The sequence below is a fragment of the Rhinoraja longicauda genome, chromosome 37, assembly GCF_053455715.1.
Source record: "Rhinoraja longicauda isolate Sanriku21f chromosome 37, sRhiLon1.1, whole genome shotgun sequence".
NCBI classification, from domain to species: domain Eukaryota; kingdom Metazoa; phylum Chordata; class Chondrichthyes; order Rajiformes; family Arhynchobatidae; genus Rhinoraja; species Rhinoraja longicauda.
In genome coordinates this window covers 10895473-11183830 of record NC_135989.1, presented here as the reverse complement: position 1 = coordinate 11183830, position 288358 = coordinate 10895473, and the positions used below count along the sequence as shown (strand labels likewise).

Below are 288358 nucleotides of genomic sequence, written 5' to 3'. Positions count from 1 at the left end.
GAGATGGTTGAAAGCTTCAAGTTCTTAGGAGTAGACGAGAGGACTAGTTTCATTGGTGACGTAGTTTCTCTATCCATGGATGCTGCTTGGTTTTCCAGCACTTATATTTCTGTTTCAAGTTCCAATATCTGCAGATTTCTTTTCATGTCATAAGGATTAGGAGTAGAATTAAGCCATTCGGCCCATCAAGTCTACTCTGCCATTCCATCATGGCTGATCTATCTCTCCCTCCTAACCACATTCTCCTGCCTTCTCCCCAAAACCTCTGACACCTGTACCAATCAAGAATCTTTTAATCTATCTCTGCCTTAAAAAATATCCACTGACTTGGCTGCCACAGACTGCTGTGGCAAAGAATTCCACAGATTCACCACCCTCTGACTAAAGAAATCTCCTTCCTAAAAGAACGTCTTTTGATTCTGAGGCTGTGACCTTTAGTCCTAGACACTCTCAATGAGGGAAGACCACTGAGAGATGGTATAGGCATCAAGTTCTGCACAGACATTGTGGGCTGTAGGGCCTGTTCTTGTGCTGTACTGTTCTATGTTCAATGTTCCCTGTTGCATGTTCTACATGACGGAACTGGCGATTCAGCAACATTAACGATCCGCGTTGATTCTTGGAAGATATGCAACCCCGTTGCTTTCAAACCTCAATCGACAACCTGGTCAAAGAGTTACTGAAAAATAGAATTCTTCACCCAAGGAATGAAGTCCTGCTGATCCCATTCCTCGGAATCAAGTTAATCATTTTTCTCTCTCTTCGCTATCAGTCAACAACCCCTTATCTTTTATTTGTCTTTCACACACAGACAAGGATTGCAAATGAATATGTGCTCGCTGGATGTGCTTTCGCGACTGGGACTTAGTAAGAGGTTATGGGCCTGATCCTCATTTGACTGCAAGGTGGAGTTACCATTTTTACAACATCTCAGCAATCAGAGTGTGGGCAAAGTCCAGATTGCACATCGTACACAAGAAGGAGTCAGTTATATTCCTTCCATTGGGCACAGCGGGATTCTTTCTGCACCTGAAAATAAATGTATTTTGGATTGCTCTGCGTGTGATGTGAGAATCTGACTGGAAAAACCATGTCAGCCTGTGTGGTTGGAGCGGTTTATCGAGCTTCGTCGATGGAGCACTCTTTTAATGCAAGTGAGTAGACATGTCTGTTGCTGGGAAGTCTAGTGTGAGTTGGGAGGGCTTTATTAGCGGTTAAAACACGGGTAAATGGGACAAGCTTAGATTGGCGTTTTGGTCAGAATGGATGAGATGGGCCAAAGGGCCTGTTTCCATGCTGCCTGAATCTATGACTCTACTAGACCAAGTGGACCCATTGGGCCCAACCTATCCTGCATTGGTGCAGCACCCTCTCCTCCCCCCTCCCTCCTCCCCTCTCCCCCCCTCTTCCCTTCTCCTCCCCCTCCCCCCTCCCCCCTCCACCCCCTCCCCTTCCCCCACTCTCTCCCCCCTCCCCCTCCCCTCTCCTCCTGCCCTCCCCTCTCCTCCTGCCCTCCCTCCCCCCTCCCCTCCCCCTCCCTCTCCCTCCACCCCACTCCCCTCCCCTTCCCCTTATCCCCCTTATCCTTCTTCCTCCCCCCCTCCCTCCCTCCACCCCCTCCCTCCCTTCCCCCTCCCTCCCTTCCCCCTCCCTCCCTAGGAGATAGATTTAAACTTTAAAATGTGAATAACTTAAAAAATATAACACCAATTTTAATGAAACTTCTTCCATTACACTATCCTACGCAGACTAGGGACAACTCACAATTTACAGAAACCAAATTAACCTACAAATCTGCAGGTCCTTGGAGTGTGGGAGGAAACCGGAGCACCCGGGGAAAACCCAAGCAGTCACAGGGAGAACGTACAAACTCTGTACACACAGCACCTGTAGTCAGGATCAAACAAGGGTCTCCGGCGCTGTAAGGCGGCAACTCTACTGCTGCACCACCGTGCCACCCCAGAGATTTTACTCCAGAGATGCTGCCTGACCCGTTGAGTTACTCCAGCACATTGTGTCGATCTTCAAGTCAAGTCAAATCAAGTTGACTTTATTGTTGTATGTATACGTAGGTGAGGTACAAGTACATTGAAAAGCATGCCTTCAGCAGCATCGAAGGCGCTTAAACAACATGCAAAAACATAAATTATACATAAATCGCACAAGATAATGAAAAAAAGAATGTGCAAAAAAAAAAGACAACTTTGCAAAAATGCACAATAAGAAAACAAGTCCATGATTGTGCAAGAGGTAGTCTGTAGTGTTCTGTTGCTGAGATAGAAGCAGAAACATAGAAAATTGGTGCAGGAGTAGGCCATTCGGCCCTTCGAGCCAGCAGTGCCATTCAATATGATCATGGCTGATCATCCAAAATCAGTACCCATTCCTGCTTTCTCCCCATATCCCTTGATTCCATTAGCCCTAAGAGCTGTATCTAACTCTCTCTTGAACACATCCAGTGGATCGGCCTCCACTGCCTTCTGTGGCAGAGAATTCCACAGATTCATAACTCTCTGGGTGAAAAAGTTTTTCCTCATCTCAGTCCTAAATGGCCTACCCTTTGTTCTTAAACTGTGGCTCCTGGTTCTGGACTAGGGTTGTGCAGGGTTAGGATTGTTCAGGGTGGTTCACGAACCTGGTGGTTACCGCTGTGCTGACCCAAAACTTTGCACAGATTCTAAACCAACATCAGCGACAGAAGAGTACAGAAGTTATTAGCTGTCTAATTCTTTTGAAAGTTAGCATAGCTACATATTAAATTATGATTATGTCCATGCAATATCTTACAGCAGGAAGGAGAAGACGCAAAATTTTGCAAAGGAAATAACTGGGCAAACAATAAAATACAAAGCATTTCTGTGGGGCTCCTTTCCTTCCCGATGTTTATTCTATCTGCAGAGTTATTTAAACTTATCACAAACTAATGAAAAGTTGCAGATAAGTGTATGGACTTTAGATAACATTCCTCCTTTGAACTCTACACAACTATAACCTTTCCAATCAAAAACAATGTGGAGTACAGTTTGGGTCTAGAATCAATATGCTTTCACAATGGTAGCTTGCTCGATAGACACAACCTTCTGCCAGGTATTCTTAGCAGGTTTGGAAGCCTGTGGGCATCTTTCACTTGTCTAGGAAGGAACTGCAGATGCTGGTTTAAACCGAAGATTGACACAAAATGCTGGAGTAACTCAGTGGGACATGCAGCATCTCTGGAGAGAAGGAATGGGTGACGTTTCGGGTCGAGACCTTTCTAAGGGTCTTGACCCTAAACGTCACAATAGACAATAGACAATAGACAATAGACAATAGGTGCAGGAGTGGGCCATTCGGCCCTTCGAGCCAGCACCGCCATTCAATATGATCATGGCTGATCATTGTCAATCAGTACCCCGTTCCTGCTTTCTCCCCATACCCCCTGACTCCGCTATCCTTAAGAGCTCTATCTAGCTCTCTCTTGAATGTATTCAGAGAATTGGCCTCCACTGCTCTCTGAGGCAGAGAATTCCACAGATTCTAATTGTTCTAATTGGCCTACCCCTTATTCTTAAACTGTGGCCCCTGGTTCTGGACTCCCCCAACATTGGGAACATGTTTCCTGCCTCTAACATGTCCAACCCCTTAATAATCTTATACGTTTCGATAAGATCCCCTCTCATCCTTCTAAATTCCAGTGTATACAAATCTAGTCGCTCTAGTCTTTCAACATATGACAGTCCCTCCATTCCGGGAATTAACCTAGTAAACCTACGCTGCACGCCCTCAATTGCAAGAATATCCTTCCTCAAATTTGGAGACCAAAACTGCACACAGTACTCCAGGTGCGGTCTCACTAGGGCCCTGTACAACTGCAGAAGGACCTCTTTGCTCCTATACTCAACTCCTCTCGTTATGAATGCCAACATTCCATTGGCTTTCTTCACTGACTGCTGTACCTGCATGCTTCCTTTCAGTGACTGATGCACTAAGACACCCAGATCCCGTTGTACGTCCCCTTTTCCTAACTTGACACCATTCAAATAATAATCTACCTTCCTATTCTTACCACCAAAGTGGATAACCTCACACTTATCCACATTAAACTGCATCTGCCATGCATCCGCCCACTCAAACAACCTGTCCAAGTCACCCTGCAACCTCATAGCATCTTCCTCACAGTTCACACTGCCACCTTGCTTTGTATCATCGGCAAATTTGCTAATGGTACTTTTAATCCCTTCATCCAAGTCATTGATGTATATTGTAAATAGCTGCGGTCCCAACACCGAGCCTTGCGGTACCCCACTAGTCACTGCATGCCATTCTGAAAGGGACCCATTTATCCCCACTCTTTGCTTTCTGTCTGTCAACCAACTTTCTATCCATGTCAGTACCCTACCTCCAATACCATGTGCTCTAATTTTGCCCACCAATCTCCTATGTGGGACCTTGTCAAAGGCTTTCTGAAAGTCGAGGTACACCACATCCACCAGCTCTCCCCTGTCAATTTTCCTAGTTACATCCTCAAAAAATTCCAGTAGATTAGTCAAGCACGATTTCCCCTTCGTAAATCCATGCTGACTCGGAACGATCCTGTTACACCCATTCCTTCCATCCAGAAATGCTACCTGTCCAGTTGAATTACCCCAGCATTTTGTGTCTATCTTCGGCATCTTTACCATATATCATATATATACAGCCGGAAACAGGCCTTTTCGGCCCTCCAAGTCCGTGCCGCCCAGCGATCCCCGCACATTAACACTATCCTACACCCACTAGGGACAATTTTTACATTTACCCAGCCAATTAACCTACATACCTGTACGTCTTTGGAGTGTGGGAGGAAACCGAAGATCTCGGAGAAAACCCACGCAGGTCACGGGGAGAACGTACAAACTCCTTACAGTGCAGCACCCGTAGTCAGGATCGAACCTGAGTCTCCGGCGCTGCATTCGCTGTAAAGCAGCAACTCTACCGCTGCGCTACCGTGCCGCCCCGTACTTGTTGTTTGTGCCAACCCAGCTATCGGGCGACAAAGGCAAAGTGCTTCCAATGCACATATTCATTTTGTTTTAGTTAAGTTTGTTTATTATTGTCACGTGTACCGAGGTTCAGTGAAAAGCTTATTGTTGTGCGATATCCAGTCTGCGAAAATACACGATTACCATTAGGCCATCCACAGTCTGCAGATGCAGGATAATGAGAATAACATTTAGTGCACGTTAAAGTCCATTAAAGTCCAATCAAAGGTAGTCTGATGAGGTACCTCCAATGAGGTAGAACAGCTGGGAAGAAACTGTTCCTGAATCTGGAGGTGTGCATTTTCACACTTCTGTACCTCTTGCCTGATGGGTGAGGGGAGAAGAGGGAGTGTCCAGGGTGCGACTGGTCCTTGATTGTGCTGCTGGCCTTGCCGAGGCAGCGTGAAATCAGATGGAATTAATGGAAGGGAGGTTGGTTTGCGTGATGGTCTGGGCATCGTCCACAACCCTGCAAATTTCTTGCGGTCTTGGATGGAGCTGTTCCCAAACCATGATGTGATGCATCCTGATAAAATACTTTCTAGAGCGCATCTGTGGAAGCTTATGGGAGGTGTTGGGGACATGCCGAACTTCCTGAGCCTTCAAAGAAAATAGAGGCATTAGTGTGCTTTCTTGGCCATTGCTTCGATATGGCTGGTCCAGGACGATGGTGATGGTAATACATACTCCTGTGAATTTTTGCAAGGTATTGCATTTGTCAGCTAGTCCAGCAGTGATAACCCATCTCTGAATTCCCTTGAGCAGTTACTGTTGAACCACAGCAGTCTTTTTACAAAAGGTCCTGTCAGGGAGTTCAGGGATCATTAATATATTTCCAAACAGATGATATGCATGATAAGACTTTATTCCTTGGAGTGCAGGAGGATGAGGGGTGATCTTATAGAGGTGTATAAAATCATGAGGGAAATAGATTGGGTAGATGCACAGAGTCTCTTGCCCAGAGTAGGGGAATCGAGGACCAGAGGACATAGGTTTAAGGTGAAGGCGAAACGATTTAATAGGAATCTGAGGGGTACCTTTTTCATACAAAAGGGAGTGGATGCGAAAGTGGGATAACATAGAATTTAGTGTGAATGATTGATCGATAGTCAGCAAGGACTTGAGAGACCAAAAAACCTGTTTAAATGCTATATCAATAAAACAAAATTAATTTGACTGAGGTTATGAAGAAATCCCATCAGCGCTGGGGAAATGGTGTAAGTTTATGGGCATTGTGAATATTAGGGTGAATATCATTTACCCAGAGTAGGGGAATCAAGAACCAGAGGACACAAGTTTAAGGTGAGCGAGGAAAAATTTAGATTTAGATTTTTTTTTTAGATTTATAGATATAGCGCGGAAACAGGCCCTTCGACCCACCGAGTCCACGCCGCCCAGCGATCCCCACACATTAACACTATCCTACACACACTAGGGACAATTTTTACATATTACCCAGTCAACTAACCTACATACCTGTACGTCTTTGGAGTGTGGAGGAAACCGAAGATCTCGGAGAAAACCCACGCAGGTCACGGGGAGAACGTACAAACTCCATACAGACGGCGCCCGTAGTCAGGATCGAAACTGAGTCTCCGGTGCTGCATTCGCTGTAAGGCAGCAACTCTACCCCTGCGCCACCGTGCCGCAGGTTTAATAGGAACCTGAGGGGGAATGTTTTCCCAAGGTGGGTGGTGGCTATATGGAATGAGCTGCCCGAGGAGGTAGTTGAGGAAGGTACTATAATAAAATATTTTAAAGATATTTGGACAGGTGCATGGATAGGAAAGGTTTAGAGGGATATGAGCCAAATGCCAGACAGTGTGACTAGTGTAGACAGTGTAACTTGGTTTGGCCTGAGGGCTTGTTTCTGTGCTACACGACTCCATGATTCTATGCAAACTTAAACTTGGATGTAGTTGTGTTCCGAGGCATTTGCTGTCACTGTCTCTCTGAGGCAAACGTTGTTGACCTGGACTTTCAAAGACATTTGACAAGGCATCATCGTACAGCATGGAAATAGGCCCTTCGGCCCACAAAGTCCATGCCTACCAGCCATCACCCATTCACACCAGTTCGATGTTATTTTCTCAACCACTCACTGTTCGAAAGTTATTTTCTCATTCACTCTTGGTACACTTGGGCAGCTTACAGTGTGCAGGATAGAAGCAGCTCATGGGTGATCGCTCAGTGGGCCAAAGGGCCTGTTTTCACTCTGTATCTCTAAACGAAACTAAACTAAACCATCAAAGGTATTTATTTCACCAAAATGCTGGAGTAACTCAGCAGGTCAGGCAGCATCTCAGGAGAGAAGGAATGGGTGACGTTTCGGATCGAGACCCTTCTTCAGACTGAAGAAGGGTCTCGACCCAAAACGTCACCCATTCCTTCTCTCCTGAGATGCTGCCTGGCCTGTTGAGTTACTCCAGCATTTTGTGAAATAAATACCTTCGATTTGTACCAGCATCTGCAGTTATTTTCTTAAACTAAACCATCACTCTCCACACTCAGCCATCTCTCCATAAGTTCTGTATCGAAAATACCACGCCACTGTCCATGTTCAAGACTCCAGATTACAGTTCATAATCAGAAGTGGGATGATTTATAATGTGGAACAAAGAATAGGCAGAGCAATCAAAAGGATACTTTGGTTAGGTCTTCACAGAAGAGGAACCAACTGCATTCCCAGAAATGGCAGGGAGTCGTGAATATAACAAGAGAGGGTGTTCAACACAGATTGGTGAAAAGAAAATGTGTTTCAAAAATTAAATGAACACAAGCTAATACATTCCATCCGGCTGGTACTCTGCATCCAGGAGCACCCAGAGAGGCGACTCGGTGGAAACAGGACCCTGTTTGTTGATGCTTCACATGTTTGTACCCACAGCTTGGGCACCTGGATATGACCCCGTGAGACACCTTTCCGTAGAGGTGTAGCTGGCATCTAAAGCAGACCGTGTGGTGAATTTTCAGAGCCCAATGAATTGTTGTGACCAACCCCACCATTTCAGTGAGGTCCGAATGAACCAATATAATCAAGTGTTACAATAGGCGACACAGTGGCACAGCTGGTAAAGCTGCAGTCTCACAGCGCCAGAGACCCAACTTCGATCCTGACCTCGATTGCTGTCTTTGTTAGGGTTGCCAGGACACTATGCTAATTATACTATGTTAGTATTAGCCGGGACACCCCGTATTTTGGGCTACATTGTACAGGACCGCCCGTACGGGACCGCCCTTGTCCCGCATTATGCCTGGGGGGTGCTGTAGGCCTGGACGCTGTAGGCCCGGACGCTGTAGGCCCCGACACTGTAGGCCCGGACACTGTAGGCCCGGACACTGCAGGCCCCGACGCTGTAGGTACGGACAGTTTAGGTCCCAACACTCTAGGTTTCTGACATTTTAGCTCCGGACAGCCCAGGTCCGGAGGCCCGGGCGCCGCCTAACGGAGGTTGCATAGCAACCCGCCTCCCGGCCCGGGCGGCCGCCATTGGCGGAGCGGGAGCACGTGGCCGCTGGCTGGGTTAGGTCATGTGGGGCACGGGGCGGTGACATTACCTTGTCCCGTATTTGGGAGTGAGATAGTTGGCAACCCCAGTCTATGTGGAGTTTGCACATTCTCCCTTGCGACTGCGTGGGTTTCCTCTGGGTGTTCTGGTTTCCTCCCACAACCCAAAGACAGGTGGGTTTGTAGGTTATTCCCGCCTGTTAACAGAACTGTTCCCTCCCCAGCTACAGTGCGGTGCTTGCTTCCCATCTACCTCATAGGAGGCCTTTGAACTATCTGTAATTGGACTTTATCTTGCACTAAATGTTATTCCCTTTATCAGTCACCTGTTCACTGCGAACAGTATGTATAAGATTTTATTTTTAATGTCACGACGGCAATTGGAGATGAAAAGTTCTAGTGAGGGTAGTTGGCCAACCGGGGGGGTCCAAGAGGAGGGGGTCCGTTGGAGATGGGAGAAGGGTCTGAAGAAGGGTCTCGACCCGAAACGTCACCCATTCCTTCTCTCCTGAGATGCTGCCTGACCCGCTGAGTTACTCCAGCATTTTGTGAATAAATACTGTGAACAGCATGGTTGAAAACATGTATAGTCTTTTCTTTGACTGGAAAACAAGCAACCAAAACAATTTCACTGTACTTAGGTACACATGACAATAATAAATTAAACCAAACACAACTAAACTAATTGGCCTCTATAAATTGCCCCTTGTGTTTCGGGGGAGGATGAGAAAGTGGAGCAAGACAAAACTAGTGTGAACAGGTGATCGGTGGTCGGCGTGGACCCGGTGGTCGGCGTGGACCCGGTGGTCGGCGTGGACCCGGTGGTCGGCGTGGACCCGGTGGTCGGCGTGGACCCGGTGGTCGGCGTGGACCCGGTGGTCGGCGTGGACCCGGTGGTCGGCGTGGACCCGGTGGTCGGCGTGGACCCGGTGGTCGGCGTGGACCCGGTGGTCGGCGTGGACCTGGTGGTCGGCGTGGACCCGGTGGTCGGCGTGGACCCGGTGGTCGGCGTGGTAAATAGCCATGGTAAAAACTGACAGGGTTAATGAGTTAGTAGTAGGTGCCTCCATGGCTGTCACTTATTCTCCAGCCCTTTGGATGACAAGGAAGGAGTTAGGAGTGGCCAGTCATCATGTCAGTCCAGAGGGTGTCCCTGTTCCTCCTCCCCCTTCCTGTGGAGATGCTTCCAGCCCACTGCCTGAGGGCTCACCACAGTTGCTTCAGAGCGTTGCTAACTGTGCACTGTATCTCCAGGAGCAAGCACCTAACCAGCAGCCTGGAGCTTTGACAATGCTGCCAGATATAGACACCGAAACCAACTTCCTCTACATTCAGGATTCAGGATCAGAACAAATGTTGGTACAAAGTGAGTACGGGAAAGCTAACGCAATGTTTCTCTTTTTAATTATGCAGCTGGTAAATCTCAATCTCCACAGATATTTTACTCGCAAGGATTCCAAATTCATTCATTCATCCCTTAAATCATTACATCATTTCAAGCAAAAGACCCAAAAGGATCTTTGCAACTTTAGGATTGTCTTAAAATTGCTCTGTTCGCAACAGAGCTGCTGCCTCACAGCGCCGGAGACTCTGGTTCGATCCTCACCTCGGGTGTTGTCTGTGTGCAGTTAGTACGTTCTCCCTGTGACCGCGTGGGTTTTCTCCGGGTGCTCTGGTTCCCTCCCACATCCCAAAGTCGTGTGGGTCCGAAGGTTGTTTGGCTTCTGTAAATTGCTCCTATTGTGTAGGGAGTGGAGGCGAAAGTAGGATAACATAGAACTAGTGTTAACAGGTCAGCGTGGACTCGGTGGGCTGAAATGCATGTTTCCATGCTCCATGCTGTAATTAACTTGCTTTTCAATGGAAGAGTACAGCACAGGAACAGGCCCTTCGGCCCGCAATGTCTGTGCTGTACATAATTCCAAGATAAACTAATCTCCTCTGCTGGCACATAATCCATATCCCTCCATTCCCTGCATATACATGCGCATCCAAAAGCCTCTTGAATGCCATTATCGTTCATGCCCCCACCACCATGCTGGTCAGTGTATTCCAAGCACCAAGCAATTCTCCGTGTAAAAAAAATTGTCCTGCATGTCCCTTTAAAATTTCTCCCCTTTCACCTTAAAGCTATTTCCCTCCACTCTTTCTACATACACTAATAGTGATAACTTCAGTCCTCTCGACACTGATTCAGGAGTTGGGCTGGACCAAGGTTTGGATGGTGGTAGCGGGGGGCTTGGCGTCAATATTTAGACAGACTCGCCCTCACTCAACCCCTCACTCACGCGCTCACACACCCACGACACTTTGACCAGCAGCCGATAAATAAATAAGTCACCGCACAAGTTGTTCCTTTTACAGTGCGGACACTCAGTGTTCTGCTGAATTATTCTGTTATCTCTGAAAATGTTTGCACTTTCTGGGAGCAGAGGGCATGTTCCTGGAACCTGTTTGTCATTTGCTACATTGAATTTGGCAAAGGGTCATCTCTCTGGCAGAGCCTTCAAATGCTGTTAGTTTCCTCCACATGATATCTCATTCAATAGGGATTTCCTGGTTTAGTTTAGCTTAGTTTAGCTTTGTTTAGTTTAGATTAATTGACTTGACTTGACTTTATTTTAGTTTAGTTTAGTTCGGTTCAGTTTAGTTTAGTTTAGAGATATGGCATCGAAACAGGTCGTTCAGCTCACTGTCCTTGCCGACCCTGATCAGCTATCCTCCACACTAGGGACAAGATACTGAAGCCAATTAACCTACAAACCTGCACGTCTTTGGAGTGTGGGAGGAAACTGGAACACACGGGGAAAACCCACGCAGCCACGGGGAGAACGTACAAACTCCGTACAGACAGCACCCGCAGTCAGGATCAAACCCGGGTCTCTGGCGATGTAATGTAGCAACTCTACTGCTGTGCCACCGTGCTTTTGAAGTCTCTTTCACTGAGACATGGGCACTGAACATCCTGTCCTTCGAACTGTGGTGTTCTCTGTTCAACTAATCCAGTTGAAGTTGAACCCCATTTTACTACTAAACTGAGGAGATAAATGGGATGTTTCCACAGTTTTTAATCAATATTCACAGGTCAATGATCCTGAAGACCACTGATGAATAGTTTCTGCACTCTGTGCCCTGTCAACCAGTTTAGTTTAGTTTAGTTTAGTTTAGTTTAGTTTAGTTTAATTTAGTTTAATTTAGTTTAGTTTGGTTTAGAGATCTAGCATGGAAACAGGCCCTTCAACCCATCGAGTCCACGCTGACCATCAACCATCTACTGACATTAACTCCATGTTATCCCACTCCCAATACATTAGAGGCAATTGTACAGAGGGCCAATTAACCTACAAACCCGCACATCTTTGGGATGTCAGAGGGAACAGGGGCAGCCGGTGGAAACCCATGTGGTCATGGGGAATGGTCCGAACTCCACACAGAGGTCAGGATCGAACCCGGACCTCTGGCGCTATAAAGCAGCAGCTTTACCAGCCACTCCATTGTGCCGCCCATTGTTAGCATGTAATGTACATTTCTCTGTAGCATGCTTCCTTACCTGCACCTGCCCCCTCCATGCCACCCTACAGATAGGTGGCAAGCTAATTGCCCTCTCCATTTCCTTCTTTCCAACTCCATAAACTCCAAGGAGAGATCTTATCTCTGTCATAGATCATCGAGCTGCTCCGCACCGGAACAGGCCTTTGGCCCACCATGTCCATGCCAAACAAGTGGTCATCATGGGCTTGGCACCTTTGTATCCATTTGGCCATTAGCCCTTTGAAAGGCAGTATTTTATGTTTGGATAGTTATTGAAGTTGGGTTGAGGTTTCTTGCTGTCACTTGTACCGAGGTACAACGGAAATTGTTTTGCTATCTGATCAGATCAGATAATACCATACATCTTTGCAATCAAGTAAAACATACGTACAATACAGTACAGTACAGCAAAGGGGAAGATACAGGGAATGCAGAATATGTTTCTCACCATTGTAGCAGAGCAGTTGCACAGACAAAGTCTAATGTCCACAATGGTATAGAAGTGAATCGGGCAGTACCCCAACTTATGGAAGGGTTGTTCAGAAGCTTGATAACAGTGGGGAAAAAGCTGTTCCTGGGTCTGGTGGTGCGCGCTTTCAAGCTACTGTACCTTCTGCTGGACAGGAGCAGGGAGAAACATAGACACATAGAAACATAGGAAATAGGTGCAGGAGTAGGCCATTCAGCCTTTTGTGCCAGCACTGCCTTTCAATATGATCATGGCTGATCATCCAAAATCAGTACCCCGTGCCTGCTTTCTCCCCATATCCCTTGATCCCGCTAGCCCTAAGAGCTAAATCTAACTCCCTCTTGAAAACATTCAGCAAATTGGCCTCCACTGCCTTCTGTGGCAGAGAATTCCACAGATTCACAACTCTCTGGGTGAGAAGGTGTTTCCTCATCTCAGTCCTAAATGGCCTACCCCTTGTCCTTAAACTGTGACCCCTGGTTCTGGACTCCCCCAACATCGGGAACATTTTTCCTGCATCTAGGCTGTCCAATCCCTTAAGAACTTTATGTTTTTATGATCCACTCTCATCCTTCTAAATTCCAGTGAAAATAAGAGAAGGACTGACTAGGGTGGGCCAAGAAGGAATGACTGGGTTGGGATTAAGTATCCTTTTATGAAAATCTTAAAGAAACATATAACTTGCTCTGTGTTGAACCTTGGGCTTTGAAAGGGCACACTGACAGCTCAGCTGTCTTCCTAGTTGAACCTCACAATTTCACAACGGATCCTGTGAATCATTTTGTACTGTATTTCAGGGGAAACAATAACAGCGTTTAAAACAAAGGGAACTGTTAGCCGGGACTTACTCCAGTGAATAGCCATCTCTCACAGTGCTCTGGAAATACTTGGTGAGTTTGCAATGTGTTAGGAGCCCTGACTCGAACAGGGTGGCACAGCAGTAGAGCTTTGGTTTGGGTTGAGGTTTTATCATTGTCACATGTACTGAGATACAGTGAAATGTTTAGTTTAATTTGGAGATAACAGCATGGAAACAGGCCCTTCGGCCCATCTGGTGCTCCACGTCCCAAAGTTGTGCGGGCTGGTAGATTAAGGGCGGCACGGTGGCGCAGCGGTAGAGTTGTTGCCTTGCAGTGAATGCAGCGCCAGAGACCCAGGTTCGATCCCGACTACGGGTGCCGTCTGTATGGAGATTGTACGTTCTCCCTGTGACCTGCGTGGGTTTTCTCCAAGATCTTCGGTTTCCTCCCACACTCCAAAGACGTGCTGGTTTGTAGGTTAATTGGCTTGGTAAATGTAAAAATTGTCCCTTGTGGGTGTAGGATAGTGTTAGTGTGCAGGGATCGCTGGTCGGCGTGGACCCGGTGGGCCAAAAAGGCCTGTTTCCGCGCTGTATCTCTAAACTAAACTAATTTGCCACTGTAAATTACCTCAAGCCCATGGGCAAGGGGTAGAATATTGGGGGGGGGGGGAGATATTGATGGGTTTATGCAGAGTAAAAAGGATAGGATTGGTGTTGATGGGTGTTTGTTGATTAGTGATGTGAGCTGAACACTCTATATCCTTGCTCTAACTCGCTGTGTCTCTATAACTAGGACTTTATGACATGGCTCTATGGATTTAGAGTTTAGTTTAGAGATACAGTGTAGAAGCGGGTTGTTCGGCCCACCGAGTCCATGCCAACCATTGATCCCCGCACACTAACACTGTCCTACACACACTAGGGATAATTTACAATTTTACCGAAGTCAATTATCCTATAAACCTGTATGGAGTGGGAGTAAACCAAAGCACCCGGGAAAAACCCACGCAGGGCATGGGGAGAACGTACAAACTCCATCCAGGCAGCATCTGTGGTCAGGATTGAACCCAGGTCTCTGGCGCTGTAAGGCAGCAACTCTACCGCTGTGCCACCGTGCCGCCCTTGGCCAATCCCATGCCAGCTCAAACTTTCTCCTGTAAAATAAGACTAGTTAGGAGCAAAAGAACAGAAGGAATGGAGTCATTCAGCATCACATTGGTATCTGCTAATCAGTAAACTCATGGTTTAGCATTAACCTCAGAGCCATTTACCCACAGTAACCAATAACCTCTGATTCCAAAGATCTATCGATCTGTGTCTTGAACAACTGAACCTCGGTGAACAGAGAATTCCAAAGTTTCGCTACTTCTGAGTGAAGACATTTCTTCTCATCTCAGAGTTGAGTGGCTGACCCTTTTCTTTAAGGTGGTGACCCATGGGTCTAGTCACCCCGGTCAAGAAGAATCCAGCATCTACCAATGTCGTAGTATCTCCTGGATCTTTCAAATTAAGGGGTACAAGTTAGAGCGCAGAGTATTGGGGATCGCGTATAAGGTAGAGAGCAGAGTATAAGTTATTTTAGTGTTGGCCTAAGGAGCACAACAGGGGTCAGTTCTGAAGCTCTGGCTGTTAACAATCAAGATCTGGATGATGGAATCAATGAAACCTGATTGTGGATGATCAGCCATGATCACATTGAATGGTGGTGCTGGATCGAAGGGCTGAATGGCCTATTCCTGCACCTATTTCCTATGTTTTTATGTTTCAATGATAATATAGCCAAATTTGGTGACGGCACAAAATTTGTTTGCTGTTGATGGACGGCATTGGTTGCAAGGTGGCACAACGATGGAGTTGCTGCCTTTCAGTGCCAGAGACGCGAGTTCAAACCTGACTACTGGTGCTGTCTGTGTGGAGTTTGTACGTTCTCCCCGTGACCTGCGTGGGTTTTCTCTGGATGGTCCCACACTCTAAACACGTACATGTTTGCAGGTTTATTGGCTTGGTGTATGTGTAAGTTGTCCCTAGTGTGTGTAGGATAGTGTTAGTGTGCACGGATCGCTGGTTGGCGTGGAATCGGTTGGGCCGAAGGGCCTGTTTCCATGCTGTATCTCTAAACTAAAAAACTAAAACTAAAATCATTACAAGATGAATTTTTTAAAAGAGAATTTAAAAAATCAAGAATAAAATTTTCATTTTATATTGCTATTTTAGAACACCTCAGAGCATTTTACAGACAGTGAGGGATTTTTGATGAGGTCTATATGGGAGGAAGAAATGCTAGAACTAATTTCTGTATAGCAAACTCTCACCAAAAAAAACTTTATAAATATCTCTTTGGACAAGTACATGGAGAGGATAGGTATAGAAGGATATGGGCTACATATGGGCAGGTGGTATGTGTTTGGGCAGGTATGGGCATGGGCAGGTGGGCCTAGTGTAAGTGGGGCATGTTGGTTGGTACGGGCAAGTTGGGCCGAAGGGCCAAACTCTTGGCTGACTATAGCACTCCCTCGGTATAGTAAGTCAGCCGAGAGTTTGAACTCCAATCTCTGGGGTAGTAGCTTGAATGCACACTGTCTACCTCAAAAAAGAATACCACCTTCTGAAAAATAACACAAAGCATCAAGGAATAGATAGGATTAATGGTTTTTAATTTAGTTTAGATGCAGCACAGAACCAGGCCCTTTGGCCCACTGAGTCAATTCCCGCACATTAACGCTATCTTACACACACTAGGGACAATTTTACAATTTTACCAAGCCAATTAACCTACAAACCTGTACGTATTTGGAGTGTGGGAGCATCCAGAGAAAACCCATGCAGGTCATGGGGAGGACGTACAAACTCCGTAAAGACAGCACCCGGAGTCAGGTTTGAACCCACGTCTCTGACGCTGCAAGCGCTGTAAGGCAGCAACTCTACCGCTGTGCCACCCAAACATTTTGTTCAAACGCTTTGCCTCAACAGGGCCAGCCTGGGATGGAGGGATAATTAGGAGAAGGGACTGCCACATCAGATGCAGCAATCAATGACATTTTGTTTCTTTGAATCATAGATTCCCAGGTTAAGATGGAGTATCCTGTTGAATCGATGTCCGAGGACTCGTGTCCGATTTGTGGAGACAGAGTCTCTGGATACCACTATGGACTCCTAACTTGCGAAAGTTGTAAGGTATGAAGCCTTGTCAGCCAATTCTTGAGGATATGATTAGAGACGAGACCAGCCATCAACCTCTCTAACCCTAGACGTTGGCTCCCAATAGGTTTTAACCTAAACAACGGCAGTGGTAGTGTTGCGTGGGTAAAATTGTAAATTGGCCCTTGTGTGTAAGACAGCGTTTGTGAATGTGGTGATTGCTGGTCGGGAGAATTTTGGTTTAGGTACAGTGAAAAGCTTTGTTTTATGTGCTATTCAAATAGATCAGATATACCATACAAAAATGCAATCAATTCAAACGCTTTAAGGCAGAGAGGGGGAAAGTTTAAAGGAGATGTGTGGAGGAGGTATTTTGCACAGAGAGTGATGGGTATCTGGAATGTGATGCCAGCGGTGGTTGTGGAGGCAGGTAAGACAGTAGAAATAAAGACTTGCAGACGCTGGATAATACACAAAGTGCTGGAGCAACAGTAGGTCAAGCAGCATATCTGGAGAACATGAATAGGTGACGTTTCGGGTCGAGACCCCTCTCCAGCCGATTGCGGAAATGAAGAGGCATTTACCTAGATACATGGATATGTGATGAATGGAGGGATATAGATCATGTGCAGGCGGAAGCTATTGGTTGAATTTGGCATCATGTTCAGCACAGACATTAGAGGCCGAAGGTTCTGTTCCTGTTCTGTTCTGTCCTATGTTCTACATTCTGAATGGTGGGGCAGGCTTGAAGAGCCTGGTGACTTATCCCTGATCCTGTTTGCAGGCATTCTTGCAACCTTGTTCTTACGGATGCCCAACAAGTGGGGAGGCACAGCGGTAGAGTTGCTGCCTCACTCCGCCAGAGACCCGGGTTCGATCCTGACTACGGCTGCTGTCTGTACGGAGTTTGTATGTTCTCCCTGTGACCACGTGGGTTTTGTCCTAATGCTCCGGTTTCCTACCACACTCCAAAGACGTACAAGTTTGTAGGTTAATTGGCTTGGGCAAAATTGTATATTGTCCCTAGTGTGTCGGATAGCACTAGTGCATGTGGTGATTGCTGGTCTACTCGGACTGTATCTCCACACTATATCTCTAAAATGTAAAGTCTAAAGTGGCACAGTCCAACTAGTGATTCATTTCAAGAACAACGTAGAAGAATGAGGAATTGTCTGAAAAAGGGTCTTGACCCAAAACGTCACCCATTCCTTCTCTCCTGAGATGCTGCCTGACCCGCTGAGTTACTCCAGCCTTTTGTGTCTACCTTAGAATGAGGAATAGATCGGTTTAGACAGTCTCTTCCCCAGAGTAGGCAAATTGAGAACCAGAGAACGTAGGTTTAAGGTGAGGGGAGAAAGATTTAATAGGAACCAGAGGGGTAACATTTTTACACGGTTTGGTGGGTGTATGGAACAAGTTGCCTGAAGAGGGAGTTGTGGCAGGAACTATCGCAATGTTTAAGAGACATTGAGACAGGTACATGGATAGGACAGGTTTCGAGGGATATGGAGCAAATGCAGACAGGTGGGACAAGTGTAGATGGGATAAGTTGGTCGGTGTGGGCAAGTTGGGCCGAAGGCCCTGTTTCCACGTTGTATGACTCTCTGACTCTAATGTACTAAACACCAGCCCACATTGCGTGAATGAATCGCTGGATTGGGCATAGTGCTTTTCAAGATCAAGTAGATCAGTCCCTAATGAAAACCAAGTGTTTAGGAGATATGTTGTAACCTTCAAGTGAGTAGAGGAGCAATACATTGGTGTACAGGGGCTATAAAGGCAACAAATATTGTTTTAGAATGAGGAAGTGTTGTATCAAGGGCGTCCTTGTGAAAGTTAACAGGAGCAACAAGGTTTACTGTTTATTCTGTTATTTATAGTAAATCCTCAGACCCCTTTGATTTTGTAACAAGCCTTTCAAGATCACAATGTTCCTCTGGCTGGTTACAAACAAGTTGTCTTGTACTTAATTATTATATATATATAAATATATATATATAAATAAATATATATATATATATATATATATATATATATATATATATATGTATATATGTGTGTGTGTGTGTGTGTGTGTGTGTGTGTGTGTGTGTGTGTGTGTGTGTGTGTGTGTGTGTGTGTGTGTGTGTGTGTGTGTGTGTGTGTGTGTGTGTGTGTGTGTGTGTGTGTGTGTGTGTGCGCGCGTGTGTGTGTGTGTTTGTGTATACTATTGCATATCTATTGCAACTGTTTCATCTTGTGGAGTAATTGATACCTTTTCTCAATATTGCTGGAAGCAGCTGGAATTTAGTTTAGTTTAGAGATACAGCACGGAAACAGGCCCTTCGGCCCACCGAGTCCAGCTGACTAGTACACTAACACTATTCTACACACTAGGCACCTTCTGTAACGCGGAAACAGGCCCTTTGGTCCACCACGCCTGTGCCGACCAGCGATCCCCACAGGCTAACACTGTCCTACACACACTGGGGACAATTTACAATTTCACCCGAAGCCAATTATCCTACAAACCTGTATATCTTTGGAGGGTGGGAGGAAACTGGAGCACTGGGAGAAAACCCACGCAGGTCACGGGGAGAAAGTATAAACTCACCCGTAGTCAGGATTAACCCTGGGTCTCTGGCGCTGTGAGGTAGCAACTCTCCTGCTGCGCCACCGTGCCGCCCGATGGAACAATGTGCTAATAATGAATGAACACTGGTAATCTCAGATACTCTGCTAGTGGAAGGGCCAGTGGGGGTAACATCCTTTATCGTATCCAGGAACAATCTGCTCAAAAGGGATTTTTTTTGCGCTCCTGAACAGGATTTGTTTACTGACAATTGAACACAGAGGTTGGCGAGGGGAGATATGACACTGTCAGATAATGTCCATAAACAGGAAGCTCCTTTCTAGTTCATCCTGATAGATGGAGAAAACAAAGACAACGAGCCCTTGAAAGACACATTCATTAGTTAGAAAGTTTATTTTAAGAAAAATGCTTTGCAATTTTCTTTGCAATGTTCTACATTGTTGAGGAATTAACATTTGTTTCTACTTCTCTGCCCAAGAGTCTCATGCCTATTATACTATAACAAGTGTCCAGATTATATAAGGGTTCTGGTCCAGAGACTTGCCCGTAAATTTATTCCTCCATGAATCTGGAATGTCCACTTGTTCACAGAAACACCAGTCACATTGTTCTACACACACTTGCTACGATCCTTTTATTTCACTGAACAATCACTTTAACATTACCCAGAATAGGGCGTAGTGACAGAGTTGCTGCCTTACAGCGCCAGAGATCCAGGTTCGATCCTGACTACGGGTGCTGCCTGTACAGGGTTTGTTCATCCTCCCTGTGACCGCGTGGGTTTCCTCTGGGTGCTCCAGCTTCCTCCCACACTCCCAAGACGTGCAGGATTGTTGGATAATTGGCCTCAATTAAATTGTCCCCAGTGTGTCAGATAGTGTTTGTGTACGGGGTGATTGCTGGTTGGGAGAATATTGGTTTAGGTTTAGGTTTATTATTGTCACGTGTACCAAGGTACAGGGCAAAGCTTTGTTTTATATGCTATTCAAATAGATCAGATATAACATACATAGGTACTATCAAGCTACAAACTCAAGTGCAACAGATAGAGCAAAGGGGAAGATACATAGTGCAGAATATAATTCTCAGCATATCAGTTCCATAGACCAATGTCTGTAATGGGGTAGAAATGTTTCGAATGGGACCTTGGCTTATGGAAAGACCATTCAATAGTCTAATAACAGAGGAGAAGAAGCAGTTCTTGACTCTGGTGGTGCAAGCTTTCCAGCTTCCGTACCTTCTGCCAGGTAGGAGCGAGGAGGATCTGGAAAGGCCTGGATGGGACTTTACGTCAAGTCAGATTTTCATCATGAGCCAGATTCCTGGTAACCCAGCACCTCCTGCAGAGGCAAAAGTTCATGACTTTTCTTGTATTGTTTTCCCGACTTAAAAACAGGATGGAAACAGTTAAACTTAAAAACTTAATGACTTAAAAACATTTTTTTGAGTTGGAAAAAAAAAACAAGGAGAGTTGCGAACATTTGCCTGGGTTTCCAGTAACCTGGCTCATGAAATATCATTCATAATCAAGGTAGACCTACCATATAAACGTTAGACAGTGACACAGTGACACAGCTGGTAGAGCAGCAGCCTCACAGCGCCAGACACCCGAGTTTGATCTTGATCTCTGATGTTATCTGTGTGGAGTTTGCACCTTCTCCCTGTGACCACGTGGGTTCCTCCAGGTGCTCCGGTTTCCTCCCATATCCCAAAGATGCGTGGGTTTGAAGTTTAATCAGCCTCTGTAAATTTCCCCTGGTGTGTCAGGTGAGATGAGAGTGAGGTTAACGTGGAACACATGCAGACACGTTTTCAATTGTCAGCATGGATTTGTGAGGTCGAACAGGCTGTTTCCATCCTGTAACTCTCAACTCAACTCAACTCAAGTCAACTCAACTCAACTCAAGTCAACTCAACTCAACTCAACTCAACTCAACTCAACTCAACTCAACTCAACTCAACTCAACTCAACTCAACTCAACTCAACCAAACTCAACTCAACCAAACTCAACTCAAGCAAACTAAACTCAACTAAATTAAATTGAACTCAACTCAACTCAACTAAAATAAACTCAAAATTCAACTTAACTCAACTCAACTATACTCAACTCAACTAAACTTAACTAAACTAAATTGAACAGCAATAAACATCAAATTTCCAATCATTCAATGTCAATATGGGCCAAATGCAGGCAGGTGGGACTAGTGCATAGACTAGTGCATGTATTCATATAGAACACAGATCTATCTGAATTCTGTGCATATCAGTGGGCCAAAGGGCCTGTTTCCGTGCTGTATCTCAGAAAGTACAAAACTAATACGAAACTGTAAAGGACCTGTATTCCATTATCTGTGTGGAAAATTGCAATAAAGGGTCTACAAGAACATGTTAGATAAAACCTCTTTTTTTCAACATGGTGAAATGTCCCAAGGAATTTCCCTGATGTATTATCAAAGCTAATTTGACACCAAGTCAATGTAGTGCCCATTGGGGCAGGTGAGGAAGGGCTTGGATAAAGAAGAAGGTGTTAAAGAGCATCTTAAAGGTGAGGAGAGTGTTTGTGCTGCACACTGCTGTAAGAAGGCAAGTCCCAATCCAATGATGCTGGCCTGGTACAATTGCCATTTTTGGTGAGATTCAATTTAGTTTGGAAGAGGTCAGAGCTGTATGATTGCAAACTCAGAGTAGTGTGTGGGCTGGAGGACGTTGCAAAGACAAGTACTGGGAAAGAGTCCGACGGAGAGATTTAAAAAACAAAGAGAGTTTCTTGTCAAATTTGAGAGTCGATAAACTGGATCAGTTGACGCACAATTTCTAAGCGCAAATAACAGGGAATGTGTTAGATCACGCTGGTGATCTTTGTTGCATGAAATTATGTCAACCAGGAAATTGACCCAGCCACTTCTAGTCTAGAATCCAGATTGAATTGAACGATACAGCATAGAAAGGCCCTTCAGCCCATTGAGTCCATGCTGACCATCGATTACAATGTGTAATTCACATTGGTGTGCCTGCCATTATGCAATATCAAATTTCCAATCATTCAATGTCAATATGGGCCAAATGCAGGCAGGTGGGACTAGTGCAGATGGTCGGCGTGGACGTTGAGCCGAAGGGCCTGTTTCCAACGTGTAACTCTACGACTCATAGAGTCATAGAGTGATATAGTGTGGAAACAGGCCCTTCGGCCCAACTTGCCCACACTGGCCAACAATTCCCAGCTACACTAGTCCCACCTGCCAGCATTTGGGCCATATCCCTCCAAACCTGTCCTATCCATGTATCTGTGCTGCTGCTTCTTAAACGTTGTGATAGTCCCTGCCTCAACTACCTCCTCTGGCAGCTTGTTCCATACACCCACCACCCTTTATATGAAAAGGTTACCCATCATATTCCTATTAAATATTTTACCCTTCACCTTTAACTTTACTACATGATAGACTAGTTGCACATTTCCTTCCTTGCCGACATAAATTGGAGTTTTTGAATCAAACCTGTGCCACTTCCAGAAGGAAAGCATGGTGCTATTTTATTGCACTGATTTATCTTTGACCAGACACTCCTGACCCTGGAAGGTGTGCGATGGGCAGCTTTGGAACTGGGTGTTGGCTGCTCAAACAGAGTGTGCTGCAAAGAACAGGGAGTCTTTTAACCCTTCACCTGCTGGGAAACTTATTCATGGAAGCCCCAATGATGATGCCACGGGTAGCACTCACTTATGAAGGCATGGCTGTGACACTGACTGACCTGGCAAGGATAGTGAGGTGTTCTGTAATCAGTCACAATGAGTTTCACAATGGAGCTCGCATACACAATAGACAATAGACAATAGACAATAGGTGCAGGAGTAGGCCATTCGGCCCTTCGAGCCAGCACCACCATTCAATGTGATCATGGCTGATCATTCTCAATCAGTACCCCGTTCCTGCTTTCTCCCCATACCCCCTGACTCCGCTATCCTTAAGAGCTCTATCTAGCTCTCTCTTGAATGTATTCAGAGAATTGGCCTCCACTGCCCTCTGAGGCAGAGAATTCCACAGATTCACAACTCTCAGACTAAAAAGGTTTTTCCTCATCTCTGTTCTAAATGGCCTACCCCTTATTCTTAAACTGTGACCCCTGGCTCTGGACTCCCCCAACATTGGGAACATGTTTCCCCGCCTCTAACCTGTCCAACCCCTTAATAATCTTATACGTTTCGATAAGATCCCCTCTCATCCTTCTAAATTCCAGTGTATACAAGCCTAGTCGCTCCAGTCTTTCAACATACGACAGTACCGCCATTCCGGGAATTAACCTAGTAAACCTACGCTGCACGCCCTCAATAGCAACGCATACTCCAGGAGCAAGGTGTTGATTCAACAATGGCACCTGAGCCAATTTAGTTCGCAGCATGGTCAGTTCCACGTGCCAACAAGAACCTTAACAGCACTGATGTACAGAGGGATCTTGGGGCCCACGTGCGTTTGTTCTTGAAAGGCAACACAACTGGCAAAGAAGATGTTATGGATGGTATGCTTGTCTTCATCTGTTGGGGCATTGAGTATGATACGATATGATACGATACGATACAATACGATACGATACGATGCGATGCGATGCGATGCGATGCGATGCGATGCGATGCGATGCGATGCGATGCGATGCGATGCGATGCGATGCGATGCGATAGAACTTTATTTATCCCAGGAGAGAAATTGATCTGCTAACAGTCAGAAAACGCGACAAGGTACATGAAACATGAAATTAAAATGACAAGTGGAAACTCCAGGATTGGGGGTGGGGGATGGGGGGGTCAGTCTGCCCCATGACAGAAGGGGGAGGAGTTGTACAGTTTGAGAGCCACAGGGAAGAAGGATCTCCTGTGGTGTTCTGTGCTGCATCTTGGTGGGACCAGTCAGCTGCTGAAGGTGCTCCTCAGGTTGACCAGTGTGTAATGGAGCGGGTGAGCTGGATTGTCCAGGATGCTCCGCAGTTGAGTCCCACTGAGTTACTCCAGCATTTTGTGTCTACCTTCTCTGGAGGTCACCAGGAATGGGTGACATTTCGGGTCGGGACCCTTCTTCAGAGGTGGCAGAATTCCTCTGTGCTCCAGTGTTAAGTTGCCAGGAAGACTTTGTACCATGCAGTGACAGTCAAAGTGCTGAAGAAAATAAAAATTCCAAGCCTATCATATATAATCAACTTAATTATCTTCTCAGAATCAAAGGTCTCTGGCTAGGTTCTCTGCACAGCGATAATGAGTGTCGTTAGGCAAAGTTCAAAAGGACACAGTGTGGATTAGTTTGTGTAAATAAGCTGATGGAAAATGATCACCATCCCACTCCCTCGCCATTCCTCAGCACTGTCCGCCAACCCAGATACTGGATTGGCAACTGCGGCACTTTGTGTCGGTTTTTTGCTAAAGCACCACCTGCAGTTCCTTGTTGTTACATAGAACAGTACAGCACAGGAATGGGCTGTTGAGCCAACAATGTCCATGCCAAAAAATGATGTCCGTGGAATGTAGAGGCAAGCCCTGTGTTTAGAGATACAGCGTGGAAAAAGGCCATTCGGCCCATCGAGTCCAAAGCGACCGTCGATCACCCGATAGTCGTTCATACAAATTTCGCACTATCCCACCTCCGCATCCACTCCCTACACACGAGGGCCAATATACAGAGGCCAATTAACCTATGAACCAGAATGTCTTTGGGATGTGGGAGGAAACCAGCGCACTCTGAGGAAACCATTCAAAGGGCCATTGAGAATTTAGATTTAGAGATACAGCGCGGAAACAGGCCCTTCGGCCCACCGAGTCCGCGCCGCCCAGCGATCCCCGCACATTAACACTATCCTACACACACTAGGGGCAATCTTTTTTTTTTTTTTTCACATTTGCCCAGCCAATTAACCTACATACCTGTACGTCTTTGGAGTGTGGGAGGAAACCGAAGATCTCGGAGAAAACCCACGCAAGTCACGGGGAGAACGTACAAACTCCGTACAAACGGCGCCCGTAGTCCAGATCGATCCCGAGTCTCCGGCGCTGCATTTGCTGTAAGGCAGCAACTCTACCGCTGCGCCACCGTGCCGCCAAAAAATAATTGTCAAGACCTGTGGAAAAATAAAATGAATTTGATGGGTTCTCTTTATAGAAATGTTGTAATGTCAAAGACTAGGGGGCATAGTTTTAAGGCAAGAGGAGCAAACTTGAAAGTAAACTAGACCAAATGGACCCGTTGGACCCAAACCTCTCCTGCATTGGTGCAGCACCCTCTCCCCCCCTCCCTCCCCTCCCCTCCCCCTCCCCCTCCCCTCCCCACTTCCCCTTCCCCCTCTCCATCCCCCTCAACCCCCCTTATCCACCTTCCTCCCCCCTTCCTCCCTCCCCCCCACCTCCTTCCCCCTCCCTCCCTCCCTCCTCCCTCCCTAGGAGATAGATTTAAACTTTAAAATGTGAATAACTTTAAAATATAACACCGATTTCAATAAAACTACTTGCTTGACCATTAAAGCGATGACGGTGAGTAAGGTGGGCCTAAAATTGTCACGCTATCGTGTACCGTTTTGGCTGTAGTTCGATCACAAATAAACAAACAAACGAGAGTTTGAATATATAGATGTGAGGGGTAAGTTAATTCATCAGAGAATGGTGGGTGCCTGGAATGCACTGCCAGGAGTGGCGGTGGAGGGAGATTTTAGGAAACCACATGGATTTGAATGGAGTGGAGGGTTATGGATCACGTGCAGACAGAGGAGATTAGTTTAATCGGACATCATTTTTGGCACGGACTTTGTTCGATGAACATCCTATTCCTGTGCTGTACTGTTCTACATATCATATCATATATAGCCGGAAACAGGCCTTTTCGGCCCACCAAGTCCGTGCCGCCCAGTGATCCCCGTACATTAACACTATCCTACACCCACTAGGGACAATTTTTACATTTACCCAGCCAATTAACCTACATACCTGTACGTCTTTGGAGTGTGGGAGGAAACCGAAGATCTCGGAGAAAACCCACGCAGGTCACGGGGAGAACGTACAAACTCCTTACAGCACAGCACCCGTAGTCAGCATCGAACCTGAGTCTCCGGCGCTGCATTCGCTGTAAAGCAGCAACTCTACCGCTGCGCTACCGTGCCGCCCATAGAATCAAGGAACTGCAGATGCCGCTTCAGCAACAAAATAAAAAGACACAAAGTGCTGGAGTAACTCAGCAGGTCAGGCAACAACTCTGGAGAACATGGTTAGGTGGCTTCAGGCCAAGACCCTTCTTCAGAGATACTCCAGCACTTTGTGTATACACGGCAATATGTTCTATTGAATTCACGATGTGTTAAGGCACGATTTGATCTCATGTTGGCTAATGGTAAGGTCTGGTATGGTCCCATGCCCAATCGTTCTCTGTTCAACAACCTACATGCATATTGGTAAGGCTCATGATAAGGTCTGCTATGATCCCATGCACTATGGTCCTCTGTTCAACAATCTACGTACATGTTGATTACGCCAACGGTATGGTCCTATGTGCACGTTGACAAGTCTCATTGTCTGCTCGTTCTCACCTAACAAACAGCTAACAAACAGCCCATTTCTTTTATCATCGTTAATTTTTTGCATATCTTTCATTCATTTATTCTATATCTCTCTGCATCACCGTCTATATCTTTCATTTCCTTTTTCCCCTGACTCTCAGTCTGCAGAAGGGTCTTGACCCGAAACGTCACACATTCCTTTTCGCCAGAGATGCTGCCTGACCCACTGAGTTACTCCATCTTTTTGTGTCTATCTTCGGTTTAAACCAGCATCTGCAGTTCCTTCCTACACAAGGCCAATGGTAAGGTTCTTATACACAATTGTCTTCTGTTCAACAGCTAACAGGCATTGCGAAGAGCAAGAATGTTCTGAGCAGAAGCAAACACACACACACACACACACACACACACACACACACACACACACACACACACACACACACACACACACGCACAGAGGTTGGCCAACAAATTATGTCATGGGCTGAAACGGTCTCATGGAGGCCAGGCGGAAACGGTCAACATCTCTGGCTGGGAAACGAGAGGTCAGAGCACGACTTCCTCGCCTGATGTATCTCTTGTCAAGCCAGCTGCCTCTCCAGAGCTCAGAGGAACTGCCGCTGATTAACTAAACTCAGAAGCCATGTGCACTCTTCTATTTTTAGGGGTTTTTCAAGCGTACGGTCCAGAACAACAAACACTACACCTGCGTGGAAAACCAGAGCTGTCAGATTGACAAAACGCAGAGGAAGCGATGTCCTTACTGCCGATTTCAGAAGTGTCTGACCGTGGGGATGAAGTTGGAAGGTATTTGGACATCGCACACTTACCTTTGCATGCACCTGTAATCATGAATGTGGTGATAGACGCAAAATGCTGGAGTAACTCAGCGGGAACAGGCAGCATCTCTGGAGAGAAGGAATGGGTGACGTTTCGGGTCGAGACCCTTCTTCAGACTGGTCAGGGATGAGGGAAACAAGAGATATAGAAGGTGCTGTGGAGAGATAAAGAACAATGAATGAAAGATGCGCAAAAAAGTAACGATGATAAAGGAAACAGGCCATTGTGAGCTGTATTGTAGGGTGAAAATGAGAAGCTGGTGCAACTTGGGTGGTGGAGGGATAGAGAGAGAGGGAATGCTGCCTGATGGTTCATTTACTAGATCAGTAGCCACAGTTCTGGACCCATTAATTCACACATAGATTTAAATTACATCATTGCACCTGAGGAATTTATGATCAAATAATCAGTTTTGTTTGGAGTTACAGAGTGGAAACAGGGCCTTTCAGCCCACCGAGTCAATGCCAACCATCGATCGCCCATACACAAGTTCATAAAATCAAGTGATAGGAGCAGAATTAGGCCATTCGACCCATGAAGTCTACTCCGCCATTCAATCATGGCTGATCTATCTTTCCCTCTTAACTCCATTCTCTTGCCTTCTCCCCATAACCCCCAACAATGTTCTATGTTACCCTATTTGCTCATTTACTCACCACACACTAGGGGAAATGTACAGACCCCAATTAACCCACAACCCTAAGATAGACACAAAATGCTGGAGTAACTCAGCGGGACAGGCAGCATCTCTGGAGAGAAGGAATGGGTGACGTTTTGGATCTTGAAATATCATTCCTTGTCTCCAGAGATGCTGCCTGTCCCGTTAGAGTTACTCCAGCTTTTTGTGTCAATCTTTGGTTTAAACCAGCATCAGCAGTGCCTTCCTACACTTAACCTACAAACCTGCCATCTTTGGAGTGTGGAAGGAAACTAGAGCACCCGGAGAAAACCCACGTGGTCTCTGGGATAATGTGCAAACTCCACATTGACAGCACCCGTCAACATCAAACCTGGGTCTTTGGCGCTGTAAGGCAGCAGCTCCACTGCCAGACCACTGTGTTGCCTATAAATTAATTAAAATTAATTTGGCTTTAATTCATTAAAATTAAACTGGAATTCAAGGAGTCTGTGTTCCACGTGTACATGGAGTGTATGAATCTGTGTACCACGTGTACATGGAGTGTGTGAGTCTGTGTACCACGTGTACATGGAGTGTGTGAGTGTGTTCCACGTGTACATGGAGTGTGTGAGTCTGTGTTCCACGTGTACATGGAGTGTGTGTCTGTGTACCACGTGTACATGGAGTGTGTGAGTCTGTGTACCACGTGTACATGGAGTGTGTGAGTCTGTGTTCCACGTGTACATGGAATGCGTGAGTCTGTGTACCACGTGTACATGGAGTGTGTGAGGTTGCAACCCCTGTTCCAATATCTAAAGGGGCCGCTGCTTGTCTTCTGGCTGCACCTCACACCCACCACCCTCACCTTTGCACACCCCTGTGCGTAGGGGAGAGGGTGGGGCTGAAGATGTCCTGGTTGGGTTGCTCCTGGGCCTGGCCAAGCTGGCCATCCGCGAGTCATGGCGCCAGGCGGAAGAGGGCTCTGCCCGCGCCGGCTGCCTGCCCCATTTCTGGGGTCACGTCCGTGCCCGGGCGCGGTTAGAGAGGGACTGCACGCTGTCCATGGGCACCCTGGGGGATTTCCGGGACGCTGGGCACCGCAGGGGGTGGAATAAGGATTGTACTATAGTTATTTGAACATTTAGTGTGTCAGATAATTTGGTGACTTTGTACCAAGGTGATGGGTGTGGTTTTGTGTTATTTCGTATCGTGATTCAATAAATTATTTTTGATACACCCAAAAAAATAGGAGGCTTCGGTTTTCCGCGGCTCTAACTGGAAACGTTTTGATTCACAGCGGTGAGAGCAGACCGTATGCGTGGCGGCCGCAACAAGTTTGGGCCTTTGTACAAGCAGGACAGGGCACTGAAGCAACAGAAGAAGGCCCTGGTCCATAGCAGCAGGGTCAAATTGGATTCCACAGCGTACGTGATGCAAAGTTTGTCGGCAGACCTGAATGGCCCCATCTCCGGTGAAGGTCTACACTCGGTGTCCAGGTGCCTATCCTTGAGTTACAACAGCCTGTCGTCGCCGACGGGAGACCAGGACGCCTCCCTGCCGGTCAACATGTCCATCGGGGCTCACGGCACCGCGGCAGGGTACCAAGTGTGCAGCCCCTTCCCCGGTTGCCACGTCAAGGCGGAGTACGTGGAGGCCGGCTGCTCCGGCACGCAGGAGTCGCTGCTGGGAAACCCGTACGTTGTGGCCTACAGGCCCTCCTCCAGCGCCGCCGTGCCGCAGTTGATGCAGGAGCTGGTCAAGTGCGAGCCTGACGAGGCGCAGGTGCGGGCCAAGATCTTGAACTACCTGCAGCAAGAGCAGACGGCCAGAGGGAAGCACGAGAGGCTCAACACCTTTGGGATCATGTGCAAGATGGCCGACCAAACCTTGTTCTCCTTGGTGGAGTGGGCAAGAAGCAGCATCTACTTCAAGGAGCTGAAGGTAACGCACGGACAAAGCAACTCTGTCGTGTTAACCATGTTTCTCATTCACAAAATGCTCATAACACTGTCAAGAAAGGCTCACAAATAACTGTCCTGCACATAGAAATGGGGCCACAGTTTAAGAATAAGGGGTAGGCCATTTAGAACTGAGATGAGGAAAAACCTTTTCAGTCAGAGAGTTGTGAATCTGTGGAATTCTCTGCCTCAGAAGGCAGTGGAGGCCGATTCTCTGAATGCATTCAAGAGAGAGCTGGATAGAGCTCTTAAGGATAGCGGAGTCAGGGGGTATGGAGAGAAGGCAGGAACAGGGTACTGATTGAGAATGATCAGCCATGATCACATTGAATGGCGGTGCTGGCTCGAAGGGTCGAATGGCCTCATCCTGCACCTATTGTCTATTGTCTTATCTGCACTTATGGTACTATTTAAGACATAAGACAACAAAGCTTCTCCCTCGCCTCTGTCCAGGGTCCCCGACAGTCCTTTCAGGTTAGGCAGAGGTTTACTTGCACCTCCACTAACGTCATCTACTGTATCCATTGTGCAAGAGGTGGACTTTTATACATCGGAGAGACCAAACGTTGACTGGCTGATCGTTTCGCAGAACACCTTCACTCAGTCCGCCTGGACCTACCTGATCTCCCGGTTGCCAAACACTTTAATTCCCCATCCCATTCCCACATTGAGCTAGGCCTCCTCCATTGTCAAATAACCCTTGCATTCCCTCTCTCTCCAACCCTCCCCCTCCCAAATTGTACCAGATTTTCCCCATGATCGCATTGAATGGCGGTGCTGGCTCGAAGGGCTGAATGGCCTACTCCTGCACCTATTGTCTATTGTCTATTGTCTATTGTCACCTTGCAAACAGCAAACAATGGCCAGTATCATCATCACTTTTTTGCATATCTTTCATTCATTTGTTCTATATCTCTCTCTATCACCATCTATATCTCTCGTTTCCTTTTCCCCCAACACTCAGTCTGAAGAAGGGCCTTCACCCGAAACGTCACCCATTCCTTCTCTCCAGAGATGCTGCCTGTCCCGCTGAGTTACTCAAGCATTTTGTGTCTATCTTCTGGAAATGATAAGCTGGCTAGAATTTTCTACACAACAACGTGACTGGTTCTTTGCACTTTAGAGGTACAGTGTGGAAACCGAGACCGCATTGACCAGCAATCACCCATACACTAGCACAATCCAACACACTAGGGACAATTTATCATTTTGTACCAAATCCAATTAACCTACAAACCCGTACATCTTTGGAGTGTTGGAGGAAACAGGAGCACCCCAGGAAAACCTACGCGGTCACAACGGGAACGTACAAACTCCATACAGGCAGCACCCGTAGTCAGGATTGAACCGGGTCTCTGGCGCTGTAAGGCAGCAACTCTACCGCTGCACCACTGTGCTGCCCTGGGAGGAGACCAATAGCTAGCCCTTACCATGACCTGATGGGGGCGGAGTGGGACTTGATCTGATAAGGGGACTAGAGGTAAAAGAGCCATTAGGAGGCAGTGATCACAACATGATAAGTTTTACTCTGCAAATGGAAAGGCAGAAGGGAAAATCGGAAGTGTCGGTATTACAGTATAGCAAAGGGGATTACAGAGGCATGAGGCGGGAGCTGGCCAAAATTGACTGGAAGGAGGCCCTAGCAGGGAAGACGGTAGAACAGCAATGGCAGGTATTCCTGGGAATAATGCAGAGGTTGCAGGATCAATTTATTCCAAAGAGGCGGAAAGACTCTAAGGGGAGTAAGAGACACCTGTGGCTGACGAGGGAAGTCAGGGACAGCATAAAAATTAAGGAGAGGAAGTATAACATAGCAAAGAAGAGTGGGAAGACAGAGGATTGGGACTCTTTTAAAGAGCAACAAAAGTTAACTAAAAAGGCAATACGGGGAGAAAAGATGAGGTACGAGGGTAAACTAGCCAATAATATAAAGGAGGATAGCAAAAGTTTTTTTAGGTACGTGAAGAGAAAAAAATAGTCAAGGCAAATGTGAGTCCCTTGAAGACAGAAACAGGGGAATTTATTATGGGGAACAAAGAAATGGCAGATGAGTTAAACCGTTACTTTGGATCTGTCTTCACTGAGGAAGATACACACAATCTCCCAAATGTTCTAGGGGCCGGAGAACCTAGGGTGATGGAGGAACTGAAGGAAATCCACATTAGGCAGGAAATGGTTTTGGGTAGACTGATGGGACTGAAGGCTGATAAATCCCCAGGGCCTGATGGTCTGCATCCCAGGGTACTTAAGGAGGTGGCTCTAGAAATAGTGGAAGCATTGGAGATCATTTTTCAATGTTCTATAGATTCAGGATCAGTTCCTGTGGATTGGAGGATAGCAAATGTTATCCCACTTTTTAAGAAAGGAGGGAGAGAGAAAACGGGTAATTATAGACCAGTTAGTCTGACATCAGTGGTGGGGAAGATGCTGGAATCAATTATAAAAGACGAAATTGCTGAGCATTTGGATAGCAGTAATGGGATCATTCCGAGTCAGCATGGATTTACGAAGGGGAAATCATGCTTGACAAATCTACTGGAATTTTTTGAGGATGTAACTAGGAAAATTGACAGGGGAGAGTCAGTGGATGTGGTGTACCTCGACTTTCAGAAAGCCTTCGACTAGGTCCCACATAGGAGATTAGTGGGCAAAATTAGGGCACATGGTATTGGGGGTAGGGTACTGACATGGATAGAAAATTGGTTGACAGACAGAAAGCAAAGAGTGGGGATAAATGGGTCCCTTTCAGAATGGGAGGCAGTGACCAGTGGGGTACCGCAAGGTTCGGTGCTGGGACCCCAGCTATTTACGATATACATTAATGACTTAGACGAAGGGATTAAAAGTACCATTAGCAAATTTGCAGATGATACTAAGCTGGGGGGTAGTGTGAATTGTGAGGAAGATGCAATAAGGCTGCAGGGTGACTTGGACAGGTTGTGTGAGTGGGCGGATACATGGCAGATGCAGTTTAATGTAGATAAGTGTGAGGTTATTCACTTTGGAAGTAAGAATAGAAAGGCAGATTATTATCTGAATGGTGTCAAGTTAGGAGGAGGGGGAGTTCAACGAGATCTGGGTGTCCTAGTGCATCAGTCAATGAAAGGAAGCATGCAGGTACAGCAGGCAGTGAAGAAAGCCAATGGAATGTTGGCCTTCGTAACAAGAGGAGTTGAGTATAGGAGCAAAGAGGTCCTTCTACAGTTGTACCGGGCCCTGGTGAGACCGCACCTGGAGTACTGTGTGCAGTTTTGGTCTCCAAATTTGAGGAAGGATATTCTTGCTATGGAGGGCGTGCAGCGTAGGTTCACTAGGTTAATTCCCGGAATGGCGGGACTGTCGTATGTTGAAAGGCTGGAGCGATTGGGCTTGTATACACTGGAATTTAGAAGGATGAGGGGGGTTCTTGTTGAAACATATAAGATAATTAGGGGATTGGACACATTAGAGGCAGGAAACATGTTCCCAATGTTGGGGGAGTCCAGAACAAGGGGCCACGGTTTAAGAATAAGGGGTAGGCCATTTAGAACGGAGATGAGGAAGAACTTTTTCAGTCAGAGAGTGGTGAAGGTGTGGAATTCTCTGCCTCAGAAGGCAGTGGAGGCCAGTTCGTTGGATGCTTTCAAGAGAGAGCTGGATAGAGCTCTTAAGGATAGCGGAGTGAGGGGGTATGGGGAGAAGGCAGGAACGGGGTACTGATTGAGAGTGATCAGCCATGATCACATTGAATGGCGGTGCTGGCTCGAAGGGCTGAATGGCCTACTCCTGCACCTATTGTCTATTGTCTATTGTCTATTGTGATGTGAAAGGTTTCAAAGAGTCTGATCCTATGCTGTACTGTTCTATGTAGAAACAATGAACTACAGATGCTGGTTTTTAAAACAAGGCACAAGGTGCTGAAGTAACTCAATGTGTCATGCAGCATCTCTGGAGAACATGGACAGGTGATGGGGTCTCGACCCGAAATGTCACCTATTCCTTGTCACCAGAGATGCTGTCTGACGCGCTGAGTTACTCCAGCTCTTTGTGTCTAGCTAGTGTGAATGTGATAGATAATGGTCAGTGTGGACTCAATGCCATGTTTCTTTGTTGTATTTTTAAACTAAACTAAACTAACCAAACTAAACCAAGCCAAACCACACCAAACCAAACCAAACCAAGCCAAACCAAACCAAACCAAACCAAATCAAACCAAGCCAAACCAAACCAAACCAAACCAAACCAAACCAAACCAAACCAAACCAAACCATACCAAACCAAACCAAACCAAGCCAAACCACACCAAACCAAACCAAACCAAACCAAGCCAAACCAAGCCAAACCACACCAAACCAAACCAAACCAAGCCAAACCAAGCCAAACCAAGCCAAACCAAACCAAGCCAAACCAAAACAAACCAAACCAAACCAAACCAAACCAAACCAAACCAAGCCAAACCAAGCCAAACCAAACCAAACCAAACCAAACCAAGCCAAACCAAACCAAACCAAACCAAACCAAACCAAACCAAGCCAAACCAAACCACACCACACCACACCAAACCAAACCAAACCAAACCAAACTAAACTAAACTAAACTAAACTAAAGCCCAATAACAGACCACTTGAGTCAAGAGGTAACTAAATCAGAGAGGAGGGTTTTGGCCACAAATAAGTTAAGGGAGAGGCAATAGAAGTGGAAATAGGTAGTGGTGGATAACACAGATGAAGCTCAACAGATCAAAACATGCTGGAGTAATTCAACGGGTCAGAATTACTCCGTTCTCTGGACGAAAGGAATAGGTGACAATTCGGGCCGGGACCCTTCTTCAGACAAAGCTATTCTCTGCATCAAATGCCGCACTGCGGCTTCACAATCGAGTCGGTTCGGAACAACTGTTGCAATTGTCACCCATTCCTTCTCTCCAGAGATGCTGCCTGTCCCGCTGAGTTACTCCAGCATCTTGTGCCTATGTTCTGTTGCAATAAGGAAATTGGGTTTGGAAATGGTCAACAATCGCTCCTGTCTGCCTGATATTTCTTTGGAGGGAATTTGGGACCATCTGATTTTAGATGTTGTTCAAACAGTTTCAGCAGATTGCAAAGGGGGTGAAAGAGGTGGTGATGGGATAAAGCTGGTGTACATGTGGAATCTATAGATAGAAACATAGAAACATAGAAAATAGGTGCAGGAGTAGGCCATTCGGCCCTTAGCCTGCACCGCCATTCAATATGATCATGGCTGATCATCCAGCTCAGTAACCTGTACCTGCCTTCTCTCCATACCCCCTGATCCCTTTAGCCACAAGGGCCACATCTAACTCCCTCTTAAATATAGCCAATGAACTGGCCTCAACTACCTTCTGTGGCAGAGAATTCCACAGACTCACCACTCTCTGTGTGAAGAAATGTTTTCTCACCTCGGTCCTCGGTGCGGAAAGGATGCTGCCAATGGGGGCACTAAAGATGACGTAACTGCTCTAAATTACCCCTGTAATTACCGATTAACAGCCCAACTAAATGTTTCTGCTAATATAGAACAGCACCTCATATTTCGCTTGGGCAGCTTACAACCCATCTGTATGAGTATTGAAATCTCTAACTTCAAGTAACCCTTGCTTTCTCTCTCTCTCTCTCTCTCCATTAATCCCCCACCCTAGTTCTCCGACTAGTTTCACTGTCCTCCTGATAGATTTTACAGTTTGTATGCCTCATTGCCACCTTCCCTTCATCCAACAATTGTACATTCCCTTGATCATCATCTGCTTTGATCTGTCATTTTCACACCTTACATGTTCTTTGTCCCCTTCCATATCTCTTGTTTCCCTCTCCCCGACTCTCAGTCTGAAGAAGGGTCTCGAGGTGAAACGTCACCCATTCCTTCTCTCCAGAGACGCTGCCTGTCCCGCTAAGTTACTCCAGCATTTTGTGTCTATCTTAAAAGTTTCTGTTTATCACCAAACTATCAATATGTTGACAGAACATTTGATTTATCTCCATCAAAGAAGATACAAACATTCAAAGTGAAAACTTCCTGCTCAGATTAGGTAAAAAGTATACATTCCTTTACCAATATTGAGATGTTATCACTATGTATCTTGGACAAGTTGCGAACGTTTTATCAAATTCCACATGTTATTTCATACAAATGTTACCACTTCACTGGTTTAAAACAAAGAAGTTTACTATAGTTTATGAAGAGCATTTTAAAATATCCAACACTTCTGATAATAGATGGGTGACGTTTCGGGTTAGGACCTTACTTCAGGCTGAAGATTGTTAATCTCCACTGATTCAAGCAGAACTTAAAGTTCTATTAGTCAGGACACATCGAATGTAACAGCACAGCACTGAATGTGTAGGAAGGAACTGCAGATGTTGGTTTACACCGAAGATAGACACAAAATGCTGGAGTAACTCAGCGGGACAGGCAGCATCTCTGGAGAGAAGGAACGGGTGAAATTTCGGGTCGAGACACTTCTTCAGAAGAAAGGTCTCGACCTGAAACATTACCCATTCCTATCCAGAGATGCTGCCTGTCCCGCTGAGTTAATCCAGCATTTTGCGTCTAGCACAGTCCTGAATGTGTGCAACACCTGCCAAGTGTGTACAGGAAGGCTCCCGATCCAAAACGTCACCCATCCTATTTTCCCGGAGATGCTACCTGACCCGATGAGTTACCCCAGCTTCTGTGTCCCACTTTGGCTTCTGCAGTTCATTGTTTCTACAACCCAGAAGGCAGTCTCCTGCCTGCCCGTGATTGTTTGGTTTGGATGTTCGGAAGCACCAGTTGTGTGTTGTGGGGGAGGGAGGGAGCTGCGGATGAGAAGTGTCACAGGAAGAGCATTCTTTGTTGAGGGCTCATCTGCTCAGGAGGACATGGTGCCTCATCGCCTTTCAGGAACTGGCCCGACAGGCCAAATAAACAGGACGGAGGGGGCTGTGTTCCCGAGGATAGGGAACCCCTTTGGTTCATGCTGTCTTTATCACAAAGCCGACACTGAACGCACTTCCTGATGTATGCCATGTGTTTTCAACAACTTGTCCCAAATCTTACTTGATGCTGCTTTATAGGACTTTGATTCGGCCAATTTAGAGTGAAAATTATGTGCAGGAAGGAACTGCAGATGTTTAAAATGAAGATAGACACAAAATGCTGGAGTTACTCAGCGGGACAGGCAGCATCTCTGGAGAGAAGGAATGGGTGACGTTTCCAGTCGTGACCCTTACAGATCCATAAGACACCCCTCAGCCTCCTTGACACCAATAAATAAAGTCCTAGCCTGCCCGAACTCTCCCTATAACTCAGGCCCTCAAGTCCTAGGAACATCCTCATAAATCTCTGAACTCTTTCCAGTTTAATGACATATTTCCAGCTTAGGACCTGCGAATGTCCTCTTGTATATCGGAGGGCGTATTAACATTAAACTAGTTTGCTCAGCTGAAAGTATTTTAAACTTTAAGCTGACTTGGTGTGGAGGCTTTAAGCTGAATACCTGTTGCCCTTAGCAGCGGAATGGGACAAAATGCTGAAGTGATTTGTTAGCGACATTTTTACGCGTGCATTCTCTGTAAGGGACCTGTTGATTTCCTGATACTATGTTTGCCGAGCTTAGAATATCAAGGGCTTGTTTACTTGCACTGCTGACAGGCTTGCTCCCTTTTATGGGATGCATGTGCCGGAGAGATTGTGTGAAACAGGATGATGGGAGCACATCACACTGTGAACAGAAAAATGACAGGAAAGTGCCCACGTTTTTCTGAAGAGATGTTTGTGTGTGTTGATTTCTGAACGTGTCCCTTCACTTCCTTACTAATCCACGGAGACGCATACAGGAAAAGCCCCTGCAATATATCATTCAGCATCCCATCCTGCTTCCTCTCCACTCCCATAGTTCAGACTGACCCCTTAGCTCAGAGTAAGATTTTACACTGTCATTGCTCTCCTCACCTGCGAGTCCCCTCTTCTTCGAAGTGGGTGGGGGATCCGTGGAATTCATTGTCTGTAGAGGCCAAGTCTAGTTTAGTTTAGTGATACAGCACAGAAACAGGCCCTTCGGCCCACCCTGACCGCACCGACCGGCGATCCCCGCACACTACCACTACCCTAAACACACTAGGGACAATTTCACATTTATACCAAGCCAATTAACCTACAAACCTGTACGCCCTTGAAGTGCGGGAGGAAACCCTAAGATCTCGGAGAAAACCCATGCAGGTCACGGGGAGAACGTACAGACTCCGTACAGACGGCACCCGTAGTCGGGATGGTACCCGGGTCTCTGCAAGGAAGCAACTCCACCGCAGCGTCACCGTGCCGCCATTGGGCATTGTTAGAGCGGAGATTCAAAGGTTCTTGATTCGGAAGGGCATCCAAGGTTACTGGGAGAAGGCAGAATAATGGGATTGAGAGGGAAAGATAGATCAGAATTGAAAGGCGGAGTGGAGTTTGGGTTGAATGGTCTACCTCTGCTCCTTTGACTTTTGGTCTTTGCCTGTTCATTTGATGCCACTTCCTTGCATTGGCACAGAGCCGCACAGTGACACAGTGGTAGATTTACTGCCTTCCAGCACCAGAGAACCGGGTTCAATCCTGACTACGAACGCTATCTGTACGGAGTTTATACGTTCTTCCTGTGCCACATTGATTTTCTCCGGGTGCTCCCACACTCCAAAGACGTACAGGTTTCTAGTTAGATTGACTTTGGTTAAGTTATAAATTGTTCCTAGTGTGTAGGGTAGTGCTAGTGTAAACGGGGTAATCGCTGGTCGGCGCAGACTCAGTGGGCCGAAGGGCCTGTTTCCATGCTGAAACTCTTAACCAAACTAAACTAAACAATGAGAAGGTGCATTGCACAGGACTCAGCATGGCTCTGCACTGTCACCATACAGATGGAGCAAATAAACAAGCTGCTGGAGGAAGCTAGCAGGTGAGGCAGCATCGTCTGTGCCGACCTACGGTAGATGCTGCACCTGCCCGCATTTAGCCCATGTCCCTCAAAACCTATGCTATGCATATACCTGTCCAAATGTACTTTAAATGTTGTTATCGTACCTGCCTCAACTAGCTAAAGAAGGGTCTCAACCCAAAATGTCACCCATTATTTCTCTCCCGAGATGCTGCGTGACCCGTTGAGTTACTCCAGCATTGTGTGTCTACCTTCGATTTTAACCAGCATCTGCAGTTTCTTTCCTACACTTTAGTGTTGTTTAGTTTAGTGTAATTCAGTTTAGTTTAGTATATTGTCCAAAGTACAGCGTATAGCTTTGCTGCGTGCTAACCTCTTCTGGCTGCTCGTTCCATCTACCCACCACCCTATGTACAGGTCAGAGGGAAGATTTAAAGGCCTGTCCCTTTTACGCGATTTTTAAGGCGACTGCTGGCGACTGTCAAAGTCGTAGCAGATCGCCGAAATTTCTTTTACCCTACGACAATGACCATGACAATGACCATGACAATGACCATGACAATGACCATGACAATGACCACGATAATGACCATGACAATGACCACAACAATGACCACGATAATGACCATGACAATGACCACGATAATGACCATGACAATGACCACGACAATGACCACGATAATGACACGACAATGACCATGACAATGACCACAACAATGACCATGACAATGACCATGACAATGACCACGACAATGACCACGATAATGACCATGACAATGACCACGACAATGACCACGATAATGACACGACAATGACCATGACAATGACCACGACAATGCCCATGACAATGACCATGACAATGACCATGACAATGACCACGACAATGACCACGACAATGACCACGACAATGACCATGACCGAGTCAGGTCGATACAACTTACTTTTTTTGTGAAACTTGCACCTGGCTAAGAGATTGCACCGTCTTCGGAAACATCGCAAAATCCCCGCGCTTACCTGACCGTCAAACTGCCGCCTCCAATCGACCCGTCAAATGTCCTGACGGTAAATAAATTGGTTAAACAAAATTATCTTCTGGTATCTTCAAGTGCCTTTTCTTAATTTAATATTATGTGCTTCTAAATGTATCTGCGACAACCTAGCAAACCTGGGGACAGCGTGCGACAGACAGCGCCCGCAATAAGCTACCATACCTGGCGTCAAGCCAGCTGTCGCCGAGAAATTTCTATCTGGAATTTTTTTCTGCGACTTGCCGAGATCCGCTACGATTCATTGAAGACTCCTCACGATCATGCCCGCGACACCCTGGCAAACGTTCGGTGACAGCCTATTCGCCGGCAGTCGCCTTAAAATCGCCTAACTGGGACAGGCCCTTTAAGTTCCAGATGTGCTCTCCAAGAGGCAATAGAAAATTGAAGTCAGAAATCTCCATCTTGATCCTCCGTATGATTACAGCAGAAATGTTCTGTGCCCTGTGTTTTTGACAGGTTGATGATCAGATGAAACTTCTTCAGAACTGCTGGAGCGAACTTCTCATCATGGACCACATCTACCGGCAGATGGCTCATGAAAAGGAGTCAAATATCCTTCTTGTCACTGGGCAACAGGTAAATATATTTGGCTTGGACTAAGTTAGTCACTGACAATGTTTGTGCTTCCAATGAGTTTGCTGATGAAGTGTCTGAAGAAGGGTGTCGACACGAAACGTCACCCAATCCTTTATCCCGAGATGCTGCCTGACCCGCTGAGTGCATCCAGCTTTTTGTGACTACCTTCGAGTTTGCTGATGAAGTACTTTTTGTAATGTGTTCACTTTTGTTGGACAGTGGCCAATGTGGCACAGAAGGATCTCAAAAGTAATAATGCAATCTTAGTTTATCGTATTTTTGCTATAGTTATGTAGCATGGTGGCTCAGCGGTAAAGTTGCTGCCTTACCACGCCAGAGACTCGGGTTTGATCCTGATATGAATGCTGTTTATACAGAGTTTGTACGTTCTCCCCGTGACCTGCGTGGGTTTTCTCCGGGTTCTCCGGTTTCCACCCACACTCCAAAGACATACAGGTCTGTAAGTTAATTGGCTTGGTGTAAAGTGTAAATTGGCCCTAGTGTGCAGGATGGGGCTAATGGTGGTGTGGACTCGGTGGGCCGAAGGGCCTGTTTTCACGCTATATCTCTAAACTAAACTAGACTAAAACCTAAACTTATTATTATATGTCCACCAATTTTATCGTTAATATTATTATTTAGGGTTTTGGCTAGTCAGTCACACCCCAATTCTAATTTGGTTCCTACCAGCAATTGTTGTATTGGGGTTTATACACAGAAAGCTGGAGTAACTCAGTAGGACAGGCAGCATCTCTGGACAGGAGGAATGGGTGACATTTTGGGTTGAGACCCTTCTTCAGACTGAAGAAGTCAAGGGAACTTGTTTAATACTTTTTAAAAGTTGCTCATCTCCGAACTTAGTCACTCCAAATTTGCAAATAAGATTTTCAGATCCCAAGGCCGTGAGGTTTGTAAACACCTCCATAAAATTCTCCCAACCTTTGAAGATGCTGTCATTGATTGGGTGGATTGAAAGATACGGCATGGAAACGGGCCATTCGGCCCTCCGAGGCCATGCCAACCATCGATCACCCGATCACACTTGTTCTAAGTCATCCCACTTTCTCATCCACGTCATACGCACTCAGCTCAATTTCGGGCTGGACTGCGTCCTCCTCAACTCTCTGCAGTTTCATGTGATGTCAAAGATGCATCTTCTGAATGCGCTGGGATGCATCCTCGGTGATGTGTCCTGGGGTCATGGGGTGTTTCAGGTCTCACAACATCAGACCCCCTCGTCCAGGCAACCCAGCCGGGGTTGATCAGACCCCAACCTGCAGCCCAGCAGCAACTGCCCACGGATCAGCCCTCTTAATAACCACTCTGCAGGGGTTGGGAGATTCTGGTGCGTGGAGGGGCTGGGATCTGTGGGGTGAGTCCTGGCTGGGCTCCTCCTGCCTCTCACCAGGTTCAAGGCCTGCACCTCTTTCTCCTTCTCCGGCCATTTCATTCTTGCCTGATGGCACAAGGCCTTTCCACAGCTTATTGGGTCATAAATGTAATAAATAGGTAATAAATAAATAATAGAAATGACAGGAGCAGAATTAGGCCATTCAGCCCATCAAGTCTGAGGACTTGTTTTGTGTAGCGCAGGAAGTCCCCTGGGGTACACATGGAGATGGCATGTTGAGTTACCTGCTACTGTGATTGACTTTGTTGGGGGAGTCCAGAACCAGGGGGGCCACAGTTTAAGAATAAGGGGTAGGCCATTTAGAACGGAGATGAGGAAAAACTTTTTCACTCAGAGAGTTGTAAATCTGTGGAATTCTCTGCCTCAGAAAGCAGTGGAGGCCAATTCTCTGGATACTCTCAAGAGAGAGCTAGATAGAGCTCTTAAGGATAGCGGAGTCAGGGGGTATGGGGAGAAGGCAGGAACGGGGTACTGATTGAGAGCGATCAGCCATGATCACATTGAATGGTGGTGCTGGCTCGAAGGGCCGAATGGCCTACTCCTGCACCTATTGTCTATTGTCTTTTGTCTATAACCCAATTATAGGCCTGTTAGAGACTCCAGAGAGACTGGAGTAAACAATGCCAAAAACTTAGGAATTCACCAAGCTCCAAGCCAGTTAATCCAACCCCTGTTGGTGCAAGGATCATTGTTGGATGGTGGGTGACAAGGACCAAAGCCTGTGAATACTGAATCAACAGTTGAAGTGACACCAACCAGTGTGGCATTGAATAGTGATTCCATCAGTATCCTGTAAAAGAGCTGAGGACGAGGGGATCATCATAGAGTCATTCAGCACGGAAACAGGCCCTTCAGCCCAACTTGCCCATGCCGACCAACATGCTCCATCTACTTTAGTCCCGCGTGCCCATGTTTGGCCCATATCCCGCTAAGCCTTTCCTATCCATGTACCTGCTGGGGGAGGTAGTTGAGGCAGGTACTTCTAAGAACATTAAAAAGACATTTGGACAGGGACGATGCATCAGTGTGTGGATTTGGTGGGCCAAACTGTATCGATCGATCAAACAACCAATCAATCAATCAATTGATCAAGCGAACAATCGATCAATCGTTATTCTTTTAGATAGGCACATGGATGTACAGGAAATGCAGGGAAATGGATCATGTGTAGATAGAGAAAGTTACTTTAACTTGGCAGGATAGTTGCTGTCCTACCCATCTGAGAATGGGTTCGATCCTGACAACAGGTGACGTCTGCGTGTAACCTGCGTGGGTTTTCCCCAAGATCTTCAGTTTCCTCCCACACTCCAAAGACGTACAGATTTGTAGGTTAACTGCTCTGTTAAAATTGTAAGTTGTCCCTAGCGTGTGTAGGATAATGTTAGTGTACAGGGAAAGCTGGTTGATGCAGAATAGGTTTGCCGAAGGTCCTGTTTCCACTCTGTATCTCTAAACTAAAGTAAAAAAACGAAACTCTGGTCTCCGCTCTCTCAGATCGATCTGTCGACCATCGCTTCACAATCAGGAGCCGCGTTGAATAATCTGGTGAATGGCACCCAGGAATTGGTAGCCAAGTTCCGGTCTCTGCAAACAGATCGCCACGAGTTTGTCTGCTTGAAGTTCCTGGTCCTCTTCAGCCCAGGTAAGCCATGAGCACATTCAAGAGAATTCCTTCCCTCCTCTTTGCCGGCCAAGACTGTTACCAGCTCTTCAGGGTCATTGGACCAAGGTCCAGAATCCTGAGCTCTGTGAGGACAACACAGTCCACAGTCCACAGTGAGCATGCAAACTCCACTCTGCCATCACCCGAGGGCAGGCTCGAACCCGGATTTCTACCAGCTGTGTCACCATGCCACTGTTAAAAGGCAGATGATCAGTTTTACCAGGATGCATCACAGCATGGTTTGGGAACAGCTCCATCCAAGACCGCAAGATATTTCAGAGAATTGTGGACGGAGCTCAGAACATCACGCAAACCAACCTCCCTTCCATTGACTCCAACTATACCACACGCTGCCTCTGCAAGGCCACCAGCATAATCAAGGACCAGTCTCACCCCAGTCACTCCCTATTCTCCCCTCTCCCGTCAGGCAAGAGGTACAGAAGCATGAAAACGCACACCTCCAGATTCAGGGACAGTTTCTTCCCAGCTGTTTTCAGGCAACTGAACCATCCTATTACCAACTAGGAAGCGGTTCTGACCTACCATCTATCACATAGGAGACCCTTGAACTATTTTTACTCGCACCTTACTGGACTTTAACTTGCACTAAATGTTATTTCCTTTATCCTGTTTCTGTGTACTGTGGCCGGCTTAGTTGTAATCACATATAGTCTTTCCGCTGACTGGCTATCATGCAACAAAAAAGCTTTCGAGTTTGAATTGAGTTTATTGTCATCTGCAATGAGGTCCAGTGAAAAGCTTTTGTTGCGTGCTAACCAGTCTGTGGAAAGACAATACATGATTACAATCAAGCCCTTCACAGATACATGCTGGTGTTGGAGTCTAGATCTAAAAGCGTGATAAATAGAAACAGAGAAAAAAGGTGCAGAAGTAGGCCATTTGCCCTTGAAGCCAGCACCACCATTCATTATGATCATGGCTGATCATCCAGAATCAGTACCCCATTCCTGCTTTCTCCCCATATCCCTTGATTCCGTTAGCCTAAGAGTTATGTCTAACTTTCTCTTGAATACATCCAGTGAATTGGCCTCCACTGCTTTCTGTGCCAGAGAATTCCACAGACTCACAACTCTCTGGCTGAAAACGTTTTTCCTCATCTCAGTCCTATATGGCCTACCATTCTTAAACTGTGACCCCTGGTTCTGGACTCCCCCAACATGGGGAACATTTTTCCTGCATCTAGCCACTCCAATCCCTTATATGTTTCTATAAGATCCCCTCTCATCCTTCTAAATTCCAGTGAATACAAGCCCGGACGATCCATTCCTTCATCATATGTCAGTCCCGCCATCCCGGGAATTAACCTGGTGAACCTTCGCTGCACTCCCTCAATAGCAAGAATGTCCTTCCTCAAATTAGGAGACCAAAACTGCACACAATACTCCAGGTGCGGTCTTACCAGGGCCCTGTACCACTGCTGCTCCTATACTCAAATCCTCTTGCTATGAAGGTATTTATTCACAAAATGCTGGAGTAACTCAGCAGGTCAGGCAGCATCTCAGGAGAGAAGGAATGGGTCTCGATCCGAAACGTCACCCATTCCTTCTCTCCGGAGATGCTGCCTGACCTGCTGAGTTACTCCAGCATTTTGTGAATAAATACCTTCAATTTGTACCAGCATCTGCAGTTATTTTCTTACACTTCCTCTTGCTATGAAGGTCAACATGCCATTAGTATTCTTCACTGCCTGAATGGAACGATTGTGATGCGTGGTTGCAGATCCCCTTCAGTGTCTAACACACAAAGAGGCGTCTAGCTTGGGCGTCATCTTCACTGTACCTCGGTACACGTAACGATAAACTAAACTAGACTTACTGTTAACAGCAAATGTCCACTAGGGTTCAGACGCAGAGTTGTCAGCTCTTCTTTGTTTTCACAGATGTGAAGAACCTGGAGAATCGTCCCTTCGTGGAAAGTGTCCAGGAGAAGGTGAACAGGACTCTGATGGACTACACCATGTGCTTCCCCCAGCAGGTTGATCAGTTCAGGCAGCTCCTTCTCCGGCTCCCAGAGATACGTGCCATCAGCTTGCAAGCGGAGGAGTACCTCTACCTCAAGCACTTGAATGGAGATGTGCCTTGTAACAACCTGCTGATTGAAATGCTCCATGCCAAGCACATGTGAAGGACAAAAGAGAGCCAGAGAATGGACCAAACATCCTTGCACTTCCAATGGAGACAACAATGGAAACACATTTGCACATTGACGACCAGATAGAAAAGGCAACACTAGGCCACAGGCTAAATAATAAATACAGACTGCTTTTTTTTTTAATGATTCCAATTTCTTCAGGGTTCTATTTATAATGGAACCATTCGAGATATTGTTATTTCATCGCAAGGTGAACTATGATCTACCACCATACTTAAGTGGAACAACAGTCACTTATTGAAGTCCTCCTGTCAAAGCAAGAACATTCAAGGTGGTGAAGATGCGAGTGGATTCCCAGTACTTGTACGACATGCCCAGTAATCCAGAGGCATGATCTAATGAGTTTGAAAGATGAGTCCAAAGCCAACCGTGGCATTACAGTCATAAAGTCTTACAGCACAAGCTCTTTGGCCCAATGTCTATACTGACCAAGATGCCCCATCTACGCTAGTCCCACCTGCCCGCATTTTCTTCCTATTCTTCCAAACCTTTCCGATCCATGTACTTATCCAAATGTCTTTTAAATGTTGTTATAGCAACTGCCTTAACTACGTTCTCTGGCAGGTCAATCCATACACCCACCATACTCTGTGTGAAAGAGTTGCCACTTGGGTTCCTATTAAATCTTTCTTCTCCCATCTTAAGACCTCAGGTATCTTCTCTCAAGTGCTTGTAAAATATTCCATGACTTACCTCTGGTCCTTGATTCCCCTACCCTGGGTCAAAAAGGCTGTGCATTCACCTTATCTTGGTTCTTGGTTCTTAGTTCTTGGTCCTCCAAAATATTCCAAATGGAATTTAAACTGGAGGTGACTCCTCTCATTATTTTATACACCTTGATTTACACTATCTATTCCTCTCTTGATCTTATACACCTCCATAAGATCACCCCTCATCCTCCTGCTCTCCCAGGAATAAGGTCCTAGCATGCCCAACCTCTCCCTATATCTCAGGCCCTCGAGTCTTGGCAATGTCAATTCTCGTAAATCTTCCCCTCACCTTTTCCAGATCAATGGCATCGTTCCTGTAGCAGGAAGATCGAAACTGAACACAATACTCTCAGTGTGGCCCCAGCAACGTGTTATAAAACTGCAGTTGGGGGGGGGGGGAGGGGGGGTGGGGGGATGTCAATGGGGTAGATTAAAAGTGGATGGCAAAGCTAGGAAGTGCTGACCATGAGAATACAAGGTTGCCCTGAAATCCCATCTGGTCCACCAATGTCTTTTAATGAAGATAGTGATCTATATGTGACTCCAGCCCATGGTGATGGAGGTGGTTGAGAAACATGTAGTTAGAACTGGTTGTCCAGTCAGCAATAGACAATAGACAATAGACAATAGGTGCAGGAGGAGGCCATTCGGCCCTTCGAGCCAGCACCGCCATTCAATGTGATCATGGCTGATAATTCTCAATCAGTACCCCGTTCCTGCCTTCTCCCCATACCCCCTGACTCCGCTATCCTTAAGAGCTCTATCTAGCTCTCTCTTGAATGCATTCAGAGAATTGGCCTCCACTGCCTTCTGAGGCAGGGAATTCCACAGATTCACAACTCTCTGACTGAAAAAGTTCTTCCTCATCTCAGTTCTAAATGGCCTACCCCTTATTCTTAAACTGTGGCCCCTTGTTCTGGACTCCCCCAACATTGGGGACATGTTTCCTGCCTCTAACGTGTCCAACCCCTTAATAATCTTATACGTTTCGATAAGATCTCCTCTCATCCTTCTAAATTCCAGTGTAGACAAGCCTAGTCGCTCCAGTCTTTCAACATATGATAGTCCCGCCATTCCGGGAATTAACCTAGTAAACCTATGCTGCACGCCCTCAATAGCAACACAAGTCAAGATGAATTAGTGATGGACATTAACTGTTGCTCCCCCATCAATGCTCACATTTCGTTGGGGGACGGGATCATCATTTGGTTTACAGAACCTGATGGATGTGCAGAGACGCGAAACTGCAAATGCCGCTTTACAAAAGAGGACACAAAGTTATGGAGTAACTCAACAGGTCAGGCAGCATCCCTGGAGAACATGGATATGTGACGTTTCAGGTCGGGAAACTTCTCAGGCTTCCTCGGGTGGATGTGTATGCATTAGAATTAAAATGCCTGTACAATTTTCATTCAGCTTCTGGTGGAATGATACACGTAACACTAAGTTCATAAGTTGTAGGAGCAGAATCAGGCCATTCAGCCCATCAATTCTACTCTGCCATTCAGCATGGCTGATCTATCGTTCCCTCTCACCCTCATTCGCCTGCCTTCTCATAATGTCCCCCGACACCTGTACTAATCAAAAATCTGTCAATCTTTGCCTAAAAAATATCCATTGACTTGGCCTCCACAGCCTTGTGTGGCAATGAATTCCACAGATTCACTACCCCCTGACTAAAGAAATTCCTCCTCATCTCCTTTCTAAAGGCACGTCCTTTTATTCTGAAGCTACGGCCTCTGGTCCTAGACTCCCCCACTCGTGGAAACATCCTCTCCACATCCACTCTATCCAGACGTTTCACCATTCCTTTCATTAATAACCTTGTACTAATATGATCCGGCATGGTGGCGCAGCGGTAGAGTTGCTGCCTTACAGCGAATGCAGCGCCGGAAACTCAAGTTCGATCCTGACTACGGGCGCCGTCTGTATGGAGTTTGTACGTTGTCCCTGTGACCTGCGTGGGTTTTCTCCGAGAACTTCGGTTTCCTCCCACACTCCAAAGACGTACAGGTACGTAGGTTAATTGGCTGGGCAAATGTTTTTAACAAATTGTCCCTAGTGTGTGTAGGATAATGTTAATGTGCAGGGATCGCTGGGCGGCGCGGACCCGGTGGGCCGAAGGGCCTGTTTCCGCGCTGTATCTCTAAATCTAAAATCTAAATATGGCAGAGCGCCAAATTACAGGATTTTAACCATCCAAATCCTCACTTTCCAGAAGGAATTTCTCTAGTCAGAGGGTGGTGAATCTGTGGAATTCATTACCACAGGCGGCTGTGGAGGCCAAGCCAATGGATATTTTAAAGGTGGAGATTGGCAGAGTCTTGATTAGTACGGATGTCAGGCGTTAAGGGGAGAAGGCAGGGAAACAGGGTTGAGAGGGAAAGATAGATCAGCCATGATTGAATGGCAGAGTGGCCTTGATGGGCCGAATGGCCTAATGCTGCTCCCAGAACTCATGAACTTATGAAGGCAAGGGGACAATGAACACTCTCTACTTGACTGAATGAGTGTTGTTGCAGCAGCGTTCGAGAAGCTCCTCATGGTCCACTACAAGGCAGCCTTGTCTCCTGGTGGTCCAGAATACATCTCAGCACATTGTCCATTAAAATTGTTCATAGCAAAGCCTCCGCCCCAACCTCTATCCTAAGAGGCACCAGGGTACGTCAGAAAGATGAACATCTTCTCTAACATGTAGTCCAACATTCTGGGTGAGTTTCCAGGGCAGGACCTCATCCTTCCTTATTGATCAAGATTGGAATTGCTGAAACAGCTGCAGATGCTGGAAGTCTGAAATAAAAACAAATGAAACATGCTGCAAATACTCAGCAGGTGAGGAAAGCTGCAGGTGAGGTACCAACTGAGGTTGGAAGGTGGTAAGTTCAAAGTAAATTAGTTGATTAGTACAGGTGTCAGTGGTTATGGGGAGAAGGCAGGAGGGAGAGATAGATCAGCCATGGTTGAATGGGATTGAGAAAGAAAGATAATTCGGCCAATATTGAATGGCAGAGTAGACTTAATGCGTCGAATGGACTAATTCTGCTCCTATATGTTATGAACTTATGAACATCTGTGGAAAGAGAACCACAGTTAATGTTTCAGAAGGGAGACCACTACTGACTGTTGATAGGTTAATAAACAATACTCCAAAAATAATTGTGTGGTGATATCCTGACTCTCCTTATTCTTTCCCCTCGGAATGACGCAATATAGCTACCAGTAAGTCATATGGACCCAACCCAAAACGTCACCTATCCATGATCTCCAGAGATGCTGCCTGACCCACTGAGTTACTGCAGCATTGAGTCCTTACCAGGAACATCTGTTTGCTGCAATACACTCCCAAAGACTCATGTAGACCAAGTCGTTGTGTTCATTTTTCTCTTACGAATCATCAGGTTGTGGTTGGGTTGTCCTGTCAATAGTCAATAGTCAATAGTCGTTTATTTGTCACATACACATAAATGTGTAGTAAAATGAAACATTACCCGCAGTTGAACAATAAGACCAATAAGATTAATCAATAAAAATGCAATAACACATACAATCACAACTAACACCAAACAAAAAGAAACATCCATCACAGTGAGTCTCCTCCAGTCCCTCCTCACTGTGATGGAAGGCCAGAATGTCTTTTTCTCTTCCCCTGCCGTCTTGTCCCGCGGTCAGGCTGTTGGAGTTGCCACGTCGGGGCGGTCGGGGCTCCCGATATTGAAGCCCCCGCCGGGCGGTGAAAATCCCGCGGCCTATTTCAGGCCGCGCCGGAGGGTGAAAGGTCCGTGGCGGGCCGACCCAAGCCCCGCGATTCGGGGCGGGCGAACACGTTGCCTCTGCCGCTGCCGGAGCTCCCGATGTCGGCCCCCATCCAGGGGCCTGCGGGCTTCCGACGTCCACGCGGCCCGCGCCGGAGCCTCCGGAGACGAGTCGCAGCCGCTCCCGTAGCATCCACAGGCAGCCAGCGCCGCAGGTGGTGAGTCCGGGCCGTGGGCTCTGCGAACCAGAGCCCCAGGTGGTCCCAGGTGCATGGCCGGTGGTAGGCCGCAACGGGAACGGAGACACGACACAGAAACAAAGGTCACGTCTCCGTTCTGGAGAGAGAATTTTACAGTTCCCGTTCCCTCCCACCCCCCCCCCCCCCCCAAAACATAACATACAACACTACATCATATTAAAACTACAATTCAGACAAAAACAACAAAAAACACAAAAGACAGACGGACTGCAGGCAAGCCTACATGAAGTAGCCTCGGCAGGTACAACGGTGGTGAAATGAACAGAACCAAGCAAGCTGCAGATGTTGGTTTACACAAGAGGATGCTAAGTGCTAGGTCAGGCAGTATCTCTGGAGAACATGCACCCGTGACGTTTTGGGCCAGGACCCTCCTATAGACTGATTGCAGGGGGGGAAGTTGGGGGGAAGGAAAGCTGGAAGAGAGGAGAGGTAAGACAAAGTGTGGCAGATATGCTTGCCCAGAGTAGGGGAATCGAGAACCAGAGGACATAGGTTTAAGGTGAGGGGGGAAAGATTTAATAGGAACTTGAAGGGTAACTTTTTTACACAAAGGGTGGTGGGTGTATGGAACAAGCTGCCAGTGGAGGTAGTTGAGGCAGGGACTATCGTAAATTTTAAGAAATATTTAGACAGGTTCATGGATAGGATAGATTTAGAGGGATATGGGCCAAACATAGGCAGGTGGGACTAGCGTAGATGCAACATGTTTGTCGGTGTGGGCAAATTAGGCTGAAAGGCTTGTTTCCACATCATATGACTCTATGACTATGACTCTATAGGTGGACACAGGCAAGGGAGATTTGATGGGCAAATGGCAGGAACAAAGGCCAGAGATAAAAGTAGAAGGTGTGAGACAGGATTAAAGAGTAGTGAATAGTGAAGCCAAAGGAAGGAATGTAGGAGAAGGGGGTAGGGGGAGAAATGGACATGGGGAGGAGAAGGGGGGAGGAAATGAAGGTGTGGGGGCAAAGGGGGAAGATAGTGGGTTGCTGGAGGTTACCTAAAATTGGAGGAATACGCATGTGTTACATAGGAGAAAGTTGACATGACTTAAGTCATTGAAGTGCCGAGTTGGAAAGCACATGTAAGAGTGTGGGGTGAGGATACTGGTAGCAGAACCCAATGTCTTTCATGGTTAATGAGCGCTCTCACAACTCATTGCTATCTGGAAATTGTCTTTTAGGCAGTAGGTACTACGTACTTAAGCAAATCAATGGCAGCACTGCCAATACATGTGAAAGTAGTGGTACAATATTAACAATGTGAGCTCATTTCATCAAAACATTTGCAAAGTATCTGTTGGTCACTGATTGATCTCATTTCTGGATGTTCCCAGAGCTGATCACCAGCTGATATTCGAGCCTGACGTGCAATTTTCCATGAGTCTCACCAACGACATCACTGCGATTATCTGTAGCACCCTGCCTCTGAAATTTGATCCCATTAACTCCACTGAGATTAAAGTAAAGAATCAAAAGCCAATTGCATGTTGAATCCTTGCAACTGAGGATAACTACATTCAATCCTCTCTTTCTGAAAAAGACACTGCCTATCGAAGACCAAATGCAACGTTCATGACATGAGATCGAGAGACTTTTGAGGGAGATGGAGAAGGGTTAAGTTAGACACTAAGTCATAATAATAAAGCTATTATGACTTAATAATAGTCATAATTATTGGCCTTCATAGGCCAATATAGAAAGGCCTTCATAGAAAGGTAATGGAATGTTGGCATTCATAACAAGAGGAGTTGAGTATAGGAGCGAAGAGGTCCTTCTGCAGTTTTACAGGGCCATTGTGAGACCACACCTGGAGTATTGTGTGCAGTTTTGGTCTCCAAATTTGGGGAAGGACATTCTTGCTATTGAGGGAGTGCAGCATAGGTTCACAAAGTTAATTCCCGGAATGGCAGGACTGTCATATGTTGAAAGACTGGAGCGACTGGGCTTGTATACTCTGGAATTTAGAAGGATGAGAGGGGATCTTATTGAAACATATAAGACTATTAAGGGATTGGACACGCTAGAGGCAGGAAACATGTTCCCGATGTTGGGGGAGTCCCGAACCAGGGACCACTGTTTAAGAATAAGGGGTAGGCCCTTTAGAACGGAGATGAGGAAAAACTTTTTTCACTCAGAGAGTTGTGAAGCTGTGGAATTCTCTTCCTCAGAAGGCAATGGAGGCCAATTCCCTGGATGCTTTCAAGAGAGAGTTAGATAGAGCTCTTAATGTAGGCAGAGTCAAGGGATATGGGGAGAAGGAACGGGGTGCTGATTGTGGGTGATAAGCCATGATCACGGTGAATGGCGGTGCTGGCTCGAAGGGCCAAATGGCCTACTCATGCTCCGGCCTCTATTGTCTATTGTCTATTGACATGGAATGGCAGAAGAGTTTGAAGGGACCTTTTTCCCAGGATGGTAAAATCAAAGATTAGAGGGCATAGCTTTCAGTTGAGGGGGGGCAATGTTTAAAGAAGATGTGTGGGGCAACTTTTCTTTTACACAAAGGGTGGTGAATGCCTGGAATGCACTGCAAGGTTGGAGGTTTAGGCAGAAATGATAATGGCATTTAAGAGTCTTTTAGAATAAGAAAATAACTGCAGATGCTGGTACAAATCGAAGGTATTTATTCACAAAATGCTGGAGTAACTCAGCAGGTCAGGCAGCATCTCGGGAGAGAAGGAATGGGTGACGTTTCGGGTCGAGACCCTTCTTCAGACTGATGTCAGGGGGGCGGGACAAAGGAAGGATATAGGTGGAGACAGGAAGATAGAGGGAGATCTGGGAAGGGGGAGGGGAAGAGAGGGACAGAGGAACTATCTAAAGTTGGAGAAGTCGATGTTCATACCACTGGGCTGCAAACTGCCCAGGCGAAATATGAGGTGCTGTTCATCCAATTTCCGGTGGGCCTCACTATGGCACTGGAGGAGGCCCATGACAGAAAGGTCAGACTTGGAATGGGAGGGGGAGTTGAAGTGCTCAGCAACCGGGAGATCAGTTTGGTCAATGCGGACCGAGCGCAGGTGTTGAGCGAAGCGATCGCAGAGCCTGCGCTTGGTTTCGCCGATGTAAATAAGTTTTCATCTAGAGCAACGGATACAATAGATGAGGTTGGAGGAGGTGCAGGTAAACCTTTGTCTCACCTGGAAAGACTATTTGGGTCTTTGGATGGAGTTGAGGGGGGAGGTAAAGGGACAGGTGTTGCATCTCGTGCGGTTGCAGGGGAAAGTGCCCGGGGATGGGGTGGTTTGGGTAGGAAGGGACGAGTGGACCAGGGATTTACAGAGTGAACGGTCTCTGCGGAACGCAGAGAGGGGAGGGGGTGGGAAGATATGGCCAGTGGTGGGGTCCCGTTGTAGGTGACGGAAATGTTGGCGGATGATTTGTTGGATCCGCTGGCTGGTGGGGTGGAAGGTGAGAACGAGGGGGATCCTGTCCTTGTTGCGTGTGGGGGGAGGGGGAGCAAGAGCGGAGCTGCGGGATGTAGAAGAGACCCTAGTGGGAGCCTCATCTATAATGGAAAAGGGGAAGCCCCGTTTCCTGAAGAATGATGACATCTCTGACGCCCTAGAGTGAAACACCTCATCCCGGGCGCAGATGCGGCGTAGACAGAGGAATTGGGAGATGGGGATACCTGAAGAATGAGGACATTTCTGATGCCCTAGTGTGAAACACCTCATCCGAGTCTTTTAGATAGGCATTTGGATATGGAGTGAATGGAGGAATATGGATTAAGTACAGATAGATAAGAGATGGTCTCGGCATTTTTGTTCAACACAGACATTGGGGGCCGAAGGGCCTATTCTTATGCTGTACTGTTCTATGTTCTACAACTCTTTCCACTCCAGTGCCCTCAATATTGATGGCTCAGTTGGGGTTCCCCCATTTTCTCTTCCATCCCCCCTCTCTCCTATCCCCCCTCTCTCTCCCATCCCCCTCTCTCTCATCCTCTCTCCCATCCCTCTCACACCCACTCCCCCTTTCCTTCTGCCCCCTCACCCACTGTGCCCCTCTCAGACCTCCTCTCTCTCCCACACTCTCCCATTCCCATTCTCCCTCCCCATATAGGGGGCGTGGCTGCGTTCTGCAGCTGTGGCTCACCGGCAGTCTCTCTGTCTTTTTTTGTTGTTTTTGACTACTGTCATCGTTTAAATGTACGTTTTGATCTATTTTTAACTCTGTTTATGTGGGGGTGGGGGAAACCTTTTTTTCCAATCTCCTCCTCAACGGAGATGCGACCTTTATCGTGTCGTGTCTCCGTTCACGCTACGGCCTAACACCGTGGAGTCGGCGGCCTCCAGCTGGGATCGACCTTGAAGACTCCGGTCGCAGGGCCTGGACTTACCATCTCGGAGGCTTCGGCCGTGGGCCCTGCAGACCGCAACATCTGGAGTTCGCAGGTCCCTGGCTGGCGACCGGCTTTCGGGAGCTCCAGCCGTAGCAGCTTAGACCGCCCCGGAGCGCGAGGTTTGATCGACCCGCTCGCAGGCCCTTCGTCGCCCTACGTGGCATAGCCACGGCACTTTCCATCGCCCGGTGGGGGCTCAGGACCTTCATCGGCCTGCTCGGCTCGGCCCTGGGACTTTCCATCGCCCGGTGGGGGCTTCAAAAGTTGGGAGCCTCGATGGCACCATGGGAGAAGAATGAGGAGGAGATAAGACTTTTCTTTGCCTTCCACCACAGTGAGGGTGTGCCTGGAGCAATCGCTGTGATGGCTGTTTGTGTTAAAATTGTAATTGTGTGTCTTGTGTTCTTTATTGTCTACTGCCGGACCCTGACGTGAGAGGACGCTGGCGCTATTTGTTCGCCGCTTCTCCGTCAGGATAGTTCGTCTGTTTGTTTTTAGGTCATGACTGTATTGTAAAGCGTCTTTGAGTATTTGGAAAAGCGCTATATAAAATAAATGTTTATTATTATTATTATTATTATTATTACATTATAGTTGTATGATCTTAACTGAGTGTGAGTGATAATGGAACGCCAAGGCCCAGAGTGCTGGTTACTTTTCTTTCAGTTGAAGGCACAATGGAAGGTAATAATAAGTGTTTGCAACGTTTGAGCGAGGGATGGCTCAAAGGTAAGGTGAAATAGACAATAGACAATAGGTGCAGGAGGAGGCCATTCGGCCCTTCCTGCCAGCACCACCATTCAATGTGATCATGGCTGATCATTCTCAATCAGTACCCCGTTCCTGCCTTCCCCCCATACCCCCTGACTCCGTTATCCTTAAGAGCTCTATCTAGCTCTCTCTTGAATGCATTCAGATAATTGGCCTCCACTGCCTTCTGAGGCAGAGAATTCCACAGATTCACAACTCTCTGACTGAAAAAGTTTTTCCTCATCTCAGTTCTAAATGGCCTACCCCTTATTCTTAAACTGTGGCCAGTAAATGTTTTGCTGAGAAACATTCCAGACGTAACCATTGCAAATTATCCATCAGCAAGAATAACTCACCTACAAGGGGCTGTCAGCTCTGTCTGAGAATTTTCCAGTAGATGTCATCACATGCCATTTTACATTGTGGACAGTTTACTTTTACTATCAATCTCTATCGTCAGACATACAATTTATTGAGATATTTAATACTTTTCATTCATTTGCAACATCATATGTAAATATTGAATGAAATGGCCCTCTTTATCTCTCTGATAAAAGGAACAAATTATTTCATAAGTATTGATGATACAGTACATAGCGAGTAGAATTGGCTCCTCACAATACCAGGGACCTGGGTTGGAACTTGACAGCGTGGCGTCTATGTGAGGTTTGCATGTTCTCCCTGTAACCACCTGGATTTCTCCTGGGAACTCCAGTTTTCCTCCAGAAATCAAGGGCATGCAGTTGTGTAGGCTAATTGACTTCTGTAAATTGCCTCCAGGGGCTGGATGGAAAAGTGAGATAACATGGAACTAGTGTGAACGGTGATCAAAGATCAGCAGACACTCAGTGGGCCAAAGGTATTCTAACATTGACCCTGCAATCAATGGTCACAGATTTTTTAATATAAACACTCCAGGAAAACTATCCATAAAATCTTGTCATTATCATAGATAATTATGATAATTCTTTGAATAAAACCAAGCAGGTAGCAAATATTATTATCAATTGATCTAAAAGATTTTCTTCCTTCAGTTAATGTTGGGCTACATAATCGCCATTTCCTTATTGATAAATAATTTTCTTTTCCCACCCACCCATGTTAAATTTGTGCCCTCTAATTTTAGACACCCCTAACCTGGGGAAAATTTTACGCTCCTTGTGATATTATACACCTCTATAAGGTCACCCATCTGCCTCAGAGAATGTCCAAACTCTCCATATAGCTCAGACCCTCCATACCAGGTAACATCCTTGTAAATCTTTTTTGTTTAATGGCATCTATATACTAAAACTCTCGTTTGTTTGTTTTGTTTGTTCCTGAACTACAGCCAAAACGGTACATGATAGTGCGACGATTTTCGGCCCACCTTACTCACCGTCGTCCTTCTGGTGTTAATGGAAGAAGTTTCATTGAAAGCGGTGTTATATTTTAAAAGTCATTCACATTTTGAAGCTTAACTTTTTCTCCTAGGGAGGGAGGGGGGGGGAGGGAGGGGGGTGAAGGAGGGTGGATAAGGGGGGGTTGAGAGGGATGGAGTGGGGGGGAAGAGGAAGGGGATGGGAGGGGAGGAGGAGGGGGGTGGAGGGAGGGGGGATGTGGAGTGGAGGGGAGGAGGGAGGAGGGAGGGGGGAGGAGAGGGTGCTGCACCAATACAGTAGAGGTTTGGGCCCAACGGGTCCACTTGGTCTAATCCTTCCTAAAACTGGGCAACCAGAACTTCGGACACAATGCTCTATGGCTTCACCAGTGTATTCTACAACTGTAATATGATGTCCCAACTCCTGTACTCAATACATATCCAATGAAGGTAAGCATGCCAAACATCGTCTGCACCCAATCATCTGCATCTTTATCTTCCAGAAATTGTGTACCTGTGCCCTCAGGTCTTGATATACTCACTAAACCATAACACTTAAACGTTACACCATTTTCTCTGTGCCCTCCCTGGTTCGTTCTACCAAAATGTAACACCTAACATTTATTCGAGTAAACTTCATCTACCATTCATGTGGCCCAGTTGCCTTCCTTAGATGGCTTAGGAAGTTCGGCATGTCCCCAATAATTCTCACCAACTTCTACAGAAAGCATCTCATCACGATGCATCACAGCTTGGTTTGGGAATCGCCCCACCCAAGCCCGCTAGAAATTGCAGAGAATTGTCGACACAACCTAGACCATCACACATTCAAATCAATAAGGAAGTGGCAAATATTTTTAGTTTTCAAGTTTAGTTTTAGAGATACAGCAAGGAAACCTGCCCTGTGTTTTTCCTTAAATTGAAACAGCCCAATCTATCACCGCCCAGATTTTTGAGTGGGGAATAGTTTTCTGAGCTTTAGTTCAGAGTCTAAATCTTGACTTTTCCTGCTGGAGTTAGCTTCTTCCTGAATTAAGACTCCAAAGCATGTACAATTAAATCAAAGCTAGTTCCCTCATTTTGGAAAGCTCATGGTTTGCTGCACTTTCAACTGCAACAACACAACTTTGCCCAAATTCTCTTTGTAAAAATATAAGCTTCTACAGTCCCAGATTCAATTGTGACCAATTGCTGTTTGTGTGGAGTTTCTATGTTCTTTCCGTGGTTGCTGGCATTTGCCCCTACATACTCCAGTTTTGTCCCAACCTAAAGATGTGTGGGTTGGGAGATGAATTGTCGAGTTGTGAACTGTGCGTTAGTGTGCAGTGTGGGGAGATGAATGCATTGGGTGATCAATGGTCATCACAGTCAGTCGGCTGAAGAGCCTGATTCTCTGCCGTATTTCTTAAGAATTGTAGGCTCAATACCTTTTTTTGAGGCAGTGAGCTAGACAATAGGTGCAGGAGTAGGCCATTCGGCCCTTCAAGCCAGCACCGCCATTCACCGTGTGATATCCACAGTGAAGGACTGCTTTAATAATCCTGCTAGAAGTAATACTGCTGGAAGAGTTTGAGAGACTTGGTTTACCCGCAACATACTTTCCCTAGATTGGAGGGCAAGACAATTCTCCAAATATCAGGTGGGAACATAGAAAATAGGTGCAGGAGAGGCCATTCGGCCCTTTGAGCCAGCACCGCCATTCATTATGATCATGGCTGATCATCCATAATCAACAACCCGTGCCTGCCTTCTCCCCATAGACCTTGATTCCACTAGCCCCTAGAGTTCTAACTAACTCTCTCTTAAATACATCCTGTGAATTGGCCTGCACTGCCCTCTGTGGCAGAGAATTCCACAAATTCACAACACTTCGGGTGAAAAAGTTCCTTCTCACCTCAGTTTTAAATGGCCTCCCCTTTATTCTAAGACTGTGGCCCCCGGTTCTGGACTCGCCTAACATTGGGGAACATTTTTCCTGCATCCAGCTTGTCCAGTCCTTTTATAATTTTATATGTCTCTATAAGATCCCCTCTCATCCTGAGAGGAACCAGAGAATCTTCTCTAAAGAAATCACAACCCAAGAGCCTGCACCTGGATTTCTGATCGATCCTGGTGGGATGCATGGTAGGGAAGATGTAGTGATTGCTTCACTGATAAATCACTAATCATTTGTTGCGCACACTGGGCACGTTATCCCTTCCTCCAGCTGTTGACTGGTTTGTTCCACCTCATCTCCTTTATGTTGCGGTTATGAGTAGCCTTCCATCTTTGTACCCTTCAGCTTCAGATTTCATAAGATCTTGCTTGCATACCATCTGCAGTCCATAACAGGTACTAATAATAACCATGAAAGTACAAGTTTAAAAAAAAATCTGCTCTCTTCACCTTGTTTACTCTGGACCCACGTGAATAGGATCCTATTATAACTAATTTCTGACTTTAACTAATCTCAGCAAGGTTCATGATAATTAGTCATGGGCGCTATGCTGTCCTCTCTTCAAACATCAAGGTTGTAGTTTTCAAGGAGTGATTTTAAATTACGAAATAGACGTTAGGATGGGAATTCCATGGCTTGGGAATCTTTGCAACTGAAGCTTGAATATAATCATTCCATGAGTGGTAGAATATTTAAATTCAAGAATATCAAGAGGCCAGAACAGACATATCAGAGGTAGCCTTGTAAATATAGAGCTGGAGATGATCCAGATGAAGAGAGGGATGAGACGCAAAATCTATGATGATGGATTTTAAAATAAAAGTGCTGGTTATCCAAGAGTCATATTGTCAACAACCTGAGGGAAGACGAGGATTGAACTGGCCTCTGTGCAAGCTTAGGCACTGGTTGCAGAATTTTGGATGGCCTTGAGATTATGGAGGGTAGGAGGAGGGAGCCAAGCCAGGAGTGTAGTGGGATATTCTAGTCTAGAGGGAACATAGGCTGAGATAGGGCCGGTCAGGTGAAGAAACAAGAGGGAGTAATTGCTCATCTTTGTGATGTCACTGATATAAATTCCAAGGATACAAATAGCATGTAAATCAAAATCTGACTGCGTGCTTGAAATACTAACAGCGACATGCCCATTCCTCTCTTACTTGTTCTAGTTGCGCACAATTTCTAATTAGTAAATTTGCCTTCATTTGCATCCTTGAGTTCCTCCCCAATTTTCTAAACAGCAAGCAAATGTGATTCCATTCTTAGTTGCTCACTCAGACCTCCACCCTCAACTCTTTACCAGTCATGTGGATGACTATGTTGGTGTTGCTTCTGACATTTATGCAGGACCCAAGTGTCATTAACTCTGCTGCCAATTTCTGCCATGCCCTTGTGTTTGTATCTGACCCTACCCTTTCCTGTCATGATTTTTCTAACTTCATTTTGTAGGATAGGTTAGCAATCTGACTCCCCCAGTTGTCTCAACTGCATTTCCCAACCTGGGAATTCTGCTCCATTCCTTGTTTCATTGTCTCCATTGTATCTGTTCTGATGACAAGATTTTCCCATGTTATTGCCTTTTAAAATATTGCAATGAAGAAAAAAAAAAAAATTGACATTTTTTAAAATGTAATTATTTGGCTTTATTTACTGAAAAATGTTGGCCCTAAATAAGCTGCAACGTAATTAGGTACTGCACCCGAAGATCTGAAGGTCTTCGGCAAACAGCCTTAGCTCTTTACAGAGATTGATGAACATCTCCTCTTGGCATTCTGCATTGCTTGGCCACCTTTCTATCCATGTGTTTTCTCCAATCAGATATCTCACTCTAAAATATTGAAACATATGTAATAATGAGGACAAGCATTGGTGAACAGATAAGACATTTTCTAAATGGATTTTAAATCGCCGTTAAGATCTTTGAAATTATCAAGGGTTCATACAGTCTGAAAGAGGGTCTCAACCCAAAACGTCACCCATTCCCTCTCTCCTAGATGCTGCCTGACTTGCTGAGTTACTCCAGCATTTTGTGATACCTTTGATTTGTACCAGCATCTGCAGTTATCTTGGTACACAAGGGTTCATACTGGGTTGATCCTGAGAAGATATTTTCACTTGCAGTGAATCCTGAAGTTGGAAAACACCAATGTAAAATAATCACCAATGAGAGATAGTGGGAATCGCAGGGAGAAGTTGAGGTAAACTGTACTGTACACTTGAATGGAAGCTTAAAAAACATGAGGATGCATTGAACAGATTACATTAATGGAGAGAAATGGAGTGGAAGGAAACTTGCGTGGACTAGTTCAGCTGGATTGCCTATATCTTGCTCCTTTGATGCATCGAATAGTTATGCAAAATTCATCTGCAAATGGTCAGATTATTCATGTTGAAGATGGGAGGATTTAAGGTTTTCCATCATTCACTTTATTCTATAGATTCACTCATCATTAAAATGGTCAATGTGATCGACTGGAAATTTCATTGGTGTGTTGGCAGTGGAGAGAATTAACAACTTGAAATTCCCAGAAGTTTCTCTACTTCTTAGTTTAAAAAGGTACAGCAATTCACAGAATACTCAAGCAAACTTATGCAGGTGGTCTATACGAAGTGTCCTGACCGATCGCATCATATTCTGGTATGGCAATTGCAACACATAGGACTGTGAGAGGTTGCAGAGAATGGTGTGCTCAGCCATGCCCATCTTGTGTACAGCACCACCCACTCATCAAAAGCAGCCACATGAGGCGCAGTGTTACTCTAGATGGACATCAGTGGTGTTGTGCTGGAACCTTGTTTGTGTTATATGTCAATGACTTGGAAGAAAATGTAGATTAGATAGGTGAGTAAGTTTGCAGAGGGCACAAAAATTGATGAATGTGTGGACAGGCTGTCAAAGGATAGAGGATGCAGTTCAGTTACAACTCTACAGAGAAATGGCAGATGGACAATCTGGGCAAGTGTGAGTCGTTGCAATTTGTGATTTGAAATGCATGGAGAAAGTACAGTTCATGGCAGGACCCTTAACTGTACTGATGTACAGAGGCATTTTGCCATCCATTAAAATGACAATACAAATAGATGGAGTGGGAAAAAAGGCATATCGTATGCTTGCAGTTGTGACATTGAATACAAGAGTTAGAAAGTCATATTGAAGCTTTATAAAACTTTGGTTTGGTCATATTTGGAATATTATGTACAATTCTGGTCGCCACCACAGTAAGGATGTGGGGCTATGGTGAGAGTCAGAGGGTTTATAGCTATAAGGTTGGACAAACTTGGACTGATTTTTTTTCTGGAGCATTGGAGGTTGAGAAAATAAGTATATAAAATTATGAGAGGTATAGTTTATTTAATTTAGAGATACATCGTGGGAACAGGCCATTCAGCCTGCTGGGTCTACACTGACCAACACTCACCCTGTACAGTAGTTCTGCCGTACGCGCTAGGGACAATTTAACAATTCCAAACAACCTACAAACCTGCACGTCTTTGGAATGTGTGAAGAAACCGGAGTACCCAGAGAAAACCCATGAAAACCAAGGGAAAATGTGCAAACTCCATACAGACAGCACCAGTAGTCAGAATTGAACCCGGGTCTCTGGCACTGTAAATCAGCAACTCTACCTCTGCACCACAGTGCCGTCCTTCTGTGCCAATGTGCCACCCCTTAGATTGGATAGACAATTAGGACCTTTTTGCCAGGGTGAAAACGTCAAATAGGAGAGGGCACAGCTCTAAAGCCGGACGAGAAAATGTAAAAGAGATGCTTGGGGTAAATTGTTTTACACATGGTGGTTTACGCTGCCAGGGGTACAGGTGGAACCAGAATAGCTAGTGGCATTTAAGAGAGTTTTAACAGACACAAGAATATGCAGGAATGGAGGGAGATGGATCACATGCAGGGCAGAGGGAATAATCTAATTCACCATCATGTTCAACACAGAGATTGTGTGCTGCTGAGCCTATTGTTGTTCCATTCTGTTTTATGATCTACCGATCTGGTCTCCTTATTGAAGACTATTCAGAATAGATGAAATGCAAAAAGATTGAACAGATTCATAGGGTCTGAGTCTTACAGCGTGGAGCCAGGCCCTTCGGCCCAACTTGTCCATACTGTACCAGTGCCTCCTGTCCGTGCTTAGCCCATAACCCTCTAAACCCATCCTGTCCATGCAATTGTCCAATTCTTGCAAAGGGTTTACGATGTTGTCGAAGAAGAGAGAGTCAAACTAGGTCTATACTCTCCAGAGTTTACAACAATGAAGGGTAATCTCACAGAAATATTCAATTTCTCATGGATTTTGACAAGGGAGATGCAGGTCCAATTCCCTGGATGAGGATTTGTCGTAAAAGAGAAGGCAAGTAGGTAATGTGTAGGAAGGAAATGCAGATGCTGGTTTATACCGAAGATAGACACAAAATGCTGGAGTAACTCAGTGGGGCAGGCAGCATCTCTGGAGAGAAGAAATGGGTGACATTTTGGGTCTGAAGAAGGGTCTTGACCCGAAATGTCACCCATTCCTTCTCTCCAGAGATGCCGCCAGTCCCGCTGAGTTACTCCAGTAGGTCGTCACACATTCCTTCTCTCGTGAGATGCTGCCTGACCTGCTGAGTTACTCCAGCATTTTGTGAATAAATACATTCGACCAGTAGGTAAGTCGGTAAGGCCTGCATCCCTTGAGCGTTAAAATGTACAGATATCTTTGAACGTGTGTCAGTATTGGCAGTGAGAAATTAATTCTCTACCTGGAATACCTAGAACCAGGAGTCCCTGGTAAAACAAAGATTGGCCTTACTTGGCAGAGATGAGAGGAAAGTTCTTCACTGTAAGGTTGAATATGCCGTACTAAGGAGGGGTGTGGGTATATTCAAGGCATAGTGAAAATATTTTGAGTTATGAAGTAACTCCAGATGTGACGTTAGTGCAGGAAGGTAGGGCTGAGGTAAAAGATCAGTGTTTAAGTAGCTGAACGGGTGTGAAGAGACTTGTTGCCATCAATTGGTTTTATTTCTCTTCTTGTTACATGGAAACTTTGGGGTTTCCCTGTATTCCTGTAACATTAGATTGGTCATTATCAATTTGGGCATTGATCCCAGAGAACTCAAATGGAGCATTGAGAGCGAAGTTCATTGGTTGGAAAACATTGGGCTATTTTGACCAGGTGATATTTATCAAAGTAATGATTTCATTTTTAAGTTAGTTTCCCCTATATCTAAATGTTAATTGAGCCAGAAAGCTTGAGAATGAACACGAGCTACATCAGATTTTGCAGCTTACCTCTCATCATCACCCCACAGATCTGTGCTTTGTCCCATTATTAGATAATCTTGGTTCAGTTCCACATTAAATTTATCATTGCAGTCGAAGTGTATGATTAGTTGTGTATCTTCATCTTTATCGATTGCATCGCTTCCTAAAAAAATAAATCCACACAATTACATGATAATTCAATCCTCTCCACTATTGTTCAGCACCATCAAATTTGCTGGCAATGTGCTAAATTGTACCTAATTATCACTTGATGCCTAGTATGTTTATGTGGCTTAAATGGCCAATGTTGTCCTGTAATTCACTTGCAATGAATTGGGAATCTTCATTTTGCTAATTAGAAAATATGTTTTGAGTCGTGTAGCCTTCTGTTGGGTGCATGATCTCAAGGCTATGAATGTGAACTCAGCATCCTAGTCATTTTGTGATTTTAATGATGAAATGTAAGGCAGTGTGTGAGAATGGTCTTGCTGTTTAGATTTTAATTCCTTAGTTATTGATTGGCAGTAGATGTTCGTTCAGTAAGTATGCATGCAAGATACATTAATCTGCATAATGTGAGTATCTACAACATCCTTCTGTTTAAATTAATCCATGTGACACAACAATGCAATTGTGGTAATATTGAAATCATCTAGTGAGTAACACTTTCACAGCTGTACATTCTGGATTAGAACTAAATTCTGTGTTCAAAATTCAGATCTGGCCTCTACTGCTTCCTCTAGCAGTTCATTCCACATAGTTGCCACCCTAAGTGTGGTAATCTTGTCCTTCTACTCCTTTTAAAATATTTCTCCTCCTCACTGAAACCGATGTCCTCTTGATTTTAGATTCCTCTTTCCTGGGTAAAAGATTGTGACCATGCACTTTATCTGTGACCCTGATGATTTTATACATCTCTATAATGTCACTCCTCAGCTTCCTACACTCCAGGGGAAAAAAGCTCCTTATAACTCAACCCCAACGATGTGGAAATGTGCAAAATCTGTCCAGTACAAATATACTATTCCAACATTGCAAATACTCTTTGCCTTCGATTATTATAGGGTGTTTAGAGCTAGTCCTGTCAGGAATGTGTGACCATTTCTGCTAAGTGGGTTATTTCCCAAACATGGTCCAGTTTTCTTTAACTTTCTACTTCACTTCCTCTTTGATCATGCTTTTGCTATAATTCTACGCAAACATTTTAAAAGATACCCCAAAAAATCATGTGAGTGTCAAACAAGAGTTCAGACGATAGTAAAACATGCTTGACAAGTGTATATTCTCAGGATAAAATGATCCTGATACTTGTATAAACTTTGTAATTTATTCCAAACCATGATGACTAAAAAATGAGCACTTTACAAGTAGAACATTGCCCATGGAAGTGTATAAATATATCCTTGTACCTCATGGTCCTCAGATATAGAAAGTACTCACCTTGTTTGATAATAATGAGAATTTTCATTATGTAGTATATGTAATTGTCTCTCTTTTCCTTTGCAGTAAATGTCACTTTGTAAACTAAAAAAGAAAATTGTTTTAAAAAATGGTGTGAACGATGGACAAATCCAATTTGAAATGGCATTAATATGATCTATAGCCAATTCAAAAACTGGACATTTATGATTCCTTGTGGGACTTTTCCCATTCTGCAAATCGCTCGCCTCTCTGCATGAATCATCCTTCAAACGCAATCCAACAGCCTCCGTGGAGGTGACAAAGACAACAAAGAACAGGACAGTTCTTGTGTTTACATTACAGAATATGGCAGTTCTGGTCAATGTGATACATGTCACGAGGGAGACCAGAAGACCCATAAGGCCCATTGTAAATATCTGACCATAGGAGACTGTCGTAACCTCCCTTAGAATGTGAACCCCTATACAATTGAGCAATGCTGAAAGAAACGTCATTCTCTCTGAAGATGCACCAGGGTGATTTCCATTCCACTGTCCACATGTGAAGAGTGGAGATGTTTCCAAAAATATATTTCATGGAAAAATCTCAGTTCTTTATCACAGATGCAGGAACACACAAATGTTGTAGCAACCCATTAACGAAAGTGGAGTGTGGATTCATTTGCTCATGTATTATACCCGGTGTAGGGTGACTTGGACAGTAAGATGCAAGGACATCTTAAGTACACCCGGCCCTTCCTGGCTGTTGACTGGTTTGCCGTATATGTCAAAAGGATCATTAGGGATATTTTGGTGACTGCTTTTGAAAAATCGCTCCCTCTCTCTGAGTTATGGTAGCCATTATATCGCTTGCGCCCAATGTCCGTTGACTGAATACAACGCTATTGTTGGAACACATTCTTATGGTAGCCTTTCTCTTCTAACGGCTGCTCTCTGGATAAGAACAGTGGCCCATGTTTAAAAGAACATTTGGGTTTACAATAATCCAGTAGTTCAACATTTATCATTACTCGTTTTTATTTAATCCCTCATCTGCAGTGATGAGATTTGAAAAGCACAATTTGAGATCAACAGTTTGTGATCTAGTGTAGGAAAATAACTGCAGATGCTGGTACAAATCGAAGGTGTCGCAAAATGTTGGAGTAACTCAGCAGGTCAGCCAACATCTAGGAGAGAGGGAATGGGTGACGTTTCGGGTCGACCCGAAACATCACCCATTCCCTCTCTCCTAGATGCCACCTGACCTGCTGAGTTACTCCAGCATTTTGTGATACCAACAGTTTGTGATCAGTCGTTTGAGAATGGCTACAGTAACTTAACAACTGTCATCTAAACCCTGACCAAAATAAAATGTGTTAATCAACATATTGGCCAAACCTGATTACACCAAGAGTAATGAAATACGCATATGTCTGTGAGATCAATCAGCAGATAGACACAAAATGCTGGAGTAACTCAACGGGTTACATCTATGGACCAAAAGGATGGGTGACATTCCGGGTCCTGACCTGAAATGTCACCCATCCTTTTTCCCCCAGAGATGCTGCCTGGCCCATGAGTTATTCCAGCACTTTTTGTCTATCTGTGGTATAAAATAGCATTTGCTAGTTTCTACAGATCAATCAGCAGACTTAGAACATAGTTTGATTAAAGATAGCTTTACCATAATCATTGCCTGGGGCGCATGAAATCTCATCACGTTGTACAAGATCTCTTTGGTCTGTCTTTACTGAAACGCAGCCTCCTGCAGATACGGAAGAAATGAAAATTTATGTTCAGAATTCATGAATTTATGCTTCATTTCTTCTAAGTGAATGCTCATTGGTCAACTCTCTGACTCCTTTCTTCAATAGGCTAGCAATATTACTTGATTACTTGATCCAGTGAGAGTTTGATCCAGCAAGCACTTTCCTACTTGAACGCACAGAGAAAATACTAGATTCTGTCTGCATTTTGCTTGTTATAAACAAGTTACAGTGAAATGTTTGTGACAGCAAAGATCCAGCAAAACCCTAATGCATGGACAACAAAAGCAAAGATATATATATTTCATCTATTGCGTATCTCCATTAAGCAGAGAATTTGGTCCAAGAAATTAAAAAAATATCTGGTTTAATAAATGCTGCAAATCTATAATAATTAATTATATTTCCACTAATTGCTAAACCAAATACTTTTCTTTTTCCTCCTTCACCATAAAGCTCTCTCAGTTATCTGCTCAAATAGATCTCTTTTACCAGTTTCTTCAGTTCTAGGCAAGATCATGTTTAATAAACCCAAAAAGTATATTCATACATTTTTCTTGAATCTTAATTCATTCTGATGTATCTAGTAAAGAGATTTAATAGCTTTTAAAATTAGTGTCCTCCTCATAGTCATTCAGCATGGAGACCATGAAAACAAGCCCATCAGGCCAACTTGCCCACACTGATCAAGATTCCCTACATACACTAGTCACACCTGCCTGCGTTAGGCCCATATCCTTCTAAAGCTTTCCTATCCATGTATCTGTCCAAATGTAATTTAAATGGTGAGATAGTACTTTCCTGACAACCTTGCTGACAGCTCGTTCCATTTACCCACCATTCTTTGTGTGATAATGATGCCCCTCAGGTTCCTATTACATCTTTCCCCTCTCACCTTAAACTTATGTCCTCTGATTTGTGATTCCACTACTATGGATAAAAGGCTCTGAGCATTTACCCTATCTATTTCCCCCCATGATAGGGGGGAAGATCACCCCTCATCCGACGGCGCTCCAAGGAATAAAGGTCCAGCCTGATGAACTTTAGCTCAGGCCCTTAACTCCTGTCAACATCCTCGTAAATCTTCTCTGCACCCTGATAGACACAAAGTGCTGGTGTAACTCAGCGGGTCAGGCAGCATCTTGGGAGAAAAAGGATTTGTGACGTGTCGGAGATGGTCCTGATCTGAAACGTCACCCATTCTTTTTCTCCAGAGATGCTGCTTGACCCATTGAGGTACTCCAGCACTTTGTGTCTATCTTTGGTATAAACCAGTGTCGGCAGTTCTTTGTTTCTACATTTTCTCTGCACCATTTCCAGCTTAACAACATCTTCCCTATAACAAGGTGACCAAAATTAAACACAATACTCCAAATGTGGCTTCACCAATGTCTTGAACAAAATGTTTTGACAGATCCCATTTTAATTCAGGTTTCATTTCAGTGTGTGCGAATGTACCAAATTGAGTTGATTGTCTAGTGGTAGTTTTGTAAGGAATCACCCGCTGTTGCCCTTTCATTGCTCAGTTCTCCTTGGACATTTGGTAAAACATGGAACTTCTGATAGACAATAGACAATAGACAATAGGTGCAGGAGTAGGCCATTTGGCCCTTCGAGCCAGCACCGCCATTCAATGGCTGATCATTCTCAATCAGTACCCCGTTCCTGCCTTCTCCCCATACCCCATGACTCCACCATCCTTAAGAGCTCTATCTAGCTCTCTCTTGAATGCATTCAGAGAACTGGCCTCCACTGCCTTCTGAGGCAGAGAATTCCACAGATTCACAACTCTCTGACTGAAAAAGTTTTTCCTCATCTCCGTTCTAAATGGCCTACCCCTTATTCTTAAACTGTGGCCCCTTGTTCTGGACTCCCCCAACATTGGGAACATGTTTCCTGCCTCTAACGTGTCCAACCCCTTAATAATCTTATACGTTTCGATAACATCCCCTCTCATCCTTCTAAATTCCAGTGTATACAAGCCTAGTCGCTCCAGTCTCTCAACATATGACAGTCCCGCCATTCCGGGAATTAACCTAGTAAACCTACGCTGCACGCCCTCAATAGCAAGAATATCCTTCCTCAAATTTGGAGACCAAAACTGCACATTGTACTCCAGGTGCGGTCTCACTGGGGCCCTGTACAACTGCAGAAGGACCTCTTTTATCCTGTACTCAACTCCTCTTGTTATGAAGGCCAACATTCCATTGGCTTTCTTCACTGCCTGCTGTACCTGCATGCTTCCTTTCAGTGACTGATGCACTAGGACACCCAGATCTCGTTGTATGTCCCCTTTTCCTGATCTTGTACAATCATAGAAATCGTTGACACAAAATGTTTCCTTAAGAATATTTTGCATTGGTTAAAAAATATAGGCTAGGCATTATTATTTTATGATATCGAGCAACTGCTTTCCATGCAGGAGGTCAGCGGAGACCTGCGGCACTATTCTGCAGACAACATGAAATCCCGTTCTTACAGAGATTAATCCCCTGCAGAGACTGACTACCACCTTTAAATTTGTGGTGACACAAATTTATTTACAACTGAGCTGTGCTTGGAACTGTGGATAGTCAAGGAGAGAATAACTATGCTAAAGAGATTGATGTACATACAAGAAATGATATCTCATGCTCCTGACTACTATAGCAATCAGAATATTGCTGGATATAATTCATATTGAACACCCATGAAACTTTCAGATTTCACTGATATTTCCTCATGTAACTGTTACTGACTGTCACAGAAATAGGTGCTCTGCTAACATGGAACTGAGCATTAGAGCTTGCGGTCACAGAATCCTCCTATTCAATGTTAATTTTTGTGATGGTACATGCAAGCATGGTGTACCAGTACCTCTAAATGATTAAAAAGTGAAATAGATGTATAGCATTCCATGGTGTTGCGTGAACAGTTATGTGTATTGGCACATTTTCATTCTCAAAAAAAGGCACTGCCTCTATTTCAAGTAGAATATTTGTATATAGATCTTGCTCTAGTTTGGAGGAGGTTCAGGGACAACGAATCCCTCTGTTTTATTTCAAATGGGGACAGCAGTTGAGGATTGAGGAAAATGTTTTGTGAATTTTACTTTAAGTTGTGTTAAGCCATCTTGTTTCTCAGGTTTCTTGTTCATTTAAGTTTTTTAATTGTTTACTAGTGTTTGAGATTTTAAGAAATGTACGGTCTTTGACAACATTGGCAAAGACAGGATATGAATGAGCCACTTGCCAAGTAGTTTTCTCTTTGTCTGCAGGGTAACTTGCTTTGGCTGCTCCATCAGACATTTTGTTTTGCATCTGAAATCCCTTCAACCACAGACTCTTACTGAAAATGATTGGACTGACCTTCCAGCAAAATGTTTACTGGAACAATTTTGCAATCTAATTCTATATTTTATTCGGAGTCTAGGCAATTGTTTTTTTTTGTGGATAGAACAGCAAATAAGCAGAAAATACAAAAATCTGTCTTACCATCAACACATTTGCACACATCACGATCACATATTTTATTTAGCATTTCACTTTGTTCGGGGACATTGTAGAATCTAGTGCAAGTCTTTGCTATAAATAGATAAAAGAAATTATGTGAATACAACAAAGTTCTGACAATGAAAATATCTTCAATTTGGTATTAACTCAGACATGTGTGTAAAGGTTATCCCTTGATGGTCAGAATAAAAAACTAAATCAAATAAACTAATTTTAGAAATGGGTAAATTAAAATCCTTGCCATACATTTTTGCTGAGCACTTAACTATGTTTGATAGGATAAATGTGCAATGTGTTGCATTGAAATTTTATCCATAATTTGCATCTTTTTTTAATATATCTGTCTTAGGATAATATAGCAATGATTATCTTTTTTTGAAGAAAGCTATTTGTTTATGTACAATATTTTAAAATTTTCCAATCCATTGTTAACAAATCTATTTCAGTTTTTGTTGTTTCTACCCCCTACAGAAATCAAACTAAATTTATAAAACTTCCTTCTGAGTGCTCACTTGTGTCATAATACTCATATATCTTCACACCAGCTGGTTGAATCAGTCCAACATTGAAGAATTGGTGCACTTTAAACGCAACGCAGTCCTCTTCGAGATTTGACACCTGCGAGACAATGTCATGATTCATGCATCAGAACACAGTTGATCTGGAACTTCCAATTGTACTGTGGGAATACTTTAAGCAGAGTTCACTGTGATTTAAGAAGGGACCTCATTGTCACCTTCTTAAGCTTAGTGATGGACAATATAGGAATACCCCACATCTCAGTGAATAAAACTGTATATGTTAATTTTTCAATACCATTGGTACTACAGCTCTACTGCCAGTAAGAACCGTTTAAAAAACCTGCTGCTTCAGACGTGCTTAAAACTAATAAAATCTGGTGTCATGCTGATACATGAAACCAAGTAATTGACACCAAAAAAAAGAACAATAATAAGATTATTAAACACTGAAGACTTGGCTAAAATCTGAGCAAATTAATGAAATGAGCAGGGACATTACCTGATATCCTTTCCATCTTTTCAAACTGAGTGTGAACATATCAAAAAACAATGAGAGGATTTTTGTACATGATGTTCAGCAAAACCTATCTTATTTGGCATTCAATCATTACTTTGTCTAAATTATACCTTCTTTGGGCAACTCACGGAATTACTCTGAGGTAATTACACAAAAGTGGTTTTACTTTATTTCAGATTTTCAATCACAATCAATCACAATCATACTTTATTAGCCAAGTACGTTTTGCAACATACGAGGAACTTCATTTGCCATACAGTCATAACAATAAAAAGCAACAGGACACACAAAATACATTTTAACATTCCAGTTCTCCCTCTGTAGATCCTGGCTGACCTGCTACGTTTGGCCGGCATTTTCTACATGCCAAAATTCCGTCATTTGCAGCATTTTGCTGGCTTCTTCTTCATAGGCAGAGTCTCGGGATGCAAGATGATTTGTGCCCATTCTGGTTTTGTGTATTCTGAGGTGGCCTGACGAAGCCAATGTCGAAACCACAGGCACCCATAGAGCATGAGGTGCCTTGTGAAGTGGTGCACTCCTTCCACCATTTACACAGGTCTTAATACATGAATACATCATGCTATCTTGGGAAAGAACCCAACATAATCAAGGACCACCAAAACACTGGTCATTCTCTCTTGTCCCCTCGTCCGTCGGATTAAAAAAAACTTGAACGTACTTTGATTCAGGAACAGACTCTTCATAACTGACCTCTTACCTTGTTTGTTTTACTGATTTCATAACTGACCTCATTACGATGCTTGCTTCTTTTTTATCTGTGCTTTCTCAGTAGCTGTATCACTATTTTTCCCACTCTGATTATCTTTCTCTTTGCACTACCATATTGCTTGATCATACGATGCAATTTGACTGAATAGCACACAAAGAACTTTCACTATATCGATGCCCATAACAATAATAAACCAACACCAAGAACTTGTCATTTATTGTACAAGACCTTGTGTTTGGCTTCGACAATCAAGAACCAGCTTTAATTGTGCCTCAGTGGGTAACATTTCATCTTTCACCTTGAAGCCAGGGGCTGCAGGCTGAAGAGCATCTCGAAAGACTCAAATTCTTCTGTGCACTTCTGAGGAAGTGCTGGCACAGTGGAGTGTGCTGCTTTTCAGGCAAGGTGTTAAATAGAGCAATGAAAGCTCTGATTGAAGATCTGATTGAAAAGTTGGAATTATCTCCTGATTATAATCAAAAGTTTCCTCCCATTCCCAAACAAAAAAAGCAGATAACGCTCATAATGTTTGTGGGAGTGTTCTAAACACAAAGTGTGTCAGCAGAACATTACATTTTAAAAAAACTCTTTGGGAAGCATTTTTCTCATAATTATCAAAATATAGGAATCTCTTACCGTATCTAAATAAATGATCAGTGATCCTGCAGTAGACAATGCCTTGTCTACTTCAAATCTTGATATATATTTCTCAATTCCATCTTTAAGCTGGAAATAAGGTAGAATATTTGTTAGTAATGCATGTTTTGTAAAAATATAGTTCAATGTGGAAATCGTAAACTGATGTAAATATAAATCCATTATGTGTTTTAAACGTCTCAAACCTGCATAGTGTTAGGTTTGCACAAGCAGAGTTTAGGGGGCAGTCAAACAAAAGGGTCTGATGAAGGGGTTGGATCCTACCACTAGGTTGGATTCAACTTGGATTCAGAATGGCAATGGAATCGAAGGGTGAGAAAGGTGCCAAGGAACCTTTGTGTGGTGAAAGCAAGGTTCGCAGCAGCCGGTGAGGATCAGTAAGTAAAGATTTTGCTTCACATTCTTTGAATGTCTCTACTAAATTAACATTTCAGTGGTAGGTCCTCTCTCCACCAAATGTGCAACAAGATTAACTGTGTGCATTGTTTGATTCAAATTGAGTTGACAAGGTTCAATCAAAGTATCCAGAATATTATTCAGACTTGATTCTCAGTTGTTCAGTAATGGTTTGGTAGAATGTCTCAAAACTATTAGAACATATGCTCCACTTATCCCTTTTGTATCCTAAGTTATGTGAACATTTCTACAAAATAAATTCAAGTTGTTCTTAAAAATGATCACATAGCATACCTGTTCAAGATCTTTGGTATCTGGAATAAATCCAGTTAACATGGAAACATCCAAAATAACCATTGAGGATCGTGTTTCACTAAGGTAGCTGTAAAGGACAATTTCAAACAGCTTAGTAAAATAACAGACCTTAGACGCTTTTAGCAATAAGAGGCGGCACAGTGGCGCAGCTGTAGAGTTGCTGCCTTACAGCGCCAGAGCCAGGTTCAATCTTGACTCTGTACGGAGTTTGTACATTCTTTCTGTGGGTTTCATCAATATGTATCTTCTCAGTTTAGTTTAGTTTGGAGCTACAGCATACAGAAGTGTGAAAACGCTTTTGGGACGGTTTCTTCCCAACTGTTATCAGGCAACTGAACCATCCTATCAACAACTAAAGAGTGGTCCTGAGCTACCATCTATCTCATTGGAGACCCTTGGACTATGTCTAATGAGACATTACTGGACTTTATCTGTCACTAAACATTATTCCCTTTTATCCTGTATCTGTATTCTGTTTATGGCTTAATTGTAATCATGTAATATCTTTCTGCTGACTGGAAAGCACACAACAGAAAACGTTTTACACTGTACCTCGGTACACTAAACTAAACACCATTCTTGTACTCCACCAATACTAACCTATACCCCACTGTCCTGGCACATAGTCTGCCAGTAGCGCAGCTTATTGACCATGATAAGGATGACTTTTTGTTTGAAGGTGTGAGCTGAATTCCTTTCCCTTGCCACCTCCATGTAGTTAGAATGTGTGTTGCTGTCGTCTGTCAGTGACATGCTTGTAATAGCTGATGTCATCTGATTGCAGCAGAGCAAAGAGTGGGGATTGGCACTGAAATGAGTGAGTTCCATGCACAAGACATGTTTTCGGCTTTGTGTCTGGATGTAAACCATACTGACACTTTCACAGTGGTGTTTTTTCTTTGTGGGAAGCACAGTTTGGTGTTCATACAAAAACACTGTTGTTCTAATTCAAAAAGAGAAATCTAATGCATTTTCCAATGGTTTGGAATTTTCTTTTGCAAATGAGAAACAATAGTTTTAAATTTGTGAATATCAGATTTTTGTTAACTGAGGTCATAAATAGATTTGAAGAAAAAGTGTGGAAATGGAATAAGATCACAGATCAGTCATGATCTGACTGAGTAATGGAACAGGCTTGAGTGGCTAATTGGTCTCTTGAGATATCCGATGTTTCTACATTCTTATGGTTTCTCTCATGTAACTTCTCAAACCAATTTCCTACTTGATTACACATCACAAACATTAAGATCATTATTATCTGAGCTACTTACCGTGCGCAGATTTTTAACTGGAGCGAATTTAGAGCACCTTCAGGTCGCTGAACTAGAAAGTGCAAAATAAGGTAAATCACTGTAATCGCACATACTATTCCCAATTGTAACTAACATAAATAAGTGTCACTTTTCATGTGATTTAAGTCATTTAAATTACTTTCTGAAATATTGGGGGGGGGGGGGGCACAGTGGCACAGCAGTAGAGTTGGTGCCTTATAGCACCAGAAACCGGGTTCAATCCTGACTACGGGTGCTGTCTGTTCAGTGTTTGTACGTTCTCCCTGTGACCACGTAGGATTTTATTGGGTGCTCCTATTTCATCCTACACTCCAAAGACAGACAGGTTTGTAGGTAAATTGGCTTTGGTAAATTGCGATTGTCCCTAGTGTGTAGGATAGTGCTAGCGTACGGGGTGATCACTGGCTGGCACGGACTCGGTGGACCTGTTTCCATGCTGTATCGCTGAAGTCTAAAGAAACAGTTGCTGCTATGATGCAACAACCATCTGGAAAGAGCAAGATTTCAGGTCATTCGAGGTGCAGTTTTGAGGGTTGACTGTTGACCAGGATACCAAAGAATACCGTCCACCTGACTGCTCAGACAGAACTTTCATTCCATATCTGATCTAGAAGATATTACCTCCAATAGTGCAGTCTCCACTTAGTATTACACTATTGTACAGCCGGGTCATGTGCTTAAATATCTGGAGTGTAATCTAAATCCACAACTTCTCTGGAGGCAACGGTTTTATCAACAGATGCGAAACAGACAATTTCTGCAATACATTATTTTTTGTTTTGAACTTTTAACCTGGCCCCTTGCTCCCACTTCACTGGCTGTTTGATACCTGTATCAGTGAAAAGAGTCCAATTGCTGTGGAAGGATTTCTCTGGTCAATTCAACCTTTTCAAGCAAATTCAATATATGCAGAATTATTTCAGATGTGGAATTGATACAATGGAATGGAGACAATTCCTGGAGCCCAGATGCTCATCATTACTTCTCTGGCACCAGGATTCATTTCCTGAACTCCTATGCCCCGCTAGATATATTCCAACTTTAAAAACATCCTGATACATCCATTGGCTTAAAGAAATTAACATCAGAAAGGGGCCATTTGGCTTTTGCATCCATACTGACCAAAACCAGAGAAGATTAATCACATATCTTCCATACTGACCAAAAGCAGAGAAGCTTAATCACAGAGAAGATTAATCACATTTAGCGCTTAAATGCTGAACCAGCTACTTTTTAAATGTGGCAATAGTTTCTCAATCTACCATCTTTTGCGGCAGCCATTTCCAGACCCCAACCACTGGTGATATAAATATTTTTTCTTAACTTCCCTCTCATCTTTACTTTCATTTTTGATCTCCATCTGAGCTCCTGCTTGATATCAACTTTCTTGCAATGCTAATCACCTTGGAAAAACCTTGCAGTATTTAAAGTGACGTGCGTGAAGGTAACTCTTAACAGGTGTAAAGTCTAATGGCACAAATTATCTGCAAAAAAGAGAGAGGGAGTAGAGAGAGAGGGGGAGGGGGGGGAGAGGGGAAGAGAGAGAGAGAGAGAGAGAGAGAGAGAGAGAGAGAGAGAGAGAGAGAGAGAGAGAGAGAGAGAGAGAGAGAGAGAGAGAGAGAGAGAGAGAGAGAGAGAGAGAGAGAGAATCTTATTTAATTTTGTTGACTAAAGTACAAGAATTGTCACTATGATTTGTTTTTTAATTGGATTTCACAGTTTGCTGTGGATGAACTAGTACAGAGAATCTCATTGTCAAGAAATAATGCTCCCAGTGCACTGCTCACCTTTCTCAATGTTTCCAATAGTTATTTGCAAATCAAAATTCTTACATTCCTTATCACCCTTGGGCAACATTGCATAATAAGTTGTCAAAACCTGTATAAAGGAAAGAAAGTTAGGGGTTACCTGTCAGAAGTTAAACCATTGATAAAAATAGAGGAATATAGGGATAGGAATATTAAATATATATATATATACATTGCACATTTTATATCAGGTAACACTTGGACTAAGTTCAATTCTTGATCTTCCTTCATTACCCATTCTCCAATGGAAGTGTCTGTTTGATTTGCTTTTAATGTGTCATTTGGTTGGCTGGCAGAGGTGTTAACAATGTTAGGTATGATTTGTTTTTAATTTTATTTCTGTAATTCATGGTAAATTATGATAATTTTGTATATTATAAATTGGATATAGAAGCACGAAAGGCTTATGAATGCTTCACAAGCCTGACACTAGAATTGAGAATATGTATATTGAGAAACCAAATGACTTTTGTTTCAAAATATAAAAATGGTCAGCTCGACATAGATCACCAAATCTACACTAAACCTAAACCTATCAGGAGCAGACGAGGGCATTCGATTCAAATCGGGGAGGGGAGGGGGAGGGATGGGGATGGAGGGTGGAGAAAGGGGGAAAGGGGGGAGGGGAGGGGGAAGGATGGGGTGGAGGGGGAGGGGGAGGGGGGTGGAGGGAGGGGGAGAGAGAGGAGGGAGGACAAGGGGGGTTGAGGGGGATGGAGTGGGGGGAGGGGAAGGGGAGGGGAGGGGAGGGGAAGGGAAGGAGAGGGGGTAGAGGGGGTGGAGGGAGGGTGGAGGGGAGGGGAGGGGGGAGAGGGGAGGGAGTGGGAGGAAGGAGGGAGAGGGGTAGGGGAGGGGGGAGGAAGGGGGGAGAGGGATAGGGGAGGGGGGAAGGAGGAGCGTGGAGGGGGGAGGAAGCGGGGGAGTGGGGAGGAGAGAGTGCTGCACCAATGCAGGAGAGGTTTGGGCCCACTTGGTCTAGTTGAATTCTAAATACGTAAATACAAACAAGGTCTGTATTAAAAAAAATCAGTGGTTGATCATAGATTTTTGTAGTAGAATGGTCAAAGTTAAAAATAAGATTGAAAATAATTCAAGCGAAAAATGTCTGCACAGACAAATATACAAGAGTTTAAAAGGTGGTTTAATTAAATAAAAATGTTCTGTTGGAATTTCATTCCCCTTGCTGGTGGTCTAGCCATTTTATGACCATACCTGTGGCAACAGGCTGCAATTGAGTGACTTCTGCTGCTATTTCTGTCGCTGATTTGTTTTCCCTTGGCGAAAAATTGTTTGTTTCCAATTTACGGATAAGTTGGTTTGCAGGCAGGTTCCCTATCAGGAATGGAAGTTCTACTTCGCCAAGGGAAAGCCTGCACCTGTAACATTGCCAGCATGATTTAAAAAACATATTTCCCACCTAATTTAACTTGTCATTTTGGTCCACGCTAATGCCTTGCTCGCTGTATGAGCCAGGCCTTCTCCAAAGATCACCATCTCATCTGTTAGAGTAGCTTGCGTGTGCGTAAGATCCCGAAGTTAAACCATCTGGAGCTATGGAATCCATGCCATTGGACACATGATCTCTGTCAAGGATCGTGTGGTGGGTGTTTGCACACCCATCTCCCTATGCTAAAAGATGTCACGCATAGGCATCCACCTGGAGGGACATATAGTCTGCAGCTCCAGGGTCAGCCTCTTAAGCTAATTCAAATCCACAGGGAGGAAGCACCAGGAGGACAATCATATTTGACTTCAAATAATTGCTGTTGGTGATAATGATAATGAAAAGCTTCTGGTGGTTTGCCTCAGAATGTACATACTTATCCATGTCTTTAGAAGTGCAAAAAGTGTGTTTTTCCGGGGCTCTTAACAGATTGGAACGCTTTACGCAGGTCAGTGCCATCCAGAGAGCAGGTAGTTACATGATACTTGCAGTAAATGGATGAAGTAAAAAATACTGCTTGCAAACAACTTACATTAGTTACACCCACAGCATCAGTATCTCAAGTAAAAGATAAGGAATGTTGTTTAACATTTCACTGCAAGTTTATTGCATGTACCACTCAATGATTCTCTCTGCCTCTCCCTATCCCTCCCTCCCTCCCTCCCTCCTTCTCTCCCTCTCTCTCTCTCTGTCTGTCTGCCTCTCTCTCTCTCTCTGTCTGTCTGTCTCTCTCTCTCTCTCTCTCTCTCTCTCTCTGTCCCTCCCTCCCTCCTATTTTGCAAATGTGATTTATTCCTTTTACATCCCTTGGGATCTTAACTTTGCAATTTTTCTTGGGTCCACAACATTGACATCTTTCCTAATCTCTTCACCTTGCCTTATGATCAACTTCTCCATGGTTAATCCTTCACCTTGCCTTGTGATCAACTTCTCCATGGTTAATCTTGCTGTCTGTGAAGTCTTCTGAAGTTCAGTTCAACATTTCATCCTTCACTCATCCAGTGTCATTATTGGCTTGTTTGTTTTGTATCGAAGCGGGCTATCTTTTCTCTGGTATCTATGAAGATGTTTACCCCCTGTATTCTATGTTTTTTTTCTCTAAAATATTCCCCTATGTTTTCCCTCACCAACTTAAAATCAGGACTTTTCTAAATTTTCATTTAGCTATATTTCTTATCTGCATTCTTCACATTCTGGCACTTTGAGCCTTTTGCTGAAAGGGAAATGAGTGAACAGGAGTAATATTCATTTATCTTGTTATCTGGCCATTGTCTATCAGGAGTCAGGTGCTTTAAATTGAATTGTGGTTGCTCTATTGTATAAAGTACTGTATAAAAATGAAAATGTTTTCAGTTCCGAGGTCAAAGGTCCACAGAAAAAGGGCCATTAATAAATCCAGAAGGAATTTAACTAAAGAAATGCTAGCAATAGACAATAGACAATAGGTGCAGGAGTAGGCCATTCGGCCCTTCGAGCCAGTACCACCATTCAATGTGATCATGGCTGATCATTCTCAATCAGCACCCAGTTCCTACCTTCTCATACCCTCTGACTCCGCTATCCTTAAGAGCTCTATCTAGCTCTCTCTTGAATGCATTCAGAGAATTGGCCTCCACTGCCTTCTGAAGCCGAGAATTCCACAGATTTACAACTCTCTGACTGAAAAAGTTTTTCCCCATCTCCGTTCTAAATGGCCTACCCCTTATTCTTAAACTGTGGCCCCTGGTTCTGGACCCCCCAACATTGGGAACATGTTTCCTGCCTCTAACGTGTCCAACCCCTTAATAATCTTATACGTTTCGATAAGATCCCCTCTCATCCTTCTAAATTCCAGTGTACACAAGCCTAGTCGCTCCAGTCTTTCAACATATGACAATCAACACTTACTTTTAATGATCCTTGTCCTTCTCCCGTTGCAGTTACAGTAAACTGTTCAAAAGCATTAAACTGAAATTACAAAAACAGAGATCATACATTAGTTTCATCAGTAAAAATATAATGAAACAGAATAAGACTACTTGGGTTTGTGCACCAATACCTTTAATACATGACATACAAATACTTTATGTTGTCACATTCTGACCAAGGACAAATGGGCATGGAGGTAGCACCAACACACCTTCCTTGTTCTCAGGGTGTGATTAACGAGATGAGAAAGGGAGTCCTTGTTGTGCAGTACTGCTGACATTTGTGGTGGTGTAGGGGATGGTGGGTGGTGGGGTGAAAACTAGAAGAGAGGAGGGGCAGGACCAAGGCCAGAGATGAAAAGACAAAACAATGTGAGGTAAGGGTAGATACGGTGAAACCAGACGAAGGAAGGAATATAGATGAAAGGGGTGACAGATGTGGGGAGAAATGGGCGCAAGGTTAAGGCACGGGGAAGAGTGGGATGAGGGGAATAAAATGAGGGTTGTTTGAAGGTTAGTCATCTACTTACCTAAAATTGGAGAATCCAATGTTCATACTGTTAACATTGTAAGCTACCAAAATGGAATATGAGGTTTTGTTCTTCCAGTTTACGTGTGGCCTCACTCTGGCAATGAAGGAGGCCCAGGACAGAAAGGTCAGTATAGGAGGGGAATTAGAATGCTTAGCATCCAGGTGATCCAGCACTTAGGTGGAATGATCGCAAATGTTTCGTGAAACAGTTTACATGGTCTCGCCATATCAGGTACGCTGAACACGGTATCACTTCTGACTCCTCTCACTTTCAGCTAGTTAAAGGTATAGCCATGGCACTCTCATGGTTTCTAGCTATGCTTGCCTTTTTGTTGGTTGCATCGAAAAGTCCTTGTTCCAAACGTGCACAGGCACCACCTCCCAACTCTTTCCTACATTTAAATGCTACATTTAAGACTGCATCAGGGCTGCCTTCTACACCTGTGCAGAACTCTGATTTCATTACCTTCACCAATACCTCAGTTCACTCATTCCATACCACCCAAACCACCCCCTGTCCAGGTACCTTCCCGTGTGACCACAGGAGAAGTAACATCTGTCCAAAGTCCCCAGCAATCCTTTCAGATGAGCCAGGGGTACACATGCACCTCCACTAACCTCATCTACTGCATTCGGTTGCCGATGTGGCCCACTTTATATTGGTGATACTAAGGGTTGAGTCAGTAACCATTTCGCCGAACACTTGCACTAGGTCTGAGAAGGCCTACTGGCTCTCCCAGTTGCTAACCATTTTAACTCCCCTTTCCATTCCCATATTGACCTAGGTGATGCCACGTGCAAACTGGAAGAACAGCGCCTCATATTTTTCTTGGGGTGTTTACGACTAAACAGGTTCGAGATTTTTGGTAACTGACTTATAAACAACCCCCATTTCCTTCTTCCTTCCCACTCTACCACACCCCACATGGATTCACACACATTTCTCCCCTTCCCCATCCCCATTCACCTATATTCCTTCTTCTGGCTTCACAAGTTGCACCTCAATCCTTATCTCACATATTGTCTATTCAGCCCTGACGTTTGTCCAAACATCTGCCAATCACCACCCCCCCCCCCCCCCCACCACCACTTTCCCCCTTCACCTGTATCCACTCATCACTTCCCAGGCTCTATCTTGTCTCTCCTCTCTTCCAGTTTTCTCTTCCCCCCATCACAATGTCTGAAGAAGGGTCCTGACCTGAAACGTCTCCTATCCATGTTTCTCAGACCCGTTGAGTTACTCCAGGGCTTTGGGTCTTTTTAAAAGTGTACATCAGACTCCTATATATCAGGCACATTAAGATGGACTCACAGACCCAAACGACATGTTAATGCCAGAAATTTACTTAATACATTTAGGTCTTATTCATTATTACTGCATATTTAATTAATTTCTATAAGTTAGTGGGTGTAGAACAAATACTAAGAGCACTAACTGCAAGTTGTGAACATCACCTTGGAAAATAACATTACAAATCATCAAGAATCTGAGCAAATGGGAATCCGAAGAAGAATTTGTACCAACCGTTCTTGATCTTGCAACGTAGATATTATCCTGACGGATAGCCCATTTAAAACTTAGTTGCTTGCTGGGAATGGACAGATCAATATCCAAGTTAGACTTCTTGAAACGAGGAACAACAGTCAAATAAGTGGCCAGTGCTTGAAGTGCAACTATTGTTGCCTGGAAAGTAAAATATTCTTGTTGAATATATTTGCTGATATTTCCGACACAACACCCATATTCGCTAAAGTTGCATGGAGTAGCAATAGATAGAGACAGAGTCATACAGCATGAAAACAGGCCTTTTGGCTCAACTAGTTAATGCCGACCAACATACCCCATTAAGTCCTATGTGCCCGCGATTGGCCTTTATTGCCCTATCCATGCACCTGTCCAAGTGTTATCCTTTTCAACGTTGTTATTGTACTTGCCTCTGGCCCCTACCCATTTACCCACCACCCTCTGAGTGAAAAAAAGTTGCCCCTCAGGTTTGTATTAAATCCTGCCCCTCTCAACTTAAACATGTGTCCTCCTGGGTATAAATAATCTGTCCATTCACTCTATCTATTCCAATACTAATTTTATACAGCACAATAACATTACACGATGAGTTTCTTTCTAAGTTTCCACCAAAACACTCAAATAAATGCGAGGTTTTCAAAAACGTTCTAGAAAGAATAGTGTTATTCCCAAATTGGGAAAGACTCTAAAATGTAACTTTTTAAAAAAATGCTTAGTGCACAGTCTACAAATCTGAGACTTCAGAAGTAATTGTGTTATAATTGCTTTGAACTTACACATCTCAAATGTTTAGAGATTGGTATTTAGATACTGCTAAGGGTAGGAAACTTCCAATAAATTGCTGTTTAACTATTTGGAAATCACACTGGTCTGTCTGGCTCATGGGGTAATATTTCCTATGCTCCACGTTCACTCACTGGGTCTCCGGATCTTGTTCGTTCATCGAGCTTGGGTTCCTGCAATTCCCTTGAAACTTACTAGGTTCTATTTCTCAAACTACCTTCAAATTTATCAGGTTCACTGGAAAATGCATTATTCTACTACTGTTCACCAATGTAAATAAGTGAACTAAAAATATGTCCAAAGTGCAGAATACCTGCTAGTCCAGCTACCAAAGTCTGAAATGCTACATTTAGGGTTTTTAATGTGTTTCATTATAAAGCATAAAAGATGTACAGTGTACAGTTTTGGTCTCCTAATTTGAGGAAGGACATCCTTGTAATTGAGGCAGTGCAGCGTAGGTTCACGAGATTGATCCCTGGGATGGCGGGACTGTCATATGAGGAAAGATTGAAAAGACTAGGCTTGTATTCACTGGAGTTTAGAAGGATGAGAGGGGATCTTATAGAAACATATACAATTATAAAAGGACTGGACAAGCTGGATGCAGGAAAAATGTTCCCAATGTTGGTCGAGTCCAGAACCAGGGGCCACAGTCTTAGAATAAAGGGGAGGCCATTTAAAACTGAGGTGAGAAGAAACCTTATCACCCAGAGAGTTGTGAATTTGTGGAATTCTCTGCCACAGAGGGCAGTGGAGGCCAAATCACTGGATGGATTTAAGAGAGAGTTAGATAGAGCTCTAGGGGCTAGTGGAATCAAGGGATATGGGGAGAAGGCAGGCACAGGTTACTGATTGTGGATGATCAGCCATGATCACAATGAATGGTGTTGCTGGCTCGAAGGGCCGAATGGCCTCCTCCTGCACCTATTTTCTATGTTTCTATGTAGTCAAAATGCATTTTAAACACAGGTCCTTCTTTTGCAATTGGCGATTTTCTAGTTTGTCTGACAAGGTATACATTGTACATGAGATTTCCAGTAAACTACTACGAGATATGTAGTAGAAAAATACATGTGCAGTTGTACTACCTGTGTAGAGCTGTAGTCTCCTCCATATTCACTCCGTTTTGATAGCCATCTCACTAATTTACCAGCTTTGTCATACTGCTTCTGCTGCAAGAGGAATAGAAGGGCATATCCCGTGGCTTCAATGGTATACAGAGAGTTAGCATCCCCTCCTACTGGCCAGTAAGATTGGTCTGAAAAGATGCAAAAGAAAAATAGTTTAAAGTGAAAAATGTTCAATTTAACTGTAGCATCCTTTTCTCGAAGAAACAAGGAACAGCAGATGCTCGTTTACAAAAAAATGATACAGAATGCTGGAGTAACTCAGCAATCTCTGGACAGCATGAATCGGTGACATTTCAGGTCAGGATCCTTCTTTCTTCAGACTAATTGTGGGGGGGGGGGGGGGGAAGAAAGCTGGAAGAGAGGAGGGCCATGACAAAGCCTACCAGCTAATAGGTTGATATGGGTGAGGACTGTACAGGTTTTTTTATATGCAGATGTTTGAAAAAGGCTACAGATGAAAAGACAAAATGCGTGAGACATGAGGACTGAAGAGTTGTGCATTGTGAATTCAGGAGAAGGAATGTAGGTAGAAGCGGAGGGGAGGGATAGAACTGGGCATGGAGTATGTGGGGGAAGAAGGAAGAGAGGGAGGGTTATGTAGTTACCTAATACTGGAGAATTTAATGTTCATACCATTGGGTTGTAAGCCACCCAATCCAAAAATGCGTTGTTCGTCTACTTCCAGTTTGCATGTGGCCTCACTCTAGGAATCGAGGAGGCCCAGGAGAGAAAGGTCAGTACAAGAACAGGAAGTGCTGTTAAAATGGTTAGCAACCAGGAGATCCAGCAGGGGTTTGCGGACCGCGCGCAAGTGTTCTGCGAAACAGTTGCCGACTCTTTGCTTGGTTTCACAAGGAGGCCACATCGGGAACACTGGATGAAGCAGATGAGATGCATATGCACCTCCATCTCACTTGGAAGAACTGCTGGGGTCCCTGGGTGGAGGTGAGGGACGAGGTAAAGGGACAGGTGTGTTACATCTCATGCGGTTGCAGGGATAAATACCCAGAGAGAGTGTAGTTTGGGTTGGAAGAGATGAGTGAACCAAGGACTTGCAGAAGGAATGGTCTCTGCTGAAGGCAGAAAGGGGTGGAGATGGGAAGATGTGATTAGTGGTAGGATCATGTTGGAGATGCCAGAAATGTCAGAGGATGATGTGTTGGATGCGGAGGCTGGTGGGGTAACCAGGGGAACTCTATCCTTGTTCTGTCTGGCGGGGGGAATGAGGGCATTAAGAGCAGAGCCACAGGACACAGAGGCGGTGCGGGTGAGGGATCAATCTATGACAGAAGGGGAAAAACCATATTTACAAAAGAAAGAGGATATCTCATATGTCCTAGAATTGGGGCACAAGAACTAATCAGACTTACCTGGTGAAGCAAATTTCATCACAATATCCATCTTGTTTACGTCCACCAGTGAAAGGGCATAAGCTGAAAGTACTGCTCCATAGGATCCCTGAAGGCCATCTATGTGATCCTTCAGGTATGCTGCCCCTTTCTTTATACTGTTTTCATAACTCTAAAATTAAGAAATGATATTTTGATGAGACCAAGATAGGTGTATTGTGTTCTGTTTTGGTCACCATATTATAGGGAAGATGTTGTCAAGCTGGAATAGGGTGCAGAGAAGATTTATGGGGATGTAGCCAGGACTCAAAAACTTGGGCTACAGTGAGCAGTTGAGCAGGCTAGGACTTTATTCCTTAGAGTGCAAAAGGATAGGGAATGGTCTTATGGAGGTATACAAAATTATGAGGGGAATAGATCAGGTAAATGCACAACGTTTTTTGCCCAGATTAGGAGAATCGACAATCAGAGGATATAGAGTTAAGATGAGGGTGGTGGGGGATGAGAAATAATAGGAACCGGAGGGGTGACTTTTTTTACCGAAGGTGGTGGGTATATGGAACGAGCTGCTGGAGGATGTAGTTGCGGCAGGTACTATCATAACACTTTTGAGAGTCATTTGGACAGGTACATGGATACGAACGGTTTAGAGTGTTATGTGTGAAGCGTGGGCAGGTGGGACTAGAAAAGATGGGGCATGTTGATTGCCATGGACAAGTTGGGCCAAAGTGTTTGTTTCCTTGCTGTATGATTCTCTATAATTCTATTTGCATTACACAGCTCTGGAATACACTTATCCCAATCCCACGCTTAAACAACCCAAGCTACAGGTTGCCTCTCTGCATTTGATATCGTACCATGACACACCCTCCAATTCTGTCCATATGTCCAAACGTTTACATTTATCCAAGGGTTGAAATGATCCAGTTAGCGAATTCAGACTTAGTCTGAGATGTTAACTGGACAATCTATTATTTGTGTGTTTGTTGATAGAACTAAATTTGGGATTTGCCACAAAACAAAATAGGAATCCAAATGTAATCTCAAGTTACCAAGTCTCGCAAATGCAATTGAACTGTCTTTCATAGCTCATTATTTTACAACTTTGATGTGGTGTCATGCTAGAATTAACTTAATTCATGCTTTGGCCATGTTAATTGAGAGTAAATCTTGACCAACACTCTCGTACTTCTTTGAAATAATTCATCCCCCAGATACCTTATGTTATAAAATGAAAATGATTTACCTGAACATGTTGTGAGCAAGCAATTCGAGCTTCAATTATTGCAATCAGCACAAATGCAGTTAATGGTGCATGGCTGGAGTCTTTATGGATCCCTCCCTAAAGGACATGAACACGTGTGAAAAAATGATCTGAATTGTCAAATAATGTTTAATTAAACCAATTTCATTATGTTGAATGATCAATGGCCTAAAGATTTCTGCAATGAAACAATTTGCTGTAAAATTCAGTTTACATTCAATTTTATTTGGTAATTAAATGTTCCCATCTTGTGAGTGAATAATAGGAATAAATCTCCTTTGTTGCTGATGAATTTCCTTTCTAGTTCATCAAACCTCTTTAGTTTTCAACTTGTCTTTTAAAGATTCTGTCTATTTTTTCCTTTATCTTCATCATGTTGAACCACCTCCTCAGTCCCACTTTCCCCCCTCTCCTATCCATTCCTTTATCTCTATAAATGTTTCAAGCAAACAAGTAAATGGCATGTTGGCATTCATAGCGAAAGCATTTGAGAAGAGGAACAAGGAGTTCCCACTGCAGTTGTACAGGGCCCTGATGAGACCAAACCTGGAGTACTGTGTGCAGTTGTGGTCTCCTAATCTGAGGAAGGACATTCTTGTTATTGAGGGAGTGCAGCGTAGGTTCACCAGGTTAATTCCCGGGATGGCAGGACTGACATGTGATGAAAGAATGGGTCGACTGGGCTTATATTAACTGGAATTTAGAAGGATGAGATGGGATATTTTGGATACATATAAAATTCTTAAGGGATTGGACAGGCAGGAAAAATGTTCCCGATGTTGGGGGAGTCCAGAACCAGGGGTTACAGTTTAAGACTAAGGGGTAGGCCATTTACGACTGAATGAGGAAAAATGTTTTCACCCAGAGAGTTGTAAATTTGTGGAATTCTCTGCCTTAGAGGGCAGTGCAGGCCAATTCCCTGGATGTTTTCAAGAGTGAGTTAGATTTTGCTCTTAGGGCTAATGGAATCAAGGGATACGGGGAGAAAGCAGGAACGGGTTACTGATTTTGGATGAACAACCATGATCATATTGAATGGCGGTGCTGGCTTGAAGGGCTGAATGGCTTCCTCCTGCACCTATTTTCTGTTTCTATATTTTTATGTTTCTGTTTGTGTACTTCTCCTCAGTACCCCGTTCCCCTAATTCAACCTCTTCTAAAATTCTTTCTCTTAATATTCCTCTCTCAATTTCCAATCTCCATCCACATATTGTTCACAAGATGTACTTCAGTTTTGCATGCATATGCGTTATATTGCCTCATAATTAAAATTATTCTGTTAACCAAAAAGTAAATGCAAATTCAATACAAATCTTTGACATTCAAACTCTCAAAACATTGCGAACTGAAATTCCTAATTTTCAAACCACACTTAAATTAAATTCTCACTGTATCTGCAATCCAAGGTGGCCACTTTATCAGCTCAAATCTTATTTTGTTCATTCATGAGATGTGGGTGTATCTGGAAAGAACTCCATTTATTGCCTGCTCTGATTGTCCCATACTGAGTGTCCAGTTGAGCAGTTAGATGTCAACCACATTGTTGTGGGTCTGGAATCACTTATTGTGCAAAGGGCAGGACATTTTTATCCAGGGATGACCAGATATGGGGTTTTTTCTGACAACCTTGTGGTCTCATTGTCATCACTGTTGCAATTAGCTTGTTACTTTATGTAATTAAATAAAATCTGGACAAAAAAAAGATGGAATCTGGTCACAAAAGGATGGGATGGTTATTTAAACTCATCCAATAAGCTAATGCTTTCCAGGGAAGAAAAACCTGTAACTTTTACCTCATTAGTCCTGAATGTATCCCCATATCACAGTGTTGTGCTCAACTCACAACTGCCCTCTGAAATGAGCCAATACCTCAATTGGTTCAAGAGTTATTAACAATTGTCAACAAAAACAATTGGGGCTGCCTGCTTCCTGTGAACAAAAACACTGGAAAACTGTCCCACTTGTCAGAGAGCTGCCAGAGTCTTACTGGTGTGAATACCCTCTATTTGTATTGTATTAGCTTATAATTCCATTTTTCTTTGCAACCCAAAAAATGTTTTTAAAGCATTTTACTTACAATCATCTCTCCATGAATTACTTGACCAGTTTCCTCAAAATGACCATCAGGTTTCTGTCTGTTTAATATCAGCCACTTAACAGCTCCACAGAGTACTCTTGGTTCAATTGTGATCAAGTTACGTGCCATCGCAAACACTTTAACCACATAGGCTGTCAACCTGCACTTAGAGAAATGCAACATAAATTTATTCCATTAAAAACCCCAGGGTCGGAATACATCCTCATTATACACACCCTCACATAGGTTCTTCTACCTATGTGTTTTGAAGCCGGCGGCCAGAGGTGGAATAGCATCTCTTACTGTATTGCCTGCCTTTCACATTTACAATAAGAAAAAAGATAGACATTCTGAAATGCAGCATCTTCAAGAAAATCAAATGAAGGAAACCTCACCCACTGAGACCTTATCAATACTATTGTGATTGTTAATTCATTCATGCTATCCTTTGGCAACCAATTTATTTTCAATGGACAATCCCTACTTTTATACAAGTGGAAATTGTTCACAATAGTGAATACATATTTCTAAAACGATTCACAGAGCTGTAGAGTATAGAAACAGAGACTTTGGCCCAACTTGTTCAAGCTGGTCAAGCCACATAACCAAATAGTCCCTTTTGCCTAAGCTTGGACAATATCCCTCCAAACCTTTCCTATTCCATTTCCTATTGGACATACCTGTCCAAATGCCTTTTAAATGCCGTAACTGTATCTGCCCCTAGTACTTCATCTGGCAGCTCATTCTACATATGCACAATCCTCAGTGTGAAGAGATTGTCCCTCAAATTCCTTTTAAATCTTTCCACTCTTACCTTAAATCGAGTTTTAGAATCCTGCAACTTGGGTAAAAAATGATAGCTATTCATCTTACCTATGCCCCTCATGATTTTATATGCCACCATAAGGTCACCCCTTAGGGTCTTAGATTCCTTGAAAAAATGACCCAGCCTCTCCTTATAACTAAACTCTCCAAACTCGTTAACATCCTTGTGAACAATTTCTAAACTCTTTCCAGTTTAATAACATTGTTCCTACGGAAGACAGACCAGAACTGTATACAGTACTCATAATGTCCCCTTACTAATCTTGAACAGTTATAACATGGTGTACCAAGGGCAGGAAAATAATGACATTTTATATTGAAATAGAGCATACAACAGTACAGCACAGGAAAAGGTCTTTCAATCCAGAATGCAGGTGCCAAACATGGTGCCACCTAATTTGCTTCCACCACTCTCTGTTCAAAACACATCTCTTAAAATGTTCCCCTCTGATTTTAAAGCTATTCCCTCTACAGTACCATCCTGGGAAAAAGTTTCTATCTACCTTAACTATGCCTCTCATAATTGTATATACTTCTACCAGATCTTCCCTCAATCTCCAACCCTCCAGAAAAATATAATCCAAGTATGTCCAACTTCTCCTAGAGAGAATAACCTATAATCCAGTCCTATAATCCGGAGCACGCGCCCTTCTTAGGGTGGGCACCTACGGATGTCGAACCGGATGGCATCACACTGCTGCAGCTGAATGCGGAAAGCCTCACCACGGCAAAGACCACCATCATTGAACATCTGCTACAGACCCACAAAGTCACTGCAATCCTGCTCCAAGAGACTCACAAAAGTGACAGCTCCCATCTGAAGATCCCTGGTCATACCCTGGCCGCCTACACCGAGGGCGACACCCATGGGATCGCCACTTTTGTCTACAGTGCCTGGAGGGCGTAAGAAGAAGAAGAAGGAGAGAGGAGGGAGGAGGGAGGAGGGAGGAGGGAGGAGGGAGGAGGGAGGAGGGAGGAGGGAGGAGGGAGGAGGAGGAGGAGGAGGAGGAGGAGGAGGAGGAGGAGGAGGAGGAGGAGGAGGAGGAGGAGGAGGAGGAGGAGGAGGAGGAGGAGGAGGGGGAGGAGGAGGAGGAGGGGGAGGAGGAGGAGGAGGAGGAGGAGGAGGAGTAGAATATCCCTAATTTTCCCATTTTCTTCTAATTGTAAATTCACCAATGTAGTTCACAGAATATCAGTCTGGAATGTACCATGTGCTGGATGGATGAGATAGGAAAGCTGCAAAAGCACCTTCATCGTTGCGATATGCCAGTTCTTGGGTATAACCTGAGTGAAGGAAAGAAAGCAACAAAAAACAAAAATCCATAAATTGCAGAGTATCCAAACGGAGACACAAAATGTTGGGAAAACACGTCAAGAAATTTGGACATGCGTTTCTCAGCAGTGCACTGACAAAAATCTTTTTTTTTGTGCTAAAACCACATTACAAAATACAATCATGATGAATTGCCCTATTGTGAAAATTCGAAATGGTATTTATGGTCCCAACTCATGTTTGCATTGAAGATGGAATTTCTAACCCAGAAGTCATTCTAAAATCATCAATTATGATGTCTACAGGCATTCATGCAACAATCGCAGCATGGATACATTCAAGATATGGAACAGCTCAACCATTATTCAAGGTATAAATGTACAGGCACAATGCTACAACTTCAGATTGCTCCACTTCTGTGCACACGTTCCACCGCTTCCCTTCCAAGACAAAACTGAACAGTACATTTGTTAAACTATTTACATATATAAAACTGTACTGTTTTACAGTTAATTCTATACATATATACACACTCATACCTTGTCCGTTAAGATTACCTCAGCTGCACAGATCTATTTCTCACCTTTGATGTATCCATTTTGTGTGCTAGTGATCTTCTTGAATCACCTCCTCCTGCAGAACAGGCTATGGGTCTCAAATGGATGCTATATTTCTATCCTATCTTGCTATAATTATCTTTTACCCTAACATCTTCATCATTCTGAACTTCGGGTTCTCAATCATCACTTTTTAGATATCACGAAAAACCAACAAACGGTCCACACTTGATTTATACCCAAATGATCTTGAGCCCCTTAATAATGTAAACCCTCATGGCATACCATACCATACCTCATGGCACCCACATTCTCAAATTTACACATCCATTCTTATATTCATCAATTACAACTAAAGACCATTTACAGTGACCATAACTTTGTAATTGTCGTGGTTTTGCAGATCAACTTTCAATGTGGCAAATATTCCATTAATCTTTGGGGTTGCCTTAATTGCCTGCCACACTCCAGCCTATACAGCACTCCAAGGTCACTTTCAACAGATGCTGCCTGACCCGCTTGAATTTCTGCAACATATGTTCATAAGTGATAGGAACAGAATTAGAGCATTCGGCCCATCAGGCATACTCTGCCATTCAATCATGGCTGATCTATCTCTCCTCCTAATCCCATTCTCCTGCCTACTCCCCATAACCTCTGACACCACTCATTCCTGGGATCATTCTCGTAAACCTGGACCCTCTCCAGAGCCAGCACATCCTTCCTCAGATATGGGGCCCAAAATAGCTCACAATATTCCAAATGCGGCCTGATCAGTGTCTTATAGAGCCTTAACATTCCATCCCTGTTTTTATATTCTAGCCCTCTTGAAATAAATGTTAGCATTGCATTTGCCTTCCTTACTACTGGTGTTGCAATGCTAATTTTTTTGGTGCCGGAGCTGTCACTGGTGCCGGAGCGGCCGCTGTTAAATTCCCTGCTAGTTAAAATTCCTGGCTGTTTATTTTGGCTTTTTTTTAACAGTGGTGCCAGAGCGGCGCTCCGGTGAGCTCCAGCAGCACTACATCCCTGCTTACTACCAATTCTACTTGCAAATTAACTTCACCAGCACCCCAAGTCCCTTTTCACCTCTGATTTGTGCATTCCCTCCCCATTTAGAAAATAGTCTACGCCTTATTCCTGCTACCAAGATGTATGACTCCACACTTTGCTACACTGCTGTGTTGTGTAACATGTGTTTTACTCTTGTTTCGAAAGTTGTATTACAAAAGCCATTGTGTCAATGGTCAAAAAGTGAGTTCGAGGCTAGAGAGTTTCAGTCTCACATTAAAAAAGTTTTTCCCCTGTATGTTTCATGTCCTGGGGGATTTTACTTACTTTGACAAGTCTGCAACATGGGGTTGTACCTGATCCCAAGCCTCATCAACTTCCCTATTCAATCCCATCATCTCCTTAAAGTCTATTTATCTTTCAGTCTTGGCCTTGAATCTCCTCCTCATTTAAACATCCACATCACCACAATCGTCATTGATAATCAGCAATAAAGATAAAGCATTGTTATAAGATCTATATACCAAAACTCTCGTTTGTTTGCTTGTTTGTCCCTGAACTACAGCCAAAACAGTACACGATAGCACGACAATTTTAGGTCCACCTTGCTCACTATCGTCCCTTTGGTGCTAATGGACGAGGTTTCATTGAAATCGGTGTTATATTTTTTAAGTTATTCACATTTTAAAGTTTAAATCTATCTCCTAGGGAGGGAGGGGGAGGAAGCAGGGTGGAGGGAGGAGGGGAGGGAGGGAGGGGAGGGAGGGGGGAAGGGGAGGGAGCGGGGGAAGGGGAGGGGGAAGGGGAGAGGGGAAAGGGAGAGGGTGGAAGGGGAGAGGGGGGAAGGGGTGGAGTGGGGAGGGGAGAGGGGGAGAGGGGAGGGGGAGGAGAGGGTGCTGCACCAATGCAGGAGAGGTTTGGGCCCAACGGGTCCACTTGGTCTAGTATACATTAAAACCTCTACGATGAACCATGCAAAATACATTAGGTGGTGATACTTCATTTTTGAAACTGTTTACGTACTATTTCGTTAACAAATGCTCTTCACATGAAACAATTTACATGTAACAGTGATGTTCCGTACCTATCTGAATGTTGTTCAGTGCTGTTTCTCTGGCGTCCACTCCCACCAATGGCCATTCATTTTTTTCGTCTAGATACTTTACAACAATCACCACCGGAGTCATTGATGCCATATTCTGTTCACCGCATCCCCTCGGAATTCTGATTAGATGTTTCAGTTTCATTCCATCGATAGTTTTCTCAATAGATTGAGTTAAAAGATCACCTGTTTCATTGATAAAATAAATTTAACAGGATCCTTTCAAATATCCGAGCATATCCATAACTGGTCATGTTTCATTGATGGAGTATCATCAATGCTCCAAATCAATTTCATGTATTTATACATAGGAATTTAAATTATTTCATTCTCTGGGAAATAAGTGTTCAATTAATCAACTTGAAAGTTACTTATACTATACTCCTGATTAAATAGTACATTGTATGCCTCGTTGTCACCTTCCCATAGCTAACAATGATCTATTCTACATTTCCCTTGAACTATGTCACCTTTAATCTCTCGTTTTCACACCTTACCTTGCCATATCTCTCGTTTCCCTCTCCCCTGAATCTCAGTCAGGAGAAGGGCCTTGACCCAAAATGTATCCCATCCTTCTGTGTCCTGTCCAAAGCTGCTGCCTGTCCCGCTGCGTAACTCCAGCATTTTGTATCTATCGTCATCGACATGATAGTGGTGGATAGAATCAAAAACTCAAATTTCTGGGCATCCATATTTCTGAAGATCTGACCTGGACCCAGCACATTGATGAAATCTTAGAGCAAGCCCGTCAATACCTCTACTTCCTTAGAGGATTGAGGAGATTCTGTACATTAACAAATACTCTCTTGAACTTTGACAGATGTACAGAAGAGAACATATTGACATGTTGCATCATGGTCTGGTTCTGCAACTTGAATGCCCAGGAACAAAGAAGATTGCACGAGAATCAGCAGAAACAACGCAAGGCACAGCACACGAGTGCCAGTCCATCATGGGTGCTGACCTCCCCTCCATCGAAGGAATCTATAGGAGTCATTGCCTCAAAAAGATAGTCAGCATCATCAGAGACCACACAATGGCCACACTCTCATTTCACTCCTGCTATCGGGAAGAAGGTATAATAATATAATAAGATATTCCTTTATTCGTCCCACACCGGGGAAATTTAAAGTGTTACAGCAGCAAAGAGGATAGCAAGAGATCATTCATTATAAATAAAAGTAAAGACAAGGATAAATTGTCATCAGTTTACTGTGTATTCCTTAAATGTTACTGTTACTGATAGCTTGAATCACATATGAAACTTATAAACATAAAACTTTTTTTGTTGTTTATTATTGTGTTTACAGAGGGCCATATTTACATAGCTGTTGTGCTGCTGCAAGTAAGAATTTAATTGTCCTGTTTCGGGACATAGGACTATAAAATACTCTTGATTCTTGTGAGTGTTCACTTGATTCATTCCCCTCATGATTAAGTCTACTTCAATAAGCCCCCTGTGCTTCAAAGAAAAAAGTCTTAGTCTATCCACAAATGGTCATAGGCCTCCATGCTGAAAGACAACCTTCCACTATCACCCCCTGATTCCTACCACCAGGTCAATGTTGTATCCAAGTGGTTAGTTCACTTTGGGTCTCAGACCATAGAGGACCTTGTCAACGACCTTATTTCACATGCAGTGTAGGAAAGTAACTGCATTTGCTGGTACAAATCGAAGGTATCACAAAATACTGGAGTAACTCAGCAGGTCAGGCAGCATCTCAGGAGAGAAAGAATGGGTGACGTTTCGGGTTGAGACGTCTGAAGAAGGGTCTCGACCCGAAACATCACCCATTCTTTCTCTTGGATGTAAGGTCGTTATACCCAGGAAACGTTATCCATCATTGTTGGATTTTTCACTCCATGAGAATTCATTTTCACTTGCCTGCAAGTCAATTACATGACAGATTTCTGGCCAGCACGACGGGAATGGAAGTTGAAAACACATCCTAACTAGTAAATTAGTGCTTAAAAATCTCATTTTAAATTGGGTGATAAATAGAAGTCACCAAGAGGAGGAAAAGTAAAAGCAGTAAGCTGTTCCAGATCCATATTCCAACCAAAATAAAGAGAAAATTGCCAATGCATGCATTATTTGGGACGGATGGGTAAAGATTGTACTTCTGAAGGACAACAATGTAAACTTCCTTGCCATTTTTCAATTTCTGACCAAGTGCTGTTCTTATATTTAAAATGGAAAGTATGATATACAACTCTGAATTCTCCAACATCAACAAATCAGATAAGATCTACAAATAGATATTTCTCTTCAGTTTCTATAGGAATTAATCTTTTACCTACCTTGACCACTGATGAAAGTCGCTGGCTCTGTGTGCGGAACCATATCTATTGGGGGCTTCACAGACACATTAAACACTTGCTCTTTACCTAGGTTAAAGGAAAAGATATTTATTTATTCAGACGGTTAAATCAATGTACTGCTCTATCCTCTTCAATTCAGGCACAATGCTAATTAAAAATATGTAGATGTTCTTTCATTATCATCTATATACTAAAACTCTTGTTTGGTTGTTTGTTTGTTCCTGAACTACAGCCAGAACAGTACACAATAGCGTGACAATTTTAAGCCTATCTTACTCACTGTCGTCCCTTTGCTGCTAATGGAAGAAGTTTCATTGAAATCAGTGTTATATTTTTAAAGTTATTCACATTTGGAGGGAGGGGGGGTGGGGAAGGATAGGGTGCTGCACCAATGCAGGAGAGTTTGGGCCCAACGGGTCCACTTGGTCTAGTTAACTCTAAATCTTGAAATTCCCAACCTAACAACATTTGTAACTATTTTCATCATGAGGACTGCATCAGTTCATGGTAACTTACCAATGGGTCTCATGGGCAGTATGGAATGGACAATAACAACCAATTCTGCAGAACATGCCCATTCTCCGCAAATTAATTAATAAAAAAATCTTTGGATCAAAAACCTTTGCTTCTGGCAGTGTATGGTGAATTTGCAGAAGCATCTGGATTGCCGTGGAGGCAAGATCATTTGTAGTATTTAAAGAGGCAGTAGGTACATTTTTTGAAAGTTCAGGGATTGAGGACTGTGGAAACCAGAACAGAAGAAGAGATGAAGCCAGGGGCAGACCAGTCATGATTAATTGTGCGGTTCAGTGGCCTACTGGTGTTCCTATATTCTTGTATTCTTGCTTATTTTCCCTGATAACTATATACAGTATTTGTGTGCATTCTGTCACTTTTTAAAGGTCATTGTCAAAGCATGGAAACTGGCCCTTCGGCCCAACTTGTCCAAACCTACCAAGATGTCCCATCTAAGCTAGTCCTCCCTGCCTGCATTTGGCCCATATTCCTCTAAAACCTTTCCATCCATTATCTCTTTTAAATGTTATAGTACCAGCCTCAACTTTTTCCTCTGGCAGCTTGTGGAAAAGATGCCGCACAGGTTCCGACTAATTATTTTCCCTCTCACCTTAAATCACTTTTGTTGCCTTCCTGAGAGTTGCCTACCTCTCCTGCTGTATACAGACTCTGCCTAAACATTTGCAACAATATCTGTTTCTATCTTTTTGATTAAATTCTTGGTCATTTGCCTGCATATCTGAATGGTGTCAAGTTAGGAAAAGGGGACGTACAACGTGATCTCGGTGCCTTAGTGCATCAGTCACTGAAAGGAAGCATGCAGGTACAGCAGGCAGTGAAGAAAGCCAATGGAATGTTGGCCTTCATAACAAGAGGAGTTGAGTATAGGAGCAAAGAGGTTGTACAGGGCCCTAGTGAGACCGCACCTGGAGTACTGTGTGCAGTTTTGGTCTCCAAATTTGAGGAAGGATATTCTTGCTATTGAGGGCGTGCAGCGTAGGTTTACTAGGTTAATTCCCGGAATGGCGGGACTGTCATATGTTGAAAGACTGGAGCGACTAGGTTTGTATACACTGGAATTTAGAAGGATGAGAGGGGATCTTATCGAAACGTATAAAATTATTAAGGGGTTGGACACGTTAGAGACAGGAAACATGTTCCCAATGTTGGGGGAGTCCAGAACCAGGGGCCACAGTTTAAGAATAAGGGGTAGGCCATTTAGAACAGAGATGAGGAAAAACCTTTTTAGTCAGAGAGTTGTGAATCTGTGGAATTCTCTGCCTCAGAGGGCAGTGGAGGCCAATTCAATAGACAATAGACAATAGGTGCAGGAGTAGGCCATTCAGCCCTTCGAGCCAGCACCGCCATTCAATGCGATCATGGCTGATCACTATCAATCAGTACCCTAGAGAGAGAGAGAGCTAGATAGAGCTCTTAAGGATAGCGGAGTCAGGGGGTATGGGGAGAAGGCAGGAACGGGGTACTGATTGAGAATGATCAGCCATTATCACATTGAATGGCGGTGCTGGCTCGAAGGGCCGAATGGCCTTCTCCTGCACCTATTTTCTATTGTCTATATCATTTATGTAGTCAATGTAACATTTGTTTGATAACATTTCGGTTCAAACAGATTGTTTGATAACATTTCGGTAAAGCATATTTATGGCACAATTTAAATAAAAGATGATGTTGTTGAAAACTGTGTATTCTGAAGGTTAATAATATGAGCGAATCTTACCTTTCGGATCCAAATTGTGCGTTTGTACTGGGAGTTCAGTTTTTATTCCCTCCGGCTACAGAAAAAAGAATACACTGAGTATGTTTGGATCTGGTTTATTCTAGGTTTAAGATGTTGGCTCAAGTTACTAGAACTGCTTAGATTACATATTATTTGTAAAACAATTCTTCTGCACTTCAGGCCACCATCAGTCCAATATTCCTCCAAACATATAAATGGGAAGAACGCAAAGATTACCCTCTGATGACTTGCTCTTCTAATGACAGACTTCCAACATGCCCTTCAAAACCCATCACCTATACTACCGGGCACAAGGACAGTAGGCACAGCCGAGCCACCATTTCTCGTAGGATCCACATAATCCCGACTTTGAAATCTATTACCACCCCTTCATCGTCATTGGTTGCAAATATATACTGGCACAGTCAGTGACTTAACCAGGAACTTTGGCAAACTGCTGGATTATCCCTCTTAATCGCTGTTCCCCAATATTCTGAAACCATGTTCCCAGGAATACTATCAAATTGTTCATGATCAAAATCTGGATTCTGAATAATACGTCTGCTTGAGCAGTTTAGTTCTATTGCAGATTAGAAACTAATCTGTTGCAATCATTAATATTCCTGGATCTTGAAAACACACATATTGTTGAACTTACCTGCACTCTGAGGGGCTTTCTCACTCCATCAGCCACAAATGCACCATAAACGGATGCCTTGACTTCAATCATTATTTCCCCAATTGTCAAAGGGATAATAACATAAGGCACCACACCAGTTGATTTCCTAGGAATGTTAATTGTCGTCGTATATTTTTCTTTTGGTTTTGCAGAGCTGCAAAAGTGCTCATTGTGAGGAAACTGCACACGGACCTGGAAGTTCAAGGGCAATTGCAATTGCAATAGAGGAAAATGTACAGGAGAAACTAATTTTATTTCAGTCAAAAAAGCCCTCCTTAAAATATGGTATTAAATGGAGGTATCATCTACCTTTGCCAAGGATCCCTTACCTCTACTTTGTAAAGCAAAACAGTTCTGGGACAATATTTTTGCTTCAGCCAACATCACTAAAGCAATTTATCTGACGATTGCAAGTTGTTTTTTTGGGATCTTGCTATGCACCAATAGCCTCAACGGCTTTCTACATTTCAATCTGAAGAAGGGTCTCGACCCGAAACGTCACCCATTCACTCTCTCCTAGATGCTGCCTGACCTGCTGAGTTACTCCAGCATTTTGTGATACCTTCTATATTTCAATGGTGACTTGACTTCAAGCACTAGGATTTTGTCAGTTAAAACTCATAGACTGTCCTGAGAGGTGGCAATGTGAAAAATCCACATATAATAATTATGATAACTATTATACATAATATGAAAGTTGCAGATACACAGTGGTAATACTTCAGGAAATTGAAGTATCTATTTTTAATTAGTAATGTTCAACAAATGACAATTAAAGTGCTCTGATGGTGGTTTATTCGATTGAAATCTAGGATCAGCAGTTGATGATAGGAGAAAGAGACTTATAGAATGGGATGAATAATGAAAGATAAGACTTTGATAGAGTGGATGCTTTGGAGATGTGTTCACTGACTGGTAAAAGGTACAGCCTGGGATTAGGTCTACTATATTAACACTGTGGAGAAGGAAAACTGCTTCCCTCACAGAGTTGTGAGTTTTTGGAATTGGCTAACCTGAGATAATTTATTAATGGGAGAGTTTATTCCAGGCTGAAATCTCTATACTTTTGTAAGTCAAAGAAGATGGAGATCAGATAGAGCAGGTACAGCTAGTAGAGTGGTTGCCTCAACGTGTCAGAGACACATGTTCAATCCTGAGCTCAAGTGCTGTCTGTGTGGAGTTTGCAAGCTCTCCCTGTGATCACACTGGTTTCCCGTGGGTATTCTGGTTTCACCGTACATCATTCAGGGCCTGTTGGTCGGTAGGTAATTGACCACTGTAAATGGTGCTTAGTGTGTAGGTAAGATGTGGAATCTTAGGGGAGTTAATGAGAATATCAGTAGAAAATAAGATGCATTGATGTGGGATTAAATGGACAGTTGATGGTATGGACTCATCAGCCTCAGAGCTTGTTTCCCTGATCTTTGTGGATGCAGCCCAGACTGTCTGACAAATCAACCTCTCTTCCATTGACTCAATTTACACTTCACACATCCTCGGCAAGGCCACCAGCATTATTAAGGATAAGTCTTACCCCGGTCACTCCATCTTCTCCCCTTTTCCATCAGGCAAGAAGTGTGAAAACGCACACCTGATTCAGGGACAGTTTCTTCCCAACTGTTATCAGGCAACTGAACCATCCTATCAACAACTAGAGAGCAGTCCTGAGCTACTATCTACCTCATTGGAGACCCTCGGTCTATCTTTAATTGGACTTTGCTGGACTTTATCTTGCACTAAATGTTATTCCCTTTATCATGTATCTGTTCACTGTGGACAGCTCATTAGAAATTATGTATTGTCTTTCTGCTGACTTATACGCATCTAAAGCTTTTCACTGTATCTTGGTATAAGTGAGGATAAACTAAATGAAACATTCTCTCTCTGCCACTCAAATTATTTGAAGTAGAGGATCAGCAGACCAGGTTCAAACAGCTGTATGGTCTGTTCTTTTTTTATTAAAATGTAATGGAATGTGACTCTATTAACTTGTTGGCCTGAAATTTGCAAAATGGTGTAGACTAATATATGGCATGCAGGGGAAACTTTAGAATCAGTGCAAGTCAATTAAAAGTCACATTTGTTCCAACCATTTGCCTATGAAACACACTGCCCTTCACACCCTGCAAGCACCTATTACCTGCCTTGCTTTGTCCTGCCTCTCCTCGCCCAGCTTTCTCCCCCCCCCCCCCAACATTCAGACTGAAGATGAGTTCCAACCCAAATCGTCAACATCCCATGTTATCCAGAGATCCTGCCTGACCTGCTGAGTTACTCCAACTGTGCCTTTTTTCTCACATTCCTGCTGAATCTCAGGTGGTTCAAGAAACACGTGGTGTTGGCTCCAAATACGTTTCAAATGCTTTTACGTCAATATATCATCCTTAAAGTTACAGAACACCAAAAGGAAACTAGCAAGCAAGGATTCTGTCGTAGAAGCAATTACCCAGTAGTTGAGCAGACCACCAGCTTAAATATTAATGGTTCCTACATCGAATACAACATCTTGTACTCAATTTATTCACAAAATGCTGGAGTAACTCAACAGGTCAGGCAGCATCTCGGGAGAGAAGGAATGGGTGACGTTTCGGGTCGAGACCCTTCTTCAGACTTGTACTCAATGTCTTTTGAACCTTCAGTGCTTGGAGGAGTTGATGACAGAAGGTCCAGCATCTGAGGTCTTGGGACTCCAGTATCTAACTTCAATTGCCATCCAAAATACTAAATCATTATTTTAAAGAGACCCTTCAATAAATAATTACAACATGTTCTAAAGTCCTTTACAGGCACAAAATTACTTTTAAGATGTGGTCACAGTTCCAACATCAAATAGGTGGCAAACAATTGTCACTCAGCAGGCCCCTATGCAACAAATGACCAGAAATCACCTTCAGTGTGGTTGATAAGCAATAATGTTTTGGAAATTAGTAATTAAAAATTATCAACTGTTCTCCATCTAATTTTCTTTTAAATGAAACCTACATTTTGTTTTCCTACCATATCTTCACATGCCTAGCCTGTGCCTGAAACACCTCCTTAGCGATCTCCCACTTTTCATGTCACTAGTCTTTCCTGTAATTCATAGGGCCATTTATTTGGGTGGGATTCCCTCTCATCTCACAAAAGTTGTCCATCTTACCCTAATATCTTTGTCATGATAATTGTAGAGGACTGCTCTAATTTCCACTTGTTCATGGCGTATAGATGAGTATGGAAGTCGAAGGTCAATGAAAAAGTCTTTTAAAACAGTGACATCATAGGGTTGAGCAATGCAAACTCCTGCATAAAAAACAGTTAGTGTTTAGAAGAGGCATCCAATTCATTTTTAAAGACTAACTCACTAAGGTAATATAGCAGAAAATCTAATTTACTCCCAAAGCTGAAAAAGATAAACCTCATTTCCTTCACATTTTATCCTGGTGTTTCAATGAAGTGACTCACATTCCCATGAAAAGGTATGGTTTTAAATCAACCAGTATGCCACAATAAACCACAAACATCTCCAATTTGTAGAACCCTTAAAAAGTGTGATATTGTGCAAGTTTCCTGTAGTGATGAATCAGCTGCCAATAGCAGCTGTTTAACTGTTGCTGCTTTAATATTTAAATACTACACTTTGATGCAACTGGAGGTCCTAACAAATAAATGGATGGACCAACTGACAATGCATTATTTTTTCCTGTTCCCTACTGCATTGATATTTTGCAAGTGCAAGAAGCTCCTAAATTAAAAGAAAACATCTGTAGCCATTTGCATCAGATGCTAGGACAGTTATGCATCTATTCCCCTTTTCCTTGAATCATTATCTCTTTGTCACAGTCCCTTGGGAGGATTCTGTGCAGGAAGCCTTCGAAAGAAAGAAACGGCGATATACAGAGCTTGCAGCGGAGGCAGAACAGCGGGGCTGGAGAGCAAAGATCTGCCCGGTAGAGGTTGGATGTCGGGGATTCGTGGCAACATCAACCGTAAGACTGATGAAGGACCTGGGGATCAGCGGACAAGCCCTACGCCAGGCCATCACGGAAACATCAAGGGTGGCAGAGCGGAGTAGCCAGTGGCTCTGGCTGAAGAGGAAATACCCCATTTGGTCTCCCAAATAAGCCGGCTAGTCAGATGCAGAGGGGGGTGGTTCTGGGATGCCAGGATACACCGCTGAGCCTACTGGAGACGTCGTGGGCCCAGTCAGCAAAACGACGATGAAAGTAGGTGCCCACTTGATAACCCCAATGACGTGTCAGCCCAGACTTTCTCAACATCAGAGGAGCGTAGATGAGTGCATAAGCCTCCCATCACCACCGGGAGCAAGTTGACATTTGGCACTTTGGATTTTAACATCACTTCCTGTGTATTTGAAAACATGTCAATTAACCCCTCCTGTCCTCTACCCAGTTGTATCTTCTATTCCTGTCCCCTTTATTTTTTTCTCTTGAACCTTAACATTCTTTTATCTTTAACTTTTCCCGGTTCTGATGACAGATCCTAATCCCAGAACTACTTTTCTCTTTTATTGATATTGCCTGGCCTATTAATTATTGCTGGCATTTTCTGTATTCATTTCAGATTTTCAGCCTCTGGAACAATTTATTTTTGCATAAATTGAACCTGCATCTTATAAACCCCTTGCCTTGCGCCCTCTAATGGCACTGTAGATTTTTAGCATCAATCATCATATTTTCACACCCTAGATAAAATAAATTGATAGAGACAATTTCCTTCTGTGGTTAGTACTCTAGTTGTTCCATCTTCAGGTTAACAATTTCCCAGTATGAAAAGAAAGAAAATGCAATTTTTTGGAACAAATTTGCATCTATTGGTGCCCCTTAATATACATATGTATAACCCATAAAAATCTTGCCTTCATTTGGAGACACACTGACAGCTTGTATTTCCCAAGTAGTGATCGAATCTTTGAGGTAATTTATTATCTCCATTGATGCTTGTCTGTTTAAGAAGAAAATTATGTCTATTAAAGTCATTTTGCACATCCAGTCAGACTGTGCTCTTTGCTGCTAACAATATACAGAATTTGTTGTGAAAAGTTTAAATGAGAATTTACTACGTTGAATATTTGGACATATACCAAATAATCTAATTTTCTGCAAATCACCACCCATAGCTCATATATTTATTCATTTGAGTCATAGAACTGTATAGAACAGAAACATGCCTTTTACTCCGACACGACCATACCGACCAAGTAACCTAACCAAGCGAGCCCTACTTGCCTGCGCGTGGCACAGATCCTCCAAGCCTTTCCCATTACATGCATGCCCAAGTATCTTTTAAATGTCATAATTGTGCCCACTCTACCACTTCTTCTGGCAGCTTGTTCCATGTACAAACCACCCTCTGCATGAAAAAGTTGCCTCTCAGATAACCTCTCAGGTAGCCTCTCCTTTATTTCTCCTACCTTAAACCTATACCTTCCTGATTTCAAATATTAATCAATATGCCCATAGCCATCTATGGACTACTCGTAACAAGTTGTATGAAAGTCAGTGTATCTTTTAAAAACTAAGTGGGCCACAATTTCTCATATGTTGCCCAAACAATCTGTATCTCGTACATGGCAGTCTGTCTCATCCCTTTCTTCTTTTGTTGTTTTTAGTCTGTTTTTCCTTGTATGTTTTAGTGTACCTTTAGTTTGTGTAATATGTGGGGGTGGGGGAAACTTTTTAAAAATCTTTTCCCTCGACGGAGATGCGACTTTTTCCGCATCGTATCTCCTTCCGCACTGTGGCCTTAACATCGTGGTGCTGGCGGTCACTTTGTTATGGATCGACTTTGGGAGCTCCAACTGCAGGAGCTTCGACCGCCCTGATCACAGGAGTCAGATCGCCCCAATGTGGTGGCTTCGATCGCCGACTACGGGAGAGCTTTGAGCGGATGTTTCGTTTGCCCCGACCGCGGGAGAAAAGGAGGAAAGAAGGTATAAGTTATTTGCCTTCCATCACAGTCGGAAATATGAGGTCACCAAAAAAACAAGATGGCCGTGCTATCTGCACTGGTGAGGTCTCGGATGGAGTGCTGTGAATGCAGTGATCTCATTGTTTGCTGGGACATGGCTCCATGAGGACATCCCGGAGTCTAGTGTGAGTGTGGACAGCTTTCTGACTGTTGGGGCGGACAGGGAGTGCAGAGAGAGTGACAGCGGTCGGTATAACTCTGGTCACATCATGGTGAAGGAGCGTGTGTGTGGCCCGGACATTGTACTGATGGCTGTGGGTCTCCACTTATGCTGTGTGCCCTGGAGATTCTCACACGCCGCTGTGGTGGCTGTTTAAGTCTATGTGTAATCTTTATGGAGTTATGTATCTTGTTGCTTGTTTTTGTATGACTGTATGGCAAATCAAATTTCACTGTACCTCGGTACACGTGACAATAAAGTACCATTGAACCAGTGAACCACTGAGATAGTTAATTTCTATCAATAAAGGACATTTTTCTTACAGATTAGCTCTACTGTTGCCTAAGTAACCAGTAATCCCAGGCATGTCGCAGATCATTATTGAAAAGTTAGTTAGCAATTTTGTTTTAGGTGAAGAAATGTTATTTAGTTGTTATTCCCTCGGTACTGCATTATTACATGCTAAAATCAGTTAATTTGAAACAATTGCCTGCCCAATAGGTTTTAACGATTTGCATTCCAAAGTCTTGCATCCATTTCTCTGTCTAGTGTTGTGCCAGCCATCACCCAGTGCGGACCATTCCTTCTTCTCAATCAGAAAGCATTGGTCATCATTCTTGCTATTGAGGGCGTGCAGCGTAGGTTTACTAGGTTAATTCCCGGAATGGCGGGACTGTCATATGTTGAAAGACTGGAGCGACTAGGTTTGTATACACTGGAATTTAGAAGGATGAGAGGGGATCTTATCGAAACGTATAAGATTATTAAGGGGTTGGACATGTTAGAGGCAGGAAACATGTTCCCAATGTTGGGGGAGTCCAGAACCAGGAGCCACAGTTTAAGAATAAGGGGTAGGCCATTTAGAACAGAGATGAGGAAAAACTTTTTTAGTCAGAGAGTTGTGAATCTGTGGAATTCTCTGCCTCAGAGGGCAATGGAGGCCAATTCTCTGAATACATTCAAGAGAGAGCTAGATAGAGCTCATAAGGATAGCGGAGTCAGGGGGTATGGGGAGAAAGCAGGAACGGGGTACTGATTGAGAATGATCAGCCATGATCACATTGAATGGCAGTGCTGGCTCGGAGGGCCGAATGGCCTACTCCTGCACCTATTGTCTATTGTCTATTGTCTATCATGCTCCAGATATTTAGTTGTAAACAGATACATCTGCTCTCAGAGCGCAATTATAGCTTAAGATGACAAAGCATTTCAAAGGTTTGTCAAAATGACTTCCTTAACTAAGGAACCGCAGGTTTACAAAAGAAGGCATAGTGTGCTAGAGTAACTCAGCGGGTCAAGCAACATCTCTGGAGAACATAGGTATGTGACATTTTAGGTCAGGACCCTTCTTCTTCTGACTCTGACTCTGAGTCTTCTGACTCTTTTTCTTCCCGATCCAAAACTTCACCTACCTATGTTCTCCAGAAACCTTGCCTAACCAGTCGAGTTACTTGAGCATTTGTGAGGGTTTTTTTGTCTTACATTGGTATGTGTTGGAATTTGCAAGTGACAAATTAGCTCCATTCTTTTCAAAATTAGAAATTTAATTATTTGAACAAAATTCCAGTCAAATGCTGAGAATAAAAAACCTTAATTAACGCAATTGTACGCAAATCTTGGCAGCATCCTGGGTTAATTTTGCACAAAAATAATGTAATTGAATTATGCAGTATGGACAACAAATATTCATTGTAAGATTTCAGGATAAATACCCATTCTTGCCCTTCGGAAGAGTGTATGTTTGCCAGAGCCAGCTTTCTGGGAACTGAGACCTGACTGTTATATCCTCATAGGAAATTGGATCACCATCAGCACCTAAGGGAAGAGTAAATTATGTATTTAAATGTTATTTAACCTTAGAGATATCAAGTATATCACATACACACAATCAATTGCCGGAGAAAGTTTAATGGCTTTAACAGAACTACCAAGTTAAGAGGAACTGAGCAAATCTATAAACAATTTACTAACTCTATCTACAACTTCTAACCATCTTCCTCTCACCATGGAAGTCCTGTCCATAGTAATGACGATTACCCGGCCACAACATTCCATTAGATCAATATGATCTAATGTTGTAGTTGTGAATGCTCTCACTCACCTCCTCCCAAACCTTTTTTTGATGAACTCTTGGCTTCCATTCGGAATTTCTTCTTCCTGAGATCTTCTCATGGAAAAGAGAAGCAATTCACCCTTTCTATTTTGCTCTAAGAGAGTAATTTGGAAACACTTTCCTTTCATTCCTCCCCTTCCTGGAGGAACAAAAAGTAAACTGGCAGAACCAGCAAGACATCAATTGAACTCTATATGGACCAGGGAAGCTCAGGAACAGCCAGTAGCAAATTAACACACATTTTTCAATTCTAAATTACAAACAGTGCATGGGTGCATTGGAAAAAGTGCAAACATTGAATCGTTAGAACTGAGAGGAAAGACTGGGGAGGCAGGAACAAACTTCTTCAGTAAATAGTGTTGGGACAATCTAATTCATGCCTTTACTTAAAACTGGTTGATGACCAGAAACCTGATAGATTTTGTGAAAAACTATTTAAGTAGCTAAAATCCTGGGGAGAAATTTGTCTTCCTTGCCTAATCTGATATTTTTTATCGTAGACCCTCGGCAGTACAGCTAACTCTAGACTGAAAGGTCTACAGCATTTTAAGATATAAACATAGGCCATGCCACAATACACACATCAAGTAAATTAATTAAAAGAAAATTATGAAGGAGCATGTCTGATAACCCCAGAGAAGAACCATTAACCATTAAAGTTTGATCGGGAGAGTCAGTTGGTAGGTAATGGGGTAGCTGGAAAGTGGGAGGCTTTCAAAATTAAGCTAGCAAGATGTTCAGGAGCAGCTAGTTCTGTCAGGGTGATGGGTGAGGTTGACATGTTTAGGGAACATTGGTTGATGAGAAATGTTGAGGCTCTGATCAGGAAAAAGGAGGGATATGTCAGATTCAGACAGTTGGGATCAAACTAATCTCTCTGTGAGTGAAAGTGCAGTGGTATACTCAGCAAGACAATCAGGAGGGCTAAAAGAAGATGTGAAATTGATCTGGCAGGCAAGAGATCAATCTGACATGCAAGAAAATCTGAATTCTACAGGTATATTAAGAGTAAAAGCATGGCAAGGGAAAGACTGGAGAGAACACAAACAAAATCTTTTCACTGTACTTCGGTACACATGATAATAATAAACTAAAAAACTAAACTGAACTAAAATCGTAATATCCAAGCTCAGCTTTTCCTCTCATAAAAATACATTTCGCTTTCTAAAATGCTTTTATTCCTACTGGAATTATACCTTTGAGAAAAGACTTCAATACTTACTTCTACCTAAACTCAGAGAGTGTCCTAGAAGCTCATCCATATATTTTTTAACTTTCTCACAACAGAGTATGAAGAAATGGCGGCATTCATTTCTCGGTGTTACTCTTCTGCCTCTTTTTTGGCAGCTGTAACCCATGGGGTTGGCCATCATTCCAATTTTGCAACATCTTTTTTGTAGTTTGGTATTGATATCCTGCACTGAAATAAAAAGCAAAGTTTTAAAAACTCATATACACACAGATAAATAATTAGTTTAGTGATGTAGCGTAGAAACAATCCTCTCGGTCCACCTCTATGCCAAGCAACAATCTATGCCAAGCCTCTATGCCAACCAACAATCATCCATTCACACTAGTTCCATGTTATCCCACTTTGTCAATCACTCCCTGCACACTCGGTGCAATTTTACAGAGACCAAATAACCCACAAACGCACACATCTTTGGGATGTGGGAGGGAACTGAAGCACCCAGAGGAAACCCATGTGGCCACAGGGACAACGTGCAAACTCCTCACAGACAGCACCCAAGGTCAGGAACAAACCCGGGTATCTGGCGCAATGAGGCTGCAGCTCTACCAGCTATGCCATTGTGGCACCCAAAACTACAAAGAAGGCTGAGTTTATGAACTACCAGAGATGATCCAAGGGGCTGTTATATGAGGAAATATTAAGATGAATCTGCCTGTGTTCTCTGGAGTTCAGAAAAATGACAGGTCAGCTCACTAAGTAATATGCTGAATGTCTTAAGAGCATGGATTCTGTAAGGATACTGCCATGGTAGGGGAATCTGGATAAACATAGAACCATACAGCAGACGAACAGGCTCTTCATCCCACAATGTCTGTGCCGAACATGATGCCAATACCAACTCTTATTGCATATGCCTGCATATAATCCATATCCTTAAACCTGTTGGAGTTGCATCAATCTCAAGGGACACAGATTAAACAGTTAGTCATTTCATTTACTTTCTCGTTCTTGGAATTTTCTGTCCAAGAGAGCTATGTCACCAATTAAGTTAATGAGAATAACGTGCAAGCTTGTGATTGATCATATATTGGATTGAGGGAATCAAAGCTGATGAGAACCGAGATGCTGGAGCTGGTAGAAATCCAATCAGGTTTATTCTTAACGAACGTTCTTAGGACTAACGACTGATCATACTTAGTACATCCTTTTCATAGCTTTGGAAGCCATAGACAATTTTTATCCAAAGTACACATTTTTCACGATCAAAGCATTGCTGCAAGGCCAGCGTTCCTTGTCCATTCCTGAGAAAATGTTCCCAAAACACACTCTTCAAATGATGCATCTGATGATAGTGCTCCTTTTTGAGTTGTTTGGCAGGGAGTTCCAGGATTTAGAACCAATGATGAAGAAGGACCAGCAGAATATTCTAAATCAGTAAGATTTGGAGATGAACCTGCAGGTGGTGGTGTTTCTATGGTTTTGGTGCCTCTGACCTTCTTGGTGGGTGGAAACTATGGGTTGAGGAGGTGGGACTGGAGTAGCCAAGGTAAGTAACTGAATTGTATTTTGTAGATGGAGGTGATGGGGGAGCCTAATTTTAGAATGGCTGATGCTGTGCCAAAACTTGTTGGAGCTTCTCACATCCAAGAAAGTAGAGAATTTTCCATCATGCTCCTGATTTGTGCCGTGTGAATCCTGGAAAAGCTTTGAGGTATCAGGGGCTGAGTCGCTCACAACTAGTCTCTGATCAGCTTTTGTAACCAGGGCCTTCATGTTACAACAAAACTTGGGTGATATCTTTGCAGAACATACAGTATCTGTCTTGTCCACTGTTACAATCCTGAACTTCCATTCAACGATCACTTCTATTCCCTATCTCACTCTCAGTTTAACATTTGTATTTGCTGCCCGCTGCGTTTCTCGATGAAAACATAAGCTTGGGGGACAGCTTCTCATGTTTCATCTGGGCTCATTTTGGACATAATACTGAATTTAACAATTTCAAGGCTCTCCCTTTATCATTTTTTTCATTGATGTTGCTGTACCAGTTTGTATCATTTTTCTCTTCTGTCTCCAAATGCTGGTTTTCAATGTAATTACTACGTTTGCAACTTACGTCGGCATCATGTCACAGACATTCCCTCTGTTCTCTCCATCCTTCCCCACAATACAACTTGAAACATGCCTCACTTTTCTATTGTCAGGAATGTTAATCTCCTTTTCTCTCTCTATCTATCTCACTCTCTCTCTCTCTCTCTCTCTCTCTCTCTCTCTCTCTCTCTCTCTCTCTCTCTCTCTCTCTCTCTCTCTCTCTCTCTCTCTCTCTCTCTCTCTCTCTCTCTCTCTCTCTCTCTCTCTCTCTCTCTCTCTCTCTCTCTCTCTCTCTCTCTCTCTCTCTCTCTCTCTCTCTCTCTCTCTCTCTCTCTCTCTCTCTCTCTCTCTCTCTCTTCTCTCTCTCTCTTATTGGCCTGACCCATCTACCTCATACTTCTTGGAGATCTTTGAACTATCTTTAAATAGACTTCAATGTTATATCTTCCAGTAGATGTAATAATAATAATAATAATAATGCATTACATTTATATAGCGCTTTTCAAACACTCAAAGACGCTTTACAGGGATTACTAGAACATAGAGAAGAAAATAAATAGATAAATAAGTAAACAAACAGAAAAAGGAGACAGAAGGTGAGGTGACGGTCAGTGGTTGAAGGCAGTGCTGAACAGGTGAGACTTCAGTGATGTTTTGAATGTGGTGAGTGAGGAGGAGTCTCTGATGCTTTGGGGTAGTGAGTTCCAGAGGGTGGGAGCAGCGATGGAGAAAGCCCTGTCCCCCCAGGATCTGAGTTTGGTCCGGATGGGGGGGGACAGGAGGTTGGCAGCAGCAGAGCGGAGCGTGCAGGTGGGAGTGTGCCTGTGGAGGAGGTCAGTCAGGTAGGATGGGGCCAGGTTATGGAGGGCTTTGTAGGTCATGAGGAGGATTTTGTACTGGATTCTCTGGGGGATGGGGAGCCAGTGGAGCTTGTAAAGGACGGGGGTGATATGGTCACGGATCGGGGAGTGGGGGAGTAGACGGGCAGCGGAGTTTTGAATGTATTGAAGTTTACTGACGATTTTTGAGGGTGAGCCATAGAGGAGGCTGTGGCAGTAGTCCAGAAGGGAGGTGATGAAGGCGTGGATGAGGGTTTCTGCAGCTGTGAAGGAGAGGGATGGACGGAGACGGGCGATGTTTTTGAGGTGGAAGAAGGCCGTCTTTGTGATGTGTTTGATGTGTTTGTCGAAGGGGAGGGTTTGATCAAAGATGATTCCAAGATTCCGGATGTGAGGGGAGGTGGATACTGGGAGACCATCAATATTGAGGATGAAGTTTTGGGTGGATTTGGTGAGCGTTTTTGGACCAATGATGATGATTTCAGATTTGTTGCAGTTGAGTTTGAGGAAATTTGATTGAAGCCAAGATTTTATTTCAGTGATGCAGTTTGTCAGTGTAGAGTGTGTGGTGGTGGAGATTGACTTGGTGGAGATGAGGAGCTGGATATCATCGGCGAAGCAGTGGAAGTTGAGACCATGACGGCGGATTAATTGACCAAGGGGGAACAGGTAGAGGATGAAGAGGAGGGGGCCAAGGACTGAGCCTTGGGGGACACCTTGGGGGACACCTTGGGGGAGGGGAACGGTGGGGGATTTACAGTTGTTAATGGAGATGAACTGGTGCCTGTCGGAGAGGTAAGATTTGATCCAGGATAGGGCTGTTTATCCTTTATCTGTGCACTGTGGACGGCTTCATTGTACTCATGCAGTATTTCCTTTGTCTGGATAGCACACAAATAAAACATTTCAGTGCATGTCAGCACAGATGACATGTGACAATAATAAACTAATTAAACTATTGTTTGCCACTTTTGCAGTGGTTATGTTGCTTGCCATTTATCAGCCTGTGCCTGAACATATCCATGACTGACCAAATAAAAGTGGACCTTTACAGCACCATTCAGTCTTTTGCATATCTCGCTTCAAGGTATCATAACGCAGAGGCATCTGTTAAAGAATTCCCACAATGTTTTGCACGCATGTTATACCTATCCTTCAGTAATACTTTTAATTCATGCCAGCCAAACATGACAAACCTAAAACAGCCAATGAATAATAAAACCACCACTGATCCAATGAAGGAATCATTAAAAATAACTCAAGGCAAAACAAATTTTCCTTCTAGTTGCAATGGACATTCTCAAGATGATGGTATTGTAGTGGGTCTGGACGCAGCAGGAATCAGGCAAGACGCCAGGTAAGTATTAACAGTAGTTTTAATGTAGCATCAGAACATCCACTCTCTTCAGTTTCCAGCACGAGTTAACTCAAGCCCCTCCAGGCTCTAGACCCCTCCCCAGCCCTGTCCAACCCGTGCCGAGGGGGATGACCCAGGGAGTGGCCTAATCCCCGGGCACCGCCACAGTATCTTATCTAATTTCAGAGTTAAGCACATTTCTCTTCTTATTCCTTCAGCACAGGAGGCTGAGGGGAGATGTTCTAGACATATATATACATACACAAGGGGGAGAGGCTCCAAGATAGACACAAAAAGCTGGAGAAACAGCGGGACAGGCAGCATCTCAGGAGAGAAGGAATGGGAACGTTTCGTATCGAGACATCTCCCTCAGACTGGAGGGTGTATCGATAGGGTGTTCGCCCAGTCATTTACCAATGCCAGAGGAAACAAGAACCAGAGGAGAGAGAGAGGAAAGATTTGAGGTGAGAGAGGGTGTTCGCCCAGAGTCATTTACCAATGCCAGAGGAAACAAGAGCTAGAGGAGAGAGAGAGGAAAGATTTAATAGGAACCTGAGGGGGCAACTTTTTCACATGGAGGCTGGTGGGTATATGGAACGTGCTGCCAGAGAAGATCGCTGAAGCATACAAGAGCATTTAAAAGATACTTTGATAGGTATATGGATAGGAAAGGTTCAGAGGAATATAGGCCAAACATAGGCAAATGGGATCAACTTAGCTGCCGCATCTTAGCTGGCATGGATGGGTTGGCCGTGAGGCGTGTTTTGATGGTGTATTACACTTCGACTCGAAATGTTCATTATTATTTTTAAACTCATTTCTGTAAAGTCACATTTTGAATGGATTAGCATCACAAGTAAAAAAGCTGCCATCAAAAAAATTCTTACTACCATGAATTATTTAAGTGAAATATTTCTTAAATTATATATACATACGTGTCTCGGTCATGAATTCTGCCCGTCCTGCTGCACGACGCTTGCGTAGATTTGGCTGTTTACACGTCAGCTCTACAATAAATATTGGAAAGATACAACTATGAATGTTAATTTGAAAACCTGTTGTTCCACAAGTGTCCAGTGGCATGGAATTTTACGACACAAATGCATGAATTAAATGTACTAAATGTACTGATTTTCCAAATGATCTTTTGAAAATGCACGCATCTCACGTTTTATGCAGGGGTTACACACTTGAAAAGTAATGCATAAATCAAAAAGCACATAAATCAAACATATGCCAGGCACTGCACGCAACTACAATGCCAGGCATAAATTTGAGTGCGTTATTCAAAAATAGAGACACGTATATTAAACTTCGGATTCTGTAAGGATACTGCCATGGTAGGGGAATCTGGATAAACATAGAACCATACAGCAGACGAACAGGCTCTTCATTCAGACATTACTCCCACCGTGGGAGCCGTAGATTTTCTGCCTTACAGCGCCAGAGACCCGGGTTTGATCCTGACTACGGGTGCTTGTCTGTACGGAGTTTATACGTTCTTCCTTTGACCTGCGTGGGGTTTTCTCCGAGAGCTACGGTTTCCTCTCACACGCCAAAGACTGTAGGTTAATTGGCTTGGTGTAAATGCAAATTGTCCCTCGTGTGTGCAGGATAGGGTGATGTGCAAGGATCGTTAGTCGGCACAGACTATGTAGACCGAAGGGCCTGGTTTCGTGTTACTTCTGTAACTAATCTAAGCTAAATCACACATGGGGTGTGAGGTGTTGATGCAACAGTAATGCGTGATGAAAGATAGATGAAGAAAGAGAATCTTCTTCCTGGTGCCTTTTGAACATCTGCGGTTTCATTTAGTTTAGAACTTTGTTTAGTGATTCAGCATGAAACAGGCTATTCTTTCCACTGTCCATGCAGACCATCATTTATCCATTCACCCATGTTCTGTGTTAAGTCATGTGGTGCATACAGCGTAGAAATGGGCGATCAGCCCAACTTGCTCACGCTGACCAACATGCCCCATGTAAACTAGTCCCACCTCTGTTCTATGTAGCTGTCTAAATGTATCTTAAATGTTATGATAGGACCTGCCTCAACTACCTCCACCAGCAGCTTGTTCCATATACCCACCACCCTTTGTGAAAAAAAGTTACCCCTCAGGTTCCTATAAAATATTTCCATCCTCACTTTAAACCTATGTCCTCTGGTTCTTGATTCCTCCACTCTGGGCAAAAGACATTGGACATTTACCCGATCTTTTTCTGTATTTATACTATCCATTCTGTCACTTTCACATCTACTCCCTACACCCTAGGGGTAGTTTACAGAGCCCAATCAACCTACAGACCCACATGTCTTTGGGATGTGGGAGGAAACCAGAACACATGAAGGAAATCCACGTGGTCACTGGAAAACATGCTAACTCCACACAGACAGCGGGTCAGGATCGAACCCACATGTCTGGCACTGTGAGTTAGCAGCTCTGCCAATTACATCATTGTGTATTCAAAGTGTTTCATCATACAACAATAATGAGAAGTCTTCACCTCACTTTCACATCTAAATCAGGGTGCCAATTCTAGCAAGCTTCAATATTCTTAGCAGCCTATAGTTTGGCAATTCATAAACATTGGAGGGATCATGAGAATTGGTGGGAAAGTAAAGCTGGCTACATCAATGTATCTGGGGAAACCAGGATTATTATAAAACACAAAGTGCTGCAGTAACTCAGCCGGTCAGATAGCATCTCCAGAGGACATGGATAGAGGACGGGTCAGGATCCATCATCAGACGATCCATACGCATGTTGCACTGAGATTCTGCCTGACCCACTGACTTACTCCAGCACTTTGTGTTTTATTCAATATTCCAGCTTCTGCAGTCCCTTGTGTCTTTATTTGGAGATTGTTTGGAGATCAAGGAGGTGATGCTGTTCATTGACTTCAGTTCAGCATTCAATACAATAGTCCCCAGCAGACTGGTTGAGAAGCTGCTGGAACTGGGGCTTTGCACCCCTCTGTGTGCCTGGGTCCTGGACTTTCTCACCGCCAGGCCCCAGGTGGTCAGGATGGGGGAACACACATCCAGCTCCCTCACCCTGAACATAGGACCCCCCAGGGCTGCGTCCTTAGCCCCCTACTGTACTCCCTGTACACACAAGGCTGTGGGGCCAGGTTCAGCTCAAACTCCATCATCAAATTTGCTGATGACACCGTGGTCGTGGGCCGGATCTCCAACAACGATGAGAAGGCCTACCGGGAGGAGGTGGCTGATCTGGCACTCTGGTGTCAGGACAATAGCCTCCTCTTGAATGTCACTAAAACGAAGGAGCTGATTGTGTACTTCAGAAGGGCTAAACATCCAAGGACGTACACGCCACTGGAGATAAATGGGTCTACTGTGGATAGGGTGAGCAGTTTTAAATACTTGGGAGTCCGCATCACAGAGGATCTGACGTGGGCAACGCACATTGCTGCACTGGTGGGTAAGGCAAAGCAGCGCCTTTACCACCTTAGACAACTGAGGAAATTCAGAGTGTCTTGGAGGATCCTTCATTGCTTCTACTCTGGGGCTGTAGAGAGCATCCTGTCCGGCAACATCACAGTCTGGTTTGGGAACAGCTCTGCCCAGGACAGGATGGCCCTGCAGAGTAGTGCGTTTGGCAGAACACACCATGGGAACTACACTCGTCCCCCTGCAGGACCTATACATCAGGAGGTGCAGATCCAGAGCAAGCAAGATCACGAGGGACCCCTACCACCCCAGTAACGGACTGTTCCAGATGCTATGATCAGGCAAACTCCTCCGCTGTCACGCTGTGAAAACGGAGAGGATGAGACGGAGTTTCTTCCCACAGGCCATCAGGACTGTCAACTTTTATAACCCCAGAGACTAAATTTTAGTATATATCCTATATATAGTATATAGTAACTTATTAACTTTATTTATATGCTGTAACTGTAATTCTTTTTTGTGCACAATTCACAGGCATTGCCACTTTCATTTCACTGCACATCGTGTATGTGGTATGTGACAAATAAATTTGACTTGACTTGACTTGACTTGATTCTTGCCTCCTTGATCTCCAAAGATTACATTGCTGAGGTACAGATGAAGGGTTGGAAAAAGGGCCTCAAATGGAACTGTGAGAGAAGCCATGGGTAATAATTACAGGGCATTCCATTTAAGCATTACCTCCTTGATTTCCAAACAAGCGACTGTAATAATTAGAAAATGATCAGAAACATCATTCCGTTTATTTTAAAAAATCAAAACAGATTTCTTTCAGAAACCAGTACCTGTTCTTGCTTCAGTCTTGAGGTTAGTGTTTGTTACAAAGGCTAATCCAGCGTCTGAGAAAACACCAAAGACATCGCTGCCACTTCCAGGTGTGCAACCAATATCACTTTTCTCCACCACATTCCAGATCTGTGTAGAACACATACACAGAATGGATGTTAACCAGGCTGAAAGTACTCTAAAGTCAGTTAACAAGTTACTAGTTGTGGAGAATACCAGAGTGAAATACATATCCATCTGTTTGCATTTTGTTTTGAGAAGAATTTAGCCAATGCTTATGATAACAGACGCATCATTGACCCAGCAAGTTAATAATCTAACTTGGGCTGTTAATTTAGTTCAGCCAAGGATTCAAACCCTACCAAAAGCCTACAAACTCTAAAACCATTTAACTAAAATAAGCTGGACGAAATAGGTATCATTGAGAAAAACGATTTTAAATGGATTGTCATATTAAAGGCAGAAGAACCTAAGAAAGGTGCAGAAGGATACCATCAGCCATTGAGCATACTCCACAGTCCCTTGGGAGGATTCTGTGCAGGAAGCCTTCGAAAGAAAGAAACTGCGATATACAGAGCTTGCAGTGGAGGCAGAACAGCTGGGCTGGAGAGCAAAGATCTGCCCAACAGAAGTTAGATGTCGGGGCTTCATGGCAACATCAACTGTAGGACTGATGAAGGACCTGGGGATCAGTGGACAAGCCCTACGCCAGGCTATTAAAGAAACATCAGGGGCGGCAGAGCGGAGTAGCCAGTGGGTCTGACTGAAGAGGAAAGACCCCATCTGGTCTCCCAAATAAGCCGGCTAGGTAGATGCTGAGGGGGGTGGTTCTGGGACACCAGAACGCACCGCTGAGCCTACTGGAGATGTCATGAACCCAGTCAGCGAAACGTTGATGAAAGTAGGAGCCCACTTGATAACCCCAATGACGTGTTTGCTCAGCCTTTCTCAACATCAGAGGAGCGTAGGTGAATGCATAAACCTCCCATCACCACCGGGAGCAAGTTAAGAGTTGGCACTTTGGATTTTAACATCACGTCCTGTGTATTTGAAAACATAACTTTCAGCAAGATTACGGATGGGTTTTTTTCTGCAGCATTATTTGACTGTACAATCCCCATATCTGTGGATAACCTTGATGAATATGCCACTGTTGTCACAGACTTTATTAGCAAGCGTGCAGAGGACCACGTACCAAAGTAGATGATTGATGTATTGCCAAACATGAAACAATGGATGAACCATGAGGTCCAGCCCCAGGCATTCAAGTCAAATGTTTCCAAGCGGTGCAATAAATCTATTTACGACATTTTCAGAGCCATTTAGAATACCAAGAGGGAATTCCAGACTAGGTTGGAGGCTCGAGGCAATGACACTGATACCCGCAGATTGTGACAAGGCTTGCACGTGGTAATGGCCTACAAATCGAGGGTGGGCAGTATCGCTGGCAACAATGGTTCCCTCCCTGATAAGCTCAATGCATTCTATGCCCGCTTTGAGCAGAAGGTCGTTGGTAGATTGCCGCTCGCCCGCCAGTCTCGGGTGCGCCTGTATCACCAGTTTATGTGGCAGACGGAAGATCGGTCTTCCTGAGAGTGAATCGCCAGAAAGCAACCGGCTCAGATGGAGTCCCTGGCCATGTCCTCAGAACCTGCGTCGATCAACTGGCATCAGCAATTCGCAGACATCTTTCACTTTGACGACTCCACCTGCTTTAAAAAGACCACTACCATCCAGATGCTGAAGAAAAGTAAGGTAGCGGGCCTTAATGACTACAATCCAGTGGCTCCGACATCCACCATCATTATGTGCTTGGAGACTGGTAATGGCACACATTAATTCTAACCTCCAGCAACCCAGAGAGAACTTTTCACCCAGAGAGTTGTGAATTTGTGGAATTCTCTGCCACAGAGGGCAGTGGAGGCCAAATCACTGGATGAATTCAAGAGAGAGTTTGATAGAGCTCTGGGGGACTAGTGAAATCAAGGGATATGGGGAGAAGTTGGGCACACGTTACTGATTGTGGATGATCAGCCCTGATCACAATGAATGGCGATGCTGGCTCGAAGGGCCGAATGGCCTCCTCCTGCACCTATTTTCTATGTTTCTATGTAACCCGTGGTCCACAGCAGTTTGCTTACCATCGCCATGGGTCCACAGCGGATGGACTTTTCCTAGTCCTAAACTCATCTCTGGAACATGTGGACAAGGACTCTTATGTTAGACTTTTGTTTATTGACTACTGTAGCCTCACCTTACAACACCATAATCCCATCCAAACTCATTTTTAAACTCTTGAGCCGAGGAATCAGCTCCCTCTAACATTAGATCCACAACTTTCTGATGCACAAACCACAATTAGTGATAGGTGACAACACATCCTCTACAATAATTCTCAACATCAGAGCCCTGCATGATGCATTCTCAGGTCCCTGCTGTACTCCCTTTACACTCACGATTGTCTGGCCAAATACAGCTCTAATTCCATGTACAAGTTTTCAGACAATGCCACTGTGGTGGGACGAAACACGAGCAATGACAAGGTGGAGTACAAGAAGGAGATGGAGAAGTTAGTGACAAAGTGTTGGATAATAACCTCTCTATCTCTCTATCTCTATAGGGTGGAGTACATACCATAAATGGTGCAGAAATGGAAATTATTGAGAGCTTCAAGTTCCTTTGCTTTAATATTACCAATGATATTCCGTGCACCAACCACGTGGCAGCCTAGAAGGCACACTAATGCCTTTACTTCCTGAAGAGACAGGAAATTCAGCGTGTTTCTATCAGCTACTCCACTGTACCACCCTGCAAAGTCTAGAAATTAACATTTAGAGGATTTCTTACCTTACTCTGGGTTATTTTATTTTTCTTACTCAGTGCAAATACTGCTTTATCCACAGCAACAAGTCCAACCTTTGCCCCAGGATCTCCTGTCAGTTTCATTGTAAGCCCTTCTCCGGGACTGAATGTTCTCTTCTGGTCATCTCGATTTGCCGCAGAAATCTTCAGCTGGGAAGAAATGTGTTAGTTTTGAATATTACCACAAATATTAGGTTAGTGCAGAAACAATTGTTGCTGATTGCCATCCAATTAGATAGACACAAAATGAAAGTTTCAGTCTTTCTGACCCAAAACGTCACCTCTTCTTTTACTCCAGAGCAGCTGCCTGACTCGCTGAGTTACTCCAGTATTTTATATCTATCTTCCGTATAAATTAGCACCTGCAGTTCCTTTCTACACATGTCATCAAATTTGTATCTCCAGTAATTGTGTACTGGGGTATAATTGGCAACACTGAATGATTTCAAAGCCATTCCCAAACTTGTAGCAATATTTGTAGCATGAACTTTTCCTTCCTGACTCTTGCATTGTCAATTGACAGTTCAATGGGGTCCAAGCATCCAACCACCACAAAGTTAGCAGTTTTGCTCTCCAACTTACCACGTCAACTAGTTCTAACCGACAGCATATGAGGAAGCAAAAAGTGTAATTCTTAATGAAATATTTAAATATTTTGTATCAAGTTTCAAAACTCACACAACTTAAAAGCTGGTAAACCATGGCACAGTTGCATCTCGGTATCTGAACACTAATGAGAAACCAAGCACACAATCTGTCCTTGTAAAACAACAACTTATCAACCTACAGCAAGTAGGAGGTGAGGCCATAGAGTCATAGAGTGATACAGTGTGGAAACAGGCCCTTCAGCCCAACTTGCCCGAACCGGCCAACATGTCCTAGCTGCCTGTGTGATCCATATCCCTCCAAACCTGTCCTATCCATGTACATGTGAGGTGTACATTCCTTTGAGAAAGACTGAGAAGTGAATTGTTACAAAGCCAAAGCCTTTGAAAAGCTCAGCTGCACTGGGATTTATCAGTGGACCTATTGGATTGAATGATAGTTCATGCTACAACATTTATTCTCATCTGATGTTTCTTGGACTCTGACCCTTGAGTTTCTAAATATTAACTCCTTATTACCCTCCCTGTCCCAGACTCCACTTCAGAGAAAATGGTATGCAGCACTTACTGTTCCCATGCATGTGTCCATCACGTCAATCCACACAGAATCGGCAACAAGTTCCAGCTGTCCTCCAATGTAAACGTAGTAATAAACTAACAGCCTGAATGATGGAATTAAGTTAGCTTTGATTGGGAACTGTAGTGTCACCACCCGTTGATTTTCCATTCTCTGCTGTCTTTTGGCAACGACAATCTTCCCTTTGCTAATCAGCTGGCAAATAAAACCAAAACAAAATAAATTAAGAAAAGTAGTTTAAGGAACAAATGACTTTGAAGACATGAGTTACAAATTTGCTTTGGATGACGACACAGAAAGGGCAGCACTGCCCTCGCCACTGGTGAAACCCAGAGTCCAATATTTAATCACATTGATTCATATTGAATTAAATTAAATTCTTGTTTTGTGACAGCCTCAGACAAACCACCTCTGGTGTATAAGGGGAGCCAGAATCAAAATGTAATAACCAATAACCACAAATCTTCAAACAAGAATAAAGTCCAAAGTCGTGATACTATCAATGTATTCAACGCAGGTATTCATGAACAAAGTTGAATGAAAACCCATCTCTCCTACAGCAGGAATTTGATAAAATGGACAAAAGACGGGCCTTGGGTTTTATGGAGCCCAAAGACTTCAAACACTTTGAAAAAGATGACATTGAGAATTCATATTTACAGTAGGTTCCTCAGGAAGAATGTCAGAACTCCTGCTTTCCTGCTTCTCATGTCTCATTCTCACTTTTTTTCCCCTCATATCTCGACATGTTTCTCCATCTCCATACCATGGAATCTTTCAGCATCAAATTAACTGCCCAATCCCTCTCCCAACAACTGTTACAGGCTGAGCCAAACTTTGCAATCTTAACTCCTAATCAACACAAGACTACCTCCTAAGGCATATCTTCGCCATCCCATCCAACTCAAAGGAGAAGCTGCCTGCCTTCAGTGGCAGCTTTCTCAATCCTCCTGCTAATTTCAAGGTTTGTATCCCTTCGTTATCAACTTGTCCCCAGCCAACAATAAACCATTGCGGGCTCCACCTTCCGAGTCATCGATGTGGGCTTTGCTTTGTTCTATACCTTCGCAAACCTCTGGCTTCCCACAACTCTAGCTTCCCCCTCGTTTACTCTGTCTGATGAAGGATCTCGACCTGAAACCTATTTCTTTTCTCCAGAGATGCTGCCTGACCCGCTGAGTTGCTTCAGTATTTTGTGTCTATTCTAGTTGACCAAACCTTGATTTTCAATTCTTTACCATATTTTTCCATGTTTCATTGTCTCACCCTATCACATTCTTTGCAATTTCCTATACTGTTCTGACATTCCCAGATCACCACACTCCAGTAATTCTGGAGTTGTTTATCTCTGAATTGAACCATTCACCATTGGTGATTGTGGCAAAGTTACTCTTGCCCTAAGCACTGGAATGCCCTCAAAAAACTCTCTGCCTCTCTATCCTCTTTCTACATTTAGCTTGTCAAACAAACTTTTCTCCAAATATCTCAATGAGTAGATGTCAACTCTTGTCTAATAATGTCTGAGGATGTTTACTATGTTAAGTGAGCTATATAATCGCTTAGAGTCACAAGTCAGATAATGCAGAAACCGGCCCTTCAGCCCAACTTGCCCATGCCGACTAAGATGCCCCATCTACGCCAGTCTCAGCTGTTTGCATATTCCCCTAAACCTTTCCTATCCATGTACTTGTCCAAATGTATTTTAAACATTATAGTACCTGCTTCAAGGCAGGTACAATACCTCCTCTGGCAGCTTGTTCCATATACCCACCACCCTGGGTGAAAAAGTTACTTCTCAGGTTCCTATTAAATCTTTCCCTTCTCACCTTACACCTATGTCCCCACTTCTGGATGCTCCTTCTCTGGGTAAAAGACTGTTTTACCCCATCAATCCCCTTATCATGATCTTATACATCTCTATAAGATCACCCATCATCCTCCTACACTCCAAGGAATAAAGTCTTAGCATGCCTACCTCTCCCTATAGTTCAGACCCTCAAGTTCTGACATGCCCTTTTTCCAGCTTGTTATGGGTTATGCAGAAGTTTCTTAAATTCAAAATGAATGTCAATATAAGGCAAGATAGGTTTGGAGATAACCATACCATGTAGGTGAAGTATTTTATTTGCTCTCGGACTCCTTCGTTATCATTTCCAATGTTCAGGTAAACCAATAAATCGTCATCACCTGCATGTAGCTCTTTATGTTGAATACCAATGTGCAGGTAGTTCTTTGATCCACGTTGTGTCTTATAAGGCAATGCAAACATTTCTGCATTTGCCTGTTGATTTAGGAGAATATTGGGGACATCTGTTGAAACCTGCAAGCAGAAAGACAAAAGGGATACTTAAATTCCAACCATTGAGCAGATGTCTATCCTTTGCCTCTTTTACCAGGGCATTTTGATGCCATGCTCAGTCACTTGCTACCATGCTTTCAAGGCTATTGTTACCTCAGGGATTTAGGTTTTGGTCCATATTTGGTCAAAGGATGTGAAAAGGTCCTTGCGGGTGGTTGCGGCAAAATCCAAACTGAGCATGAGTGAACACGATATCAGAGAAAATGTGTCAGAAGGAAGTGCCGATGCTGGTCTGAGAAGGCTTCTGACCCAAAATTCTTTTTCTCCAGAGATGCTGCCTGACTTGCTGAGTTTCTCAGCTTTTTGTATCTATCTAGGGTATCAGAGAATGTGCCAGTTAATATCTGTCAATGATAACTTCCAAAGCTGCTGATAATTGAGAGTAAGAACATGAATAGAAACAGGAGGAGGCCATCCAGCCCTTGAGTCTGCATTACCATTCAACAAGATCATGAATTTCTACATCAGTGCCATTTGCCAGCACGACTCACAAGGCACTTGAGACATGATATAACTAGTATAAAATAGGTCATAGCATAATAATCTTGCAGGCTTGAAAGAACAGACAACCCATTGGGATGTTCACTAAAGGGGCCACTAAGGTTGTTCCATATGCAATTAACCTCTGTAAGTATGAAGGAGAGGTGAAAGCTGTGGATATATCAGGCCACAGAACTGTGGCTACTGCCAATAACTAACAAACCTATTGTGTACAAAGGATCTGAAATGAATGTGACACTGATTGAATGGATCAGAGGATATTTTATTATGATCAGGGTCCAGGACATGTCTCAGTTAGCCAAGAAGTAAAGAAATATATGTTTAGAGATTGATGAAAAAAATGCTGCGGAGGGGGAGGGAGGGGAAGGGGAGAGGGTGCTGCACCAATACAGGAGCGGTTTGGGCCCAACGGGTCCACTTGGTCTAGTTTCATTCTATGAGTCTCTATCAAATGGCTTATTTCTTACTTTAATCCTAAACGATGATGCAATTCCAGGTGTGTTCACTGTCAATGAGGTAATTCCGTCAGCATGAGTTTTAGACTTGATATTGAAACCGTCGACCTTCACAGGAACTTGATTGGCAGGGGAACCATCGGGATTTGCTACATAGACCTTGGGTGACAAAGAACAACAGAATGAATGTCTTCCTTCAGATTTAGCAAAGATGCACTGTGAAGGTGTAGAAAGGAAACTGTACCATCATGACAAAAGGCATCCCAGGCTTGAAATACTTGGAGGTTTTGGAGAACGAGATTGTATAAGGGCTACGAACTATTTTTATGTTCGTTTTTTCAGCTTCTACCATGTCACTGCCTGCAATGAATAAGAGAGAATTGCAGAAATAAGTAAAAATATATTAAATTATTTACATTATTGTAATCATGAAAGATATCTGCTTTGGGCTTGCTAAAATTGCAATATTGGCATTAATACTTTTAAAAATTGTGGCTTGTGGAAGCATTTGGGCAGATTCCGCGATCCGTCGGGCCTTCAGGTCTTCCGAGTGGGCACCCTGAGAACAGCCCTTCCACAGTAAACAAACATTTACTTAAAAAAAATAATACAGGTACTCATTCGGAAACATTTACCATTCACCATGGCAGCACAGTTGCCCAGTGGTAGAACTCACAGCACCAGAGACCCCCATTTGATCCTGATCATGGGTGCTGCCTGTGAGTAGATTGCATGTTCTCCATGTGACCTATCTGTTTCCTCCTAGATCCTATAGACATCCAGGTTTGTAGGTTAATTGGCTTCTGTAAATTGCCCTTAATATGTAGAATGCTAAAGTGGGATAACACAGAATTAGTGTACGGGTGATTGATAGTCAGCAAGGACTTGGTGGGCCGACGGGCCTGTTCCCACACTGTATCTCTAAACTAAACAAACTAAACCATCCCTTGACCTCCACAGATGTTTCTTTACCTGATGAGTTCTAGCAAATTTTGTTTTATTTACATCAGAAAACGTCTTAAAAAAAAGAATTTTAGTTAATTTAGTCAGTTGCTTGATAAATGTTTTATTCATAGCAACAAATAGCAGAGAACCAACTGGAAATTGTCTGTCAGACAAAAGGCCATGAAAACTAGTAACATCCAACATTCTTTTTGTTTGATTCAACAAAATGATTCTGCTAAATAAACAAGCCACATACAACGGTGAAAAAAGAACCAGCTTGAATATTTGGATGGCCCGTCTGGCAATATAGCTCATTCGTTGAATAATGGGCATGTTCCAATTTGCTTACTTCGGCCTGTCAAAATGTCCAGTCTGCTCTTGATTTCCTGCATCCTTACAGGGAAAGGATTAACTAGCTTCACACTTCTGGCCTTACCATCCATGGCAAGTGGTATGAACCACAAATGGATGTGTTGTGCCTCGCGTAATAGAAATATTCATAAGACAATGGATTCTTTAGGGACCCAACTCTCATTAACTGTGAGAAAGCTGTACAGTATTTCCAAATCAGATGGTTTTCAGATGGTCTTGTTTTGAGGAGCCTGTACTGTTTGTACTTCAAGGCAGTAGAGGTTTTGTTTTAGGAAACTGAACCATTTAATAGTTTGATTTGTACTCATGTATTGCAATTCAATACTTTTTGACAAATCTCTGTGCTATATGTCCAGGATAAACGAGTAATATTTAAAGTACATTCTTGGACTGCTCCAATAAGCAAAATCATGAAATCCTGACTTGTGGATGTGCACAGTTTCATGGGTGACAAGCTTTGCAATTTGAAACAAGCTCTGCGCCTGCGCTGCCCTAGCAGCTGCGGCGTACCTGCAGTCCTTCTGTCTTTGTGTTTATATGTTGTTTTTTTGTCTGGATTGTACTGTAAATGTGATGTAGTTGTTTTGGGGTTGTGTACTATGGGGGGGGGGGGAACTGTAAATGTAAATGTAAAGTTGTCTCTTCCGAACATAGACGCGACCTTTTGTTCTGGGTCGTGTCTCCGTTCCCGCTGCGGCCTACCATCAGCCATGAACCTGGAGCTGACGGCCTCCACCTGGGACTCGCCTATGGAGGATCCGGCCGCGTTGACGTCTGAAGCTCCGGCTGCGGCAGCGTCTTCGTCCGCCCCGAGTCGCGGGGCTTGGGTCGGCCTGCCGCGGATTTTTCTCTGCCCGGCGGGGGCTTCAATGTCGGGAGCCCCGACCGCCCCGACGTACAGCGGCAGCGGCGGCGTCTTCGCCCGCCCCGGATCGCGGGGCTTGGGTCGCCCCGCTGCAGACTTTTCACCGTCCGGCATGGCCTGGAACGTGGCAACTACAACAGCCTGACCGCGGGAGAAGACGGCAGGGGAAGAGAAAAGACATTCTGGCCTTCCATCACAGTGAGGAGGGGACTGGAGGAGACTCACTGTGATGGATGTTTCTTTTTGTTTAATTGTGTGTGTTATTGCTTATTTTTATTGCTCTTGTTGTTGGACTGTGGGTAATCTTTCATTTCACTGCACATTTATGTGTATGACTTGACTTGACGACTTGAAAGCTAGTGCAAAGGTTCATATGATACACAAATGCATGCAGCTGTGTGGGTAGCTCACTCATTTAAATTGGGCCTGTCTTTTGTTTTTTGTCTTGCTGATTGTGACGTGTTGGGGAGGGGAGGGGAGGGGAGGGGAGGGGAGGGGAGGGGAGAACTTCACTTCACTTCACTTCACTTCACAACACAAAGTGCCAGAGAAAGCAAATACAGGGATACCCAGGCATAGATAGAAAATTAAAGACAAGGTATTCAAAGATGCCCCCATATGTATTCTTAGATAGTTCTTTAAACTACATTAAGACTTACCTGCATGAGTAATAACACTTGCAGTAACATAAATTGAATTCCCAACCAGTTCATCAATGTTTTCGAAGTTTTCAGTCAAGTGTGCCCTTTTCAGGATGGCTTCTCCATTGCCATCTATAACCTGCAAGTACAGAGTTTAGTTAATTCTCGATATTCCAGCTGATTTTCTGTGGCAATGCTTATGGTATTTTTTTGTAAGTAAACATTCATGTCACCCCTGAATCTCTCTTACATTGACTAACTGTTACTCACCCTGTGTTCCCATTCCCACACCATTCATTTTCCCATTACTCATTGTAGTTATTCCCCAAATGTTGATTACATCTTTCATTATATTACTGTATTATTTAGTTTGAATATAAAATCAGTAATAACTAAAGAAGTCACCCCAAAAATGCTACTTTAAATAATCAGCTATTTATGTTTTTTACACCAATGAAACTATGCTATAGATGCACTTTATAAAGGACAATCAATCATTTTGTTTTAAGAATGTCACATTTAAATTGCAATTGCTGTGCATCGATCAATCATATTTGTTTGTGAATGTATGAGAAAGGTTTATCAGCGACATTGCTGAGTATCTCAGTGATGTTAGGGTGGGTGGCAGGCAAGGGGCAGAGAAATTATGGAAGGGTTTAAAAGAATATAGGTAGCAAAAAATGGTTCAGAAGTGCATATATTATTTATCCCTGTTACAAATTCACATTCAGGATGTAATGCTGAGGCTCTATAAAGGCGCTGGGAAGGCTGTATTTGGAATATTGTGAGCAATTTTGGCAACTGTATCTGAGGAAGGATGTGCTGGCCCATGAGGGGGTCCAGAGGAGGTTTACAAGTATGATCCGAGGAATAAGTAGGTTAACCTATGATAATTGTTTGTCAGCACTGGGCCTGTACTCGCTGGAGTTTGGAAGAATGAGGGGGGACCTCATTTAAACATACAGAATAGTGAAAGGCTTGGATAGAGTGGATGTGGAGAGAATGTTTCCACTAGTGGGAGAGTCTAGGACTAGAGGTCATAACCTCAGAATTAAAAGACGTTCTTTTAGGAAGGAGATGAGGAGACATTTATTTAGTCAGGAGGTGATGAATCTGTGGAATTCTTTGCCACAGAAGTCTGTAAAGGCCAAGTCAGTGAATATTTTTAAGGCAGAAATAGATAGATTTTTGATTAGTCCAGGTGTCAGAGGTTATGGGGAGAAGGCAAGAGAATGGGGTTAGGAAGGAGAGATTGATCTGCCATGATTGAATGGCAGAGTAGACGATGGGCTGATTGGCATAATTCTACTCCTATCACTTATGCACTTAGTTTAATTATAGGTACAGAAAGTTGATGAATCTGCTTAAAGATTTTGTGCTGAATAAATAAGATTGGATAAATTTTGTGACTTGAATAAGCAGTAATACTTAAATCTGACTAGAGTGCAGAAGATCCCATTCAAATAAAAGGAGCCATTAGCTAGAGAAATGTTAGTTAGACTTTTATTATTTATTTGTTAATTATAAGGTGTAAAGTTGATTTTTGTGTACATAAAGTGTCTTCAACTGCTTAAATACAAAATTATTAATATTTTAAACTATTCAAACCTTATTTTATGTAGCCCATAACTTACTGAGTAGTTGCGAATATCAAAGGTTAATGCAGGCAAATGGGACTAGCAAGGAGAGACATCTTGTCAGCTTTGAAGACTTGAAAAGGCCTGTTTCTGTGCTGTATAACTACTGTACTTGACTCAATGACGTTAACATGTTCCTGTCTAATTCCTTTAAAATTTGCATTGCCCCAATTTAGCACTTTAACTTGTGGGTGTGTCTAACTTGTAGGCAAATCCAGTCTTTATCAATAAACATTTTTCCATCAATATTTAAAAACTCTTAGAATTAGGATCACTGGTCCCAAAGGACTTCTCCGCTGACACTTGAGTCACTTGCCCTGCCTCACTTCCCCATCGTCGTCGTCGTGACTATCCCTCGAGGTCGACGATGATGGTCTGCGTTCTGATGTTAGAAAAACGAAGACGCCTGTGCGTGTGTTTGTTTAATGTGTACTTGATGGTGCACTCCAAGAAGTGCATGGTCCTTCACAAATCAATCAACTAATTCCAATGACAAGGGAACCAAGACGATTGGAGCTGATAGATCTGTTGCAGCCTTCATCCACCTTCATAGCCGTTGAGTTCAAGATAACTTCGTCCGCCTGGTCCGCCGTTGAGGTCTTGTACGTTGGATCGTTCTTAGTCTGGACCCTCATCCTCGACCTTACCACCATGGGTGGCCCTACCAGAAGCTGGTGCTTCTGATGGCATCGCTTTCGGAGTCATGGGGGCACGCAAGCCTCTTCACCACAACAAGGTGAACGATCCGAAGAGTTCCCATAGGAGGTCAAGAGTTACTCTCTCTCTCTCTAGTTGGACCATCTGCATATTATTTGAGAAAACATTCTTGAGCATTTTTAACAGATTCTGCCTGATAGAAGTCCTTTCAACGAAAACAGTCCCAATCAATTTGAGGTGAATTGAAATCACTTACTATTCCCAAAGTTTAGGAAAATCTACCCGTTTGTACTTACAGGCACTGATTGAAGTGACTTTGCAATGGACAACTTCTCACCATCTTTCATTATTCCAAACAGGATAAAGGCTCGTCCTTGGACAGGTTTTCCATATGTGAACCTGTCATGAATAAAACCAGAATAAAAATCTCTACCAATCCGATGTAAATGATCAAGTCGTGGAATTATGGCAGCACCGGAGGACATTGCACTTGCATGCCCATTCTGCCACACGGTACAGATATCTTTTCATTCCCATTTCCCCAGTCTTTCCCCGTTAGCCTGCAAATTATTCTCTTAACAGCCTGTCCAATGTTCTTTCAACAGCACTATGTCTCTTTTCAGATCCCCCTCATATCCTGTACCCAAGGTTTTAAATCTGTCTACCATCCTTGAACCATGTAGTGATTGATGGAACAGCTTTTCTCTGTCCATCCAATTCAAACTAGTTTGGTCATAGGCTTGGTCATAGTTTGGTCATGGACTAGGCTTGTACTCGCTGCAATATAATGTGGATAAATGTGAGGTTATCCACTTTGGCGGCAAGAACAGGAAAGCAGAGTATTACCTGAATGGTGAACGATTAGGAGAAGGGGAGATGCAACGTGACCTGGGTGTCATGGTGCACCAGTCATTGAAAGCAAGTGTGCAGGTGCAGCAGGCAGTGAAGAAAGCAAATGGTATGTTGGCATTCATAGCAAGAGGATTTGAGTTTAGGAGCAGGGAGGTTCTACTGCCTTGGTGAGACCGCACCTGGAGTATTGTGTGCAGTTTTGGTCTCCTAATCTGAGGAAAGACGTTCTTGCCTTAGAGGGAGTACAGAGAAGGTTCACTAGATTGATCCCTGGGATGGCGGGACTTTCATATGAAGAAAGACTGGATAGACTAGGCTTGTATTCGCTGGAATTTAGAAGACTGAGGGGGGGTCTTATAGAAACATATAAAATTCTTAAGGGGTTGGAGAGGCTAGATGCGGGAAGACTGTTCCCGATGTTGGGGGAGTCCAGAACCAGGGGTCACAGCTTAAAGATAAGGGGGAAGTCTTTTAGGACCGAGATGAGAAAACATTTCTTCACACAGAGAGTGGTGAGTCTGTGGAATTCTCTGCCACAGAAGGTAGTTGAGGCCAGTTCATTGGCTATATTTAAGAGGGAGTTAGATGTGGCCCTTTTTGCTAAAGAGATCAGGGGGTATGGAGAGAAGGCAGGTACAGGTTACTGAGCTGGATGATCAGCCATGATCATATTGAATGGCGGTGCAAGCTCGAAGGGCCGAATGGCCTACTCCTGCACCTATTTTCTATGTTTCTATGTTTCTATAACTGCATTTCATTCCTCTTTCTTTGATAAGAACAAGTTTATCAAACCATGCAGGAGCATTACTTCTCTAAACTTAGACCATTCCAGTAAATCATATCTGCACTTCCCTCTGCTTGTCACATGTAATCTGCCCAAGGTGGACAACCAAAGTTGGACATGGTACTTCAGATGTGAATAAACGACTGGTTTATGCAGTTTGGAATTCACCATTTGCCAACATAAAATACACGGTGTAGAAACAAAGAACTGCAAATGCTGGTTTATACCAAAGATAGACACAAAGTGCTGGACTCAGCAGGCCAGGCAGCATCTCCGGAGAAAAAGACTGGGTGACATTCCGGGTTGGGCCCCTTCATGAAGGGACTTTACAGACCATCATTCTGAAGATGGGTCCCGGCCCAAATTGCCGCACATCCTTTTTCTGCAGAGATGCTCCCTGACCCACTGAGTTACTCCAATACTTTCTGTCTACATACAAAATGCATGGTAACTGCCTGATACCTGTTATGCATGAATACCAGTTATGCATTAATATAATGCCATCAATCAAAGTCAAATACTCCATCAATTTTTACATCATTTTTCTGTCTGAAGTGAATACTAACCTTGCAGTGACTCTGATGTGCAATTCTGCATCATCAACGTAGAAAAATGGCTGCAGTGATTCCAAGGTAACTTCAAAGCTTGGCAACACTGACAAAGATATATCAAGATAAATAACATTTAGTCCCATAGACAAATCCAGCTTATAATCAGTTAACTTACATATGTTGCTTCATATCATACCATCCATTTGTCCCAAAACTCTTTACAACAAATGGGTTAATTACTTTTGAAAGGTGTAATAACAACACCAATCACCATTTGTAGTCTTTAATCTAGCCAAATTTCTCAATTTCAGACACAATAATGTAATCAAAATGTATTAATGCTGAGTTACATCAGAAGTGATTGGAATAAAAGCAGAAAACACTGGAGATACTCAGTGTATAGTGGCAACTTTGATCCTTCCCATCGAGTCGTCTCCGCTAGTCACCACTTCATGGAGGAGTGGAGTGAACGTTCTTGACGCAAACAACAACAGAGAGATCTTCACAACGTTTTAGTTTAATTAGTCGTTTATTAAAGTAGTGATACAAACAGATTAGTATGTCTCCCGTCATAAGTTAGGTAAGAACTGTATCCAGCCGTAGCGCCTTCGTGTCTGACGCATCATGTCTACGCATTCCCAATTATACTCCTAATTCTGGCTCCTCCCAGTTCATATAAGCCTATTATGCCCATATATGTATTCATCTCATGACAAGCCCCAAAGTGTCCAAAAATAATATAGCAAGATACAAAATAATATAATATGCTCAGACAGCTAGTAAACACAAATGGCTCCTTTGCAGTGGATTCAGTCCTTTTCTCACTTTGAGTTCTGGTGGAAGATCGTTAACCTGAAATATTGGTTATCTCTCCATAATTACTGCCTGATCTGTTGAGTATGTCCAGAATTTGTGCCTTATTTCAGATTTCCAGCATCTGTGGTATTTTGCTTCAGAAAATACTGGAATAGTTTACTAAAAGCTTGGTCAAAGAGGTGGATACAGGGCATCACAAAGGATAATGTAAGAAGGTTCAGGAAGGAACTACAGAGCTGTCGGATTAACCAACAATGTTGCAGCAATTGCATTCTAGGATGCTTAGGAGGGCAGTATTGCAGGAGTATAGATATCTCAGAGGGAAATAGACCATGATGTTATGGAGCTAGGAGAGATCAGTAGAATATGGAATATTCGTAGTTGGTAAAATATGTAAATAACGATGAGAATTTTATAATCTGGTGAATGCATGTCCAAGTGGCATAACAGATTAGAAAACAGAAGGGTGATGTGTGAATGGAAAGGTGCAGGTTAGGACGCAGAGACAAGAACAGCATAACCTAGAAAGCCCATGGTGTCATTAAAGGTGCTAAAAGATTGTTTCTGGTCATCTTTCTGTCACGGGAATGACTCTGAAATTCAATTTTGAGCAAGGCTCAAGAAAAGATGACAGATCTGTGGCCAAGGCCATGGATGCATCGGTGTCGGAAGTGAATGCCTAGTGCTGAGTCCTTATGTGAAAAGGTGGCTTCTTGGAGTGCCAGGCTTTGGGGTGAAGGAAGATTGAATTTGTAGATCAGGATCTATGATGATGTACAGTAACTGGGTGGTAAAGATGAGTGTTTGGGTTCAGCACAAGCCGCCCTTGAAGGATATCAGGTTGATGATACATAATTAAACATGACTCTTTTGCATTGTGATCACTGCATTGGTTCAACAGAAGCCATCAAAGGGAAGTACAAGCATTGTGAAATAAATGTTGTTCCACTTGTAACTGATGATGGTTGCATTTTGGAAAATGCGAGTAAGGGCGGCACGGTAGCGCAGCGGTAGAGTTGCTGCTTTACAGCGAATGCAGCGCCGGAGACTCAGGTTCGATCCTGACTACGGGTGCTGCACTGTAAGGAGTTTGTACGTTCTCCCCGTGACCTGCGTGGGTTTTCTCCGAGATCTTCGGTTTCCTCCCACACTCCAAAGACGTACAGGTATGTAGGTTAATTGGCTGGGTAAATGTAAAAATTGTCCCTAGTGGGTGTAGGATAGTGTTAATGTACGGGGATCGCTGGGCGGCACGGACTTGGAGGGCCGAAAAGGCCTGTTTCCGGCTGTATATATATGATATGATATGATATGATATGATATGATATGATATGATATGATAAAGCTATCACTACGGTCTCATAAATGTGTTTGAAACGAGTTGTGGGTACCATAAGGTGGCATGTTTGATGGGAAGTGGGAGGAAGGGAACTACTGGAACATTAAGAATATAATCAAAAACCTTCAATCAAAAGAGAGCCTAGAACTAGAGGGCACAGTCTCAGAATAAAAGGAAACACCTTCACAATGTAGAAGAGGAGGAATCTCTTGAGCCAGAGGGTGACGAATCAATGCGATTTCTTGCCACAGTGGAGGAATCTGTCAGTGGGTATTTTTAAAACAGGGATTAAAAGATTCTTGATTAATAAAGGTGTCAAAATTATAGGGAGAAGGCAGGAGAATGGGTTAAGAGGGGAAACCAGATCAGTTATGATTGAATGGTGGAGTAGACTCAATGGGCTGAATGGTCTAATTCTGCTCCCATGTCTTATGCTCTAAAATACTGGCATGTCTTTTGTCAATTGGATGTCAAAGTAAGGTGGAAGAATTATTATATTAAGGTACTCGGAAATGGGTTTTCACCTCACCATAGCTTTAACCTTAACTTTTACACCACAGGAAATTATACTTTTGCTTTTAATTTCATTACACTGATTAATATTCCTCACCATATTCCTTCACTTCAAATTGGGTTGTGAAATTTAAGGCGGGGGCATCTTTGTAACTTGCAATAATCTTCCATATTCCAATACTGAAAAATAGATGTGATAAGTTACTTTGCATTATTAAACCAGTATATTATATCATATTTTTGACTTATTTTGTATTGGTATGTCAATTTTGTCCATAATTACATGATACATCAACTTCCAATTAAAATATTTTCTCCTGGCAGTGCAATGAAAATTAGCAACCCTTAGGTTTGATTCCTTCCTCACATAATATCAACGAGTCAAGTCCTAAATCAACAATGAAGTCTCCATGGTAAAAAGAAATATAGAAATATAGTAGATAATCCAGAGACTCGATCTTCTCACTACAAGGCTTAGGCTGGAGCTTTTTCCCTGGAGTACACAGACTGAGGGTGACCTTATAGAAGTGTACAAAATCGCAAAAGGCGTAGATAACTTGAATGGTCACAGTCCTTTTTCCATAGTTATATAGTCTAGAATTAAAAGGCTTTAAGAAGACCCGAAGGGAAATTTCAACCCAGAGGTTGGTGTGTACATAGAATGAGCTGCCAGAGGAAGCTGCAGATGGCAATATTTATAAAAATACAGACAGATACATAGATAGCAAAAGTTTAGAAGAAGATGAAAAACATGCAGGTAAATGAGACTAGGTCAGTTATAAAACCTGGTCCGCGTGAATAAGTTTGGCCAAAGGGCCTGTTTCTGCACTACATGACTCTGTGACCTATTTGGTACTGGTATTGGTTTATTATTGTCACGTATTGACCTCTCAGTCTGTGTACTCCAGGGAAAAAGCTCCAGCCTAAGCCTTGTAGTGAGAAGAGCGAGTCTCTGAAATGCAGTGAAAAACTTTTGCAATGCAAATCATACCACTAAACACTCTAAACACAAGTACAACAGGCAGTAAAAAGGGACAAAGAAAACAGAGTTCAGAATATATTGTTACAGCTACAGAGAAAGTGCAGAAGGACTGCAATGAGTATTTTTAAGGCGGAGATTGACAGATTATTGATTAGTATGGGTTTAGGGGTTATGGGGAGAAGGCATGATAATGGGGTTGAGAGGGAGAGAGATCAGCCGTATGGCCTAATTCTGCACCCATGACATGAACATGAATAAGGTAGGTTGGGAGATTGGGAATATATCCTGAGTTTATGAGAGATCCGTTCAAGATTCTGATAGGGATATTCTAAACAACACAAATAGGTTGGATCATACCAGAAGGCTGAAACACATTGTGAATATTGAACACATTAAGTTCAGCTGACAAGGTAAAAATCAGCTTTGGGAATCAGGCCCAACCTTTACTTAACTAAGGATGTCAAACAACTTCAACCTGAAATGCACTGTAAATGGGGGAAATGATTTGGTTATTGGGACTCAGTTCAATGGTAATTCTTGTATCCCAGAACCCATGGGGTAGGACTGGAAGAAACAAAAAGAAGTCAAGCCCAGGGTTGTTTTAAAGCCTTCCAGGAGTGTACTAATGCCTGAGGGTAGGTAAGAATCAAATATGGTCCTGACCAGGGAAGGAATTCTACATATTAGCTTTGTGGTCACTGTTGCGGATGCTAGCAGTTCAGTCCAGATTCATCTAATAAACTGAATTTAATTGTGGACGGAGTTAAATGCATGCCTAGTCACAGCCCCTGGATTACTTGTCCTGAAATTCCCACATCTTATAAATCAGTAAACAGAATCTTTCATCACAATGGGATCAGGAAAACTGAAAACAGTTCCAAGATCAGAAAACCATCTGATCATTGCTGACTTTAGGATGTAGGAGCCTGAAAACTATAACGTCCAGGTTTAGGAACAGCTTCTTCCCTACAATCATCAGGCTATTAAACACTAGAACCTCCACATGAACTCTGAACTACATAGACTTGGGAGCATTGGTTTTATCCGCACGTACTGAATCTTTTTTTTTGGTTATTATATTATTTGCAGAGTATTATGTTTACATATTCTGTTGTGCTGCTGCAAGTAAATATTTCATTGTCTGGGACATATGCCAATAACACACTCTTGACATCTTATAGACAATAGACAATAGACAATAGGTGCAGGAGAAGGCCATTCAGCCCTTCGAGCCAGCACCGCCATTCAAAGCGATCATGGCTGATCACTCTCAATCAGTACCCCGTTCCTGCCTTCTCCCCATACCCCCTCACTCCGCTATCCTTAAGAGCTCTATCCAGCTCTCTCTTGAAAGCATCCAACGAACTGGCCTCCACTGCCTTCTGAGGCAGAGAATTCCACACCTTCACCACTCTCTGACTGAAAAAGTTCTTCCTCGTCTCCGTTCTAAATGGCCTACCCCTTATTCTTAAACTGTGGCCCCTTGTTCTGGACTCCCCCAACATTGGGAACATGTTTCCTGCGTCTAATGTGTCCAATCCCCTAATTATCTTATATGTTTCAATAAGATCCCCCCTCATCCTTCTAAATTCCAGTGTATACAAGCCCAATCGCTCCAGCCTTTCAACATACGACAGTCCCGCCATTCCGGGAATTAACCTAGTTAGACAATAGACATCAGAAATAGCTGTAAGAGTCTGCCCTGCAGCAAAAGACCCTAACCCTACCTTATAGTAAAGATTGAGGCTGATCTGATAGTCACACCACATAGAAATAGGCCATTCGTCCCAACTAATCCATGCTGACCACAATGCACCATCTAAGCTAGCCCTAATAACTCGCATAGGTACGATCCATGTACCTATGGAAATGTATTTTTAATGTTGTTATTCTACCCCTCATTCCACACTGTGTGTGTAACAGTTGCCCCCTCAAGTTCCTAATAATCTTTCTCCTCTCACCCTAAACCTGTCTTCTGTTCTTGAAGAAATGAGGAGCTGCAGATACTGGTTCAAATACACAAAATTACTCAAAGTGCTGGAGTAACTCAGTGGGTTAGGCAGCATCTCTGGAGAACATGGATAGGTCTTGTTTCGGGTCGGGACCCCCTTTTTCAGCATTTTGTATCTTTCTTACCTCGGGTTCTTGATTCCCCTATCCTGGGAAAAAGACTCTATGCATTCACCCCATTTATTCCTTGATCTTATTTATTCACAAAATGCTGGAGTAACTCAGCAGGTCAGGCAGCATCTCAGGAGAGAAGGAATGGGTGACGTTTTGGGTTGAGACCCTTCTTCAAACCTAGTTCCAAACTGTACAGCAATAATCTCTAATTGTGCCAACAATTTGTACATACTTCACAATCTCTGGTACTGGAAAGGACATTCCAACAATTCCTGAAGCTTCTCTCTGACGAACGTCAGACCGCTGAACAATAACATCTTGTGGATTCTGAAAGTAAAATTATTTGTGAAAAACAAATTGAAATATTGATTATACAAAGTGTGAAATTGTACATTAAAGTGGTGATGCACAGAATGGTGAGGCTAACAAGCTTAATATTTTATGAGGCCCTCTGTCAGCACAAATCTGTGGCACTCAAGGTCAATCAACAATAGATCACAAAGCCACTTCTATCTATGACGGGTACCCGTAAAAGGGACCACATCACCCTGATTCTGGCCTCTCTCCACTGGCTCTCAGTATGGTACAGAATCAACTTCAAGCTCCTCCTATTCACATACAAAGCCCTAAACGGGCTTGCCCCCCCCCCCATATCAAAAATCTTCTAACCCACCACTCTATCTCCAGGTCCCTCAGGTCGGCCGACTTGGGGCTACTGACTATCCCACGGTCTAGGCTTAAGCTCCGGGGTGACCACGCTTTTGCAGTTGCAGCTCCTTGACTGTGGAACAGCATCCCTCTCCCCATCAGAACTGCCCCCTCCAACGACTCCTTTAAGTCCAGGCTCAAAACCAATTTCTACTCCCTAGCGTTTGAGGCCCTCTGAGGGGGCGCTGTGAACTGTTTATGTATGTGCTGTTATGTTTGTGTGCCATTGTATGTTTGTTTCTTAGTACCTGAACTGATGTACAGAACTTTGGTCATCGTGGGTTGTTTTTAAATGTGCTATACAAATAAAATTGACTTGACTTGACTTGACTATCTACTGTATGTTATAAAAAGATTGTGGTTGATCTTGGCCCCAATTCAATCCCCTATTCCTAGATTCTCTCTATTCCAAATATCTATCTGCTTTGGTCTTGAATGTGCTGGATGACTCTTTGTGATAGTGAATTGCTAGGAATCACAATTCACTGGGAGAATAAGTTTCTCCTGAATTCATTCCAAAAAGCTGGCGTCCGGGGCCTCCTCCATTGCCTGAGTGAGGCCACACTCAAACTGGAGGAACAGCACTTCATATTCTACCTGGGTAGCTTACAACCAAACAATATGAATAGTGACTTCTCCAAGTTTAGGTTTCCTCTAACAACCCTCCTCTCCTCACCTCCCCCACCCCTTTCTCCCCCACACACTCTCTTTCTTCTCCCAGTCCTTTGTGCCTCACCTAGACTCCCCCTCCACCAACATTCCTTCTACTGGCTTCACAATTCGAGCAATATTAGAACAATGAATGTCTAATATTGTTCTTGCTCATGATCCACACCAAATTAAATGTCTGTATCCCCTCCCTTACTGTGCAGCCCTCCAAGACTTTTGAATTCATCTCACTTTTGCCTTTTGATCAAACCCTCTTTCAACATGCAGCATATTTTCTCTCTACCTAATGCAGATCAGGGTCAGAATTAATTTGATGTCGCTACTTTAAAGATTCCAATGTTGAGATCTTGCGTAAGATGAGCTGTTCATGGACTGTAAATGCCATTTTTCAATGCTCATTACTCACGCCCAGACTGACAATACCTCTACAGTCAATGAGAAACTACAAGTCTCCAAAATCTGTTGCGGTGAAAAAATATTACTTTTTTAAAAACATAGGACAATGCATCTTACCACAAGTTCAACTATTGTGGCTTTTGTGCTTGGCTTCATATCATTGTCCACTGAGAGTATGCGATAAAGCACTAGAAAAAAGTAGAACACAGTGATTAACCTGAACTGCAGCCTCTCACAATCTGAACAACCACATTCAGTGCCATTACCATCACTGTGTACCTTTACATCTATATGATGGGGGGGGTGGGGGCACTAATGATCAAAAACTCAACTGGACCACTCATAGAAATACTGTGCTCACAATAACAGGTCAGAGACTGGGATTTCTATGGTGAATGATGCACCTTATATCATTAAGGCCATTCACCATCCATGAAGTAGGACGTCGAAGGTGGTTGTCTCTGGACTGCTACCTGTACCTCGAGCTAGTGAGGGCAGGAATAGAAAGATCGGGGATATGAATGTATGGCTGCGGGGCTGGTGCAGGGAGCAGGGATTTAGATTTCTAGACAACTGGGATCTCTTCTGGGGTAGGGGTGACCTGTACAAAAGGGACTGGTTACACCTTAACAGCAGGGGGACCAACATTCTGGCAGGCAGGTTTGCTAGTGCTACAAGTGTGGCTTTAAACTAAGTAGTGGGGGGGAGGGGTTGACAAACTGGGAATATGGAGATGGAGTTAAAGGGGAAGCGAATACAGGAGAAATTGCAAAGGACTCTCCAATGAATGGGGAGGGAAGTTCTAGAAGGGATAAGAGAGTAAAGTCAGGGCCAATTGTGACCGGTGTGAGAGGGGAGGTGAATACGGAAATTAAAGTGTTGTATTTAAATGCGCGAAGTATAAGAAATAAAGTGGATGAGCTTGAGGCTCAGTTAGACATTGGCAAGTATGATGTTGTGGGAATCACTGAGACATGGCTACAAGAGGACCAGGGCTGGGAACTGAATATTCAGGGGTACACAACATATAGAAAAGACAGACAGATGGGCAGAGGGGGTGGGGTCGCTCTGTTGGTGAGGAATGATATTCACTCCCTTGCAAGGGGTGACATAGAATCAGGAGATGTAGAATCAGTATGGGTAGAAATGAGGAATTGTAAGGGTAAAAAGACCCTAATGGGAGTTATCTACAGGCCCCCAAACAGTAGCCTCGACATAGGGTGCAAGTTGAATCAGGAGCTAAAATTGGCATGTCGCAAATGTAATGCTACGGTGGTTATGGGAGATTACAACATGCAGGTAGACTGGGAAAATCAGGTTGGTAATGGACCCCAGGAAAGAGAGTTTGTGGAGTATCTCCGAGATGGATTCTTAGAACAGCTTGTACTGGAGCCTACTAGGGAGAAGGCAATTCTGGATTTAGTGTTGTGTAATGAACCTGATATGATAAGGGGACTCGAGGTAAAAGAGCCATTAGGATGCAGTGATCACAATATGATAAGTTTTACTCTACAAATTGAGAGGGAGAAGGGAAAATCGGAAGTGTCAGTATTACAGTATAGCAAAGGGGATTACAGAGGCATGAGGCAGGAGCTGGCCAGAATTGACTGGAAGGAGGCCCTCGCAGGGAAGACGGTGGAACAGCAATGGCAGGTATTCCTGGGAATAATGCAGAAGTTGCAGGATCAATTTATCCCAAAGAGGAGGAAAGATTCCAAGGGGAGTAAGAGACACCCGTGGCTGACAAGGGAAGTCAAGGACAGCATAAAAATAAAAGAGCAGAAGTACAAAAAAGCAAAGAAGAGTGGGAAGCCAGAGGATTGGGACTCTTTTAAAGAGCAACAGAAGATGACTAAGAAGGCAATACGGGGAGAAAAGATGAGGTACGAAGGTAAACTAGCCAATAATATAAAGGAGGATAGTAAAAGCTTTTTTAGGTATGTAAAGAGGAAAAAAATAGTCAAGGCAAATGTGGGTCCCTTGAAGACAGAAGCGGGGGAATTTATTATGGGGAACAAGGAAATGGCAGACGAGTTGAACCGGTACTTTGGATCTGTCTTCACTAAGGAAGATACAAGCAATCTCCCAGATGTTCTAGTGGCCAGAGATCCTAGGGTGACGGAGGAACTGAAGGAAATCCACATTAGGCAGGAAATGGTGTTGGGTAGACTGATGGGACTGAAGGCTGATAAATCCCCAGGGCCTGATGGTCTGCATCCCAGAGTACTTAAGCAGGTGGCGCTAGAAATTGTGGACGCATTGGTGATCATTTTCCAATGTTCTATAGATTCAGGATCAGTTCCTGTGGATTGGAGGGTAGCTAATGTTATCCCACTTTTCAAGAAAGGAGGGAGAGAGAAAACGGGAAATTATAGACCAGTTAGTCTGACATCAGTGGTGGGGAAGATGCTGGAGTCAATTATAAAAGACGAAATTGCGGAGCATTTGGATAGCAGTAACAGGATCGTTCCGAGTCAGCATTGATTTACGAAGGGGAAATCGTGCTTGACTAATCTACTGGAATTGTTTGAGGATGTAACTAGGAAAATTGACAGTGGAGAGCCGGTGGATGTGGTGTACCTCGACTTTCAGAAAGTCTTCGACAAGGTCCCACATAGGAGATTGGTGGGCAAAATTAGAGCACATGGTATTGGAGGTAGGGTACTGACATGGATAGAAAGTTGGTTGACAGACAGAAAGCAAAGTGTGGGGATAAATGGGTCCCTTTCAGAATGGCAGGCAGTAACTAGTGGGGAAATCGTTGAGCAATAGTTACCAGTTTGAGTTGGTGTGTAGATTGGTTTGTCAGTCTGGATAAAGACATGTCCTGCTTGATGTGAAACAAGGACCACAGTTTGCAACACAAAATTTGGTGATGATGCTTCCAAATATGCATACTGGTTCTCTCTGGAATCCTTTGGCCATTTATCTCCAGGTATCTGGCAATAACAAAGACAAAAACAAAATTGATGTGGTTGCTTTTCAGAATTGTATTCACCCCCCCCCCTCCCCCCCTCCCCCCCGAGATAATATTTTTCACCACATAATTCAGGCGAGGAAGAATCCACAACGTGTAGAAATCCATCCTTGGATCAGTAATGTTAACCGTGCAACACCAAATAAATATTGTGCTGCACTTTCATTGTATTTATTTGCAATGGAAGTGATTTTCAGAAACTTGACTCCACCCAAAAATCATTATTAAGTTCACAATTAAAGCCACTAATCTAAGAATTAAGATAGACACAAAAAGCTGGAGCAAGTCGGACAGCATCTATGGCGAAATGGGTAATGTTTCGGGTCGAAACCCTTCTTCTAACCCTAAACGTGGGGAAGAGCAAAGAAATCAAAGAAACTGAAGACTAATTCCTTCCCCACTTTTGTTTGGAATCAGGTTTTTTTTCAAACATCCAAACATGTTTTTAAATGGCCAGTGTCGTTATGGAAATTCATTTGTAAATGCAATTGTGTAACAGAGCCCAAAGCTCTTCAGAGAAGGAAGGATTGTATTTGTATGCTTTCCACCTTTTTTTGTAAACATTCTTGTTGGTTATTTCCTGATGTAGATACTGAGTTTTTTTTTTCTACTGGTAGTATATCAGTAGAATACTACCCATCCCTTTTCTCCAGAGATGCGTTCTGACCCGCTGGGAGTTACTCCGGCTTTTTGTGTCTATCTTCAGTTTACACCAGCATCTGCAGTTCCTTCCTACACAATTTGAGAAGTAATTTGCTCTCTTCAATTCCCACCATCAAGTAGTTTGTTAATGCCCAGCGAGGCAGTATTTGGCATTAATTAGCACGATATCAGGATTCCTATGGGTTTAGAGAGTAGACAAGTTCAGTATTGATAAGTAAAAATCTTTCAGACTTGCAACTCTAATGGAGATAACAGGTTCAGGCATGAAATGTGATCAGCAGGATTTCCCAGCCTCTTTACATTGTTTCTTGGCATTGATTTTTACCCAATATCACTTTTTTCACCTTTTTTACTGGTGAATTCATCAGGGGAGAGAATTAAGAGTTTGCTGCAGTGTTCTCAGCAACCATCCATGCACAAAGCAGCCCGCTCTGATGCAGATGAATAGCTTAATTTTCCTGCCGCAACCATTCTGCAGGCTAATCTTATGTACTCCTAACATGAGCCTTGCAGACTGTGCCAATCATTGTTTGGATAGTATCTGAGCCCCCAACTCCAGTGCACAAGACACAGTCCTTCCAGGCTTTACATTATTCGTCCAGATAACATTTGAATCAATGGTGACGTCATGACGTTAATGCTGCGAAATCTGTTGAAGGTCAAAACATTGAAGATTCTGGAATATTGTTAGGTAGGAAAGAACTGCAGATGCTGGTTTAAATCGAAGGTAGACACAAAATGCTTGCTTGTTGGAAAAACTACTTTGGAGAACTATTAAACGACTGAGGCATTTTGATTTATCTGTCCATTTACCTTAACAACGGCGGTAGCTAGAAATTGATTGCCCGCGTTCAAATGGATTATGGTTTCAGGTAGTGAGACCTTACGATGAGGAAAATCCTGCAAACGAATTTTAACCTCAATGTTAGAAGAGAAATCATGGGCTTCTAGAACCACCGTCTCTTCACTTTCAATTCGCAAAACATTGGGAGCTGTTAGAATAAATCTGTAGGAATAACAAAGAAAATGAATGTTTCATCACAACCACAACAGGAACAAAGAAAACATTTTTATTCATCACAGAAGATGAGCACCATTATCAAGGCCAGCATTTTTAGACATAGTATAGTCAGCATGAACTATAGCCAGTTCCTGTGCTATACTGTTCTATGTTCTAAGTTCTATACAGACACAATGAAAACTGTGCATACTCAAACAATGGATGAAAACACAAATCGTACAGAAATTACACCAAAAACAGGAAAGTGATTGTTTAGTATTCAGCCTTAGTTGGAATAAAATGATAGTAGAGATCTTTGGTTTGAACACAATTAGCACAACAATTGTTTGGAGTAGTTGGAATGCAGCGTAGCAAAGTGTGGAGTCATGCATTTTAGTAGTAGGAATAAAGGCATGGACTGAATGGAGGGAGAATTCAGAAATTGGAGGTGAAAAGAGACTTGGGAGTGCTAGTGCAGGATTCCCAAGTTGAAACAGCAGTAAGGAAGGTAAATGCAATGAATACATTTATTTCAAAAAGCATTTATATAAAAACAGGGATGAATTGCTGAGGGTTTATAAGACACTGGATAGACCGCATTTGGAGTATTGTGTGCAGTTTTGGGCTCCATATCCGAGGAAGGATGTACTGGCATTGGAGAGGGTTCAAAGGAGGTTTATGAGAATGATCCCAGGAATGAGTGTTTAACGTATGATGAGTGTTTGACGGCACTGGACCCATAATAGCTGGAGTTTAGAAGGATGACGGGTGACCTCATTGAAACTTCCCGAATAGTGAAAGGAGAGAGTGGAAGTGGAGAGGATGTTTCTACTAGTGGGAATGTCTAGAACCAGAGGCCATAGCCTCAGAATAAAAGGACGTACCTTTAGAAAGAAGCTGAGGTGAAATTTCTTTAGTCAGAGGATGGTGAATTTATGGAATTCATTGCCACAGAAGGCTGTGGAGGCTGTCAATGGATATTTTTAAGGCGGAGATTGATAGATTGCTGATTAGTACGGGTGTTAGGGGATATGGGGAGAAGGCAGGAGAATGGGGTGAGAGGGAAAGATAGATCAGCCATAATTGAATGACAGAGTAGACTTGATGGGCCGAATGGCCTAATTCTGCTTCGATGAGCTGATGAACTTATGAGCTGATGAACAATTGGCAGCATCAATGAATCCGAGTTTTGAAATACCAGAGAGAACAAGTCTTTGTCCATTTTCATTGTACCTATACCTTACTGTACTTGTGATACAGCTTGCAGCCTGTGCTTTACTGTGGGAATACATCTTTATCCTTAACTTAAGAGCAGTGCAATGGCACAGCTGGTGGAGACCCAGATCTGATCCTGATCTTGGCTGCCTGATGGTGTTTGTATTCCCAGTGACTGCGTGGGTTTCGAACAGGCTCTGCTTTCCTCCCGCATCTCAAATATGTGCGGTGTGTAGATTAATTGTCCTCTGTAAATTATCCCTGGTGTGCAGAGTGCAGATGCGAAAAGTGGGATAAAGTAGAACTAGTGTGTTTGGGCAATTTATAGCCAGTGTGGACTCAGTGGGCCGAAGGACGTGTTTCCATGTTATATCTCTAAAACTAAGCCAAACTAAACTAAGATATGTCAAACTAAACTAAACTAAGATACGTCAAACCAAAGTAAGCCAAACAAATTAAGCCAAACCAAACTAAGTTAAAACAAACTAAGCTAAACCAAACTAACCTAAACAAAACTACACCAAACTATACTGATTGGAGATAGACACAAAAAGCTGGAGTGACTCAGCGGGACAGGCGGCATTTCTGTGGAGAAGGAATGGGTGACGTTTCGGGTCGAGTACCTTCTTCAGACTAGTTAGGGATAAGGGAAAGGAGAGATACAGACAGTGATGTGGATAGATAAAGAACAATAAGTGAAAGATGTGCAAAAAAGTACCGATGATAAAGGAAACAGGCTGTTTGTTGGGTGAAAATGAGAAGCTAGTGCGACTTGGGTGGGGGAGGGATGGAGAGAGAGAGAGGGAATGCCGGGGCTACCTGAAGTGAGAGAAATCAATATTCATCCCAATGGGCTGCGAGCTGCCCAATCAAAATATGAGAAGCTGTTCCTCCAATTTGCGTTTAGCCTCACTCTGACAATGGAGGAGACATAGGATAGAAAGGTCAGTGTAGGAATGGGAAGGAGAATTAAAGTGTCCAGCAACGGGGAGATCGGGTTGGTTCAGGTGGGCTGAGCGAAGATGTTCCGCGAAACGCTCACCCAGTCTGCGTTTGGTCTCGCCAATGTATAGGAGTCCACATCTTGAACAACGGATACAGTAGATGAGGCTGGAGGAGGTGCAAGTGAACCTCGAATTGATATGTGGCATTAAGAATGGAACCACGAATTGATATGGTTCATCAAACCTGATGGATTTCTGAAAGTATGAAAGCAGCTTTTTTATCAAAGTATCCCCAAAATATCCCCAAATCGTTTCCCCTGAAGTATTTATCCAATTCTCCACAAATTATTACTCAACCTGCGTCCACCACCCTTTCAAGCAGACAATTGTGGATCAAAACTACTGAGCAAGCCTCTTCACATCTTATTGCTTTTTTTGTTCACTGCCTTCAGTCCAAAACTGATTACCAACCTCCTTCCGATGGGAATGCTTACTTATTTTTTTAACAGTGCACCTGAACAAAAAAACGTATCTTTATAAAATATTGTTTGATGCAATACCTCCCACAAATTAAAAACATGAGAATTGCCTTTAATCCGTTCTACTACAAGGAGAATGTCAGCTTCTCTGGTCTCTCCAAATAACCCTGGAGAATAGTCCTTCACCCTTACAACCAACTCTAATAAATCTCCTCAGCAGAATCTATCCTTTTGACCAAAATACATCAGCACATAGAAAGAAATGTCACTCAGACAAAGGGGATCCAAGAAGAAAATGATACCACACCAGAGGCAAAACTTCCACCCAACTTACAGGGGAGGATCTCCTGGGGATGCTGAGTAAGAGAAAAAATTCAAAGCACAAGAAAACAATTTACATTAAACAAAACTATTCCCTGATACTTACAGAGGGTCACACAGAGAGAGTGCAGGAAGAGACACCAAGAGAACAATTAACAGTGAGTTCCTCCCCATGGTGGCAGGCTGCTTCACCTGGGCAAACTCTTCCAACTCATGTCTCCAATTTATATACAAAATCACCGCAGAGTTATTAATGTTTAACAAATGAGATGTTTAGTTTGCTGATTACGTAACAAAAAATATTCACTGACTTGGTTGTTTAATCAAAAGTTAATTTAAATCCAGCAATTTGGAGCAAATCTGAGAAGAGGAATCGTGGTTTCCCGTATTTAACTCAGATTTCGAATGAGACCTTGAATTACCCAGATAAGAAATACAAACACCACTTACAAAATGTTATTTTCCAAGTTTCTAGTTGGGCAATTTTAACCTCGTATTCTGGGTTAGTACAACAAAAAGTTAGCTTTGCAGTGATTATGCAATTAACTGCAGTTAAAGCAGTTCAAACTCTCATTCTCTATCCCACATTTTAAATATCTTACTGGAGCTTTACCACCTACCCATTATCCCTCACACACCCCCACCCCCCCCCACCCATCCCCAACTTGGTTCCAAGCTTTCTTACACTACCCCACCACCCTACTCCACTCTCCCACCTTTATGCTCAGGAAACAGTGCCGTTATATGCACTGAACTCATTGACGGTCTAACCCAGTGCATCACGGACTATATTAACTTCTGTGTGGAGAACACTGTACCCTAGCAGGACTGTACGGTGCTTCTCCAACAACAAACCTTGGGTCAACCCTGACATAAAGGACCTCCTTAAGGAGAAGAAGAGGGCCTTTAAGTCAGGAAATAAGGAGGAACTGAAGGCTGTGCAAAAGGAGCTGAGGAGGAAGATCAAAGAGGGGAAGAACAGCTACAGGATGAAGATGGAGGACCAGCTGCAGAGGAACAACATCAGTGGAGTCTGGAGAGGCCTCAAAACCATGTCTGGATACAAGGAACCAGACTCCCGGGCCGTGGGGGACCAAAAGTGGGTGAACGATCTGAACCTTTTCTTCAACAGGTTCGATCGGTCACCAACCCCTCCCCCGGTCCAGTCCCCCTTGCAGCAGCTCCCCATGTCTACACATCCAGTACAATGCCCCACCTCCTCTCCCACAGCACATGGGTCACAGTCACCACCCACTGCTTCTGCTTCTCCTGCCCCAAACCCACCACCCCCACCTCCTCCCCCCACACCACCCCCCCCCCCCCCACACCCCCTCCTCCTCTCACACCCTTGAGCACCCAGCCCCTGTACTCCAATCTGTCTTTCTCCACAGACCAGGTGAGAAATGAGCTCAGGAAGATCAATGCGAGGAAGGCAGCTGGTCTGGATGGCATCAGCTTGTGGCTCCTCAAGTCCTGTGCAGACCAGCTGTGCGAAATAGTGGAGCATGTCTTCAATCTGAGCCTGAAACTGGGGAGAGTTCCACAACTGTGGAAAACATCCTGCGTGGTACCGGTACCAATGACACCGCACCCGAAGGAACTCAACAGCTACAGGCCGGTGGCACTGACATCACACCTGATGGAGACACTGGAGCGTCTGGTCCTCGCCCATCTCCGCCCCCTGGTGAGACCATCAATGGATCCGCTGCAGTGCGCCTACCAGACTCGCATCGGGGTGGAGGACGCCATCATTTACCTACGGAACAGAGCTCTCTCACACCTGGAGAGGCCGGATAGCACTGTGAGAATCATGTTTGTTGATTTCTCCAGTGCATTCAACACCATCCAGCTGGGGCTTCTGGGGGGCAAACTGGAGCGCAAACTGGAGCACACAGAAGTGGATCACCACCTCACATCCTGGATTCTGGACTACCTCACCAACCGACCACAGTATGTGAGGACAAAGGACCTGGTCTCAGACAGGGTGGTCTGCAGCACTGGGGTTCCACAGGGAACAACCATTCTTGTTCACCCTGTACACTGCGGACTTCAGGCACAGCTTTGCAGACACCTATCTACAGAAGGTCTCTGACGACTCTGCCATCGTCGGCCTCATCACGGGCGACGAGGACAGGGCGTACAGAGAACTGATCAAGGAGTTTGTGGACTGGTGCCAGCGGTACTGCCTCCGGATCAACGCGGGGAAAACCAGGGAGACGGTGGTAGATTTCCGCAGGCGCAGCCAGGTCCATCCAACACCGGTGAACATCCAGGGAATGGACACCGAGAGCGTGGATTCTTGTAAGTAACTGAGTGTCTACCTCAACAATAAACTGGACTGGACTGAAAACACCGATGCGCTATACAGAAAGGGCCAGAGCAGACTTTATCTGCAAAGGAGATCAGGTCCTTTGGAGTGCAGGGGGCACTCCAAAGGACCTTCTACAACACGGTGGTTGCATCGTGCCATCTTCTATGGAGTGGTCTGCTGGAGCAGCAGCATCTCAGCTGCGGAAGGGAAGAGACTCGACAGACTGGTCAGGAAGGCCAGCTCTGTCCTGGGTTGCCCCCTTGACTCAGTGCAGGCGGTGGGAGAGAGGAGGATGATGGCAAAGCTGTTGGACAACGACTCCCACCCCATGCAGGACACTGTCACTGCACTGAGTAGCTCCTTCAGTGACAGACTCCTTCACCCCAAGTGCGTGAAGGAGAGATACAGGAGGTCCTTCCTTCCCGCTGCTGTGAGACTGCACAACCAGCACTGCTCCCAGCAGACGAGTCAACAATAACAGCTAAGAACACACATAAAACTGATAACAATTTATGTATCTTTTATTTATAATGAATGATCTCTTGCTCTCTTGCTATCCACTTTGCTGCTGTAACACTGTAAATTTCCCCGGTGTGGGACGAATAAAGGAATATATTATTACTCAGTTTTATTGATGACTTCCGCATGGTGGTGCTGGAGACGGTAACTGGGCAAACGGAAGTGAATCTAAACCCAAACAAAAGTCCCATTCATATGCTGTCAGTAAGGAAGGTGCAACCACGAGTGGTCCCATAAGGAGTGTTGACATTGAGACAGACCCACATTGAGGTGATGAGACCCCAACGGCCCTTGTCACTCCCACCTTCAATCATGCAACACAATCTCTCTACGGCAGAGGTAGAATCATGAGGAAAACTCTTTAACCAATGCAAAACGTAAAAAGGAAATTATCTCAAAGCTCTACACAAAATGCCACCACACATTTTGCATTTCCATTATGACTCTCAAACTAAAGAAAGGAATTGAAGGGAATCCACATTAGACCGGAAATTATGTTAGGTAAACTGTTGGGATTGAAGGCAGATAAAACCCCAAGGCCTTATGGCCTGGATCGCAGAGTACTCAAGGAAGTGGCCGTAGAAATCGTGGATGCATTGGTGATCATTTTCCAATGTTCTCTCGACTCTGGATCAGTTCCTGTGGACTGGACGGTAGCCAATATAACCCCACTTTTTAAGAAAGGAGGGAGAGAGAAAACTGGAAATTATAGACCAGTTAGCCTTACATCAGTTGTGGGGAAGATGCTTGAGTCGATTGTTAAAGATGTTATAGCAGTGCATTTGGAAAGCAATAACGGAATTGGTCAAAGTCAGCATAGATTTATGCTTGACTCGTCTTCTGGAATTTTTTGAGGATGTAACAAGTAGAATGGATAAGGGAGAGCCAGTGGATCTGGTGTATTGGGACTTTCAAAAAGCCTTAAACAAGGTCCCGCACAAGTGATTAGTGTGCAAAATTAGAGCACATGGTATTGGAGGTAGAATATTGGCATGGATAGAGAACTGGTTGGCAGACAGGAAGCATAGAGTAGGAATTAACGGGTCCTTTTCAGAATGGCAGGCAGTGACTAGTGGGGTACCGCAAGGCTCAGTGCTGGGAGCCCAGTTATTTACAATATATATTAACGATTTAGATGAGGGAATTAAATATGACATCTCCAAGTTTGCGGATGACACAAAGCTGGGTGGCAGTGTGAGCTGCAATGAGGATGCTATGAGGCTGCAGGGTGACTTGGATAGGTTGGGTGAGTGGGCAGATGCATGGCAGATGCAGTATAATGTGGATAAATGTGAGGTTATCTACTTTAGTGGCAAGAACAGGAAGGCAGATTATTATCTAAATGGTGTCAGATTAGGAAAAGGGAGGTGCAATGATACATGGGTATGCTTGTGCATCAGTCACTGAAAGTAAGCATGCAGGTACAGCAGGCAGTGAAGAAAGCCAATGGCATGTTCGCCTTCAGTGTGAGAGGATTGGAGTTGAGGAGTAAAGAGGTCCTATTGCAGTTGTGCAGTGCCCTGGTGACACCGTACCTGGAATATTGTGTTCAATTTTAGTCTCCTAATTTGAGGAAGGACCTTACTGCTGTTGAGGGAGTGTAGCGTAGGTTCACCAGGTTAATTCCCGCAATGGCGGGACTGACATATGATGAAAGAATGGGTAGACTGGGCTTGTATTCACAGGAATTTAGAAGGATGAGAGGGGATCTAATAGAAACATATAAAATTCTTAAAGGATTGGACAGGCTAGATGCAGGAAAAATGTTCCCAATGTTGGGGGAGTCCAGAACCAGCGATCACAGTTTAAGAATAATTTGGACTGAGATAAGGATAAACTTCTTCACCAAGAGAGTTGTGAATCTGTGGAATTCTCTGCCACAGAAGGCAGGGGAGGCCAATTCACTGGATGTTTCAAGAGAGAGTTAGATTTAGTTCTTGGGGCTTATGGAATTAAGGGATATGGGGAAAAAGCAGGAACGGAGTATTGATTTTAGATGATCAGCCATGATCATATTGAATAGCGGTGCTGGCTCGAAGGGCCGAAAGGCCGATTCATACACCTATTTTTCTATGGTTCTATGATTCTATGTTTCAGTGAAGTCTTCCCCATGGTGGCAGACTGCTATACCCAGGCAAACTATTCCAACTCATGTCACCAATTTATGTACAAAATCAGCACAGATTAATTAACAAATTAGATTTATAGTTTGATGATTACTTTTAAAAAAGAACAAATATTTACTAGCTTGGTCTCTTAATCAAAAGTTAATTTAAATCCAGAAATTTGGAGCTAATCTGGGAAGAATTGTGGTTTCCCGTATTTAACTCAGATTTCGAATGTGACCTTGAATTGCCCAGATAAGAAATACAAACACCGCTTGCAAAATGTTATTTTCCAAGTTGGGCAATTTAACCTCATATTTTGGGTTAGTACAGTACAAAGTTAGCTTTGCAGTGATTAACTGCAGTTAAAGTTCAAATTCTCATTCTCTATCCCACAAAGCCACAATATTTTACTGGAGCTTTACCACCCACCCATTATCCCTTGCACGTCTTTCAAAGGTGTTCATGACCTCAGAGGTCAGTGCGACAGAGGTCATTAAGACCAGTGATCCTTGTCTTTTTGGGTACAGGGACAATCGTGAAGACCTTGAAGCGGGCTGGGACAGTGCAGGTTTGCAGGGACTGGTTGAAAATGTCTGTGTAGATCGGTGCCAATTGTTCGAGCTTGAGGGTAAAGGGGGAAAACATTGTCCTGTCCTGGAGATTTCCAGCTTTTCTGTTTCCTGAATAGCCTCTCCATCTCCGCATGTTCACATGTACACATGTTCACATATACACATGTTCCTTCAAGTTATTAAGTCAGTAATAATCAAGAGTAAATATTTAAGGGTATACAGCAACTGTGCGATTTGGGTGCATGGGCTGGAGTACTGGTATATATGAGGGCGTGTGGTGGGTAATGTTAGGTCCCAGAATTACTTAAAATAAATTGCTAGGTTACATAGGACAGTGGCATAGGACAGTGTGTGAGAGAACGCAGAGAAGTCGCTGGGAACTGAGATTCCTCAATATGTTCGCTGGCATTGACCGTACATTTGCGGTCTTTTTATGACACAGATTCGACATCTTACTTCTGGAATTAACCCAAAAGTAAGAGTTTGAATTACTGTATCTTCAGTACGGATGTACATGCATACCTGCTCCCCTGTACATTGATGACATTGAACCATCAAGAGTTTGCTGGAAAATATGGGTGTCCAATTTATTTTATACTATTGTGCCTTTGCAATAACTTCCCCGATTGAATTCAAACAAGATGCAATCCCTGTTAAAGAGATACAGCTATATCTTCAATCAAGGTTAGTGAGAATTATGTGTAGGAAAGAACTGCATATGCTAGTTTAAATCGCAGATAGACACAAAATGTTGTAGTAACTCAGCGGGACAGGCAGCATCTCTGGAGAGAAGGAATGGGTGACGTTTCGGGTCGAGACCGGAATTTTCGAGTCTGAAGAAGGGTCTCGACCCGAAACGTCATCCATTCCTTCTCTCCAGAGATGCTGCCTGACCCGCTGAGTTACTCCAGCATTTTGTGTCTATCTTAATGAGATTTATTTTGTGCTTCACACTCATATAGATTTAATCACATACACAGAACATCAATATAATCACGATGAAGGAGCATGTCTATTCCTTAGAAGTTTATAAAGAGATTTAGCATGTCAACGTGTACTCTAACAAGGTGCTACAGTTGTGCTGCAGATTACAGCAATTACAATACACTGGAATTGCAGAGGCTACAGAGAGTAGTAGACTTAACCTAGTCGCTCATAGGCATAGCCCTCCCATCATCAAAAGCATCTACATGACGTGCTGCCTCGAGAATGCCACATCCATCACCAAGGATCCCCACTGTCCTGATTTCCTAACGGCAGGGCAGAGCTATATGGATTTGAGCAAGGGATTTCACAAGGTTCCAACTGGGAGGCTGCTCAGATTGCATGGGATCCAAGAAGAGTTAGCTGACTGGGTAGTAAATTGGCTTCTGAAAGGAAGCAGAGAGTGATGGTGGAAGGTTGTTTATCAGACTGGAGGCCTGTGACTAGTTGTGTATCTCAGGGTTCAGTGCTGGGTCCATTGCTGCTTGTCATCCATATCAATGATTTGGATGAGAACGTACAAAGTATGATTAAAAAGTTTGAAGATGACATTAAAGTGAGTGGTATTGTAGAGAGCAAAGATGGTTGTCAAAAATTGTAGCAAGATCTTGGATCGAAAGGCAGGTGGGCTGAGGAATGGTGAATGGAATTTAATACAGAGACGTGCGAGGTGTTGCATTTTGGAAAGTCAAATCAGGGCTGGGGAATGTTGTGGAGCAGAGGGATCTAGGGGTGCAGGTAAATAGTTCCTTGAAAGTGGCATCAAAATTAGATAGGGTAGTCAATAAGGCTTACATCAGTCAGACTATTGAATATGTAATGGAAACTTCAGCCTTTTCCAATAAATTCCTTTCTAATTGCCATTGCTTCGGACTGATCTTGACACAAACCCAACAGAGAGATTTTCCAAACGTTTTTCCAGTTTAATTAGTTGTTTATTGAAGTAGTTGTACAAATAAGAAGATGAACATTCCAGGCTGTACTTATTTTGCATTCAAGTCATAGCTGGCTGCTCTGTTCTCCCCGTCTGCCCACAGCTCTCACTGGTAAGAACTTTATCATCTGGCTGCACCCCTGGTATCTCTGGAGGCACGGTGGCGCAGCGGTAGAGTTGCTGCCTTACAGCGAATGCAGTGCCGGAGACAGGTTCGATCCTGACTACGGGCGCCGTCTGTACGGAGTTTGTACGTTCTCCCCGTGACCTGCGTGGGTTTTCTCCTAGATCTTTGGTTTCCTCCCACACTCCAAAGACGTACAGGTATGTAGGTTAATTGGCTGGGCTAATGTTTAAAAAAAATAAAAAAATTGTTCCTAGTGTGAGAGAGGGGTAAAAAGGGATAATTGATTTAGACAAAGGATCCTGAGAAATAGCTGACTCGACCATGCTCGACTAAAAAAAAAGGGACCCCTGAGAAATAACTGACCAGACCGTGCTCGGCTAGAGAAAAAAAAAACGCAAGAACAAATGGTGACAGTCCAAGGACAAGTGTTAGAAGATAATCAGAGAACTGGGAGGAAGGCCAAAATAATCAGAGAACTAGGGGAGAGGAAGGGCATGAACTACTCTGTACTGCGCTTGCCTAATGAAATAAATGAATATTACTGTATGATGTGGAAGGTAACAGGGGCGGTGACGGTAGATTGTGCACCTCAGTGCTCCGATTGGAAGGAGCCCGAAGGGGAGGAATTAAAGGTGTAACAATTGTAAAATTAAGTGAATAAAAAGAAGGGATTTTCCCGACCTCGGTGTGTCTCGACAGGGGAGACAACGACAGAAAGATTTATGGGACCCGTCAGGCAGCAAATGAGGAGTATGAGGGAGACAGCAACACAGAAACACAGGCGAGTAATCAGCAGGCATCAGAGAGAAGGCAAAACTGTGAGAATGAAGCAGAATTAGAAAGTGATGGGGAAAGAACAAGGGAGTGTAGAAGGGAAATAGAGGCATCCATAAAGCGCTTAGAGATAGAGATAAGGGAGATGGAAAAAGATATGGAAAGAAAAGAAAGGAAAGCCAGGGGTACGCCCAGAGAAGAATGAGGTGGGAAAGTATACAGATAGAACCGCAACAGGAGATGGTGAACGAGAGACAGGAGCTGAGGGGGAGAATGATGCCATTACTTTTGAAAAAGGCAGGACAAACCCAGTATATTCCTTGGGCGACCCGAGACCTAGAGGGGCTGAGAAACGCCTTGCCCAACATCTGTTTGTAAATGCGGAAAATGGGATAGCCTTCGGGGTATTGACTCAAAGGAGGGGGGGAAACCAGCAGCCCGTGGCATTTTTATCAAAAATATTGGACCCAGTGTCACGAGGATGGCCTATCTGTATACAGGCAGTGGCAGCCACAGCGGTCCTAGTAGAGGAGAGCAGGAAATTGACCTTCGGGGGGGTTTTGGTGGTCTCCACCCCACATACGGTGAGAACAATATTGGCTCAGAAATCCAACAGATGGTTAACGGACTCTAGAATTTTAAAATATGAAGCTATCCTGATGGAAAAGGACGATTTGACCATGATTACAGACAAAAATTTAAACCCATCTCAGTTTCTGTACCCGCCCGAAGAAAGAGAAAACGAGACAGGGAAGCCAGAACACTGCTGTAGTGATATAATAGATTTACAGACAAAAAAGTAGAGAAGACTTGGAAGAACAACCTCTGGCTGAGGGTAGCCGGTGGTTTATAGACGGGTCCTCCAGATGTATAGATGGAAAAAGACATAATGGATACGGTATAGTGAATGGGGAAACTATGGAGGAAATTGAAAGCGGCAGGCTGCCTGGTGGTTGGTCAGCCCAATCTTGTGAATTATACGCATTAATGAGAGCTTTGGAACTATTGGAGGGAAAGGAAGGAACAGTGTATACCGACTCAAAATACGCCTTTGGGGTAGTACACACCTTTGGGAAGATCTGGAAAGAGCGAGGAATGATAACAGCTCGGGGGGGGGGGGGGGGGGGGGGGGGGGAAAGAATTAGTGCATGAGCAATTGATAGGACAGACACTGGAGGCCTTGCAGAAACCAGAACGGGTAGCCATAGCACATGTGGCAGGGCATCAGAAGGGTAACACCCTGGAAGCCCGAGGAAATAGGGCAGCGGATGAGGTGGCAAAGAGAGCAGCCACAGATCAGACGGTAGAAATGATGTCACTGATACCTTTAAGGGAACCCGAGGAAAAGATACCTATCTTTGGTGAAAAAGAGCAGGAACACATGAGCGAAATGGGAGCCCGGCGTACCCCAAATGGGAAATGGTGGACACCGGATGGAAAGCAGCTATTGAACAAAGAAATTATAAGGGAGTTATTAGGGAGGCTGCACGGGCAAAGCCATTGGGGAACCCAAGCCCTCTGTGATACCCTCCTCAGGATCTACGCTTGCCGTGGGATGTATACCATGGCCAAACTGAGGAGGGAAAACCATATTACTGTATGATGTGGAAGGCAACAGGGGCGGTGACGGTAGATTGTGCACCTCAGTGCTCCGATTGGAAGGAGCCCGAAGGGGAGGAATTAAAGGTGTAACAATTGTAAAATGAAGTGAATAAAAAGAAGGGATTTTCCCGACCTCGGTGTGTCTCGACAGGGGAGACACCCAACTCTGCAGACTTACAAATAAACTATACTTGTTTCTCTAGATTGTCTCGAGCATCGTGATTGTGAGCACTCACATTTGCATCTCACACTAGTGTGTGTAGGATAGTGTTAATGTGCGGGGATCGCTGGGCGGCGCGGACCCGGTGGGCCGAAGGGCCTGTTTCCGCGCTGTATCTCTAAATCTAAATTTTAAAAAAATCTAACTCCTCCTAGTCCCCGTGTCTCCAGAGATACCACCTTGTTATGGCTTCTCCATAGCTGGAGAACATGGATAGGTGATGATTCAGGATTGGACCCTTCTTCATACCGATTGTGGTGGTGGAGAGAAACACAGGAAACCCAGGACAGAAAGAAACGAATGAGTTCCACACAGCTGCAGGAGGCAGCCCCAATGCAGTCGTCAATGAACGTTTGGATAGCTGGCTGTAGCTTGCGAGTGCCCATACCTTTAACTTGAAGTGAGAGCAGTCAAACGACAAGTTGTTGAAGTAACATTTGGAACAAGGACTGCTTGATGCAATCTACATCAACTACAGGATCGGGGCTGCCTCCTGCAGCAGTGGAGAATTTGTTAATTACATTAACTTTACCATTAACTTCCAACCTGCCCTCAAGTTCACTTGAACTATCTTATCCCTCTCTCCCATATCTTTTCGCGGGGCGAAGTGACGGTTGGCCGGCTCGCGGGGTGAAGTGACGGTTGGCCGGCTCGCGGGGCGAAGTGACGGTTGGCCGGCTCGCGGGGCGAAGTGACGGTTGGCCGGCTCGCGGGGTGAAGTGACGGTTGGCCGGCTCGCGGGGCGAAGTGACGGTTGGCCGGCTCGCGGGGCGAAGTGACGGTTGGCCGGCTCGCGGGGCGAAGTGACGGTTGGCCGGCTCGCGCGGGAGGGGGAGGAGGGCGGCTCGCGGGGCGAAGTGACGGTTGGCCGGCTCGCGGGAGCGAAGTGACAGTTGGCCGGCTCGCGGGGTGAACCCCGTGGCCGCCATGTTGGCCATCGACGGCTCGCCTCGGAGCACAACGCTGACGGCTGCAGGGCACGAGCGGGTCGCGTCCCGCAACACCAACAGGGGTGGTTCGCGTCGGAGACTGGGTGTCAAGGTAGGAGCTGTTAACCACTTCGTCTCACATAACGAAAACGGTGATTCGAATAAATAAGGAAGAGCAAATATTTTTCGTTTTAGAGATACGGTGGCACAGCGGTAGAGTTGCTGCCTTGCAGTAAATGTAGCGCCAGAGACCCGGGTTCGATGCCGACTACAGGTGCCGCCTGTACGGAGTTTGTACGTTCTCCCTGTGACCTGCGTGGGTTTTCTCTGGGTGCTCCGGTTTCCCCCCACGCTCCAAAAAGAAGTCCAGGTTTGTAGGTTAATTGGCTTGGTATAAATGTAAATTATCTCTGGTGTGTATGGGATAGAGATAGTGTGCAGGGATCGCTGGTTGGCAGGGACTCGGTGAGCAGAAGGGCCTGTTTCCGTGCTGTATCTCGAAACTAAACTTATAAAATTAGGCACAAAATGCAGGAGTGACTTTCTTGGCAGGACAGGCAGCATCCACTCTGGAGATAAGGAATGGGTGAGGTTTCGGGTTGCGATCCTTCTACGGACTGAGTCATAGAAACATAGAGAAACATAGAAAATAGGTGCAGGAGGAGGCCATTTGGCCCTTCGAGCCAGCACCACCATTCATTGTGATCATGGCTGATCATCCACAATCAGTAACCTGTGCCCAACTGCTCCCCATATCCCTTGATTCCACTATCCCCCAGAGCTCTATCTAACGCTCTCTTAAATCCATCCAGTGATTTGGCTTCCACTGCCCTTGTGGCAGAGAATTCCACTAATTCACAATTCTCTGGGTGAAAAAGTTCCTTCTCACCTCCGTTTTAAATGGCCTCCCCTTTATTCTAAGACTGTGGCCCCTGGTTCTGGACTCCCCCAACATTGGGAACATTTTTCCTGCATCTAGCTTGTCCAATCCTTTGATAATTGTATATCTCTATAAGATCCCCTCTCATCCTTCTAAGCTCCAGTGAATACAAGCCTGGTCTTTTCAATCTTTCCTCATATGACAGTCCCGCCATCCCAGGGATCCATCTTGTGAACCTATGCTGCACTGCCTCAATTACAAGGATGTCCTTCCTCAAATTAGGAGTCCAAAACTGTGCACAATATTCTAGATGTGGTCTTACCAGGGCCCTATACAACTGCAGAAGAACCTCTTTACTCCTATACTGAAATCCTCTCGTTATGAAAGCCAACATGCCATTAGCTTTCTTCAGTGCCTGCTGTACCTGCATGCCAACTTTCAGTGACTGGTGTACAAGGACACCCAGGTCTCGCTGCACTTCCCCCTTACCTAACCTGACACCATTGAGATAATAATCTGCCGCCTCATTTTGCCGCCAAAGTGGATAAGCCCACACATCAGCCCACTCACTCAAACTGCTCAGGTCACCCTGCAACCTCTTAAATCCACTTCGCAGTTCACACTGCCACCCAGCTTTGTGTCATCTGCAAACTTGCTAGTGTTCCTTCTAATTCCTTCATCCAAATCATTAATATATATGGTAAACAGTTGCGGCCCCAACACCGAGCCTTGCGGCACTCCACTCGCCACAGCCTGCTATTCTGAAAAGGATCCGTTTACTCCTACTCTTTGCTTCCTGTCTGCCAACCACTTCTCTATCCACGTCAACACCTGACCCCCAATACCATGTGCTCTAATTTTGCTTACCAATCTCCCGTGTGGGACCTTATCAAAGGCTTTCTGAAAGTCTAGATACACTACATCCACTGGCTCCCCTTCATCCATTTTACTTGTCACATCGTCAAATAATTCCAGAAGATTAGTCAAGCATGATTTCCCTTTCATAAATCCATGTTGACTTGAACTTATCCTTTTACTGCTATCCAAATGCACAGTTATTACCTCTTTAATAATTGACTCCAGCATCTTCCCCACCACTGATGTCAGGCTAACTGTTCTGTAATTCCTCGTTTTGGCCATCTCCTCCTTCATGCCAACTTTGGCCATCTCCTCCTTCATGCCTCTGTAGTTCCCCTTTGCTCAGTTGTAATACCGATACATCTGATTTCACCTTCTCCCTCTCACATTGCAGGTTAAATCTTATCATATTGTGGTCGCTACTTCCTTGTGGTCCTTTACCTTGCGTTCCCTTTATCAAATCCAGTTTATTACACCATACTAAATCCAGAATTACCTTTTCCTTTCTAAGAGCACTACAAGCTGCTCTTAGAAACCATCTCAGAGGCACCCTTTCTTCCAGTACCAACCTGATTTTCCCAGTCTACCTGCATATTGAAATCTTCCATGACTACCTTGGCATTGCCTTTCCTTTTGTGGAAAGTGGTGGAGATCGGAAAATGTGGTTAGCGGTGGAATCTCTTTGGAGGTGGCAAAAATATTGGAGGATAATGTGCTGCATGCGACGGCTGATGGGGTGGAAGGTGAGGACTAGGGGGACTCTGTCCCTGTTGTGACAGGGGGATGGGGGGGCAAGAGCAGAGCTGTGGAATATCGAGGAGACCCTTGTGAGGGCCTCATCTATGATAGAAGGGGGGAATCCCCGTGTTCCCTAAAGAACATTTCAGATGGCCGGGTATGGAACACCTCATCTTGGGCGCAGATGTGGTGTAGACGAAGGTTTGGGAATAGGGGATAGAGTCTTTGCAGTAGACAGAGTGGGAAGAAGTGTTCTTCCTTATCTCTGTGTCTCCCTCTCCCCTAACTCTCCGTCTGAAGAAGGGTCTTGACCTGAAACGTCACCCATTTGTTCTATCCAGAGATGCTGCCTGTCTCGCTGAGTTACTCCAGCATTTTGTGTACGGTGTAAACCACAATCTGCAGTTCCTTTCTAAACTATAAAGGTGTTTTGAATAAATAAGGAAATGGGGAATATTTTTAGTTTTAGAATTAGTTTTCAAGATACAGCATGGAAACGTGCCCTTTAGCAATGAGTGCTGGTGATGTGTAGCCAAGATGCTCTTGTATCTTTTGTTAAATCGAACCAGCCAATATATCACATTCCGGATGTTAGGGAGGGAAATAGTTTTCTGAGATTTAGTTTAGAGATATAGCATGGAAACTGGGCTTCTGGTCCACTGGGGCCACATCGATCAACCGTTCTCATTAGTTTTGTGTTATCCTACTTTTGGATGACTATGTTGGTGTTGCTTCTGACATTCATCCAGAAGCCAAATTTCTTTAAGTTCTTGCCAATTTCTGCCGTGCTCTTATGTTTGTATCTGACTCTTCCCTTTCCTGTCTAGATTTTTCGAACTTCATTTTGAGGGATAGGTTAGCAAACTGTATCCACTCTGAAACCACTGTCTCCCTCAGTTATCTCAACTGCATATCCCAACCCATGTCATGCAAGAATTCCGCTCCATTCCTTGTTTCATTGTCTCCATTGTATCCTCTCTGATGACAAGATTTTTCATGTTTTGCCTTTTAAAATATTGCAGTGAAGGAAAAAAATCAATTTTGGCATTTAATTTTTTTTGATTATTTGACTTTATTTATTGAAAATTGTTTGGGCCTAAATAATGATTTACAACTTATTTTAAGCTGCAACGTAATTAGTTATCGCACCCAAATTTCCAAAGATTGTCGTCAAACATCCTTAGGTCTTTACAGAGTTCTCGGAACTTCTCCTCTTGGCATTCTGCATTGCTTGGCCACCTTTCTATCCATGTTTTTTCTCCAATCAGATATCTCACTCTGAAATATTTGAAACGTCAGTAAAAATGAGGACAAGCATAGGGAACAGTTAACAGACATTTTCTAAATCGACAAGATGTCTGTTAAGCTCTTTGAAATTAACATGGGTTCATATAGGGCTAATACTGAGAAGATATTTCCACCTGCAGTGAATCCTGAAGTTGAAAATCATCAATGTAAAATAATCACCAATGAAAGATAGTGGAAATTTAGAACTTTCCCTCACAGGGAGCAGTTGAGGTGAACAGTACAGTACATTTGTAGTTGAGTGGAAGGAAGCTCACATGGACTAGTGCAACTGGATTGCCTATTTCTTGCCTCTTTGCTGCATTCAACAGTTACGCAAAATCCATCTGCAAATGATCAGATTATTCATGTTGATCTTTTATGCTTTTCCATCATTCAGGTTATTCTACAGATTCACTCATTACTAACATGGTCAATACTATCTACTGGAATTTTCATTGGCGTGTCGGCAGTGGAGAGAATTAGCAACTTCCCAAGCATTAATGATTGTTCCTGGATCCGGCATATACAGTAGATGCAGCAAAGAAGTCGGACCAGTTCCTCTATGTTCAAAAAGGTACAGCAATTCACGGAATACTCCAACTAACCTGCAGATGGTCTGTAGGAAGTATCCTGACTGATTACATCATATTCTTGTACGGCAATTTCAACACATAGGATTGTGAGAGGTTGCAGAGAATGGTGTGCTCGGCCCTGCCCATCATGGGTACAGCACCACCCACTCATCAAAAGCAGCCACACGAGGCACAGAATCAAGAAGAATAAGATCCATCAATCATTAAAGATCTCCACCATTTGGGCCATGCCATCGTCTCACTGTTAGGAGTTTCTTTCCTCGGTCATCAGGTTCTTGAACCCTACCATGAATACAGACCAGTCTTGTGGTCTGTTGTTACCAAATCAGTGTGGTGCAACCTGATAGAATGGTATCTTGATCTAGAAGATCAAGGCGCATGGGATCCAGTGCGACTTGGTATTTTCCCCATTGAAACAGAAGGCAATGATGGAAGGATCTTATTCTGGTTCGTGATCAGTGGTGTTGTTCTCGACCTTTTTTGTCTATGTTTCAATTCAATAACTTTTAAGAAAGTGTAGATTGGATTGATGAGTAAGTTTGCAGAGGGCACAAAAATTGGTGAATAATAATAATATATTCCTTTATTCGTCCCACACCAGGGAAGTTGCGGACAATGAAGTATGCTGTCAAAGGATACAGAAGAGAAATTGCAGACGGACAATCTAGGCAAGTGTGAGTCGTTGTAATTTGGGTTTTGAAATGCATGGAGAAAGTACAGATAACGGCAGGACCCTTAACATTACTGATGTAGAGAAGCATTTTGCCATCCATGAAAGTGACAATACAAATAGATGGATTGGGGAAGAAAGGCATATCGTATGCTTGTGGTTGGGACATTGGATATAAGAGATAGAAAGTCATATTGAAGCTTTGGTTTGGTCACATTTGGGATATTATGTACAATTCTGTTCCCCTTATAACAGGAAGGAAGCAACGCGAGTCCAGGCATTACCAGCATGCTGCCTGGATTAGAGGGTGTACAGCTATAAGGTTGGACAAACTTGGATAGATTTTTTTTTCTGGAGCATTGGAGATTGAGAGGAGACTTGAAATAAGTAAGTAAAATTATGAGAGGTTTGATTTAGGTTAGAGATACTGCGTGGGAACAGGCCCTTCAGCCCACCGGGTCCACCCTGACCAACACTCACCCAGTACACTAGTTCTGTCCTACACTCTAGGGACAATTTACAGGAGCCAATCAATCTTCAGTCTTTGCAATGTGGGAGGAAACTGAAGCACCCGTGGAAAAATCATGCTGTCACAGAGAAAACGTGCAAATTCCGTAAAGACAGCATGCGTAGTCAGGATCGAACCCGGGTCTCTAGGTTCTCAGTAAAGAACAACTGTGCCGCCCCTTAGAAAGGGGAGACAATCAGAATTTTTTTGCGAGGGTGGAAATGTCCAGTTTGGAAGGACATAGCTCTGAGGTCAGAGGAATGAAATTTAAAGGGGTAAATTTTGTTTTACACATGTTGGTTTACGTTGCCATGGGTACTAGTGAAAGCAGAATAGATAGTGGCATTTAAGAATGTTTTGATAGAGACATGAATGGAGGAAGATGGGTCATGTGCAGGGCAAAGGGAATAATCTAATTCGCTGTCATGTTCAGCAGAGAGATTGTGGGTCGTTTAGCCGACTGCTGTGCCATTCTGTTTTATGTTCTACAGATCTGGTCTCCATGTTGAAGACTATTCAGAATAAATGAAGTGCAAAAAGATTTAACAGATTGCTAGTCATTGAGTCATACAGTGTGGAAACAGGTCCTTCGGCCCAATGCACATGCTGACCAACATGCCCCTTCGATACTAGTATCACTTGCACGCACTTGGCCCATAAACCTCTAAACCTATCCTATCTAACCTGTCCAATTCTTTGGAAGGCTTTAAGATGTTGTACAAGAGGAGAGAGTCAAACTAGGTCTATACTCTCCAGAGTTTGCAACAATGAAGGGTAATCTCAAGGAAACATTCAAATTCTTATGGATTTTGACAAGGTAGATGCAGGACAATTCCCTGGAGGAAGATTTGTTGTAACAGAGAAGGTAAGTAGGTAAGGCCTGCATCCCTTGACCTTTGAAATATGCAGATACCTTTGGATACTCGTTAGTGTGAATGGTGAGAAATTAATTCTCAGCCTGGAATACCTAAAAGTCCCAGTCTTAAAACAAACAATAGCCTTGCCTGGCAAATATAAGAAGAAACTTCTTCTCTGTAAGGTTGAAAATCTTGCAAATGCCATACCCCAAAGGGGTGTGGGTATATTCAAGGCATAGTGAAGAGGTTGTGTTATGAAGTAACTCCAGATGTGACGTTAGTGCAGGAAGGTAGGGCTGAGGTAAAAGATCAGTGTTTAAGTAGCTGAACGGGTGTGAAGAGACACGCTGTAGTCAATTTATTCTATTTCTCCTCTTGTTAGAAAAAAGCTTTGGTATCCTGTAACATACGATTGGTTCGTTATCAATTTGGACATTGATCCCAGAGAACTCAAAAGTAGCATTGACTAAATTTCATTGATTGGAAAGATGGAGCGCAATTCCTGACACTCTACGATCAACTGCCTTGGTCCTTTGCTACTCAACAGCAGAGTGTGCATGCTCAGTCTGGGAAAGATCAGCCCTATGCTATGAAGATTGATCCGGCCATCAATACAGCCTGCTGCCTTATCACTGGATGTCGTAGACCAATATCAACTGACAGCTTATACATACTATCTGCTGAAGCGCCACCAGAGATTCGTCGCAGTGCAGTAAGCAGTAGAGAACGCCATCGCCAGACCACAGATGTACGACATCCCCTACTCAGCCATGAACCTGCAAAGAGTCGGCTAAAGTCCAGGAAAAGCTTCCTCAACGAAGTTGAACCAAATGCTGTAGCTGAAGGTACTAGAGTTGCATTATGGGAAGAGAGACTAGCCAATCTCCCATCAACAACATCCATGTCCATAAGTGCCAAAGAAGAACTTCCTTCTGTTGCCGAATCAAGCTGGGCTGAACGGAAATGCCTCAACAGACAGAGCTGGTACTGGTCACTGTAAAGTGACTCTCAAGAAGTGGGGTTATATAGACACTGAAGACGTCATCTGCATATGTGGCACTGAACCGCAAACTATTGAGCACCTATTGAGATGTCCTCTTTTGGAGCACGCATGCAAAGCTGAGGACCTCGCATAGAACTACGATATTGCTAAGAATTGTGTTTAGTTTTGGCTGAAACACAATATCTAGCATGTGTGGACACGATAAGAAGAAGATTGGTTGGAAAACATTGGGCTATTTTCACCAGGTGAAATTTGCTGCAGGAATCTAACCCCATTCCATTTTTTTGTGTTTTAATTGTCTGTGTAAATTATTATCTAGATACTTCATGCCTATTTGTAATCTCTCAGGAATTGTTAAACCTCCCCAGATTACCATTTTATCATATTTATGAAAGTAATGATTTTATTCTTTAAGTTAGTTTCTCCAGTGTTCAAATGTTAATTGAGCCAGAAAGTCAGAGAATGAACACGAGTTACATCAATTTGAATTTTGCAGCTTACCTCTCCCTAATAGCCCACAGATCTGTGCTTTGTCCCATTATTAGATAATCTTGGTTCAGTTCCACATTAAATTTATCATTACAGTTGATGTGTATGATTAGTTGTCTCTCTTCATCTTTATCGATTGCATCGCTTCCTAAAATAAAAATCCACACAATTACATGACAGATCAATTCTATCCACCATTGTTCAGCGCCATCAAATTTGCTGACAATGTGCTAAATTGTAGCTAATTAACACTTGAAACCTAATATGTTTATGACAAACTATGTAGTCATATGACAAACTAGCTTAAATGGCCAATGTTGTCCTGTAACTCATCACTTGCAATGAATTGGGAATCTTCATTTTGCTAATTAGAAAATATTTTTTGAGTCATGTCGCCTTCTGTTGGGTGCATGATCTCAAGGCTATGAATGTGAACTCAACATCTTTGTTATTTTGTGATTAAAATGATGAAATGTAAGGCAGTGTGTGAGAATGGTCTTGCTATTTAGATTTTGATTCCTTAGTTATTGATTCGTAATAGATGTTCATTCAGTAAGTGCATGCAAGGTACATTAATCTGCATAATGCGAGTATCTACAATATCCTTCTGTTCAAATGAATCGATGTGACAAAACAATGCAATTGTGGTAATAAAGAAATCATCTAGTCAGTAACACTTTCATTGTTGAACATTCTGGACCAGAACCAAACTTTGCGTTCAAAATTCGGATCTGGCCACAAATGTATGCCCACAGGTGCTGAAGGAAAGTTTGAAAATAAGATTCTGCTACTTACTCCTTGCCTGGTTATAGAAAAGGAGAAGTGGGGGACATTCTTGGCTTTCCTGGGAATTTCTTTCTGGGAAGTCCTGCTTTGTTCACCTCTGGGCAGGCAACTGTCTTTACTGCATGTGCTTGTTTCAAAATAATCATGCAAATTATTAAAAAATAGGTCAATTCATCCCCAAGGGCATTGGCTGCTATCCAGAGATAATCCCAACAGGCAGAAGTAAAGAAATGCCAACACCCCAATGTTTAGTAAGGGTACAGGCCCTTTGACCCAACTTGTCCTCTCTGACTGAATTGTCTTCCTGAGCTAGTCCCATTTGCCTATGTTTAGCACATATCCCCCTAAACCTCTCCTCTCAATGTACCTACCCTAATGTCCTTTAATCTATGTAATTGTCCCCACCCCTACTGCTTCCTCTGGCAGTTCATTCCATGCAGTTGCCATCCTAAGTGTGAAAACCTTGCCCTTCTGCTCCTTTTAAAATATTTCAACTCTTACCTGAAACATATGCCCTCTAGTTTTTAGATTCCTCTTTCCTGTGTAAAAGACTGTGACCATGCACATTACCTGTACCCCTGATGATTTTAAATGCCTCTATAAGGCCTTTACTCAGCCTCCTACACTCCAGTCTCTCCTTAACTCAACCCCGATAACATCCTTGTAAATCTCTTCAGCACCCTTTCCAGCTTAAAGACATCCTTCAAATAGCTGGGGAACTAGAACTGCACCTAGTACATTTGCACCTAGTACTCCAAATGTGGTCTCACTAATGACTTGTGGAAATGTGCAAAAGCTGTCCAGTACAAATATTCTATTCCAACGTTGCAAATACTCTTTGCCTTCAATTACTATAGGGTGTTTAGAGCTAGTCCTGTCAGGGATGTGTGACCATTTCTGTTAAGTGGGATATTTCCCAAACATGGTCCAGTTTTCGTAATCTTGCTACTTCTTTTTCTTAAACTTCACTCCTCTTTTAAACTATTTTCTTTGATGATGCTTTTGCTATAATTCTTCGTAAACATTTCAAAAGATACCCAAAAAATCATGTGCATGTCAAATAAGAGTTCAGACGACTCTAAATCATGCTTTACAAGTGTACAATCTCAGGATAAAATTATCCAGATACTTGTATAAATTTTGTGCTCTATTCCAAACCATGTATGACCAAAAATGTGCACTTCACATGTAGAACTTTGCCCATGGAAGTGTATAAATATATCCTTGTACCTCTGTGCTGCCATGGTCCTCAGATATAGAAAGTACTCACCTTGTTTGATAATTTTGAGAATTTTCATTGTGTAGTATATGTAATTGTCTCTCTTTTCCTTTCCAGTCAATGTCACTTTGTAAACTAAAAAAGAAAATTGTTTTAAAAAACTGTGGCGTGGACGATGGCCAAATCCAATTTGAAATGGCATTAGTATGATCTATATCCAGTTCTAAAACTGGACACATAATTCTTGGGGGGACCTTTCCCATTCTGCAAATCGCTCGCCTCCCTGCACTAAATCATCCTTCAAAAGCAATCCAACAGCCTCCATGGAGGTGACAAAGACAACAAAGAACAGGACAGTTCTCGTGTTTATATTACAGAATATGACAGTTCTGGTCAATGTGACACATGTCACGAGGGAGACCAGAAGACCAATAAGGCGCATTGTAAATATCTGACCATAGGAGACGGTCGTAACCTCCCTTGGAATGTGAACCCCTATACAATTGGGCAATGCTGAAAGAAACGTCATTCTCTCTGAAGATGCACCAGGGTGATTTCCATGCCACTGTCCATTTGTGAAGAGTGGAGATGTTTCCAAAAATATATTTCATGGAAAAATCTCAGTTCTTTATCACAGATGCAGGAACACACAAATGTTGTAGCAATCCATTAACGAAAATGGAGTGGATTCATTTGTCCATGTTGGTTGACCTGGACAGTAAGATGCAAAGACATCTTAAGTACACCTGGCCTTTCCTGGCTAATTACTGATTTGCCATACGTGTGGACAGGATCATTAGAGATAATTTGGTGACTGCTTTTGAAAAATCTCTGCTATGGAAACCATTATATTGCATGCTCCAAATGTCTGTTGACTGAACACATCTAGAATACAATGCTATTGATGGAGCACATTGTTATGGTTGCCTTTCTGTTCTAACTGCTGCTCTCTGGATAAGAACAGTAGATTATGTGGCCCATGTTTAAAAAAACATTTTGGTTTACAACAATCCAGTAGTTTAACAGTTATCATTACTCATTCTTTTAAATGTCAATTTTATTTAATCCCTCATTTGCATTAATAGGATATGAAAACCACAATTTGTGATCAACAGTTTTTTAAAATGGCTACAGTAACTTGTGGTTAAGTTACTGAACACTGACAGAAATAAAATGTGTTAATCAACATATTGGCCAAACAGGATTATACCAAGAGTAATGAAATATGCATAAATCTTTGCGATCAATCAGCAGATAGACACAAAGTGCTGGAGTTACTCAACGGGTCAGGCAGCACCTCTGGACAAAAAGGATGAGTGACATTTCGGGTCAGGACCCGAAACATCACGCATCCTTTTTCTCCACACTTTGTGTCCATTTTTGGTATAAACTAGTGTCGGCAGTTATTTGTTTCTAAAGATCAATCAGCAGACGTCGAACATAGTGTGATTAAAGATAGCTTTACCGTAATCACTTCCTCCTTCACATGAAACCTCATCACGTATTGTAGGATCTGTTTGGTCTGTCTTTAATGAAACGCAGCTTTCTGCAGATGCAGAAGAAAGAAAAAAAATATTTTCTGAAGTAACTCTGGTTAATTTCTTTTCAATGATTGCCCATTGATCAACGCTCTGACTCCTTTCTTCAATAGGCTATCAATATTACTTGATTACTTGATCCAGTAAGTGCTTGATCCAGCAAGCACATTCCTACTTGCACACACAAATAAAATACTAGATTCTGTCTGCATTTTGCTTTTTGTGAGCAAGTTACAATGAGAGGTTTGTGACAGCAAAGACCCAGCAAAGTCCCATGGACAACAGCAGGAAAATATAATCAAATATTTTATCTATCGCGTATCTCTATTAAGCAAAGAAATTGGTCCCAGGAAAAAGGATCTGGTTTAATAAATACTGAAAATTCACTATATTTAATTATAGTTGTAGTAATTGCTAAATCAATACTTTTCTTTCTCATCCTTCCTCCATAACACTTGCTCTTCCTGTTATCTGCTTGAATACATCTCTTTTACCAGTTTCTTAATTTCTAGGCAAAATCATGTTTAACATACCCAGAAGGTACATTCATGCATTTTTCTTGAATCTTAATTCATTGACATATCCAGTAGAGTATTTTAGTTGCGTTTAGAGTAAAAGTGTCTTAGTCATAGAGTCATACAGCATGGAAACAGGCCTATCGACCCAGCTTGCCCACACTGATCAATATACCTTACGAACACAAATCCCACCTGCCTGCTTTTATCTCATATCCTTCTAATCTATGTACCTTTCCTATCTATGTACCTGTCCAAATATCTTAAATGGTGTAAAAGTACCTGCCTCAACTACCTTATCTGGCAGCTTGTTCCATATTCACACGCCATTCTTTGTGTGAAAAAGATGCCCCTCAAATCCCTATTAAATCTTTCCCATCAAAATGCTTTCATAATAATATTTTGCAGTGGATAAAATATAGGCTAAGTATATAATATCGGGCAACTGCTTTCCATGCAGGAAGTCAGTGGAAACCTGCGGCACTATTCTGCAACCGACATGAAATTCTGTTCTTACAGAGATTAATCACCTGCAGAGACTGACTACCACCTTTTAATTCATGGAGACTTATTTACAACTGAACAGTCAGACCTGTGGTTGGAACTGTAGATCGTCAAGGAGAGAATAACTATGCCAAAGGGATTGATGTACATACAAAAAATGATATTTATCTCATGGGGCTGGCTACCTTAGCAATCAGAATATTGCTGGATATAATTCATATTAAACATTCATAAACTTTCAGATTTCACTGTTATTACCTCATGTAACTGCTACCGACCAGCAGTCACAGAAATAGGTGCTCTGCTAACATGGAACTGAGCATTAGAGCATGTGGTCATAGAATCTTCTGATTCAATGTTATTTTTTCTGATGGTACATGCAAGTATGGTGTACCAGTACCTTCAAATAGTTAAAAACAAAACAGATGTATAGCTGTCCATGGTGTTGCGTGAATAGTTATATGTGCATTGGCACATTTGTCCTCAAAAATGGCACAGGCTCTTTTTCAAGTAGAATATTTATATATAGACCTTGCACTAGGTTGGAGGAGGATCAGTGAAAACAAATTCCACTGATTTGTTTGAAAGGGGCCAGCAGTGAAGGACTAAGGAAAATGTTTTGTGAATTTTACTTTCTTTAAGTTTTAGGTTTAGAGATACCGCGGCAACAGGCCCTTCAGCTCACCAAGTCCGCGCCGACCAGCGATCCCCACACATTAACAAAGTCCTACACACACTAGGGACAATTGTTTTTTAACATTTACACCAAGCCAATTAACCTACAAACCTGTACGTCTTTGGAGTGTGGGAAGAAACCGATGATCTCGGAGAAAGCCCACACAGGTCACGGGGGGAACGTACAATCTCCGTACAGACAACACCCGTAGTCAGGATCGAACCCGGGTCTCTGGTGCTGCAATCACTATAAGGCAGCAACTACCGCTGCGCCACTGTGCCGTCCTGTGTTAAGTTGTGTTAAGTTATCTTGTTTTTCAGGTTTCTTTTTAATTTAGGGTTTTAAATTGTTTACTAGTATTTCAGATTTTAAGAAATGTACGGTCTTTGACAACATTGGCAAAGACAGGATATGAGTGAGCCACTTGCCAAGTAGGTTTCTCTTTGTCTGCCGGGTAACTTGCTTTGGCTGCTCCATCAGACATTTTGTTTTGCATCTGAAATCCCTTCAACCACAGACTCTTACTGAAAATGATTGGACTGACCTTCCAGCATTTTCTTTACTGGAACAATAATGCAAAGTAATTCCATATTTTCTTTTGAGTGTAGGCAATTCATTGGATTGGATCAGAATTTGATTCTGCAATGAGTGAAAGAATAGGACAGAGCAACAAATAAACAAAAAATACTTCAAAATCTGTCTTACCTTCAGCACATCTGCACACTTCATCAAGACATAGTTTATTTAGCATACCACTGTTTTCGGGGACATTGTAGAATTTAGTGCAATTCTTTGCTATAAAAAGAGGGAAAAAATTATGTGACCACAACAAAGTTCTGATTTCATGAAAATAGCTTCAGTTTTCTATTAACTCAAACATGTGTGTAAAAATTCTCTCTTGATTAGAAAAAAAACGAAAACTAATTTTAGTAATGAATAAATTCATATCCGTGCTGAGCATTTACTTATGTTAGATAGGTTAATGTTAATAAATGTGCAATGGATTGCATTGAAATTTTACCCTTAATTTGCATCTGTCTCAGAACAATTTAGCATTGATTATTTTTTGGAAGAAAGCTATTATGTACAATATTTTTAAATTTCCCGATCCATTGTTCACAAATCCATTTTGTTGTTTTTTGTTGTTTCTACCCCCTAAAGAAATCAAACTAAATTAATAAGACACCCTTCTGAGTGCTCACTTGTATCATAATATGAATATATCTTGACAGCAGCTGGTTGAATCAGTCCAACGTTGTAGAATTGGTGCACTTTAAACGCAACGCAGCTCTCCTCGAGATTTGACACCTGCGAGACAATGTTACGATTCATGTATCAGATTCATGTACGATTCATGTAACAGATTCACGTTTGATCAGTTCCTGATTAGCTACGAATTGTTCGGAAATCCATGCAGTATCCTAAATACATATTCCCTCCAGCACTGGTACATTATAGCTGTAGGGTTCCATCCACCAAATGAACCTCAATGGCTCAGCATCCTTGTCAGTACATCCTAAACATGTGATTTTAAACATAGGAAAGACAAAGGCAGCAGATGCATGAGAACACCACTGGCCACATATTTGTCTTCAAGTTGCACATTGTGTTTTCGTGGTAACTATGCCTTGAATGCCATGTCTTGATCTCACTATCTTCATTGGAAACTATTCCATTGACCAAAGTGACAATGCACACACATGGAGCAGTCAAGATTGATTGTTTAAACATTTAATTAATGGTGTGGTAAAACATTGCACTCCACCCCTGTGCTCCACCACTGCCACAGCTTAAACCCCATCCTGAGAACCAAAATCCCTCACCAGAATTTATTTTTAATCTTTTGGGACAAGGAATTTTCCACTCATTCCCAGACCCACAAAAACAGAAAAAGCTCATAATGTTTGTGGGAGCATTCTAAGCACAAAGTGTGTCAGCATTTTACATTTTAAAAATAGTTATTTGGAAGTCTTTTTCTCATAATTATCAAAATATAGGAATCTCTTACCTTGTTTACATAAATGATCAGTGATCCTGCGGTGGACAATGCCGTGTCTACTTCAAATCTTGAAATATAATTCTCAATTACATCATTAAGCTGGAAGGATGATAGAATATTTGTTAGTAATGCATGGTTTGTTAAAAAAAAGTTCAATGATGAAATAGTAATCTGATGTAAATATAAGTCCATTATCTATCTATCTATCTATCTATCTATCTATCTATCTATCTATCTATCTATCTATCTATCTATCTATCTATCTATCTATCTATCTATCTATCTATCTATCTATCTATCTATATACTACTAAAACTCAGATCTTGTAGCGTTGTATATATATTCCACTGATGTCGGCTGAATACGGCAACTCCGGCAAAACGGTGAACCGTAGCGCCACGATTTTTGTACCGCATTAATCAGCATGCGGTTCGCTGCTGGAAAATGATATTTTTATTTAATTCGGACGCATATTTTTTTAAGTTACAGAGGTCTAAAGGTGCTGCCCCCCCTCATTTATCGAAGTTTTGACAGAAGGGGGGCGCTGCGGTCCGGCAGTGCTCAGTACGCATGCGCGGAATCTCCTCACTCTGTACTCAGCACGCATGCGCGGCATCTCCTCACTCGCACCAAAACAATGGACGCCGTTAGCGGCGCAAGCCCGCGATTTCACCGGCTCACCTCTCCTCTCTCCCCTTGCTTCTCTCCTCTCTCCCACACCCGGGAGAACATCTCCCCGCTATCCCCCCCCCCCCCCCCGGGCCCCCTCCCCCCTCACTCTCTCCCCCCTCCACAAATACCGCCCCATCTCTCATCACCCTCCCCCCCTCCATCCTCAACACCTCCCTCCACCACTCCCTGGGTGTGGGCACGGGCCCAACGGGCCCGCTTTGAACGGGCACACTTGTTCTAGTATACTACTAAAACTCAGATCTTGTAGCGTTGTATATATATTCCACTGATGTCGGCTGAATACGGCAATTCCGGCAAAACGGTGAACCGTAGCGCAAAGGTTTTTGTACCGCCTTAATCAGCATGCGGTTCGCTGCTGGAAAATGGTATTTTTATTTATTTCGGACGCATATTTTTAAAGTTACAGAGGTCTAAAGGTGCTGCCCCCCCTCATTTATCGAAGTTTTGACAGAAGGGGGGCGCTGCGGTCCGGCAGTGCACAGTACGCATGCGCGGAATCTCCTCACTCTGTACTCAGCACGCATGCGCGACATCTCCTCACTCGCACCAAAACAATGGACGCCGTTAGCGGCGCCAGCCCGCGATCACCGGCTCACCTCTCCTCTCTCCCCTTGCTTCTCTCCTCTCTCCCACACACGGGAGAACATCTCCCCGCTATCCCCCCCCCCCCCGGGCCCCCTCCCCCCTCACTCTCTCCCCCCTCCACAAATACCGCCCCATCTCTCATCACCCTCCCCCCCTCCATCCTCAACACCCCCCTCCCTCCACAACTCCCTGGGTGTGGGCACGGGCCCAACGGGCCCGCTTTGAACGGGCACACTTGTTCTAGTATACTATTAAAACTCAGATCTTGTGAATATATATATATATTTTTTTTGGGTTTGACCTGAATATATCGTATATTTATACGTAACAGCGATTGCAGCAAAACGGCGGACCGTAGCACGACGGTTTTCGCACCGCCTCAATCGCCAATCTCGCGCTCGCTCGGCCGTGATATTTTCATTTAATTTGGTCGCGTGTTTTTTAAGTTACAGAGGTTTTAAAGCGCTGCCCCCCCCTTTTTCAGGGGGGCGCTGCGGTGCAGGTTTAAAAATTACCTTTTAAACTTATGCTGGCCGTGTTCAGCTTTCGATGTCAAAATGGGACCCGCCCGAGTGATGGGAGTGGCGGCCAATGAGGGAGGGGGGCCACAATGACCGCCGGGGTGGGACCCGCCAGAGTGATGAGCGTGGCAGCCGATGGGAGTGGGGGGGAGGGGAGGGTTTCTGAGCCGGCGAATTGCTGCTGACGTTTGTAAATGCGCTTCCCCTCGCCGGGAGGACCAGCGCCCATCCCGGCGTGCCCCGCACCTGACCTTCCTCCCATGGTGCAGCGCCGTGGCAGAGGGTCCAAAAAGGTGGCCATCACTGCCATTTGCCGAGAGGTTTGTGTTTGTGTGTGTGTGTGTGTGTGTACCACGCTGCCCGCCGGGAGATTGGTCACCGCTTTCGCCCGGCCACAGCGCCCCGGACCGTCACCAACCATATAAGGGGGGTTGAGGGGGGATGGAGTGGGTGTGTGGGGGGGGAAGGAGGGGAAGTGTGGGGGAAGGGTGGGGAGGGTTAAGGAGGGGGAGGGCGAAGGGTGGTTGGAGGAGAGAGGGGGAAGTGCAGGAGAGCACCGTGGAGTGGGGGGGGGGGGATGAGGGGATAAGGGGGGGTTAAGGGGGATGGAGTGGGTGGGGGGAGGAGGGGGGGTGGAGTGGGGGGAGGGGAGGAAGTGGGGATTAAGGGGGGGTTCAGGGGGGATCAAGTGGTTGAGTGGGAGGGAGGGCTTGAGAGGAGGGATAAGAGGGGATGGATCGGGGAGTGAGGGGGAGTGGGGGAGGGTGCTGGACCAATGCAGGAGAGGTTTGGGCCCTACGGGTTCACTTGGTCTAGTGTGTTTTAAGAGTCTCAAACCCATTTGGTGGTAGTAGCAGAGTTCAAGAGGCAACTGCGCAAAAGGCTTCGAAAAAGGGAAGTACAATTAGGTTGGATTCAACTTTAACTGGGAGTAACAATGAAACTGAAGGGTGAGAAAATTACCAAAGAACTGTGAAAGTGAGGGGGACATGGCTTGCAGTAGCCGGTGGGAATCATTAGGTAAACATTTTGCTTCACATTCTTTGAACATCTCCAAATTAACATTTCAGTGAAAGGTTCTCCCTTTACCCGATTAACTGTGAGCATTGTTTGATTTAAACTGAGATGACTTGGTTCAATCAATGAAGTTACCTGGAGTATTAGAAACAAGGAACTGCAGATGCTGGTTTCCAAAATAAAAACAAAAAGTGCTGGGGTAATCCTTAGAGTACCAAACCAAAACATCACCTATCCATGTTCACCAGAGATGCTGCCTGACCCTCTGAATTGCTCTAGCACTTTGTGCCTTTTTCTAATCCAGAATAATAGACAATAGGTGCAGGAGTCAGCACCACCATTCAATGTGATCATGGCTGATCATTCTAAATCAGTACCCTGTTCCTGCTTTCTCCCCATACCCCCTGACTCCGCTATCCTTAAGAGCTCTATCTAGCTCTCTCTTGAATGCATTCAGAGAATTGGCCTCCACTGCCTTCATAATGTGCAGACTTGGTTCACAGTTGTTAGGTTATGGTTACTGCCCATGTTGAATGTCTCAAACCCATTAGAACACATCCCTTTTGTATCCTTAGTTGGAGATATGTGAACATTTCCTCAAAATAAATTGAAGTCATTCTTGATGAATTAAAACATAACATACCTGATTCAGATCCTGAATATCTGGAGTGAATCCAGTTAACATGGAAATATCGAAAATAACCATTGAGGTTTCTGTTGCACCAAGGTAGCTGTGAAGGACAAATTAAAATAGATTAGTAACAAGACAGATCTCGGGACTTAACAACAGGAGAAAGCAGAGAGCCAAGTGAAGGTGCTTCCAGTATCGACACTCTCAGCAATCAATCATTTGGCATTGTTCCATTCTGTGGATTTATTTAATCCTGATGGAGACTACCCTCATATTCTGTAACATTGCCCTTGATTTGTACAATGCGTGTAGGTTCTCAGACTTAGAGAAGATTACAGAAGCATCCTCCTGCCAATGGGATCAGCGGATGTTGTAGTTACACAAGCCTTTACTCCTATCAAAGGCCAATGGCCAAGAAAGCATACCATCTTAGAAGGCTTAGGATGTTCGGCATGACCCAAACAACTCTCACCATCTTCCCAGCTGCTATCATGCAAATTAACCATTCTATCGCAAACTTTATCAACCACTCTATCAACAGCCAGAGAACGTTCCTGACCTATCATCTACATTGGAGACCCTCAGACTATCTTTAATCGGACTTTATTGGACTTTATCTGGCACTAAACGCTATTTCCTTTAGCCTGTATCTATACACTCTGGAAAGCTTGATTGTAATCATGTATTGTCTTTCCGTTGACTGGACAGCACACAATAAAAACATTTTTCACTGTACCTCGGTACACTAAACTAAACTAGATACCATCTTGTTCTCCACCAACACCAGCATATAACCACTGTCCTGGCATGTATAGTCTCCCAGACGTAGTGTAACTTACTGACCTGACAACATCTCTCTTTGTCTGAAGAAAAAACTGAAATCCTTTCACTTGCCACCTCCATGTAGTTAGAATGTGTGTTGCTGCCGTCTGTCAGTGACATGCTCGTAATGGCTGATGTCATCTGACTGCAGCAGAGCAAAGAGGGAATTGGCACTGAAATGAGTGAGTTTCATGCACAAGACATGTTTTCGGCTTTGTGTCTGGATGTAAACCATACTGACACTTTCACAGTGGTGGTTTTTCTTTGTGGGAAATTCAGTCTGGTGTTCATAGAAAAACACTTGTTCTAACAGAAAGAGAAATCTAATGGATTTCAATGGTTTGGAACTTGCTTCTGCAAATGACAAACAATCTTTGGTCAATAGTTTTAAATTTATGAACAATTGATTTTTGTTAACTGAGGTCACAGATAGTTTTGAAGAAAAGACAAGGAAATGGAATAAGATCACAAATCAATTATGATCTAACTGAGTAATGGAACAGGCTTGAGGGGCTAATTGGACTCTTGAGATATCCAATGTTTCTATATTTTTATGGTTTCTCTAAATCAAAATTCCTGCTTGATTACACATCACAATCATTAAGCTCATTAAGATCTGAGCTACTTACCGCGCGCAGATCTTTAGCAGGAGCGAATTTAGAGCAGGTCGCTGAACTAGAAATATGCAAAACAAGGTAAATTACTATAATCCCATATACTTCGATTCCTAATTGTAACTAACATAAATAAGTGTAATTTTTCATGAGATTTAAGTAGTTGTTAAAATTACTTTCTGAAGCAGTATAGGCGGCACAGTGGCGCAGTGGTAGAGTTGCTGCCTTACAGCGCCAGAGACACTGGTTCAATCCTGCCTATGGATGCTGTCTGGATGGAGTTTGTATGTTCTCCCTGTGACTGCGTGGGTTTTCTCCAAGTGCTCCAGTTTCCTCCTACACTCCAAAGACGTACAGGTTTGCAGGTTAATTGGCTTTGGGAAATTGTAATTATCCATAGTGTGTAAGATAGTGCAAGTGTATGGGGTGATCACTGGTCTGTGTGGAATCAGTGGGCACATGGACTTGTTTCTACACTGTATTCCTAAAGTCTAAAAACAAATAGCTGCTGTAATGTAATAGCCATCTGGACAGAGCAAGATTTCAACCTATCAGGTTGAGTACCCTCCTGCTGCACCTATTTTCTATGTTTCTTTGTTTCTAGGTGCAGCTTTTGAGGGAAAAGTATTGGCCAGGATACCAAAGAATACCATTCGCCTGAAAGCTCAGACAAAACATTCATTCATATCTGATTGAGAAGATATCACCAACAGTGCAGCATTCACTTAATGTTACACCATTGCACAGCTAAACCATGTGGTTATATATCTGGAGTACAATCTAAATCCATAACTTTTTTGGAAGCAACAGCTTTAGCAACAGAGTCAAGTGGGTTTTTAGCTGTGAACTTTTAACCTGATGCCGTGATCCCACTTTACTGGCTATTTGATGCATGTATCAGTGAAAAGAGTCAAATTGCTGTGGAACGATTTCTCTGGTCAATTCAACATTTTTAATCTAATTCAATATCTGCAAAATTAGTTCAGATGTGGAATTGAGAGGGGAAAATTAGACAATTCCTGGAGCCCAGATGCTCGTCATAAGTGCCTGGCACCAGGATCACTTTGCTGAACTCCGATGCTCCGCGAGATCTATTCCAACTTTAAAGACATCCTGAAGCATCCATTGGCTTGAAAATTTACATCAGAAAGAGGCTATTTGGCCTTTTGCATCCATATTAATCGAAAGCATACAAGATGAATCACATTTCTCCGATGTTTAGGGCTCAAATGCTCAACCAGCTATTTTTTTAAAAGTTGCAATAGTTTCTCCATCTCCCATCTTTTGAGGCAGCCAATTCCAGACCCCGACCACTAATGATATAAATATTTAATTTTTCTCAACTTCCCTCACATCTTTACTTCCATTATTGATAATCACCATCACTACTCCTGCTTGATATCAACTTTCCTGCAATGTTAATCACCTTGGAAAAACCTTGCAGTATTTAAAGTGACAAGCATGAAGATAACTCTTAACTGCTGCAAAGTCTAATAACAAAGTATCTGAAATAAAAATGATACTTTATTGGAAGATTGGCAACCAAACTATTACAGACTCGCTGCTGGTACATATTACTGTGTTACTTCATCACACTCCTGAATTAAAAGATAGGCAGCTGTTTCCTGCTGCTAAGTTAACATTCGTTTTTTTTAGGTCATCAAGACCTGGTTGACTTACAGACATGTAGAGGGACTGACAGAGGGATAGTTATGAAGCTAGGAGAGAGAGAAATGGGGGATTCACAAGAACGATAGAGTAGAGATGGTTCTAGAATAAAAAGGATATGGTGAGATCTTATTTAACTTTTCTTGACAAAGTCCAAGAATTTCAACTATGATTCTTGCTTTTTTAACTTTTGTTTCATAGTTTGCTGTGGAGCAACTCGTACAGAGAAGCTAATTATTAAGAAATAAAGCTCCCAGTGCACTGCTCACCTTTCTCAACATTTTGAACAGTTATGTTCAAATTGAAACTCTTACATTCCTTTTTATCCATGGGCAACAATGCATAGTATGTTCCCAAAACCTGTATAAAAGAAATAAAGTTAGAGGTTACCTGTCAGAAGTCAAGAGTGTTTTATTGTCATATGTCCCAGATAGAACAATGAAATTCTTACATGCTGCAGCACAACAGAATATGTAAACATAGTACACTGTAAACAATATAATAAATGAGAGAGAAAAAAAAGTTCAATGTGTATATAGACGTACAGGTATGTAGGTTAATTGACTGGGTAAATGTAAAAATTGTCCCTAGTGGGTGTAGGATAGTGTTAATGTATGGGGATCGCTGGGCGGCACGGACTTGGAGGGCCGAAAAGGCCTGTTTCCGGCTGTATATATATGATATGATGATATGATATATACACATACTCACAAGTACACACACACACACACACACATATATATATATACACACATATATATATACATACATACATATATATATATATGTGTGTACTTCTGTGTATATATACACACTGAACTTTTTTTTCTCGTTTATATATATATTATATATATTTATATATACATACACACACGCATACACACACAATAAAAACAATAGTAGTGCAATAATAATAATAATTATTATAATTATATTGTAGTTCAGAGCTTATTTGAGGTTGTAGTGTTTACTAGCCTGCTGGCTGTGCCACTGTTAGACCAGGAGTTTGACCACTGATAAAATAAAGAAGTAAAGGTAGCATTATTTTAAAATATGTACATTATATATTTTTATCAGATAACACTTGGACTGTCTTGTCCAATTCTACTTCTTCCTCAACCATTCTCCAAGGAAGTGGCTCTGTTCTTTAAGGTTTAATTGTTTTTAATGCATCATTTTGTTAGCTGGATTGAGGTTGTTAACAATGTTAGGTATATTTGCTTTTGATTCTATTTCTGTGATAGGTGGTAAATTATGATCATTCTGTATACAACGTTGATATAGAAGCACTGTAGAAGGTTTGAGAATGATTCGCAAGGATGACATTACAACTGAGAAGATATATATTGATAAACCAAATGACTTGTTTTAAATAAAACTGACTCCAAATATGTTCATTCACTGCTCCCCACACCCCCTCCCCCTTTTATCTTCTCCCTAATCTCCCCCTCTTCTCTTTCTTCCTCGCTGTTTAACTCTCTCTCATCTTTCTTCATCCACTCATCCTTCTTCCTTTTTCTCCCACGCTGGAAATCCCAGTCCCACAACACCCACTTCACTCTCCCATCCTCGCCAGACCCAATTTATGCAGTTCTTGAAACAAATTGGTTATCCATGATTCAAAATGGAAGTGGGAATGGGGAGGAACTGTGATCCAACACCATTGGTAGGTGTCCATAGTCATACGGTTGGGGATTGGGGGGGATGTCTACCATTCAATGCTGCATGTGACCTGCAAAAGTACTGCAAGTTGTATGAGTAAGGCATTCATTTACTGTTTTAAGTTGCTCTTGCGATGCTCATGTGTTTTAAAGGCAAATAATTGGCAACCCTAATTATAATAACCCTAACTAAGAATTTCAGAAGCATTAGAGTCATACCACGTCGAAATAGGCCCTTCAGCCCAACTTGCCCACACAGGCCAACATGTCCCAGCTGCACTAGTCCTGCCTGTGTTCAAGATCAAGATTTCAAGATTTCAAGATCAATTTATTGTCACATGTTTGGCACATATCCCTCCGAACCTGTCCTATCCATGTACCTGTCTAACTGTTACTTAAACGTTGCGATAGTTCCTGCATCAACTACCTCAGTCGGTACTCGGTTTGGGCGTCTATTTGCATACCTTGGGTATGCAAGCAAAGAATTTCACTGTGAATTGTAACATGTGACGGCAAAGTATTCATTCAATCATCCTCTGGCAGCTCATTCCATTCTGTAAGCTTAATCAGGTCTTCCTTTCCTTTTTCAGTTTCCTTCCACTTTGACTGAAAAATTGTGAAGAAAGATTGACAGTTCCCAAACCCATATCCTATAAATTTATTGATTATTGGTTCCATCATTTTGCCTCTCAAAGTAGAGAAACCACATTTTCTGCCTGTTAGCTTAGAGCACTTCACTCTTTCTGAATGAATGGCTCATAATCTCTCCCACCTCTTTCCAAAATTACAGGTGCTCTCCGAATTACTTAAGATATGACCTAAGGAAATTCATCTTTTCACTAATAAATACAAACTAGGTATGTATTAAAAAATCTGGATCATCAAGGATTTTTGTAGTAGAATTGTCAAAGTTTTAAAAAAGCGAATAATTCATGCTAAAAATATCTGCACAGGTTTCTGAGAGTTTAAAATGTGCTTTAACTAAATAGAAATATCTTGTTGGAATTTCATGCACCTCCTGACGGCCTAACTATTTTGTGACCATACTCAGAAATTGGCTGCAAATGAGTGACTTCTGTTGTTATTTCAGTTCCCCACTTGCTTTCCCTTGCTGAGAAATTGTTTCCGATTAACGGATAAATTGGTTTGTGGCTTCACCAAGGGAATGCCTGCACCCATCACATTGCCAGTATGGTTTTTTATTTATTATTTCCCACTTAATTTAACTTGTCAATTTGGTCTGCTCTAATGCCTTGCTTACTATATGGGACAAACCTCTGAAGATTATTATCTTGTCTGAGGCAGAACCTTGCATGTGCCTAAGATCCTAAAGCTAAACTGTCTTGGAGTTATGCTCCTGGCAAGTTCACCCATGGCAGATGGGTAAAGGGAGAAGTTCCTGACATAGTGCGGCCCAAGAAAAATACCTCAATGGTGGAAAGGGGCGGAGGATGGTAGCTGACCAGCAGGTGGAGAGCACAAGATCTGACCAGGCAAAAGGTGGCTGCAGTAGGGAGAGTGTATCAACCGCCGTGGAGTCCATGCCGTTGAACACGGATCTTTCTCTGTCAGGGATCGTGTGGTGGGTCTCTGTGGGACACCATCTCCCTCTGGTGACAGGTGTCACATGTAGGTGACCACCTGGAGGGAAATTAAGTCAGTAACTTCAAGATCTGCCTTTTAAGCTAATTCAAGTCCTACAGAATGGACCCACTAGGAGGGTAACCATACTTGACTTTGTGGGTGGTGCCCACGATGACAACTCTGTGCTTTCTAAACTTCTAATCATCTGCCCCAGAATGTACAAACGTATACACATGACTTGAGAAGTGGAAAAAGTGTTTTTATTCCAGGGCTCTTGGAAGACTGGAACACTTCACTTCATTCATGTCATTGCCACCCATAGAGCCGATTGGCATATGATACAATCCTTAAATGGATGAAGTAAAATTACTGCTGGCAACCAACTTCCATTAATTACACTCACTATACTCCCAATTAAAAGTTAAGGCATATCGTTAAACTCTTCAATGTTTCGCGATTATTGCATGTACCTCAATGATGGGCATTCTCTCGCTCTCCTATTTTGCCAACTATGATTTATTCTTTTTAACATTCCTTGACAACTTAACTTTGCAATTTCAGTTAATGTCGACAACATTGACATTTTTCATAATCTTTTCACCTTGCCTATTGATCATCTTCTCCATGGTTAATCCTGCTGTCAGTTAAATCTTCTGATGTTAACTTCAGTTCAGCAGTTCTTTCAGTTATTATTAGCTTGTTTGTTCTTGCATCTAGGCAGACTATATTTCCCTTTTTCCTTAACTAGTCTGAAAAATGGTCTCGACCTGAAACGTCACCCATTCCTTCCCTCCAGAGATGCTGTCTGTCCCACTGAGTTACTCCAGCTTTTTGTGTCTATCTTCGGTTGAAAGCAGCATCTGCAGTTCCTTCCTGCATATTTTCTGTGGTATCTACTGAGACGTTTACCCTGTATTCTGGGCTATTTTTTCTCTAAAATATTTTCCTTTGTTTTCCCTCACCAACTTAAAATCAGGCCTTTTCTCAATTTTTATTCTGCTATTTTCTTATTTGCATTCTTCTCATTCTGACACTTTGAGCCTATTGCAAAAAAGGAAATGAGTGAACAGGAGTAATATCCATTTATCTTATCTGGCCATTGTCTTTCAGAAGTATGGTGCTTTTAATTGAATTGTGATCGCTCCATTGTGTAAAGTTGTCAGATCTGTAAAAAGAGGGCCATTAATAAATCCAGAAGGAATTTAACCAAAGAACACTAGTGACCAGCACTTACTTTTAGTGATCCTTTTCCTTGCCCCTTTACTTGTACAGTAAACTTTTCAAAGGCATTAAACTGAAATAAAAATATAGGTTAGACATTAGTCTCAAGTAAAAATATAATGAAACAGAACCCAGATGAGATTCCTCGGGTTTGTGCACCGATATCTTTAATATATGACATACGAACATTTTATGCTGTCACATTCTGATAAAGGACAAACAGGCATGGAGCTAATGCCAACACGCCTTGTTCTCAGATTGTGATTAATGGGATCAGAAAGGGAAGGGGTTCTTGTTGTGCAGTACTGCTGTCCTTCCAAAAGTGGGATTTGCTTTACCTAAACTCCCTGCCAGGATCAAATAGTGAATTTCTTCCTGTGGGCAATGCATGGAGCAATCGTGGTAAAGGTACAGATGCACCTTGATGTTTTGGATATTTACCACTGGATCTTTTTTCAGGCAGTTAAATAGACTAACAATATGCAAGCCTTTTGCAAACTTTGTCCATTAGCTAACAAGGTTGTACTCCAGATGACACCCTTGCTCCCTGTGCCTTAGTTGGGTGCCTAAAGGTGACTGAGCAGGAAATATAATGGACACGGTTGGAAAATACATCATTAAATATCTTTCAGCAAATTTATTTTAAGATTTCAATCTGTTTTTTACAAACTCCAAAGAGGTTAATGAAGGAATAGCCAACCAGCACTTGAACCTAACCACTTCTCCAGACACAGCATCATCAAAAGGCAATGTTGAAGCTCAGCAGACACTTTGGGCTGCTCTTTTCTGCGCTTTCACTCAGCCCCTTGCAAATCTCCAAATGGCTCTCCCTTTCACACCCATCCAAGAGTCTCATTCTCCTCCATGCTGCTCTTGCTTCCAGAGGCTGAAAGACTTAAGAATTGTCCTTTGATCACTGACCTACCGTAGAATTCGCTGATGTACCACTGAATCTGCTAAATGTTACAGAGTAAAACTTAACCTGAAGCAAAACAACAGCTAAGATAGATTCAAGCACAAAAAGTACTGAAGATGCAAGGAAGTGCTGATGCTGGTTTACAAAAAGGATAAAGTGCTGGAGTAACACAGTGGGTCTGGCAGCATCTCTGGAGAACATGGAAAGGTGACATTTCGCGTCAGGACCCTTCCTCAGAGTGATTGTGGTAAGGACGGGGTGGTGGGGAGAAAGTTGAAAGAGAGGAGGGGCACAACAAAGGCCAGAGAAGAAAAGATTAAAGGTATGAGATTAAGATAGACGAGGTACAAATTGTGAAGCCTGAGGAAGGAATATAGGTGGAAGGTTGACAGATGGGGAGAAATGGGTGCAAATCTAGGTGGGGCACAGGGAAGAGTGCAAGAAAGGGGATTTGTTTGTAGGTTAGTTGCCTAAAATTGGAGAATCTAATGTTCATACCATTACATAATAAGCTTCCAAAGTGGAATACGAGTTTATGTGTGGCCTCATGTTGGTAATGGAGGAAAGCTAGGACAGAATGGGATGGAGAGTTAAAATGCTTAGCATGCAGCAGGCCTAGGTGGAACGATCATAAATGTTCCATGAAACAGTCGCCGAGTCTACAGTCTAACTGATATAAAGTAGGCCACACCCAGTACACCAAAAGTGGTTTCTCATTTGACCCCTCTCACTTTCTGCAAATTACAAGAAAGCAGCAGACGGGACATTCCGGCAAGCAGGCCTGACTTGCCCGATGTGGTTAGGCAGAGGAGGATTCACCTGCCGCAGACCAACGGAGGTTCCGCCCGGGTAGGCCCGCTCATCCGCCGTTGTCTCGGGCAGGACCGCGAACCCGCCCAAAGGCTCAGTGTCCACTCGAAGGCTCATAGTCGTCGGAAACTCGCTCGAAGGCTGGTTGGAGTTTGCCCAAAGGGTTGCGGTCGGCAGGAACTCGCCCGAAGCCTTGGCAGTTGACGGGATCGGAAACCCGCCTGAAGGCTTGGCAGACAGTGTAACCGGAAGAGAGCTAGAGAAGTCGTGTGGAGCAAGGACCGATAGGAGAGTGAATTGGGTCATGCCTCCAGTGCTTTCAAGGTCGGCTGCAGGAGGCACCCCGGGACACAAAGATGGGGAGGGGGAGAGGGGAGAGGGGAGAGGGGAGAGGGGAGAGGGGAGAGGGGAGAGGGGAGAGGGGGAGGGGGAGGGAGAGGGACGTCATTTTGTGGGAACTGCTCCAGTACATCGAGTGCACGGACAGATCGAACTTTGAATAATGGTCCCAACAATGGCAACGCCTGCATGGGTAATACATGCAAAATGAATTTCACTGTGCAGTAGCATGTGTGACAAATTAAGCACTATTGACTATTAGAAAAGGTATAGCCAGGGGTACACAAGTGGTTTCTGGCTATGGCTGCCTTTTTCTTGGTTACATCAACAGTCCTTGTCCCAGACATACACTCGCACCACCACCCAACACTTCCTCTGCTCCATTGATGATTGCATCGAGGCTACGTCCTGCACTTGTGAGCATCCAATTAGAAAATAACATTATGAACACCCCCATAGAAAATAACATTACAAATGATCAAGAATGAGCAAATGGGAATAAACACTTAAACCTTCTGGAGAATATAAACAAACCGTTTTTGATCTTGCGACATATATATTTTTTGGACGAATTTCCCATTGATGAGTATATTGCTTGCTTGGAATGGATAGATTAATATCCAATTCAGACATCTTGATAGGAGGAGCATCAGCCATATACTTGGACATTGCTTGAAGCGCAACCATCGTTGCCTATAAAGCAAAGTGTTCATGTTGAATATATTTGCTGAAATTTCAGACGAAACATCCATATTCACTAAACTTGCGTGGAGTAGCAATAGATCGAGATAGAGTCTTACTGCATGGAAAAAGCCCGTCAGCCCAACGTATTAATGCCAACCATGATACCCCATCATAAAGTCCCATTTGCTTGCATTTGGCCTATATTCCCCTATCCATGTGATGTCCATTTCAATGCTGTTTTGGACATGCCTCAATTACTTCTTCTGGCAGCTTGTTCCATTTACCCATTACCACGAATAAAAATATTACTCCTCAGGTGTGTATTACTCCTCAGGTGTCCTCAGGTTACTGATTGTAGATGATCAGCCATGATCACAATGATTGGCGGTGCTGGCACGAAGGGCCAATTGACCTCCTCCTGCACCTATTTTCCATGTTTCTATTAAGGCTTGCCACTCTCAACTTAAACATATGTCCTCTTGGGTGTACATAATCTGTCCATTTACTCTCTCTATTCCAATACTGATTTTATACGCCTCTAAGATTATATACCAAAACTCTTGTTTGTTCCTGAACTACAGCCAAAAAGGTACACAATAGCGGAACCTTACTGTTGTCCCTTTGGTGCTAATGAAAGAAATTTCATTGAAATCGGTGTTATATTTTTAGTTATTCACATTTTAACGTTAAAATCTATCTCCTAGGGAGAGAGGGGGAGGGAGGGGGTGGAGGGGAGGGAGCGTGGGGAGGATAAGGGGGTTTGAGGGGGAGGGGGAAGGGGGTGGACGGAGGGGGAGGGAGGGGGGAGGAGGGAGGGGTGAGGGGAGGGAGGGGGAGGAGGGAGGGTGGGAGGGGAGGGAAGGGGGGAGGGGTGGGGGGGAGAGTGGCGGGGGATGGGAGGGGGAGAGGGTGCTGCACCAATGCAGGAGTGGTTTGGGCCCAATGGGTCCACTTGGTCTAGTCACCAATAAAACTTTAATGAGTTTATTTGAGTTTCCACTAAAGCACACAAACGAATGAGAAGTTCTAAAAAATCTTCCAGAAAGGGCAGTGTCAATCCCAAATTGGGAAAGACTCAAATTCAAATTTTGCAAAAATGCTTAGTACAAATCTGGGACCTCAAAAGTAATTATGTTACATTTACTTTGAATTTTGGCACATCTCAGATGTTCAGGAATTGTTATTTAGATACTGCTAAGTGCAGTAAACGTCCAATAAATTGTTATTTGACTATTTGGAAATCACACTGGTCTGTCTGGCTCATGGGGTAATATTTCCTATGCTCCACGTCCACTCACTGGGGCTCCGGATTCTGTTCATTCATCGAGCCTTGGTTCCTGCAATTCTCTTGAAACTTACTAGGTTCTATTTCTCACTCTCCCTTCAAACTTATCAGGTTCACTGGGAATTTTTTTATTCTACTACTGTTTCACATTAGTGCACTAAAAGTATGCTGGAATAAAGTCCAGAGTGCAGAAAATATGCTCATCCACCCACCAAAGTCAAAGGTACGCTGCATTGAGGGAGTTCTACTATATTTCTCTAAGAAGCCTAAAAGATGTGTCAAAATGCATTTTAAACATATGTATTCCTTTTGCAATTGTTTTTTTTCTAGTTTGTCTGGTCAGGTGCACATTGCACATGGGATGTCCAGTCAACTACTATATTAATTATGTGCAAATCACATTCAATGTGCAGTTGCACTACCTGTGTAGAGCTGAAATCTCCTCCATATTCACTCCGTTTTGATAGCCATGTCACTAATTTACCAGCTTGGTCATATTGCTTCTGCTGCAAGAGGAATAGAAGGGCATATCCCGTGGCTTCAATGGTGTACAGAGAGTTAGCATCTCCTCCTACTGGCCAGTATGATTGGTCTAAAATGATGCCAGAGAAAAATAGTGATTAGTGAAAAATGTTCAAATTAACTGCAGCATCTATTTCCAGGCAGATATCACTGTTTCTCATAGAAACAAGGAAATACACATGCTGGTTTACTAAAACGGCACAAAATGCTGGAGTAACTCAGCGGAAGAGGTAGCATCTCTGGAGAGAAGAAATGGGTGACGTTTCGGGTCGAGACCCTTCAGATAGGGTGATAGGGTGATACAGGTGAGGAGGGTTTTTTGATAGGCAGATGATTGGAAAGGGCTAGAGAAAAGGCAATGTGTGAGACATAAGGATTGAAACGCTGTGAATTCTGATGCCAGAGGAAGGAATGTAGGTGAAGAGAAGGAGACGAGAAATAGATGCGAGGCAACATGTGACATTGTATGGGTATATGGTGGAAGAAGGAAGAGGATTGGGATTAAGTAGTTACCTAACGTTGGAGAATTCAATGTTGGGTCGGAGTGGTTTGGGTTAGAAGGGACGAGTGACCTAAGAAGTTGTGGAGAGAGCAGTCTCTGCAGAAGACAGAAAGGGTTGGAGACGGGAAAATATGATTAGTGGTAGGATCACATTGGAAGTGCTGGAAATGTCAGAGGATGATATGTTGGATGCGGAAACCTCGTGGGGTTAGAGGCAAGGACCAGGGGAACTCTAGCCTTGTTCTGTCTGGGGGTGAGGGGGGGGGGGGGAAAGAATTAGAGCAAGATTATGGGACACACAGGAGACATGGGAAGGGTTCCATCTATGACAAGTGGGGGGGGGGGGGGCATTTACTAAAGGAGGACATCTCGGATGTCCTAGAATTGGGGCACAAGAACTAATCAGACTTACCTGGTGAAGCAAATTTCATCACAACTTCCGTCTTGTCTGTACCCATCAGTGAAAGGGCGTAAGCTGAAAGTACTGCACCGTAGGATCCCTGAAGGCCATCTATGTGCCTCTCCAGGTAATATACTGCTTTTGTGATAGTGTTTTCATAACTCTAAAATGATATTTACATTAAATAGCTCTGGACATACATTTATCCCAACCACACGCTTAAACACTGAAGCTGCAGGTCATCTCTCTCCACTTGATTTCGCACCTTGATGCACTGTCCCAATCCACCTATTTGTTCAAATTTGAACTTTAGAGAATTAACATAATCCAGTGAGAGAATTCAGACTTAGTCTGAGATGTTAATGGGACAATCTGTTATTTGTGCATATTTGTTAATAGAACTAAATTTGAGTTTTGGCACAAAACAAAATAGGAATCCAAATGTAATCTGAAGTAACCAAGTCTCCCAAACATAATTGAACCGTCTTTCACAGATCGTCATTTTGCAACTTTGATTTGCTGTCATGCAATGATTAACTTAATGCAGGATTTGGTCTTATTGATTGAGAGAAAATCTTGACCAACACTTTCCTGCTCTTCTGAAATAATTAATCCACCAGATACCTTAAATTGTAAAATGAAAATGATTTACCGTAACATGTTGTGAGCAAGCACTTTGAGCTTCAATTATTGCAATCAGCACAAATGCAGTTAATGGTGCATGAGTGGTTTCCTTTTCAAGTCCTCCCTTAAGTAAATGAATACACATCGAAAATACTCATGAATTAAACAATGCCTGAAATATGTCAACTAACAAATTTAATTAAACCGATGATTTCATTGTGTTCAGCAATGAATGGCCTAAAGAAATCTCAATGAAAACTATCAATTGTCCCATCAATGTCTGTTGTTGATGATTTTTGCGAGTAATGAAAGTACAAACTGTAAAATGGCCAATAGCATTCTTTACATTCAATTTTGGATGGACATTAAATGTTCTCATCTTGTGAATGAATAACAGGAATAAATCGCCTTTGTTGCTGAAGACTTGACTTTCCTTTGTACAAAAAGGAACAAAAAAATTGAAAACTTTCCCACTTGTCATTTAATTTCCAGAGTCGTGCTGATATGAATATCCTCTGCTTGTGTTGTACTATATGATAATTCAAATTTTCTATGCAAACAAATCAAATTTTACGTACAATAATGCGTTGGTCAAATACTGCTTGTTCTTCCACAAAGTAACCATCAGGTTTCTGTTTGTTTAATATCAGCCACTTCACAGCTCCACACAGTACTCTTCGGTCAATTGTGATCATGTTTTGTGCCATTGCAAACACCTTAACCACATAGGCAGTCAACCTTCACTTAGAGAAATGCAACATACATTAATTCCATTATGAAAAAACAGGGTAAAAATTCATCTTTCATACACCCTCACATAAGATCTTCTACCTATGTGTTTTGAAATTTTACGCCAGTAGTGGAACAGAATCTGTTACTGTATTGCCTGTCTTTCCCAGGCACAATTAGACACAATTAGAGCAAGAAGGAAGATAGACATTCTGAAATGAAACATTTAAAAAATAATCAAATGAAAGAAACCTTACCCACTGAGACATAAAACTATTGTGATTGTTAATTCATTCTTACTACCGTTAGGAAATTGATTGTTATTTTCAATGGACTGTTATTTCCATACTTTTATCCAAATGGGAATGGTTCACAATACATATTTCTAAAACAATTCACAGAGCTATAGAGCTGTACAGCATGAAAACAGAGACTTCAGCCCAACTCATCTAAGCTAGAGAAGACATCTGACTGAGCTAGTCCCATTTGCCTAAATCTGGACATTATCCCTCAAAAGCTATCCTTTTCAAGTACCTGTCCAAATGACTTTTAAATGTCATAACGCTATTGGTCCCTGCAAGTTCTTTTGGCAGCTCATTCCATATGTGTACCAACCTCACTATGAAGAGGTTGTCTCACAGATTCCTTATAAATCTTTCCACTCTCACCTTAAATCGAGTTTTAGAATCCTTAACCTTGGCTAAAAAACATTGGCTGTTCATCTTATTTATGCCCCTCATGATTTATATGCCTCCATAAGGCCATCCCTTGGTCTCCTAGATTCCCTGAAAAAAATGACCCAGCTTATCTAGCCTTTCCTTATAACTAAAGCCTCCAAACTCATTAACACCCTTGGAAATAATTGGAAAGTCTTTCCGGTTTAATAACATCCTTCTTACTCCTAACATCGCCTTGCTAATTTTGAACAGTTGTAACATGGTTTTCCAACATGTGCGCTCCGTGCCCTGACCAATGAAGGCAAACTTGTCAAATCTCTTCTTTGCCACAGACTACCTCTGTGGCCACTTTCATGGAACAATGTACCTGGGCCCCTCAGTCTCAGTTCTGTAACACTCCCCAGTCTAATGCTGTTTACTGCCCGGGTTTGTCTTGCTAAAGTATAATACCTCATATTTAACTGAGTTAACTACTGTGGATGATCAGCCATGATCACAATGAATGGCGGTGCTGGCTCAGAGGGCCGTATGGCCTCCTCCTGCACCTATTTTCTATGTTTCTATCTGCCATTCCTCTGCCCATTGACCCAGTTGATCAAGATCCCATTGTAATCGGAGATAACTTTCACTGTTCACTTTTTCTTATTCAATATATATAAATACTAAAATATAAATAATATTAATAATAATTTAAAACAACAAAAACAAAACTGAAAGTAAGCATGCAAGTACAGCAGGTAGTGAAGAAAGCAAATGGCATGTTGGACTTCACAGCAAGCTGATTTGTGTGTAGGAGCAAGAAGGTCCTGCAGTTGTACAGGACCCTGGTGAGACCACACCTGAAGTATCGTGAGCAGTTTTGGTCTCCTAATTTGAGGAAGGACATTCTTGCTATTGAGGGAGTGCAGCATAGATTCACTAGGTTAATTCCCGGGATGGCGGGACTGACAAATGATGAAAGAATGGATCGACTGGGCTTGTATTCACTGGAATTTAGAAGGATGAAAGGGGAAAGTTATAGAAACATATAAAATTCATAAGGGATTGGACGGCCCAGATGCAGGAAAAATGTTCTCGATGTTGGGGAAGTCCAGAACCAGGGGGCCACAGTGTAAGAATAAAGGGTAGGCCCTTTAGGACTGAGATTAGAAAAAAACTTTTTCACCCAGAGAGTTGTGAATCTGTGGAATTCTCTGCCACAGAAGGCAGTGGAGGCCAATTTACTGGATGTGTTCAAGAGAGAGTTAGATTTAGCTCTTTGGGCTAATGGAATCAAGGGATATGGGGAAAAAGCAGGAACAAGGTACTGATTTTGGATGATCAGCCATGATCATATTGAATGGCGGTGCTGAATCTGAACTACTGAGTCAATGTGGCTACCAAGTCAAAACCGGCCTGTCGTGAGGGACATTATCAAATACCTTACTAAAATACATGTACACAATATTCACTGCTCCACCCTCAATCACCATCTCCTCTGCAAAATCTTAATCAATTTGGCAAGCCATGACCTGCCGCGGACAAATTAACTGGCTGTTCCTAATTTTTCCATTTTCTTCCAAATGCAAATACACCAATGTATTTCACAAAATATCGCTCTGGAAATGCAGCTTGTAATGTACCATGTGCTGGATCGATATTCTTCGAAAATGGAGAAAGAATAATCATCTTTGCTAAATTTTAGTTGTGTGGTATAACCTGAGTGAGGAAAAGAAAACAAAAAAAAGCAAAATTCTATTAATTCTAGAGTATCTAAACAGAGAAACAAAATATTGGGAGAAAACAAAGAAATTTGGACATGCACTCATGCCTTTCTCAGCACTGAGCTTATGAAAATATTTTGTTTTTGCTAAAGCCGCATTAAAGTTACAGGTTGCATTGCACTATTGTGAAAATTCGAATTAGCATTTATGGTGCCAACTGATCTTTGCAATGAAGATGACATTTTTAACCTGGAAGTCATTCTAAAATTAGTGTCTTCAAGTGTTCTTACAACGATTGCAGCACGGATCCATTCACAATCCGTGTAGAAACATTGCGATGCTGGCTCGAAGGGCCGAATGGCCTCCTCCTGCACCTATTTTCTATGTTTCTACAATATGGAACCGCTTAGCCTTTATTCATGGTTACAATTAACAATGTACAGACACAATATTGTCTCAGCCCTTTAACATCAGATTGTTCCACTTCTCTGCAGCACGTTCCGCTGCTTTCGTTCCAAGAGGAAATTGAACAGTGTATTTGTCAAACTACTTACATATATAAAATATACAGTTAATTAGTTCTATATAGCGACACTAATACCTTGCACAACTATCATTACCTCTTCAGCACAGTTGCATTTCTCACCTTTGATGTATCCACTTTCTGTGCTAGTGATCTTCATGAATCACCTCAATCTGCAGAACATGCCATGGGTCTCAAATGGATGCTACATTTCTATCCTATCTTGCAATTACTACAATTATCCTTTACCCCAAAATCTTTATAATTATGAATTTCATGTTCTTAATTGTCACTTTTTTGCTATCAAAGTCATTAAAGCTAACAAATTGTCCACACCCCACATAACCTTGAAACCCTCAACCTCATAAATCCAAGGAAAAAAGTTCTTACATCTAATCTCTCCCAACATCTCAAGTGTGCAAGACGTCTGGTGAATCTGGATCAGGAATCACCATCATGGAGAATCTCTTCTGCACCCATTCCAACTTAATGACATCTTCCATATCAAGTGATCAGGATTGCAGTGTGTCTTTAGTGTGGTCTCACCATCTCATATCTCTCTGGCCCTACTGCCGGCAACAACATCTTTACAGTTGACTGTAGTTGGCTGTTCTGTTGCTTCCATCAGAATCTCGATAACATCAATCACTCTCAACTTATCCACATTCCATATAGCTCACATTCAAAATATCAGCTATCTTTACTGCATTAGCATTTGAACAATATCCCATATACTTCACTCTTAATACTGACTTCCTGCTGCCTGAAACTGCAACATATCAGCTGATCATCCATGCAATGTTTGTTTCCACCGATTTTACTGTCCATTCTGTCGTAAACAAAGTAGAGCTCCCAAAGAAGCATCTTATATTGAGGGTAAAACTGAGCAACTCAGCAGTGGCTGGTACCACAATGTAATTGTCACAGTCCTGCAGACCCATTTTCAATGTGGTAAATATTCCATTAATCTTCGGGATTGCCTGTGACACTTCAGCCTATGCTGCACTCCTCCATGGTTACTTTCTACAGATGCTGCCTGACCTGCTTGAGTCTCTGCAAAATGTGTTTTGTTCTCGTTTAAAAATATGCATTACAAAAGCAATTGCATCAATGGGAAAAAGCGAGTTTGAGGCTAGAGAGTTTCAGACTCACATTAACAAAGTTATTTTCCCCCCTGTATATTTCATGTCTAGGTGGGTCTTACTGTCTTTGACCAGTCTCTAACATGGGGTTGTACCTGATCGCAAACCTCATCAACTTCCCAGCTCAATTCCATCATTTCCTTATTGTTTAAACATTTTTCGGTCTCAGCCTTGAATATACTCTACAACAGAGCATCCACATCACCACAATCTTCACTGTTAATCAGCAATAAAGATGATTGTTACCATAATGCATAATGTAACCTCTACTATGAACCATGCAAAAGACATTCGGAGGTGATATTTAAATTTTAAATTTTTTTACATATTATTTCCTTGAAAAATGACAAGAATTCACATGAAACAATTTACATGTAACAATGATGTTCCGTACCTATCTGAATGTTGTTCAGTGCTGATTCTCTGGCGTCCACTCCCACCAATGGCCATTCATTTTTTTCGTCTAGATATTTTACGACAATCACCACCGGAGTCATCCTTGCTAAATTCTGTTCACCGCATCCACTTGGAAGTCTGATTAATTTTTTCAGTTTCAATCCATCGATAGTTTTTTCAATAGATTGAGTTAAAATACTACCTGTTTCATTGAAAAAAATAATTTGAGGATGCTGTCAAATATCCAAGCATATCCATAACTGGTCGGGTTTCATTGTTGGAGTGCCAACAAACCTCAAAAGCAATTTCATTTATTTATCCAAAGGAATTTAAATTATTTAATTCTCTTGGAAACAAATGTTTAATTAATGAACTTGAAAGTCACTGAACTTTATGCAGTGGGTTACTATGATGGAGTAGACATTGCCCAAGAGGGTTTAGAAGTGAACTGGTTTAAGAGCTGAGGAGAAAAATACAAAGTTCAAGGATAAAAAGAAGGGAGAGCGATATTAATTGGATAGCTCTGCCTAGAAGGCAACACAGACACAATGAGCCAATAACTTCAGGTACTCCCCTCTCTATCCCCTCCCCCTTCCCAGTTCTCCCACTAGTCTTCCTGTTTCCAACTACATCGTATATTTGTCCCGCCCCCTCCTCTGACATCAGACTGAAGAAGGGTCTGGACCCGAAACGTCACCCATTCCTTCTCTCCTGAGATGCTGCCTGACCAGCTGAGTTACTCCAGCATTATGTGTCTATGAGCCAATAACCTTCATCTGTGCACTACCATTTGTAATTTCAATAGCCATTTTGGAAAAGAGAATATGCAAAGACCTATTAACAAGTATTTGGAAACTATTTCCTTCAATGGGATAATAAACTCATGGTTTTTTAAAATAGTTAGGTAACATTTATTAACATTAGGGCAGCACAGTGGCACAGCTGCTTGAACTGCTACTTCACAGCACCAGAGACCCGGGTTCGATCCTCGAAACATGAAACATATCACTGGTTCGATCCTCGAAACATGAAACGTATCACTGATTGTCGGAATCATAGAGTTTGCTGCATGGAATCAAGGCCTTCAGACCAACTTATCCATGCTGAACAAGTTGCCTACCTGAATTAGTCCTATTTGTCTGCATTTTGTCAGGATCAGTTCCTGTGGATTGGAGGGTAGCTAATGTCCCACTTTTTCAGAAAGGAGGGAGAGAGAAAACGGGAAATTATAGACCAGTTAGTCTGACATCAGTGGTGGGGAAGATGCTGGAGTCAATTATAAACGACGAAATTGCGGAGCATTTGGATAGTAGTAACAGGATTGTTCCGAGTCAGCATGGATTTACGAAGGGGAAATCATGCTTGACTAATCTTCTGGAATTCTTTGAGGATGTAACTAGGAAAATTGACAGGGGAGAGCCGGTGGATGTGGTGTACCTTGACTTTCAGAAAGCCTTTGACAAGGTTCCACATAGGAGATTAGTGGGCAAAATTAGAGCACATGGTATTGGAGGTAGGGTGCTGACATGGATAGAAAATTGGTTGACAGACAGAAAGCAAAGAGTGGGGATAAATGGATCCCTTTCAGAATGGCAGGCAGTAACTAGTGGGGTACCGCAAGGCTCGGTGCTGGGACCGCAGCTATTTACAATATACATTAATGACTTGGATGAAGGGATTAAAAGTACCATTAGCAAATTTGCAGATGATACAAAGCTGGGTGGTAGTGTGAACTGTGAGGAAGATGCCATAAGGTTGCAGGGTGACTTGGACATGTTGTGTGAGTGAGCGGATGCATGGCAGATGCAGTTTAATGTGGATAAGTGTGAGGTTATCCACTTTGGTGGTAAAAATAGGAAGGCAGATTATTATCTGAATGGTGTCAAGTTAGGAAAAGGGAATGTACAACGAGATCTGGGTGTCCTAGTGCATCAGTCACTGAAAGGAAGCATGCAGGTACAGCAGGCAGTGAAGAAAGCCAATGGAATGTTGGCCTTCATAACAAGAGGCGTTGAGTATAGGAGCAAAGAGGTCCTTCTGCAGTTGTACAGGGCCCTAGTGAGACCGCACTTGAAGTACTATGTGCAGTTTTGGTCTCCAAATTTGAGGAAGGATATTCTTGCTATTGAGTGAGTGTAGCGTAGGTTTACTAGGTTAATTCCCGTAATGGCGGGAATGTCATATGTTGAAAGACTGGAGCGACTAGGCTTGTATACACTGGAATTTAGAAGGATGAGAGATCTTATCGAAACGTATAAGATTATTAAGGGGTTGGACACGTTAGAGGCAGGAAACATGTTCCCAATGTTGGGGGAGTCCAGAACAAGGGGCCACAGTTTAAGAATAAGGGGTAGGCCATTTAGAACGGAGATGAGGAAAAACTTTTTTAGTCAGAGAGTTGTGAATCTGTGGAATTCTCTGCCTCAGAAGGCAGTGGAGGCCAATTCTCTGAATGCATTCAAGAGAGAGCTAGATAGAGTCTATTTTCTACATCCTTTCTAGTTGAAGGATAGCGGAGTCAGGGGGTATGTGGAGAAGGCAGGAACGGGGTACTGATTGAGAATGATCAGCCATGATCATATTGAATGGCGGTGCTGGCTCGAAGGGCCAAATGGCCTCCTCCTGCACCTATTGTCTATTGTCCATATCTCTGTAAAGCTTTTCTCACTCTATACTGTCTACCTGTGTGAAATGATGGAATAGTGTCTGCCTCTACCACTTTTTCTGGCAGCTCATTCTACATTTGTGGAGAATTTATGGAATTCTCTGCCACAGAAGACAGTGGAGGCTAATTCACTGGATGAATGTAAAAGAGAGTTTGATAGAGCTCTAGGGGCTAGGGGAAAGCACATGTTACTGATTGTGGATGATCAGCCATGATCACAATGAATGGCGGTGCTGGCTCGAAGGACCAAATGGCCTCCTCCTGCAGCTATTTTCTATGTTTACATGCCCATTAAACTAGGTGTGAAAAGGTTGCTCCATGGGTCACATCTAAATCTTTTTGCCTCTCACCTTAAACCTATCCCATATATTCTCAAATCCATGTAAAAGAGTGTGACTATTTCCCTCATGATTTCATACATCAGTATAAAGTCACCACTCAGTTTCCTTCACTAGGGAAAAAAGCCCCAGCCTATCATTCTTTCTTTATAACTCAATCTCTTCAGTTAATTAACATCCTTGTGAATCTTTTCTACGTCCTTTCTAGTTGATTGACATCCTTCCATTAGCATAGCGAACAGAACTGAACGCAATATTCCAAGTGCAGTTTTACCAATATTGTGTACAGTTGTAACATGGCATCCCAACCCTTGTACTCCGACCAATGCAAGCAATGTGTCAAATGCCTTCTTTATCACCCTGCCTACTTCTGTCACCACCTTCAGGGAACAATGTACTTGTACCCTTCATGACGTCAGTCATGACATTGGATCAATAATGAATACACTGGCACACATAGTACAGTGAACAAAAGAGCTTCATTTCTAGAGACAAACAAGAGGGTCTAGAATCACCCCCACAGCTTCCTCTCTCATTAGATCAAGGAGTAGAATTAGGCCAGAATGGCCCATCATGTCTACTCCGCCATGACTGGTCTATCTTTCCCCTCAACCCCAATCTCCTTCCGTCAGCCCATAATCCCTGACAACCTTACTAATCAAGAATGTCAATCTGCCTTAAAAATATCCATTGACTTGGCGTCTACAGCACAGGTAATAATTTCCTCAAAAGCTGAGGGAAGAGGTGGGGGGAGGCTGCTGTGCCATTGCACGCTGGTACACTGGTCCTCAGCTGGCAGGCTGCTTAGCTAATGTTCCATTACCACTCAATCCACAACTTCCTCTAAGGAATGCTGGTGCAGTTGGAGCCTCTTGAGTTGGGCCAGTTCAGCTCAGGGAGGTTTGTCAGGGTGGTAAACCCAGTCATGGAATTATTGTGCCTCTGTCACAGAAGAGAGACCAAGGCATTGCAGAACATCCATCTTGACAGTATCATAGTCTGCAGCCAGTGCACATGGTAGCAAAAAAAAAAGTAGCTTGTTGGGCCTCACCTGTCAGGTATGGAGGCAAGATGTGCATCCAACTCTGACACTCCCATTCTTGTCTCCCAGCAGTCAGTTCAAATGTGTAATAAAAATGCTACCATATCATCTTGCTTGGTTAGTTTAATGAGAAGAGGTACACTTCCTTGTGCGTCCCTGGACTGTGTGAAGACTTACTACACATGTATTGATATTTTTTTGAGGTACATATCTATTATGTATACCCAGGAAAGGTTATCCACCATTTTGGCTTTTTCACTCCATGTGAATTCATTTTCACTCGTCTGCAAGTCAACTACATAACAAATTTCTGGCCAGCTCAATGGAAATGAAAGTTGAAAATGTATCCTGACTAGTAAAGTAGTGCTTAAAAATCTGATTTTAAAATTGAGAAATAAATGGAAGTTACAGAGAGAAGGAAAACTAAAACATTAAGCTGTTCCAGGTCCATATTACAACCAGAATGAAGAGAAAAATGGCAATGCTTGCATAATTTTAAGATTGGTAGTTTATGATTTTACTTCTGAAGGGCAACAATCTACACTTCCTCCCCTTTTTTCAATTTCTGATCGAGTGCTGTTCTTATATTTAAGATGGAAGGTATAAGTTATACAACTATGAATGCTCCAACATCAACAAAACATAAAATCTAAAAATAGGTTTTTCTCTTCAGTTTCTGTAGGAATGAGTCTGTAACCTACCTTGAACACTGATGGAAGTCCACGATTCTGCACCTGGAACTCTATCTTCTGGGGGTTGGACAGACACATTAAACACTTGCACTTTACCTAGGTTAAAGGAAGAATATATTTATTTATTCAGAAGGTTATCTCAATATACTGCTGTATCCTCCTCAATGCAGACACAATCCAAATTTAAAATATATAGATGTTCGTTCACTATCATTGGATCTAAATCTTGAAATTCTCACCCTAACAGCACTTGGAAGTATCTTCATCATCAGTTCAAGGTCACTAACAATGGGTCTCATGGGCAGTATTGAATAGACAATAACTACCAACTCTGCTGACCATGCCCATACTCTGCAAGTTAATCAATAAAATTTGAATCAAAATCCTTTACTCTGGCAAAGTATGATGAATTTGCAGAAGTCTATCCTGGATTGTTGTGGAGGCAAGATCATTTGGAGTATTTAAAGAGGAAGTTGAGATTTTTTTTGAAAGTTCAGGGATTGACTGCAGAAACCGGAACTGAAGAAGAGATGAAAACCTGGAACAGACCAATCACGATTAATTGCGGGATTGAGTGGCCTACTATTGTTCCTTTAATCTTGTATTCTTACCTATTTTCCCTAATTACTATTTGTTTGTGTGTATTCTGTCACTTTTTAAAGGTCATAGTCATGCAGCATGGAAACAGGCTCTGTGGCCCAACTTGTCCAAGCCAACTACGATACTCCATCTAAGGGCAGCATGGTGGCGCAGCGGTAGAGTTGCTGCCTTACAGCGAATGCAGCGCCGGAGACACGGGTTCGATCCTGACCACGGGCGCCGTCTGTACGGAGTTTGTACGTTCTCCCCGTGACCTGCGTGGGTTTTCTCCGAGATCTTCGGTTTCCTCCCACACTCCAAAGACGTACAGGTATGTAGGTTAATTGACTGGGTAAATGTAAAAATTGTCCCCAGTGTGTGTAGGATAGTGTTAATGTGCGGGGATTGCAGGGATCGCTGGGCGGCGTGGACTCGGTGGGCCGAAGGGCCTGTTTCCACGCTGTATCTCTAAATCTAAAAAAAGCTAGTCCTTCATGCTTGCATTTGGCCCATATTCCTCTCACATGTTTCTTTCCATGCACCTATCCTTGAGTCTTTTAAATGTTGTTATAGTACCCTGCCTCATCTACCTCCTCTGGCAGCTTGCTCCATATAGTCCACCCTCTATGTGGAAAAGTTGCCCGTCGGGTTCCTATTAAATCTTCCCCTTTCTCCCCTTAAATCACTTTTGATGCTTTTCTGAGAGTTACCCAACTCTCCAGTTGTATATAGATTCTGCCGAAATATTTGCAGCAATTCCTGTTTCTATCTTTTTGATTAAATTCATGGTCGTTTGCCTGCATATTGTTTATGCCTCTCAGTGTCACATATTGATTGATAACACTGTGGTGGCTCCCAAGGTTCGGGCCATACCACTACCGACCCCTCGGCAAGGGAATGGACTGGTCCAGGGGGGTGGCCCTTTGCTACGGGTATAAAGGACGGGGTTTTAGGTGCGATCGCTCTCTGGCAGACTCGACTGATCTAGAGAACCACATTAAACACATCGCTCCCGAAATACCCAGCTCCTCGCCTTTATTTCGAGCTTTTTCAACGCGCCACAATTGGTGACCCATGACGGTCCATTGCTGACATAATGGACTCGAAATGGAAAGCCGACCGTCAAGCCCATTAAGCCTCCTGAAAGAGATGGTCGCGCTGCTCGACGGGCACAGGCCGTGCCTGATGTTCGAGCATACTCACCTGCATCTGCTGCCGGCCGACATTCGCCTGCAGCTCACCAACGCCTCCTTCGACGACACCCGGGACCTCGGCAGGCGCGCGGACGCGCTGTGGATGGCACGCCGGAATGACGTCAGCGCGCTGAACGTCACTCCAGCAGCGCCCGCCTTTCTCCGGTCGGGCGGGGGAGCTGTGGAAGGAGTGACAGCTGCTCCCCGGAGGCCTATGAGGTCGCCCCCCCCGTGGCCGTTGCGGGTCCTGCACCTGCAGTCCTGCACCACCAGGTTCCAGCCAGCACCAGCAGGAGGCACTGGTGCTATTATCACCAGCGCTGGGGTGCTGCAGCCCGACAATGCCGCCAGCCGTGCACGTTCCCGGGAAACGCCAGGGCCGGCTGCCAATAGTCCCCGTGGTGGCCGACCAGATTCACCGCCTCCTCGCCTGGGATCGGCGCTCCGGGGGCCGCTTCCTCTTGGATACTGGGGCGGAGCTGAGCGTCCTGCCCCCTTCGCTGCTGGACATTCGTTCTGGGAAGCGGGGGCCCGTCCTCACCGCTGCAAACTGAAGTCACATCCGTACTTATGGGGTCCGCATGGTTAACATCGTTTTTGGCTCCTGCCATTTCACGTGGCAGTTCATGATCGCCGACGTCTCTCAGCCTTTGCTCAGGGCCGACTTTCTGCGGGCTCATTCTCTCCTGGTGGACGTCAGGCAGCAGCACTTGGTCCACACCGCCACGATGGAGCCCATCGCGTTGCATCTGGATGAGCCTGTGACACGCCCGCTGTCGTCTGTGGACTATTTCGCTCGGATTCTGGCGGAGTTCCCGGAAATCATGACCCCGCAATTCCGGTCGTCGACCCACAAGCACAGGGTGGTCCATTTCATTATAACTACTGGCCCACCCCTCCACGAACGAGCACGCCGACTGCCGCCTGATAAGCTACGTCTGGCACGGTAGGAGTTCCGCACGATGGAGTCCTTGGGGATTGTCCACCCTTCCAACAGCCCATGGGCGTCCCCACTCCACATGGTCCCCAAGGCAAACGGGGGCTGCAGACCTTGCGGGGATTATCGGCGGCTGAATGCCGATACCGCCGCGGACCAATACCCCGTGCCCCACATCCAGGACTTCAACGCCCAGTTTGCCGGGGCCACGATATTCTCGAAAGTGGATCTAGTGCGGTGCTACAACCAGATCCCTGTCCACCCGGAGCATGTGCCCAAGATGGCAATCATCACGCCGTTTGGATTGTATGAGTTCGTACGGATGGCGTTCGGCCTTAAGAATGCCTTGCAGGCATTCCAACGGTTGATGGACGGCGTGTGTCGCGGGCTTGATTTCCTGTTCGTCTACCTCGACGACATCTTGTTGGCCAGCCGCTCGCGGCAGGAGCACTGTGCCCACCTCCGGCAGCTCTTTCAGCGGCTCAGCGGCCCAGCTATCAACCTCGCCAAGCTTTGGTGTGACCACGATTTACTTTCTCGGCCACCGTGTGACTTCGCAAGGCGCGGTTCCCCTGCCGGACAAAGTCGACGCCATCCGCCGTTTTCCCCGTCCATCCTCTGTGCGTGGCCTGCAGGAATTCGTCGGCATGGTGGCTTTTTATCACCGGTTTCTGCCATCCGTGGCCCACATCATGCGGCCGCTATACGAGCTGCAGGCGGGTAGACATAAGGACGTCGTGTGGACGGCGCAAAGGAGGCCCTGGCTCGGGCTGTGCTGCTGGTTCACCCACGGGAGGATGCCCCGACAGCCCTTACGGTGGTCGCCACAGAGTCGGCGATTGGTGCCGTGCTGGAGCAACTGACGGACGGGGGTTGGCGCCCCCTGGCCTTCTTCAGCCGGCACCTCAACAACGCCCAAAGGAAATACAGCGCATTCGACCATGAGCTCCTAGCTCTGTACCTGGCGGTGCGCCACTTCCGCTATTTCCTGGAGGGCTGCCCATTCACCGCGTACACAGACCACAAGCCGCTCACGTTCGCCCTGGCAAAGGTTTCCGAACCGTGGTCCGCCCGACAGCAGCGCCAATTGGCGTATATTTCAGAGTACACCACCTCCATTCGCTTCGTCGAGGGGAAGGAAAACCGGGTGGCCGACACAGTGTCTCGCCCCGCTGTCAATGCTGTTTTCGAAGTTGCGCCCGGCATTGGTTATTCTGCCCTGGCGGAGGCCCAGTTAATGGACGGGGAGATGCTCGCCTACCGGACTGCCATCTCTGGCCTCCGCCTTGAGGATGTCCCTCTCGGCCCTGGAGGAGCGACGATATTGTGTGATGTGTGCAGCCGCGCCCCATCGTCCCTGCCGCGTGGCGCCGGAGGGTTTTCGACATGGTCCACGGGCTGGCTAACCCATCCATCCGGGCGACGACCGCACTGGTAGCTGCGCGGTTCATGTGGCACAGTTTGCGCAAGCAGGTTGGCCACTGGGCCCGCACCTGCATTCCGTGCCAGATGGCGAAAATCCAACGCCACGTCCGGGCGCCACTACAAGAGATCGGTCTACCCGCCGGCGTTTCGACCACCTGCACGTGGACATTGTGGGCCCTCTTCTGCCGTCCCGGTGCATCACCCACCTCCTCACCGTGGTGGACCGTTTCACACGGTGGATGGAGGCCATACCGCTGGCCGACGCATCCACAGCTACATGAGCTCGTGCGTTGGCCGCGCACTGGATTGCTCGCTTTGGGGTGCCGGTGGACATCTCGTCGGACCGGGGGCCACAGTTCACGTCTGGGCTGTGGTCGGCCAGGGCTCACCTGTTGGGCGTGCGACTGCACCACACCACGGCCTATCACCCGCAGGCAAACGGCCTGGTGGAGAGGTTCCACCGGCAGCTGAAGACAGCGCTGAAGGTCCGGCCCGGACTGGATGGACGCACTACCATGGGTCTTGCTGGGCATCCGGACTGCGCCAAAGGAAAACCTGGCCTCATCTTCTGCAGAGCTCACGGTGCCCAGGGAGTCCGTGCCCTCGTCGCCAGGGCAGGAGAAACTGCCCTTGTCCGCCCTACAGCGCCTTCGCGAGCGAATGTGAAAGCTCGCACCTGTGCCGACGTCCCGCCACGGGACATTCCGTCCGCACGTGCCATCGGCCCTCCGGGACTGCGCCTACATGTTCCTGCTCCATGACGCCCACCGGAGGCCATAAGAGGGCCCATACCGGGTGCTGGAGCACGGGCAGACAACCCTTGTCTTGGACATGGGGGACCGGCCGGAGGCCGTGTCAATTGACCGCTTAAAGCCGGCACACTTGGGCATCGACCAACCAGTGCGGGTTGCCCAGCTTCGGCCGCGAGGTCGCCCCCCTTTGCGGGTCCCTCCACCTATTCCACCACCTGTCCCCCCACCTGTCCCTCCAAATGTGCCTACGCCGGCCCCTCTGTCGGCCGATTTTCATACGCGGTCCGGTCAGGTTGTGCGACCGCCAGTGCGTTTTGTGCCTCCGGTTTTGTAGGGGGGTCCTGTGGCGGCTCCCAAGGGTCGGGCCATACCACCACTGCCCCCTCAGCACAGGAATGGACTGGCCCTTTGCTTCGGGTATAAAGGACGGGGTTTTAGGCGCGACCGCTCTCTGATCTAGAGAACCCATTAAACACATCGCTCCCGAAATAACCGACTCCTCGCCTTTATTTCGAGCTTTTTAGACGCGACACAAAACTCTGTTAAAGCAAATTGATGACACAATTTAAATAAAAGATGATGTTGCTGAAAACTGTGTATTCTGAAGGCTAATAATATGAGTGAATCTTACCTTTCGGTTCTAAATCGTAAGTTTCCACTGGGAGTTCAGTTTTTATTCCCTCCGGCTACAGAAAGAAAGAATACACGGAGTATGTTTGGATCTGGTTTATTCTAGGTTTAAGATGTTGGCTCAAGTGACAAGAAATGCTTAGAGGACATATTATTTGTAAAATAATCCTTCTGCACTACAGGCCACCATCATTCCAATATCTCTCCAATTATATAAATGGGAAGTATGCACAGATCACCCTCTCTTCTAATGACAGACTTCCAACCCAAAACCCACCTCCTCTACTACCGAGCACAAGGACAGCAGGCACAGCCGAGCCACCATTTCCTGCAGGTTCCACATCATCCCGACTTAGAAATCTATTACCACTCCTTCATTGTCATTGGTTGCAAATAAAAACATAGCACAAAAAGTAAGGAAATTTGTGTTTGGTAGATTATTTCTTTGTTGTAACAATGCTTCTTGGCAATAAATCTTATACCGTTGGAAAGCCTGTTTATTTCCCTTTTAAATGGTGCCACATTTGTAAGGAACATGCATTTGTGGGATGAGCAGCAGAGCTGAGTATATGGGTTGCGCCCATGAAAAATTTGCCAAATCTTCTCTGCCAATGCCAAACAGCTTATTCTGCTGTTGCTATTGCGGAGATGAGGAACGCAGAGCCAGATCTGTCCTTTTTGTTTGCTTCGGCCACTGGACTCCGCATGGGCTTTGCAGCATTGTGTGCTAGGTTAAAGCACGTAAGCATGTGCTTGAGGCTCTCTCTCTCTCTCACACCTGCTTGAGGCTACGTAATCACAAAAATGCTGAACTTGCTAAAGCTAGTAGTAATCAGTAGCCCAAACCGCAGAATGTTCCAGCTCGTCTTCAGAGGAGAAAAATACAATGTATAAAGAACACAAACAGTAAACAGACGCCAACTAAACCTTGAACAATAGCATGTTAGGACCTTATAAGGGAAAACTGACTTAATTCCAATATTGATTGGTTGTGATACTTGTAAATAACTGTGAATTCTGCGGTTTTGGGGAATAAAGGGGGCTTAATTCTAGGGGCTGGTGTGACACGTTTCCACTGGCCCCGGAGTCCGCAACTCTGTGTGTGCTTTTAGAAACCTGTCTACGAGATCTCTAATAAACTAACAGGTAAAGTCTGTGCCATCTCTGATTATTGTCAAACAACTGACCGCGAACGCGAACTCGACACTATTGACTCTTGTTTTGAGCTTCTGGTACCCCCAGGTGCTGACCATCAGGTGCCTGATTGGCACCTGATTGGCAGCATTTGTGAGCATGGGCCCTGCTACAGTGGTCAGTAGGTGTCTGCTCCAAGAATCGGCATGCCACGTTTGACTGATCTGGATAGGGCCCGTGCGATAGGGCAACTTCAAGCTGGTGTTCCGCAAAACCAAGTTGCGGCATTATTTGGAGTGAGCCCCAGTACCATCTCCAAAGTGAAGGCCAAGTTCCATATAACGGGGGATGTCGGAGACAGGCCTCGAAGTGGGCGTCCCAAGAAGACGACACCCGAAGAAGACCATTTCCTCACCCTGTCAGCACTTAGGAACCGTAGGCTGTCTTCTACAAATTTGCAGTCAAGGTTTGCAGGACGATATGGCCGACGGCTCTGCCCAGATAATTCGGAACAGACTGCACGCAGCCGATCTCCGGTCTCATAGGGCTGCCAGGAGGCCTGCCATGACTGCCCTTCACCGTCAGGCTCGTTTGCGCTGGTGTCGGCAACACGTGCACTGGAACCTGAACATGTGGAGGAACGTTATGTTCAGCGATGAGTCCAGATTTTGCCTACGGCAGTTGGATCATAGGGTCAAAGTGTGGAGAAGACGCGGAGAACGCTATGCTGATTGCTGCACCGATAGAGTAACATCTTTTGGTGGAGGCAGTGTGATGGTGTGGGGCGCCATCTCCCTCACTGGAAAAACGAGGCTTGTCATCATTGGAGGCAATCTCAATGCAGAGAGATATCGAGATGAGATTCTGCAACCAGTGGCAATCCCATATCTCCACAGTCTGGGACTGAACTCTATCCTCCAAGATAACAATGCTCGCCCCCACAGAGCAGAGTTTCTCAGAGACTACCTCCAGAATTTGGGAGTGTAGAGGATGGAATGGCCTGCCAGCAGTCCTGGCCTCAACCCCATTGAACACTTGTGGGATCAGCATGGGCGTGCTGTTCGTGCCAGAGTGACCAACACAACCACGTTGGCTGACTTGCGACAAATGCTGGTTGAAGAATGGGATGCCATCCCACAACAGTGTGTGACCAGACTGGTGACCAGCATGAGGAGGAGGTGCCAGGCTGTTGTGGCTGTGTATGGTTCTTCCACAAGCTACTGAGGCTCCTGTTTATTAAATGAATAAATTGTTATATTGCCAATATGTCTTGTTTCTTCAGACTTCAATCATCCAATCCACCAAACAACACCGAACAAGAGTCAATGGCAGAATAAGCTGTTTGGCATTGGCAGAGAAGATTTGGCAGATTTTTCATGGGCGCAACCCACATACTCAGCTCTGCTGCTCATCCCACAAATGCATGTTCCTTACAAATGTGGCACCATTTAAAAGGGAAATAAACAGGCTTTCCAACGGTATAAGATTTATTGCCAAGAAGCATTGTTACAACAAAGAAATAATCTACCAAACACAAATTTCCTTACTTTTTGTGCTATGTTTATATATTGGCACAGTCAGTGACTTAACCAGGAACTTTGGTAAACTGCTGGATTATCCCTCTTCTCAATCGCTGTTCCCCAATATCCTGAAAATAGTATCTAGGAATACTATCAAATTGTTAATGATCAAACTCTGGATTCTGAATAATATGTCTGCTTCAGCAGTTTAGCACTATTTTCAAAATTTTGACTTGAAGTCAAACTAATCTGTTGCAATCACTAATATTCCTGGATCTTGAAAACACACATATTGTTGAACTTACCAGCACTCGGAGGGGCTTTCTCACTGCATCATGCACATATTCTTGTCGAACTTGTGCTCTGACTTCAATCATTATTTTCTCTATTTTCAACGGGACAATAACATAAGGCACCACACCAGTTGATTTCGCAGGAATTTTGACTTGCGCAGTATATGGATCGTTTAGTTTTGCTTTGCTGCACAATTTCTCATTGTAAGGAAACTGCACATGAACCTGGAAGTCAAAGTGCAATTAAATTGCAATAGAAGAAAATGTAAAGAAGAAACTACTGACTCTGCTGACCATGCCCATGCTCTGAAAATTAATTAATTAAAAAACCTTTGAATCAAAAATATCTGCTTCTGGCAGAGGATGGTGCTAGAATGAAGGACTGCTACATAGTCAAAGAAGCCCTCTTTTAGGGTGTGGTATGAAATGGAGGTTATGCCTACCTTTTCCAAGGATCCCTTACCTCTACCTTGAAAAGCAACACAGTTCTGGGACATTATTTTTGCTCCAACCAACATCACCAAAGCAATTTATCTGACGATTACCATGACCATATTGAATTTTTGGGATCTTGCTGTTCACTAACAACCTCATTTACTGTCCACATTTCAATGGAGACTTGACTTCAAACAGTAGGAATTTGGCTGTAAAGTATATTGGGTGTCCAGTGAGGTGACAATGTGAAGAATCTACAGTAATCATACATAGATGTATTACATCTATATTGCAGATGCACAGCGGTAATGAGTGTTTAATGACAGAAAATCTAAGTATCTATTTTTAATTCGTAATGATCTCAACAAATGACAATTAAAGAGCTCTGATGGCGGTTTATTCGATTGAAATCTATGATCAGCAGGTGATGATAGGAGAAAAAGATTAGTGGAATGGGATGAATAATGAAAGATAAGACTTTGAAACAACCTGATGCAGTGGATGCTCTGGAAATGTGTTCACTGACTGGTAAAAGGTACAGTCTGGGATCAGAAGTCCACTATTTTAGCTAACACTGTGGGGAAGGGAAATTGTTTCCCTCAAACAGTTGTGAGTGTTTGGATTTGGCTAACCTGGGAGAATTTATTCATGGGAGAGTTTATTCCAAGCTAAAATTTCTGTACTTTTGTAATACAAAAAAGATGGAGATCGGATAGAGTAGGTACAGCTAGTAGAGCAGTTGCCTCACAGTGTCAGCGACCCATGTTTAATCCTGAGCTCAACTGCTGAATGTGTTTGGTTTACATAGTCTCCCTATGATCACATGGGTTTCCCGTGGGGAGTCTGGTTTCAACAGCATTCAGGGCGGGTTGTTAGATTAATTGGCCACTGTAAATGTTGCTTGGCATGTAGGATTAATGTAGGATTAAATGGATATTTGACAGTTAGTGTGGGCTCATCAGCCTCAGCACTTGTTTCCATGATTTTTCTCTCTATGCCTCTCGGATCATTTGTGGTAGAGGTAGAGGATCAGCACAGCAGGTTTAAATAGCTGTCTGATGTGTTCTATTTTTGAATTGAAATGCAATGGAATTGGCACAATTAACTTGTTGGCCTGAAATTTGCGTAATGGTTCAGACTAATAGAGACGTAGAAAATAGGTGCATGAGTAGGCCATTCGGCCCTTAGAGCCAGCACCGCTATTTAATATGATCATGGCTGTTCATCCAAAATCAGTGCCCCATTCCTGCTTTCTCCCCATATCCCTTGATTCAGTTAGCCCTAAGAGATATATCTAACGCTCTCTTGAATACAATCATATTTGGCATGCAGAGGAAACTTTGGAGTCAGTGCAAGTGACTGTACCTTAACCGGTGCATGTGACAATAAACTGACCTTGAACCTTGAACCTAGAAGATTTAGAGAATAAAATGTTCTCACACTTGTTCCAACTACCTGCCTATCAAAGCCCTCCTTCCTCTGTATCTGCCCATTACCCGCCAAACTTTGTCCTGCCTCTCCTCTCTCCCAGCTTTCTACCCCCCGCCCTCCCCACAGTCAGTCTGAAGAAGGGTCCTAACCCAAATCATAACTTGTCCATGATCTCCAGAGATGCTGCCTGACCTGCTGAGTTACTCACGCACTTTGGGTCTTTTTTCCTCTCACGTTCCTGTTTACTCTCAGCTGGTTCAAGGTACACATGGTTTTGGCTCCAAATACTTTTCAAACGTTTTAATATTAATATATCATCCTTAAAGTTACAGAACAACTAAAGGAAACTAGCATGCAAGGATTCTGTCTTACAAGCAATTACCCAGAAGCTGAGCAGACCACCAGCTTAAATATTAATGGTTCCTTCATTGAATACACCTTGTACTCAATGTCTTTTGAAGCTTCAGTGCTTGGAGGAGTGTACACCTGGAGACTTGACGACAGAACCCTGGGTCCAGCATCTGAGGTCTTGGGTCTCCAGTATCTAACTTCAATTGCCATCCAAAATACTAAATGATTATTTTAAAGAGACCCTTCAATAAATAATTACAACACGTTCCAAAATCCTTTAAAGACACAAAATTACATTTAGGATGTCACTGTTTCAATGTGATATAGGTGGCAAATAATTGTCACAAAGCAGGCTTCTATGCAACAAATGACTAAAAAAAATCTTCAGTGGCTAAATCGCAATAATGTTCCAGAAATTAAAAATAATTAAAATTATCAGCAGTTCAGTACATTTGCACCCTTTTATACTTCTAAAAACGTCTTCTGTGAAATTTCTCATTTGGAAGTAAGAGAGGCATTGATAGGGTAAATAATTAGAACTTTTCTCCAAGGATGGAATTGTCACAGATGGCATAGCTTTAAGGTGTGAGGGGCAAGATTAAAGGAGTTGAACGAAGCAAATTTACACAGATAGCAATGGGTGCTTGGAACACACTGCCAGGAATGATGGTGGAGGCAGACACAATAGTGGCATTTAAGAGGCTTTTAGATACACACATGGATATACAGGGAATGTTTAGTTTAGAGATACAGCATGGAAAAGGATTAGTCAGTCTGCTGAGTCCATGCCAAACATCAATCACCCATTCACACTAGTTTTTTTTCAGTTTAGTGTTAGAGATACAGTGTGGAAACAGGCGCTTCGGCCCACCACGTCCACGCCAACTAATCATCACCCATACACTATCCTATCCTACACACTAGGGACAATTTACAGAAACTAATTAACCTGCACGTATTTGGAATACGGGAGGAAACCAGACCACCTGGAATAAACCAACATACTCACAGGAAGAGTGCGCAAACTCCGTACAGACAGCACCCATGGTCAGGGTCGAACCCGGGTCTCTGGAGCTACAAGGCAGCGGCTCTACCAGTTGCAGCACTGTGCTACCACATTGTCTTGTTGAATGATTCCTGTTAACTCGGAGCAAGCATAGTCCACTCAGCCCGTCGAATCCCATCTTTCTATAAGCTTAACTACATTCTCATCTACCCATGAATATGTTACCCATTTTCGCATCCACTCCCTTTTTACGGGCAAATTACAGACACCAATTAAACTATAAAAATGTACATCTTTTACATTCTTTATATTCCAGTAGGAAATTGTTGGGTTCGCTTTTGTTATAAATGCTTTCCCATTCTAAACTTCACTCTTTTTCCGAGAGAACCGGAGTCAGAGGAATATTTTATCCTGCATTCCAAGGAATAAAATCCCAGCCTGCCTAATTTCTCCCCACTGCTCAGTTCCTCGAGTCCTAGCAACACCACACAAATCCTTTCTGCACTCTCCCCAATGACACCCTTCTCATAGTTGGGGACCAAAAATGAACATAATAATCTTGGTACTTCTTTTGCCTCCATTCGGTTCCAACCAATCTCTTACCATCCACTAATTATTTGTGTTCCAGTAGGAGATTGCTTGGTTCACTTTTATGATAAAAGATTACCTCTTCTCTCTTTGCAACTTAATTTTCTTGCCATTTTCTCTCTCAATTTGATTATTTAGCTCAATTTTTACTTGAAGAATACATTTGGCATTCACTCACAGTTTGATATTCTCCATCTCCTTTTCCTTTAAATTTTGTTTTCCTACCATTTCTTCACATTCCCAGCCTGTGCCTGTAACATCCCCTTAAAGATCTCCCACTTTTCATGAGAATAGTTTTTCTTGTCATTCTTTGGTACCATTTATTCAGATAAGGTTCCCCCCTCATCTCAGAAGTTGTCCATCTTACCGTAATTGCTTCATGATGATAATTGTAGAGAACTGCTTTAATTTCCACTTGTTCATGGCGTTTGGTTGCGTATGGAAGTCGAAGGTCAATGAAAAAGTCTTTTCGAACTGTGATTTCATAGGGTTGTGCAATACACACACCTGCATGAAAGAAAGCTAGAATTCAGAAGAGGCACCGCAATTATTTTTTGAAATGACTAACCCTCCAAGGTAATATTTCTTAAACTGTTCAATTTACTCCCAAATCTGAAAAAAAGGATAAAGTTAATAATCTTCACAATTTATCCTGGTGTTTCGATAGAGTGAATCACATTCCCATGAAAAGGTATTGTTACAAATTGGCCAATAAACCACAAAAAAACACAAATCATCTCCAATTTGAAGTGGAACCCTTATAAATCATGGTACTTCTTTTAGCTCCATTGGGTTCCAACCAATCTCTTACGATCTACTCATTATTTGTATTCTAGTAGGAGATTGCGTGATTCACTTTTATGATACAAGATTACCCGTTCTAAGCTTCTCTCTTTGCCACTTATTTTTCTTACTATTTTCTCTCTCAATTTGATTTATTTAGCTCAATTTCCACTTGAAGAATACATTTGGCATTCACTAACGAGCAAATTGCCATTCGTTTTCTTCTTTAAATTAGAGATGGGGACTTCGTAGAAAGTCTTACTGCAGAGCACTTCTCAGCAAGTTCCAGCTTACATTTAACACATACTAAAAACAAAACAAAGAAGGAAGGTACAGACAGACTTGGCGAGGCAGCCATTGGTGGCGCCACCCAGTGGTTTAAGTTTAGTTTAGAGAAACAAGCCCTTTGACCCACCAATTCCACACCAACCAGTGATTCCCGCACACTAACGCTATCCTACACACACTGGGGACAACTTACAATTATACCAAGTCAATTAACCCATAAACCTGTACATCTTTGGTGTGTGGGAGGAAACCGGAGGTCCCGGAGAAAGCTTACGCATGTCACAGGGAGAATGTACGAACTCTGTACAGACAAGCACCTGTAGTCAGGATGGAACCCGGGTCTCTGGCACAGTAAGGCAGCAACTCTACCCCTGCACCACCGTGCCACCCTTAACTTTTCTTAGTTCTGATGACAGATCCCCAGAACTAATTTTCTCTTATTTATATTGCCTGGCCTAATAAGTATGTCAATCTCTGGAATATTTTATTTTTGTATATATTGAGCCTAGATCTTATATATCCTTTGCCCTGTATTCTCAGATGGCACTGTAGATTTTCATCATTGATCATCAAATTTTCACACTCTCGATAAAATTAATTGGCAGAGACGATTTCCTGCTGTGTTTAGTACTTTGGTTGTTCCATTTCCAAGTTCACAATTTCCAGGTATGGAAGTAGAGAAAAAGGCACATTTTGATCAAATTCTCATCTATTGGTGTCCCTTAAGATGCGTGGCTATTGATTTCAACATTTATGTAACGCATAAAAATCTTGCCTTTTTCTGGAGACATACTGACAGCTTGTATTTCCCAAGTAGTGATCGAATCTTTAAGGTAATACGTTTTCTCCAATGATGCATGGCTGTTTAAGAAGAAAACAAGACTATTAAACTCATTTTGCACATACAGTCAGACTGTGGCTCTTTGCTGTTAACAACATATTTGTTATGAAAAGTTCAAATGAGAATTTACCAAATTTCATATTTGTACATGTACCAAATAATCATTTTTTCTGCAAATCACCACATATAACTCTTTTCTATTTAGTCATGGACTCATAGAACTATACAGCATGAAAACGGGACTATCAGTCCAACTCGTTCATTCCGATCAAGTTGCTAAACCAAGTTAGTCTTACTTGCCTGTCCCTAGTTTATACCCTCCAAGCCTTTCCTGTTGTATGCATGCCCATATCTTTTAAATGTCGTAATTGTGCTCCACAACTAGATCTACTATTGCCTGAGTAACCAGGAACCTCAAAGACTACAGGTGTGGTCCAGATAATTCTTGAAAAATTCAAGTCAAGTCAAGTCGTCTACTTTATTTGTCACATACACATACAAGATGTGCAGTGAAATGAAAGTGGCAATGCCTGCGGATTGTGCTAAAACTACAAAACAGAATAGAAAAATTTAAAAAAAGACACAACACAAAAAATAAATTAATACAGTAAATGAGTCCCTGGTGATATAAGAGTTAACAGTCCTGATGGCCTGCGGGAAGAAACGCCGTCTCATCCTCTCTGTTTTCACAGCGTGACAGCGGAGGCGTTTGCCTGCCCGTAGCAGCTGGAACAATAAACAATAGAGAATAGACAATAGGTGCAGGAGGAGGCCATTCGGCCCTTCAATGTGATCATGGCTGATCATTCTCAATCAGTACCCCGTTCCTGCCTTCTCCTCATACCCCCTGACTCTGCTATCCTTACGAGCTCTATCTAGCTCTCTCTTGAATGCATTCAGAGAATTGGCCTCCACTGCCTTCTGAGGCATAGAATTCCACAGATTCACAACTCTCTGATTGAAAACGTTTTTCCTCATCTTAGTTCTAAATGGCCTACCCTTATTCTTAAACTGTGGCCCCTTGTTCTGGACTCCCCCAACATTGGGAACTTGTTTCCTGCCTCTAACGTGTCCAACTCCTTAATAATCTTATACGTTTCGATAAGATCTCCTCTCATCCTTCTAAATTCCAGTGTGTACAAGCCTAGTCGCTCCAGTCTTTCAACATATGACAGTCCCACCATTCCGGAAATTAGCCTAGTAAACCTACGCTGCATGCCCTCAATAGCAAGAATATCCTTCCTCAAATTTGGAGACCAAAATTGCACACAGTACTCCAGGTGCGGTCTCACTAGGGCCCTGTACAACTGCAGAAGGACCTCTTTGCTCCTATACTCAACTGCTCTTGTTATGAAGGCCAACATTCCATTGGCTTTCTTCACTGCCTGCTGTACCTGCATGCGGAACAGTCCGTTACTGGGGTGGTAGGGGTCCCCCGTAATGTTGCTAGCTCTGGATCTGCACCTCCTGATGTATAGGTCCTGCAAGGGGGCGAGTGTAGTTCCCATAGTTCAGCCGAACGCACTACTCTCCGCAGAGCCTTCCTGTCCTGGGCATAGCTGTTCCCAAATGAGATTGAGATGTTGCCGGACAGCCCCAGAGTAGAAGCACTGAAGGATCCTCAGAGAGACTGAATTTCCTCAGCTGCCTGAGGTGGTAAAGGCGCTGCCTTGTCTTACTCACCAGTGTGGCAATGTGTGTTGTCCATGTCAGATACTCTGTGATGTGGACTACCAGGTATTTAAAGCTGCTCACCCTATCCACAGTAATCCCATTTATCACCAGTGGCGTGTACGTCCTCGGAAGTTGAGCCCTTCTAAAGTCCACAATCAGCTCCTTAGTTTTTGTGACATTCAAGAGGAGGATGCTGTCCTGACACCAGAGTGCCAGATCAGCCACCTCCTCCCGGTAGGCCTTCTCGTTGTTATCGGAAATCAGGCCCACCACCACTGTGTCATCAGTAAACTTGATGATGGAGTTGGAGCTGAACCTGGCCACAGAGTCATGTGTGTCTAGGGAGTACAGTAGGGGGCTAAGGATGCAACCCTTGGGGGATCCTGTTTTCAGGGTAAGGGGGTTAGATGTATGTCTCCCCATCTTGACCACTTGGCGCCAGGCGGTGAGAAAGTCCAGGACCCAGGCACACAGGGGAGCGTTAAGCCCCAGTTTCAGCAGCTTCTCAGCAAGTCTGGTGGGGACTATTGTATTGAAAGCTGAACTAAAATCAATGAACAGCATCCTCACATAGCCCCCCTTCTGGCTGTCAAGATGAGAGAGAGCAGTGTGCAGAACCTGGGAGACCGCATCATCCGTGGATCTGTTCGGACGGTATGCGCACTGCAGCGGGTCCATATTGCGAGGGAGGAAGGCACAGATGTGGTTCTTGATCAGCCTCTTGAAGTATTTCATGACCACCGAGGTGAGGGCCACCGGTCAGTAGTCATTCAAACAAGCTGGAGAGGCATTCTTTGGCACTGGTATGATGATGGATCTTTTGAAGCATACAGGGACCACGGACTTGGCCAAGGAGAGGTTGAATATTGTGGTGAGCACTGGAGCAAGCTGAGTAGCACAAGACTTTAATACTCGCCCAGATATACCATCTGGGCCTACAGCTTTCCTCTTGTTCACACGCGTCAGAGCCCTCCTCACGTCGTGCTCTTACACCGAGAATGTGTGCACATCCCCGGTGGTGGATCCCCCTCCAGCTTCGCTAGCCAGCGCACTGGCAGTGTTGTTTTTAGACGGCGAGCTAGGGGTAATGTTGCCCGTCTCGAATCGTGCGTAGAAGGAGTTCAGGTCATCAGCTAGGGAGGTGCCGGCACTTCCGGTTGAGAGGGGGCTGCACCGGTAGTTAGTTATAGTCGTAGCCCCTGCCAAAGGCGTCTGGTGTCCTGCTGCTCCATCTGCGACTCTATCCTGTCCCTGTACTTCCTTTTTGCGTCCTTCACCGCCCTTCGCAGTCGGTTGGGCTCTACCTTGTAGTCGTCCATATTGCCGGATGCCAGGCCAGAGTTGTAAGCAGCGGTGCGAGCATTCAAGGCAATGCGAATCGACCTGTCCACCCAGGGTTTTTGATTAGGAAAGATACTAACCCTTACCATGGGGATGATGTTATCGGCTATTGTTGCAATGAAGTCCGTAACCGCTTGCGCGAACTCACTGACGTCTCTGGAACTTTCTTGGAACATATTCCAGTCGACAGCGCCCAGTGCATCTTGCAGCATGGCCTCCGAATGGTCACACCACCGCTTTACGTCCCTCGTCACTGCCACTTCCCGTACTATACTCTGGCAGCAGGAAAATGGCAGCGTGGTCAGATTTTCCAAACGGAGGGAGAGAAACAGCCTTATAGCCTTTCCTGAACAGCGTGTAGCAGTGGTCCAAAGTTCTTTCCCCCCTGGTGACACACGTGATGTGTTGGCAGAAGTTAGGCATGACCTTTTTGAGATTTGCCCTATTGAAATCAGTGCTGTGCAGGATTCCTAAAAAGTACATTTGCAAGTTGAATTAGTAGTAAGGAAAGCAAATGCAATGTTAGCATTTATTTCAAGAAGACTAGAATATAAAAACAGGGATGTAATGCTGAGGGTTTATATGGCACTTGTCGGACCACATTTGGAGTATTGGGAGCAGTTTTGCGCCCCATTTCTGAGGAAGGATGCGTTGGCATTGGAGAGGGTCCAGAGGAGATTTATGAGAAAGATCCCGGGGATAATTGGGTTAACATATGATGAGCGTTTAACTGCACTGGGCCTGTAAGTACTGGAGTTTAGAAGGATGATGGGAGACCTCATTGAAATCTACCAAATAGTGAAAGGCTAAGAATAGAGTTAATGTGGAGAGGATGTATCCATTAGTGGTAGAGTCTAAGACCAGAGGGCACAGCCTCAGAATAAAATGCTGTACCTTTAGAAAGGAGACGAGGAGGCATTCTTTAGTCAGATGGTGATGAATCTGTGGAATTCATTGCCACAAACGGCTGTGGAGGCCAAGTCATTGGTTATTTTTAAAGTAGAAATTGACAGGTTTTTAATTACTAAAGATGTTGGTTCTGGGTAAAAGACAGGAGAATGGGGTTGAGAGCAAAAAATAGATCAGCCATGATTGAATGGTGGAGTAGACTCAATGGGCCGAATGGCCTAATTCCACACCTATGAAATTTTCCCGAACTATTCCTCTCTTGATCTAGTACACCTCTACAAGATCACCCCTCAATCTTCTGTGCTCCAAGGAATAAAGTCCTAGCCTACTTAACCTCTCCCAACAGCTCAGGCCCTTGAGTCCTGGCAACAGCCTCATAAATATTGTCAACACCCTTTCCAGCTTAACTGCATATTTCCTACAACTTGGTGACCGACATTGAACACAATACTGTAAATGTGACCTCACTGATGTCTTATACAACTGTAACATGGAGATCGAGAACCTTGTGTCCTGGTATGGAGACATCAGCCTTTCCCTCAATGTCAGCAAGACAAAGGAGATAGTGATCGACTTCAGGAAGTGAAGCGGTGCACATACCCTAGTTTACATTGACGGTGCTGAAGTAGAGATGGTTGAAAACTTCAAATTCCTAGGAGTCAATATCACCAACAACTTCTCCTGGACCACCCTTAGAAGGCATGTCGCCCACAACTCCCAGTAACTTCTACAGATGCACCATAGAAAGCATTTTATTGGGATGCATCACAGCTTGGTTTGGGAACAGCTCAATCCGAGACCGCTAGAAATTGCAGCGAATTGTGGACTCAATTGCAGATCATCACACAGACCAACCTCCCTTCTGTTGACTCCATTTTTACTCTCAAGCTGCCTCAGCAAAGCCAGCAGCATGATCAAGGATGAGTTGCACCCTGGCCACTCCTTCTTCTCCCATCAAGCCAAGGGTATAAAAAACACACACCTCCAGATTCAGGCACAGTTTCTTCCCAGCTGTTTTCTTCCCAGCTGGCAACTGAATCATCCTACCACAACCAGAGAGCAGTGCTGACCTACTATCTACCTGCTTGCTGACCCTCAGACTATCCTTGATTGGACTTTGCTGGCTTTACTTTGCACTAAATGTTATTCCCTTTTCAATAAACAATAGACAATAGGTGCAGGAGTAGGCCATTCAGCCCTTCGAGCCAGCACCGCCATTCAATGCGATCATGGCTGATCACTCTCAATCAGTACCCCGTTCCTGCCTTCTCCCCATACCCCCTCACTCCGCTATCCTTAAGAGCAATATCGAGCTCTCTCTTGAAAGCATCCAACAAACTGGCCTCCACTGCCTTCTGAGGCAGAGAATTCCACACCTTCATCACTCTCCGACTGAAAAAGTTCTTCCTCATCTCCGTTCTAAATGGCCTACCCCTTATTCTTAAACTGTGGCCCCTTGTTCTGGACTCCCCCAACATTGGGAACATGTTTCCTGCCTCTAATGTGTCCAATCCCCTAATTATCTTATATGTTTCAATAAGATACCCCCTCAGCCTTCTAAATTCCAGTGTATACAAGCCTAATTGCTCCAGCCTTTCAACATACGACAGTCCCGCCATTCCGGGAATCAACATAGTGAACCTACGCTGCACGCCCTCAATAGCAAGAATATCCTTCCTCAAATTTGGAGACCAAAACTGCACACAGTACTCCAGGTGCGGTCTCACCAGGGCCCGGTACAACTGTAGAAGGACCTCTTTGCCCCTATACTCAACTCCTCTTGTTACGAAGGCCAACATTCCATTGGCTTTCTTCATTGCCTGCTGTACCTGCATGCTTCCTTTCAGTGACTGATGCACTAGGACACCCAGATCTCGTTGAACATCCCCTCTTCCTAACTTGACACCATTCAGATAATAATCTGCCTTTCTATTCTTACTTCCAAAGTGAATAACCTCACACTTATCTACATTAAACTGCATCTGCCATGTATCTGCCCACTCACACAACCTGTCCAAGTCACCCTGCAACCTCATTGCATCTTCCTCACAATTCACACTACCCCCCAGCTTAGTATCATCTGCAAATTTGCTAATGGTACTTTTAATCCCTTCATCTAAGTCATTAATGTATATCGTAAATAGCTGGGGTCCCAGCACCGAACCTTGCGGTACCCCACTGGTCACTGCCTGCCATTCCGAAAGGGACCCATTTATCCCCACTCTTTGCTTTCTGTCTGTCAACCAATTTTCTATCCATGTCAGTACTCTACCCCCAATACCATGTGCTCTAATTTTGCCCACTAATCTCCTATGTGGGACCTTGTCGAAGGCTTTCTGAAAGTCGAGGTACACCACATCCACCGACTCTCCCCTGTCAATTTTCCTAGTTACATCCTCAAAAAATTCCAGTGGATTTGTCAAGCATGATTTCCCCTTCGTAAATCCATGCTGACTCGGAATGATCCTGTTACTGCTATCCAAATGCTCAGCAATTTCGTCTTTTATAATTGACTCCAGCATCTTCCCCACCACTGATGTCAGACTAACTGGTCTATAATTACCCATTTTCACTTTCCCTCCTTTCTTAAAAAGTGGGATAACATTTGCTATCCTCCAATCCACAGGAACTAATCCTGAATCTATAGAACATTGAAAAATGATCTCCAATGCTTCCACTATTTCTAGACCCACCTCCTTAAGTACCCTGGGATGCAGACCATCAGGCCCTGGGGATTTATCAGCCTTCAGTCCCATCAGTCTACCCAAAACCATTTCCTGCCTAATGTGGATTTCCTTCAGTTCCTCCATCACCCTAGGTTCTCCGGCCCCTAGAACATTTGGGAGATTGTGTGTATCTTCCTCTATACACTGTAAATGACTCGATTGTAATCATGTCTTGTCTTTCCGCTGACTGGGTACCACGCAATGAAAGCTTTTCACTGTACCTCGGTATAAGTGACAAACTAAACTAAACTGCAATCCTCAAGCAGAAGCACCTCCTCTGTCTTGGACATATACACAGGAAGGAAAATGGACGCATCTCAAGAGATGTTCTATATGGGGAGGTCATTAATGCCCGGTGACCAAGATTAAATCCCAAGCTCCGCTACAAGGATGTAATTGAAAGAGATCTACAAATGTTAACGGTGGCACTGACAACCGGGAAGTGGCTCCAAATGGGGGATGTGCAGAAAGGCCCTCTGGGAAGGTATGGGGGTATATCGCAGCACAACAGCCACAGAATGCTCCAGATGATACAAAAGTGGGTGGTTTCACAGATAGTGAAGATGGTCGTGAAAAATTGCAGCAGGATCTTGATCGGTTGGCAGGTGGGCTGAGGAATGGTTGATGGAATTTAATACAGAAATGTGAGGTGTTGCATTTTGCGAGCACTAACATGGGCAGAAACTATTCAGTGAACAGTAGGCCTCTGGGTAGTGTTGTAGAGAAGAGGGATCTAAGAGTACAGGTTCCTTGAAGGTGTGGTCGTAGGTAGATGCGGTGGTCAAAAAGGCTTTTGGTATATTGGCCTTCATCAGTCAAGTTGGGAGATCATGTTGCAGTTATATAAGACTTTGGTGAGGCTACATTTTGGGTATTGTGTTCTGGGCACAATACCCAAGGAAAGACGTGGTCAAGCTGGAAAGGGTACAGAGAAGATTTATGAGGTTGTTGCAAGGACGAGAGTGAGCAATTGGGTGGACTTGATTAGGCTGGGACTCAATTACTTGGAGCACAGGAGGATGAGTGGTGATCTTATAGAGGTGCACAAGATCATGAGAGGAATAGATTAGGTAGATGAACAGAGTCCCTTGCCCAGAGCCGGTGAATCAAGGGCCCGAGGACATAGGTTTAAGATGAAGGGGAAAAGATTTCATAGGAATCTGAGGGGTAACATTTTCACACAAAGGGTAGTGGGTGCATGGAACGAGCTGCCAGAGAACATAATTGAGGAAGGGACTATTGCAACATTGAAGAAACAATTAGACATGGATCGGACATGGATAGGACTGGTTTGATGGGACATGGGACCCGTGTAGCTGGGACATGTTGGCCAGCATGGGCAAGTTGGGCCAAAGGACCTGTTTCCACGCTGAATGAATCTATGACACTAATGATCAACAGCAACAGCAACACACTCCCCAATCCAACGTCCAGAGACAAACTTCACCTGTGGAAGCAATGGGAGGGTCTGCCTGTCATGTAGTAGCCTAGTCAGCCACAGCAGAAAATGCAACCATGGATGAAATATTCCCCTCTCCAAAGAGGACAACATGAAAACCCCACCATCATCTCTCGCATATGAACGGATGCTAACTCACTGGCTGGCAATTTATTTTTAAGTGAAGAAGTGTTATTCCGTTATTATTCCCTCTGCACCACATCATTGCATGCTAAAATCAGTTCATTTAAAACAATTCCGAAACTGTCTGAAGAAGAGTCCCGACCCAAAACTTCACCCATGCCTTTTCTACAGAGATGCTATCTGACCCGGTGACTTATTCCAGCACTTTGTGTCTATCATTTGAAACAATTGCCTGCTCAATAGGTTTTCATGATTCACATTCCATAGCCTTGCAACCACTGCTCAGTCCAGTGCTGGGTTAGATGTGACCCAGGGCGGAGCATTCCTCCTTCTCCATCAAAAATCCCTGGGCATCTTGCTCCAGACGTATATGTGTAAACAGGTGCTTTTGCCCTCATAGTACTATTATAAGATGACAAAGCTTTTCAACGGTTTCTCAAAGTCAGTTCCTCAATCAATGTCAGATTGCTGTTTTTTAGCACAGGGAACTACAGATGTTTATTTACAAAACAATGCACAGTGTGCTGGAGTAACTGAGCAGGTTAGGCAACATCTCTGGTGAATATAGATATGTGACATTTCAGATTGTTACCCTTCTTTAAAAATTTCTTCTCAACCCAAAATGTCACCCAGCTATGTTCTCCAGAGATGCTGCCTGACCCGTTGAGTTACTCTAGCACTCTGTCACTTTTTTGCCTCGCATGTTGGACTTTGTAAGCTCCTGATTTTTTTTCTAAACGACAAATTTAATTCTTTGAACAAAATATCAGTCAACTGCTAACATTGAAAAAATCTTCATTACAAGCAGATTTTGCAGTACCCTGCGTGAATTTTGTGCCCAAAAAAAGGTGATTGAATCGTGTAGTACAGACTACAACGTTCATTGAATTCTGTAAGATTTCACGATAGGTACCCATCATTGCCCGGCACTTTTGGAAGAATTTCCGATTGCCAGAGCCAGCTTTCGTCGAACTCAGACCTAACTCTTATATCCTCATCACGAGTGTATTTGTCCTCAGCACCTGAAGAAAAAGAGTAAATTATGCATTTAGATATTATTTAACCTTGGAGATAAAGAATTAAGCACTGAAAGCAATGAGCTTACATTTCCTACTCAGACTGGGAACACAATGCATCAAAATGCACAATTGCCAACCAAGTTACTCTTCAGTTTCTGAAGCCAATTTAATATTTACCAGGTTCATAAGCAATATCTATGTTTCCATAGTAGTGTGGAATGTAACATGTGCATTTTCGTAACAGATCAGCAAAAACAAAATTATGGATTTCTGGCACTTCAGCTTACCAGCCAAACACATAATTGTGTTTTCAGAATAAATGATACCCTTGCATTCCTCAGCATCTTTCGAAGCACCAGCAAACTCTACACCACAAGAAACAGCAACAATGCTATCTAAATGCTCCTAGTACTCTGCAGCATTGGCCGAGAGTGGAACAGCATTTTTAACAAAACTGCCAAGTTTAGCATAGCTGAGAAAATCTATGAAAAATGTGATAACTTTATCTCCAACATCTAGCCATCTTCCTTTCACCATGGAAGTCCTGTCCATATTAATGATGATTAATATGATCAAATGGTTGTAATTGTGAATGCTCTCACTCACCTCTTCCCAGACCTTAGATAGACACAAAATGATGGAGTAACTCAGCAGGACAGGCAGCATCTCTGGAGAGAAGGAATGGGTGACGTTTTGGGTCGAGACCCTTCTTCAGACTTTTGAAGAAATTCCGAATTAACCCATCTTCTCAGACCTTCTTTTATAAACTCCTGACCTCCATTCAAAACCACCTGCTAATACCTGAGATTTCCTCTTGGAAAAGAGAAGCCAATTCAACTTTTAGATTTTGTTCTAAGAAAGTAATTTGGAAACACCTTCGCTTCATTTCTCCTTTTCCTGGAAGAACAAAAGGTAAACTGGGAGAACCAACAAAAGATCCATTTCATTCTGCATGGACCAGGAAAGCACAGGGACAGCGAGAGTAAACTGGCACATATTTGTTCAATTCTATTTTACAAACAGTGCATGGGAGAAAATGCAAAAGCAGAACCAGCTGAGGGAAAAGATTGGACAGGCGAGGACAAACTTCTTCAGTAAGATGCGTTGGGATAACCTAAATCATGCCATGTAATTAAAATTGGTTGGAATATTGGTGACCAGAAATCTGATAGATTTTGTGAAAAACTATTTCAGTCGCTAGAATCCATCTGGGGGAGAAATTTGGCATCCTTGCCCCATCTGATATTTTTTAATCACAGATCCTCAGCCTGTGATTGAAAGGTCTACCACATTTTGAGATGGAAATATAGGCCATGCCACAGTACACACATCCAATAAATTAATTAAAAGGAAATTATGAAGGAACATGTCTGACAGCTCCAGAGAAGAACCATTAACTTGCAAAGACTGTTGGGAGGTAAGAGGGTAGCAGGCAAAAGCTTTCAAAGTTAAGATAGCAAGATGTTCAGGAGCAGCATGTTCGGTTAGGACGAGGGGCGAGGTTGGCAAGTTTAGGGAACCTTAGTTGATGAGAAATGTTGAGGCTCTACTCAAGAAAAAGGGATACAGCAGATTCAGATAGTTGGGATCAAGCGAATCCCACTGTGAGTATAAGTATAGTGGTAAACTTAACAAGGCAATCAGGAGTTTTAAAAGAAGATGTGAAATCGATCTGACAGGTGTAAAGGAAATCCCGAAGTAATTCTACCAGAATATTCAAAGTAAAGGCATGGCTAGGGAATGGATTGGTCCCTTTATAGATCCTCATGGCCATCTTGATATAGAGTCACAAGAGATATTATCGGACTATAGCTTGCACTGAATGTTGTACCCTACATCCTTTATCTGTGCATTGTGGATGTCTTGCTTGTATTAATGTACAGTCTTCTTTGACTGGATGCACCACAAACCAAAGCTTTTCAATGTACCTCGGTACACATGACAATAACAAACTAAACTAAAAAAGCTAAGCTAAAATCAAAATATTCAAGCTCAGCTTTTCCTTTCATCAGAAAACATTTCACTTTCTACCTCATTTATAAAACGCTTTTATTCCAATGGGGGTATTCCCTTTAAGAAAATAATTCAATGCTTACTTCGACTTAAACTCAGGCTGCTTTGGCCTAGCTGTTCTAGATACTTGTGAATATTTTTACAACAGTACAAGAAGGCATCAATGCATTCGTTCTCCTTTTGTATTACTCTGGATCTTCGAGTGCAGTTGTAACCCATGAGGTTGCTCCTCATTCCAGTGTTGCAACAATTTTGTAGAGGCTTGGTATTGTACTTCTTCACTGAAATAAAAAACAAAGTTTTAAAAACTCAAACACACAGAAAAATATTTAGTTTTATTAATGTAGCCTAGAAACAAACCTCTTAGCCCACCGAGTCTAGGCCAACCATCGATCATCTATTCACAAGTGTAATACGTTATCCCACTTTGCCATCCACTCCTGACACACTAGGACAATTTTACTGAGGCTAATTAAGGTACAAATGTACACATCTTTGGGATGTGGGGAAAAAATGGAGCACCTGGAAGAAACCCATGTGGTCACAGGGAGGACATGCAAACTCCACATAGACAACACCCGAGATCAGGATCGAATCCAGGTCTCTGGCGCAATGAGGCTGCAACTCTTCCAGCTGCACCATTGTGTCACCCATAACTAAATAGAAGGCTGAGTTTGTGAAATTTCAGAGATTATCTTAGGAGCTGTTATGAGAGGAAAAATTAAGGTGATCTGTGTTCTCTGGAGTTCAGAAGAATTACATTTCAGCTCATTAAGACGTAATATGCTGGATGTCTTGGCAGCATGGATTCTGTAAGGATCCTGCCTTGGTAGGGGAATCTGAATAAACATAGACCAATACAGCAGATGAACAGGCTCTCCATCCCACAATGTCTGTGCCGAACTCATTGCCAAGGCCAAAACTTGCATGTCTGCACATAATCCATATCCTTAAACTTCTCCGAGTTGCATCAATCTTAAGGGACACAGATTAAACGGTCAGTCATTTCATTTACTTTCTTGCTCTTGGAATTGTATGTGCAAGAGTGCTGTGTCAACTGTTAAATTGAAGAGAATAAGAATATGTAAGCTTGGGATTGATCAAATATTGGATAGGGGAAGAAAAACTCATGATGGGTGGAAACTATGGGTTGAGAAGGTGGAACTGGAGTAGCCGAGGTAAGTAACTGAATTGTATTTTGTAGATGGAGGTGATGGAAGAGCCTAATGTTTAGAATGGCCAAAAGTTGTTGAAGCTTCGCACATCAAAGAAAGTGAAGAATTTTCCATCATGCCCCTGACTTGTGCCGTGTGAATTCTGGAAAAGCTTTGAGGTATCAGGGGCTGAGTCGCTCACAACTAATCTGTGATGCTTATGTAACCAGGGCATTCATGTTACAACAAAACTTGGGTGACACTTTTACAGAACATTTCTGTTCCATCCATGGTGACAACTTCCATTCAACTATCCTTTTTATTCCCTATCCCACTCTCAGTTTAACATTTCAATGTTCTGCCAACCACAGTTCTCTATGAAAATTCCAATGTAAGTTAAGGAACAGGATCTCATGTTTCATCTGGCCGCATTTGAGATCTAATAGTAAATTTCGCTATTTCATGATTCTATTTATCATTTCTTCAAATGCTGGTTTTCAAACTAAGTACCATCTTTTCAACTTAGGTCTGCAGTCTACCACAGACATTCTCTCTGTTCTCTCCATCCTTCCCCACTGTGCAACTTGAAACATTCCTCACTTACCTATTAATTGTTAAGATGTGTAGGAAAGTAATTGCAGATGTCCCTTTACCTCCACCCTCGACTCCATCCAAGGACCCAAACAGTCTTTCCAGGTGAGGCAGAGGTTAACCTGCACCTCCTCCAACCTCATCTATTGTATCCGCTGTTCCAGATGTCAACTTTTCTACATCGGTGAGACCAAACGCAGGCTCGCCGATCGTTTCACTCAACACCTTCGCTCAGTCCACCTTAACCAACCTGTTCTTCCGGTGGCTCAGCACTTCAACTCCCCCTCCCACTCCGACCTTTCTGTCATGGGCCTCCTCCATTGTCATAGTAAGGCCCAGCACAAATTGGTGGAACAGCATCTCATATTTCGCTTGGGCAGTTTGCACCTCAGCGATATGAACATTGACTTCTCTAACTTCAGATCGTTCCTCTGTCCCTCTCTTTCCGCTCCCTCTTCCCAGGTCTCCCACTATCTTCCTGTCTCCTACTACATCCTATATTTGTCCCGCCCCCAGCAGCATTCTGTCTTTTGCATATTCAATCTCTCATCAAGTATTATAAATCAGACTTTTCTGTCAGAGAATTCCCACCACATTTTGCAGGCATGTTATACCTATCCTTCAGCTCACGTCGGCTAAAGATGACATCCCAAAGCAGCCAATGAATAATAAAACAATCGCTGATCGAATAAAGGAATCATACAAAACTGAAGGCAGAACAAATTTTCCTTCTGGTTGCAATGGACAGATGTAAGATGATGGTACCTCATCTGATTTCAGAGTTAAGCACATTTCTCTTCTTAGTCCTTGAGCACAGGAGGCTGAGGGGTGATCTTATAGACGTATATAAAATCACAAGGGGAATATAGGGTCAATGTCCAGAATCATTTGCCAATGGTAAGGGAATCAGGAACCATAGGACATAGGTTTAAGATGAGAGGGGAAAGATTTAATTAGAACCCGAGGGAGATTTTCTGCTCAGAGGCTGATGGGTAGATGGAACAATCTGCATGAGAAGGTCATTCAGGCAGGTACAATAACAACGTTTAGCAGATACTTGGACAGGTACATGGATAGGAAAGGTTTAGAGGAACAAGGGCCAAACATGGGTAAATGGGACCAGTTAGATGGAGCATCTTGGAGAGCATGGACGAGTTGGACTCCAGGGCCTGTTTTCACGGTGTATTATTTTACGACAAGAAGTGTTCATGATTATTATAAAATTCACTTCTGGAAACTCACATTTTCAATGGATTACCATCGTGAGTAAAAAAGATACCATCAAAAAAATTCTTACAACCGAGATTTATATCAGTGAACTATTTCTTCAATAATCAATACATACGTGTCTCGGTCTTGAATTCTGCCAGTCCTGCTGCACGACGCTTGCGTAGATTTGGCTGTTTACACGTCAGCTCTACAATAAATATTGAAAAGGTACATATGTGAATGTTTCACGAGTATCCAGTTGCACTTAAATGTACAACACATTAAATGTACACATTTTCCAAATGGTCTTTTGGAAATACAGGCACCTTGTGTTTTATGTGAGCTTGAAAAGTGGTACGTAAATCAAACATATGCCAGGCACTTCAAACGACTACACTGCCAGGCATAAATTTGAGCACATTATTCGGAGAAAAAAAAGGAATGTATTAATTAAACTTTGGTAGTTATTAGGCGAGCACTTTAATGTAAATATGTGTAAATGAAGCACATGTACATAAAAGGCGATGGTATAGTTGGATTCTTGGGATTTTGCCTTACTATTTTTTAATCAATTTCTATTTCTTTTATGTTTCTGTGTATTATATTTTTCTTTTGTGTATTATTTGAGTGTTTCTTATTAACATGCCTCTTTTCTTCTTTGTGTTGATTTATTTAAAAAGCACATCCGCACATTCATTGCTATGTCATTTACAAACAAAAGCGAGATGCCTGGATGAGGTTTTTAACATAAAGCTAACCAACACCATGCAACCATTGCTAACATGTTTTTTTCATCCAACGAGCAAGAACCTCGAGAATGTGAAGCAATAATAAAATCACAAATTGAAGATAGAAACAGTTACATGCTGCATGATCTAATTAATAACTCATAGTATGTGATGAAATAGCAAGGAGTAGACACCATTTCTGTAGTTATGCCTTCATGATGGTCAAGACATTTTACAACAAATAAACTACTTCCGAGGCAGGAAATGCAGCAGACATTTTGCGAACACTAGGTCTCTGGGTTATGTTTTATGTTAGAATGATAAATATTGTCCGAGGAATGAGGGAAATTTCCCCTGTTCTTCAAATGAATACAATGGGATGCATCACAGCCAGCTCGAGCTGTTAAACAGTTTAACCTTTCCTTGCAGGTATTATTCCCACATGAGGTGTGGTTTGCGATAGTAATGGGTGATGAAAGATGGGTAAAGAATGAGAATCTTCCTGGTGCCTTTTGAACATCTGATGTTTTGTTTAGTTAAGAACTTAGTTTAGTGATACAGCATTCTGCCCACCGTCCACACAGACCTTCATTCACCCATTAACTCTAGTTCTCTGTTAAGATATAGAATCATACAGCTTGGAAATGGGCTTTCGGCCCAACTTGCTCACGCTGACCAACATGCCCCATGTTCACTAGTCCCACCTGCCCGTTCTTCGACCATAACCCTGTAAACCTATCCTATTTATGTACCTGTTCAAATGTCTCTCAAATGTTATGATCGTCCATGCCTCAACTACCTCCACTGGCAGCTCGTTCCATTTACCCACCACCATTTGGGTAAAAAAGTTACCCCGCAGGTTCCTATTAAATCTTTCTGCCCTCACTCTAAACTTATGTCTTCTGGTTCTTGATTCCTCCACTCTGGGCAAAAGACATTGGGCATTTACCCGATCTTTTTCTGCATTTACGCTACCTATTCTGTCACTTTCACATCTACTCCCTACACCCTAGGGGTAGTTTACAGAGCCCAATCAACCTACAGACCCACATGTCTTTGGAATGTGGGAGGAAACCAGAACACATGAAGGAAATCCACATGATCACTGGAAAACATGCTAACTCCACACAGACAGCCGGTCAGGATCGAACCCACATGTCTGGCACTGTGAGTTAGCAGGTCTGCCAACTGCATCATTGTGTATTCAAAGTGTTTCATCATACAACAATAATGAGAAGTCTTCACCTCACTTTTACATCTAAATCAGGGTGCCAATTCTAGCAAACTTCAATATTCTTAGAGTTTGGCAATTTATAAACATTGGAGGGATCATGAGAATTGGTGGGAAAGTAAAGCTGGCTACATCAATTGTATCTGGGGAAACCAGGATTATTATAAAACACAAAGTGCTGCAGTAACTCAGCCGGTCAGATAGCATCTCCAGAGGACATGGATAGAGGACGGGTCAGGATCCATCATCAGACGATCCTTACGCATGTTGCACTGAGATACTGCCTGACCCACTGACTTACTCCAGCACTTTGTGTTTTATTCAATATTCCAGCATCTGCAGTCCCTTGTGTCTTTATTTGGAGATTACATTGCTGAGGTACAGACGATGGGTTGGAAATAGGGCCTAAAATGGAACTGTGAGAGAAGCCATGGGTAATAATTACAGGGCATTCCATTTAAACATTACCTTCATCTCCAAACAAGCAACTGTAATAATTAGAAAATGATCAGAAACATCATTCCGTTTATAAAAAAATAATTTAAAACAGATTTCTTTCAGAAACCAGTACCTGTTCTTGCTTCAGTCTTGAGGTTAGCGTTTGTTACAAAGGCTAATCCAGCGTCTGAGAAAACACCAAAGACATCATGGCCACTTCCAGGTGTGCAACCAATATCACTTTTCTCCACCACATTCCAGATCTGTATAGAACACATACACAGAATGGATGTTAACCAGGCTGAAAGTACTCTAAAATCAGTTAACAAGTTACTAGATGTGGAGAATACCAGAATCAAATACATATCCATCTGTTTCCACTTCGTTTTGAGAAGGCTTTGGCCAGTGCTCGTGATAACAGACGCATCATTGATCCAGTAAGTTAATAATCTAACGTGGGCTGTTAAAGTTCAGCCAAGGATTCAAACCCTACCAAAAGCCTACAAACTCTAAAACCATTTAACTAAAATAAGCTGGACGAAAAATGTCTCATTGAGAAAAACGATCATAAAAACAAATGGATTGTCATATTAAAGGCAGAAGAACCTAAGAAAGGTGCAGAAGTAGACCATCAGCCATTGAGCACATTCTAACTTTCAGCAAGATTACGGATGGGTTTTTTTCTGCAGCATTATTTGACTGTACAATCCCCATATCTGCGGATAACCTTGATGAATATGCCACTGTTGTCACAGACTTTATTAGCAAGTGTGCAGAGGACCGCGTACCAAAGTAGACGATTGGTGTATTGCCAAACATGAAACAATGGATAAACCATGAGGTCCAGCCCCAGGCATTCAAGTCAAATGATTCCAAGCGGTGCAATAAATCTATTTACGACATTTTCAGAGCCATTTAGAATGCCAAGAGGGAATTCCAGACTAGGCTGGAGGCTCGAGGCAATGACACTGATATCCGCAGATTGTGCCAAGGCTTGCACGTGGTAATGGCCTACAAATCGAGGGTGGGCAGTATCGCTGGCAACAATGGTTCCCTCCTTGATAAGCTCAATGCATTCTATGCCCACTTTGAGCAGAAGGTCGTTGGTAGATTGCCGCTCGCCCGCAAGTCTCGGGTGCCCCTGTATCACCAGTTTATGTGGCAGACGGAAGATCGGCCTTCCTAGAGTGAATCGCCAGAAAGCAACTGGCTCAGATGGAGTCCCTGGCCATGTCCTCAGAACCTGCGTCGATCAACTGGCATCAGTATTCGCAGACATCTTAAATCTCTGCTTGTTTTGGAGGTGCCCACCTACATCCAAAGACCACTATCATCACTAAAGACCACCACAAAAGTAAGATAATGGGCCTTAGTGACTACCATCTACTGGCTCTGACATCCAGCATAATGAAGTGCTTCGCAAAACTGGCGATGGCGCACATTAACCCCAGCCTCCAGACAGTAAAGTCTAGATATTAACATTTAGAGAAAGATTGATGTTTTCTTACCTTACTCTGGGTTAGTTTATTATTCTTACTCAGTGCAAATACTGCTTTATCCACAGCAACAAGTCCAACCTTTGCTCCAGGATCTCCTGTCAGTTTCAATGTAAACCTGTTTCCGGGACTGAATGTTCTCTTGTCGTCGTCTGGATTTGCCATAGAAACCTTCAGCTGGGAAGAAATGTGTTAGTTTTGAATATTGTCACAAATATTTAGGTTAGTGCAGAAACAACAAATGTTGCTGATTGCCATCCAATGAGACTCGGCTTATTGAATTTACATCCCCAGCAATTGTGAACTGACGGGAAACTGACAACACTGAATGAATGCTGATTTCAAAGCGATTCCCAAGCACGCAGCAATATTAGTTGCATGGACCATTCCTTCCTGACTCCTGTTGTTGTCAGTTCAAAGGGTTCCTGGCATCCATCCACCACAAAATTATCAGTTTTGCTCTGCAATCTACCACATCAACTAGACCTCACTGAAGGCAAAGCAGGAAGCAAAGAATGTTATATTAATGAAATATTTAAATGTTTTGAAACTTTATATGAAATATTTAAATATCTCATTAAGAATTACACTGTTTCAAAACTCACACGACTGAAAAGCTGGTAAGCCATCGGTATCTGAACAATAATGGGGAAGCCAAGAAGCCACACTGTCCTTGTTAAACAATAATTCTCCAACCCAGCTGGTAGCAGGTAAATTGCTACATTCCTATGAGAAAGACCAAAAAGTGAACTGAAGCAAAGCTGTAGCTTTGCATAAGCTCAGCTGCACTGGGTTTTAGTCTGATTTGGATCTTTTATTAAAAATAATGGCTCATGCTCCAAATATTATTCTTATCTGATGTTTATACGACTCTGTTTTGTTACCCTCCCTGTCTCAGACTCCACTTCAGCGAAGATAGATATACAGCACTTACTGTTCCCATGCATGTGTCCATCACATCAATCCACACAGAATCGGCTACAAGTTCCAGCTGTCCTTTAATGTAAACGTAGTAATAAACTAACAGTCTGAATGATGGAATTAAGTTTGCACTGATTGGGAATTGTAAGGCCGTCACTCGTTGATTTGCTTTTCTCTGCTGTCTCTCAACTTTGACAATCTTCCCTTTGCTAATCACCTGGCAAATACAAGCAAAACAAAATTAATTAAGAAAAGTAGATATTTACAGTACAAACGACTGAAGACGCGGATTACACTTTTTCTGGCACAGAAAGGACAATACTGCATTGGCTACTTGTCAAAGACCGAGTCCAATATTTAATAACATTGATTCAAGTTGAATTAAATTAAATTCTTGTTTTGTGACAGCCTCAGACAAACCACCTCTGGTGTATAAGGGGAGCTAGAATCAAAATGTAATAACCAATAACCACAAATCTTCAAACAAGAATAAAGTCCACAGTTGTAATATAATCAATATATTCAACGCAGGTATTCATTAACAAAGTTGAATGAAAACCCATCTCTCCGACAGCAGGAATTTCATAAAATGGACAACAGATGGACCTTGTGTTTTGGAGAGCCCAAATATTTTGAACACTTTGAAAAAAATAACACTGTGAATTCATGTTGGCAATAGGTACTCCAGGAAGAATGTCAGGACTCCTGTCTTTTTGCTTCTCATGTCTCATTTTCATTATTTTATTTCCTTCAGGTATCCAAATAATCCTCCATCTCCATACCAAGGAATCCTTCAGAGTTAAACCAACCCCTCAATCCCTCTCCCAACAACTGTTACAAGCTGAGCCAGACGTTAAAATCTTGGCTCTTATTATATATCTCCCCTCTCACCTTAAACCAATGTCCCCACTTCTGGATCTCAGTACTTTGGGTAAAAGGCTCTGTGCTTTTACTCTATCTATTCCCCTATTATGACCATATACATTACTATAAGATCACCCCTCATCCTCCTATGCTCCAAAGAATAAAGCCTGAGCCTGCCCCACCTCTCCCTACAACTCAAGCCCTCGTATCCCAGCAACATCCTCATATTGTTTTATTATTGTTTAATGCTGAGGTTTGTTAAATTCAAAATGAATGTCAATATAAGGCAAGATAGGTGTAGAGAAAACCATACCATGTAGGTGAAGTATTTTATTTGCTCCTTGACTTCGTTGTTATCATTTACAGTGTTCAGATGAGCCAAAAGATTATCAACACCTGCTTGTTGTTTAGTACGGCGAATGTTAATATGCAAGTAGTTCTTTATTCCACGTTGTGCCATGTAAGGCGATGCATCCATTCTTGCATTTGCCTGTTGACTTGGGGAAAGATCAGGAACATCTGTTGAAACCTACAAGCAGAAAGACAAAAGGGAAACTTAAATTCCAACCATTGAGCACATGTCTATCTTTTTGCCTCTTTTACCATGACAATTTCACCATTGTGAAAACTAGTGAGATTGCATTTGACCCGCTCTCTTTACTTAAAAGGAAAAATTTACACCAGGTTTAGCGAGATCAGATTGTTGTAACTTAGAAAGGTGAAGCGAGATATGCAGCCACTCCTGTAGTGCAAACATTCAGCATCATTGCTGGATGTTATCTGGACCAAAAGCATTTTCTGCATAGGAATTATCATCTAATTCATTGAGCAATTCTGGCAGAACATGATTGTGAATGCTTTACCGTTGTTTTTAGTAATTGTATGTTGGGCTCTGCTATCCATGAGATTGGGGATGTTTTTGGAATCTATTTGCTGTTAATTGTTCATTATCACATATTTGAGTTTTTTAAATGTGTTCAATTTTCATTTTTTTAATTGAACTTGATTGTTTTTTGAAGAAGTAAGCAAAAAGGTTGACAAGGGCAAGGGCATAGACGTTGTCTAAATGGACCTCAGCACGTCATTTGATAAGACTCCGTATAGTAGGCTGCTCTGGACGCTTAGATCACATGAGATCCAGGGAGAGCTAGCTAACTGGATGAAGAATTAGCTTCATGGAAGAAAGCTGAGGGTGGTGGTGGTGGAAGGGTGTTTTTCAGATCAGAGGCCTGTGACAAGTGGTATGGCTCAAGCATCAGTGCTCTTTGCTGTTTGTGGTTTATATCAACGATTTGGGCGCACGGCATGATTAGTAAGTTTGCAGATGACATTAAAGTATCTGGTATAGTAGATGGTGAAGATAGACATTAAAAATTAAAGCACTCTCTTGATCAGCTGGGCAAGTGGACTGAGGAATGTCTACTGGAGTTCAATGCAGATAAGTGCAAGGTGTGGATTTTGGGAAGTCAAACCAGGGCATGATTTTCCTGAATGGTAGAGTCCTGGGGAGTGTTATAGAGAAGAGGGATCGAGGAGTTCAGGTACATAGTTTCCTGAAAGTGGCTCACAGTTAGATAGGATGGTAAAGAAGGCTTTTGGTACATTGGCCTTCATCAGTCAGGGAACAGAGTACAGAAGTTGGACTGTTATTATACAATTGTACAATCCGTTGGTAAGGCCATATTTAGATTACTGTGTTCAGTTTAGGTTACCCCACTATAGGAAGGATGTCATTAAGCTGGAAAGAATGCAGGAAAAAAACATGAGGATATTGCCATACTTGAGGGGCTGAGCTATAGGGAAAGGTTCGGCAGGCTCGGACTTTATTTATTGTATTGAAAGGTGATCTTATAGAGGTGTATAAAATCCTGAGGGGAATAGATAGGATGAATGCACAGAGTCTTTTACTCAGGTCAAAGGAATCAAAAACCAGAAGACATAAGTTTAAGGTGAGAGAGCGATATTTACTATGAATCTGCACGGCAACTTTTTTATTCACCGGGTGGTGAATATATGGATCAAACTGTCAGAGAAGGTAGTTGAGGCATGTACTATAAGGGCTTTTAAGAGACCATTGGACAGGTACATGGATAGGAAAGTTTTAGAAGGATTTGGGCCAAGTGTGGGTAAAAATGACGAACTTAGGTGGGGAAATTTGGTCGGCATGGACAAATTAGGCCAAAGGGCCTGTTTCCGTGCTGTGTGACTCTACTATTTACAACTTGATGTGGGGTAGGACTGCGTAACTTTAATAGAAAACTTCAATAACCGTCTATTTTGTGCTATTTTTGCTGCTTAGCAAACATACCTTGCAGCTTCACTAATTTGAGCAGAGTTGTGAATGTGGCCTCAGCCACCAAACAGACCAGACTCCCCACCATTGACTCCATCTCAACTTCACACTATCTTGGGAAAGCTGCCAACATATTCATACCCAACCTGGTCATCTCTTCTCCACATCCCAGTTCTAGTAGAATTATACAGAAGCTTGAAAGTGAGTACCACCAGAATCAAGAATAGATTTTTCTTGAAGATAGACACAAAATGTTGGAGTAACGCAGCAGGGCAGTTAGCAGAAGGTATAGGTGACGTTTTGGGTCAAGATCCTTCTCCAGAAACTTTGCCTGTCCCTCTGAGTTACTATCTTCTGTGTAAACCAGTATCTGGAGTTCCTTCCTACACAGATTATTCCCCTTTGTTATCAGGCTTCTGAATGGGCCTTCCATAGTTTGGATACAGTTTGTTTCTCCTGGACCTCATTGCAGACTAGAATTTTTCTCTGGCATTGATGTGCTACTGTGCTGAAAATTATATTCTACACTCTGTACTTTTTCCTTCACAATACCTATTGTACTTCTATTTGGATTGATACATTTATGTATTATCTGATTTTATTGAATAGCATGCTGTTCATTGTACCTCGGTGCATAATAATAAACCAAAATCTAAACCTATGCCTCATTCATCAGTGTGTGTGCCACTGTTCCTGAGTTGTTCTTCTGCACTCTTCAATGAGTCATGGTTAGGTCCCCAGCTTGGTAGTGAGAGGCATGCTAAGTCAAGGAGTTACTGATTGTAGGGGTGTATATTTTTGATGCTGCCAATTATCCACAGTGCCTCATGCTCAGTTTAGAATGCCACCTAAACTGTGACAAATGGCAAATCTAAATAGTTCCTTTATTAGTTCCATGTGTAGGATCAATTCAGGAATCAAAGTGCACCTGAAACCTGTACTATTGTATTACATACGTAAACCTATTCAAGTACACACAACTTCAAATAATGATGTTCTTACAAACTATTATGAACACCCCTACTGCTCCCCCTCCCTTTTTGTCCCTGTCCCCTTCCACTTATACTCCTTCCTCTAGCTTCATATTTCACTTCTCTTCGATCCTTAAACTTTTGTCTTGTAGTGGGTCTGGACGCAGCAGGAATCAGGCAAAACGCCAGGGAAGCATTAACAGTAACTTTAATGGAGCATCAGAACATCCACTCTCTTCAGTCTCCCGCACGAGTAAACTCTAGCCCCTTCAGGCAAACCCCGTAGCTCCAGACTCCTCCCCAGCCCTGTCCACTCAGTGCCGAGGGGGATGACCCAGGGAGTGGCCTAATCCCCAGGCACCGCCAAAGGACACCCCCCCCCAAGAACTGGAGGCACGAAACGGACAGGGGAACGTATGAGACGACCAGCCCGTGTGCGCACCACGGCGGTCGCAGGAACTGGAACCAGTCCGCCAGGGGAAGACAACCGCGGGGATGCTGGGGGTAAGGGCCGGGACGCAGGACGACCCCGAGGGCGAGGCCGCACCAGTAGGACCGGCTGGCTAATGTCCATGTGCACCGGCTTCAGCCGCGAAATAGAGACTGTCTCAGGACGACCCCCCATGTCCAAAACGAAGGTGGCAGAGCCACGCTCGAGCACCTTGAATGACCCTTCATACGGACGCTGAAGGGGCGTCCAGTGTGCATCCCAGCGCAGGAAAACAAACGGACAGTCCTGCAGAGCGGAAGGGACATGCGACTGAACCGAACCATGGTGAGACGTCGGCACCAGTGCCAGCTTGCCCACCGTCTCCCGAAGGCGTTGCAGGGCGGCCGATGGTTGTTCCGCCTGACCCTGGGCTGATGGAATGAACTCACCGGGCACTGTCAGCGGGGCCCCGTACACCAATTCAACGGTAACGATGGGGCGCGGCTGCCCGGTGGATACATCGCACAGCAGTGTTGCGCCCCCAGCGCCACAGGGAACATCCTCCAACCACAGGCCCGAAACGGCGGTACGATAGGTGAACATCTCATCGTCCATCAACTGGGCGGCCGCCAGGGCTGAGTAGTCGATGCCATCGGCCACTTGCAGGACGGCGTGGACCGCGGGTCAAGACAAGGGGTCGGCCAATCTGTTGTCTTTGCCCCCAATGAAATGGATGGAGGTAGTGTACTCCGAGACGAAAGCCAACTGCCGCTGCTGGCGAGCTGACCACTGGTCGGACACCTTGGCGAACGCAAAGGTGAGGGGCTTGTGGTCAATGTACGCGGTGAAGGTTCGCCTCTCGAGGAAGTAGCGGAAGTGGTAGACTACAAAGTAAAGGGCAAGGAGCTCGCGGTCAAAGGCACTGTAGTTCCGCTGTTTGCCGCTGAGGTGCCTGGTGAAGAAAGCGAGAGGCTTCCAACACCCATCAATCTGCTGTTCGAGCACCGCCCCAACCGCCACATCCGAAGCGTCGACCGTCAGGCTGGTTGGTGCATCCGCCCGTGGGTGCACGAGCATCGTGGCCGTAGCCAGGGCGTCCTTGGCGTGTTGGAACTCCGTCACCGCAACGTCAGTCCATTCAACCTCCTTGCGCTTGCCCGCCATGAGGTGGAACAGCGGGCGCATGATCCGGGCTGCAGACGGCACAAATCGGTGGTGAAAGGCCACCATCCCAACGAACTCCTGGAGGCCCCTCACGGTGGTCGGGCGTGGAAACTGGCGCACCGCGTCCACCTTGTCCGGGAGCGACAGCGCCCCGTGCGGGGCCATGTGGTGGCCCAGGAGATTGATGAACGACACCCCGAAACGGCATTTGCCGATGTTGATGGCCAGCCCATGATCGCTGAAGCGCTGGCATAGCTGGCGGAGATGGATAGCATGCTCCTGTCTCGAGCGGCTTGCCACCAAAATGTCTTCGAGGTACACGAACACAAAGTCCAGGCCACGGCACACACAGTCCATAAGCCGCTGAAAAGCTTGCGCAGCGTTCTTAAGTCCAAACGGCATACGGAGGAATTCGAAAAGGCCAAATGGTGTCACGATGGCCGTCTTGGGGACGTCGTCTGGGTGGACAGGAATCTGATTGTAGCCACGCACCAGATCGACCTTGGAAAATACCGTGGCCCCAGCCAGGTGCGCGTTAAAGTCCTGAATGTGGGGGTCCGGATACCTGTTAAGCCGACGGTAGTCACCGCAAGGGCACCAGCCACCGTCTATCTTGGGGACCATATAGAGCGGGGACGCCCATGGGCTGTCTGAGCGGCGCACAATACCCAGGGACTACATAAGGCGGAACTCCTCCTGAGCGAGACGGATCTTGTCCGATGGAAGACGCCGCGCCCGGGCGTGCAGGGGCGGGCCAGTGGTGGGAATGCAATGCTCCACCCCGTGCTTCGGGGCGGAGGAATGGAACCGGGGGTCGAGGATTTCGGGGAACTCAGCCATAATGCACGAGAACGTAGCGTCCACGGACGACGGGCCCATCAGGCAGCACGACCGGGTCGCCCACGCGGAGGGAAACAGGCTGCAAGGTGACGGAGTGCACCAAACGCTGCCGCTTGACGTCCACGAGCAGGGAATGAGCCCGTAGAAAGTCGGCACCCAGCAACGGCTGGGACACATCCGCAATGACGAATGGCCATGAGAAGCGGCCCTCTCCGAAGTTGAGGGAGAACGTGCGCACCCCATATGAGCAGATTGGAGTCCTGTTTGCTGCGGCGAGGAGGGGGCCGCGTTTACCACAGCGGAGGTCATCATTCGAAGGAGGAAGAATGCTCACCTCAGCCCCTGTGTCCACAAGGAAACGAGCCCTGGAGCGGCAATCCCACACAAACACGCGATGAATCTGTCTGGCCGCCGAACCAATCACTGATGGCCGGCCCCTGCGTTTCCCGGGAACGAACGGGGCTGCCGACATTGACGGGCAGAAGGGCCCCAATGCCGGTGAAAGTAGCACCAGCCCCCTCTGCTGGCGTCTGTGGAAACGGGCGGCTGTGCGGGCCGATCTGACCACCAGCGACCTCCGGTGGCGTGCAGAGGAACTGCCGGCGGGTCGCGCGGGAAAGACGTGCTGCCGGCCGGGTGTGCCGTTGCAGCCGGGTCCCGTTGCGAAGGACGTCGAGGAGCGGTGGAGATGCGGGCGATCGAGGCCCCTACCTGCGGATCGTCGTCGGTCGTCGGAGGGACTTCCAGCGCGTTGAGGGCCAGCTGACGGGCCATCCAGAGATCATCGGCGCGCTCGCCCACCGCGTGAACAGGTCGTTGATGAGCTGCTGGCGCAGATCAAACGGCAGCTGCAGCAGGTAAGAGTGTCTAAATAAAAAGCAGGGCTCGTGGTCGCCCAGCTAACATATCGCCCAATAGTACCGACGGGCGGCGGTCACCCAGGCCCGGCATCCGGAGGATCTGGGTCGCCCGCTCGGCCTCGCTGAGGCTGAACTGCCGCAGAAGAAAGGCCTTGAGGCCCTCATACTTATCACTCGCCGGGGGGGGGGTGCAGAGGAAAGGTCGGACCCAACGCAGGAAGACTAGATGCGGGAAGATTGTTCCCGATGTTGGGGGAGTCCAGAACCAGGGGTCACAGCTTAAGGATAAGGGGGAAGTCTTTTAGGACCGAGATGAGAAAACATTTCTTCACACAGAGAGTGGTGAGTCTGTGGAATTCTCTGCCACAGAAGGTAGTTGAGGCCAGTTCATTGGCTATATTTAAGAGGGAGTTAGATGTGGCCCTTGTGGCTAAAGGGATCAGGGGGTATGGAGAGAAGGCAGGTACAGGTTACTGAGCTGGATGATCAGCCATGATCATATTGAATGGCGGTGCAGGCTCGAAGGGCCGAATGGCCTACTCCTGCACCTAATTTCTATGTTTCTATGTTTCTATGTTAACGCGTGGTGGCCTGGTCAAGGGCGCCGATAACATAAAAGTACTTGGTGGCGTCAGCTGTCACGCCCCGCAGTGCGAACTGCGCCTCGGCCTGGTCAAACCAGGTCAGGGTCGTCGGTCCAAAGGGGAAGCAGCTTCAACGCCACGGCGTGGAGAGCAGTGCGGTCGGCAGGGTCCATGGGGTGGGGTCCGGCAGGGTCCAGAGGCGGCTGACTGGCAGGGCCGGGTAGTGCTGGTTGAGGAGCGTTCGGGTCCATCACGACTTGCGAGGAAATGTCGAGGGTCACCAGTGTAGTGGGTCTGGACGCAGCAGGAATCAGGCAAGACGCCAGGTAAGGATTAACAGTAACTTTAATGTAGCATCAGAACATCCACTCTCTTCAGTTTCCCGCACGAGTAAACTCTAGCCCTTTCAGGCAAACCCCTTGGCTCCAGACCCCTCCCCAGCCCTGTCCACTCAGTGCCGAGGGGGATGACCCAGGGAATGGCCTAATCCCCGGGCACCGCCACAGTCTCATACTTTTTATCTTTTCATCTCTGCCCCTTGTCCAACCCCTGCCAATCAAGCCCTCCCCCCTCACCTGTATCCACCTATCACATGCCAAACTGTGTCCCAATCCAATTTCTTGTGATCGGTTTCGCGAGGGTTTACCTTGTCTGAAGAGAAAATTAGCAAAAGATGTAACAGTGGTTTTCTATGTTAGCCAAAGTAAGATGTGGCAATAATGGAACTGTCAGTGACCATAGAACAAAGATTTAACATAGTTAGCAGAAGATCTGCATGGATGTTATGATTTGGATTGTGCTGCATGCAAGAGTGGTGGAAGCAAATTCAACAATACCTCCCTAACCAGAACTGGATAAATATTTGAAGAAAAATAATTTACAAAGCCCATTGAGAAGCGAGTGGGACTAATTGGAAAGAGCCAGTTAAAGTACCATAGGATAGAGTCCTCTACTTTGTTATTTCATTCTATGAGCCTGCATCGAATGGCTTATTTCTTACTGTAAAAGAAATGGAACGTGAATTTCCATCTGTATTCACTGTCAACATGGCCGTTCCATCAGATTGAGTGATTGATCTGACTTCCTCATTGATGACCTTCACACGAACCTGCTTGGCAGGGGAACCATCGGGATTTGCTACATAGACCTTGGGTGACAAACAACAACAGAATGAATGGCTTCCTTCGGATTTAGCAAAGATGCACTGTGAAGGTGTAGAAAGGAAACTGTACCATCATGTCAAAAGGCATCCCAGGCTTGTAATACTTGGAGGTTTTGGAGAACGAGATTGTATATGGGCTGCGAACTATTTTTATGTTCGTTTTTTCAGCTTCTACCATGTCACTGCCTGTAATGAATAAAGGAAAAAAACAGAAATAAGATAAAATACATTGAACAATATACGTAATTTTCAAAAACGTGAAGGATTTCTGCCCTGGGCTTGTTAAAATGGCAATATTGCCACTATTACTTATTTGTCTCTTATGGCTTGTGGAAACATTTACAAAATAATGCCAAGAGTTAATGGGTTTGAAGAACATTTCAAGGTTTTAATCATGACAGTATGATTGCTGAATAGCAGGTTCCAGAGAAACAAAAAAGTATACAAGTGTAAAGAATACAATCCACAACCTAGATTAAAATCAATGAAACGTGGCAACTGTACATTTATATTCAACAATCAGTCTTGAGAAGGTTGTGCTGCCTTGCCTTCCTGAACTACCATGTTTCATGCTGTTTGATGAACTAGTCCAGGATTCAACCCAGCATCAATAAAGGAGTGAGTAAACAAATATGTCCAATAAACAATTATTTACTTAAAAAAACTGATGCAGGTACACATCTGAAACATTAACCATTGACCAGGGCAGCACAATGACACCGTGGTAGAACTCACCAGAGACCCGTGTTTGATCCTGACCACAGGTGGTGTCTGTGAGTGGTTTGCATGTTGCCCCGTGACCTGATTTGTGGTCTCCATGGACTTGGTGGGCCGACAGGCCTGTTTTGTCACTGTATCTCTAAACTAAACTAAACAATACCTTTGGCTCCACAGATGTTGCTTGATCTGATGAGTTCTTCTAGCAAATTTTGTTTTGTTATTTGCATCAGAAAACATCTTCACAAAAAAAGCATTTCAGTTAATTTAGTTAGTTGCTTGGTAAACAATTTGTTCACTGCAACAAAAGGTGGAGAACTGAATTGTTCTGTCTGGCAATAATGGTCATTTATTGAATAATGTGTATGTTCCAATTTGTATGCTTCAGTTTGTCAAATAAATGCAGTTTGTTCCTGGTTTCATGCACCCTTACAGGGAACAGATTAACTAGCTTCTGACTTCTGTTCTTACCATCCATGGCAGGCGATATGACACACAAAAGGATAGACTGTATCTCCCGCAATACAAATTTCCACAAGACAATGGATTCTTTTGGGATACAACTCCTTCATTAACTGTGAGAAACCTGTTTTTCCAAATCAGAGGGGCATTTTCAGGTGGTCTCATGTTGATGAGCGTGAAACGCTTGTACTTCAAGGCAGTGGAGGTTGTGTTTTTGGAACCTGGACCATTTAAAATTTTTAATTTTTTAAAGCATATGTATACAAATAATAATAAACAACAAACTGGTTATAGAGTTCTTACATAGCTTCAATTTTTAAATTTTTTAAGAAAAAATAAAGATGAAAAGGGGCTGAAAAAAAGACTATAAACTAATAGAGAGAGAGCAAAGAAAAAAGAGAATTACTAACATAAAGATTATGGGGATAGATCCGGGAGTTAATGAGTATAGTTGTACATCCAACCCTAAACTTAAGTTTTAACTTTAGTTTTAAATTTTAGTTTTGTGACAAACCCATTTACTTTTTTAAAAATTCAATAAATGGAGACCATATTTTAAAAAATAGATCTGGTTTGTCAATTAAGGCAAACCTTATTTTTTCCAAATGCAAGGTCTCGGTCATTTCCGTAATCCACATTTTAATTGTGGGGGTTACTGTTTTTTCCCAAAATTTAAGTATTAATTTTTTCGCAGTTATTAAACTGTAGTCAAGAAAGCGTCTCTGGCTTAGCGTAAAGTTAAGTCTGAAGAAGGGTCTCGACCCGAAACGTCACCCATTCCTTCTCTCCCGAGATGCTGCCTGACCTGCTGAGTTACTCCAGCATTTTGTGAATAAATCGATTTGTACCAGCATCTGCAGTTATTTTCTTATACCATTTAATAGTTTGATTTGTACACACAAATTAGTTGGTAGTTCAATTCAATAGTTTTTGATAAATCTCTGGCACTATATTTCCAGTATAAATGAGTAAAATTTAAAGTACAGTCCTGAACTGCTCCAATAAGACAAATCTTGCATTCCTGAATTATGGATGTGCATAGTTTCATGGGTGACAAGCTTTGCAATTTGAAACTTAGCTAGTGCAAAGGTTCATATGATACACAAATGCAAGCAGCTGTGTGGGCAGCTCACTCCTTAAATTGGACCTGTCTTGTGCCTTTGTCTCGCTGATTGTGATCAGTTATGTTGATAACCTGAGAGGAGAGGAGACCACTTCACACAGTGCCAGAGAAAGCAAATACAGGATTACCCAGGCATAGATAGAAAAATAAAGACAAGATCTTCAAAGATGCCCTCATATGCATTCTTGAATAGTTCTTTAAACTGCACTAAGCCACATACTCACCAGCATATGTGATAACACTTGCAGTAACATAAATTGAACTCCCAACCAGTTCATCAATATTTTTGAATTTTTCAATCAAGTGTTCCCTTTTCAGGATGACTTTTCCACTGCCATCTATAACCTGCAAGTACAGAGTTTAGTTAATTCTCGATATTCCAGCAGATTTTCTGTGGCAATGCTGACGGTAACATTTTTTAAGTAAACGTTCATGTCACCCCTGAATCTCTCTTACACTGACTAACTGTTACTCACCCTGTATTCCCTTTCCCTCTGCATAAATTTTCAGATTACTCATCTATATAGTAAAACTCTTGTTTGTTTGTTCCTGAACTACAGCCAAAACGGTACACGATAGCGCAACAATTTTAGGTCCACCTTACTCACCATCGTCCCTTTGGTGCGAATGGAAGAAGTTTTATTGAAATCGGTGTTATATTTTTAAAGTTATTCACATGTTAAAGTTTGAATCTATCTCCTAGGGAGGGAGGGGGGAGGGGGGGGGACGGACGGGGGAGGGTGGAGATGTGAGGGTGCTGCAACAATGCAGATGTTTGGGCCCAACGGGTACACTTGGTCTAGTTGTAGTTATTCCCCCAATGCTGATTACAACTTTTATTCTCTTACTACAATATTATTTAGTTTGTATATTAAATTAGTAATGACTAAAGCCAACCCCAAAAATGCTACTTTAAATAATCAGCTATTTATGTTCTACACCAATTAAACTATGCTATTGAAGTACTTTATAAAGGACAGTCAACCATTTTGTTTTAAGAATGTCACATTTAAATTGCAGTTGTTGTGCATCGATCAATCATATTTGTGAATATAATAGAAAGGTTTATCAGCGAAGTTACTAAGTATCTCAGTGGTGGCAGGCGAAGGACAGAGAAATAATGGAGGGGTTTAAAAGAGTACAGGTAACAAAAAATGGTTTGGAAGTGCATATGTTATTTATCCCTGTTACCAGGGGTGCAGTGCTGCAGGAGCTCACCAGAGTGCCGCTCCGGCACCTCTGTAAAAAAAAAACAAAATAAACAGCGGGGAATTTTTTAACTAGCAGGGAATTTAACAGCTGCCACTCTGGCACCAGTGACAGCTCCGGCACCTAAAGAATTAGCACTGCAACACTGCCTGGTACCAATTCACATTAGATTTATCATCGTTACAGAAAGTTGATGAATCTACTTAAAGATTTTTTGCGAAATAAATAGATAAGACTGGGATAATCTTGTGACTTGAATAAGTAGCAATGCAAGCTTAAACCCGACTCCGGTGCAGTTGTTCCCATTCAAATAAACGGAGCCACCGGCGAGAGAAATGTTAGTTACACTTTAATTATTTATTGTTAATTATAAGGATGTAAGTTGATTTTAGTGTTCAAAAAGTGTCAACTTCTTAATTGCAAAATAATTAATATTTTTAACTTTTTAAAACTATACTTTATATGCCCAAGACTTACTGAGTTGTTGTGAATGCCAAAGGCAAGTGCGGGGAAATGGGGTTAGCAGCGATAGACATCTTGGTTCGGGGTGAGTGATTCTGTGCTGAAGGCCTATTTCTGTGCTGTAGGACTCTATGATGTTAACACTTTCCTGTCTAACGCCTTTAAATTTTGCATTGCCCCAGTTTAGTACTTTAATTTGTGGGCCAGCCCTTCATTCTTGTAAATATTTTCCAACTTTTAGAGTCATGGACACTGGTCCCATAGAGCTTCTCCGATGACACTTGAATCATTTACTCTGCCTCACTTCCCAATAGGAGGTCGAGTGTTGTCCCCCTCTCTAGCAGAGCCATCGGCATTTTAATTGGGAAAATATAACTGACACTTTTAATGGATTCTGCTCCTTCCAATCCTTTGAACTATGGTAGTTGTAATCAATTTGCAAAAATTGAAATCCCTTACTGTTACAACCGTATTATTTCACAGCAATCTGCAATTTCCTGAATTCGCAAACTTTTGGAAATTTTCTGTTTGTACTTACAGGCACTGATTGAAGTGACTTTGCAATGGGCATCTTTACACCATCGTTCATTATTCCAAACAGGACAAAGGCTCGTCCTTGGACAAGTTCCCCGTATGTGAATCTGTCATGAATAAAACTGGAATGAAAATCTCTACCAAACCGATGTGAATGATCAAGTTGGGGAATTTTGGCAGGACCGGAGGACATTGCACTTGCATCCCCATTCTGCCACACGGTACAGAAATCTTTTCATTCCATTTCCCCAGTCTTTCCCCATTAGCCTACAAATTATTCTCTTGACAGCCTGTCCAATTTTATTTTGACTGATTATGCTCTCTATGTCTCTTTTCGCACCCCCCTCATATCATTTACCCAAGGTTTTAAATCTGCCTACCATCCTCGAACCATGCACTGATTGCCGTTCTCTGACCACATAATCTAAACTAGCTTGGTCATAATTGCCCACATTCCTCTTTGCTTGAAGATAACGTCCATTATCCTTACAGCTGCAATACTTCTCTAAACTACGACCATTCCAGTAAATCATTTCTACATTTCCCTCTGCTTGCCACATGTATCCTGTCTAAAGTGTGACAACCGAAGTTGGAGCCGGTACTCCAGATGTGAACAAATGGGTGGTTTATGCAGGTTTGAATTCACCTTCAGCCAACATAAACATGGTGTAGAAATAATGAACTGTAGATGTTGGTTTATACCAAAGTGCTGGAGTAACTCAGTGGATCAGGCAGCATCTCTAGAGAAAAGGAATGGGTGACTTTTCAGGTATGGACCCTTCTTGAAGGGACCTTTCAGACCCTTGTTCTGAAGTTGGTTCATGACCCAAAATGTAGCCCACCATATTTTTGCAGAGATGCTGCCTGACCTATTGTGTCAGCACTTTGTGTCTATCTACAAAATGCATGGTGACTGCTTGATACCAGTCAAATCCATGCAGAGGTGAAATCAACACTACACCCAATTCATGGACTTCTATAATGCCATCAACAAAAGCCAAATTCTGCATCAATTTATACAAGACACAATTTTTCTGATTGAAGAGAATACCAACCTTGCAGTCACTTCAATGTGCAATTCTGTGTCATTGACGTAGAAAAATGGCCTCGTTGATTTCAAGGTAACTTGAAAGGATGGCAACACTGGCAAAGATATACCAAGAAAATAAAATTTACTCTCATGGACAAATCCAAGGCATAATCAATGAACAAACATTTATCGCTTCATATTATAACATTCACTTGTCCCAAAACTCTTTCCAACAAATAGGTTACTTACTTTTGAAGGGTGTAATAACAACAACAATCACCATTTAAATGCACTCTATAATCTAACCGAATCTCTCTACTTCAGCACAATAATGTAATCAAAAAGTATTAGTGCTAAGCCGCTTCAAAAATAATTGTAACAAAATCAGTAAATACTGGCAAAACAAAACATAGAATATAGGATAGGCCAGCTGTAGATTTCCCTGGATCGACAGAACAATCATTCTTGACACACCCTTGTCACCACATGATCCCTCCAGAACCAGAGGCACCGAACCGGATGGGACGCCAAACGAGGCGGCCCGAACGCGTAGATACCATCCCACACCCCAGGGGCTTGCTCGTTTCAGAAGAATCTCCAGGAGCCCGGGACGGCGGACGCCCGCGACGGGGCGGTTGAGCCACATGGACTGGCTTGCTCAGATCCAAGTGGGCTGGTTTCAAATGAGCCACAGACACAGTTTCGCGCCGACCTCCCATGTCCAGATCAAAAGTAGTAGTCCCGTGCCGCAGCACGCGAAAGGGACCTTCATATGGGCACAATAAGGGCGACCTGTGGGAGTCACGGCGAAGGAAAACGTACGGGCAGCTCTTCAACGGCAGTGGCACATGGGAAGAGGCCACTCCATAACGCGACTTTGGGATGGGAGACAATACGACGACCCTCTCCTGCAAGCGGATCAGCACCGATGAAGGGGGACCCTGGGACCCATCAGCAGCAGGGACAAACTCCCCAGGGATGATAAGCAGAGCACCATATACCAACTCCGCGGAGGATGATGACAGATCCTCCTTGGGGGCTGTCCAAATCCCCAACAGGACCCATGGCAACTTGTCCATCCACCCCGAGCCCATGAGACGAGACTTCAGGGCGGCCTTCAGACAGCGGTGGAACCGCTCCACCAACCCATTTGACTGGGGATGGTACGCTGTCGAGTGGTGGAGCCACGTCCTCAACAGGCGGGCCATGGCGGACCACAGTTCCGACGTGAACTGGGCACCCCGGTCAGACGTGATGTGAAGTGGAACGCCAAAGTAGGCAATCCAAGTTGCCACGAGGGCACGAGTGCACGGCTGAGTTGTAGTGTCCGTGAGCGGGATGGCCTCCGGCCACCGCTTAAAACGGTCAACCACCATAAGTAGGTGTGAAACACCCTGGGACGGCGGCAGCGGCCCCACGATGTCCACATGTATGTGATCGAACCGCCGGCGTGGCACTGCGAAGGCCTGAACGGGCGCCCGGACGTGGCGATGCACCTTTGATGATTGGCACGGGATGGATGCACGTCCGGGCCCAGCGAGCGACCTGCTTCCGAAGTCCGTGCCACATAAAACATGCGGCCATCATGGCCCGGATGGATGGGTGGGCCAGCCCATGGCTCACCTCAAAGACGCGATATAGGCCATGGCTGACCCGTGGATACGTCACATAGGATGAAACCCAAGGGACCCAACGGCACGTCCTCAAGCACCAAGCCAGAGATCATGGTGCGGTACGCCAGCATCTCATCGTCCGCCAGCTGGGCCGCCGCCAAGGCAGAGTAATCTGTTCCCGAGGCCGGGTTAAGCACGGCTGCATTTGTCGTACGGGACAAAGCATCCGCCACGAGGTTGCATTTCCTGGTGATGTGTCGGACATCCATTGTAAACTCCGAAATAGCAGCCAGCTGGCGCTGCTGACGGGCTGACCAAGGATCCGAAACCTTCGCGAAAGCAAACGTGAGGGGCTTGTGGTCCGTGAAGACTACGAAGGAACTGCCCTCGAGGAAGTACTGGAAGTGCCGCACTGCGAGGTGTAATGCGAGCAACGCCCAGTCGAAAGCGCTGAGCGCTCAGGTGATGGCTAAAGAAGGCGAGAGGCCACCAATGGCCATTAACCGACTGTTCCAACACGCCGCCGACCGCAGAGCCCGAGGCGTCCACGGTAAGGGCGGTGGTAGCGTCGGCCGACGGATGCACGAGCATAGTCGCCCGAGCCATGGCCTCCTTCGCCCCTTCAAATGCCGCCGTGGCGACAGCGTCCCACTGTATCCCCCGTTGCTTGCCCGTCAGCAACTGGAAAAGCGGCCGCAAAAGTCTGGCAGCCGCCGGAATGAACCTGTAGTAAAATGTTACCATTCCTAACAACTCCCGGAGGCCACACACCGTAGCAAGCCACGGGAAGTGGCGGATTGCCTCAACCCTGTCCGGCAGAGGCACCGCTCTGTGCCGTGTCACCCGATGCCCCAGGAAGTTGATGGCCCGAAGCCCAAATTAGCACTTGCCAGGGTTAATTACGAGGCCATGGTCACTGAGGCGCTGGAAGAGTAGACGCAGGTGGGCGCAGTGTTCCTCTCGCGAGCGACTTGCCACCAGGATGTCGTCCAAGTAGACAAACAGGAAGTCGAGCCCGCGCACCTAAGTGTCCATCAGGCGCTGAAAACCCTGCGCAGTGTTCTTGAGGCTGAAGGGCATCCGAAGAAACTCGAACAACCCGAAGGGGTGATGATTGCCATCTTAGGGACATCCTCCGGTTGCACGGGGATCTGGTGATATCCCCGGACTAGGTCGATCTTGCGGAAGAACCTAGCCCCGGCCAGATGGGCTGAGAAGTCCTGTATGTGGGGGATAGGGTAACGGTCAGCGGTCGTGGCCTCGTTAAGGCGGCGGTAGTCCCCGCACGGCCTCCAGCCGGCGGACACCTTTGGCACCATGTGCAGCGGGGAGGCCCATGGGCTGTTGGAGCGTCGAACGATGCCCATGGCCTCCATACTCCGAAACTCTGCCTATGCTATGAGGATTTATTCACAAAATGCTGGAGTAACTCAGCAGGTCAGGCAGCATCTCGGGAGAGAAGGAATGGGTGACGTTTCGGGTCGCCCTTTGCTATGAGGAGCTTGTCAGGAGCGAACCTACGGGCACGGGTGTGGAGCGGTGGGCCCGATGTCAGAATATGGTGCATGACACTGTTGCTCAGGCTGGCCGAGCCGAATTTGGGGGTGACAATGTCCAGAAACTCAGCCAGTACCTGGGCGTAGGGATTGTCCACCGTCTCTAAGGGGTTGCTGACCGGCAGTGTGGGCGCGATAGAGCGCAAGGAGATCTTCTCAAATGTTGCCGCGTGGACGTCCACGAGGAGCGACTGCGCCCACAAGAAATCTGCGCCCAGCAGCAGCTGGGCCACGTCCGCAACGATGAATGGCCAGGTGAAGTGGTGAAGCCAAAAATAATCGGAACCGTGCAGACGCCATATGTGCGGATTGAACTACCGTTTGCAGCAGTTAACTGGGGGGGGGCCCTCTCACCAGCACGAACGGGGGCAAATCGCTGACCTCCGCCAAGAACCTGAACCCCGTGCGCCGGACCCAGACATACAATCGATGGATCCTGCCGGCCACCGCGGTGACTAACGGCGGCCGGCGCTGCCGTTTCCCAGGAACGAATATGGTTGACGGCATTGGCGGGCTGCTGAACCCCAGAGCTGGGGGATTCTTTTCCTTGGATCTCCTGGGTCCTGCTCAGCCATCCTCCTCTCCTGTGCCACTTGTCTGGTCTGTTGCTCTCGTGGGCATGGCCCTCTTGTGGGCGAGGTCCTGGGTCACTGGGCCTCAGGGTGTGGAATCAATCCGGTCCAGTGATTCCGGGGATTCCAGCAGTTCCAGGTATTCCAGTGCACCTACCCGCTGCTGGTCTGACAGCCACAGCTCATCAGGCCGGGCCGCTAGCCGGATGGGATCCTCGAAGCTCTCCTCCGTGAGCAGCCGGCGGATGTCTCGCGGCAACTGCTGCAGGTAGGTAAATTCAAAGAACGGGCAGAGCTGGTGGTCGACCATGAGCATCTCGCTCATGAGGGCCGAGGGCATCTGGTCACCGAGCCCACCCATGTTAGGAACCTGACAGGTGCGCTGCATTCGGCTCGGTCCGTAGATCCGGAGCAGCAGCTTCTTGAGGCCTGTGTATTTCTTCGTCGGCAGCGGATTATCCAGGTAAGGAGCGACCCGCCCGGCCGTCTGCTGGTCAAGGGCGCCTATCACATAATGATAGCGGATCTCCTCGGTTGTAACGCCACGGATGTAAAATTGGGATTCGGCCTGTCGAAACCAAACCCCCAGTTACGAGTTCCAAAATGTAGGGAACTTCAGCGATACCGCGTTGAGTTCGGCCGCGTCAGCCTTGTGGGCGGCAACGGCAGAATGCATTTTCTTTTCAAACTTACCCTCCAGGATTACCCTTCCTGGGCATCGGGGTCACCAATGTAGTGGGACGAGAAGGAGTCCCGCCAATAACTAATCGGACACGAGTTGCGTGCACTAAACGTGTTTATTCTCTCTAATACAGCTCCCTACTCCACCCTGGTCACGGGCGTGGCCCAGCCTTAAATACCAACTCAGGTACCGACCCCGTGGCTAGCGTCTCCTACACCAAGACGCCGCCCACTAGCGTCGATGGTTCATTCTGCCCTTGGGTTGCCACCACGTGTCACGACAATACTCTGATTTGGGTTTTCACCTCACTATAACCTTAACTTTTATATCACCGGATATTATACCTTTGTTTTTAATTTCATTACACTGATTAATTTTCCTCACCATATTCCTTCACTTCAAAGTGGGTTGTGAAATTTATGGCACGGACACCTTTGTAACTTGCAATAATCTTCCACATTCCAATACTGTAAAATAATGTGATAAGTTACTTTGCATTATTAAACCATTTGTTTATATCATATCTCAATTTTGTCCATAATTACTGTTGATAAATCAACTTACAATTGAAATATTTTCTCCTGGCAGTGCAATGAAAATTAGCAACCCTTGGGCCTGATTACATCCTCACTTAATACCAAAGAGTCAAGTCCTAACTCAACAATAAAGTCTCCATGGTTAAAATATATATAGAAATATACTAGATAATCCAGAGACTCTCTCTTCACTACAAGCCTTGGGCATTTTCCTCAGAGCACACAAGACAGGGGTGACCTTATAGACAATAGACAATAGACAATAGGTGCAGGAGTAGGCCATTCAGCCCTTCGAGCCAGCACCGCCATTCAATGCGATCATGGCTGATCACTCTCAATCAGTACCCCGTTCCTGCCTTCTCCCCATACCCCCTCACTCCGCTATCCTTAAGAGCTCTATCCAGCTCTCTCTTGAAAACATCCAACGAACTGGCCTCCACTGCCTTCTGAGACAGAGAATTCCACACCTTCACCACTCTCTGAAGTATACAAAATCACTAATAGATAACATGAATGGTCACAAGGTAGTTGAATGGTCACAATCATTTTCCAAGAATGAAGTAGTCTAAAATTAAAAGTCATAGCTTTAAGATGTGAGGAGAAAGATTAAAAAATAACTTGAGGGGAAATTTCTTAACGCAGAGACTGGTGCGTACATGGAATGAGCTGGCAGAGGAAGATAGAATGACAGATAGAATGGCAATGGTTATAAGACTATAGATAGGTCCATGTATAGCAAAGATTTAGGATATGAAGTATATGCAGCAAATGGAACTGCAAGAGACAAAAAGAAGCTCAGGGTTGTTTCAAAGCCTCCCAGGAGGGTACCCCGAGAGTAGGTAAGAATCAGATATCATAAGTGATAGGGGCAGAATTAGGCCATTCAGCCCATCAAGTCTACTCCGCCATTCAATCATGGCTGAACTATCTCTCCCTCCAAACCCCATTCTCCTGCCTTCTCCCCATAACCTCGACACATGTACGAATCAAGAGTCTATCTACCTCTGCCTTAAATATATCCACTGACTTCGCCTCCACAGCCTTCTGTGGCAATGAATTCCATAAATTCACCAACCTATGACTAAAGAAATTCCTCCTCATCTCCTTCCCAAAAGAACATCCTTTCATTCTGTGACAATGACCTCTAATCCTAGCCTCTCCCACTTGGGGAAACATTCTCTCCACGTCCACGGTATCCAAGTCTTTCACTATTCTGTACATTTCAATGAGGTCTCCCCTCATTTTTCTAAACTCCAATGAGTACAGGCCCAGTGCCATCAAACAGTCATCATATGCTAACCTACTAATTCCTGGGATAATTCTTGTAAACCTCCTATAGACCGTCTTCGGATCCAGCACATCCTACCCCAGACATGGTGCCCAGAATTGCTCACAATATTCCAAATGTGGCCTGATCTGTGCCTTATAGAGCCTCAGCATTACATCCCTATTTTTGTGTACAATCCCTCTCGAAATAAATGCTAGCATTGCTTTTGCTTTCATTATTGCCGATTCGACTTGCAGATTAACTTTTTGGGAATCATGCACCAGCTCTCCCATCTCCTCATCTCCGTTCTAAATCGCCTACCCCTTATTCTTAAACTGTGGCCCCAGGTTCTGGGCACCCCCAACATCGGGAACATGTTTCCTGCCTCTAGCATGGCCAATCTCTTAATAATCTTATTTGTTTCAATAAGATCCCCTCTCATCTTTCTAAATTCCAGTGTATACAAGCCCATTCGTTTCATTCTTTCAACATATGACAGTCTCGCCATCCCGCGAATTAACCTTGGTAGATCATGGTTGATATTGCCATTGACATAAACTTTGACCAACTCTGTATCAATTTCTAAAATGATTCAGCTACCACAGCTCTAAGGTAAAGAAATCAAGACCATCCAAAAGGAGCAATTCATTTCCATTTCAACAGGAGATGCCTTATCCTGCTCCCAGTTTAGATTCTCCACAATGTGAAACATTCTCCCGTCATTTAGTTTCTGAATGATGCTCAGAATCTCATGCTGCCCGCCCTGCTGTCTGTGTTCAGTAGTTTGAGGTTTTGTTTCAGATTTCCTCCATGTGCAGGTTAATATCCCCTCCAAATGTTTTCATCAGATCTAACACCATCCTTTTAAACTACAATAAACCTAGATCCAAACTGTACAGCAATCTATATACTAAAACTGTCGTTTGTTTGTTTGTTTGTTTGTTCCTAAATTACAGCCAAAACGGTACACAATTTTAGGCCCTCCTTACTCACCATCATGCCTTTGGTGCTAATGGGAGAAGTTTCATTGAAATCGGTGTTATATCTTTAAGTTATTCACATTTTAAAGTTTAAATTTATCTCCTAGGGAAGGAAGGGGAGGGAGGAGGAGGGCTGATAAGGGGGGTTGAGGGGGATAGAGTGGGTGGGAGGGGAAGAGGGGAGGGGAAGGAGGAAGGGGAGAGGGGGGATTGTGGGGGTTGGGGGGGAGCGGAGGAGAGGGGGGGAAGGAGGGGTGAGGAGGAGAGGAGAGGGTGCTGCACCAATGCATGGGAGGTTTGGGCCCAACGGGTCCACTTGGTCTAGTAATATCTAATTGTGGCAGCAATTTGTACATACTTCACAATCTCTGGTATATGAAAGGTCTTTCCAACAATTCCGGCAGCATCTTTCGTATAAACTTCTTTCTGCTCAACAATAATGTCTTGTGGATTCTGAAATTAAAATTACTTTGAAAAGCAAGTTGAAGTATTCATTATACAAAGTAAAAAATTTCTACGTCAAGGTGGTGATGCACACGATGGTGAGGCTGACAAACATATAATTTCGCGAGGCACTCAGGCAGCACAAACCTGTGGCACTCAGGATCCAAGGCCTTGTCGGCTTATACATCCCCACAGGCCTTGCATCCACAAAGTCCTGCCATTACAGATCTTACAGAGAATATAATTTTTTTCCATGAATCAGGTTGTCAACAGACAATGGAGAATGGTGTACTAGACAGCAGCGATGATATCCAATGCTCATGTTAAGGTTCTATATAGTGAGTGTAAGAACACAAGGAAGATAAGCAACAATAGATCACAAAGCCACTTCTATCTGCTGCATGGTTCAAAAAAATTGTGGTTGATCTTCCTTGGTCCCTGCTCAATCCTCGATACGGTACCTTGATTCTCTCTATTGCAAATATTTATCTGCTTTAGCGTTGCTAGAAAATTATTAGGATTCTCAATCCACTGGGAGAATAGGTTTTCCTGTATTCATTCCAAAAAGCAGGTGCCTTATCTGGAGATTGTGACCCCTGGTTCTAAGTTATTCCACTATAGGAAACATGCTGTCGCATCTCCCCAGTTAAGCCCCCAATTGATTCTAGGCACAAAGAACAGCTGTTGCAGGATTCTTGATCAAATTCCAAAGTGCTGGAGTAACTCAACTGGTCAGGTAGCATTTTAAGACTTTAGAGATACATCATGTTAGGCACAGGCATCTTGGGCCGAATAGCCTGTTACTGTGCTATATACTGTTCTACGTACTATATAGAACTATTGATTTACTTGTAAAATGGACAGCTTTATGATTTATATCTAACCCAGCTGAGTAGAAGTGTTATCTCAGTCTATTGTTAGGAACCTAGTCCAAATATCTCACTCAGATTGCAGAGCAATATCTTTTTGGCACCAGTGTTTTTAACATTTCACCTCAACAATCTTTGTGTAGGCTCACTCCTGCTGAGTCTGTTGGAAGAACAAAGATGTCACTAATATTAAGCAAATGTGTAGAGTGTGATGTTTGATGCACCGTGTCGGGTGGGTGGACCCGTTGCTCATCCCGTGCAGCAGGTGGCGCTGCACAGGACAAAAGGAGATGCTTTTTACTTCTGTTGTACCTTGAAGACTCTCAAGTTTTATACAGAACAAGAACACGAAATAGAGCTAAATAAATAGGCCTATCAGGTGTGCACTCACTCACCAGCTGTGGAAAATTAAAGTGGTAAATACCAATTTGTCAGTTTTTCTTTCATTATTATTTTTTAGCTATCTCCTAAAGTCCTCACATAGTGGTCCTATTCTACTGGAAACATCTAGATCCTCTTCTTCAGCAAGAACAATTAATGTCTAATATTACTCTTGCTCATGATCCACACTGAATTAAATGTCTGTATCCCCTCCCTTAAAGGGCCTGTCCCACTTAGGCGATTTGTTAGGCGATTGCCATAGTCGTAGCAGGTCGCCAAAAAAACGGCGACTGGACCCACCTACGACAATGTCAATAACAAGCTACAACAACCTACCACCTATTCGACGGCAAGCTACCGACAACCAGCGACCCAATCGTTGCGAGTAGGACGTCCACCTACGACCGCACCTACGACAACCTATGATGACACCTACGATAACCTACCACCACAGTGGTGACAACCTACGACCACCAAAGTGAACCAACATCCACCCACGACAAGCTACGACAAACTACGACCCTGAAGACTGAAGACAACTGAAGACGATTCACGTTTCACCCAGTTTCCTTATAAAAGGCGGTGTATGGTAGGTTTCCAATCATTCTGCATCATGACTATTTGAAAGTGATCCCATGACAAACTACACTGAAATACAATAACTTCATACATCAATTTTCCGTCAAAATGTCAAGAATTTCCTTTATTGATATTGAAACAAACAACATTTTTTAAAAGGTTGATAAGAACATACAACAGTGCATGCAAAAATATAGTAATAAATTTCAATAAATCACAATAAACTTCAAACTTTAAAATTCAAACTTTAAACAGAATACAAGTGCCAAAACATACAAAACCTTACATCATTTATGGACTAATGGGTGATCAGATCAAGTCCACACTTGAAATTCACCGAAGTCAGCACTGGCGACAACCTACATCACTTGGTGACAACCTATGACAGCACTTACATCAGGATATGTCAAGCTACGCTCATTGGCTTCAAGCCCACTGTCGCCAACAAATGTTCAACATTCTGAAAATCCAGCGGGGACCAGAAAGACGCTAGGACTCTTTGGAGATGACTCACGAGCGTACAGGCGACACCCCGGCGACCGTGTGGCGAAAGCCTAGTCGCCTGTAGTCGCCTAAAAAAATGCCTAATTGGCCAGGCCCTTTACTGTGCAGCCCTCCAAGATTTTTTAATTCATCTAACTTTGACCTTTCTCAACCTCTCTTTCAGCATGCAGCATGTTATCTTTCTACTTGTCCAAATATCTTACTTAATGGAGATCAGGGTCAGAATTAGTTTGATGTCGTTTAATGACTCCAGTGGTGAAATCTTACTGAAGATGAGCTGTTCAGGGACTGTAAATGCCATCTTTCAATGCTCATTACTTACATCCAGTCTGGACAATACATTTACAAATGGAGTCAGTGAGAAACTATAAATCTCCAAAATTTATTGGGGTGAAAAGATGTTACTTTTTTAAACATAGCACGATGCACCTTACCATAAGTTCAACCATAATGCCTTGTTGGTTTGGTATCATTTTGTTGTCCACTGTGAGCAAGCGATAAAGCACTAGAAAAAAAGTGTAACACAATGATTACCTTGTGTATCTTCACATCTATATGATGGGGGGGGGGGGGGGGGGGGGGGCACCAATGAACAAAAACACAACTGGCCCACTCATAAAAATACTATGCTTGCAGTGACAGCTTCAAGACTGGGATTTCTGTGATGAAAGCTGCACCTCATATTATTAAGGCCATCCTCCAACGAGAAAACACGTCACGCATTTGATGGAATAATTTCCACTTGCATGGATGACTGCAGTTTAATAAATCATTAAGAAATATTTCGCATATCTTTCATAGATTGTTCGTTATCTCTCTACATCATCGTCTATATCTCTCGTTTCCCTAATCTAACTAGTCTGAAGAAGGGTCTCAACCCGAAACGTCACCCATTCCTTCTCTCCAGAGATGCTGCCTGAGTTACTCCAGCTTTTTGAGTCTATCTTCAGTTTAAACCAGCATCTGCAGTTCCTTCCTACATTTTTTTCAAAAGCATCATTGTTCATGTTTGCTGTCTGTACGGTTTATACATTCTCCCCGTGACTGCGTGGGTTTTTCCCAGGTGCTCTGGTTTCCTCCTACACTCCAAAGTGTTTGTATGTTAATTGATTCCAGTAAAACTTGTAAATTGTCCCTAGTTTGTGGGATAGTGCTAGTGTACAGGGATTACTGGCGAGCGCAGTGAGCCGAAGGGCCCGTTTCCACGCTGCATCTCTGAACTAAACTGAAAAAGAGGGCCAGATTTCATACTCATGCATGTGACATACTGTTTGATTGTTTGTGAAAATAGATTCTGCATTAACATTATTACACAAGATGACTCAGGAACCATGGGAAGATATGTCACATTTGGGCCAAATCTATTGAGAGGCGAAGGTTTGCTGATGCAATACCACAGAGAACTGCTATTGTATCTAATTTGGGAATGTATTGATGGGGAGCATCCAAACACTGAGACCTGCACGTAAACTCAGTTAGACAATCTAATGCCTGAGGGAAAGGCATTATCAATTGTTGGCTATCAATACTGGACACTCTTGGATAAAATGCCAAATTAATCCCAATCCTCACATCCATATACTAGAACTCTCATTTGTTTGTTTGTTTGTTCCTGAATACTGCCAAAACGGTATCCATAATTGGTGTCCCCTTGTGCAGTGAAGGCATAATTTTAAGAAAACTTTGAGCCGTAGTTACCAGTTTGAGTTGGTGTGTAGATTGGTTTGTCAGTCTGGATAAAGATGTGTCCTGCTTGAGGTGAAACAAGGATAACAGTTCGCAAAACAAAGTGTGATGATGATAGTGATGATGCTTCCAAATATACATACTGCTTCCCTCTGGAATCCTTTGGCAATTTATCTGCAGGTATCTGGAAATAACAAAGACAAAAATAAAATTAGTGTGGTTGCTTTTCAGAATTGTATTTACCCCCCCCCCCCCCACACACCTCCTCGCCAATGTCTTTCAAAGTAAAATTCCGGGTATGAAGGATCCAAAATGTGTACAAATTCATCCTGAGATCAGTAGCATTAAATGCACCATGCGACACCAACCACACATTGTGCTGGGCTTTCGAATTTTACTTATTTCAATGGGAGTGATTTTCAGAAACGTGACTCAAACCAACTGCCATTATTATAGTTCACATTTAAAGTTACCAATCTGAGAATTAATTTCCAGTCATCAATCCCGACCATCAAATGGTATAATAATGCCCAGCTTGACAACATTAGGCATTTATTTGGCCGATATATGTGGCCTTATGGGTCTTAAAGAGTATAGAAGGGTTCAGAATGACAGGTGAAAATCTTTGAGACTTGTGATGCTACTGAAGGTAACGGATACAGGAATGGACTGTGATGAGCAGGTATGTACAGGGCTGCGTTCCTGGACAAGTCCAGTTTACTGTTCAGGTACACTCCAAGGTATTTGACCTCACTGGTAAACTGCACATCCACACCATGGAAGAAGACGGGACAGGGGTGTTCCTCTCCTCCTAAAGTCCACCACTAACTCCTTAGCCTCGTCGGTGTTGATCTGCAGGTGATTCAGCCCACACCACTCAACAAAGTCGCTGACTGCACCTCTGTATTCAGCTTCCCTCCCCTCACTGATGCAGCCCACAATTGCAGCCATCTGAAGACCTGCAGGGGGCAGGAGTCCGAGTTACATCTGAAATCCAAGGTGTAGATGGTGAACAGGGAGGGAGGGAGGACCGTCCGCTGTAGGGCCCCCGTGTTGCTCACCAGCATGTCCGAGACACAGTTCTGTAGCCCGACATATTGTGGTCGTCTAGTCAGGTAATTACTGATCCAGGACACCAATGGAGCGTCCACCTGCATCTTCGTCAGTTTGCTCCTTAGCGGTGCAGGCCGGCTTATCTAGGTGAGCATTGGAATGATGGAGCAGGTGGATGATGGCGTCCTCAACCCCCATCTTTCTTTGGTAAGCGAACTGCAGGGGGTCCAAGTAGGGTTTAACTAGGGGTCCCAGGTGAGTGAGCACCAGCCTCTCCAGGAACTTCATGATGTGTCATAACATGCGCCTTGGTGACTGTATAAATCCTTGTTTCAATTGTACCCGAGTTCCCAAATGCAGAGCACATAAGACACAGCCCTTTCAGGGTTAGTTTAGTTTAATTCAGTTCAGTTTATTGTCACACGTACCAAGGTACAGTGAAAAGCTTTTTTTATTGCATGCTGTCTGGTCAGTGGAAGGACTATACATGATGACAATCAAGCCATCCACAGTGTACAGATACAAGATAAAGGGGATAATGTTTAGATAAAGTCCAGTAAAGCCTGATTAATGACAGTCTGAGGGACTCCAATAAGGTAGATGGTAGTTCAGGACTGCTCTCTAGTTGGTGAGAAGATGGTTCAGATGCCTGATAAAAGCTGTAAAGAAACTGTCCCTGAAACCGGAGGTGTGCATTTTCACACTATGTACCTCTTGCCTGATGGGAAGAGGGGAGAAGAGAAAGTGTCCAGGATGAGACTCGTCCTTAATTATGCTGATGGCCTTGCCAAAGCAGCATGAAGTGTAATCCACATCGGCAAGACCAAACGCAGGCTCGGCGATCGTTTTGCTCAACACCTTCGCTCAGTCCACCTTAACCAACCTGATCTCCCAGTGGCTGAGTACTTCAACTCCCCCTCCCACTCCCAGTCTGACCTTTCTGTCATGGGCCTCCTCCAGTGCCACAGTGAAGCCTACCGGAAATTGGAGGAACAGCACCTCATATTACGATTGGGCAGCTTGCAGCCCAGCGGTATGAACATTGACTTCTCCAACTTTAGATAGCTCCTCTGTCCCTCTCTTCCCCTCCCCCTTCCCAGTTCACCTTCTGTCTTCTTGTCTCCACCTATATCATTCCTTTGTCCCGCCCCCCTGACATCAGTCTGAAGAAGGATCTCGACCTGAAATGTCACCCATCCCTTCTCTCCTGAGATGCTGCCTGACCCGTTGAGTTACTCCAGCATTTTGTGATAACATGAAGTGTAATTGAAGTAGTAATACAATTCTGGTCTCCAAAGTGAAACGCACCATTTACAGAAAGCAAAATCTCCACAATGATAGTGTTGATCAGCAGATTGTGGCCATAATGCCATTCTTGTGAGGAGATATTTGGCATGCCACAGAGAGAATTTTAGTTAATCGTGAATCTCTCCCTTGCCACAAATTGATGAATAGATTACATAATGAAACAGAAAAATGCATTACATTTGGTGGCAAAATCTTCCCATGCTCTGCTTCTTTTAAAAACTACTTTGGAGAACTATTAAACGACTGAGACATTTTGATTTATCTGTCCATTTACCTTAACAACGGCGGTAGCTAGAAATCGATTGTTCTCGTTCAAATGGATTGTGGTTTCATTTAGTGTGACCGTACGATGAGGAAAATCCTGCAAGCGAATTTTAACTTCAATGTCAGAAGAGAAATCATGGGCTTCTAGAACCACAGTCTCTTCACTTTCAATTCGCAAAACATTGGGAGCTGTTAGTATAAATCTGTAGGAATAACAAAGAAAATGAATGTTTCATCACAACCACAACAGGAACAAAGAAAACATTTTTATTCATCAACAAAAGATGAACACTGTTATCAAGGCCAGCATTTTTAGATATCCTGAATTGCCCTTTGAATATAGAGGTGAGCCATTTTCCTGTAACATAGAAACATCGAAAATAGGTGCAGGAGAAGGCCATTTGACCCTTCAAGCCACCACCGCCAGTCATTGTAATCATGGCTGATCATCCACAATCAGTAACCTGTGCCTGCCTTCTCCATATCCCTTGATTCCACTAGCCCCTACAGCTCTATCTAACTTTCTTTTAAATTCATCCAGTGAACTGGCCTCCACTGCCTTCTGTGGCAGAGAATTCCACAAATTCACAACTCTCTGGGTGAAAAAGTTTCTTCTCACCTCAATTTTACATGGCCTTCCCTTTATTCTTTGACCGTGGCCCCTGGTTCTGGATTCCTTCAACATTGGGAACATTTTTCTTGCATCTCGCTTGTCCAGTCCTCTTATCATTTGATATGTCTCTATAAGATCCCCTCTCATCCTTCTAAACTCCAGTGAATACAAGCCCAGTCTTTCCAATCTTTCCTCATACGACAGCCCCGCCATCCTAGGGATTAACCTCGTGAACCTATGCTGCACTGCCTCAATAGAAAGAACGTCCTTCCTCAAATTAGGAGACTAAAACTGCACACCATACTCCAGATGTGGTCTCACCAGGGCCCCATACAACTGCAGAAGGACCTCTTTGCTCCTATGCTCAAATCCTCTCGTTATGAAGGCCAACATGCCATTGGCTTACTTCACAGCCTGCTGTACCTGTACGCTTACTTTCAGTTGATGCTATCCAGGTACATGAAAGTAATACAAGGTGTGGGGCCCTTAAATACAAAGCGATGTAAACAGTCAACACATCAAGAGGCATGAGTATTTTTTTTATTGTCATACATCCTGAAATGTAGCAATGAAGTTCTTACTTGCAGCGCCCCAACGGATATGTAAGAATACACGTGTACTTCATCTTGGGTATTTATAAAGAAATAAGGATACAGTGCTTAACTTCCTGACCCACAACTTCAATGCTCAGACAAATAATCTATAGAATTAAATTAAAATTATGCTATTAGAGCGGGAAAATTAAAGGGCCTGTCCCACATAGGCAATTTTTTTTTAGCGACTGCCGGCGACTGTCAAAGTCATAGCAGATCGCCAAAATTTTCTTTTAGCCTACGACAATGACCACGACAATGCTGAGTCAGGTCAATACAAGTAATTTTTTTTGTGAAACTAGCACCTGGCTAAGAGATTACACCGTCTTCGGAAACATCGCAAAATTCCCACGCTTATCAATGCTTTTCCGGTGTCCTAATTTTCGCTGAAATAACTGACAAGTCTGTAATTACTTTAGAGTTTTGAAATATAACATCTTGCCCAGGTTACTTGAAAACCAAGCTTCACGGTAACAAGGCATAAACTGGATTGACTTCCAGTTTACTAATAGCAATACTAAAAAAAATTTTTTTTAAACGTGGTTAAATGGATTTTTGTGCGGAGTGTGGGCATTCTTTGAAAATGTACGGGAGATGCATATCTGGGTTGGGAGCCTACTTTAAAAGTAATCGCTGATGGCCATAAACATCGCGAAATTCCCACGCTTAACTGACCGTCAAACGGTCACCTCCAATCTACTGTCAAATGTCCTGATGGTAAATAAATTGGTTAAACACAAGTGTTTTATGGTATCTTCAAATTACTTTACTTAATTTAATATTACGTGCTTTTAAATGCATCTACGACAACCTAGAAAACCTGGGGACAGCATGTGACAGCGCCCGCAATAAGCTACGATACTTGCCGAAAAGCCAGCTGTCGCCGAGAAATTTCTATCTGGAAAATCTTTCGAGATTCGCTACGATTCTTTGAACACTCCTAATGATCATGCCCGCGACACCCCGGCGAACGTTCGGTGACAGCCTAGTCGCCGGCAGTCGCTTTAAAATCGCCTAAGTGGGACAGGCCCTTAAAAAACAATTGACTAAATATCTTGTACAAAGACTGCAACTGTGGCAGAAACTAACGAATATTGCCTGTGGAGATTGCACGTTCTTTACAGGAAGAAATTTGCTATCTCCACACAGTCCGGTTAACTGTGATTTTATACCCACAGTAATGCAATCAATCCCAAATTGGCTATGTGTAGGAGTTTTATCCAACTTGAATATGACTTTTAAAACTTAAACTTAAAAGATGTAAACTTTAAATTAAGACTCTCACACTGTATTTTTACATCTGCTGTTTGGGTTTTGTCTGCTCATTTTAATTAACTATTGCTTTGTATGGTAATGTACTATGTTTTTAACTATTGTACATATTGTATTGTGTTTCTTTTCTCGAATGCCTAACAACATCAGGCTAAGGGACTGTCGATGAAAACTAGCCTCTCAGCTAACTCGAGTACATTTACATTTGTTTAAATGTCAATTAATGTACATTGTCCCTTTTTCAAATAAATTATTAAATGAAAATGAAAAAAGGAAGGAACTGCAGATGCTAGTTTAAACCAAAGATAGACACAAAATGCTGGAGTATTTCAGCGGGACTGCCAACATCTTTGGAGAGAGGAATGGGTGACGTTTCGGGTCGAGACCCTTCTTCGGGTGCAGTAGTAAATGTTCCGTGTGGTTATTGTCAACCTTGCAGACTGCATCAAGTTGGATAATAAAATGTCCCTAATGGTTCTCAAGTGTAATTGGAGTTGAATTTCACCAGGCAAGTAGATGGCATTCCATCACATTCATTGCTCGTCCCTTTTGACAGTACAAAGGCCCTGGAGTCAGAAGACGAATCAGAACTAGTGGGCGATGACACAATGTGCGGGTTTGGTAGTTGATTGGCCTCTGTAAATTGTCTCAAGTGTGTAAGGAGTGGATAACATAGAACTAGTGTCAATGGTTGATTAATGGTCAGCATGGACCTGGTGGGCTGAAACATTGTGGGCGCAAGGGCCCTTCGGGGCTGTTCTGTTCCACAATCTGATCACGTTCTATACTTGTGCTTGTACAAATACACAAACAACTCATGAAAACATATAATTATACATAAATTGCACAAAATGACACTATTCCCTGATACTTACAGAGGGCCACACAGAGAGAGTGCAGGAAGAGACACCAAGAGAACAATTAACAGTGAGATCCTCCCCATGGTGGCAGGCTGCTTCACCCGGGCAAACTATTCCAACTCATGTCTCCAATTTATATGTAAAATCACCACATAGTTATTAATGTTTAACAAATCAGATATTTAGTTTGCTGGCTACTTTTAAAAAACAAATATTCACTTACTTGGTTGTTTTATCAAATGCAAATACCGCTTGCAAAATGTTATTTTCCAAGTTTTTAGTTGGGCAATTTTAACCTCGCATTTTGGGTCAGTAGAATACAAAGTTAGCTTTGCAGTGATTATGAAATTAACTGCAGTTAAAGCATTTCAATTTCTCATTCTCTATCCCACAAAGCCACAACATTATAAACATCTTACTGGAGCTTTACCACCATCCATTATCCCTCCCTTCACCCCACACATCCCCAACTTGGTTCCAAGCTTTCTTACACTATCTCGCCACCCTACTCCACTCTCCCACCTTTCTACTCCGGAAACAGTGACTTTATAAGCACTGAACTTGAAGCTATTAGTACCTGAACTGTGGACTGCAATGTCAAACTAAATTCCTGGAGTCTCAGTCACACTGCTGGTGCCTTTGAAAAATAGGAATTTCTATCTTTGTAACAGACAAGGTTTGGGTCATGGTAAGGAAAAGGGTGCAAGGTGAGGAAATTTAAATAATTTACAACTTGTGATCAGAAGAAATTGTGCGGTGGCTGAGGCTTGAATTGAAAAAAGACGGTTTAAGTATAAGTGCAGTCATTCTACATGATCTCTTTCTCTGGAAAATTGTCCCGACCCAAAACATCACCTATCCATATACTCAAAGGATGCCCCTGACCCATTGAATTACTCCAACACTTTATGTTTTGCTCAAGATTCCAGCATCTGCAGTTCCTTGTAACTCCATTTCTTTGTTACTGTTTGACATAGAATGGTTCCAGGTTTGTCAAGCATTCATTCCCTTTGCATACTGTACATGTTCCTTCAAGGTATTAAGTCAGTAATAGTCAAGAGTAAATAATTAGGGATATGTAGCAAACTGAGATTTGAGTGCATGAGCTGGAGTACTGGTATACATGAGGGTATCTGGTGGGTAATGTTAGGTCCCAGAATTACTTATTAGAAATTGATAGGTTATGTGGCATAGATCAGGTATCACAAAATGCCGGAGTAACTCAGCAGGTCAGGCAGCATCTAAGGGAGAGGGAATGGGTGACGTTTTGGGTCGATACCCTTCTTCAGACTAATGTCAGGGGGGGCGGGACAAAGAAAGGATATAGGTGGACCCGAAATGTCACCCATTCCCTCGTTCCTAGATGCTGCCTGACCTGCTGAGTTACACCAGCATTTTGTGATACCTTCGATTTGTACCAGCATCTGCAATTATTTTCCTACATGGCATAGAACAGTGTGTGAGAAGTTGCTAGGAACCAAGATTCCTTGATATGTTCACCTTGCATTTGAGGCCATTTCGTGACACAGAATCATAGCTCTGGATATCTCATTTCTGGAATTAACCCAGAAGGAAAAGTTCAATTACTGTATCTTCAGTACGGATGTACATGGGTGTTCCCATAAATAAGGGTACAACCTGTGACATGGTTGGCCAAATTTGAAAGTTATTAAATCATAATGAAATAGCACAGCATTAAAAATGGGCCGACCTATGATCCTTTGAGCTAATTTGTGATCAAAACCGACCAGAATGTGACCACAATTTAACACTTTCAAAATCGAAAAAAAAACGAGAGAAAAAAAAAAAGAAATGAGTCTCTTATACTGATTTCTAAGCTCCGTTACAAAATGTGGGCACGTAACTCACCACGAGGCCCGTAGTTCAGGTCAGGGTCACTACAATCGCGTTGTTAAAGCAAAACAATTTTGAATTTTTTAATTTAACGCGACGAGTGCAAATAAAACAGAATGAGACATCGATAAAATAGGTGAGCAAACTAGATCTTTATTTCATGAATTTAAGTTCCATTCATTATTAAGTATTTCAATGGAAAGCTTAAACACAAATTATAAACAATTTAAAAAAACAATAAATATAAAAAAGGTTACACTGCTTTTAAATCACACATTTCACACGTGACCAAAAGGGCATGTTGCTCACATTTTGCTGAAAAAACCTTAGGCGTCAGAAAACTATCAAATCAGGAGATAAGTGCTAAAAATCATAACATAATCAGAATTAGGCTGAAATAGAGTTATTTAATAGCAAAATGAATGTGATCTTTCTGGTATAAATTAGCCTAAGCATTTGATGAAATCCTGCTTGAAAAATGTCACCAAAACGGCAAGAAAACACGAACATATCTGATATTTTTCTTTGTAAAAATAGATCATCCTTCATCCTCCTGCGCTCCAAGAAATAAAGTCCTCGCCTGCTCAACCCCTCCCTGTTGGTCAGGCCCTCAAGTCATTGCAACATGCTTGTAAGTCTTTTCTGCACCCTATCCAATTCGACAGCATCTATCCTATAACATTTATATACTAAACTCTAATTTGCTTGTTTGTTTGTTCTTGAACTACAGCCAAAACGGTGCACAATAGCGCAACAATTTTAGGCCCACCTTACTCACCGTCGTCCCTTTGGTGCTAATGGAAGAAGTTTCATTGAAATCGGTGTTATATTTTTTAAGTTATTCACATTTTAAAGTTTAAATGTATCTCCTAGGGAGGGAGGGGGAGGATAAGGGGGGTTGAGGGGGGGCAGGGGATGGAGGGGACAGGTGTGGAGGGTGGGGGGGGGGGAGGGGAGGGGGGGGGTGGGGGGAGGGGAGGAGGGAGGGGGAGGGGGGGAGAGGGAAGGGGATGGGGGGAGAGGAGGGGGAGAGGGAGAGGGAAGGGGAGGGGGGGGGGGGAGGAGAGGGTGCTGCACTAATGCAGGAGAGGTTCGGGCCCAACAGGTCCACTTGGTCTAGTACTACTTAAAATTCAGGATATGAAACAATGGGATTATTAAACAAAAACAGGAATATAACCTGGAAGTTTGGAGACCTTCAATTTCACTACTGAGTGCTGTATTTACGGAAACTCCCACATGCAACCCTGCTCCCCTGCACATTGAGAACTTCATTCTTCTCTAAACCATCAAGGGTTTACTGGATGATCTGGGTGTCCAATTTATTTTATATTATTGTGGCTTCGCAATAACTTCCATGATTGAATGCAACCAAAAAGCAATTCCTGTTACAGAGATACAACTATGTCTTCAGTTAAGGTTAGTGAGATTTATAAAGTGCTTCACACTCTTATAGATGTAGTCACATAGATACACAGAATATCAATATAATCACGATGAAGGGGCATGTCTATTTCCTTCAAAGTTTATAAAGAGATTTGGCATGTCAACGTGTACTCTAACAAGGTGCTACTGATGTACTGTAGAGTGTATCGTGACTGATGGCATCACAGTGGCCTGTTACAGCAATTACAACACACTGGAATTGTAGAGGTTGCAGAAAGTGGTGGACTCTACCTGGTCTATCATAGGCATCGCCCTCCCACTATCAAAAGCAACTACATGAAGCACTGCCTTGAGAATGCCACATCCATCACCAAGGATCCCCTCTGTCCTGATTTTCCAACCTACCTCACTGCAAACATTGGACTTTTTCTCTGGAACTATTACACTACAATCCTGAGAACTATATTCTGCACTTTGGTATCTTTCACTTCACTCTACATTTGATATGTGTTCGCTTGATTATATACATGTATTGTATTATCTGATGAGTTGATAGCACTCAAGCAAAAGATTTTCATTGTACCTCGGTATATGTGACAAAAGGTGCAAACTGAAATCTAAACCATGCCGCTTCTCGGCAGGGGGAAACAGAAGCCTGAAGTCCAAGACCACCAGGGTCATCTACCTTCCCACAACGATCAGATTCTGGAAACAACCTGCACCACCTTCATCCTACTTCAGCAACAGAAAGCTACGAACCACCTCTTGCTCCGCAATGAACGGTCAGCCATGATCACATTGAATGGCGGTGCTGGCTCAAAGGGCCGAATGGCCTCCTCCTGCACCTATTGCCTATTGTCTATGAACTTGTATCTGGCACGTTTCTTATTTTGCAATCCTTCTACTTCTCTCTGCGTTGTTTTCTTTATCACATTGCTGCCTGATCCTTTGCGACATCAAGCGTTTAGCTTTTTGCTCCAACCATCTACCCTTTCTATAGGTCCCAGAACTTTCTGTACTTCTATCGGGTCCCTCCTCATTCTCCTACACTCCAAGAAAAACAAACCAAGAAACAAAAATAACTTTCCATTCTCATTTAAAAAAAAAAAAATCAAGGATTACGGAAAACAAAAGCATAGATTCAATACTTTATGGACTTATCTCTTAACATCAATTTTCTATAGACAGGCAATTTATCAAATTGTTAAATTATTTGAGTAAGAAACAGTGATAGAAGAATCAGTGGGTCAGGCTACATCTGTGGAAGGAAATGCATGGGGCAGGTCCCTTCAACCTGATGGAGTGGTGGGAGGGGAAATGTTGGAAAAGAAAGGTGGAGGTGGTGTAAGGTCTGACCTATTGTTGATTAAGTTGAATTCCAAGGGTTTGCATTGCACGCCAACATTGAAAGAACAGAGGGCTCATCCTAAAGCTCTGTAGGTGAAAGACAGGGAGACCTTACTTTAAGATATTGCATTCCAGTGCAAAGGACGTCCTTGCAGATATTTACATTCAAAATAGACCAACCAACAGGGGTTGACATTGAAATGTTTGAGCTCATTTTGCAGACTTTTTTGTTCGCTAACCTATCTCATGCCCATTTACAAGCAGTAAATGGGACACCTTGCACAGCATAGGCAAGCTGGGTTGAAGGGCCTGTTTCTGTGTTGCACGGCTCTATGACTAAGGGTAGGGGTGAGTTACTGCTGGAATATTATGTGAAATGAAGGGATTATTAGAAACAATTATCATCATGTCTCGCAGGTGGATGGATGCCAATCAGTTATAAACTAATGGCAAACAGAACAAACCTTGAAAGTAACATCTACTTTTAAAATTTTAGTCCAGATTCCTGTAAATTGGCATTAGTTATTAAGCCATATGCAAACACTGAATCAAACTGCACTTTACCCGTTTGTGAAAAAATATTTGCATTCAAAGTATTTAAGCAGCTTTATTTATCTAATTCTGAACTGTTGTAACGTGACCCTGCGAGCAATGATCAGAGATATTCAACATTGAGTGCTCCAGCGAAACTATCCCAAAATAATAATTATTGACATTGCCAAAACATGTTTATGAAAGTTTGTTAAGTAAAAGCAAGGCTAAAGGGCAAATATTATTCAATTATTTCATAGATTTATCCTTCAGCTAAAACTGGGCTATATATTATTCCTCATGAGAGGAATAGATCAGGTAGGCACGCAGAGTCTCTTGCCCAGAGTAGGGGAAATCAAGATCCAGAGGGCTTAGGTTTAACGTCAAGGGGGAAAGATTTTATAGGAATCTGAGGGATAAATTTTTCACACGAATCTGAGGGGTAACTTTTTCACACGTGGTGGGTGTATGGAACGAGCTGCCGGAGGAGGTAGTTGAGACAGGGACTAGCGCAACATTTAAGAAACATTTAGATAGGTCTGGGAATACTGAACTAGATGTATAACTCTGTATCCTATCTGTGAATGGGTATATACAATATGCTCTGCACTTGAAGATTGATTCTCTCAATGTAGGGGTGATGCTCGAGGAGAATCTTTGCCAAAGATCATTGCAAAATGCAATCTGTCTCTCCCTCCAGAAACCAGAAATGAATCCGATTTTTGTTTAGTGGGTAAACTGGCTTAAGGAGCTGACAGTTGAATCTTGTATTCAGCATTGTTGCCAATAATGTGTCCTCCTGACCTATTCGACACTTAAAGCAGAGTTTTCTGTAAATTCGCTTTGTACTTGGATAGGACATGTTTAGAGGGATATGGGCCAAATGCAGACAGACGGGACAAATGTAAATGGAAGATGTGCAAGTTGGGCCAAAGGGCCTGTTCCATACTGTTTGACTTTATGACTCTCTATGACTCTGAAGATGACAAACATTATTCAATGATACTTTATTGTCACATGTCCCTAGCTAGGTACAGTGAAATTCTTTGAAAAATGCCTCCCTCCACCTTGAGTCCTCCTGTGATCTTGGTGCTCCCCCCCCCCCCCCCCCCCCCCCTCTCCCCACTTGGATCTCAGCAGCACCCGCCGGGTCCCACTTCACTCTTGACTATTCTCCTCGCTCTCGCTGGTTGCTCGCGGGTCCCTCCTCGTTCTCAACGGCACGGGTCCCGTCGATGCCAGTGGCTCAGGGCCGAGTGGGAGTTCGGCGATGGGTGACCCAGTCTGTTCCTCCATCCGCGGTGGGCAACCCAGCAGTATGAATATTGACTTCTCTAACTTCAAGTAGCCCTTGCTTTCCCTCTCTCTCTCCATCCCTCCCCGATCCTAGTTCTCCATCTAGTTTCACTGAACTAGCTTACCGGGATATTCTCCAGGCGCGTGACTTACTGGGATTACTATTTCATTATTGAATGATCATTGCTTTGCAGAAACACAATTGAGGTATTTAGTGACTCATTGGAGTCATTAGGGAAATGGTTAAGAAGGACCAGGCTTGCTTTTATTAGTACCTCAATAACGATCAAACTTTCTTTAGTCTCCACATTCTATTTTCAGTCCTTCATCGTGTTAAGTAACTCTCACTTCATATATGTTTGACTTGCACATTGGCCCAACTTGCACACTGACCAACATCTTCCATTTACATTTGTCCCGTCTGTCTGCATTTGGCTCATATCCCTCTAAACCGGTCCTATCCATGGACCTATCTAAGTATTTCTTACATTGAGGGGGACTGCAGAGGCTGGTTTACACCAAAGATAGACACAAAATGCTGGAGTAACTCAGTGGGACAAGTAGCATCTCTGGAGGGGAGGAAAGGGTGACATTTTGGCATTTTGGGTGGAGGCCCTTCTTCAGACTGAGAGTCAGGAGCGAGGGAGGGGAAGAGATATGGAAGGGTAAGGTATGAAAACGAGAAATCAAAGGGAATGCAGCTCAAGGAAAATGTGGAATGATCATTGTTAGCTGAGGGGAAGGTGACAACGAGGCACACAATCAGCAAAATGTAATCTGGAGGACAGTGAAGCTAGATGGAGAACTAGGATGGCGAGGGATGGAGAGAGAGGGAAAGCAAGGGCTACTTGAAGTTAAAGAAATCAATATTCACACTGCTGGGTTGTAAGCTGCCCAAACGAAATATGAGGTGCTGTTCCTCCAAATTGGAGTCAAATGCAACTTATTCCATTCACACGTGCTACTCTCTTGGGTATAACCTGCAGCCCCGCCATTTACAACATGACACAAAGTTGTAGCTGCCTCCATTAACCCCATTAGATGCGTCATATCAGGGACATTCCCCTTCCCTCCTCCGTCTACTCTCCTGTTAAAGACTAACTCATCTTATGACGAGGCTCTGACCCAACACATTAATGTCTCGACCCGAAACGTCACCCATTCCCTCTCTCCTCGATGCTGCCTGACCTGCTGAGTTACTCCAGCATTTTGTGATACCTTCAACACATTAACTGTTTCTCTTTGTACTGAAGCAGAGTGCCTTCAACATTTTCTGCTTTTATTTAGGACAGCACGGTAGCGCAGCGGAAGAGTTGCTGCCTTAAAGTGCCAGAGACCCAGGTTCGATTCTGGAGGACAGTTTCTGACGATTCTGATTCTGTATATTGTCCCCTTGACCTATGTGGGTTTCTCCCGGGTGCGCTGGTTTCCTCCCACACTACAGGTTTGTACATTAATTGGCTTGGTAAAATTGTAAATTTTCCCTAGTGTGTATAGGATAGTGTTATTGTGCCGGAATCCCTGGTCGGCGCGGACTCAGTGGGCCACAGGGCCTGTTTCCATGGTGTATCTCTAAACTAAACTAAACTCATTTCATAAGTAGCACATACCAGCAAACTGCAAAGCAGAAAACGAGAAAAGAGAAATGGTCAGTCAATGGAGTTTTATTTTTTTAACGTTTATCTATTGTTTCGTCGGTAGCGGAATACTGAAGGGGAGATGGAAGCCACGCGATGAATAGGATGAATCTTTTCCCCAGTTGCAACTCGGGGAATTCAGGCTGTAATGCCATCATGCACAATTACGGATAACAGCAGTCTGTCCCGTCATCACACAGTCTCTTTCCTTCATTATATTCTGGTTCACAGGGGTAAACGCTGCAGGATCCTTTTAGATATTTGCAGGTTACGGTGCTTGAATCTGAAACCCAAGATCAATCATGCAGTTAATTTGGGGACCGTTCATTATCAGTGGCAGAGAGTCAAACAAATGCTTTTTAATAACAAAAACAAGAACATGATGGAAGCCTCAGCATCAAATCCAAAGAGCTGGAGTCACTCAACAGGCCATGCAGCATCTCTGGAAAACATGGATGGGTGACGTTTCGGGTTGGGACACTTCTTCAGCTTGATTGTAGGGGGAGAGAAGAAAGGTGGAAAAGATGAGAGGCAGGACGAAGCGTGGCAGGTAATGGATCAAGACACAGGCAAGGGTTGTTTTTTTTTGACAGGCAGATGGTTGGAACAAAGGCCTGAGATAAGAACAGTAGATGTGAAACACGAGGCATCAGCATCGGTGGAAAGAGGGCTGCACAGGTCGGCAGCTGGTGGAGTCACTGCCTCACAGCAGGGGAGACCTGCGTTTGATTCTGACCTCGTCGGCTGTGTGTGGAGTCTCCTCATTCTCATGTGATGGTTTGAGGTTCCTCCGGGTGCTCCAATTTCCTCCCACATCCCAAAAACATGCGGTTTGTAGGTTAATTGGCCCCTGTAAATTGCCCCTGGTGTGTGTAGGGATTGGATGAGATAGTGGGATAACAGAACTAGTGTGAACGGGAGATCGGAGGTTAGCGAGAGCAAAAGAGCTTGTTTCCATGCTGAATTCTTAAATTAATCGAAAATAAAAGAACCAGTCAATTTTCAATTTCCAATCCCCTTCTTCGGGACTGGGAGGTGAGAAAATGATTTAATTTTCAGTGAAGAGCAAGTGGGGGAAGAGATGAGTTGAACAAAGAGAATGTTTCTCCCTCCACAGATGCTGTTGGACCTGCTGAGTGCTTCCAGCATGTTTCTGTTTTTAGATCAGATTTCTAACACCCGCCCCAATATTCTGATTAAGATTCCTATAACTCCATTCACAAGGGACAGTCTAAAGAAACAGAGTTGTTATATGAATTTTTCCCAAGCCACATTGACAGAATCACCATAAACTTGTTCTTAAAAATACTGTCTGAATGTTTGTTATTCATCTTACAGTGAAAACATGCCTCTCTTCCAATTACGAATATGTAGGCTTAATTGCAAGAGAATATGGGCTTCAGATTTATATCCGATTTCAAGAAAGTGTCTTTGTCGGTACAGTGGTGTCTCAGCATTGTATTTGAATTGCCACAGCATTTTCACATGTGCGACGGGCCCATAGAATTCTGACTGTGGAGACCCGAAGTTTGACTACTGAGCTGCGGCTGAAGTAGCTATGCAAAGTCAGTTGTTGCTGTTCTCATTCAAGCCACTCCTGCTCAAGAACACTTTGGCACATCATTAAAGAAATACTTCCCCCCTCATTCCTCAGTCTTATAGAACATAGAAGAGTAAAGCACAGGAACAGCCCCTTCTGCCCACAATGCCTGGGCCGAACATGATGCCAAGCTCAACTAAAGGTAGACACAAAATGCTGGAGTAACTCAGCGGGTCAGGCAGCATCTCGGGAGAGAAGGAATGGGTGACGTTTCGGGTCGAGACCCTTCCTCAGACTGATGTCAGGCGATGGGGCGGGACGGAGATAACATGTAGTCGGAGACAGTACGACTAATAGGAGAACTGGGAATGGGGAGGGGATAGAGAGGGAAAGCAAGGGCTATCTGAAGTCAGAAAAGTCATTGTTCATACCGCTGGGGTGTAAGATATTCTAAGCTGATCTGCCCGCCTGTGATCCATATTCAATAGACAATAGGTGCAGGAGGAGGCCATTCGGCCCTTCGAGCCAGCACCACCATTCAATGTGATCATGGCTGATCATTCTCAATCAGTACCCCGTTCCTGCCTTCTCCCCATGCCCCCTGACTCCGCTATCCTTAAGAGCTCTATCCAGCTCTCTCTTGAATGCATTCCGAGAATTGGCCTCCACTGCCTTCTGATGCAGAGAATTCCCCTCATTTCCTACATATCAATGTGCCTGCCTAAAACCTTAAATACCACTATCATATCTGACTCCACAAACTGTGCTTCCGGCAGTCACTGCCTGTGTAAAAAACCTGCCCGCACATCCCCTTTAAACTTTGCCGCTCTCACTTTAAAGTTGTGCCCTCTAATCTTCGACATTTAAACCCTGGAAAAATGTCCAACTGTCCACCATATCAATGCTTCTCACAATATTATATACTCCTATCAGGTCTCCCCTCAACCTCTGACGTTCCAGAAGAAATTGTGGTTCCTGTCGCTGAAAAACACAACCCTGGGTTTGAGATGCAGCACTCTAAGACTCGAGTGCTGGCTCTTGGTCTATCTTATATCATTGCCTGCTCCTGAACTCAATACCTAATCAAGTAATCTGGGAATATGTAAACAGAGACACAGTGAACTGCAAATCGGGAATATTGAGCAAAGCACAAAGTACTGGAAGCACTCAGCGGATCAGGCAGTTTTTTTTTAGACAGACCCGTTTCAAATTTATTCCTCAGCTTCTTTCCAACCAGCTTCATTCAGCAGAGAATTGATTGATTCAAAGATACAGCATTTGCCCTTCGGCCCACTGAGTTCGCACTGACCATTGATCACCCATTCACACTTTATCATCTCCTCCCGACAAACTAGGGGCAATTTGCAGAGGCCAATGAACCTACAAAGCTGCACATCTTTAGGATGTGGGAGGAAACCGGAGCACCCAGAGGAAATCCACATAGTCACAGGGCGAACATGCAAACTCCACACAGGCAGCACTCGAGGACAGGCTCGAACCCTTTGTGAGGCAACAGCTCCACCAGCATTGATAGAGAGAGAGGAGGAGGAACACTCACCCACCAACTGCAGGTCTGGAGGCAGCAACAGGAGACCAAGGACCAGGATCAATGCTTTCATCATGTTGGGAATAATGCGGAGCTGGAGAAATGTTGATTGTCGTGCAGGGGGCCTGTACCCTGTACTGGGTACAACTATGTGAGTGAGTGTGTTGTCCCTTGCTCTGATCTGTGAACTGTATGCTGAACATCATGCAAATGCTACTATTTTAGTCGTCTCATGACCCATTTAATGACTTCTCACTTTGCAGCAGACTGCCAGTTGAGTTAAAAATTGCCCATTGTCAGCAAACAGGTGCAGCCACAGGTGCAAGAAGATGATGGATCCAGGGTTAATTCTGACGAGAATACTTCCTCTGCACGCTTCACCAGACCACACATAAAATAAATGCAACTCCATTTTTAATCATTAACCCTTGTTCACATTGCCTTGAAACAAAGTGTACGGTTGGAACATTGCCTGCCCTGGAGCGGATAGTATGTTCTGTTTGAGTGTATGAGGAGTTGGGAGAGAACAAGACAGAAAGTCAGACACAATATGCATCCATTTCTAGATTAGGGTTGGGACAAATAGGAGGCACTGAGGCAGCAGCACTACCAGCTGCACCACTGTGCGGCCCTGATATTAATAACTAGATCGGAAGCTAGCTTATGATTTGGATTTCACTTTTAAAGATACCCAGTAGTGAAGCAAAGCAAACTCGGCAGTGACACGCTCCCCATGTCCTATCAGTTAGACAGAATTCCTGACATGTTATGCCAAACCATGTTATGATAACGTACAGGAAATAACTGCAGATGCTGGTTTACACCGAAGATAGACACAGAATGTTGGAGTAACTCAGCGGGACAGGCAGCATCTCTGCAGAGAAGGAATAGGTGATGTTTCAGGTCAAGACACTTCAGACTGAAGAGATGTTGCCTGTCCCGCTAAGTTACTCCAGCATTCTGTGTCTATCTTTCATATTATGATACCATTCCACCCAAGCCTTGGAAAGGATCCCAGGAATGAGTAGGTTAACCTAAGATAAGCATATGTCGGCACTGGGCCTGTACTCGCTGGAATTTAGAAGAATGAGAGGGGACCTCATTGAAACATACAGAATAGTGAAAGGCTTGGATAGAGTGGATGTGGAGAGAATGTTTCCACTAGTGGGAGAGTCTAGCACTAGAGGTCATAGCCTCAGAATTAAAGGATGTTCTTTTAGGAAGGAAATGAAGAGAAATATCTTTAGTCAGGGGGTGGTGAATCTGTGGAATTCTTTGCCACAGAAGGCTGTGGAGGCCAAGTCAATGGACATTTTTAAGGCGGAGATAAATAGATTTTTGATTAGTACAGGTGTCAGAGGTAATGGGTAAAAGGCAGTAAAATGGGGTTAGGAGGGAGAGATAGATCAGCCACGATTGAATTGCAGAGTAGACTTGATGGGCCGAATGGCCTAATTCTACTCATATCAATTATGACCTTATGATTAATAATTGGAGAGTTTGGGCTTCACTCCACAATTCACTGGGGAGTTAACGCCTACTTCTTGCATTATTCAGTGATATGAGGCTCGTTGTTTCACAAGTATTTGAAGCTACTGGTGTAAAATGTCAAAGTCCTTCAACGTATTGTGATACTCAGTCCTGAATTGTAACCCATACCCCATAGCAGAAGTGTCCACGTGGTGGGGCTGGAAACAGGAAGTGTCCTGAGCTAATTCTGCTACCACCATCATCTACCATACAAGTGATGGCTCCCACTGATTGTCGCCGGAACCTTGCGCCCTTTTCAGGATGGACGATGACAGCGATGTAACATTTGAAACATGGATGATGGATACGAAAGAGGAAGACGCATGCACCACACATTCCCCTGGTGATAATAGCTCTGATTTCATATCGATCACCAGTCTTAGTGCAGCACAGCTGATCAAGCCACTGCGACAATGCCACTGCAACAGTGCCAGACACTTGGGTTCCATCCTGACCTCGGGTCTGTCCGTGTACAGTTTGCACACTCTCCCGCTGACCATGTGGATTTCCTTCGGGTGCACCTCTCACCTCCGAGATCCCCATGTCATGCAGTTTTATAGATTAATCGCCCACTGTAAATTTCTGCTCATGTGGAGGGAGTGGATGAAAAATAAATAGGATAACAAAACTAGTGTGAATGGGAGATTGGTACTTGACATGGACTTGGTGGACCAAAGGACCTGTTGCCAATTGTATCTTTCGATCATCCAATTACTAAAGGTAATGGTTACTTGGTTTCTTGTTTAGTTTTTGCAAGCCCCAATTTGTACTGATTCTGAATTAAAGACTACATGTACATGAAGCATCTTGTGTCATAGGAAGTGTAGGAAAATAACTGCAGACGCTGGTACAAATCGACGGTATTTATTTCACAAAATGCTGCAGTAACTCAGCAGGTCAGGCAGCATCTCTGGAGAGAAGAAATGGGTGACGTTTCGGGTCGAGACCCTTCTTCCCCCCCCCCGCCCGACATCCGTCCGAAGAAGGGTCTCGACCCGAAACGTCACCCATTCCTTCTTTCCAGAGATGCTGCCTGACCTGCTGAGTTACTGCAGCATTTTGTGATACCTCGTGTCATATGTTCTTCATCTCATTACACCCATGATAACCCTCAAGCACCTGACCCTGATAACCCATTTTGCCAACTTTAGCCATTAATGTGCTCAACTAGAAACTCCACATGAGTGTCTGTACTGAGTACCTACTCAGTGTATTCTGGATCCCAAGCTGCCTCTGGGTGAAAACAAAATCATCAGACTTCCCTCGAGACCTACTGTACCTTACCCTGAAGTTATGCTTCCTGCCCAACAGTTTACTCAATACTTCTATCACTGTAAAGGAATAACACTTTAAACCAAGGGGCAATTTACATGGCCAAATAGCTTCAAAGTGCTTTTAATCTAAAAATCACAGAACCACCAGCCACGTTAACAGGAGGAGAAAGTGGTAAAGGAGAGAGAGAAAATACAATGTCAACGGAATCATCGGCACAACACCATTTATATCCTTGCTTCAATATGGAAGTAAATTTTAATAAAAGTTTAACAAAATCTTGCATGAACTTTTATTCTTGAGGAGATATTCTCAATCTCCAGTTTCTTTCCAGAGCTGGGAACAGCAAGGAGTAAAGGAAAATGATCCCAAGTTATTGTTTGACAGCAATGTTTTCTAATTTACTGGTATCAAATGTAATATTTGAGCAAGGTACATTAAAATGGGATTTAAAGATAAGCTAAACTCACTGATGGCACAAAATGGTTTAGCAAGTTCAAAGGAGGACACAGAAAGCCGGAAAAGGGATACAGATAGGTACATGAAAGGGCAAGTTGTCAGGTTGAATACAACATGGGAAAATGTGAGATTATCCACTTTGGAAGGAAAGATCAAAAGCAAATTATTAATAAAGCTGCAGCAGCAGGATGACACCACGACTGGTGAAGTAAATGTTCAAAAAGCCAGCATACAGGTAGAGCAAGTAATCAGGAAGATGGGTGGAATGTTGATGTAAAGTTTTAATGTGGCTGCAGAGAGCACTGGCAAGACCACGTCTGGAGTATTGTGTAGAATTCTGGTCTCCACATTTGGGGCAGATGCATTTGCATAGGAGGCACTGCAGAGAATGATCACCGAGTTTGGTTCCTGGGATTAACGGGCTGGCATGGAGAGAAGTTTGAACACTTTGAACTGTGTGGAAAAAAATGAAAGGATCTTAGTTAAAACATTAGACTCAAGGAAATTGACAGCGCACCCAGGGAAGGAGGAGGGAGGTGCCTAGAACTTTAGGGAGGTGTGGCATAGTGCAGTTTTACAATAAGTAGCCACTTACTTTACGCAATGAAAGATGATTTATTTCTGAAAGGAATCAACTCTTTGGAATTCTCTGCCCGAGAGAGATGGAGTCCCTACATAAATTTAAGGTGGAGTTTAACAAATATTTAAACTGGAAGGTAACAGGGAGTGTGCAGGAAGTTAGCGTTGAAGACAAGACTGAATCAACCAAAATTGTACTGGATGGTAGCCAGGTGAAGGGACGGCCTGACATCTTCAGTCACCGGCTCCAACGACAAGTCTTGAGAAAGTTGGTTAAAACGTTGCGAGCTTCTCCAGGTTAGAATTGTTCAGCAGCGCCGCCATGTGGCCACTGTGGAATTGCAGGATCGCCAGCAGCCATAGAAACTACATTTATAGGTACCGAATTCAAAGAAAAGTCTGGAGATGCTTTACAGAGTATTTAGGCTCTTTAGAGCCATATCATTGACATCGATAGTGGTGATCAATTAGTGTTTCCACGTAAAAAGGATTAAATAGAAATGCAAAGTCGGACTGTTTCACCCAATATTCAATCGACCACCTTTCAATTCAATATTTTGTTTTAACCCTGTTTCACGACCCTTTAATTTAATCAATGTTAATTTATAGTGGGTAGAAAAATCCAGTGGTTAAGTGCCCTTTTTAAAAAAACCTCAAACATGAAGATACAAACAAACGAACGAACAGTTAGACGGTGCACAAACAGGGAACTGCAGATGCCGAGTTAAAAAATAAAGTGCTGGAGTAACTCGGCAGGGCAGGCAGTATCTCCGCAGAACATGAACAGATGTTGTAGGTCGGCACTCGTCAGACCGAATATAATGGGATGGGGAAAGTTGAAAGAGGGGTAGGTCAAAATCCGGTCGGTGATAAGTGGATACGCGGGGGTGGGAAGGGGGGAGGGGTGATGAGGGGCAGAGGGTTGGACAGAGATTAAGAGATAAAGATAGAACAGATGAGTGTTTATGGAGCCAGAGGAATGGACGTGGAAGGGGAAAATTGGTGGAAGTCCGGGGGGCGGGGTGGGTTAGTAACCCGACCTTGGAGTGAAGCCACAACAACACCTGCAGTATGCCTCTTGGGGATTTTCTGTGCCGGTTAGAATCTGCTATCACCTTAGCTCCAGATTCCTGCTCATTGCCAGTAACCCTTCACACGATGATTAAGCATCACATTTATGCCCATTGATAACTGCTAACTGGTAGCAAGCAAAACTATCTAGCAATTTTATTCTCTGCTACAACTCGAAGTGCAGTCATATAGTTTCTACACATTAAGGGCAATTTACAAAAGCCCATAATCAAATTTTTTCCCCCAGTGATCAGCACACAAGTGAGCTACTAATAGTCCCAAATTAGAACTAATAGTCCCCAGAATAACTAAAACAAGAACTAACGGTCCCCATTAGTGAGCAGGTCGGAACCACCCCCAACATCTTGCCCAGTTTTTTCCTCACTAGCTCCATCGGTCATTCTCCCCATAGCCGACACGACTTGGGTTACTTTTAACGTCTATCCTTTAAAACTTACGCCATGAAGAAGGGTCTCGACCCGAAACGTCACCCATTCCTTCTCTCGAGAGATGCGTCCTGTCCCGCTGAGTTACTCCAGCATTTTGTGATATTGCCGATTAACCACCCCTCACTTATATGCCCCATCACTCGCCAGGCTTAGAACAACCTCTACATTTCTAACCATACTACAATCAGTCTGACGGGCCACGACCTGAAACATCGCAAGTCCATTCTCTCCACAGATACTGTCTGATCCGCCTAGCCCCTCAGCGCATTGTTATCGACCAACTACTGCAGCCATTATGGAGAAAATATCACCCTGGTGGCAAGGAATGGTCAACGCCAAAGAAGCCGATGCAGCAGTCCAGGTGAAACCGGAGTTCACATCCTGTTCCCGGCATCGCGAAGGTAGAAATGAAAGTCCTCGTCCCTGTTGTCCAGGAAGCAAATGAAGAAAGAGGCGCGTTAAAATAGTGAACAGCTTGAGATTGTAATTACATGGTGATCATAGGCTTATTACCCATTGTAGTCAATGATGTTGTAGCTTGGGTTGGAATCTTTGCCCGGGCTCAATGTGGTCAATGACAAGTAGCAGCAAGGTTCGGTGCTGGGACCCCAGCTATTTACGATATACATTAATGACTTAGACGAAGGGATTAAAAGTACCATTAGCAAATTTGCAGATGATACTAAGTTGGGGGGTAGTGTGAATTGTGAGGAAGATGTAATAAGGCTGCAGGGTGACCTGGACAGGTTGTGTGAGTGGGCGGATACATGGCAGATGCAGTTTAATGTAGATAAGTGTGAGGTTATTCACTTTGGAAGTAAGAATAGAAAGGCAGATTATTATCTGAATGGTGTCAAGTTAGGAGGAGGGGGAGTTCAACGAGATCTGGGTGTCCTAGTGCATCAGTCAATGAAAGGAAGCATGCAGGTTCAGCAGGCAGTGAAGAAAGCCAATGGAATGTTGGCCTTCGTAACAAGAGGAGTTGAGTATAGGAGCAAAGAGGTCCTTCTACAGTTGTACCGGGCCCTGGTGAGACCGCACCTGGAGTACTGTGTGCAGTTTTGGTCTCCAAATTTGAGGAAGGATATTCTTGCTATGGAGGGCGTGCAGCGTAGGTTCACTAGATTAATTCCCGGAATGGCGGGACTGTCGTATGTTGAAAGGCTGGAGCGATTGGGCTTGTATACACTGGAATTTAGAAGGATGAGGGGGGATCTTATTGAAACATATAAGATAATTAGGGGATTGGACACATTAGAGGCAGATAGCATGTTCCCAATGTTGGGGGAGTCCAGAACAAGGGGCCACAGTTTGAGAATAAGGGGTAGGCCATTTAGAACGGAGATGAGGAAGAACTTTTTCAGTCAGAGGGTGGTGAAGGTGTGGAATTCTCTGCCTCAGAAGGCAGTGGAGGCCAGTTCGTTGGATGCTTTCAAGAGAGAGCTGGATAGAGCTCTTAAGGATAGCGGAGTGAGGGGGTATGGGGAGAAGGCAGGAACGGGGTACTGATTGATAGTGATCAGCCATGATCGCATTGAATGGCGGTGCTGGCTCGAAGGGCTGAATGGCCTACTCCTGCACCTATTGTCTATTGTCTATTGTCTATTGTCTTGGGGCTAGAGGAATCGAGGGATTTAGGGGGAAAGGCAGTAACGGGGGTAATGATTTTAGATGATCTGCCCATTATCACATTGAATGGCGGTGCTGGCTCGAAGGGCCGAGTGGCTCACTCCATATGTTTCTATATATTTTCCATATGCTCTAGAGCAATATATTATTCAGTGGGAAATAGATTCACAAGTCAAGCTGGTCCTCAGTGACGGGTCTCCGTTCGAAAGCACATTGAACATTCTCACCGAGTCTGCTGTTTGCCGAGTTTGTATTGCATCAACTCACGGGGAATCTGGAATTCATTGCCACATACGGCTGCGGAGGTCAAGTCAATGGTTATTTAAACGGCAGAGATTGACAGGTTCTTGATTAGTAAATGTGTCAGGGGTAACGGGGAGAAGGCGGGAGAATGGGATTGAGGGGGCGAGATAGGTCAGTTATAATTCAATGCCTAATTCTGCTCTCATCACTTATGAACTTGAATAGTTAGCATTCTAGCGACACAATACGTGCGTAATAGATGGGGCCATCGTTTCTAACATTAAATACAACCTCCCGCCCCCTTCAAGAATGTATCCCGGCTTGGGCATAGAATAGAGGACGTTTCGGAGAGCGTTAATTACACAGAACAAAATAAATTGTGTTTGCACTTGTATTCTTTATTGCTCGATTGTTTCCGCCTCCAAATAAAAGCGAGTTTGGTTTCGAAGCAGCGTCAGGCACGACCAGTCGTCAGTCAGCGATCCGACCATGACTCCTTCAGTCAGTCAAAAAGCAAAACAAAAAGAGATAAAGGGAAGAGCGAGGGGTGCAGATGGAGAATCCGGAAAGGCTCAAGTCTTCACCCGGTCTTCGTTTTTCATCTTCAACGAGAATGCAAAATCACCAGAGGTCCGAGCGACGCCTCTCCCTCCCACTTCAGCTCAGCGCCACTCCCTATAACATCACATGCCACAAGTTAGAGTAAAACCCCTCCCTTCCCGCCCTCCCCCTTCTCGAGCACCAACCAACGTACCGGTACCAAACACCTTCATCTCTGTGGAGGCAAAGCGAACTGCCCACGGTGCCGCGCAGTTTCCCAAACGGCAACAACCACAGATGTCAACGCCAGCTCCTTCCAATGGGGCCCAACTGAAAAATAGTGGATGTATTGATTAGCCAGAAGATAGACACAAGCTGGAGCAAGTCAGCGGGACAGGCGGCATCTCCGGACAAAAGGAATGGGCGACCTTTCGAGATCCTTCTTCAGACTGATTAGCCAGGGTGGGTACCACGCCTACAATCCACACCGGAGGACGGGTAGATACTTCCGTACTCCGCGTCTTCTGGAACGTACAAGCTTTGTTCATTTGATCGCTCCGACCAACTGCGGCAACTTTCAAGCGGCAGCTGATGAAAATCTGAAGGAAACGTGCGACACTACTTAAGTAAATTAAAACAGATTCAAAATTGATAAGAGCAGAATTAGGCCATTTGACCCATCAAGTTTACTCCGCCACTCAATCATGGCTGATCTAGCTCTCCCAACCCTTGTCCCCCATAACCCCCGAGCTAATTAAGAATCTACCCATCTCTGCCGTAAAGATATCCATTGACTTGGCCTCCATAACATTCTGTGGCAATTAATTCTACAGGTTCACTACCTTCTGACTAAGACATTCTTCCTCATCTCCTTCCTAAATGAAGGTCCTTTAATTCTGAGGCTATGGCCTCTGGTCCTAGACTCTCCCACTAGTGGAAACATCTTCTCCACGTGCACTCCTTTCCCTATTCTTATAGTTTCTATTCGTTGATGGGATCCTTTCCAAGGCTTAGGTGGCGTGGTATCATAATGTGGAAGATAAACACAAAAATGTTGGAGTAACTCAGCGTTGCTTACCAATAACTGTTCTCCAAAGCGGAAGGCATCAAGTCAAACCGGAACTTGTCCGGTTCACGTTCTTCTCTGGCCACCGTGAAGACAGAAATGGGGTCCTCGGCCGCGCTGTCCAGCAGACAACTGAACGATGCATGAAGGAGCATCAATACACATGAACACAAATAAGAGTACCGAATCTGGACCAAGCGAGTGTTCCTTACCCATTGTAGTCAATGGTGTTGTAGCTTGGGGTGGAGTCCTTGTCCGGGCTCAACGTGGCCACACAGCGGTCAATGTAGAGCTTCAGGGGCATGTGGTTAGTCATCGAAACTGAAACTTCGATGTGGATGAGCTCACCGAGGTAGTACGTGGTCGAGTTGCGCTCTGTAAGCCAGTCATCTACAGAACAAGACAAGATTAGGGAGAGTGCAGGCCACTCCCAGCGTGGAGAGTCTGATCACCCTCGCCCACCTTGTACATGCCGTTCATCAGTCGTAGAGAGAATGAGAGGTGGCCTTCTCTAGACTTGGTTGACCTGAATGGACTCCAAGTTGGTTTAACAGGGCTGCTGCTCACGTTGAATTTCCTGCAAGTGGAGGACAAGATCAGAACACGCATTTCGCCAAGATTGAGCGCTGCGAATTGTGCAGTTACCTGAAATAAGGGCACGGAATGGGAACAACTGCTCCATTGACTCGCACAATGATCATCCCACGAGCTTTGGTGGTGTGGGTCATGTGGGTAGTGTAGTCGAGAAAATCTCCAGCCATCTGAAAGATAATGGGTTGAGCAAACGACCAATGTTATTTTTAAACTTCCGTCGCATTTCATCGAAAACTGTTTCTTACTTGAAATAATTCCGGTAAACTCCGAGCAGTCTCAATATTTAATAATATTTAATAATTAGGAGGTGGAATTCAATTAGCAACTTCCCAAATGCCAAAATTAATTCATGAACGGTAGGGGAGATTCCAAATGCTAGGAACGCGCGTTAGACTCAAAGACAAAAACTTTGGCTAAACATCAACTCTGAAATCAACCATCGTGACAATGGCGCAATAGAAACTAGTGAGATGCAAACTCAACACTTTCCGAACGATGGTAGACACAAACTGCTGGAGTAACTCAGCGGGACACAAAATGCTGGAGTAACTCAACGATGATGCCTTTCCGAACGCTGCCTTTAGGCTTTGCCAAGCAAAACCATTCATAAATAGGCCCTTTGCCAAGCAAAACCATTCTTAAATAGGCCCTTCTGCGTGTCACCGAATGATGACGAGGGCCTGTTGGAAAACGTTGCACACTTGAGACAAGGGGGGACAAAATAATTTGCAGCAGGCTTGAAGTTTCGTACATATTACCTGTCGTTTGCTGCCACACTCATGCAGTCCATAGTCAAATATAACGGTGGAGTTCTGCGTGATCACATCGGTTGGAGGGCACCCCGCAGACCCCAGGGTCAAATTAGCAGCTTTAACCAAGTGCCCGGTTCCAAATAAGTCCATGTGTACTGTAACCATGAGGTTCTGCTCCCCACGTTGTACTCGTACACTCCGTAGAGGAGATATGCTCTGCCCTTCCTGATCACGGCGGGTTGAAGCAGTGGAAATCTCGGGCGTGGGCCTTTCCATTAGCCGGGAAAATCGCTGGTCTCTAAACGTTTGCCAGGCATCAGAACGGCAAACGGCTCCAACTAACACCAGCAAGGCCAAGAGCCACTTCATCTCAAGACTCCACGTAACACCCAACATAACCACACTGCTCAATGACACGTTTTTATATGCGCGTTATAGTCACGTAAACATGCAATTGTAACCATTAGCCGGAGTTCCACCCACTCGCTTATCAACGAATTCCCGCGCAGCTACTTGCATCAATAAACACATCCCAATCAGATCACGGGCCACGCCTGCTTCTCGTGATTCTCCTCATCCTGCTGCTATTTCGAGATCTTCAAACTTGATAACAGATCTGTAAAGAATACACCATGGTGGCCACCGACTTCATAAGGACATATGTGCAGGCATTTGTTCCTGTCAAGACCATCCAAGTGCTCCCTAACTGGAAAGTAGGATGACCCAAGAAGTCTGGCATCTTCTTGAACGCCACGGATCAGGTCCAAATCATGGGTCACGTAGCACAGGCACGGACTCAAGAAGGCCATTGAGATCACGAAGAGACCACTTCTAGTCTAATCTGCTCTCTCATCTACAGGCTCAGATGAATGTTCGGAAAATATCTTGCACACCATCACATCCTATAAGTTGAAGCCGAGCTGCACGAATGACAGTAAGACATCACTCCCGAATGACCTCAGCGCTTTCTATCCTTGCTTTGAAAAGGAGGACAGCAATGTATCTTAATGTGCCATCAAATCCCCTAATGCCTCTGTGTTCTCAATCTCCAAGGCTAATTTAATGCCTTTCTTTCATGAGAACGATCTTTCATGAAGGTGAACCCTCAAATATTGGTCACTGAGGCGTTTCCCTGGTGGCATCAAGGCCATCCACCCAGCAACTGGTGCTGCCCTGGCCTGGATGTCTACCCTTGACCTACAACATTAGGCTGTGCACGCCATACGCACGAAGAAGACCGTCAAATATCCAGATGCTGTCCATGGTTGAATTCTGAAAACTTACCCAAACGCAGACGTTTTTGCTGATATCCTCAACCTCTCACAACCACTGTCCAAGGACCTCAATTGATATAGACATTAGACAATAGGTGCAGGAGTAGGCCATTCAGCCCCTCGAGCCAGCACCACCATTCAATGTGGCCATGGCTGATCATTCTCAATCAGTACCCCGTTCCTGCCCTCTCCCCGTACCCCCTG

The 288358-nt window shown here is 43.8% G+C and overlaps 4 protein-coding genes and 1 long non-coding RNA gene across 8 annotated transcripts; 2 read left to right on the top strand and 3 right to left on the bottom strand.

Annotated features, from left to right (window-relative positions):
* The first annotated feature begins 966 nt into the window (after nt 1-966).
* On the top strand, nt 967-46805 carry LOC144610520 (nuclear receptor subfamily 5 group A member 2-like). 4 transcript variants are annotated; one of them, XM_078429295.1, is made up of 8 exons: nt 1006-1154; nt 13306-13398; nt 16369-16484; nt 27208-27349; nt 29299-29942; nt 40352-40471; nt 43377-43524; nt 45446-46805. In XM_078429295.1, exons 3-8 carry the CDS (start codon nt 16383-16385, stop codon nt 45688-45690), a joined length of 1401 nt encoding a protein of 466 aa, XP_078285421.1. In that variant the 5' UTR covers nt 1006-1154; nt 13306-13398; nt 16369-16382; the 3' UTR covers nt 45691-46805. The 4 variants fall into 4 exon arrangements, with proteins under 4 accessions (XP_078285419.1, XP_078285421.1, XP_078285418.1 ...); XM_078429292.1 differs by lacking the exon at nt 13306-13398 and adding an exon at nt 9763-9874 and having other exon boundaries at nt 1016-1154; XM_078429294.1 differs by lacking the exon at nt 1006-1154 and adding an exon at nt 9755-9874.
* A 13642-nt stretch (nt 46806-60447) lies between these two features.
* Nucleotides 60448-147059, bottom strand: LOC144610501 (complement C3-like). The gene is made up of 41 exons (XM_078429253.1): nt 146905-147059; nt 143653-143845; nt 141976-142138; nt 139317-139387; nt 137659-137753; nt 134418-134500; nt 131668-131755; nt 129762-129864; nt 127190-127310; nt 124593-124708; nt 124361-124507; nt 123138-123353; nt 121025-121228; nt 119837-120001; nt 116989-117118; nt 113668-113739; nt 108476-108673; nt 106853-106955; nt 103869-103954; nt 102153-102292; nt 98993-99205; nt 98335-98389; nt 96060-96146; nt 93741-93944; nt 91024-91099; nt 88991-89150; nt 86896-86991; nt 85671-85821; nt 84259-84428; nt 82388-82546; nt 80311-80370; nt 76959-77049; nt 75151-75202; nt 73859-73946; nt 73148-73237; nt 71253-71358; nt 70723-70812; nt 67168-67248; nt 65524-65607; nt 64111-64246; nt 60448-60657 (listed from the first exon to the last, which is right to left on the bottom strand). Exons 1-41 carry the CDS (start codon nt 146970-146972, stop codon nt 60516-60518), a joined length of 4953 nt encoding a protein of 1650 aa, XP_078285379.1. The 5' UTR covers nt 146973-147059; the 3' UTR covers nt 60448-60515.
* A 7216-nt stretch (nt 147060-154275) lies between these two features.
* On the bottom strand, nt 154276-158077 carry LOC144610502 (uncharacterized). Its single transcript, XM_078429254.1, has 2 exons — nt 157338-158077; nt 154276-154603 (listed from the first exon to the last, which is right to left on the bottom strand). The coding sequence occupies exon 1, from the start codon at nt 157885-157887 to the stop codon at nt 157522-157524; it is 366 nt and encodes a 121-aa protein (XP_078285380.1). The 5' UTR covers nt 157888-158077; the 3' UTR covers nt 154276-154603; nt 157338-157521.
* A 3352-nt stretch (nt 158078-161429) lies between these two features.
* LOC144610500 (complement C3-like) lies at nt 161430-265690 on the bottom strand. The gene is made up of 41 exons (XM_078429252.1): nt 265575-265690; nt 262232-262424; nt 259609-259780; nt 258345-258415; nt 255492-255586; nt 252735-252817; nt 247953-248040; nt 246902-247004; nt 244917-245037; nt 242461-242576; nt 242229-242375; nt 234400-234615; nt 233236-233439; nt 232314-232478; nt 230939-231068; nt 228545-228616; nt 225538-225735; nt 223336-223444; nt 214125-214210; nt 212646-212785; nt 208480-208692; nt 205522-205576; nt 200014-200100; nt 195266-195469; nt 193126-193201; nt 190676-190835; nt 190126-190221; nt 189486-189636; nt 188472-188641; nt 186615-186773; nt 184029-184088; nt 179819-179909; nt 177897-177942; nt 176458-176545; nt 173008-173097; nt 172202-172307; nt 171705-171794; nt 169232-169312; nt 167818-167901; nt 165774-165909; nt 161430-161632 (listed from the first exon to the last, which is right to left on the bottom strand). The coding sequence occupies exons 1-41, from the start codon at nt 265640-265642 to the stop codon at nt 161491-161493; spliced, it is 4962 nt and encodes a 1653-aa protein (XP_078285378.1). The 5' UTR covers nt 265643-265690; the 3' UTR covers nt 161430-161490.
* LOC144610503 (uncharacterized) lies at nt 161440-166197 on the top strand. The gene is made up of 4 exons (XR_013549430.1): nt 161440-162215; nt 162836-162908; nt 163160-163291; nt 164652-166197. It is a non-coding gene; the product is annotated as an uncharacterized LOC144610503 (long non-coding RNA).
* Nucleotides 265691-288358: the final 22668 nt, after the last annotated feature.

Excerpts from the sequence above, each read along its gene's own strand:
- LOC144610520 (XM_078429292.1), top strand. Across the intron at positions 27,350-29,298 it reads CGTGGGGATGAAGTTGGAAG|CGGTGAGAGCAGACCGTATG; the intron begins GTATTTGGACAT and ends TTTGATTCACAG. Across the intron at positions 29,943-40,351 it reads TCTACTTCAAGGAGCTGAAG|GTTGATGATCAGATGAAACT; the intron begins GTAACGCACGGA and ends TGTTTTTGACAG.
- LOC144610501 (XM_078429253.1), bottom strand. The coding sequence starts at position 146,972 with ATGGGGAGGAACTCACTGTTAATTGTTCTCTTGGTGTCTCTTCCTGCA. Across the intron at positions 124,709-127,189 it reads AAGTGTTATTACTCATGCAG|GCAGTGACATGGTAGAAGCT; the intron begins GTAAGTCTTAAT and ends TATTCATTGCAG. Across the intron at positions 99,206-102,152 it reads ATCATGACAAAGATATTAGG|GTCCGTGTGCAGTTTCCTCA; the intron begins GTAAGATGGACA and ends TTGAACTTCCAG.
- LOC144610502 (XM_078429254.1), bottom strand. The coding sequence starts at position 157,887 with ATGGCCAACATGGCGGCCACGGGGTTCACCCCGCGAGCCGGCCAACTG.
- LOC144610500 (XM_078429252.1), bottom strand. The coding sequence starts at position 265,642 with ATGGGGAGGATCTCACTGTTAATTGTTCTCTTGGTGTCTCTTCCTGCA. Across the intron at positions 248,041-252,734 it reads CTTTGAAGTGAAGGAATATG|TGTTGCCATCCTTTCAAGTT; the intron begins GTGAGGAAAATT and ends TATCTTTGCCAG. Across the intron at positions 161,633-165,773 it reads CTGTGGGCTATTAGGGAGAG|AGTGAGATATCTGATTGGAG; the intron begins GTAAGCTGCAAA and ends CAAATATTTCAG.